Below are 288,358 nucleotides of genomic sequence, written 5' to 3' on the forward strand. Positions count from 1 at the left end.
GAATGCCAGAGACATGGGGCCGGGGAAAAGGAGATGAGTGAGGATGAACTTCAAAGAGAGTCAGAGGAGGGAAGCTGGAGTCAGGATCCTTGGTCCTGCACATGCAACTCGTGAGTTGTGAGCAAACTTCCAGCAGTGACAAGTGAAGCAGCAGGGACTGAGAGCATCTTTCCTTGGGGGAGAAGGATGGGGTTTTGGCTACCACATGCATTCTGTTTCCTTTTCTAAGGTCCTCTTAGCTCTTCTGCCAATGTCAAGGTCTCATGTAGATTGGTATTAAGGTGAATGCATTAAATGATCCTGATGTTTTCAGAAGGGGGAAGAAGCTAACTAATGTTTATTTGGTTCCTTTCTTCTTAATCACTCACATGTATAACCTTCCCTTTCCTTTTAGGCCTTTTTGAGATATTCTCCCTCCCAGGTTACCCCTCTAGCTGAGGTTGTGTGTTAGTAGTCACCTTGCTACTCACTTTAAAGATGTTATATGAAAGCAGAAGCAGGGCAGAGAGGGATGGATGTGGGGTTGAGTCCCAATTTGCCATAACAGCTGTGTGAGTTTGGGCAAGGCACTTAAATTGGCTGAGTCTCAGCTTCCTCATCAATACAATGTGGGTATCGTGTTAGTTACACAGGATCATGGAGGTAGCATAGGCCTGCCATTTAGGGGATGCTCATGATGGCTAGTGAATCAGGAAAACAGTGCTCCCAACCATGAGGGGCCTTTACCACCCACTCCATTTATACTCAGTCAGACACCAGGTTTATTTTTAGAAAAAAAGAGCAAAGTTTATTGAAATTTCAAGCTACATTTGAGAAATCAAAATCCAAATCCTGGAGACATACATCAGGATAAGGTGTCAGAAAGTGGAAAGTATTCACTGCCACAGAACCTCCTAGAGACAAGCTCCCTGAGCACATCACCTAGGCACCATCACGTCAAAGCCATTGCCTTGTTTATCCCTTGTCCACAAAAGGACACCAGCAAGCCAATTGTTCTCTTCACTTGAAAGTTTTCCACAAACATTTAAAAAAGTTTTTGAATAACAATGTGAAGTCACAGCTGATCTTTTCTCAACCCCATTCTATGTAGTCAGCACCAGTGAATGGTGGGTTTGACATTCAAAAGAGGACCTCACATGTCTTCAGAGGGCAAGGATTGCAGCAGCAAGGCATCTGTGGCCGCATTCAGAGACTGGCCCTCTCCCTGCTTTTACTTTTTAGTCTTACTTAACCTAAAGGACAAACTGGATCAATTTGGTAAATTAACACAGTCAAAGAATTAGCCTTAAGAGATAAGGAACTGGTCAATACTCCCAAAGCTGTTTAGGCCCTTCAAAATGTAGGTGTATGTGTATACGTATACATCACTACACTAAAATATAGATCTAGCCCTATGGGTATATATACGCATGTATGGCTATATAGAAAAACTATGCCATTACTAACCAAACAGAACTTTGTAGGCAGTCATCCCAAAGCTGTAATCCCACACTGGGCTGTGCACAAAGCCATGCATTATACCATATTAACCGACAGAAGGCTGACTTGGCTCAATCTCTCCCATCTGTGGCCCTGCTTTGGCGAGGCAGGGGATAAGAGAGAGGGTGCCTCTGCTTCAAACACAAGTGGCTTCTTCATAGGAACAGTCGTTGTCAGGTGAAGCTGTTAAAGATGTCCATGGAAATGAAAAGCAGACCCCCTTATACTTTCAGGAGCAAACTGGCATCACATATCAAACTACCTTTCTCCTTTGCCAGTCACAGCAAAGTTGCCCGGGCCCTGGGAGCCCCCAGGGCGTGGTGGCATCAGAGGCTCACTGGCTTGGGGTGACGAGGCCCCATGCAACTCAGCCTCCAAAGACCTGCTCTTTGTCAGGGGTCTGTCACTGGAGTGGACCCAGGTGGCCATGTCCTTGGGACATCTCTTGGCACCAGCTATGCTAGGTGTAAAGTTCTCCACGTGAGATGACGCTTGGGGAGCCAAAAACAAACTGGGAAGAACTAGGTAGAGCAAGTTTAGTGGCTCTGCCCACCCTGAGGACAGAGCCACTTACACTGCAGAACCATCAGGGGCCTCAGGTGATTGTGAGGCTTCAGGAGCTGGCTCTTCAGGGCTCAGACGGGACTGGAACTTCTCCAGCTGCTCTGGGCTGGCCAGAGTCTTCAAGAGGGTGTTCTCACGTTCCAGCTGGGAGTTTTTCTCCACCAGCTCTCGGATCTGCTCCTTCAGGATCTCTACCTCCTCTCTCACAGCATACATCAGATGATTCTTCACCAGATCCTGTCACAGAGGAAATCACAACAAAGCCATTCGTTAGCCATCATGGCTCCTCAACAGCACTTTCATCTTGCCATCAAGGTGCCTGTGCTGTCTCTTATGCCACCTACCTCCAACCTTCCTTCAGCAACCCCTCAGCACGCTGGCTCCGCAGCCCTATTCGTCTTGCACCCTTCTCCAAAGCACCTAAATGCTTGCTTAGGAGAGCTGCATGATCAAGGCAACACCTGAGCTGGGAGCCCAGTTTTGAGCTACACAGTATCCCCCCTGCAAGTTTCTAATGACTTTCAAAGCTGGCTGCTTAGGAGCATTTTGGGTGAGAATTCTGCTGGTTGCTGGTGGTTGGCTATCTCCCCGTTGCCACGTAAGTTCCTGCTACTGGCCTAGACCCAGGGAGGACCTTCAATGTATCCCACACCGTTGTTTTGGTTTGTGTGTTTGTTGCTTTATGCATCTTCTCCAAGACAATAAAAGTAGCAATTTTGGAGTCTCCTCCTCCCCACATGACCCAGCACACTGAATTGCAGTTGTCCAAAAGTCTGGTGTGACAAGACACTTGCCCTGGGGAAAACTGGTTGCTGTATCCTCTCTGAATTTGATTACTGCACTGGGGTCCTGGAACTGTGTCATTAGGCTCCAGGGCACAATTAAGTGGTTTCTAACTGAACACCTTAACCCCCTGCAGCCATTATGACTGCTAGGTGGTATATGACCTCTACCTGGTAAAGGGAGGGGTGAGGAGTGGGGCGCTTTGTTTCCTGTTCCCTCCCAACTCCTGACCCCAGCCCAGGCTCTGCAGAGGCACTGCAGTGCGGCTGCAGCATCCAATGAGCTCTGGTTCCTGCCAAATGCGAGATGCAGACAAATACAAGTGTCTGAGCTCATTGCCCTGCAGTGGGCCTAGGAGGGAGCCAGAGGCTGCTGCAAAGAACCAGGATGGGTGAGAGAGGAAGGAAGGAGGGGGCCATCGAGGAGGGTAGACTGGAAATGCCCTCAAAGATGCCACACTAATGGGACTCTACTTAAGACCTGCAAGGGAATAGAAAGCAGGCGGTTGGCTTCTTGGCTAATAGCTTTTGCACCCACCCCCTCAGTCATGCCCAGTTACATAAGCAGCAGCTAGGTCTGGGGATGGGAATGACGCAGTGATGCCACTCACCATGGCCTGCTCAATCTTGTTGTCTAAGGCCACCACGCTGGCTCCAGAGGCACTGTCAAGACAAAAAGCAAAGCAACCGTGTTAACCACCTCCTTTCCACTTTGAGTACCTGGTAGCTGTGGCCAAAGTCCTCCGTCTGCCCCAGCTCTTCTTCTGTCCCGCTTCCCTGGCCCGAATTTCCGGGCACTTCGTCCCCAGGTCCCGTCTTGGCCACTGCAGGAAGCTGCACCTCCCCACCCAGGCTGCCTCCCCGCCGCCACCGCCCAGAGCTCAGCGTGCAGCGGCGCTCAGGTCCCGGGGCACATGGACCAGCACGGCCTGTTCGCTAGCTTGGGCGACAGGCAAACAATGGGGCGTGCGACCCCGGGAGTTCCCTGCCGCAGGCCCCTTTAGGCTCTGGCCCAGAAGGTCCCAAGTAAACCTACCGAGCTCCGAAGCTAGCTAGGAATTCCTCCTGGGCTCGGAAGCTTCCGGCCTGCTCCCCAGTGGCGCCCAGCGCACAGCCAGCCCCCTACCCAGCCCTGCTCGCCGCCTCTCTGCCTCTGGCTCCCTCGGCCTCGGGCTGCAGCAGCTGTTCTCACGGCGCAGGGGCCGCAGGGACGCTCCAAAGGCGGATCCCGGCGCGGCTGTGACAACCCCCCTCCGCGTACCCTACCCCCGCCCCTTCCCAGGATGCTGCACCGCGGGGAAGCAGGACCAACGGCGCGCGGCCAGCACCGAGATCCCGCTCTCAGCTTAGTTTCCGCCTGTGCCCGCTAGGGAGCTTCGGCCAGTAGTTTACCTGTTATCCAGCTTAACGGAAACCACATCTCCTCCAAGCAGGGAAGAGAAGAAGGAGATGTTGAAATTGTGCAGCTGATAGACAGCCACCTCCATGGGAGTCTGATACATTTCGGTGTTCATGGCTGGGCTGCCGGGGAGCTGGGGCGGGCTGGGCGGGCTGGGCTGTCAGCTGGAGCTGCTGGCGCGCTGCTCGGACCTGGATTCTGGGCGGCTGACCCTGGGGCTAGGAGGGGGGCAAAGGCTGCCGAGAGGACCTAAAGCCAGGCAAGCGCTCCGGAGTTGAAGGGAAGTGGCTCGATGGGTGTCACCTAGTGTGTCACAAACTCCACGGCCGCTAGTCCAACCCAGACTCGGAGATATTTCGGCTCCTGCTTCTTTATATAGGAGGAGCCGGCTGCGTCACATGGCGTCAGGAGTCATGCAAATGAGTTGTGTACGGGGCTTTGTGGCCCAGTGAAACCACATCCGCTCCCTGAACCTGAGGCTGGGACTGTAAACAGTTCAGCACTTTCTTGTGCCAACTGGCATCTCCAACGAGGGCTCTGGAGATCGGTAAAAACCAAACTGGAACTGATTTCTTAGAGAAATTAATACAAATGCCATAATAGTAGATAGAAAGCGTGCAGTAGAGGGCAGTGCTGGTTTTAAAAACTCTTCTTCAGGGGTCAGCCAGTATATCCCTAAGGCTTTGCAATGGTATCACACACCACACTCCCTAGGCATCCAACCTAACCACGAGGAGCCTTGCCTTCTTCCCACTGCCTGCCTTCTCAGTCTCTCTCTTTCACACATAGTTTGTCACCCGCATGTCCCTTCACCCAACCAGTGGGCTTGCTGACCTACGCCAACGCTAGCACCTATCCACTCAGCTCCTCCTCTGGATATGCCTGTCTGTGTATGGACACGTGCACAGATCTGTGACATGCATGGGATGTGTGCACACATCTGAGCTAATCTGTGCATGCCAATGTGCCTGTGTGGAGGAGAGAGTGTCCAGGAGCTCAGATGAGTAGGGAAAAATGTACAGGGAGCACCTGGAAGCCAGGTGGGTGACAGAGGATGTGAGAGGAAATGGTAAGGGAGTGGGCACTGGAATGACCACAAGATGCCAGTATTTTTATCTTTGGTTTCCACACCCTATTCTGCATTCAACATTCAACATTATCCATGATTTCATGCTCATATTTTTAAAATCAATATTCTGTTACTTTCCTATAAACAGAAAAAACAGCAAAACTACAAACCAAGACTATATGTATAAATCATCCTAGGAAAACACCTGTGATGGGTCTAGCCATGCATAGGATTAGAGGGTACTTCAGGCACAAATTCCAAGTCACAAGGTAAATGAGTTTATTGTTGTCTACTAAGAGATATCTATGTTCCCATCAAACTATATTTTCATCTTTTCAGGCTCAAGCTTAAAAAAAAAAAAAAAGACTTCAGAGGCTTGAGGTCCTTTTCTCCAGCTCTTTCCTAAGCGAGGCCACCTTGTGGACACACACAGAATTGCAGTCAAAAGTAACCAGGAAAGAACAAGAACAGGTGATGCAACTGAGAGTATTATTTACAACAACTCAGGGCCATAAGGAGAACAGTGAGTTCCACCACATACACAATAGTTTGATTGAGGTTAGGGCCAATAGTCATGTATCAGTTTGTGACTCAGGCTGTGGTCCAAGGAAATACCTTAATGCAATCTTGCTGTTGGAAAAATACTGGGACTCTCTTATCAGCAAAGAAGGTAGTTATTATTTGCTTCAGAATATTTCTCCTAACCAGGTGCCTGGCACTGACATCCTTGTCAACCCCCCCACCCTGGGAAGCCCAGTCTGAAGGCCTTTATTTTCTCCAGGCTGCCAGGACAGTTATGTCACAAAACAGCCAATATAATATGCTATGACGTGGGGCTCCCATAGGACCCAACTGGTGGTATAGTATGTGCACAAGGGCCATTCTGTTTGCAACAGGATGAGAAATAGAATTATTCAAGTGAACCTACTACACTAGCCAGGGATGGTGTTTCTTCACCTCAGTTTAGGTGGGAGACAATCCCAATCTCAGGATATTATGTTACATTTAGGTCACAAGCTGTCTGAACATGGTGTTTGCACTAAGAACCTTGTGTAGTAGGCAGAACAAAGTCCAGACTATATTTATAGGTCATTAAGAACATTAGCTAAGGAAAACAACCTCTTAAATCATGAGCTTAATTGATATTGGAATTAATTTTCTGATATATTAGCCTGTCTTCTGTGCTACATAGAGCTTTCTTAATCCAGAAAGAGTCTGTGAGTTGACTTTTCACCAGTTTGTAAATCTTTCCTAAACTAACTGTTACTACTCACCCCAAAATTCCAAGGGAGATGATGAAAATGGAGAGATAAATAAGCTATGTTGGAAGGAAAAAAAATACCACCAGGAACAGGACATAGGACAGAAGAAAAAACAGCTCCTTTAGTGGGGACTCCCTCACATTGAGATGGAGGTAGAGAAATCTAGGTAGTTTGGGGAGGGAAAAGAAAAGTTAAGTTTGCTAGCTAGGCTGTATTCGAATTGTACATTAATTATACTGCAATTAAAAATAAGCCGAGTTTGAGACCCACTGACAATAACAACTACTATTAACTGAGCATCATCATCTATGGGCCAGACACTGTCTGGATATGCCACAAACCCTGCAGAGTAGGCACTGTCACCATTTTACAATGAAAAGAAATTATGGCGATGAGGGTCTGAGGCCTTCCTTGCCCAAGATGGTACAGCTAGTAAATTGCAGAGCCCTGACCTAGAGACCTTGTTCCTACTACATTTACTTATCTTATAAGGCAGGGGTAGGTTTGTTGAATGAATAATTCCAGGTAGCTGGGGGTTGGTTTGGAGGTGCGAGGAAAGTGGTGAGATGTAAGAAAGGGTGAGGGGCAGGAGTAATGCCCCTGGGACTCCAGCAGCAGTATTAGAGAGAGGTCCAGAGGCTTACTTTGAGCTCTGTGAGCACAGCCAGCTTTTCTGACACTCGTGGCAGGAGAGAGCAGTATCAGGGGACAGGAAGAATATCAAAAGTGTCCAATTTTTTTAAATATGAGGGCTGTGCTTATCCACATAATTTTGAAAGGCAGCCACACAGCCATCAAAGAAAGCTCTCTCTGTCTAGGGAATTGAAAACATTAATCCAACCAGGTGGCTTGCAGAATGGAATATGTAGTCCTGGGGTATACAATATCCCAAATAAGGTGTGGTGTCTTGGAGTAATCCTCACAGTCCAGTCTAACTTCCAGTTCCCAGGGCCCCATGAACTGGCACCCTAATTAACTCCCTTTATTTCTATTCCTGCTGTGCTCAGATTTTAAGAGAATGAAGCCAATGACAAGAAAACAAGCTCATGTCAGGGATTTAGTTTAAAAATCAACTTTGAAAGGATGTCCCAGGTTCAGCCAATGTCATATCCCTTCTACACCTTTGGTTTGCCAGCCACCAGCCAAGTGAGATGGCTCCTTGTAATCCTACCTTATCAAACAGTGGCTGTATCCCAGGACCCCAGGGCTTGCTAAGGAAAAACACAGACATAAGTGTCCCTGTAGAAAGATTTTCACACAAGGGCAGGTGGGGGGATGGATGAGAAGTAGGAAGAACCCGAAAGGTTTTCTGCTGAACCCTCAGAAGATTCCTCTGTCCAGAATAGCTGTGCCAGACTTTGCAGTAAGTGGTAGCTTGCCTTGTAAGATATCTATTATCTGATCTAACTTTTCTGAGTCAAGTGCTGATCCAGGAGGCTCTCAGCAGTCCTTGTGTCCTGTGGGCTTTGAGGTGGGCCCCAGGCAGAAACAGTGGATTATGAATTCAATAGCCCAACAACTTCATGTAAAAGTTTCCAAAATCCCTTTCTCCCACCCTACATTTACAAGGAAGGCTGGACCCAGAACCAGCACAGCAAGAGCGCTCAGCTTATGAGCCAGGTCCTCTGCTGGCTCTCAGTTATTGCCCTACAGCCATGGGATTCTGCAATTACCTAGTAAACAGATATAACTGACCCTCCCTCTCTCAAGGACAGCCTTCTAGATGGAAGTTGGCATAATGAGGACGGAGGCAACTTCCTCCATTTCAGGAGGCCCTGCACTGCACGCCAACTTGTCCTCTTTGAGCTGGAAGAAGTGTCTCATTATTCCCACTGGTCTGTTCCACTTCAAAAGCCAGACTCTCTAGGACAAGAGCCCTTCCTACTTCTGGTTCCCAGAGGACAGTGGGACGGAGACTGGACAGTCTGGACCACAGAACCCGTGGGCAGGATCTCAGCAAGCCGCCAAGGGGTGGGAAGCAGACTCAGGGTGGGGGCGGTAGGTTGGGGGTGGCGATGAGGGGGAACATCTCACTTCCCTTTTTGTCACACTTGAAGCATTGTGTACCACGCAGCCCAAAGGAAACTATTTATAGGCAAGTCTTCCTTATTTTCTACAGGGAATGTTCCACTCAAAGATTCAGCAATATTGCCAGCAAAACACAGGGTCTAGTGTCAGGAGAAGTGGAAAAAGACACGATGCAAGAGGTGCAGGACAAGCCACAAAGCAAATACTGGGTTAGGAACTGGAAAATGAAATAAAAAAGATATTGAGCACGGGAGCGTTAGAACAGTTAATGGGACATGGAACGGCTGCAAAACAGCCCTCCCATTTACTCTTCCACAGAGGCCCCCTTCCGGAGGAAGGTCTGTCTACTTCTAATTACTTATTTGTCCCCCTTTTTTAAAGAGGCTGGGGAAATAAGGAGGATGAAATGCCATTCTTAAATTTGTCTTTGCTTCTCTCTTCTCTCTTCCCCTCTGTTTGCACTCCAGTGTGGAAGACTATAGACAGGAAGGCCGCTGCCACTTACATCGTGACTTTGGCTTCATGGAAAATCCCCAGACTCCAGAAGGAGGGAAGCAAGAAGGAAAGATAGTGACAGAGAAATTACCTTGTCCTCTGTGGGTCATGTTAACATCCCTGCATGGCCATGGCCCAGAATCCCGACTTTTGCGGACAGGAAAATGGAGAAGAGGTTGCAGACACAGATGCTAAAGGTGATAGTAGGAGCTCAAGGAGAGTCCTGATGGAGATGGACACATGCTCTTGGAAAAGCAACTCTAGTACCCAATTTGGGCCAAACTCTGGCATTAAATGATGGCAGGAGCAATGAATTGTGCCTTTCAGCTCCCTCCTGGACAGGATCCCATTTGAGTTTCACAAATAATCTCTGAGTGACATTGGGGATGACAGGCAAAATCAAAGCCCATTTTGACAAGGTGTTCTACCTCACTTACCCTCAGTCAGAGAAATCAAAAATCACTCTTGTCAAATCACCTTCATCACCCCAACTTTGGTAGCTAACTAACTATGGGTGGAAGCGGTTTGTCCTGGTGTCTCAGCAAGACTGGAAGTATTGACAATGTTATCCAGGAATGCAGTTTAGCTCAGTGGATCTTAAATTTCATGAACCTTGTGTCAATATTTATGCCTGTCTCCCTTCCCCTTATGTCTTGCAGCTGGGAAAATTTACCTCCAAAATTTTTCCAAGCCCTCTCCTTTCTCATTTTCTACCCTCACCATTACCCATCTACAAGTATGAAATAGATATTCCTGAAAAAGAGATTGTAAAATTAACCTCAGCAAATGGAATCTCTTTCTCCTCTCTGCTTCCCACACTAGTTGCTATTATCATTCGATTCAATTCAGTTCAATTTAATTCAATTCGAAGTTGCTTGAAAGCCTATTCAAAGTGCAAGACACATGTCAGCGAAATTTTTAAAAAACTGGTAGTACAAGTAAAAAATTGTGTTTCCTTCCAGAGTACCCTGAGCCTGTGGCCACTTCAAAAGTCTCCCTACTGTTAGGTCTCAGTGAAATGTTTGCTTCAGGACAAAGCCCAGAGCTGAAGGATGCTCGGGAGGGTAGCATGGGGTATAGGAGGCCAACACCACTGCCATCCTTGGGCATCACCTCATTCTCAGAATCGGCCATGCTTTTTTTCCTTTCCACCTGCCTTTTGGCCTGTGCCCATCTAGATGGGGGTAACACAGCAGCCACAAAGCTTAGAGTTGCTCTGGGACCTAAGGCTTCTCTGATATTGTGGCCGACAGTGCCACTTTGATTCCATTTCTTAACCCCTGGGATTTGTAAACGAAGGGAGGAAGGCACAGATCTTTGTTCTCTGAGTTACCAGTTCCTTCCTTCTGAGAAGGGGGTATCTATGGTTAGTGTGGAGGTCACCTCTACCTGCCAACCTTCTTGGCCTTCCTTCTTTTGCCAGTTCCTCTCAGTCTTACCCTGGTTGCACCTTACCCTCCCAAAGTGGCAAGCATCTTCAAGTAGACATCATGGTCCACCCGCTGGGAATCCTGGCCCACTGCATCTTCCCCAGGGGGTGGGAAAGAAAGCAGCAAGAACATGGCCACTCCATGCTTGTCTGCACCAGCCTTCCACTAGCCTATCTGGGCCTCTCTACATCTCTTCTGCTCTTTGGAGCAGTCCCAAGAGTCAAAATTCTAAACCATTTTCTTTCTGGCAGTTGCCAAGGTTACTTTCAGTGGTACGTGAAGGACTCTGGGTCATTGGCAATGCTTGGAAGACAAGAACCAGGAGGATCTTGCTGGGGATGTGAGGCCAGCAGACAAGGGGCCTATGAAGAGGCCAGGGACTCTGAGGTAGTGCACCTGGCTCCACTGTGGGCCCCACTATAGAATGAGTGACCTTTGAAGTGGTACAGGTTCCTGGGGAACAAAACCAAAGTAATAATGCTAGCCTTTTCAGGCACTCAGGTCCTGGGCCATGATGGGTAAGCATTATGAGCCTCGCCTGATTCTCACATTGTGTGCCTGAGGCCCTCACGTACCTCATAGAAGAGCTATTCACCATGGGCTCATTTAAGGTAGCTCCTTGATCCTCTGTTGTGGGACACTCTATGACTTGTGAAGAGAGGCTCTGCAATTGCAAAGGGCCCCTGACTCTTCATCCACAAACACCTCTCCCCACCTGGGGCTTCCTGGATGAAGAGAAGGCAGCCTAGCTGGCAGCAATGGCAGAAGAGGGCAGGGAACACACTACTCCCAGAACAGAAAGGAGAGAAACAAGGCAAACTTCTCTCTGGGCAGGGCCCCCCAGCCATGGGAACAGGGCCAGGGAACTCAAAGAAGTGCTGGGAGGGGTTAAGGAAGGCCTCTCAGCCAGTTTCAGAATTGCTGACAAGGAATATACACACCTTATCAGGAAGAAAGAGAAGTACGGAAGCACACACACATTTATGCAAACACCCTCTCAGCCTTTTGCAAATTCTAATTCACAGAGATAGGCAGGCAGAAAGGCATAATTCACTCCTTCTCTCCCCCCCTCTCTCTCCCTCCCTCTCTCTCTCTCCCTCCTCCCTCCCTGCCTCCCTCCCTCCCTTTCCCTCTCCTGTTGCCAGCTTCCCCATGATCTGAAAGGGATAGTAAAGCAACAAGTATGGCAAGATTGCAAAGCAGGACACTCTAGACAAGCCTATGATTATGAAAAGCCATGGCTTCTGCTCTCTCTGAGGTCCAGAGCTGCCTGTGTGCTGTGCAGGAGTCATAGGTGACAGGGTCTTAAGGAAAGCATCGAGTGGCAGTCAGGTGGATACAGGAGAACCAACTTGTAGCCTTAAACTATATACCAGAAACAGGAAGCCCTGGTGCTGCCAGGTCAATAGTTTTCAAAGATGTCTATCGTACATTAAAATGAATGAGAAGTAAAAGTAAGTACCATTTGTGCACAATGAATCAGGTGAACACCTAAGGAATGATTCGCACAGGCTCCTTGTGAGGACTACTTGAGTCAGTCCATAGATGCCATATGTGACTGGCTACCTGAGAAGTGTGACTTGAAAGGCACCATGATAAATTCCTCTTAGTCCAAGCTGTTTGCCCGACCTGACTATGACAGTGCCTGCAAACATCACCATCCAAGATTCCAATGAGTTCTTTACACTTTGAGGAATTAGAAAAAGCCCTGGGAAAGTGCCACATTCTGCCACTATCATTTACAAACACTTAAGTATGAATTAAATTATCATATTACTTTCAAGAGTGATCAGTGGCCGATCAGGATTACAAGACTACTGGACTGTGTGGAGGGAAAGACATGAGTTTCTTAACATTAAGACTGACCAGTGGAGCTGGTGGAAAATACAGATGTCCTGGGCTCCAGCTCTAGAAATTTTGGTGGAATAGGTCTGTGGCTAGGGAAGGGTATTTTCAGATTATATGGATGCAGCTCTTCTGGTCTCAGTCCATGGAACTGCTTTTGGGAACCACTGGTCTAAAGGTGAGAATCACCAAGACCCACTTTGGATAACGCCCCATGATGGGGTTCAGCATATCCCGGGCCTAATATCTGTTCAGCCATCTCTTTTCCTATCACTCCTGAAAACTTGATCAGAACATGAATGAGAACTGCTTTTAGTAGGAAAATCCAAACCTGCTCTGATTTATAAATCAGTCTTTAGCAATATTTGCCTCTCTGTTATGAGGAACAGATTGCTTCTAAGATGTTTCACAGCAGTTGATTGGAACTCCTGGCCTGAGAGGTTGGGGACATGGGGGAGGCATCACGGGGAGGGTAGAAAAAGAACCCAGGTATAGGGAGAGAACAGGGATGGGGTTGATTTTTCTCCAACTGCACAGTTTGGTCAATTAATCAACCCTGCCTACCTTCTACAAATGCCAGTTCTCCTGCAGCCCTAGGCTGTCACCATCCCATCAAACATTGGTCCATTCTGAGACTGACTGGAGGCGTGATTCATTCCCCCTCAGAAGCCTGCTGGAGCTGACTACAGACTTGCCAACATGCCCATCCCCACCCTGATCCAAGCCTTGTGTTCCTCCCCCTTGCCATCCTCACCCCATCCCTATGACTCATGAGTGCCTCCCTGGCCAGGAAGCCCCACTGCTTACAGACTCCCCTCTCCCAGGGGGAAAGCAGAGGAGAAATTCACTGTTTTCTGTGGTACGCATCTAGCCTGTTTTGTTATTTTATTTTTATGTTTAATTTATACTGTCTGCTAGGTTTGGGGCTAAATAAACAAAGTCTAAGGTTCCCTCAAGGCCTGGCCTTCCTGATTGCCTGTCAGGAACAGATTGACCCTTTTAACCTATTCTCTTGCTCCTTGAGACAAGCCATGTTGGGGGCAGGATTTGGAAGGAGAAGACATTTTGGGTCAAAAGCATGAAAATTCTTAGTCCCAACCTAAAATATAGCCCCACCCACTTCTTTACAAAATGAATGGTAAGTCCTGAAGCCACCTTACCAAGTAAAGACTTCTTTTGAAGGTCACAGCAAGACTATAAGGGTAAAGCACAAAAATGGAAAATTCAAAGTATTTGCATTGATTTTTTAAAAATTATACTTACAAAAATCATTGTACAACCAAGCAAAGACAGAAGGTCCCAGGTCTTCATGGGCAGAGCTGTGGCAACACAGCAGCCTTAAAGGTCTATAGACTGAACAGAGGATGGTGAGCCTGCCTGAGAAATGCTTCCTGACGTACATCTTAAAAAATAAGAGGAACACTGGCCCCTATGTCCTGGGATAGAGCTCTAACAGCAAAGTAACGAATCCTGGTCAACAGTTTTGACATCCTGTTATTTGCTAAAACTAATTATACCGTGGAATTTATTGACAGAATTGCAGAAGAGCTAAAGTAAATATGGAAACTAAGGAATGGCCAAGTATAGGCAGTTACTAGCTCAACAGTTGAGAAGAAGTGAGTTTCACAGATAATACTTGGACATCTTAGAGTATTACGGCCTGAGCACACTAGGGGGATAATTCAGAGGCATCCATTATGTCACTAGGTGATCTCTCTCCAACAATACACTGCTGCAATAATGGGCTTGGCCCATGGAGCTGGTCCTGAGCCCTTAGATAGAAAGTACAGGTATACCTTGTTTTATTGCACTTCACAGATACTGCATTTTTTACAAACTGGAGGATTATGGCAACCCTGCATCGAGCAAGTCTGTTGGCACCATTTACCAACAGGCTCAAATGATGATTAGTACTTTTAGAAATAAAGTATTTTTAACTAAGGTACATACATTGTTGTTTTAGACATAATGCTCTTCTACACTTAATGACTACAGTATAGTATAAACATAATTTTTGTACACTGAGAACCAAAAAAAATGTGACTTGCTTTATTGTGATATTTGCTTTATTGTGGTGGTCTGGCACTGAACCCATAATATTTCTGAGGTATACATGTAAAGATAAGAATTGAGAGGGACTCCCTTAGTGCATATATCAGGGTGATTTACTCCTTGAGAAACTCAGTTCTAGCACCCTTTCTAAATGAACTTGGTCAAGCACTAGCTGATTTGGCTCCATGGACAGAGCATCAGCCTGCAGACTGAAGGGTCCTGGGTTTGATTATGGTCAAGGGCACATGCCCAGGTGGCAGGCTTGATCCCCAGTGGGGGTTGTGCAGGAGGCAGCCAATCAATGATTCTCTTTCACCATTAATGTTTCTATCTCTCTCTCCCTCTCCTTCCTCTCTGAAATCAATAAAATATATATTTTTAAAAACCACACAAGTAAATAAATGAACTTGGTCAAGTGGAAAGAAAATATGTTCTTTATCCACATTGACCAACTTGGGGATGCTTAGAAGGTTTGTAAACCTCCTAAGCTGCCAACTTCTCATTTATGAAATGGGAATGATGCTTCCCTTCTCAACATATGCATCATACAAAGTATATAGTATGTTTATGGACACTCACACGTCTAGAAATAGAGATATATTTTTGCAGACTGATAACATCCTTGACAATCCTATCTAATAAAGAGGGAATATGCTAATTGACCATCACTCCGTCACAAAGATGGCTGCACCCACAGCTGAAGCCAAGTTCCCATAAGGAGCCTTAACGAGCAATCAGCAGGGACCTGAGGCTCCGCCCTCCCCTGCCCCCGTGGGGCTTGACAGGGGACCTCAGGTCGCACCTCCCTCCTTGGCACCAGGCCGGGGGACCTCAGGCCACGACCCCCACCCTGGCGCCAAGCCAGGAGACCTGAGGCCACACCCCCCGCCCAGCGGGGCTTGACGGGGGACCTGAGGCTGCACCACCCTGCTGGTGGGGTTTGATGGGAGACCTGAGGCTGTGCCTCCCTCCTGGTGCCAGGCCGGGGAACCTGAGGCTGCGCCACCACCACCCCCTCTGGCAGGGCTTGATGGGGGACCTGAGGCTGTGCCTCCCCGCCTTGCAGGGCTTGACAGGGTATCTCAGGCCATGTCCCCCACCTGGCGGGGCTTGACAGGGGACCTCAGGCCATGCCCCCCATCCTGGCACTGGGCCAGGGGACCTGAGGCTATGTCCCCTGCCTGGTGGGGCTTGACAAGGGTGGGACTGGCCAGGTCTAGATCTAACCCAATGCGGGGGGGGGGGCGGTGACCAGGTCTGGGTCTCACACGATTTTGAGGTGCATGTGGGTGGGTGGGGGCTTGACTCTGGGTCCTGTGGTGAGCCACAGACTCTGACAGGAGGAAGGTTTTCATATACATTTTACTAATTTTCTTTCATCTCTGACACTTCTATTATAGAGAAAGGGCAAATAGCAATATTAAATTATTTCCTCTAATTAATCCCCTTTTAATGTGCACGAATTTCATGCACCGGGCCACTAGTGATATATATATTTGCTTATGTTTCCACACTTGGTAGACATCATGTAGACAGTATAGCTAAGTTTTTGGAAAACAAGAGGGCTGAATGAACATTATATGCTCCATGATGAATAAGGGTCCCTTGGTCCCCAAACACTGCTGGCAAAATGGCTCACCAAATGAGCAGCCCTATCAGTGTTGTTTCAAAGTCTAGTATTGCTAACTTTCTGTCCAGTTCCATTTGTAATATCCATGGTTTCACAAGTTATTGATACTGCTTATGGGGAGGAGTGCTTTGAGGGATTGATGTTAAAATGGAATCATCATTTAAATTTAGTCTCTTGAAGGTCTTAGCAATCCTTCTTTGAACTTAGGACCCATGACATGCATTAGGTTTTGGTCTGGAGAGCCTTTTCAATGGCACAAACAGTCAGTAATCAGCAGGACCTCTAATCTTTCAAGTAGTACCAGAGGCACAGTCAGATAAGACCACGATCGAAAGGGGGAAGCACACAAGCTTTTAAGTGAGCATCGATGGGTTTCCTAGACTAGAATATAAGCTCTGTGAGGGCAGGGGCTTAACTTCTTCACCACCTTACCTTTAGGGTTTGGACCAGTGCCTGGCATACAGTCCCAATGTGGTAAATACGTGCTTAATAAATAAATAAATAAAGATTTTTGATGTGTTAGAACTTTGCTAATAGTCCCTTTGGGGAAGAACTATAGGCAAATTCATGACTTAGCCTTGTGTTAGCACTTTAATTTGGGGACGGTTATTGTCTGAGAGCACCGCTGCATTTAAAAACACAAAAGACCAGTGAAAATCAAACACACTTGGGAAATCTGACCCAAACACAATTTAATTGAATAAGTGGCCACCAATGACCTGGAATCAAGGCACAACTTCTTCATTAAAAGAGATAATTCGTGTGTGTGTGTGTGTGTGTGTGTGTGTGTGCGTGTGCGCGCGCGCCCACACGTGTGCATGCTCCTGGTTCTCCAGTAACACTAAGACTTTGGTTTAGTTTCCATCTTTAGCTGGAGGGGCTGGGTCACTTGAGAACAGAACACCCACGAGGAGCAGTGGAGGGTGATGAAGCCCAGGAGCAGGGCAGTCCAGTCTCAGCTGGCAGCAACATCAAAGAGGGATTTTGGGCCAGCAGGCCTGATTCTGAGCAAGTGACAGCCATATAACTGGAACGATGGGGGACGTGGGGACAAAAAACCTGTCCTGACAAAAATACTGATGATGCTAACCAAGATAAAGGACGTTCTCACCTTTAATGTCACCCTTGGGTTTTAAGTCTTAAGGACCCCTGTTAAAGTGAAAAGTCTTTCTTGAAAGGGGAACTGTTTCGTTTTTCTCAGGGAAGAAACGTGATGATCTGTTCAGTGTGGCCCAAACAGGGGCGGGGGGGCTTCTGGGAGAAGTAACACAGGCTGACTAAATAGAGACTGGTGGAGTGCTGTCTGGGGCGGGCCTCACAATTGATCTTAGCTAACTGGCAGTCTTATGTTTTAGGAAACAGGCAAATGTGCCAAAATATTCCTGGACTCTCTGTCAAGAAACCAAACTGCCTAAGTGTCCAGGGTATATAATTTGCTCCTTCATCAAATGGGCAGCTCCACCTCAAGTTCTACTTATTCATTTATAAGTTGGCATAGGTGAGAATTTGACCCCCAGGAAGACTCTGATAAGTGGTTGTTAGGTTCTTCTTCCCAAAGGTAATTTTTTTCTTTTTACTTCTTTCTTTCTTCCTCCTTCCTTCCTTCCTTCCTTCCTTCCTTCCTTCCTTCCTTCCTTCCTTCCTTCCTTCCTTCCCTCCTTCCCTCCTTCCCTCCCTCCCTCCCTCCCTCCCTCCCTCCCTCCTTTCCTCCTTTCTTTCTTTCTTTCTTTCTTTCTTTCTTTCTTTCTTTTCTTTCTTTTCTTTCTTTCTTTCTCTCTTTCTTCCTTCCTTTCTTTCTTTCTTCTTTCTTTTTTACCAAGAGCCTCCTATTAACTCACAGGAATGAGTTTGAGTGGGGAAAATGCCAGGCAGAAGAGGGGAGCTGTTGCTGGGGGAGCTTTCTTTGGCCATTTTCCGCCACTCTCTGTTGGCAGTTCTCCTCTGCCTGTGCATCAGGCAGCCCTGGTGGCAGGCACAATAGTCACACAAGAGCTGGCCAGGACAGCCCTTGCTCCTCAGCACTCCTCCTTCTTACCCTTATAAAACTTTGGTGCTCTGAAACCCAACTGTAGCTCGACCAGGTTATGGCCAATTGCCTGCCACCAGACAGAGCTGGGCCAATGAAGAAAGCCTGGAGAGTAGGGCTGGCCAGTCCCCCACCATCCCCATGGCCTTGTTGTAAGGCACTGACAGCTGGGAGAGGGCCTGAAACCAGTTAGCCTAGGGCTCCCAGCCAGCAGTGTATTTTCATCTTGTTTTGACTGGGACTGCCCTCCACTGTGTAAACACGTCCATGTCAGAGAGAAGAAAATGTAGAACAGCTTAAAATAGGTGGGTGGCATGCACCCCTCCCATGAGTCACCAGCGCAGGGAATGCCCTGCAGGTGGGCCTTGCTTTAAGCAAACCTGACATAATGAAATCCTTGATGCAACAAGAGCGCTGGGATGGACTGCTGTTTGGTCTTGACCTATCACTGGGAGATCTCAAAGCCACATCTGGTCCCAATAATAATAATAATATCAGTAGCTCCCATGTACTGATTACTGAGCAGGCACTTTGCCAAGAGCATTATATCCATTAGCATTATATCCATTAGCAGTTTGAACCTCATCAACAGTTGCATAGCTGGGAGTAGGAGTTGGGTATCATGTTATCATTAGGTCCATTTTTAAGATCAATAAACTGAGGCTCAGAGAAGTTAAGTGAGTTGTCTAGGGTCGCCCCATTAGTAAGAGGCAGAGGCCAGTTGTGAACCTTTAGTGTCCAATTCCAAAACTCTGGGCAGTATCTAGCTGGGCATTGCACTTATATATTTTTTTCCATTTCATTTGGTTTTGAGATTTCCAGGTAGGGCTGTATTCTAGGCACGAATGTCTCTTCCCACTGAACTCCCTTTGTCATACCTGCCGGGGGAATTGGAAAGAGACCCTTATCAGGGTCAGGCAGGGAAGCTCTGCAATGGGGGCTATTCCTTCCATTGACTAAAGGATTTCCATTGCAATTTCCTGGAGAGGGGGGAGATCCTTCTAGCATGCCAAGATGGGACAGAACTGCATTTCAATTCAGGGACTGGCAGACTATTTAAGGACAACTATTTGATCAGGCTCGGGGAAGGCCCTCAGAAATCTAAGTACAAACTACTCAGTCACCAGGCTGTGGAAGAGACAAAAGACTCAGTATAATCAGCATAAGGAAAGACCAAATGTAAACATGTATTTTGAAACAAAATGTCACTGAGCATCACTGTGTAGGTGCAGGGCTGGCCAGAAGACTACATTGTGAAGTAGGAGTCTGTCTTCAGAACCTTCCTGCTTCCTTTTCAGGTACCTTCCTCCTGCCTGTCCCCTCAGGGAACCTCTGCCCTCTTGCTGCCTGGAGTAACATGGGCCCCTCACTACTATATGGAGGGCTCCCTGACCTTTCTAGCCATGCCCCCTTTGAGGTGACTCACAGTGTACCTCCCCCAAGTCAACTATACCTGGCCTAAAGGACAAATCAGAGAAATGTTTTTGTGTAAATGGCGGGTAATGGCTTAACAGGTTTTGCTGTCAAATCACATGGGTTTTAATCCAAAGATTTCAGTCAGTGGTATAATTTTAGGTATGGGTGGTGGGAAGGGAACAAGCTGAGGGGGGAGATTGTTTATCAGCGATCTTCAAATCTTGCCAATTAGGCCAGGTGCTACTCTGACTATAGTAAAGTCTGGCTCTACATAGAGGATAAATACTATGCCCTTATACTCGTGCTGTATGCTTTCCAGAACATGATGGAAAGAGCATTAGAATAATAGTCAGGAGACCTGGGTTCTGGCCTGATTTTGCCCCTGGCTAATTAGAACAACCTTGGAATATCAATAAATGTAATAACTGAATGAATGAATAGCAAAAGTGATTTCTAAGGTTGCTGCTAGTCCTAACAATCCCACCCTTGATATTCTCAGTTTCACCTATTTACAGCTGTGCCTTTGAGTTTAGTGAGGCCTTCAGGCCCTTACTCTCAGGACCATCACATGCAGGGCAGCCTGCACTGTGGAGGGACAGCCTCTGGGATTAAAGGCAGCAGGCAAGAGTTTCCACCAGGCCAAAGAGGCTTGAATGATGCTGTATGGGGGGTGGTAAGGGCTGTAGGAGAGCAGGGTCCATCAGGAGGAATCCAGAGAGTAATTTTTACAGTTTTTTATAAAACGGGAAAGTCGAGATAAGAGACCTGATGGGTGTCTGGGCTGAGGTAGGAAAAGTGCTGAGTTGCATGGTAACTCAAGGTCAGGGGCTGGAATCGGGCCCAGAACTCTCAAGCCTCAGCTCACCCCCTTGGGACTGGCCCCTGGCTCCAGGCCAGCTCCCTGAATAGCTCCCACACCCCCGCCCACCCCTGCACAATTCCAGCTTCTTAGGCCAACCTGCTTCCTTGTCTACCAGCCACAGCCACCCTCCCCCACACTACATGGAAGTCCTCCCCCAGCCTTCCTCCAAGGACTCCTGGTGCAGTCACCCATTAGAGCACTCCTAGGCCTGCCTCAGGCCAGATTGCCCCCCCCCCACCCGCTTCTCAGTGTCACCAGCATTCACTCTGACGCAACATCCCCTCTTCTTACGCAAAAGGGGAAAGTTTGCCAGCACTGCTTCCATCCCACTTCAGCCAGGGTCCTCTCCTAGGTACACTCCCAGGTGGTGAGATATTCTCCTGTGTCGCCACTTTTCCCTCCATATCTTAACAGTGGCCACAGTTTCTATACAAAAGAATTAATCTCTAAGAGTGCAATTTCAGGTATTAGTGACCAGAGAGGAGAGATTGATATATATCTGGGGCAGGGGTCCTTCCCAGAATTCCTGAGAAAACACCATGAAGTTGGTTATCTCCACACTCTGGATGCTCCTCTAGGCCAATTCTGGCCTCATTGCCCTGAGAGTTGAGAGACCAAAGTTCTGGTTCTATCTCTATCATAAAAGTGTCTGTGTGACCTTAGGCAAGTCAATCTCTCTGAGTCTCAGTTTTTTCATTTGTCAAATGGGAGTAATTGCCACATGCCCTATCCACCTTGACAGGACTGTTATGAAAATTAAGACTGTGTGTGTGTTTGTGTGTGTGTGTGTGTGTGTGTGTGTGTGTGAGTGAGAGAGAGAGAGAGAGAGAGAGAGAGAGAGAGAGAGAGAGAGATCTAAATGGCAAGGTCTGGGACAAATACCAGGGATTATTGTGTTCCTCACCCTGCTGTGCTTGAAGGACTCATTCAGGTTACACAGTAGAGTCCTCTTTACAAAAAAAATTGCCAATGTGCCTTTGGCCTGCCTTCTTCCTTTTTCTCATCCTCTGTATCTTCTCCAAGGCTTGGCCCTTAGCCAGATTTGGTCTCTTATATACCTCTACCTGCTTAAAGAACATCTCCCACCCTACCCCTGTCATCCATCCTATCACCCTCAGGCCTTCCTTCACCATCCAAGGGCCTTTTGCCACATACATTCTCTCTCCAGGGCCATTGGTGTGCCAAATGACCCTGATTTACCAGCCCTGACCTTAGCCACTCACCATGGAAGCTTTTAAGAGGAAGGACTCTGGCGGGTGGAAGGGTGGTAATGACTGAAATTGATGATTTGCTACAGAAGCTGAACACAATGTGGAACAGCCAGCATGTGCTCAAGAAATACATCGTGCTGGTGAGGATGTGGAGAAAAAGGAACCCTCATGCACTGCTGGTGGGAATGCAGACTGGTGCAGCCACTGTGGAGAACAGTATGGAGTTTTCCTCAAAAAACTAAAAATGGAACTCCCATTTGACCCAGTGATCCCACTTCTAGGAATATATCTCAAGAAACTAGAAACACGAATCAAAAAGGATATATGCACCCTTATGTTCATAGCAGCACAATTCACCATAGCTAAGATTTGGAAACAGCCTAAGTGCCCATCAGCAGATGACTGGATCAGAAAACTGTGGTACATCTACACAATGGAATACTACACTGCGGTAAAAAAGAAGTTCTTAACATTTGCAACAGCATGGATGGAACTGGAGAGCATTATGCTAAGTGAAATAAGCCAGTCAGAGAAAGATAAATATCACATTATATCACTCATTTATGGAAAATAATGAACAACATAAACTGATGAACAAAAACAGATCCAGAGACAGAGAAACATCGATCAGAACTTCAAACCTAAGGGAAGGTAGGGGAGGGTGAGGGTAAGGGGGAGAGATCAACCAAAGGACTTGTATGCATGCATATAAGCCTAACCAATGGACACAGACAACAGGGGAGTAAGGGCATGAATGGGGGCTGCGGGGGGGGGTGTAATGGGGGAATAAGGACACATGTAATACCTTACTTAATAAAGAAATTTAAATAAATAAATAGATAAATAAATAAAAATCAATAAAAAATATTTTTAAAAAGAAAAAAGAAAAAGAAACACACCATTGTTTGGTTACTTATGCTGGGAGAAATTTGGGGATGGAGACTGCTTTGGTGCTTGTGAAATCCTGCTAGATAGGCTGTTGCCTGCTCTACCTCTAGATTCACCAGGTTCACCCACCTGCTCTTCCCACCCATCTCATTCACCTCTCAACCCAGAGAATGGATGGGCTCTTTCATTTCCAGGACCTGAATGCTAGAATGTTATTTTGGGCCTCTCTGGCCTAGTGCCTCCAAATTTCTCTGATGACCCCACCTTACCCCCAGGGATGAGGCTGAGATCAGTTTGGGACACTGAATTTCCCAGCATAAGCAATCTGCTCCTTCCGAAGGTCTATAACTAGGAATATTTTCACTGAGGAAACTTAGGTTTCCCTCACCAGAATTAGGGGCCCTGAACTTTACCTAGGGGCTTGAAAATGACACCTACCATGGGGCAGCATGGATCTAATAGATCTGTTCCTATAGTGGGTGACGGCAGTCCTTTTGGCTGTAATGTCTTTTGGTCTGGCAAATACTCCAGGGAAGCTTTCTCCTAATTTGTGGGGGCAAAGCCCTTGCTCTCATCTGAGCTCCCTCAGGGCTTCATTTCAATCCTCCTCTCCCTAAAGTAGATTAGAGGCAAAAGGTGACCTTGCTAGGCCTTGCCAGGGGACTGGTGACAGGGCAGCAATGCATGGCCTCATTTTGTTGGCCTCTGGCATCTGTCTCTCTCCCTCTGCCCGTTGCTGGGGCCCTATGTCAGCAGGCAGGTTAAGAGGAAGTGGGACTCTTTGGAGAAGCCACCTGAGAAAGCTGATCCCATAATGGAGGTGACAAAGGTGGTCTCAGAGACCCAAGGCTCAGCAACTGAAGTGGTGGCAGGATTCTGAGGCAAGTAAGGAAAGAGGGAAGTTCATAGTGCAGAATGTAGGTCTTCGGTGGGGATGAAAGGTTGGTAAGAAAGATCACAAACTCTCAGGTTTGTTAAGCCATTAAAGGTAATGGTAATGATCACAGCTACTACTTATTGAAAGTTTATCATGCACCAGGCACTGGGCCAAGCACTTTTCATGCATTATTTCATTTATTTCTCACAACTCTATGTAACTTTTTTTTTAAAAGATGACAGATGAGGAAATAGAAGCTCAGGGAGTTGGTGACCAACCCAGGGTCACACAGCTGGAGCTGAGATTGGAGGATAAGTTGACTCCAGAACCCACACTCTTCACCCTACCCAGTCCTCACTGCTCCCTCCCCAAACATGGGCTCTGTGGCTAAATGGCTCACAGCACCTTCTAGCATGGTTCAGCCTCCCCAGACCCTGAGACCCTAAATTACTTGGAATTGATTTCTCTTCACTCCATTTTTTTTCCTTAAGAGGCAAACAATTCCAACCAGGGATTTGCTTAAGAGCATACAATGGAGGGGGAAGCGGTAACCAAAAGAACTGGGCTCTGAATCAGGAGAGAGACCAACTCTTGCTCCTGGTCCTGCCATGAAATTGTTATGTGACTCCAGGCAGGTTGAATCCCCTCTCTCAGGGCCTCAGTTTCCACATCTTCCCAGACTCAATCTCAGTGTATGGGCAGGGATCAATGATGTATAAAATACAAGAGTATCAAATACGTAAGGATGGGCTCCTGACCACCCTCTCCTCTGTGGAATGCCTGCCAATTGAAAAGTGTTCCAGCTCCCCACCCTCCACTCCAGGCTTAGCTTTTGGTGAGGCTGCTGTAGCACTCAGCATCTTGTCTGAGACCCACTGAAGAGGCAGTGGTTCCTATCAGCAGGCCCTCCAACCAAGATCTCTCACATCAAACATGCTTTTGTGTCCCTTTCAATCAATTCTCTGAAACGACCTTGCCTTTTCTTTCCCCTTCTCCTTCCTCTCCTTCACCACTACTACGCCTCCCGCCCCCAGCCCACTGTTACTCTGGGAACACCACCCTTCTTTTCTCCTGGCAAACTTGTCTGATCCACACTGGCTGGCTTCCTCCTTGAACACGAAATTCTTCCCTTTGGTCTACTTGGCATCTTTTGGCCTCTTTTTGTTGCATTTCGTTTCACACATAATCACGGCGATGGTAGGAACCTTGAGGATCAACTAGTTCAATTCTCTACTTTTGTGAGTAAGGAAACTATAAGTTGGATAGAGCAAATGACTGGCCCTAGGTTACATAGTCAGGCAGGGCCAGAGCTAATAATTCCATCCAGGTCTGTCTAATTCTGGGGCTGCTGCTCCTCTTTACTATCCTCCCTTGACCTTTAGATAAGGTCTTACCTAGCAGCTGCCATCACCTGCTCCTTCTTCAAATGCACCTATTGTTGGTGTCACACCACTGAGCACTGAAATCTACTCCCATGTGTGTATGTACCTAGGTTTCCCAACAAGAAAATAGTCTGGGGTAGGGGTGGGGCAAGAAGCTAACTCAGTCGAAACCGGTTTGGCTCAGTGGATAGAGCGTTGGTCTGCGGACTGAAGGGTCCCAGGTTCGATTCCGGTCAAGGGCATGTACATTGGTTGCAGGCACATCCCCGGTGAGGTGTGTGCAGGAGGCAGCTGGTCGATGTTTTTCTCTCATCGATGTTTCTAGCTCTCTATCCCTCTCCCTTCCTCTCTGTAAAAAAAAATCAATAAAATATATTTTTTAAAAAAAGAAGCTAACTCATTCTTCCCACCTGAATGAGGTACAAAAAGGGGAAATGACCTGCATAAGGTCAGATAGCTTATTAATGGGAGAACTGGGAACAGGATCGAGGCATCTGGGCCACTTCCACTCCACCATGATGCAGCACACCTCTTTCCCATTTTCCCACTTCTGCACTGAACTGGAATGTTACATTCTTGCTCCTTCCTCTATTCTTTATATCTTCTCCACATTCCTAATTTCTGCATTTTTTACAAATCTGCTGGAAGGGACCACAGGGATCATTTAGTTCCACCGATCACTTAATAGATGAGAAAACTGAGACAAGAAGAAGGGAAGTCATTTGCTTGAAATCAGACAGATAATTAGTGGCCCAGCTGGGATACAAGTCCAAGTCACCAAGTCATAGTTCAGTGCTCTTTCAACCATCTTCTTCCTGTCTGAGCTTGATGTCTAAAGTTCTTCTTGCTTGAAAAGCCCCCAACCCCCAACTCCCCCAGCACCATCCAGGTCCAGCGAGATCTGAGAGTGCTTGGTCCTGGGGTCATACAGTATCCCTAGGAAAAGGTGGTAAGAACAGAGGCCTGTACCACTCACATCCTCCCATGTTGTACCCTGGGAGGCCCCTGCCTGGCTTTGCTGAGAGTGGTGACTATCAAGTATGTATTGAGATAAATCCATAGCCTCTTGGATTCTCAGTTCATGGCCTAATCAGTGGCATCAAAGTGCGAGCCAGCTGTAAAACCAGGTCAGCTCACTGTCCTCCCAATGGAAAAATCGTGTAAAATCAATAGCACTTATAATGTCAACAGACCCAAAGACCTTTCCTCTGTTTGTTTTTTCCTCCTGGGCCACTCTTTCTCACCCACCCTGCTGTGAAGGCATAGAGAGCACGGGAATCTGGCAAGTGACACTGCAAAGGCTAGACCATGGCTCCCAAAGCCCCTGAACCAAAGGGGGAGAGAGGGCACATTGAGATATGCGTGATTTAGGAAGGCCCTCCTGGCTCCCTCAGGCAAAGCTAATCAGATTCAAGGCCCTCTCTCTCAACTGGCACCTGGTTGGGAATGACCAGAAGTCACCCAAAACTCCAGTAGAGATTCTGGAAGTTCAGCCCTACCCTAACTTTGCCACAGGGTAGGGCTACCTAATAGCTAACTAGAAAGCCAATTAGATACCACCATGGGGCCTTCCTGTGCTGGGAAGCGTCTGAGGCCCTCAGACTGAAGTGTATATTGGCCCTTTTCCCAGACATCCTTCCCCCACCCTCAGTGGGTGTATCCTAGCTTCCCTCCATGCATACAGCGGGTGGTGGCTCCCATGCTGTTTTTTGCAGAGTCACAAACAGGCTCCTTCCTCCTGCCCCTGAACTGTTGGTCCTACTGTAGACGCTAATGTTTCTACCATTAAATGCAGTCTTTTATATGCAAGTATTGTGAATTTATTCCAGCCTGGATTTATTTGAACAAATATCTATTGAGCAGCTACTCTATGTCAGACACTGGTCGCTTCTATCAACTGTGTTTTGTGCTATTGAAGACTGTTGAACCTCATGAGTCCTCATTGAGCATGTAGGGCAGAAACAGCTGACTTGTTGCTACCAGAGAGAGGACACTCAGAGATGAGATATGAAGGCAGGTCCTGAGAGTAAGTGAGGGCTTTGGTGTGTGTCTCTGAACATTAGGGATACTGAGGTATGGGTGCCTATGATGGTGAGCTGAGAGATGCTTCCTCCATACAAGCTCTTATGAATAGGGACAAACATCACACCCCAGAGAAGTTGTCCTGGGTGGCCATAAGAGGCTGAAGTGAAGACAATCACAGGGATCACAGGGCCTTCCCCAGCTAAGGTACAACTGTGAACTTTGCCCTCAGCCCTCACAACAGGTATTTAAAAGCAACAAGGTAGCTCTTCAGTAGAAAGTGTTTGTGGTTAAACACTACATCCCCACCTCCTGAAGGCATGAACTAGATTTTGCAGCTATTCTTTTCCTAGGCAAGGTCTTGGCATTATGCCTGCTCCCCCAACCCTGCCCTCTGGGTGATCTTGCTCAAGGACGCCAAGGGAGTTGGTGGCAGGGCCTGGGAGTGGAGCCCAGGTTTCCTGGATCCTGGCCTGGCACTCTTGTCATCAAACCCCACCACCTCTCCCCCTCTTCTCTTGCCCTTTGTGCTCTGTCTGTACCCTCTGGAAGCATGTACCCTGCACCCCATTATCTTTCACTGGGCAAGATGTTTCTGTCTAACACCAGTTGGTAGTTCAACTATATGGGGCATAGGGAATCTGGCTGTCTGGCCTGGGTGGGCAAGGGGTAAAGCAGGCCACTTTGTTGGTCTGAGACCTGCAGAACTGGGTCCCTAAGGCATTTTTTTTTGCCAGGGGCTCTAAGTGAAGCCCCTAAGCTTGGCATCCCAGAACTAAGTCCAGGTCACTGTGGGGCTCCTTCTCCCAGTTTGTTGCTATGACATATGGTTCTACAAGTGTTGAGTGGCATTGTCAGGGCCGGATGCAAAAGGCACACAGCAGGGTCTAGCTGTGAGCCAGTTGGCCAGCTGACATTTCAGGGTCCAAAGAGCTTGTGTGTACTGGACAAGCTGTTTATTGTGGTCTTGGCACTGCCTGGCCCTCCAGACAGCAACAAATGCTCCCAAAGTGGGAAAGGAGAGGAAATAAGGAATCAACCGTAGCCAAAGAAGACCTGGAATCTCTTCTCTCACACCATTTGCTCCCTGCAGCTGACATGCTGCTGGTGCCAACTATCGGAAGTGCCCCCATGAGGAAACTGGAAGGGAAATGCCCCACAAACCTCCATTCGTGAAGTCCTATATCACAAATTATGTACATGTCCACATCAGCATCCTTTTGACTGCCCAGCTCTCAGAGGCTGCTGCCGAGGGATGATCAAGCAGTTGGTATTTGGACTAAGAGTGAGAGATATTACTGTCACAAGGCTTAAACATGCAGAGGAATTGGTACCCCAAAGCTGTAGGCTCTAGACACACAGACACACACTCAGGAATATGGTAATCAACAGGCCATTATAAATATGGTCCTTTCGAGTTTTGGGCTGGTCCTTTCAGATATACTCAAGGTTGACAACATTCTGGGGGAAATGTGACAAAGGCATGTGTGTTAGAGCTTAGAGTGGGGTGGACAGGTGAGACAAAATGATCCCAAATGAAGGAATCCAGGAAGACAGAGTTCAGAGAAATTGTAGGGAAGGTAGAGTTTCCCAGAAGACTTTTGTCCTCATCCATGCCTAGGGGCTAGTCTAGTCAGCCCTATGGCCTAAGTAACAGTCCTATGGTCTCTTACTTAGGAGGGACTGAATTAGAAATAAAGAATTGAACTCTGCTTCAGGCTCTTGACTTCCATACCTTGTTCCACCCAGGATTGTGGCTATCAGGGCTGGCAATCAGAACTGCTGAAGTTTCTTCTGAGTATCCTAGTCAGGGCCTCTGATTTGTCTATGATTTAGCATGCAGTCAGTCCTGTCAGCCCAGCTGCATGTGATAGCCATCTTCACACACACACACACACACACACACACACACACACACACTGCAGCAGTATTGAACACTAGCAGTTTACATTCATTGAGTGCCTACTTTGCACCAAGCATAGTTCAAAGCATAATATATATGGTATACTGTATATATTATCTCAATTAACCTTCCCCAACGTGCTCACTGTCTTACAGGGCTCATGTGACTAAGCATATAATGTGACCATCTATACAAAAAGCTTCAGGGAAGGAAGGAAGGGAGAGGGGATAAGACAGAGAAGATTCAAGAGCTTGGCCTTGTGAGAACCACAACGGTGGGAGAGGTTGTGCAAGAGGGAGGATGCACAGCAGAATGCCCACCAGGTGCCAGAAGCCAAGATTACCTAAGTTGTGGCCTCACTCCTGTTAGTAACAACTCCCCCCATAGCCCTCAGCATGGTGCCTGCTCACTGGTAAAAAAGTAATAGGCCTAACATGGCATCCTTAGGGGATATACATAGACCAAGTTGCTGCCTCCCACTTGATAAGACCCAAGCTTTAAAGTGGTTTCCTCAGAGGCCAGGTCACCAGACATTAGTTAAGTCCCAGCACGTGGAAGGCTTTGGGGGCATAGAGACAAACCCAATAGGTTTGAGATGTGGCCAGGCTGGAAGGGGAAATGTTAGATTTGCCTTGAGCCATCCCCAGGTGTCCACTGGGACAAGCGGTGCAGGCTGTGCACAGTTGGGGAATAGGAGAAAGCCCCTGGGCCTCTGCAGAGACAGGGCTGCTGCCTTCAGTTCCACTCACAGAGCTAGACAGCCCTGCTGCCACCAGTCTTCATTGAGTTGCTTCTATAAACGCAGCTTGAAGCTGCCTTTTAGGGCTGTGTTGGCCACTTTGACGGCAAATCAGGAGCCTGAAATGGGTGAGGGCTGGGATAAGGGGTGAAGCCATAGGATATTACCCTCAATTTCTCTCCTTACCATCTGCCAATGGGCCCTCACCCCCAGAAAAGGGAGAACCCCCTTATTCAGAGCTCTCTCCCACCTGTACACCATCTCCTTCCTCCCTGGGAAGCCCAAGGCTTAGAGAAATGAGTCCAAGTAATTAACTAATTAATGAATTTGGATGGCAAAGTTGCTGAGGTTGCTGGAAAACACCCTGTTGCCGCCAAGACACACAGCCCAGCCAGGCACCGCCTCCCACCATGGGCAATAAAGAAGGCGACAGAGGGACTACCCAACTGTCTCCCCAAGGCTCCAGCTGCAGCAGAAGCTGCCACCCAGCAGCCCCTTACCCAAGGCCAGGAGACCTGAGTCTGGCCAGCACATCCCTTCACAAAGACAGCCTCCCCTACTCTAGCTGAGGGTGTGATCTGTTTGGTTCCTCAGCGTCAAGGGTATTCTCTCTGCTCCAAGGAAGTTTGTCTGTGGGCTCTCCCAATGCAAAGTGCAAGACTGCAGGAGATGGATACATGGAGATAGGAGAAGGGAGGGGAGAGAGAAAGAGAAGGAGAGACGGAGAGGCACACACAGCTGGCAGGAGCCCATCTCCAGCTGTTGGGCGGGCTGTTTCCTTTGATAAAGCACTTGGCAGTACTCCCAGTTCTGTAGTTTCTGGCCTGCGAAAGCACACCCGGAGCACGAGCCTGCCTGTGGGAGGACTTCGGCTTTGCTTTGTTTTCTTTCTTTCTTTCCTTTTTTTAAGCTTTAGAAAATGCCCCTCCCCTTCCAAGGAACCTTGTTCCTCCCCCACACTTGGGCAAAGTGAAGTTGTATCAACAGGTGATATGGGCTGGGCCACTGGGGTGTTGTCACAGAAATTCAGTGCCACAGAGCCACACTTGAGCGTCTCGGTCGGTATACAGTGAGGCCTCGGCACATATGAGTGTGTGTGTGTGTGTGTGTGTGTGTGTGTGTGTGTGTGAATGAGAGAGAGAGAGAGAGAGAGAGAGAGAGAGAGAGAGAGAGAGAGAGAGAGATGTGTGTTTATCTGAGAGGTTGTGCTTGTTTGTTGTGGCTGACACTGCCTTCTGTGTGGCACGTCATCACTCTTCTCCCTGCCTAGGCTTCTTCCAGCTCACTGTTTCCCTGGGAAGGACTAGGAAATAGGGCGAGTCCCAGGATCACATGATCACACAGAACAACAAGCCCTCCCTCCAACTCCTGGTCTTATGGAAGACTGCTTCCTCCTTCCCTGGTGAAATGAAGAGCCTAGCTTGAAGGCCTCCAAGGTCCCCTTGGAGGAACCAGAGCATGATGTGTCACAGAGTCCCCTCCCCCTCATTTCCCCCAGGCTCATTTACAGCCTAATAGCAAACCGCCCAGAGGCACACAGTTTGACCAGCCCCCAAGGGCCTCCATCAGTCCCAGTTTCCCAGATTCCTGAGGGAACTTGATCCATCCCAGGGGCGGTCACAGGCTCTTCACATCATTCCCAGAAATTCCCCCTCAGGAGCCCCAAGCACAGAGCCCACTCTCACCCTAACCAACCCCAAGGCACCTAGCAGATGGGGGGTCTCAGATCAGCCCTCCCAGGGTCAGTTCACCATGCTGCCACTGAGGGGAGGGTACCTGCCCAGTCAGGCAGGAGACAGCGGCTCCAGCAGGAGTGACGAACTTCCCCTGAAACCTGAGGGGGAGGTGGCTATACTTTCTGGAACAGCTCAGGATAGCCAAGAACCACTGATCTACCACCCTGCCATATTCACAGCCCAAACCAGAGTAACCACTGGCCCTTAGTGATGTGAAAAAGCAGTTGGAAAGAAACAAATGCAACACAAAAACAAACACAGCCTGGGAACTTTGGACCAACTTCCAAACTGAAAGTCTTTTGTTTCCCCACCCCCTGCCTCTCCCCCGACCCCCCGACCTAAAAGCATTTACTCAAGAAAAAAGGGAGGACTGGGAGGACACTTAGACTCCAGGATGTCAGAGCCAGAAGGCACCTCAGAGATCATCTAGTCCAACCATTTCATCTTATATATGGGGAAACTGAGGCCCAGAGTGAGGCAGAGAAAGATTTCTGGGTCCTGGCCATGGATGGAAGAAGATATACCAACCTGAGGCCCAAGCAGGGATTTGGGGACCCAGAATCTGTAGACCCAGCTCCAAGTTGAAGTGGGCAGTGTAGTCTGGTAAGCTGAGCTGAGGATGGCCACAAGAGGTGTGTGGCCTGTGAGCATTTTAGACCCATTTCACCTGTCAATAGATATGCCTGTTGACACTACTGTACCAATTGGTCATCACACCTGTGGCTCAATGTCAAGCCTGAGTTGGGTTGGGGACCTTTGCTCTTCCCTGTCTTTACCTTTTATAGAGTATTCTTCATATTGAGGGCTCAAGCTCTGAAAGGGAGTATAAACTCAGCCCTAGTTTCTCCATTGGTAAGGGGGTGGGGAATGTGGAGAGCAAACCCAGGTATGTAGCCATTGTACTCCTTTTGGTTTCAGAAACCACCTTGCTCCTTTCTAGCCCAGATATAATACTCCAGTTGTGAACAGGAAGAGGAAATGAATGGATGTGAGTGCCTACCGGCTTTGAAAAGGTGATAAGCCATGGATAGTTTTCTTAACCTTGAGCAAGCTCTGGGGCCAGACTGTAGACAGATGGGAAGGTTCACAGGCTGACCTTGGCATGCTCAGGCCAAAATTAAATCAGCTGGGCCTGTGATCAAGCCATGAGCTGGGTATGAAGCTGAGTTGACCCTGTCATCTCTGATATGGCCAACCCTACACTACTAAAAGCCACCAAACCTTCACTATGGCCAGCGTGGAAATAGCACATGCAGTTTTCTGAGACAGGGTAACCTGGATATGTGGGAGAAGCTCTATTAAAATAAAGAGTTCAGCATGGAAGACAATCATTCCCACTACTGCCAATACTGAAACACATGCTTTGGAGCCTGCTCCAACCACTTCTATTCCCCTTGTTCTTGTGGTATCAAGAACATGAAAATTCCAGAGAGTCACAATTGCCATTTCATTTCACATATCATTTTACAGAGCCCATTATTTTATAGGACATTTTGGTATGTGTTATTTTGCATCTGTGGACATAAATCTTTATCACCATTCTTGAGCGGTTTCTATGCATGTATTCTATATTCCTAACTTTACCCAAAACTCCTGAAGGGTGGAAAAGAGGCTTCTGGTGGGTTTTTCTCCCCTCTTCCCTTCTCCTGTGGCACTCAGGACAGTGGTGTGGCCAAGAAGATAGTCTCAATAGTGCTTGTTCAACTCAGTAACAACAATTGGAGAAGCCAGTATAATTTCTGAATTCATCTGCAAGTGTATCTAGTGATGACTGAAATCTGCAGCTGGATGTATCTGTTGCAGCAAAGAAAGAGCTATTCTTGAAGGGAGGGCAACCCAAAGCCAGCATGTCAGTTGACTTAACCACCCCCTCCTTGTCACATCTTGATGAAATAACAAATAAGCAGTTGGGACAAGGGTGGAGTGCCTTACACCAAGTGGCAGTTAAACCAGGGAGCTGAACATTCCATTTCCCAGCATCCTCTACTCTGTTTCACCCATCTCTTTGGCAACAGGGTGTTTGGCTGTTTTCTAGGTTCGTTTGAGAAGTGGCAATCTCCTTGAATTTAGCTGCGTGTCTACATCAGATCCAGAGTGAGTTTTTGATAGGACGTTATTTGAAATTAGAGATCATGTTTATTCATTAATGGGTATTAAATATACCTTGTTTATGAGTTTACCTAGTGGAAGATATAAGAGGACTGGTTTTGATGGTGGACACACATATTCCAATCAGAACTGTCTCTAGGTTGTCCTCCTCTCCTGTTTTACAAGTGGCCTTACAGACCCAGTAGTTAGAAATCTTTCATTACTAACAGGAAGAATACAAAGGTAACCTGGAGACCTATGTTATTACTAAGACTAAGAATTTAGCTAATATCTCTAAAGAGTGAACTACTTACTATTAACTAAGTCATTAAGGTTGTGTTTTCACTTCAATTGTCAGCCCCAAACATCTGTTTGTTTAAACGAGGTCACTTTCGTTTATTACAGTTATAGCCACTGGTGAGATAATCTACTTAGATTTCACAAGCATGTGTGAATTGCCTACCTCAGCCCTTATTTTCACAGAATAAGAGTTCTCTTGAAGGGACAAGGTCAGACTAAAGATAATAAATGATTTTTCCTTCTCAATAGAACTAAAAACAAGGCTTTAATTAATTCACCAAAATTCTAGGATTGAATATCTATATTACATTTCTTAATGATATTAATCTGTCCAAGGGTGACCCACAGGATTCCCATTGCTCCAAGAATAATCTTTAGGCAGACATTTCACTGGCTCAGAGATTGTTTCCCAATCACTTAGTATTGTTCTTCTCAATGGTGGAATCACCCTCATTTTGTTGCTAGAGACTGCAGGTGGCCTGGGAGAAGGGACAGCAGGGTGGGGGATGATAGAGATCATGAAAGAGAGAAAGGGGGGATACATGCTAGAAAATATTTCCTTAAAGAGAAGGAAGCAGGGACAGAGGATTTAAGGAGGTCTGGGAGTGGAGAAAAAGGAATGTGGCCAGGCAAGCCTAAGACTTGAAGAAGGTACATACATATACACCAAACAAACCCTCAAAACACACACACACACACACACACACACACACACACATACACACACACACACACACAATGACATGCTCGCTCACGTGTTCACATACCTCCTTCATATATACCTTCCTCACCCTGATTCTCAAGTCAAAAATACAGGAATAGACTTAGATGGAATTCCACAATATGTCTCTCACACACAAGACCACCAACCCTCCCAGATGCCATCTTTCCAGTTATCCCTTCACAAACACAGGTATCACTCTCCCCCACATATAAACAAATATATTTACCACACATTTTGCCATACATTTTTAGACATGATTTAAACATGTTTATGTACATCCACATTACAACCCAAAGCCCCTCCACACACTCAAGTCCTGACAATGTACACAGCTACACAGTCATGTACAGTACATACTTCTTCCCAACAAAGGCAAAAGGAATCTGTGCTCAATAAATTCTAGTGTTTCTTCCTTGGTGGGCAGGATTTAAAGGAGAGACTGGAGAGCTAGGTGAATAAGAGAAGTACTTTTTCTAATGGTTCTTAGCATAGTGGAAAAGTTCATGAAGGACATTTGAAATCCCTCACAGAGTTCACTCCCTTGGCCTATAGACAAGACACCAGCGGTAACCTTTAGTGACTGCCAAAAGCTGCTAAGACTCTCTTAGTCCTGCTATGCTAACTGACCTTTGTAAGGAATCTTGGGTATTTTGAACTAAGAACATTTAATATAAGAAACAAAATAACAAAACAAAAACAAATCATTTCCCTGACATTTAAGAACAATACTAAAGTGTCTACCCAAATTTACCTGGCAGGCTTGGCCTGTGGCAAGATTGTGAAGAAGGACAGGTTAATTTTAAAGTCCACCAGACCTAAATGTCCTCTTGGCGTCTCCTCCCTTCCCCCATCACCACACATGTCTTGGAACCTCATCTTGTTCCCTGCTGTTGGGCTGACTCTGTGTTGGCCAAAGAAGACTAAAATTGGGAAAAGGCTTTTGGATTTGACTAAAAGGAAGTCATGGGCAAGCTTAGAGAGGGAGCAGTGAGTCCATTAAATCTAAGATCCAAGTGGCAGGCACTGTGATCTCTACAGTGTCATCAGCATAGGAAATCTAGGGTCCATTGAGTTTTTACCCAACTCCTGCCAGCCTACACATTAAAAAGTTCAAATGTGGCTTGGTGAAAAGCAATCAGATCTGTTATTGACAATGTTTCATTCTGAATAGTGTGGAGAACTAAAGGCTTTCTTTACTTAGTTCATTAGTTAGCTAACAAGCATTTTTCCAAACACCTACTGTGCACAAAACACTGTCCCAGACACTCGGCTCTTGCTGTTGCTGCTGCTGCTATTGAATTTCTGAATACAGGCTGTTGCCAGACATCCAATTTTCTGAGTGCTTGCTCTGACAGGGAACAATGACTAATGAACCAAACATCAGGGAGGGCCCTCTGATCTCCAGCAAAGAACATGCCCATAAAGGCAGAGTCTAATTTGTTCAGCAAGCAGCTGCCAATTCTCCTGGGATCTTAATTACCTGGAGCAGTTTATGTGGGTGAATCCCCTTGGGAGAGAAACCCTGAACCCTGTCTTTCTCACACCCTATCATACCCCAGGCCCCATAAATGGCTTTAAGCCTCAGACATTGCACATGGATACAAAGTCCAGGCCACAGCAGTTCACCAGACAGGCATTCGGACACTACACACAGCCCTTCTTCACACCTCTATACACACTCTCCTACACACACACACACACACACACACACACACACACACACACACACAGAGAGAGAGAGAGAGAGAGAGAGAGAGAGAGAGAGAGAGCAGTGTTATAGCAGAAAGCACTCTGGACTGCAAGTCGAGAGATCTGGGTATCAACCCAGCTCTGCCTCAGTTTCTCTGTGTAACTTTGGGCAAGACTTTTTCTGTCTTTAGGCATCTGTTTCCTTTTATAAAATGGTTACGCAGCTCTCTACAGGCGTTTCCAGTTCTAGGACTTAAATTCTGCTTCGTGAGCCTCAAAGAGCTGTGTGACTAGGTCAGCTTTATAAAATGGAGGTGAGAAAAGTTGGGGGCAGTGGCTAGCTCAGGAGCTCAAGCAATGACCATCATGGATAATGGAAAATCTTTCTGCCTCCTTGGGTCAGCCCTTCCCAAAGTTCATACTACTTCTGAAGAGTTTCACTAACCAGGCTGGTGGATCTGGTGGCACTGTGGATCTGTTGTTCCCTTTTGCCTCATCTCCTTCCCCTGTCACTGCTTTTATAGCCCTTGTTCCATCCAACTCTTGTGTTTTTTTTTAACCACCCTTCAGCTCAAACTGACTAGTTCCTTTTTAGCAGGCTCTACAGAGAAGCCAGTAAGTAAATGGTCTCAAGAGTCTCCTGAGTCTGTAAAATGTAAATAACAGTCCCAACCCTGGCGGCCTTCACGGGCTTTCCAAAGGATCAAAAAAGATAAAGTCTGTGAAAGTGTTTTGGGAATTGTCAAGTGCTATGCAAATTCAAGGTATTATTATTAATGATGGGTGGGGAAGCAGCCACGTGATGTGAGGAGTGCAGTGCCAACTTGCCTGTTCTCCCAATCTTCCCCAAGTGAAGTCACTGGCATTGCCAGCCAGCCTCTAGCCAGCTAACACATCAGTTGAGATGGTTATTTGATTAGTGTTACCCACACTGTCCCCTAGCAGGGTTCAGAGGAAAGAGGACAAGAAAGGAGTAGGTCAATTTAAGTATGGAGAGAGAAAGACCTAGAGTAGTGATTAAAATAAAAGTGGACCCTTTCTTTCAAATGGTCTCACATGGTGAATCCAATTTATGAAACAGGTGAAGCAGAGCTACTCTAAAGTTGGGGTAAGGGGCATGGAGCCCCACTGGCTGGGCCCTCCACTTGCCCTTGAGATTAGTTCGGTTAATCCCTAAGATTCCAAAGGAGTACATTGAAAAAAAAATCGTGTGTAGAGCAGGAGCTCTTGCTTGGCACTGGTACTCCAGGCATCCAGGAGGCAGCCACAGCGTGGGCATTGGAGGGATGGGGGTACAGGGCACGGAGAAGGGGGAAATGAGAGAATGCTATAGAAAGGCAGACAGGGTTGGATGCAACATCTTTTGTGTACTCATCAGCTTTAGCTAGGGTCCCAGGCTTGTATTTTTGGGTTACCCTAGGATGGGGTTTCAGCTTTGTCAATCAGTACTGGAAGGCCTATGAAAAATGTGGATCTAGAAATGCATAAAACAAAGTTCCAGACCAAATCAATGTGAGCAGTGCTCCTGCTTTCTCAGCTTTGAGGAGAAGGGAGTTGTTCCTCAGGGTGAATCTGCGGAAGCAGCTCCTTCCAGTTTGTGGACCCATCATGAATGAGCATCCCTGACATGGTCATGGAGAAAAGACCAAAAGGAATTGGTCAAGGAGCTTTACTTGAGCTCAGTGGTCAGGCAGATATAAATCTACCAGCAGCCCAGCGTTTGAGCAGATGGGAGCAGAGATGGAAGTGCTGGTTGAGCACAACTGCAAACCCTGCATTCCACGTAGTGGGTATAGATCGGGGCCATGATTGGTGCCTAGAAGCTAGAGACTTAAACAAGGAGAGAGACAGCTGGGTAGGTGGGGGTGGGGAAACAGAGAACAGCTCCCTCCTGGAGCACTTGCTAAAGTCAACAACATCCCTTCCCCTCCGCACCCAAACAGGCTCAGCCACAGGGTACTGCTGACTGACTAGGCAGAAACTGATCAGATACTACAGGTACAAGCTTAATGTTCCAGGTTGGGTAGGGGTATGTGCGTCCAAGACTTTCACAGGCAGGACTTTGGTGGTTGTGACTCCCTAAGGCAGATGGAACAGTGTCAGGGATTTCGTTAGAGTTGCTGCAATGGGAAGGATATAACAATAACCACCACCACCACCACCACCACCACCACCACCTAGGAGTAAATGATGCTGGCATCCTAGAAACATCCGGTCCTGGTAATTCTATATTATCCAGGCCATTTGCAAAAAGCCCAGCATCTTTCTCTAGGAGATTCTTATTCCACATGTGTCTTCCCCTGATTCCTTTTCCACATGTGGTGGCCCTGAGCTCCTTCTCAAATTACCCTGAGGTAGCTGCTACAGAGACACATTTGCTGTGCCAGGGCTGAGCAGGAAATGGGTAACCCAGAGCAGAGGATCAGCAGCAAAAGCCATTTGTGCTAGAAGGAAACAAGAGCATTTGAAATTCTGGTGTGCTTGGGCGGAGGGGAAGTGGTCGTTACATGGGCTCAGACAGTCTTTGTCCCTGCTCTTCTGGAAGGGAGCAGTGGGACCATCTCGGAAAATGTGCTGGATGAGAGAATTACTTGGCTAGGGGTTACTTCCCCTGCATAAGCCTGTGAGCACAGACATAGGGAAGGAGGTAGAAGGGGGGCTCCTGAGGGGCCTGGAGAGGAACAGAATTCAAGGAGGAAAGAAGAGCAGATGAGCCAAAAATAGCTTTGCAACAGACCCTTTGGAAGGACTGTAACCCTTGTTTTGTAAGTGGTAAGAGCTCCTCCCTTTAAGGGAGAATGGTTTTGCTATTACAAGTAATTCCCTCATTCTTACTTTCTCAGATTTTTTAAGAAGTCAACTGAGTCAGGTACACAGGAAGGGGAATTTCCAGTTTCCCCCTACATCTTCCAAAGTGCTTGCCTGGCTGGTGGCGGGGGGCGGGGGGGGGGGGCGGGCGGGGGACAGAGACACAGAAGCCTAGGCCAACTTCAGCTACCTGATCTGCAGGCTAAGGCTGGAACCTTCACCATGACACCCACCCCCTTGTGCCTGGGCATCTAGGGCACCCTCTGCTAAAGTCAACAACATCCCTCACGATGGGGGTTACACATATATGGAGAGGGTGGCTGCCTGCTTAGTATGATTTGAGGGGCTAAAGGTCAGAGGAACCTTGCCAGAAAAGGTCAACTCCACTAGCACAGAGCTGAGCCTGTAGTTCTCACTTTGTTTATCCCTTTCGGTAGAATTGTGACTTGGGAGGGGCAGGACATTCAGTTACTACCAGCTGTTTACACCTTAGCTGGATTAATTCTATCACATTAGCAGTGGCAGAAAGCAAACTTCCCCCTGGGAGATGATTAAGGTTCCAGGAGATCAGGAAAGTTCTGGAACATGACCTATCACCTTATAGTACAAGCTCCCCTGAACAGCTGGGGATAGTTTGAGAGAGCTTGTACTAGAAGGTAGAATAGGGGAGAAAAGAGTGTCAAAAACAAATTCTCACTATTTCACCAGTTTGTGAGAGATGACCTTGCTTCCGCTACTCCAATTGACAATACTTTAGATTTGGCAAGTAGGTTCACAACAAGGGATATCCCATCTCTCTACAGACTGAGGCCATTTCCTCAGAATTCATTCTCTTCTCCTACTCAGCGCAAGGACCAAGATGGTCCCTTTAGGGCAGGTTGAAGAGGGATGAGGTCTGGAGTGAGGGTGCCATTCACCTTCCCTAATGGGCTGCAAAGCCTAGCATGGCTCACTCCTTGCTTCCTGAGAAGAAGAGCACAAAATCAGTCCTTAGTTCTTTGTCATGGGGGGTTGGGGTGGAATTTTCTCCCTTGGCCAAGCCCCTGCCTGGAAACAAACAATAGGAAAGGAATGTACAAAGAACTGCATCTGGAGGTGAGGACTGTGTCTGTACTGATGCCAGGAACAGACCTGAGTGGAGTGGGTGCTCCCAAAGACAGCTAGGTTAGATTTTGCAGCTGGAGTCCCTTTGCACTGATGGAGGTTTGCAGCCATCTGGACAACTAGAGCCCTGAATATGGAGTACTGCTGCCCAGCTTAGAGTCCCCAGAGACACCACCATCACGAAAGCCTAATGAGGTTGCCAAGGGAGTGGGTCTGGAAGCCTCACAGCAGGGGAAAGGATATGGAGCAAATACAGTCCCAGGCTCAGCAGAGGGCCCAGAGCCAAAATATGCACGGCAGGCAAAAATGCAAAAATCAATTCATAAAGACAGCAACACTGAAGTCTAGATAGAGCCTGACTGAGTGAGTTCCCTGGCCTTTGTTGGCTGCAGGCACTGGAGGAACCCCATCCACCCAGGCTGCCCCAGTACCACAGTGGAGACAGGCATCAGCTGCAAGCTGCTGTGGCTAGCTCAACAGTCTGGGACCAGTCCCCTTGGGCTCTAACTGCCAAGCAAAAAGCAAACCTCTGCCCTCCTTCTTTCACCTACAGCTTGGTCCCCGGCAGGGTGCATCTGGCCAGGTCTGCTCTGTTTTCTTAAGTGTTCACTGAGCCAGAAAGGAGCCAGTGAGGAAGGAAGGGAGTAAAGAAGGATAATGGACTCGAGGAAGGGCCAGGATGCCGGCCTCCTGAGGTAGCACAGATTCTAATGAATACACTACTGACTGTGAAAGGTGGCAGGGCTGCCTCTTCCAATTCCAGCACTTCTGGGAGTCATTTCTCAGCTCACATTTCCCTCCTGTGACAGATACATAAATCCTTGGCTGAAGAGGCTGCCGTGCCCCTTCCTGTCTCAGACGTGATTTTCCTTAAATGAATTGCACCACCTCCTTCAGACTTGCATAGGTCGGATGACCAGATCAGGCCCAGTGACATAGCCATCAAGCTATGATGGTGAAGGAGAAGGGAACTATGTTGAGAAGGGAACTAATCATGGTCCTGTCAACTCCCTGGCCCTGTGTCTTCGCAAGTCAAAGTAGGTACTGGTGGACAGGCCCCTTAGACCTTCCTGGACAAATCCATGGCATAAACAAGCATATGACATACTTCATAGACATATAGAAAAGAGTTCTGTATATCTGAAAACAAACTCCCAGGTGTTTCTGGATGGCTTTTCCACTTGTGAAATGTCTCTGGCAATGCTTGGCCTCAGCTTAGCTTCTCCTTGCATCCAGTTTTCCTCCTAGTTTCCGTATACATGAGGGATGCAAGCCCATTTTCATATCAGCCCAAATTAAGAAGACAAAACTACTTAAAAAATTAGAACCATAGTGCAATTTCAAAGAGCTATACATGATTTTTTCATATTATCTTCTATTTTGGATTATCCATGCAACATGTCTGATGTTACCCCAGCCATGTGAAATTCAACTATTATTGTATTTGGAATTTGTGTGTGAGTGAATAATTTATTTTTGCAAGAAACTTCTTTCTTTATGCTTGATTTGGACTATTGTCAAAGTGACCCTGCATGCTTGAGTACCCAGAGACTAGCTAGAAAGAAGGGGAACCTGGGATTTAGTGACTGCTATGAATAATCCACAAAGTGAATAATGAATATAGGAATAATCAAAATGTGATTCTACCTAGATACAAGAATGGGCTATGTGGGTGGGTAGGGTGGCTAAAGACAGAAGCTGCAACAAAACTTTAGCACACAATTTGGTATCATTAAAGAACAAGCATGATCCTGGGTGCTCTAAATAGGAAAAAGGCATGTAGGAGCTATGAGGTCATCTTCCTTCTCTATTTCATGGCCATTGGCCACCAATGAAACACTACACTGCTCCAGTCTCCTGTGAGCTAGCTCAGGGGATTAGGGCAGGTGATTGAGTCCTCTGAGGTTCAGTTAATTTTGCTCCTTTCTTAACCTGCCATCTTGAAAATGTGTGTTACTAGTCAGAGGAGAGATTGGGGTGGTTGGCTAAAGGCATGTTGTGCCTGCTACACTCTCAGCTGTTACAGAGGACAGAATGAAATCTCTGGTGGAGAATTTGAAAACTGTCTAAAGGATGGAGAAAAATACAATCTAGTTCAAAATCTTTTGATTTTTAAAAATAGATTTAGCTAATTTGGGAGAGAGGGCTGACAAGGGTCATAATAACTATCATCTAAGCCTATTAAGTGATATACAAGAAGGATGGAGGACAGAATTTATGAGGAATAGTCTCAGAGAGCAAAGGTTGTTAAACACTGGACTATACAACCAAAGGATGTTGCGGTATTTCCCTTCTTAGAGGTATCTGAAGCTCAGCTGTCTCCACTGGATCCTTCTGCTAAAGACAGTTGCAGGGACCAGATAACATAGGAAAGTCATGCAAGGCTCCTGAGGCACAACCAAACCAGAAGGCAGGAGACCAGACCTTGATCACTTCTGCTTCCTTTCAGGGCTCACCCTTATAATCCGCAAGGTGAGCCCTGGGAAGAAGCAGGACTAATAATCATGTTCCTATCTCAGGGCAATGGAAGGAGGAAGTGGACCAAAGAGCCCATCACAAACTCCCATTAGAAGTGGGAACCCTCTTGTCCAGTTTGATTTTATACAAATTTCCCACCAAATCTTGTCCAAATCTGTCTAGAAATTGACCCAAGTTCATGCAAAAGTGCTGCAATGACATATTTCCTTTCCTTTTACTGTGGCTTTGTGCATTCAGAAAAAGATTGCAACCTCTTTGATTTGTTTTCTGGAAATACCTCCTTACATTTGAGTTGAATATGCCCATGAACAATGCTGAAAAGAAATCTGTAGAAACTGATGAGAACAACCCCAACAACCGTCCAGCGGCTGCTTCCCTGTGTGTGCCGGTGTGTGATAGAGACAGTGGTCTGGAGCAAAGAAAAGGCCTGCTGCTAATCTGGAGTGTTGAGTGTCATGGGCCAGAGCAGGACACAGTGGATATAAAAATAGCAGGGTGTTCTTACACTTGGGATAGGGCTGTCAGAGGGAGCCTTCAAGCTTGTACATGGACAAGACAAGCTCAAACCATACTGTATGGTTTTTATGACCCTTTGGCTTCTCTTTCCCACCTCTGCTGACAGAGTGGTACACAGTCCCAAATCCAGTGATTTGCCTACCACTGTCAAGATTTTAGCCATATTTAAGTATGTACTGTTATTTATTTCATATTTTCTTTAAAATAACTTTAAGCAGATTCACTTCTTAAAAATGCCTCCACCTTATAAATATTTTTAAATCATAGGGTGTATATATTAGATACATTACTCCTCAATACATGTTAAATAAATAAATAGCTATAAAAATAGAAAAACAAAGTTGGTCCACCTACCACACAAAATCATCTTGCACAGCACCAGCAAATGCTCACCGGGATTGGGGAAACAGTGGTCTCTGTATAGTGCACGCAGATGGTCCCCACAGTCAACAAGCACAGCTTTATTTCTTTCTCCAATGTAAAGCCAGCAGGGCTTTAGACTGCCCGAATGGCCAGGATACCATCCTGAGCCTGCCTCCCGCGCCTTCCTCTGAGGGCTAGGGCCCTGGCCCTTATTATTTTCCTCCTTTCAGGTGCCAGCTCGAGCCAAGGCTGGAGTTTGTAACAGAACACAGGGCTTTTATTGTAAGTCAAGTGTTCCTTCCCTAGAGCTATTTCCCCTGCTGAAAATTCCACACTAGACCTCACTTAACTCAGACAGTGCCCTCTGTGGCACGGACTTCCTCCACTTTGGCCCCAGGAGTTGCTTCAGGTGGAGTGCCCCAAGCCCACATCAGTAGCCCGGAGCTCACACCAGTCCCGGCAACTTTCGGCTGGGGGAGCTGGGAGCATATGGGTCCCCCTAGCTGGAACACGGTCTTCCTTGGGAAGCCAGTGACCACACCTCTCCCTGAGCCTGCTTCCTGGGTGGTCAAGAGACAAAGAAGGCCCACAGCAAGAACACGAGGGTGGGGGCAAAGCATTTTGCAGAATTGAAAGATGTATGTTTGATAAATGCTAAACCCAAGGACTATCAGCTGACCAACAAGGGAGCCAGCTTCAGTGTAGATGCCTTCAAGCCAAGTGGATGTGTCCACCCCCACCCCCTCCACCCCGGGATGCTTTCCAAGAGATTCCTGTTTCCTCTGGAGAATTAAGGTCATTAGTGGCTTACAACTTTTTTTTTTAACTGTTGTTAAACATCCCCATCTTTCCCTCCACTCTCCTCAATTTAACCTGGACATTCTCAGGGTCTCTGGATACAAAATCCTTAAGAGGAGCAGAACTGCTCTGAGGGAAGTGGAGCTGAGGCTGGGAGCTCTATGAACCCAGTTCCCAGGACTCCCAGAGCCCCCTAATTTCCTCCACCCATGGGGAGACACTTCCTAGTTCAGGGTGCCCAGCTTGAAAACCTTCTGGTGAGGAAAAACATGCCAGGCACGGACACAAACCTTGCAAACTTTAAAGGACACATGTAGATTCTTATTTGTGGCCTTGTTTGTTTGGAGGTGTAAACCTCTATTTGGTGAGAGCAGTGGCATAATCTATCTCCTCTACTTTTCTTTTCCTTCTCTAAACTCTCTCCTTCCTTTCTCCCTTCTTCTTCCCTCTGGCAGCCCCTACAGAGCCAAAGAGGACTACAAGGATTCTATATAATATAGCCTTCTTCCCTGTGGGAATTCTAAGATCCCTTTTAACCTAGGGCAGTGGTCGGCAAACCGTGGCTCGCGAGCCACATGCGGCTCTTTGGCCCCTTGAGTGTGGCTCGGCGTTAGAACCACGTCTTCAAAATAGATTCGCCCAGGCCAAAAACCGACTTCTGCGCATGGGCCACAAAGTTTCAATCGCACTGTATGTGTGCGCCCGCACGTGGTATTTTGTGGAAGAGCCACACTCAAGGGGCCAAAGAGCCGCATGTGGCTCGTGAGCCTCGGTTTGCCGACAACTGACCTAGGGAATCTATGATTGATTAACTGAGTGGCAAGAAATGATTGTAGAACAAACTGAGTCAAGAATGAAGGAGGGCTAGCAGGTAGGGAGCAGAGTGTGTAGTGGTGAAAGTAAGGGTGCTAGGGCACTGGGCAAGTGTCTAGACAGGTGGGGGTTCCTCTTTATTCACTCTCTTCACTGCAGTCTCCACCACAGTGGAGATGCTGGAGGGTACATGGTTGGCAGAGGACACTGGAGATGATCTTCTATGTAGGGAGCTCTGAGCTCTTATGCTTGGGCCAGTAAGGAACTTTCTGGTTAGTGAAGTGTCACCTACTATGGCTTATAGACTCTCACCATATAAACCAGAGAAGGATAACTAACTTTGAATAATTCAGAATACAGTGAAACACCAACAATATTAAACACCAACACTCACCAAACAGATTGGTTTTTGGTAGCTCCTCCGGGCATTAGTGGGGGTAGAGTAGCTATATATAGCAGCCATTACATTCTTGAGGGTCCCCAATTGAGTCATGCTGCAGTGGGTCTGATGAGGGGGTTTACCAAGAAAGTAGGTTTCTAAGACTAGGTGCCAGTCTTATCCCTGTTCTTAGGCTCTGTTTTAGATCTGGATGTAAACATGCAAGACCTGAAAATATCCCTAATTAAATTGAGAATTTCTGCTAAGACACACATGAAGAATCCAATAAATGCATTCTGGATTGAATACTTGAGTTTTGGAGCTGAAGGGGCCACTGGGAGACATTTGGTTGAGGGACTCATAAGCAATTGCACATTGACCACATCCCCAACACCCTGGTTCTCATTACTAACATATTCTAAGCCCATCATCCTTGAGTTTTGAAAATGGTCTCTAATGTTCTACTCAGCCTGGACTCCCTCTTGGTGGCATGACTTTTAACACATTTACCATGTTCTCCTCCCCTTTTCTTATTCATGTGAATCCCAAATCCTCCACCCCCTAATTCTAACATTCAGAGGTTCAGTGACTTTTTCAAGTGTCCATGCATCCCATCCACACATCAAGATTTTAGAGGCATGGTCTTCCGGAATACCTGAGTTGGGAGAGACCCTAGAGACAATCTTGTCTCTCCCCTCCCTCCTTTTGTTAAGTAGGGAAAGCAGCCCTCAGAAGGGCAGGGAGTTACTTACTCAAGCTCAAGCATCAGGTTGGTGGCAAAATCAGGACTCGAACCCAGGTCTTCTGGATCTAAATCTGACCCACTTTCCACCACCTCAAGCTGTAGCTCCTCCAGGAACTGTGCCTCCTCAAGTTCAGAGGCCTCCTCAAGCTGGGGCTCCTCCACAAGCTGGGGCTCTTCCAGCTTTTCCCCCTTCATCTCACTACTGCCTAGGAAAGCCTTGAATGCCTGGCAGGGGTTGATTCCTCTCTCTCCTCTCTCCTCTCTCCTCTCTATAGCTTCCAGGCTAGTGCGGGAGCAACTGAAAACTCTCTCAGGCTCAGAAGAAAAAGTGCTCAGGGAGCCTCAGGGCCAGCCTAGGCTGCCTTGGCTGTGGAGGCTGGAGGAAGTTCCCTGCTCTGAATGCCTTGGGGGCTCCCAGGCTCTGAGGAAAGGCTGACGCTCCTGGGGCGAGTGCTGCCCTCCAGATCTTCTGTGGAGGCTGGGCCAGCTTCCTAAACTAACTCCCAGACCGAAGGGGAGGGCCGGATCCTGGGGAGGGGGGGGGGGAACCCAGACAGCGGCTCTGCCAGCCAGCCCCTGTGGTTGGAACTTTCAAAAAGACCAATGTTTCAGCAACTGATTTCTTTTCCAACCCGAACAGCAGGCCTTTCTGTCCCCCTTGCATGACTGTGGCTGTGGCATGCAGCCCCAGCCTGTGCAGAAGCAAGATTCCAGGGCTGGGGCTCCATAACACCCAAACCACTGGTCAATTCCATTAAATAGAATCAAATTAAAAAACACAGTTTTTGGCATCAGGTGGATCCAAAACTGGTCTCCTGGCATGGATAGCTTGTGTACCTACTGGGATGGGATGTGAGAAGTTGGAAGACCATTGGAACAGAAAATCAGGAGATATGGTTTCTCTTTTCAGCTGGTCACTTATTGGCTGTTTGGCTTGGGGCAGGTACATACCCCACTCTGGGCCTCAGTTTCCTCATCTGTAATTAGAGAGGGTCAGACCAAATTCTGAAAAAGCCCTATGAGTTCTGAGTATCTGTGTCTCTGCCTAAGATGCATGTGGAGGCAGAAGGTGCCGGCGGCCAAACCTGGGAAGGTAGAAGCTCATGGTCTTGAAGAAGCATTCCCAGCTAGCTCCACTATGTTCTGGAATCCTCCATTTGCTAGCTATGCCAGTAGGGTGACCATATGCTTCTGTAAGTTTTGATCTCTGGTAAAAATGTCAAAGCTCCCAGCAGCTTTCCCTTCCCCAGGCTGGAGGAAAACCTTCTCAGTCATTTATACCTGATTGTGAATGAAGAAAGTTCAGAGAGCAAGCCTTGACAGGGAGAGAGCTTGCTAGACTGGGTTGCAGGTATTAACTGGCTCTAAGCAGGAGAGGGTGTGTGATTGACAGAGCGATGGGAGGGGTCAGTGAGCGGACTGGTGACAAAGTGAGGCAAGGCAAGTCAGGGAAGGTTTTGTTCTGGTTCCACATATGACTTGCCTAATGATAAGAAAGCTTTGCTTTACTGAGTGCTTCCTGGGAGCATCCTCTCATTTAACCTTCTCAACCACACTTCTCCCATTTTCTAGATGAATAAGCTGAGGTCCAGAGAAGTTGACTAACCAAGTCAGAGTCTGTCATTGGTAGTCTATCAAATGGGAAGGCCCTGTGCTTCATGAGCACATAGTGGCTAATGTCCTCTGCTACTCAGTGGCCCCTCCAAGGCCTCTGAAGGGAAGAGGAGCCCATCCTAGCTCTCCCACAGGACCAGCACCTCCCATTCTACTCTAGGATCCTGGCTCCCCAGGACTCAACAGCCCTGGGCACACCTTGCAGCTAATACTAGAATATACTAGCAAAGCCTCTCACATTTAAAAAATATATTTTTTATTGATTTCAGAAAGGAAGGGAGAGGGAGGGAGGGAGGGAGGGAGAGAGAGAGAGAGAGAGAGAGAGAGAGAGAGAGAGAGAGAGAGAGATAGAGAGAGAGAAACATCAATGAAAAAAGAGAATGATTGATTGGCTGCCCCCTGCACACCTCACACTAGGGATCGAGCCCGCAACCCAGGCATATGCCATGACTGGAAATCGAACTGCAACCTCTTGGTTCATAGGTCAGTGCTCAACCACCGAGTCATGCTGGCCAGGCAGCCTCCCACATTTGAATAGGAGACTGAAGACATGGCATTTTGGAGACATGGTCATTTCTGGGGTACAGTTTCAAGAATAATTTTCAAGCATTAGTTCTTTATTCTCTTCACTGACTTTGAACTGTTCATCTGGCAAGTGATGAGCTCTCCAAAGTCTCCCTGGTCTGATTTTTAGATGATAGGCCATTATGGCCCTTAGAGAATCACTCTGCCTAACTAAAGGCTGCTTGATCTTGGGAATGAGAAAATTTCCTTGGGGGTTTGCTCCTAACTGAGGGCCTTGGTGATCTGAAAAAGCATCAAAATCCACATCTTTGGGCATTAGCAGTGACTGGGTTCATTTTGCCTTTTCTGGACACTGATTTGGGGCAAGAATTACTCACAGAGGGGCATATGAAGTGCCAAAGTTTTCCAAGGTGAATTTTCTTTTTGTGGATTTTCTAACCCTGAGGGAAGCCCTGTTAGCTTGTGTTCTTGCAGCTTCCTGCACTTTCCCCTCATTATGTTCAATTGTAATGATATGATTACATGTGTAATTATTATTTGATGTCTGTCTCTACCACTAGTTTGTAAGTTTCCTGCCACGGGATCCTGCCTAGTTTTTTTGGTTGTCACTGTAGCTAGCTTATGTCTAATCTTTGTTGTGCTCATGGAAGAAGAAATCATCCTCCTCCACAAGTACCAGGAGTGGGCAGTCTTACTCCATTGCCCTTAGGGGTGCTCCCCAAAATTGTTAGACTATGGAGGATGGGTGCCCCTACTGAGGCTAATTTAGCCAGGAAATGAGAATGCTAAGGATGTGGGAGTGGATTCTAATAGCTCCTTAATCTATTCCCCCACCCCATTTCAATCCCAGTAGAGTATATGCTCATTTTAATGACTGATCTCCAATGGAAATTTTTATAAACATTTTTATTTTGAAAGTACTTTAACCTATCACACATTCACTTTCTTTTTCTTTGGAAGCACCTGCCTCTGACTTCTTAGCTTTCCCCACCTGTCCCTTTCTGTCCACGGTCCTTATAACCAGCCATCACACTTTTATCCAGTTCTTTATCGTTACTCTCACCACCATCCCCAAATTTATAAGTTAATATAACATCCCATGGTAATTTCATCCAGCTTCTTTCAATGCTTATAGTCAGAAAATGCTTTCTGCTATCTAATCTCAATTCTTCATGCTACAGTAGAAGCCTGTTTCCTCTTGTTCTATTCCTATTGTGGTTTGGAAACAGCTAGTCACCATCTCTGAGTTGTGACTTTTCTTGTATATGAAGATTAACCTCTTTTCTCTCTCAACCACCCTTCACCCCACCTCTTGGATCACTTACTTAGTTCCTAAAGCCTAGCCCTATAGCCCCCTGAAGTCTCAGGTTTACCTCCTGTTGTCTAAGGAAGTCTTGTCAGCCTTATCTGGACCCTTTACAATAAGACTCCCTTGGATCATACTGGGCTCTCAGCTGTCACCTGCCTTGTCATTGTGGTAGGGCCATATCTCTCAAATGAAAGCTCTTTGGAGCTCCTCCATCAATTTCTTTGCCCTTCTTAGAGGTGTAGACCCCCATCCTTCTGCATTCAGGCTGTTTTTTTTCCAAACAAATATCTGACATTTGCAGCCCAGAAAATAAGTGCCACAATAAGTGCAGTCTGAAGCTCTGTGCTCCATTGCCTCTGTACAATGAGAAGCATTCATAACTTAGAAGAAGGCCTACAAAGGGAAAAGAAAATCTAGAAGACCCTCCCATTTCTTTTTTTTTACAGTAAATAATTTACAAAAACAAATTCTCCTCCCCACAGGCAATAACCACTTTATCAGCAGTCCCCAGGGCCAGCCTTTATACATTTCTATACTGTCATGGACTATTTTTAGCAAAGGATGACATTAAGTACTAGTTGCCCTGTGGACTTCAAATTCATTTCTTCCTCGTGTCAGAATGTTGACAGTCCTCTCCTTTTGGACCCACTGGCCATAACAATATTTCCAGGGGTGTGAGCAGCTACCTACATGGTATAACTTCAGGGGTTCCTTTGAGAGTCCTATGCCTAAAAATGTCTCATTTGGCCTGGATGATTAGCTCAAGTGTCACTTCCACAGGAAGCCTTGTTTGATCCTTTGTTATACTCTCTGACAGAAGCTATTCTTTTTCTCTCTTGGCACTTAGTTTGAAATTCATTAGTGTGATTATTTGGTTAATGTCCCTCTCCCTGGCTATTCCATGATGGCTGTGACCATGCCTTTTGTGACTTTCCCATTCTATTTCCAGTGCCTAACACTGAGCCTGGCACATGGAAGGTGTGCAAGAAATATTTGTTGTTGATTAAATCTGTTCATGAACTTAAGAAGTGTGAATTATCCAGAGCATTGGTGGTGGGAAAGGGTGTGGGCACAGATGCTCAGACACTACCTGGGGTAGAGGGCTCCAGAAAACCAGGGTGAAGTGCTGACCATAAGCAGCACCCTCATTCACCAAGTGACCTGAGGCTGGTTCCTTTCGCTACCCCTGCTTCCTCTCCTTTTCTATCTACCTGATGCTTTCCTCCTTGCTCAGCCCTAACCCAGGGCCTTCATTTATAGGGTATCTTGGGGAAAAGGGTTTGACAATGTGCAAACAAGGCTAAAACGACACCCTATGTGTCCACCAACAATTTTTTTTTCCAGAGAGACTTGGGTGAATGAGAATATATATATTCTCATGAGAGCACCTTGACATCCCCTTGGTTTTGTTACCCAGTTCAGAAGGTTCTGGTAGACACCAAGACTAGAGGTGTGCAAATATGAAGCCACACTCCACAGGTTCCTCTGGTGCCCACCCTCACTGCACTACCAAGCTCAACCATCCTGGTTCCAGTGGGCTTTCTCCAGGCATCAAAGGAAGTCCCTTCTTGCTCCAAGGCCCCAAAGGCCTCAATTCATTAAGAGCTAACCCAGGTCCCTGAGGAGAGCATTCTAGGAGCCAGCTTGCCCTGAGTCAGAGAGGGACGAGAAGTGGGCCTTTTACTCGTTCCTGAAACTTGGTGACTCTAGGTTTTGTCCCAAGATGAATGGAAAGTTTTCCTCACCACTGCCCCACCCCAACCCAGGCCAGCACCTTCCTACCCATGAGCACTGCTGGACTGGCAAGGTTCCCTTCCCCTTTCCCAACCAGAAATCCCATAGCTGCTTCTTCCCACAATGCCAAAGACAACGCATTCTTTAAGGCCCTTCTGGAACCTGCCACCATAAAGAAACTTCCTCTTCCTAGTTTGTTTTGCCACTTCCCAAGCTCTGGATCTGCAGACCCAGGGCGCCATAAGCTTGAGGCCATTCTCTCAATGAGCAGCAGGTCCAGTGGGACTGCTTTGTTCCACACCAGCCTTGGATACAGCTGCTTCACTCCCCTAGCTACACTCTCAGCTCCCTACACCCCAATCCTAGCCTGTACCACCTCCCATGTAGATAAATCTGTGGTAGGCGCTCAATAAAGGGCAGATTCGGAGAAAAAAGAAGCTGGAAGCCTGAGAGGGGTCTCAAGAAAGGGAAATTCTGCACCTCCACCTCAGGCTAGCGCTGTGGTCAGCAAACTGCGGCTCACGAGCCACATGCGGCTCTTTGGCCCCTTGAGTGTGGCTCTTCCACAAAATACCACAGCCTGGGCGAGTCTATTTTGAAGAAGTGGCATTAGAAGAAGCTTAAGTTTAAAAAATTTGGCTCTCAAAAGAAATTTCAATCGTTGTACTGTTGATATTTGGCTCTGTTGACTAATGAGTTTGCTGACCACTGGGCTAGCCAATATTGACTGATTCTGGCTGTGATGCAAGGGACTTGGGGTGCTCAGTTCTCCTGAGACCTGAGAGGGTGGTCTTGAACTTGTCTGAGGATTTATGTATCTGAACTTTGGATGCAACCATGCCTTCTAGTTATTCCCATACCACCTTTTAAAAAGCGTCATTTTCTTGTTTCTTCCTCTTTCTCTTACTGGAGAGAAGTGTCCCGAACTACCCTTAGCTGGTGAGTCATTTACCCACTGGTAACACAATGGGACAGGCTAGTAAAGACAAGGGAAGAGAAGAAGAGGACCTATTGGTTTAGTCACAAACTTTGAGCCAATGGAATATTAGATTGATGGGACTATTCTGTGTTGCAGATAGTTAAGTTAGCTTATTAGAAAAACATATCATAGAATCTAGCCAGTTTGATTCATAGGGCTCTCAATTGCACTATGCCAGTAATATAACTTACTGAATGGGCTAGGAAGGGAACTAAGAATCATTGTGAATTCAGGCCAGCCTAGAGACTTTGAGACTTCGTGGAGAATGAAGTGGGAATTGGCTCTTCTAGGGCCATCCTTTAAATAGCTCCTCCCGCTTCCAGTAAACCCTTCTGCCTCGAGTCCCCAGAACAATCCCTGAACCAACAAGCAGATACAAAAAGAAGAGGAACTTCTGAGATCTGTTCTGGGGCCCCTCTAAATGTACCAGGCTGTCCCCTCAGCAGTATACTGTCAGGTTATAGCAGGAACCTACTACTACCCGCCGCCACCACCACCACCACACCTGAAACAACATTAAGCTCACAGCAGCTCACCTGCCTGCTGCTGAGTGTGGAAGTTCTGGAGGGATCACCTTTGCAGCCTGTTACTAGCCCAGTCTGAGCAGACTGCTGGCCTGACCTAGGGAGAGCAGGCTTTTCCTTTGGGAGTATGATGAGCTGGACTTAGATCCCCAGCAGGCTTCTGAATGCCTGGCCCCTTGATGCCTCAGTAACTTATCTCTGTTACATAAGGCACTAGGCACGAACGTGCGAGATATGAGCCAGGGCCCTCTGGCTGGCCTAGGCCCAACCTAGTCTGTGAGTGAGACTAAATGGGAGGTGTGTGGGGGGGGGGGTGTGGGGGGATGTAAACCAGGTAGGAGCCTCTGGAACCATTTCCCTTCCTCTCACTTCTCACCCGCTTCTTACTCAGGGATAGCTGTAGCCAATCGCTGGCCTAGAGAGCTTGGCAAAAATCCGAACCAGAACCTTAAACTGTGACAGCTGTTCTTCATCTCCCCTGAAGAGGAGACAAGAGGAAACGGTTGAATACCCAAGGCTATTTCGTGAGTAAATTCTTTCGAGGAAAGATAGGGAAGGTCCCTGTAGGGCTCTGTCCACAGGCAAGGGCCTGATTTCAGGATGGGCCTATTTAAGGAAAGTGGCTCCCAGGGGAGGAAGGCTGATAGCCTGCCTAGGGCATGACTGACCAAACAGGCTTCCAGCTCTTGTTTCCCCTTGGGCTAGTGTCTGTACAATGGGAAGCTCCCATTCAGTCTCCTGTGCTGACTGCGATTTCACACCTCTTACACTGTTACCAAAGGAGCAATAGCTACTTTGGGGCAGGGATTTACAGCTAGAAGATAAAAGTGAATCTGCCTTGCCAGCTGATAAGATTCTCTCCTGCAAGGATTAACATTTGGAAAAGCTTACTTTCTACTCTCACAGACCCCCCATCTCATCCCCACTCTGAGTCCTTAGCTAAACTAGATTGTGGCATGATTGACTCTGGCCTCTATAAACCATTTTTTCCTGCCCCACTTCTTTTTTTTTTTTAATATGTATTTTATTGATTTTTTACAGAGAGAAAGGGAGAGGCATAGAGAGTTAGAAACATCGATGGGAGAGAAACATCGATCAGCTGCCTCCTGCACACCTCCTACTGGGGATGTGCCCACAACCAAGGTACATGCCCTTGACTGGAATCGAACCTGGGACCTTTCAGTCCGCAGGCCAACGCTCTATCCACGGAGCCAAACTGGTCAGGGCCCCGCTTCTTATCTAACCTGCTTTGAGGCTGGTATCTAACCTTCTGGCCTTCATGAGGTTCCCATTAGAAGCCCCTTAAGGAGGGCTTGCTGTACCAAAGCAATGGCCCCTCAGGGAAGCCCTAAGACTTGTCCCATTATTGCAAGCATTGGGACAGCACAACATGTCCTGGGCTATTATTGCTCTCTTCATCTAAAAGGGAAATTTTGTCTTTTTGACCCCTGTGGTCATGGAATGCTCTCCCTTGAGTGCACTGAGGCACACAGAGTGCCCCACCAAATGGGCCCAAACTTCATCCCACTCAGCATGTTGGCTTTTCTGGGGCTCAAGAGGTGATATTGCATGACACCAACACTTTGTTATGTAAACCCAGCCAGCCATGGCAGATTATGGCTTTGTAGTTATCTTAAGGGATGTCTTACATAAGAGGAGAAAGTTCAGGTAGGAGCAGAATTACGATGAGCAAACACAGTGCAACAGCCACCACTGGTGCAGATACTACCAACCTCATTCCTTTCAAACAGCCCACAGGTGGGGGGAAGTGTTATGCCGGGCTCCATCACTCAGGGGACCTGGAATCCCTGGCAGTGCTGGCCAAACACATCCACCTCCATTTACACAGACTGCCTGGCCTTCAGGACTTTCTGGAAAGGAGCCAACACTCTACCTGGAATTGAGAGCTTGTTAGTTCATCTGGAAGTGCAAATATAAGAAGGAATGTTAACCTCCTCTTCAGGCAGGAAAATAAGGTCACCCTGGGAAGAGGTATTTTCTGAGGTGTGGACTCAAATGTGTCCACTCCTGGCAACCTGGAGAAATAGGTAAATTCATGCTCTGTTCTTGCCACCTTTCTTTAAGATCATGAACCTTCCATCCAGACCTCTTGAGCTCTCATGCTATTCACAGCCCCATACTGTAGCAGGCCTTGTCTTCCTACCTTTTTTCTCTAAACTTGGCTCTCCCACATCTATTCACAGAGAACCCTACTCCCTGTGAGTTGTCATACTGAACAAAGTTCTAATAAACAAATGCTCACAAAGTAGTCAATGACGAGTAAAGATGTCACATGTTAGTCTTTTAAAAAGTAAACCCTGGGAAATAAACCAGGGTGAACCCTGGCCATTCATGAGACACTAAAACTTTTGCCAGTCCCTTATTCATGAACACCCAGAAAGCATATCTCCCCCCCCCAAAAAAAAAACAACTTGTATTTCCATCACTTCGTTAAACTTCTTAGCTTTCTTTTCATTATAATCACTAGCACTAGGAGCTGATCAGGGAGGGGGTATTCTCCCCAAAGAAACAAACATTTGTTCCTTTCATGAGAGTTACTTCATTTGTGTGGACTGACTCTGATTAGAGGACCACGAAATTGGGCTGAAAAGGAGGCACTGAGCAACTACACTCCTAGGTGACTCAAAAGATTTGAAAGAAGGAATTCAAAAAGATAATGGTACATCAATGTTCATAGCAGCATTCTTCACTAAAGCCAAAATGTGGAAATAACCCAAGTGTCCATGGATAAATGCATGGATAAACAAAATGTGGTATATACACACAATGAAATATTATTCAGTCATAAAAAGAAATAAAATACTGATATATATTATGACATGGATGAACCCTGAAAACATCATACTAAGTGAAACAAGTCAGACACAGGAGACCACATGTTATATGATTCTACTTATATGAAAATGCTAGAATAGGCAAATCCAGAGACAGAAAGTAGAATAGAGATTGCCAGGGGATGGGAGGGGGGCAGAATGGGGAGTTATTGTTTAAGAGGTACAGAGTTTCTGTCTGGGGTGATGCAAAGTTCTGGAAATGGATAATGGTGATGGTTATACACAGCATTATGAAGGTACCTTATGCCACTGAATTATATACTTAACATGGTTAAAGTAGCAAATTTTGTTATATACAATTTACTGCTATATATGTAGTATGTTATATATATAGTGATATATATATATAAATTCGTGCATGGGGGATGTCTCTCAGTCCACCTGCACCCTCTCCAATCTGGGACCTCTGGGGATCAGGCCTAAACCAGCAGTCAGACATACCTCTCACAATCTGGGACCACTGGCTCCTAACCGTTCACCTGCCTGCCTGCCTGATCACCCCTAACCACTCTGCCTGCTGGCCTGCTTGCCCCCAACTGCCCCGCCTGCCGGCCTGATTGCCCCCAACTGCCCCCCACTGCTGGCAGGCTCACCCCCAACTGCCCTCACTGTCGACCTGATCGCCCCTAACTGCCCAACTCTGCCGGCCTGCTCGCCCCCAACTTCACCCCCGCCAGCCTGCTCGCCCCCAACTGCTCCACCTGCCAGCCTGCTCACCCCCAACTGCCCCCCCGCCAGCCTGCTTGCCCCCAACCCTCCCTCCCCCGCCTGCTCACCTCCAACTGCCCCCCCTGCCGGCCTGCTTGCCCTGAATGCCCCCCCCTGCTGGCCTGCTCACCCCCAACTTCCCCCCCCACCAGCCTGCTTGCCCCCAACTTCCCCCCCCACCAGCCTGCTCGCCCCCAACTGCTCCACCTGCCAGCCTGATCACCCCCAACTGCCCTCCCCTCCTAGCCTGATCGCCCCTAACCACCTCTGCCTCGGCCCGCCACCATGGTTTTGTCTGGAAGATCTCCTGGAAGGTTTCCCGGTCTAATGAGCATATTACCCTTTTATTAGTATAGATAGATGTGTGTGTGTGTGTGTGTGTGTGTATGGTGTACTGGTAGAGCACTAGGGTCACTCATAGGCAAAAGCCTCTTAGCATGTGGAATTCACATCTGTGCCTCAGCAAGAAGACAGTTTATCTCCTATCAACTTTCTCTTGAAGTATTCAAACCATGAATGTTAAGTTGCAAATGCATTGTGTTTTTAATAGAAAATGCCTTAATCAGAGTGCCTATTCTTTGTCAGACCAGTAGGCACTTAAGAAATAGTTATTTTACATTACTTTAGGCTAGGGAAGGACTTTCCAAACTTGATACCAAAATAAAAAATCACAAAGGCAAAGAATGGCAGGCTTAACCACATAGAAACCTCTCTACAGCAAAGAACTCTATCATCAAAATCAAATGGCAAATTGGTTGACAAAGGTTGTGATCTTTAATTCAGAGTTTTTCATGGTGTGATCAGAATACCACTGTGCAATGGGAGAGGAATTTTAGATGGTTCCTAGATGGAAAACTGTATCTTAGGCACTACAGCAGGCAGGCCCAGAGAGTAGTTTGGCCCCTCAAATCACATTGTGTAAGTAGCTACAACCTTAGAAGTCAGATCCGGGAATATACACTTATGAAATCATGAACTCTGAGACTCACTTAGAGAAGCACAAATAATGTTTTGCATTTTTTTCTTGGAAACCTGATCTCTCCCTTTACTACTATATATCAACTCAGTAGGGGAGGGTGAATGAATTAGCACATGTAAAGCAATTAGAAATCTTTGCTATTATCATTTTCTGAGCATCTAAGTGTGGGAACCAGTTGGTGTCAGCTCAGAAGCGTAAAGGCAGGCTCCTAAGGCTTTTAAAGGTACAAGGGAACTCCAATTCAGAATATCTCAGACTACCCAGGGCAGGTATGTGTGCTCGGGAGCCAAAGGCAGCAAAATAGAGCTGATTAAGAAGTTTTGGATAAAATCTTAGAAGTAAATCTGAATTACAGCAACAACAATGACAACAACAGAATATGGCAAAAGTTCCCATTTCAGATTGCTACCCCTTATTGATCAAAGATCTAAGGCCCCTCAAATTTCAACTTTACCAGTTTTTTCATAGGCTACATTTAAATCGGAAATTTTAGCTGTTTGCCCAGCATATTCTATCTGCCTCCTAAATTTTCCAATTTTAGAAGCATATTCAAATGATAAGGTTGAGTTCCCTCATAATAGGGTGACCAACCATTCCAGTTTCCCTGGGACTGTCCCAGTTTAAACATTGAAAGTCCCATGTCCCAGAAAGGTATGGTTGGTCACCCTACCTAATAAGGATATTTTAAACATTTGGTTAGTTTCTCAGGTAATATTTACCTCTGCTTAACAATTTTTTTCTTAATAGCCTATTATTTAGTGTCTGACAGATTTTAGGTGGAGTTTTCCTCTGCTTTTCATTGTGAGGTATCGGGCAAGTTACTTAATTTTCCCAAGCCTCAATTTTCTTTGTTATAAAATGAAGAAGGGTGATAGTAACTATTTCATGGGTTGGTATAAATATTAAATGAGATTAGGCAGATATAATGCTTAGTGCAAACTGTAAATGCTCAATAAATGTTAGCTATTAATCTATTATAGTTATTAGTTACCTAACACAAGATTAAAGGGATGGTGTTTAGTAAAACACACCTCTCAATAGTTTAGAGAAACCATTTACATACCAACAAGCCACATGCCCATTACCAATGAGTTATGAGTATACATACAGCACTGTCCATCAGGACTTCTCCCAGACTGTTAGAGTTACACACATGGTTCAAACAAAAAAACAAACACAAAAATCACATTTAAACCTTAATAAGGATTTTCCAAGACTAGGTTAAAGTTGCTTTTTTACATTTTACAATTGTTACACCAACAATTAAGCAGCCATCTAACCAAAAAAAAAAAAAACACCTTTATTGCATACGGGCTATATAACTAAGAAACCCAGGGAAAACCAAATGAGTGTAAAACACACCACCTACCCTCAAACTGCTTATTTTCTCGTGTTCCAAGGACACTGGGAACTAAGCTGAGAACAAGGGAAGGGTCAAGGGAGATAACCAGACAGAAATCAAGAATGTGCCTATCCCCTACCAAGAAAATAGGAACCCTTCCAGGAGGAAAATGGACTGCAGGAGGAGGGGCAGGGAGAGTCTCTTCTCCAGAAAAGGTAGCCTTGAAAGTAGATAAATTAAATGGGAAAAATATGCCACACTCCAACAGGAAATTGAAATATCAAAGAATTTAAATGGAATAGAAGTGAAATTGATTGCTTAAGTATAAATATAGAAATCCAGGGAATAAATGAAGAAAGAGAAAATTTTCACTCAGGAGAAGTCTTTCCAGATCAGATATTGGAAAAGCCCCATGACCAGCAATAATGGTCTCCTACTTCTGCTAATGAGCATGTCATTCTAGGTAAAACCTAAAGCAAATTCAGAATTCCCAACTTCAAATATCTCAGTTATCAAGAAAAATGTAAGAACATTTTGTCCTGCTAGAACTAAAAGGCTGTTATCACAGGACCCTGTCACACTCCCAGCCTTACAGAAAGAAAGGCTTATCTGTTTTGGACACTGAATTCCTCTGATCCCAGGAGGCAAGGTGCTCAGGTCCACATTTCCAACAATTCGCTCTGCTCCCTCCAACAATGCCCTCAATACCCCCATACCCTTACCCTATATCATTTATATGCTTTGCCAATAACCAAACCCCAATGGACAGGTGTCAATGGGCTAGATGACAAAGGAGGTCTTTCCATTGGAGAAACCCAGACAACCAGAAAGCCTCCCAAGGTGTGGCACAAGTGAACACTTTGATCTCAGGCTCTCACTCACACCTCACTCACCTAGATCCAACCCTCCTAGGTCCCAAGCCTAGTAACCCAACTGAGGATGTGTCCCCTCTTACACATCAATAAGGCCATTTTGGGGCAGTTTCTCTCCTAGTTGAAAGAGTGCAAATGTGACAGGAGCTCTTTCTAGGTATCTCCGTCACCCCTCCGCCACTGCCACTCTCCTACCAAGCTGAGCTGAATTGTTAGGAGCCTGTTAGGGCTTTTGCTTGGTGGGGTTACAGAATGTGTGGTCTGAATACATTTAAACTAATCTTTCATCAGAAATGAAGATTCCCTAAAAACCCACTAGAATGGGGCCTGGTTTTGTGGTTTGTTTGTTTTTAAGACAATGAAATAAATTTATACCTAATGTGAAATAATAGATGAGGAAGAGCTTTGATGGGGTGGAAAATGCCTGAGAAATACAACTTGTTATGATAATGCTAACGAAGTCAGCAGCCCTGCTTGTTCCCTCCTGGAACTTGTGGGGTTGCTATGGTAAACTTGGTCTGAACACTTAAGTGAGGGTAGCTCCTGCCTATTTTGATTGCTCTTAAAATTCCCTTTTTTGTGCCTCACTGGAAAACCATCCAATTATTCAAGTATTCTGTGGTGTTCACAATTTCTTATTACCTTGTCTGAGCACACCACTTGCCCATGACCTGGACTCTCAGAACCAGAAGGTACATTAGAGACTAGAGAAGTCAGGTGATTTGCTCAGGCTCATACAGTGAGGCAGGGCTATAACTTGTGCTACATATAACCCAGGTCTCCCACCACGGGGTTCTCTTTCATGCATTTAACCTGCATCATTGAGAAAAAATAAAATGCACACACCACACACACACACACACACACACACACACACACACACACCTGTGCCCTGTTATAATGGTTCCAAAAACACCAAACCCACTGCAGTTGGGTTTCCTGAAGTTGCCTCCCCTGTCTCGAAATTGCCTCAGTTGTACACCCTAGACTGGCTCTGACCAGACTGTCTCAGACTAGAGGACTACCATATAGACACCTTGGGGCTTCCCAATGTGTTTCTCTCCTCCCTTATCTCTTCCTTTTGCCCTTCGGCAGGATTTCTAGAAAGTCTGACCCTCACTCTCCACACTCCAACAAACATCTGCGATGACATGGATTCATCCACCCTCCCATCCTAGGATGCTCTCTGGGGCTGCTTTTAGCCATCATTGGAAATTGAAAGACATGACATGGAGGAGGTGGGGGTATCCCATCCAGAGTCTCAAGAAATTCTCAAGGCTCCATAATTTTTCTTATTCCCCACCTGCTGCACGTCAGCAGCCTCTTAGTTTGTCTTGACATTTTCCCTGGCTCACTGTCAGTCAGTGGCATTCAGTAATTTCAAAGCCCTCGAAGTTTCAATCTGAGTTTGCATATTTAGAAATGGGCTTTTGTGAAGGGTGGAACTCAGATCCTAAGAGCATCTCACAGAAGAATTTCCAAAGTGGCAGCGGAAATTATGCATTGCAGGAGGGGGTGCCCCCAGCTACTTCCAAACCATCTAGGGATCTAGCCACTTTCTAGGCTCCAACACCTTCTTAGGAAAGCCTCTGCAGGCACAGGTCCAAATAGAGTTCCCACCTGCCAGCCGTCCCCTCCACCCCACAGGACTCCAGGTAGCCCTTGGGGTCGGTCACAGCAGCCTGAGAGCCCAGCCTCCTTAGTGCCCCTCATGAAATTCCTGGTAGCCCCTCTTGTCCGAGGTGAGGGTACAGCAGAAGCTGGTGCGAGCCAGGACGCATGCCCACCCATCTGCTCAGACACCCACCTGTGGAAGAAGAGCAGAATGGAGAGCATGGTCTGGTCAATGTTGCGGTTGCAGATACCCTCGTTGAGCAAGTAGCAGGGGTCTCGCAGCACGGGCTCTAGCGAATCCTGCCGCATTATGCTGTTGAGCTTGTCGGTGTTGAGGTTCTCAAAGATCAGCTTCTCCTGAAGCTGCCGAAAGTTGCTCACGGTGGGGCTGCCCGGGCTCTTGTTCTGCCCGCTGCTGTCTCCCAGGAGCCCGCTTCGGTGGGCCAGGTCCAGGCAGCAGTTGCAGCAGTCGAGACCGACAGGTGAGCGGCAGTCGGTCTTGGGCTGGGCCATCTTCTCAGGCTCGGGGGCCGCCTGGCCTGCCAGGTCTGGGGCGGCTGGCAGGTGCGCGTCCGCCGGGTTGGCCTGAGGAGACTCCAGGGTGTCTGGAAAAGGCAAGCTGAGAGAAGAGTTGGAAATTAGTGCCTCCAGTTAACCACCCTCGAATCGGCCCCCTTCTGGCTGTGCTGCTCTGGGTTCGAATAGAAACAGCTGGACAAACAGCTCGGAGCGGATCCTTGGGGCTCACTTCCTTTTCTTCCTCCTCCTCCTCCCGCTCCGCTAGAGGCCCGGGCCGCCCCTGAGGTGCCACACTCTGCCCCCGCGCCGTCCCAAGTTTCCCAAGTGTGAGCTAGACTCGGGGTGGACCTGTGGCCGCAGGAAGGGCGGGCAGCAGGGCAGCAGGGCAGAGGGAGAGCCGGGGCGCGCCCTCGTTCCCCCCCCCCCCCCCCCGTTTGCTCCCTCCCTCCTCGACTCGCTGGCTCACCCGCTCTCGGGCTCCCCTGGGCTGTGCCGGCTGAACGGTGGCAGGAGCCCAGCGCGAGGGAGTGAGCTAGCGAGCTGCACGCCCCGGAGCCTGCACGGGCCGTGGCAGCAAGTAAATTACCCCCCGGGGGCCGACGGAGACCGCTCCAGCTTCCCTGGGCGGGCGCCGGCCCTAAGCCCGCTCGGTCCTGCCCCCAACCCCCCGCCCCGCCCCGCCGCACCCACGCGCCCTCGCACCACAGGGCGGCTCGCACCCTGGCCCGCTGAGTCGTGCCCGGCGCCTCAGCTCAGGCTCTCTCGCCCTTCACGGCGCATCCTCCGCCAGAAATGTAAGAGTAGCCGGGCTGGGGGTGCCGCAGCACCCTGTTCTCCAGCTCGGTGGGAGGGCGAATAGTCCTGATCCCACCGCGGACGGGTCCCCCTACAGGAGAGACGCAGCCCTCGAGAGCCCTACTAGTTACGGCCGTACACCGCGGCGCTCCTCAAACCTCTTTGGGGGCGGGGGTGGTACAAAGAGAAACGTTTGCTCCTACACAAAGTCTGAGCGTGCGGGACACACTTCAGGAGTACCCAATAAATGCCTTAAACAAAACTCACAGAAGCACGATAAAACTCTCCTCAGTTTTGTCCCTTTCTTCTCACTTCACTTCTCTTTCCCTCTCTCCCCCCCACTTGCTGTCTCCTCTCTTCCCTAAGCCCCACCGGAGGAGATCGCTGTCCTGGCTTCCGGGAATGCAAGCTCCCCGGCAGGCTCTCTGTTGCGAGCCTCTTCTCCCTCTTTTTTTTCTCTCTCCTCAGTTTGCCCCTCTCCCCTCACTCACTTCAGTCTTTCTGCGCTTTTCCTCCCATTCTTTCTTTCGTTTTTTTCTCTTTCTTTATCCATTTCCGTTTTCTTCCTTTCTTTTTTGCCCCCGTTCTTTACTCCTTTCTTTTTCTCTATTTCCTCATTTACCCCTTTCTGCCCCAATTTTTCTTTTTCTGTCAGGGACTTCTTTCTTCCCCTTCTTTTCCCTCATTTTATTTTCCCTTTCCTTTCCTCACTTCAGCACACCCCCTCTTTCGCCTCAATTTTGTCCATTTCTCTTCACTTCACTTTTCTTTCCCCACTTTTCAAACTTGCTCTCCCCCGCTTCTTTTTCCTCATCTGCCACCGTAGGTGACCTCTGCCCTTACCCTTACCCTATTAAGACCTGTGGTGATTGGTTATTCAGGAGCACAGGAGTGTCCTGAAACTGCCAGCTGAGGGGTTCTTGGCTCTAAAGAGAAGGTTACTCCAGAACGTCTGACGTAAGGTGAAAGGGGAGATTTGTGGAGAGCCAGGCGGATTGGTGACTGGGTCATACCCCAGCTTTGTGAGATGTAGGGATGTGTGCTGTGGTAGACATCCAAGACTTGGAATACTTCGACTAAATAGCATTAAATAATTATTGGTTCCTCAAAAAATTCAAAATATTTATGATGTCCGATTTTCACATAAAATTCAAATGGATTTCAGTTTCAGTCAGCACTCCCCACCCCCCTTCAGCTCCCTTCACAAGGCCAGGGCCCTTGCAATAGAGCAGTATATATTGCCATCTTGTGTTTAAACATTGAACATTTTCTGCTTGGGACATAGATATCTTTGGGAGAAGCCAGAGGTGCCTCCTAGTGGAATCCACAATGCATTGGTTCTGAGAGGAGGAGGAAAGGGAAGACAGATACTTTACACCAGTGGTTCCCAACCTTTTTTTTGGCCCTGCCCCACTTAAGCATATTTAAAATCCTGATGCCCTTCCCCCCATGACATATAATACTTATTATTTCCAAAAAGTGAACTCCTATTCACGTGGAGGAAGCCTAAAAGGCCATTAACTTGGTCTAAACAAGCTTCCAAAGAACATGGCATCCGTGAAAGAGAAAAATAAAAAACAAAAGGACAGTTGTATTGAGGAAGAAATCACTATGAAATTGTTTTAAAAATAACAATAATATGAAGTGATATGAAAAAATGGCAAATAAAGTTTCAGAACATATAATAGAGGACTAAAGTGCATAAATATGTCACAATATATATGTATATACTGTATAGAACCATAAGAAATGCAAAAAATTCACTGTTAATAACTCATTCTTGAATTGCCCCCCTTAAAAATCAAATTGTCCCCTCCTGTGGGGTGTGTGCCCCACGTTAGGAACCACTGCTTTACACTAAGAGGGCCCATGGTCAAGTGATACACCTGGACACCAATCTGGGCAGAGCCATCTTCTTTCTAGTGGCGCCACACTTGCCTGAGTCCTTGTAGATTGGACTTCCATAATTTGAAAGTCCCTCCATGTGCCACAAGCATCAGCCCTGTGATCAAGATAAAAGGGCAGCCAGTCACTCCTGTTCCCAACTGATCTTATGTGGGGTTTATAAGGCCCTGTGGTTGTTATATATCCCCACAGTTTCCAGAAATGGAGGGAGGGTAGTTCTCTCTGTGCTGTAGTGACCTGAAAATCAGAAACAAGCTTTACCTCTGGGTCTTGACAGGATCCCAAGATCAGAGATGAAAGAGGTATTTGGAGTTCACTGTCCAGACCACCAGAGCTAAGAATATAGTACCTGTGTTCTCACAGACTGCTGAGCATTCTTTGGTTTGATCTCTCAAAAGCCAATCTTTTATGTATGTTAATTTTCCCCTTTCTCTTTTTCAATGTATTTTCTTTTTAAATTATACATTAATTTTCCCCTTTCTTCTTTGTTATCTTTTTTTAATGTTCTTGGGTAAAAGCCAGAGGACATAGTTGAATATGAAATTTCATATGCATTGTGTAGACTTATAGCCTACTGAATTGTTTTTTAATTACAGTTTTTATGAATTTCCCTCTTGTTTATAATGATTTAATGTTAAACTTTATAACAAAATATATTAGCTCCATAAATGTTTATTTAAGTTGTGTTGTAAGAACTGCGGGAACTTTTTGTTCTTATATTTGCCTTAGCTCTCTTATCTTGATGAATAACCTTGGGATGAGGCCCTGGTTTTCTTCTTGGCATTTGGCACCATTAAACTCAAGATTTTGTCCCCTTGACATTTCTCTTGCAGTCCTTGCTCTCAAATAGTATTGTTAATAATTCAGTACAACTTTGCATACTTTATCCAGGTATTTGCATATAAAGGTGTGTGAAATGGCACTTTTATCAGTGCCATTTTCTTAATCTCAGGTGAGGGCCACTTTACTTTTTTCCCATAAAGATTAATAAATGATTACCATTTTAATGTTTTTTAAAAAATAGTAGTGGTAATAGTATAAGGCCCTGGTACTCAAGAATATCTAATTTTTAGATCTTTAAGTACTGATTTATTTTACTATCATTTGGTTTTCCATCCTCCTATTACAACTTTGATTTACTGTATTCAGAACTGACACATTTTTCTCTTGCTTAAATTCAAATACATCCCCCCCCCCCCCCCCCGTGGAAGGATTCCAACTAGAAGTGTTGAAATGGTTACTTCTAAGGAGGAAGTGGGATTAGGTGTTGGGGGAAAGAAGTGAAGGAGGTATATTTTCTAGGTTTTGTGAAAATATATGTATTTTTATTTTTAGAGGGAGGATGGGAGAAGAAAAGAGAGTGTGAGAGAGAAACATTGATATGATAGTGAAACATCTATCAACTGCCTCCTACATGCCCCACACCAGGGATTGAGCCTGCAACCCAGCATGTGCCCTGACCAGGAATTGAACTAGCAACCTTTCAGTGCACAGGACGATACCCAACCAACTGAGCCACATGAGCCAGGGCGGGACTTTCTAGTTTTATTATTTGCCAAAGAATTAGTATGTTTTGCTTGTATAAACTAAATATTTTTATTATAAAAGTAATACAGGATTATTTTTGGAAAATTGCTAATGCAGGATGTTATTATTATCCTCTGAATTTTTACGTCTTTATTCTAGACCAAACACCTTATAATATTGGTAACAATAGTTAACATGAGTGAACCTTTACTATATGCAAGGCACGATGCTAAGAGACTTTACAACTGTTTACCATTTCTTCCTCATAATAAGCCTATGAGTTGACCTTATTTTACAGCTTGTTTTATAGATATTAAAGAAGTCTCAAAATTCACTAACAATTCTGCCATTCAAAAGCAACTTTTATTTTAACCTCTCTCTTTGTAGAACTGTTTTATAGAAGTAATCTATTATTGCATTCTAATTTCTATAATGTTTTCTTCTAGAGCTCAGAGTCTGGTATTGGAGTATGTGTATATGTGTGTTATGAGATAAAAGTTGCGATAGAAAGAAGCACAGGGTGGTGATGGGAGGAATGCAGAGTGGGCATACCTACCCCAGATTATAAGGGCCTAGGAAGGCTTCCTGGAAGAGGTGATGCTTAAACTGAGCCTTGAAAAATGAATTGGGAAGACTGAGCCCATTTTCTAGTGCCTAGTAGGCATTCATCTAATGAGATAGTGGACATAAGACACTTAGTGCCTAACAGATAATAGGAACTCAATAAATGACAGATATTTATTGCCATTTTCAACAAATTTGAATGATATCTTGTGTTTGCTATGAGGAATAAATGTGATAATGTATGTAAAGTACTTAAGATAGTGTCTGACACATAAGTGTGCAGTAAATGGGGCAGTTGATAGTGTTGGTGGTGGTTTTATTATTTTTAGGTTCTATTGCACTGTGATGGAATATTTTGTCTCTGATTTTCTAGGTTGTCTGACTCTGCAGTTTGTCCTGTTACATTATTTCAGATATGATATCTTCAAGCATGCTTATATTGGAGCATTTCCTTATAACAGCCATTGACCCAACCATCACTACCACTGTTACTGACCATGTGGTGTACTCAAGTTGTAGTCTCCAAAAGTATATAGAAAATAGAGGAGCTGATGGTAGAAGAAATGAAGCAGAACCCTGGTTGCCTTAGAAAATACAGTTACAGTTTTTATGAATTCGCCTCTTGTTTATAATTATATTATAAATAATTATAAAACTATTTATAAATTGATAAATTTATTAATGGGATAGACTCCAGTTTTCAGATCAGTATAGCCCCTGTATTTCTAAGCTGAAGACAGCTAGTAGAAGTGAATCAAAAGTTTTTTCGATCTTTTTTGGCACTTTCATTGTCTGGATCACAGGGTATAGTGTATATAGACCACAAGTATGCTCCTTAGCCCAACCTCATCTCCCCATAAAAGCCAGCAGAAACTCTTTCCCCACTAGAAGTTGGCAGTCATCACCCCACCTCCCAGTTTCCCTAGCTAGTGCAACTCTACATTTTTTCAGAGCTTCATGGATATTTTAGTGGGCATTTTAAATTGGTGGGAATTAGACATTGCTAGCTTACTGCCCTATTAATCCAGAATTCCCCTGGATATAATTGATCTTCTCACTAAAGACTTCGGTAAGAAGGCACAAAAGTCCTTGGCTTTTCCATTGTCTTTTGTTACTAGGTTTTCACCCCTTTCCACCTTGGGGATCTTGTTTTGACCAGTCATCTCATTTTACTCAATACAGAAGTCCTCTTGCATTTTGTAAGGGAAAAAAACGCACAACACAAACCTGTGTTGTATTTTCCCAAAACCTTGATCTCCTCTGGAGAGAAGAAGGGTAAGGGCAGAGGGAAGCTGACTGAAATTGGGAGCTGAATGTCAGGGTGTGGGGGTGAGGAGGATTGGGGGGTGGGGACACTGCTTTCTGTTTTACTATATAAGCTTAGAATTCATGCAAATTATAGAGAGCAGGGCAGGAGGAAGGCAACCATCTTTTTTTTTTTCCCAATTTTTTTTATTAAGGTATTATATGTGTACATATTTTACCATTGCCACCCCCCACCCCACTCCCATATATGCCCTCACCCCCCAGAGTTTTGCATCCATTGGTTATGCTTATATGCATGCATACAAGTCCTTTGATTGATCTCTTATCTCCCCCACCTCTCCCTAACTTTCCCCCTGTAATTTGACAGTCTGTTTGATGCTTTACTGTCTCTGTATCTATCTTTTTGTTCAAGATTATAATGTTCTTTATTACCCATAAATGAGTGAGATCATGTGGTATTTTTCTTTCATTGACTGACTTATTTCACTTAACATAATGTTCTCCAATTCCATCCAGGTTGCTGCAAATGATGAGAATTCCTTCTTTTTTATGGCAGCATAGTATTCCATTGTGTAGATGTACCACAGTTTTCTGATCCAGTCATCTGCTGACGGGCACCTAGGCTGTTTCCAAATCTTAGCTATGGTGAATTGTGCTGCTATGAACATAGGGGTGCATATATCCTTTCTGATTGGTGTTTCTAGTTTCTTCGGATATATTCCCAGGAGTGGGATTACTGGGTCAAATGGGAGTTCCATTTTCAGTTTTTTGAGGAAACTCCATACTGTTCTCCACAGTGGCTGCACCAGTCTGCGTTCCCACCAGCAGTGCACGAGGGTTCCTTTTTCTCCGCATCCTTGCCAGCACTTGTCGTTTGTTGATTTGTTGATGATAGCCATTCTGACAGGTGTGAGATGGTACCGCATTGTTGTTTTGATTTGCATCTCTCGGATAATTAGTGACGTTGAGCATGTTTTCATGTGTCTCTTGGCCTTCCTTCTGTCTTCTTTTGAAAAGCTTCTATTTAGGTCTGTTGCCCATTTCTTTATTGGATCATTTATCTTCCTTTTATTAAGTTGTATAAGCTGCATGTAGATGTTGGAGATCAAACCTTTATCAGTGATGGGAAGGCAACCATCTTGCAGAGATCTCTTGTAGGTTTTGATATTGTTTGTAGATCCCAGATGATTAGGGGGTCCCTTACCAAATAAAATAAAAAAATGGTTTGTGTTGTTGTTGTTTAATATTACTTCCAGAGGTATCTCTCCCTTCTCATATTAACTTTTGAAATCTTGACACTGAGCACTCAGATTGATCTATTTGCCCTAATTTCTACTCCTTAGAGCATTCTTATTTACCTTTCTGTCACCTCTGGAATTCTGGACTTGGCTTATCTAGCGCTTTGTCACCACTCCAATATGTTGACATCAGGCAGCCTCCAACTTGTACACAGGGTGAGATCTCAAAGTTCATTATGAAGTCAATTGTTTGGAAGGTGACATGCATTTTTCCATAGGAGAAAAATTATTATAAATGGTTGTCATAGTTCCAGGCCAGCCCACAAAATATTCTCTTTTTTTTTTTATTGCTTTAATGTACTATAACTGTGGTTCATTTGCAATGAAAAAGTAGAAATCTTACTAATTCAGCAAAAAACAGAAGATGGGTCAATGGAGTAAGAAATGCTTTAGCTTCACTGTTGGCTGGCCCTGGAATCAAGGAGGCAGAATTGGATGAGGTAGATCAGACTTTCATGGAGGCTCTCAAGGAATTTCGTGGACTTTGGAAGGCTGGAGAGGGCTGTAGCACTAGTTCTTTATTTTTTCTGACTTTACTTCAAAATTGATGGCTTTCATTAATAATAACTACTATGTACTGAGCACTTACTGTGTGTCAGGCACTGTGCCGGGCAGTTGACATACCTGACTCGCATTTCATCATCACAACAGCACTTTGAGGTGAATACTATAATAACCTTTATTTTACAGATGAGGAGACTGAAGCTCAGAAAGTTAATGAGCGTGATGAAAGTTATATTCTGGTAGCACAATTGGAAACGGAGTCAGTGTTTTCCCACTTGCCAAACCCTTGCTTTACAATATGTACCCAGCCACCCTTTTCCTTATCTGAGTATAATGAGAACTATTCCTAGGACTATCAGCCATGATTAGAGTTATTATTTCACAAAGGAAACAAAGATCAGAGAAATCAAGAGCAGTAGAGAGAGGGAGAAAAGGAAGGAGGAACAAAAAGAGTTTTGCTAGGCAAAAGTTCAACTAAGAAACCAGGTACAGCAGGGCTTCTTAACTGTACTGTGCATACAAATCACCAGATGCTTGTAAAAATGCAAACTATTACTCAGCAGGTCTGGAGAGGAGCCTGATATTCTGCATTCTTAATAAGCTCCCAGGTGATGTTGGTCCTGTTGGTTCGTGGCTGATGTTTTGAATAGCAAGGCTATATGGTGCAAATAACAAATAGACAAAAATTTAAGTATCATTAATACCTCATTCCTAATTTAATCAAGATCAGCTGTTACACTAAATAGTCACCAAGTATTCTCTTTTCTCCTGTAGACTGTCCCCAGGCCATTGCCTCTGCGTTGGCTCTGCCTATCTGTTTCAACTTATGTTCAACTGCGCTTTTAAATATAGGTGTTAAAGGCATATGGGCATCTTCTACCACTCTGAGCTCTAAGCAGTCTCAATCAGGCATTACTAGTTTCTCTTGGCACAAACTAAATCTCTGGCCACCGGATTCCAGGTCTCAACAGCTGTTCTCAGCTCTCTCTACCACTAGGAATATTCTTATGACATATAACACTGCTGTCCTAGCTCTTTAAAAAAAAAAAAAAATTATATATATTGATTTCAGAAAGGAGGGGAGAGGGAGAGATGGAAATATCAATGAGGAGAGACTCATTGATTGGCTGCCTCCTGCACAACCCCCACAGGTGATCATGCCCACAACCCAGGCATGTGCCCTGACTGGGAATTGAATCGGTGACCTCTTGGTTCATAGGTTCAATGCTCAACCACTGTGCCAAGCCAGTTGGGCTCTTTTTAATTTCCTTTCTTAGAGCTACTGCCTTCATCTGGAGCAGGAAACAGCCTGGCATTTTAGAGACCAGATCCTTATTTTTTCTGCATAGTTGAAATAATACCAAGCATTAGTTTAAGGCAGCCATTGGCAGAGTCCTCCCAACCAATTCCAGAAGGCCAGTAAAAATTTTTTCCTGAAAGGTTATTTGCTTTATCTTGCTACCTTCTTTCCTTCCTCTCCTTAAGATTTTGATTGTGATCATTTTGAGCCATTTAAGCTTTTCTTCTATTTTTAGATTCTCTGACTCATTCTTCCCCAATAACAAGAGTCAGAGAGGGCCTTCTATTCTAGCCAAGCTCTACTTTTAAAAGTAGGAAATAGTTCTCACAGTGTCTATAAATCAACTTGATGATCTGTAGTCCACAATGACTCAATTGCTTTTCCATTTTCTCTCTCTCTGTGGCCTTTCTAACTCCCTTCACAGGTAAGTGTTCATCCAGCCTCCACTTGAATACACTAGATAGGTTCACATTTCGTCAGTGGATAAATAAAAAACTGTGCTGAAAAACACTTGCAATCTTCTTTTTGTAACTTCTATCCATTAATCTAATTTTTACCATATGGGGAAGAGATAACCCTTCAGATGTTTCATGACAGCTGTCATATCCTCTTTTAACCATCTCTTTGCTAGACCAATGCCCAATTCTTAATAAGTACTTGGTAGTTTCTTGAGCCTTATCTAGATGCACTATAGTTTGTAAATGTTCACTTTAAAATAAGGTCCTTAGAAATGGGCATACTGCTCCATGTGCAGTTTGATCAACCCTGAGTCCATTAAGACTGTTCCTTCCTGTGATCTTCTAATGCATTTTTACAATCATATTGGCTTAAAGAGTAAGTCAATTCTTCACATTTATCCAGCATGTACTTTGGGTCAGATACTTAATATTTACTAAGCAACCTCTCCAAAGGTTCAGTAATAGAGGTTTTCTTACCCCATGGGGCCAGGAGATGGTACAGCCACCTTCTTCCATCTACTGTCCTCCAGGTCTCTCACTTATTGAGGACCTCAGAACCTCACTTATAGTCTCTCCAACTCTGGCCACCATCCTGACTGATTTTAATGTCCTTGTAAATGACCCATCTACAAGCGTCATCCTTTCAATCCTTTTCATCTCCACACCGCTTCACCAACCTATTCCCATGTTTCACTTTATTCTCAGCAGATGACTTCACCTCTTATTTCATTATGCAAATCTAGGCCATCAGATGCTAACATTCATTTTCCTGCCCTCGCCCCACCCTGCCACAGAGCTGTGTCCCTACATGTCCTAACCTCCTTTCTCTTTATCTTGCATGGGTAGGCATAACTTCTGTTCAAGGCTAATTCATTTACTTATGTTTTGGAGCTCATTGTCTCCCACCTCCTTGGGGACCTTTCTTCATCAGTTATTCCATCTTTTATCTGTATCTTCAACCACTCTTTCATTTAGTATGCTCAACTTTCTCCAATTAAAAAAAGAAATAAACAAAACTCCTGGTTCTGTCCCTAACTGGTGTTCACCCTATTTGTTTTCTTCCATTATCAAGGAAGTTATTCAAAAGAGTAGTCTAGAGTCACTGTCTCCATTTCCTCAGACTCCCATTCAAAACTAAGCCCCACTCCACCCCAGTTTGGCTTTTCTGACACCAGAATACCACTGTTACTGCTCTTGTTAAGGAAGCCAATGACATCCTGATTGCCAATCCAACTAACAAATTTAAGTCTTTTTTTTTTTTGATGGATTACAATTGTTTCTCCTTTTTTCCCCACTTATCTCCCCACCACCCAGTTCCCACCCCCCCTCTGCCCTTACCTCCCCTCCCCCGCTGTCCTTATCCATAGGTGTATGATTTTTGTCCAGTCTCTTCCCATACTCCCCACACAGACACCCCTTTCCCGAGAATTATCAATCCACTCCCATTGTATGCCTCTGATTCTATTAAGTTCACCAGTTTATTCTGTTCCTCAGATTTTTAATTCACTTGACTTTTAGATTCACTTGTTGATAGATATGTATTTGTTGTTCATAATTTTTATCTTTCTTCTTCTTTCTCCTCTTTTTAAAGAATACCTTTCAGCATTTCATATAATGCTGGTTTGGTGGTGATGAACTCCTTTAGCTTTTTCTTATCTGTGAAGCTCTTTATCTGCCCTTCAATTCTGAATGATAACTTTGCTGGGTAGAGTAGTCTTGGTTGTAGGTTCCTGCTATTCATCACTTTGAATATTTCTTGCCACTCCCGTCTGGCCTGCATGGTTTCTGTTGAGAAATTAGCTGATAATCGTATGGGAGCTCCCTTGTAGGTAACTAACTGTTTTTCTCTTGCTGCTTGTAAGATTCTCTCTTTGTCTTTTGCTCTTGGCATTTTAATTATGATGTGTCTTGGTGTGGTCCTCTTTGGATTCCTTTTGTTTGGGGTTCTGTGCGCTTCCTGGACTCGTAAGTCTATTTCTTTCATCAGGTGGGGGAAGTTTTCGTTCATTATTTCTTCAAATAGGTTTTCAGCATCTTGCTCTCTCTCTTCTTCTGGTACCCCCATAATTCTGATGTTGGTTCGCTTGAAGTTGTCCCAGAGGCTTCTTACACTATCTTCAACTTTCTGAATTCTCTTCTCTTCATGCTTCTCTGGAAGAGTGTCCTTGGCCTCTTTGTATTCCAAATCTTTGAGTTGATTCTTGCAATCCTCTAGTCTGCTTTTGGGTCTCTGTATAATATTTTTTATCTCAGTCAGTGTATGTTTAATTTCTAGTTGGTCCTCATTGAATTTATCAGCCTTTTCCATGAAATTCTTGAAAAACCTTATAACCGTGGTTTTGAACTCTATGTCCAGTCGCTTGTTCTCCTCCATTTCTTTGGTTTGTGATCTGTTTCCTTGCCTTCTCATATTCTCTGCTTCCCTGAGTTGGTAGGGTAGCTTTGTGTACTAGGTGTCCTATTGGTTCAACGGGTCAGCCTCCCAGTTACTTGAGGTAGACACTCTTGGTGTACCCTTGTGTACTGTGTGTCCCCCAGCAGGAGCTACAGCAAGGGCTAGTTTTCTCCTCCTTTGCTTGGGCGGTTTTGGAGCAGTCTGACTGGAGCTGCAGTTGGTTAAGCTGCCACAGAACAGGCCATTTATATGCAAAAGCCGCTGTGTGGAGCCTAGGCGGGTTTGTAGAATGTGCTGGGCGGGGCCTCAGGGCGGGGCGGGGTCTCAAGGCGTCACTAGGCTGGGGCGTGGCCAACGGCGATGGCTGCCATCAGCCGTCTCTGCCTTTCCACGTTTCCAAGTCCCTGCGCCCCGCGCTCCAGTGCAGTAAACAATGATTGCTGGGCGCACCTCTGCAAAAAAGTCACTCTCACTTTCCAACCCGATGGCTGAGAGTCCAGCTTCTCCCCGTAGGTGCCTGGGTCCCCCGAGTGTCCCCAGAAACTGGATTTCAGAGTGATCAGGAGCTTGTCTCCCTGCGAGTTGAAGAAAAGCCGCGCACCCAGCCACCCGCCTCCGGCCCGATTCGCGTGCCTCCGTACCTCAGCTTTTCAGCGATTGTGCTCCGTTCTCTTAGTTGTAAATCTTCCACTCAGCCAGCTTTCCCGTGGTTCTGGGTGGTAGACGTTTTTGTCTTTTAGTTGTGTTTTTGAAATTGTTGTGTGAGGCAGCAGATTAGTTGTTTAACTATGCCGCCATCTTGGTTCCTCCCCCATATGACAAATTTAAGTCTTTATTTTACCGGACCTTTCTCCGCTGCATTTAACATAATTAATTACTCTTACTCTACTTCTATATTCATGCCTCTCTTGAAAGTGCCTACTCCTTGACTTTGGTGATGCTGCTCCCCTCCTGGTTCTTTTCCTTCCTCTCTGGTACTCCTTACTATGTTCCTTTGTAGATTTTCCTCTGATACCCCTTAAATGCTGGTCTTTCCCAGAATTTGTCTCATTCTATGCCTTTCCCCTAAATCGTCTTATCTATTTCCATGGTCTTATCTGTTGTTCTCTTGACTCCCTAATCTATATCTATATCCTCAGACTTCTCTTGTGAGCTCCAAACCTGAATACTCAATTGCAACTAAACACACGGGACATGGTATGTCTCACAGGTACTTCAAAAAGAAATTCAGCATGTAATAAATACATCTTTGTTATTCAATTCTTCCACTCCTCCTCTATCCACATCAAAATCTCCATTTTTGGTGACTCAGACCTCTATCCACAAAGTTGTCCAGGTCTGAAATTTGGGAGTCATCCTAGACTCTTTATTCAACCAGTCGCCCAGACCTGTTAAGTCTGTCTTCTTAGTATCTATATGATATGTCTTTTCTTTGTGTTCCTATAATACATTAGTTCAGACTCTTCATCATGTCTTTTTTTAAAAGCTTTTTAAATAGCTTCTTTTTTTCAGTTTTTTTTTATTTCAAGAAAAATGATCTTAAATATTATAAAGTTACATGCAATAAACATTAATATCTCAAGAAAAATGATTTCAAATATGATAGTGTTAATGCAATAAACACCAGTTATTCAAGAAAAATGATCTTGCATATAATAATATTAAATGCAATAAACATTAATATTTCAAGAATAAATGGATTTTAAGTATTATAGTACTACCAAAACTGTACTAACATAGTATGATATCACAAAAGTTATAGGAAATATTAAAAATCTGCAAATAACATGATTACTTCTATTATATTCTAGTATATTCCCCCCCCCCCCGGTTCTATTTTTGTTCATCAGTTTATGTTGTTCATTATATTCCACAAATGAGTGAGATCACATGATATTTATCTTTCTCCAACTGGCTTATTTCACTTAGCATGATGCTTTTAAAGTCTTTTTTTGTTGGATGTGAGTATTGCTACTCCAGCTTTTTTTTTCTTTTCCATTTGCATAGAATTTTTTTTTCCATCCCTTCACTTTCATCCTGTGTGTGTCTTTTGTTTTGAGGTGGGTCTCTTGTAGAAAGCATATACTTGGGTCATGTTTTTGTATCCATTCAGCTACCCTATACCTTTTGATTGGAGCATTTAATCCATTTACATTTAGGGTTATTATTGAGAGGTACTTATTTATAGCCATTTTAATTCTATATGGCTAGGTCTCTCTCTGTTTCTTCTTCCCAGCATTCCCTTACAGCAATCCCCTTTAGCATTTCTTGTAATGCTGGCTTGGTGGTGATGAACTCCTTTAGCCTTTTTTTTTTGTCTGGGAAGCTCTTTATTTGGCTGTCTATTTTTAATGATAGCCTTGCTGGATATAGTAATCTTGGTCTCAGATCCTTGCTTTTCATTACCTTAAGTACTCCATGCCATTCCCTTCTGGCCTGTAGAGTTTCTGATGAGAAATCAAGTGTCAGCCTTATGGGAACTCCTTTGTAGGTAACAGTTTTCTTTTCTCTTTCTGCCTTTAAGATTCTCTCTTTGTCTTTAATTTTTGGCATTTTAATTATGATGAGTCTTGGTGTGGGCCTGTTTGGGTTCTTCTTGTTTGGGGTTCTCTGTGCCTCCTAAACTTGTGTGACTTTTTCCTTTACCAGGTTAGGGAAGTTTTCTACCATTATTTCTTCAAACACATTCTTTATTCTTTTCTCCCTTTCTGCATGTTTCACATTGTCCCACAGCTCCCTTAAGCTGTCCTCCTGTTTTTTTTGTTTTGTTTTGTTTTGTTTTGTTTTTAATTTCTTTATTGATTAAGGTGTCACATATTTGTCCTCATCCCCCCATTCCCATCCCACCCCTCTCCCCACGCATGCCCCAATCCCCTGTTGAATTTAACCGTTGGATAGGCTTATATGCATGCATACAGGTCCTTTGGTTGAACTCTCCCCCTCCCCCCACCCTCCCCCTACCCTCCTCTATCCTCCCTCTGAGGCCCGATAGTCCGATCGATGCCTCCTTGCTTCTGGTTCTGTTCTTGTTCCTCAGTCTATGTTGTTCATCATTTCCCCTAGATGAGCGAGATCATATGTCACTAGATATATACTAATAAGAACTGAATGTGAGACGAGCAATAATAGTTATGCTGACAGGCAAATGAATCAATCTGTAGCGAGCTTCCCCCTGGACCAACAGTTCTTTTGAGACCCAATTTCAATGTCCAGTAGTTCCTTATGTGTACATGTCAGCACTGACCCCTCAGCTCTGGATGGTGGACAAATGGTGGTAATGGAGGTCCGACTCCCTCTGGTTTGGTCTCGGCCGAACCCAGGGGCACGGCATCACCCGGACTAAGGGGCACGTGGCCTCACCCATACCCAAGGGGCGCGTGGTCTCACCCGGGCCTGGGACCCAGCCTCACCCGGATGGATCCAGGGGCGCACGGCCCCACCTGGACCCAGGATCTGGCTTCACCCGTACCCAGGGACGCTTGGCCTCTCCCAGACCCAGGGGCACGTGGCCTCACCCGGGCTTAGTTGCACAAGGCCTCACCTGGTTCCAGGGACACATAGTCTCACCCGGATCCAGGGACGCTTGGCCTCTCCCAGACCCAGGGCCACTTGGGCTCACCCGGGCCTAGGTGCACGAGGCCTCACCCGGATCCTGGGACACATGGTCTCACCCGGACCCAGGGACGCTTGGCCTCTCCCAGACCCAGGGCCACTTGGGCTCACCCGGGCCTAGGTGCACGAGGCCTCATCCGGATCCAGGGACGCATGGTCTCACCCGGACCCAGGGACGCTTGGCCTCTCCCAGATCCAGGGGCACGTGGCCTCACCCGGGCCTAGGTGCACGAGGCCTCACCCGGATCCAGGGACACATGGTCTCACCCGGACCCAGGGACGCTTGGCCTCTTCCAGACCCAGGGCCACTTGGGCTCACCAGGGCCTAGGTGCACGAGGCCTCACCCGGATCCAGGGACACATGGTCTCACCCGGACCCAGGGACGCTTGGCCTCTCAGACCCCGGGACACGTGACCTCACCCATGCCTAGGTGCACAAGGTCTCACCCGGATCCAGGGACACACGGTCTCACCCGGACCCAGGGACGCCTGGCCTCCCCCAGACCCAGGGGCACGTGGCTTCACCCGGGCCTAGGCGCACGAGGCCTCACCCGGATCCAGGGACACACGGTCTCACCCGGACCCAGGGATGCCTGGCCTCCCCCAGACCCAGGGGCACGTGGCCTCACCCGGGCCTAGGCGCACGAGGCCTCACCCGGATCCAGGGACACACGGTCTCACCCGGACCCAGGGACGCCTGGCCTCCCCCAGACCCAGGGGCACGCGGCCCCACCCGGGCCTAGGTGCACGAGGCCCCACCCGGATCCAGGGACACACGGTCTCGCCCGGACCTAGGGGTGCGTGGCCTCTCTCAGACCCAGGGGCACGCGGCCTCACCCGGACCTAGGTGCACGAAGCCACCCGGACCCAGGGGCGCGTTACCTCTCTCAGACCCCTGGTCGCGTGGTCTCACCCGCATCCAGGGGCTCACGGCCTCACCCGTACTCGGGACCCAGCCTTACCCGGATCCAGGGGCCCACGGCCTCACCCGGACCCAGGGTTCAGATTCGCCCGGACCCAGGGGCACATGGCCTCACCCGAACCCGGAGTCCAGCTTCACCTGGACCCAGGGGCGCGTGGCCTCACCCAAACCCAGGGGCGTGAGGCCTCACCTAGACCCAGAGGCGTGTGACCACACCTGAGCCCAGAGGCTCGCAGGCTCGCCTGGACTCGGGTCTCAGCGGGGTTTCGTCTTCTTGATCCCAATTCCTGTTGGTCAATTCCCTCTCAGCAATTCCTTCGGTCATTTTCTCAGAGCTCCAGGGCGGCTGCCGCAGAACTCGTTGGGCGGCGGGCTCGGCAAGGCTCCGGTGTGCCCGGTGCCCGGCGGTGGGCTGGTCCGGTGTCGCTGCGTCGGCCCTTGGGTCTGCAACGGTGGCCAGTCGCTGAGCGTGCGCACCTGGCCACTTCGGGGCATTGAGATTCTTGAAGGACTTGGAGGTCAGCAAGCACGGAGTCTCCCACCCCATGTCTCCCAGGGGCTCGTCTGTCCGTGCTCGGCAGCGAGTAGAGCCGTCCCCTCAGCCGGAGACCGCCGGGGGAACTGCGCCGAGCACGTTCCAGGCCACCATTGTGTCGCCTGAGCCATAGTTCTTAAAGTGTGGACTTTGGGTCACCGGCATCAGCATCATCCTGCGTACCCCTCTCTTTTATTCTAGTTGTAGAGCATCTGCTCAGCCAGCCCCCGGTCTTTCTGGCTGGTGTCTGCTCTGCTCTCCCGTCGTAGTCTCAATATTGTTGTGGTAGGCAACGATCAGGCTGCCGCCCTATGTCTCCATCTTGGTCCTCCTTTGTACAGTTAAGTCTTGATTGTTGTGGTGTCACTGGGAGGAATTGTCCTCCAGGCCAATTGGCCGTGAGGACCCTCTTTGTCTATATAGGAAGAGTTGCTGTGCAGGAGACATGTTTATGGGCCGGGTCTTGATGCAGCAATGCCTTGGCGCTCACTGAGTCTGCCTCTAGAATGCCTCCCTTATGCAAGTGATTGAAATCTGGTGTCATCTCCCACCAACCACTAGATGCCCTCGTTTCTGGGTCTCCAATGTAGTGTGGGTCAGCCACTACCTGAGGCACTCAGCATGAAAAAGCTTCTGGTCAGCTTGACTGGGGCGGAGCTACAGGGTGGAGCCTACAACCTTGGCTTCCTGTCAGCCCCGCCCTATGAGGCTCCTGTGTCTGTGTCCCTCTGTATTCCTTGCAAACACCTCTGAGAGAAATGCGCCCTGGAGTTTCGCCCACTGCCAAACAGTCCAGTCCCTCCCCTAATGAATCTGGACTCCCAGATTCTCGCCTGGAACTGGGTTTCAGTGTAGTTGGAACTGGGTCTCAGCGCAGTCTGGCGTCCCTGTCTCCTTCCCAGCAGGGCCACTCAGTGGCGCAGGCAAAAGTCCGTCCTCTGCGCGCCTTCCAGTGCGCGCGTCTGGAGCCGCCGCTTCTCTGTGCCTCCGCCACCACAGCCCAAATTCATTCCCCCAGCGTGCGCCTGGCTTCCCAGGGTTTCGCCCGGAACTGGGGTTCAGTGCAGTCGGAACTGGGGTTCAGCACGGTCCTGAGCTTATGTCTCCTTCCCGCTAGGGCAGTTCAGTGGCGCAGGCAACAGTCCGTCCTTTGCGCCCCTTCCCGTGCGCGCCTCTGGAGCTCTGCCTTCCCCCGCTCCTCTGTGCCTGCGCCCCACAGCCCAGATTCATTCCCCCAGCCTGCGCCTGGCTTCCCAGGGTTTCACCCGGAACTGGGGTTCAGTGCAGTCGGAGCCGGCGCTTAGCACACTCTGGAGCCTTTATCTCCTTCCTGCCAGTGAACGCCGGCCAGGCCGTCAGCCGCCCCTTCCTCTCCGGCTCCATCCTCCACGCAGGAGCGCGTGCTCGTGTCTCCGCCAGTTTCTCCATACCTCAGGCTTTTACGGCTCCCCTGATTGTCCCCGTGGCCTTCTCCTTCCCCCCAGCTGTGGGCATTTCAGTCCGCCAGCTCTCCTGTGGTTCTGGACGATGTCCGTTCTGACCTCTAGTTGTATTTTTGAAATTGTTGTTTCCGGCTGCAGGTTAGGTGTTTCACCTATGCCGCCATCTTGGTTTTCCCCCTCCTGTTTTTTAATTATTTTTTTCTTTTTGTTTCTCTAATTGAGTGATATTTTAAACTCTGTCTTCTAATTCACTGATTAGATCCTCAGCTTCCCCTAATCTGCTGTGTATTCCTTCCAATGTGTTCTTGATTTGTGTATGTCATTCTTTATCTCAGATTGTTCTTTTTTCATAGTTCCTATATCTTTTTTCATACTGTTGAGCATTTTTAACATCATTACTCTGAACTCTGTTTCAGATAAATTTCTTATCTCTGCTTCATTTTTCTCCTGGATAATTCACTAGTTCTTTCATTTGGGGGTTGTTTCTTTGTTTCCTCATTTTGATTGTCTGTTTGGGTTTGTGACTATGTTTTAGGTATATCCTCTATACCTCTCAATCTCTAGTGCAGGACAGTGTTAAAGGCTGTTTCTGACTAATTGGATCAGGCTAAGACTCAAAGCCTCCAGAGACCACCTCTGTCTACAGACTAATAGGATTCCGACTTGAATTGCCCCCAGGCAATTATCCTCAGGTGTGGTGAGAGTTTTTTCAACAGGGTGGGGCAGTTGCTTCTGCCTGGAGGCTAATTGTTACTTTTAATCTCTTAAGTGGCCTCAGGGCAAGGTGTTTTCCAATAGGGTGTGTCGACTGTCTTCCCTCCAGGCAAGGCAGATGTCTGTGTGGGAAAGATGTCCTCTGCTGTGTGAGGGAATGACTCAGCCCAAGAAACTTGGGGTGTCTGCCTTCTGAGCTCTATCCCCCGAGTCCCCAGTCCTGGGTTCTGCTCTCACAGCTCCAGTCCACATCATCCTCCCTCTGCCAGAGCACAAAGTGGGTGGCTCCACAGGGAATTTTTGTGCATTGGTCCTTTAAGAGTGTGCCTGAACTTCCAGCTGCCACTCCCTGGCAGACAGCACCCCACTGCTTTTCACAGCTAGATGTTATGTAGGTACCCTCCTCAGTTTGCTGTTCTCTGCTGGGGAGCCTAGCTTCGGAATTAGAACCCAGAGTTCTCAGTGGCACCCCCACAGCTGAGATATCTCTTCGGGACTTCAGTTGCTGTCTGCAGGTGCCTGGCCAGCCCTTTCCCACCTCCACCCTCCTACCAGTCTCTATGTGGTCTCCACCTTTGGTCCTTGGGTATCAGGGTTCTCTCCTGTGAGTTTTCCATTGATTATTCAGGAAGCCTTTCTGTATTTCAGTTGTAATTCCAGCTTGTTCCTGGAAGCATGTCCATGCAGCATCCTCCTACTCTGCCACCATTTTAAATCTCTCTTTAAATAGCATATATATATATATATATATATATATATATATATATATATACACACACACACACACACATATATATATATATATATATATATATATACACACACACACACACACACACACACACACACACACACACACATATATATATATTTCAGAGAGGAAGGGAGAGGGAGAGAGAGAAACATCAATGATGAGAGAGAATCATTGATTGGCTGCCTCCTGCATGCTCTTCGCTGGGGATCTAGCCCACAACCTGGGCATATGCTTTTGACTGAAATCAAACCTGGGACCCTTCAGTCCTGCAGGCTGACACTCTATCCACTGAGCAAAACTGGCTAAGGCTAAATAGCTTCTTAAGTGGTCTCCCTGCCTCTAGACCTACTCCCTTTTAATTTGTTCTTTGCAATTGTGCTAGAATTTTTCTGTAATGCAAATCAGATCACATTACTCCTATACTGTAAGCACTATCTCCCTACTGCTTACTGGTAGAGTCCAAGCTTCTCCACATGCCTTACAAGGGCCTTTCAGAACCTGGCCCTGCTTACCCTTCAGGCCTATTATCTTTTCCTCATCCTCTTACCTAAATAATATCAAACTGAACACACCCCATCAAGCCTCCATACCTTTGTACACACTGTCCTCTCTGCCTAGAATGAGCCCTTGTCTTCTAACCAAACCTTTATTCAGCTTTAAAACTTAGACTTAGAGTAGGTATTGAAATCAGTATGGTTAAGCACTTTGCCCAGGGTCACATTGCAAGTAAGTGGTGAAGCTTAAATTTGAACTGATGTCTTTTGACTTCAAAATTCATCCTTGATTCCTAACATTACACTGATTAAAGAGGGCCTTTCCACTGTTTGACTAATGGGCAAGGGGTATTCCAGGGGTATCCAAGTGCTCATTTTCCCTGAAGGCAACCCATTCTAGGTTTGGGCTGCTTTGACCAGTTTAAAAGCTATTGTTAGTAGTAAGCCAAATTATAAAGGAGCTGAACAAGACACAACTAAGAATAAAACATTTTGGCTCACTGCTAGAACTTCCTTTATAGTTTGACACCAAATCATTTGTTGTTCTGGTTAGTTCTAAACTCATCTCAACACACAGCTGAAACATACACTCTATATTTTGCCAACTCATCTATAAGGAAATTATGGGGAATGTTATACAACACCTGAATTAAATGAAATCCACTATAGCTATCACATTCTCTGATCTGCCAATCTAGTAAGTATGGGAAGGATATTTATTTTTTAATGGGGCAATTTGTCAATGATTCAAAAATATGAGTTTCCAGTGGCAGACTTTCAGACATCATTTACAGGCTGTCAGCAAGATTATTTTTGGGTACTGGGCTTCCCACTGCCCTTCAAGTGACATCTAAATAGGAAGGGTCCTCCATTTCATTGCTATGAATTGTACAGCACTATTGTTTGCACCTGGTTTTATTTAGGCTTCCATTTCAGTTTTCTATGCTTTTATTTTTCTTTGACTACATTCTTCCCTTGCACATGTTTTCTCTGTCTGGTTCCGACAGAGGGGCTGAGGTGCAAAATTCTGGTTCCTTAAATTTCTACATCCTCTCTCTCTCTCTCTCTCTTCTCTCTCTCTCTCTCTTCTCTCTCTCTCTCTCTCTCTCTGTGTGTGTGTGTGTGTGTGTGTGTGTGTGTGTGTTTTGAGAATCAGTGCATGCAGCCCCTCCCTGGAAATATTCTCTGATTTCCCCAAGCTGAGTCATTGCTTCTCCTCCTGTAAGATATAGTAGAAAATGCACACAGTGTACACCATGAAGTAGATCCCCAGAAAAATGTGAGTTCCCTTCTCCCCTTATACCATGCTTTCTGAAAATTTTACTTCCACTGTGTCTTTTTAATTTATATGCTCATAGTATAGTGCCTGACAAATAAAAAGGGCTCATTAAATGTTTAAGAGAAATCTTCAAGTGTGGTCCTTGGACAACTTGCATCTGGAGCACCAAGGGGTTCAGGTTAAAATTTAAATGTAAGTTCTTTGGTTTTGCTCTAAATCTACTGAGTTAGAATCTCTTAAGGGTGATCTGAAAGAATATGCTTTTTTTTTTTCTGGTTCTGCAGATTTTCTCTTCACACTAAAATTTGGGAATCATTACAAAATAGGGGGGTGGGGACTAATGCCAATTTTTGAAAAGTGTAGCTAAAACCAATTGAATTATTTTTAATGCCTCTGACCATAGTAGGAACATTTAGTGAAGAAAGAAAACGGCATTAGTAAAAATTCTCTGGGAAGGTTTTTAAAAACAGGCTTGGAATATTCAAGTAATTAAATAAGAGTAATTCTAAAGTCTAATATGACAAGTGGAATTATTGTTAATAAAATTTAATCTTAATTTAGATCAAAATTATGATACTAGAGAGTTTTCATTTTTATAGAGCTACTAGGGGCCCAGTGCATGAATTCGTGCACCTTGAAAGGGACTGTGGACTGCGAGCCTGCGGTGGGCACAAGGGTGGGTCTCGGCCCATCCTCTGTGCCCCCGCCTGGCCCCTCCTGCTACAGCCCCCGGTCCCCTGTCTGCTGGCAGCCCCGCTCCCACCATTGCTGCTCCCACACGCTGACAGTGCAGAATGATTGGGACTGGCACCAGCAGCAGGTGCGAGCAGGGCTGGCGCCCTCAGTGGGGGCGAGCAGTGGCTGCTGCCCCAGTGGCCCCTCAGGAGAAGGGGGAGGTGGAAAAGCCCTGAGGGGCCATCAGGGCCGGCAGGGGGTGCAAGCAGGGCTGGCGCCAGCAACAGGTGTGAATTCTGGGAAGGACCGTGGTGCGCAGGAGCAAAGAATTTTCAGTAACCACCAGAGGCTTGCCCTGATGACAGCAACTGGCATACCACCTTGGTGTAGCTGCTCCACCATCCTGCTGCGGCCAATGCCCACCATGTTCCGTGCTCTGCCGCCTGCTGCCAATGCTCACCATGTTCTGCGCGCACCCCCTGTTGGTCAGCACATGACTTGTTGTTTGGTTGTTTAGTTGTTCTACCATTCGATCTATTTGCATACTACCTTTTATTATATAGGACTAGAGGCCCGGTGCACAAAATTTGTGCACGGGGGTGTGTGTCCCTCAGCCCAGCCTGCACCCTCTCCAATCTGGGACCCCCTTGAGGGATGTCCAAATGCCCGTTTAAGCCCAATCCAGGTAGGATCGGGCCTAAACAGGCAGTCGGACATCCCTCTCACCATCCAGGACTACTGGCTCCCAACTGCTCGCCTGTCTGCCTTCCTGATTGCCTGCCTGCCAGCCTGATCACCCCATAACCACTCCCCTGCCAGCCTGATTGATGAATAACTGCTCCCCTGCCAGCCTGTTTGCCCCTAACTGCCCTCCCCTGCCAGCCTGGTCACCCCTAACTGTCCTCCCCTGCAGGCCTGGTCCCTCCCAACTGCTCTCCCCTGCAGGCCTGGGTCCCCCCCAACTGTCCTTCCCTGAAAGCCCGGTCACCCCCAACTTCCCTCCTCTGCTGGCCTGGTCACCCCCAACTGCCCTCCCTTGCAGGCCTGGTCCCTCCCAACTGCCCTCTCCTGCTTACCTGATCACCCACAACTGCCCTCCCTTGCAGACCTGGTCCCTCCCAACTGCCCTCCCCTGCTGGCCATCTTGTGGTGGCCATCTTGTGTCCACATGGGGGCAGTCATATTTGACCACATGGGGGCAGCCATTTTGTGTGTTGGAATGACAGTCAATTTGCATATTATTCTTTTATTAGATAGGATTAGATAGGATAGAGGCCTGGTGCACTGGTGGGGGCCAGCTGGTTTGCCCTGAAAGGTGTCCCACAGATCAGGGTGGGGGTTCCCTTGGCGTATGGGGCGACCTGGGCAAGGGGCTTATGGTGGTTTGCAGGCTGGCCACACCCCCTGGCGACCCAACCGGAAGCCCAGATATCTGGGATTTATTTATCTTCTATAATTGAAACTTTGTAGCCTTCAGCAGAGGCCAAGGCATGTCAGAACTATGGAAACTTGGCTTCCTCCATTGCCAGGGGCAACTCAAGCCTCCTGCTCTCTCCAGCTCCATGGCTTCCACCATTTTTGTTGGGATTTATTTATCTTCTATAATTGAAACTTTGTAGCCTTAAGCAGAGGCCGAGGCAGGCCAGGGCAGGCAGAAAGCTTGGCTTCTTCCATTGCCGGGGAAACCCAATCCTCCTGCTCTCTCCGTGGCTGCAGCCATCTTGGTTGGGTTAATTTGCATACTCACTCCTGATTGGCTGGTGGGCATGGCTTGTGGGTGTAGCAGAGGTACGGTCAATTTGCATATTACTCTTTTATTAGATAGGATTGGTATACTTGGCTATATATACACATATGGACAGTATATTATAAACTTGAATCACATATTTACTTTAAATTATGAGAGAGTATATCACAACTGTATTTGTACTTTGACCCTGATTATACATGTGACCCATCTGATGTCTAGTTCTTGATTAGAAATAATAGTAGTACTCATTACCCATGAAAATTTGATCAATTTTTATTGTTATTAAATATATTATTTGGTAATAGATTAGGTATGTAAGATCTGAGTCAACCAAAGACAGCATAACTTACCTTTCAGGAAGACTTGCAAAGTCAGATTTTATGGCCATGTTCTTGGGACCTGGCACTTTGCATTCGGGGTTTGCCTTGACATGATTCTCTTGGTCAAGAGCTGAGGTGTGTATGCATCTTGGCACAAATCTATTAAGTATCCATAGGTATTTATTTCTTCTTCCCTCCTTGTAACTTTAGTCTTTTAAAAAATTAAATTTAGGGTTTTGTTGGTGTCACTGCTGCCAAGTTGGATCACGACCTGCTGTCCTCACAGGGCTTGCTGAGCACCATGTCCAAAGACCTGAAGATTCTGTGCAGCGACTTCTACCTGGAGCTGAGCAAGGACCGGAGCCAGCATTTCAGTGCTGATAACAGAGAGCATGAAAAATTACTGAAGGAAAGCTGCACTCTATATGTGGGGAATCTTTCCATTTATACATCCGAGGAGCAAATATTTGAGCTCTTTAGTAGATGTGGTGATATCAGAAATGTATTTATGGGCTTGGATAAGTTAAAGAAAACACCATGTGGTTTCTGTTTTGTAGAATACTACAACAGAGCTGATGCTGAAAATGCCATACGGTTCCTAAATGGGACCATCTTAGATGACCATATCATCCACACAGAGTGGGATGTAGGCTTTAGAGAGGGCAAACAGTATGAGTGTTATGAAGACTTCAATGCTGGTAGAGGAGACTTTGTAAAAGAAGCTCAGGCCCATGATTAGAGAGAAACTCCCTAGTGAAAAACTTGCAGCTCTCACAAAAATTTTTAATTACTTTTTCTTCTCATCAAAAACCCTTTTGATGTATTTTCTCTCTAAAAAGTTAATAAATGGCATAAACACAAACATTCTTTTGTTCTTGTAATTTTGAAGTTGGCTGTCAGATTACTAGTTTGACCATCAGGTTGTCAAAAGTAAAATGTTATTCAGGAGTTAAATTAGGTATGTAAGATCTGAGTCAACCAAAGCACAAATTCACTTCCAGAAAGACGTCAGTTGGATTTAATGACCATGTTCCCAGGACCCGAAAATGATAATTTTTTAGAGCTTGCATAAAATAAAGGCAAATAAACAGAAATTTAAAAATATATATCAAAGGAATACAAGCACATTACTTATAAACATAAACAATTTCAGGAGAGTTTGTAATGAAAGCCAAAATCTTCCTGCCCCACCTGTTTCTACCCTAGACTTATTCCCTGGGCAATAACTTAATTTTTTTTAGCAGTATTTTTTTCTTTCTTCTTAGTTTCCTCTAAATTTCTAAATAACATGACTTTCTGTACTATTTATTTTCATTTTAAATATCAAGTATTGACTTCCTACTTTCACAGGTAAGGATTTAGCTCATTTACACCCACATTGGCACATCTCTCCTTCATAATGTAGTTTATAATACTTTACTTACTTTGTCTATTGTTATGTAACATAGTTTAGGTTAGGTTACCATAGCAAACAACCCCCAAAGCCTTAATTGCTTAAAATCACTAAAGTCTGTTCTTCACATTGTCAATTGCTTGGGGGCTCTGCTCCATGCCATGATGATCTTCCTTCTGGGGTCCAGAAAGCATAGCCACTATCATTAGTATAAATAAGTTATTGTAATTCCCTTTCTTCTGCTGGTGATTGGTTTAGGAATCCAGGCTTACGCCAATTGGAGGTTGATAATCCCATGATGATTAGTTATTAATAAGTTCAAGGTGGACAATGGCCAGTGGGGACCCAGCAAGACTGGAATGAAGGATTTATATTTTATCCTTGAAGTAGAGGTTGTCTCCTTCCACTGCATGTTACTAAGTATGTATATAGCAATTGCTATAAGCAGCCTTCTTACAACCAGAGAAACCAGCCCTAGGATGAATTGGACACTTTAGAATGGTGAAAAAAGAGACCAAAGAAACTGTGTCTTTCACAAAATTATCTAGTTGCTGAATCAACTAAACTTACAGTACACACTGTGTCTCAATGTCATATTATGTAAGACTAGAGGTCCAGCACACAAAATTTGTGCACGGGTACAGTCCCTAGGCCTGGCCTGCGATCAGAGCCATCTTCCCCGGCTGCCAGCAGCTGGCCCCACTCCCCGCCACCACCCACCCCCTGTTCCCCCTTCGCCATCTTGCACCCGAGGTGGGCCTGGCCCAAGATATACTTCAAGCCTGTATAGGAGGCTGTGATCTGGAGGTGCTTTTGTGTGCAATTTCTTTCAGGTAAGGGATGGGGTGTGGGCCCAATGCCCAAGAGAGTTCCAAGAGGCAGTGGTGCTATCAGGGTCATTCTGGTCACGCCTCAACATTCACTGCGTTTATTCGCTGGAGGATTCTACTTGCAGGGTCCTGGGGCACAACAACCCATCCCACAAAGAGGTCCCATTAGATTTCAGGTCACATCACCACTGAGGAGGGTAAGATCAGATGCTTTAAGCAGAGAACACAGAATTCTGAACAGGGTTAGAATTCAGCAGTATCAGGAGACAGGTTTCTCAACAACCCACCTAACCAACTCCTGCTACCTTGCTGATGGAGTCTCCCTCCCCCTCAGGGAGCAGGTGGGGAGGAGTGAGGAGCAACTGTCTGCAGCTGTGGGCAGGCTTGTGTCTCAGCTGTGGGAAAGAATGCCAGCTGGCTGGGGCAAGGACCGAGAGGTTGGCTGTTTCCACCTGCTCACCAGCCCCGCCCTGCACCACCACCCCACCCCTGTTTGTCATCCTGCAATCGAAGCCTGCAGGCTGGGGGGAAGGGACTGAAAGGTTGGCCTACAGGCCCCAGTCAGGCAATCAGGGCCTGTGGGCTGGGGACAGCTCCTGCGTTGAGCATCTGCCCCCCTGGTGGTCAGTGCATGTCATAGTGACCTGTTGTTCTGCTGTTCAGTCGATTTGCATATTACCCTTTTGTTATCTATACTAATAAAAGAGTAATATGCTAATTAGACTGGAAGACCTACAGGAGACCTTCCAGACAAAGCCAGGGGCATGGCTGGCCTGCAAACTGCCCCTAAACAGCCCTCAGCCCCTAACCCAGGCCGGCCATGCCCCCCAGCGGAGAACCTCACCCTATGGGGGCGTGGCCAGTCGGAAAACATCACTCAGCCCCATCCCAGGCTGGCCACGACCCCAAGGGGACCCCGACCCTGATCTGGGACCCCCTTAAACACAGACCAGCCAGCTCAAAAGGGTAATATGCTAATTAGGCCGGACGTCCTTCCAGACAAAGCAATGGTGGCGGGGCCAAGGAAGAGGCAGTTAGGGGTGATCAGGCCGGCAGGGGAGAGCAGTTAGGAGGATCAGGCTGGCAGGGGAGAGCAGTTCGGGAGATCAGGCTGGCGGGGGAGGGCAGTTAGGGGGATCAGGCCATCAGGGGAGAGCAGTTAGGGGGATCAGGCTGGCAGGCAGGTGAGCGGTTAAGAGACAGAGGTCCCGGATTGCAAGAGGGATTTCCGACTGCCGGTTTAGGCCGGATTGTGAGAGGGATCGGGCCTAAACCGGCAGTCGGACATCCTCTGAGGGGTCCTGTATTAGAGAGGGTGCAGGCTGGGCTGAGGGACACCCCCCCTCCTGTGCACTAATTTTGTGCACCAGGCCTTTAGTCTATAATAATAAAAGCATAATATGCTAATTAGACTGGACAGCCAAACAACCTTCTGGATGTCCTTCCAGATGAAGCTGCTGCAGCAGGGGCCAAGGCAGAGGTGGTTAGGGGTGATGAGGCAGGCAAGCAGTTAGGAGTGATCAGGCAGGCAGGCAGAGGTGGTTAGGGGCAATCAGGCAGGCAGGTGAGCAGTTAGGGACAATCAGGCAGGCAGGCGAGTGGTTAGGAGCCAGTGATCCCGGATTGTGAGAGGGATGTCTGACTGTAGGGATTGGGACTAAACTGGCAGTCAGACATCCCCTGAGGGGGTCCCTGATTGCAAGAGGGTGCAGGCCGGACTGAGAGACCCCCCCCATGCACAAATTTTGTGCACTGGGCCTCTAGTATAAGATAATACAGTATTTGATATCAGAGTGCTTTTATTTTATTATTGTGTAAAGGATTTGAGTTGTTCCCTTGTGAACCCAATCATACATCTCTAGTGTTCATGACTTTTCATCTGGAAAGTTAGATGAAATCACCTTTTTACTCCTTACTCCTTCATCCTGTGACCTGAAGTCTCTGCTCAATAAGAATCTTTCTTAGATAGAGGAGGAAAGGGCATGTCAACTTTTATGGAGTGACTATTAGGTGCTGGGCACTTTGCTAGAGGCTTTAAAACACAATCTCTGGTGCACTCGTCAATGCTCTTGCCTCAGCGCGTGACTCAGTTGCTTGGAGCAGTGTCCCATACACCAAAAATGTTGCAGGTTTGATCCCCTATCAGGGCACGTATGGGAAGCAGATGTTTTTCACATAGACATCTCCCCCCTCAAAATCAATAAAAACATATCCTCGGGTGAGGATTAAAATAATAAAAAAATAAAATACAGCCCTGGCCAATCTTGCTCAGTGATTAGAGTGTCTGCCTGCTAACTGAAGGGTCTCAGGTTCAATTCCCGGTCAATGGAATGTACCTGAGTTGCAGGTTTGATACCCAGCACCATTCAGGATGCGTGTGGAAGGCAACCAATTAATCTCTCAATCTCATTCTCTCTCTCTCTCTCTCTCTCTCTCTCTCTGTCTCTCTCTCCCCCTCCTCCCCTCCCTTCCACTCTCTTCAATGGCAAAAATATCCTTGGGTGAGGATTAAGCAAAAATAAATACATAAATAAAACACCGTCTCATTTACTCTTTTTTAAAAATATATTTTTTATTTATTTTAGAGAGAAAGGGAGAGACAGAGACAGATAGAAACATCAATGATAAGAGAGAATCATTGATCAGCTACTTCCTGCACGCCCCCCCTCCACCCCCCGCCTACTTGGGATTAAGCCCGAAACCCAGGCATGTGCCCTTAACCGGAATCAAACCCGGAACCCTTCAGTCCACAGACCGATGCTCTATCCACTGAGCCAAACCAGCTAGGGCTCATTTACTCTTAAAAACTGTGTGCCCATTACCTAGATGAGGTAACTGAGGATCAGATAGGTAAGGTCACCAACTAGTATGTGACAGAGCTAGGGGTCAGATCAAGGGAGTTTATGTCAAAGTCAGTGCCCTTAATCACGGTACTTCACTGTCTCTTTCCCTTACCTTCAGTCAGGTCACTAGGTCCAAAACTAAGTCAAGGAAATCATCCCACTGACTACATCATATCTGAATGCTCTCTCCTCCAAGCAACCTTCTCAAGTGAGTTATCCTTTCTGCTTTGCCGTCCAGGACCACTCAAGCTCCACATCAAATGCAACTCAGCCATATTTATCTTTACGTCTGGAAGAAACAGGAGCATCTAGCATGCATTTCTGGCCAATTTAGCTTACTAAATTACAGCAATGGAGTTTACTAATTTTTTTTAGCATCTTCCCTTTGCAAATTCCCTAAACTAGAAAAAAAAAGAGAATTTAAAAGTCATGGGATTAAAATGTGTGTGTGTGTGTGTGTGTGTGTGTGTGTGTGTGTGTGTGCGTGTGTGTGTGTGTGTTTATCATAGGGTGTTTCTGGAGGAGTACCTTGGCATTCTCTCAACCACTCCTTCCTTAATGAGACCAATTGATAAGGAAAACAAGGAAATTAGAATTTTGGTTTTCTTTAGATTTTAGCAAAGCAGTAAACAAGGTCTTTCCTGGAACCCTTATTTTACTGACCATTCAGGGCCATTTAATACTGCTGCTCTTTCTTTTTCTTTTGATTCCATAACACCACACTTCCCTAGTTCCCTTTGTACCTCTATGACTATTCTTACTTTGCCCTTCATGTGATCCTCCTCCCACTTCAACATGTGGTTGTTGACCAAGATTCCATCCTAAGTCATTGGTTCTTCCCCCTTTCAAATTCTCCCAGCCCAGCCTGTGCAGCTCAACCAGGAGGTCACGGTTCCATTCTGGGTCGGGGCACATGTCTGAGTTGCAGGCTCGATCCCCAGTAGGGGGCATGCAGGAGGCAGCCGATAAATTTTTCTCTCTCGTCATTGACGTTTCTATTTCTCTCTCTCCCTCTCCCTTCCTCTCTGAAATTCATAAAAATATATTTTAAAAAACAAACACAAATTGTCCCAAATGGTTTCATTCACTCTCATTGTATCCATTTATCTTTTCTCTGATGACATAAAAATCTATATCTCCAGGCCAGAACTTTGCCCCAAATGTGAAAAATCCCATGAGTACCTCAAATTTAACACATCCAAAAACAAAACTCATTATCTCCTCCCCAAACCTATTTTCTTATGTTCCCTGTCTCAAACAATAGCATCACCCAGTTATCCCTACACCAGAGACCAGCTAGCCATTTTGCCTCTTTATTCTCTCTTACTCCCCTCATAGCTAAACACTGACCCAATCTTGATGATTTTACATTGAAAATATTTCTCCATTCATGGCATACCTAATAGCTGTAACCAATTCTTAGCTGGCCTCCCTACCTCCAGTTTTGACCCTATCCAACTTTCCACACAGCCACCCAAACTAGGTTTTTAAAGAAAAAATATGATCATGTAACACACTATCACATACAAGATGGAATTCAAGCTTTGTCAGGACCATACAAATCTTAAATTTGCCAGCTTCATGTCTTACTCACAGCTAATGTTTTAGGAATACCAAGCTGCTTGCAGCTTTGTATTTCTCTGGACACTTCTATTCCTTTGCTCATGCTGCAGCCTCTGCTTTGAAGCCCATTCCCCCATTGTGTACTTCCCCCCTCTTTGCCTGGCTGACTACTTGTCATCCTCTCAGACTCACCCCAAGCATCATCTCTTCAAAGAAGGTTTCCCTTAGCCTAACACCCTGTCCTGGACTGGGTTAGATGCCCCTCTTCTATGCTTTCAAAACATCCTGAACTTGCCTCTAACACATCACTTGTCACACCATATTTTTCTTGTTTGTTATACATGCTTGTATCCCTCATTAGACTATGAGCTTCCAGAGGACTATGCTTTATTAAAAATTGTATCTGTCACATCATGTGCAATCTAATGTTTGATAAATTGATTATTTTGTGGCCATAACACACTGTTGGCTAAATTAGTTGACTTATAATACCCTTATTAGTTTTTTTTCATACAAACAGTTATTACATAGTGTGATAAGTGCAATGGTAGAGATAAAACAAAAGAATAGAAATGGGACTTCTAACTTGGCCTTAAATGAGTGGAGAGAGAGAAAACTTATTAAGTTAAATTTAAGTTGCACTGATAGAAATAGAGTATGTAGAAACAGAGAGGAGTTAGTTTGGGTCTATTCTGCAGGTCAAACTACGCCTGAACAATATTTCAACCAGTGAGCTAAGTTGGATTATTCAATAAATGCCAGTGGTTTGAAAAATATAAAGCCAAACCTCAGGAATAGTTGAAGGAACAGGAAAGATTTAACCAGAATAGGGATTTAATTCAAATATTTGAAAGCTGTGTTATGGGTTGAATTGTGTGCCCCCAAAAGATATGTTGAAATCCTAACCTCTAGAGCATCAGAATGTGACCTTATTTGACTATGTTGTCTTTGCAAATGCAATTAGTTCAGATGAGGTCATATTGGCATAAGGTGGGTCATTAATCCAATATGACTGGTGTTCTTATAAGAAAAGATAAATTTGATAACAGACAAAGAGGGAAGATTGCCATGTGAAGACAAGGGCATGGATTAGAATTATGTTGTCACAAGCTAAGAAATAGGAACCTTTAGAAGCTACAAAAGGTAAGGAAGGATTCTCCCTTAGAAACTTCAAATAAAACATAGCCCTGCCACCCCATTGATTTCAAATTTATAGCCTCTAGAACTGTGAGACAATAAATATCTCCTGTTTTAAACCATCCAGTTTGTGGTACTTTGTTCCAGCAGCCATAGGAAATTAACACAGGCTATCATGGAGTAGAGGGAGGAGATTTTTTTTCTGCATAAGACCCAATGGATGGAAGATACAGAGACAGAAATGCTTTATATTGAATAGAAGCCTCATAATCATGCTATCCTACGTTAAAAATGAGCTGCCATGGGATTTGGCAAGCTCCCCATCACTGTAGGTCTAGGATGAAGATTAGTGTGACAAAAATCATAATAAAATAATAATAACAGTAATATTACAACTTCCACTCTTATCCTAATTTTAGCAAGGAACATCAAAGAGGTGTTTATGAGACAATTGGAGACATTTGAATGCTGACTGAATATTTGATTATATTATAGATTTAGTGGAAAATTTAGGTGAAAATAATGTCATAATGCTTATTGAGAGAAAGAGAGAGAGAGAGAGAGAGAGAGAGAGAGAGAGAGAGAGAGAGAGAGAGAGAGGAGACACTTTATATTTTAGAAATACACACAGAGGAAATGATGTGGTGTCTAGGACTTGCTTTAAAATAATCTGGAAGAGGAAGAGATGAGTTGGTGTACAAATGAAACATGATTGGCCATGTGTTGATAATTGTTGAAACTAGGTGGTGAATACATGGAGGTTCACTTATACTATACTGTCTACTTTGTGTGTGTTTGAAATTTTCCATAATCAAGTATTTTTTAAAAAAATAGCTATCGGGTACTATGTACTGAGCACTTATGATGTCCAGAAATCATGGTGAGTACTTTTAAAACAGTATTTAATTTAATTTAATTTAATTTAATTTAATTTAATTTAATTATATCACAAAAAATACACAAACAAAAATAGACATATTCCTGTATAGGATGGCATAGTACTGTAAAGATGTTATCTTGGAATTATTTATACTAGTATATATAAAAGGCTAATATGCAAAGTGTCCCCTTGGGAGTTCAACCGGGAGACTGGCAGTTCTATTGCTCGCTATGATGTGTGCTGACCACCAGGGGGTGGCACGGAATGAAGGAAGGCCCCAGAAGGCAGCCGGAAGGCCCCATCGGCCCTGATCTCTGGTCAGGCCTAGGGACCCTACCTGTACACACTTTCGTGCACCGGGCCTCTAGTTCTGCATAATTAACATGAAGAGAGAGTTTAATTTGTTTGGATTGTTTGAATTTTCAAAAGACTATATCTATGTCAATTTGTATATTTAAAAGAAATCTCCACAACAGTCCAATGAGGCACTAATGTTTCAATTTTATAAATGAGTAAATAGCAACAGAAAGTGAAATAAACTGCCCAAGGTTGCACAACTACTAAATAGTGGAAGTAAGATATAAATCCAGATTTCTCTGACACCACTATTGCATGCTTTTAATGCTGTTGTTATTTAAAGTATTGCCTAAGAATTAGTAGTATCTTATCATAGGAGAGTTTCCTAGAAATGCAGACTCTCAGCCCCCTACCTAGACCTACCAAATGAAATTCCACAGTAAAGTTTTAAAATAATTGCATGTGCTACACTGCTATCCAGGGTATTTAAGCACTGGCAGGATGATTAGACTCAGCCAAAGATTCTAAACCCTAGCTGTTTATCTGCACTAATTTAGAAAATTTTCAGAAATGCTGGTTTCAGATTGTACTGTATTATACCTCTGGGTGGGGCCTGAAAAATCTATATTTAAAGGTACCCACAGATGAGCTATCAGGGTTGGGAAGTACTAGAAAATAAGATCTATAAAAATATTTTTCACCTCTTGAATTATCTCCTAATAAGTTTGCAAGAGAGAATGAAGAACTCACTTATGTGCAACTGTGGAAAATTACTTACCAATTCACTGAAGATACTCATTTAGAAGGGAAATATAAACTTCCAGATGGACTGAATAAGGAGTAGCAAATATATCAAAATACATGACAATTAATATATAAATATTATATTTTATTTCAGTGAGCTGTCAATGTATACATATACAATAATATAAGGTAGAAGCCTGTGACTACAAAGCAATCAGATTAATTTTCATTGGGGCCTTATATAACTCAAATTCATTATACTAGAATTTATTTTTTCAATGTATCCTGAGCCCCTATCCTCAAGGAGCCCATAGTCTAGTAGGGGAAACATAAATGAACAGACAATTGAAATAAAGTGTTATAAAGTACTGAGCTATGATAAATACAAGCTGCTGCAGAGCATGTAGGATATGATCCTAATAGGCAGTGGAAATGGGAGGATGGTTCAGGAAAAGATGAATCTTGACAGAAGAGTAGAATTTATTCAGGACAAGAAGGGCATTTCAGAAATATGGCTTATAATATCTATGTATTGTGTCAGATGGCTACTTGAAATATCAGAGGGATCACTTTATAAAGCATATGATTATCTAACCACTATGCTATACATCTGAAACTAAAACAAAATAATATTGAATGTAAACTGTATTTGAAAAATAAAATTAAAAATACAAATAAAATGGCACAGAAGGCAAATGGAATATGGTAACTTCAAAGAACATATAACACTGTATGCACATAGGCTCAGTGTGGAGTAAAAGGAAGAGGCTAATGAGGTAGTCTGAGGAGAGATCGCAAAGGATTCTATATGACATTCCAAGGAGTATGGACATTATCCATAAGCTATAGACAATCTTTGATTGCTTTTAAATAGGGAAATGGCACAATGAAATTTGTGTTTTAGAAAAATTACTCAGGTTCTATGGGAAGGATGGATTTGAAGGGGACTGAAGCAGAAGAGTTGTTGGGAAACAATTCAATATGTTAGGCACACAATAACAAGGAGACCACATGTATGAAAGATATTTGGAAAGTTGAATGAAACTTGGTAACAAAAGAAGTAAAGGAGAAGCAAGAGTCAGATTTCTGGTTAAACTCTGTCCTCAAGAAGCCCAGAGTCTAATGCATAAGGAGGAGCAGACTTTGGGGGAGTAATGGGGATAGAGAAATGTGGGAGAATAATGAGATCAATTTTGGACATGCTGAGTTTGAGGAATCTATAGAACAACTAGGTGGGGCTGGTGAATAGACAAATAAATATGTGGATGATGATCTCAGCAGAGAGGCAAGAACTAAAGACCTAGATGTGGAAATCATGAGATGCACATTGGAATTATGTTTACCTAGGAAAAGGTGAGACATGGGCTGAGGACAGAACCATGTAGAACATAAACATTTAAAGAGTTGCAGAGGAAGAAAAATTATGGAAGGAAGAAAGATAATCAGCCAGAGAGGCAGGAAAAGCAGGACAGTGCAGTAACATGGATCCAAGTGTATTCATTTTACATTGCTGCTGTGTCAAATTGCCACAAACATAGTGGCTTAAAACAACACAAATCTATCTTATAGATCTGAATGTTAGAAATAAAAAGTCAGTCTCCTTGGGCTAAAGTCGGGGTATCAATAAGGCTGGTTCTTTCTAGAGGCTCTGGGGAATAATCCATTTGCTCACCTTTACCACCTTCTACAGACTGCCTCCATTGCTTGGATCATGCCTTTTTCCTTAATTTTCAAAGCCAGCTGCATAGTTTTGTCACATCTCCTTCACTGTCTCTGCCTCTGTTTTCACATCACCTTCTCCTGACTCCCTCTTATAAAGACCATTGTGATTATATTGGTCCACCTGAATAATACAGGATAATCTCCCCATCAGAAGATCCTTATCTCAACCATATCTTCAAAGTCTCTTTTTTTTCATATAAGACAACATATTCATAAGTTCCAGGAGTTGGAACATGGATATCCTTGGGGGGCATTATTCTCCCTGTGGCACTAACATAATGGGGAGTTTCAAGAAGGAGGATTTTCAGCAAAGTCAGACACAGAAGAGACATCAAGGAAGATCAGGACCACGGTAGTCTTTAGATTTAGCAATTACAAAAAAATTGAGGTCTTAGCAAGAATAATATTAGTGAATTTGTAGAACCAAAGCTAGAGTATAGTAGATTAAAAAATGAAAATAATAACAGCCAGAAATCTATGGCTGTTTTATGCACCAATAATGAACTCAGAAAGAGAAACTAAAAAAATAAAAAATAAAATAAAAATCCCATTGCACCAAAAAAATTAAGATACCTAGGAATAAACTAAACTAAGGAGGTAAAAGACCTGTACTCAGAAAACTACAGGACACTGAAAAAAAGATAGATGAAGACATAAACATATGGAAAAACATACCATGTTCATGGATTGGTAGAATCAACATCATTAAAATGGCCATACTACCGAAAGCAATTTATATATTCAATGCAATCCCCATTAAAATACCAACAGCATATTGCACAGACCTAGAACAAGCTCTCCAAAAACTCATATGGAATAAAAAAAGACCCCAAATAGCCACAGCAATCCTTAAAAAAAAGAACAAAGTTGGAGGGATCTCAATACCAGATATCAAGCTATATTACAAAGCTGCGGTTCTCAAAATTGCCTGGTACTGACACAAGAACAGATATATAGACCAATGAAATAGAATAGAGATCCAAGAAATTGACCCGATCCACTATGCTCAATTAATATTTAACAAAGGAGGCAAGAGCATACAATGGATTCAAGACAGTCTCCAATAAATAGTGTTGGGAAAATTGGTCAGATACATGCAAAAAAGTAAAACTAGATTACCAACTTACACCACACACAAAAACAAACTCAAAATGGTTAAAGGACTTAAATGTAAGATGGGAAACCATAAAAATCTTAGAAGAAGCCATAGGCAGCAAAATAGCAGACGTATGTTGTAGCAATATCTTTACCAATATAGCTCCTTGGGCAATGGAAACTAAGGAGAAAATAAACAAATGGGACTATATCAAAATAAAAAGCTTCTGCACAGCAAAAGGAACCATCAACAAAACAACAACAAGAAAGCCCCATGGGAAAACATATTTGCCAATGCTATTTCAGATAAGGGTTTAATCTCCAAAATTTACAGAGAACTCATACAATTTAACAAAAGGAAGGTAAACAATCCAATCAAAAAATGGGCAAAGGACCTAAATAGACACTTTTTGAAAGAGGACATTCAGAAAACCAAGAGACATATGAAAACATGCTCCAAGTCACTAATCATACGAGAGATGCAAATTAAAACAACAATGAGGTACCATCTCACACCTGTAAGAATGGCTATCATCAACAAATCAACAAATGACAAGTGCTGGCTAGGATGTGGAGAAAAAGGAACCCTCCTGCACTGCTGGTGGGAATGCAGACTGGTACAGCCACTGTGGAAAAAAAATATGGAGTTTCCTCAAAAAGTTAAAAATGGAACTCCCATTTGACCCAATAATCCCCCTTCTAGGACTATATCCCAAGAAACCAGAAACACTAACCAGAAAGGATATATGCACCCCTATGTTCATAGCAGCACAATTTATAATAGCTAAGATTTGGAAAAAGCCTAAGTGCCCATCAGTAGATGAGTGGATTAGAAAACTGTGGTACATCTACACAATACTATGCTGCTATAAAAAAGAAGGAACTTTCACCATTTGCAACAGGGGAGGGGGGTTAGAGATCAACCAAAGGACTTGTATGCATGCATATTAACATAACCAATAGGCACAGACACTGGAGCGATGGGGGCTTGCCCTCAGGGATGGGAGTGGACGGGGGGGAGGGGGAGACATATGTAGTACTTTAAACAATATAAACAAACAAACAAATAAATAAATAACTGTGAGAATAATATATTATGGATACTGGTAGTCACATTTCTCACTGTTTAAGAGACTTAAACTATCGAAAACGGTAAGGGCAGAATAAGTCCTATGGTATAGAATTGGAAATAGAGGATGAGTGTGAATTCATTTGTTTTAATATAGATATACAGAGAGACAGATACATAAGTAGATAGAGCATACATGTGTTTAGGCACATATACATACATCTATTTCATAGGTTTGTCCACTGAGAGGTTCTATAGGCAATGTGCACCATAAGATCTTGGTTTATATTATTGATAGGCACTTACTTATTGCCATTTTTATTATTTATGCCTATGTTTCTCTCTCTATTTATTCTTATTATTACAGCAGTCCCTTTAACATTTCTTACAATGCTGGTTTGATGGTAAGAAACTCCTTTAGCCTTTTCTTTTTTTTGGTCTGGGAAGCTCTTTATTTCACCATCTATTTTCAATGATACCCTTGCTGGATAAAGTAGTTTTGGTTTCAGATCCTTGCTTTTTGTTACCTCGAAAACTTCATGCATTTTGGTTTATAGTTTCTGTAAGAAATCAGCCGATAGCCTTATGGGAGCTCCTTTGTAGGTAACAAATTGCTTTTCTCTTGCTGCCTTTAAGATTTTCTCTTTGTCTTTAATTTTTCACATTTTTTATTATGTTGTGTCTAGCATGGGCCTATTTGGATTCTTCTTGCTTGGGAGTCTCTGTGCTTCCTGAACTTGTGTGCCTTTTTTTGTGGGGGGTGGGGGGGTAGGGAGGGAATTCGTGATGTTATTTCTTTTTTTTAAATTAAATATTTATTGTTGAAAGTATTACTTATGTCCTTCCTTTTCTCTCATTGGCTCCTTCTAGCCCCCCACCATCCCCCCCACCACAGGCCTTCACCACCCTATTGTCTGTGTCGATGGGTTATGCATATATGAATACAAGTTCTTTGGTTGATCTCTTCCCACCCACCTCTGCCCTCCCTCTGAGATTCCACAGTTTGTTCCACGCTTCTAAGTCTCTGGATATATTTTGTTCATCAGTTTATTTTGTTCATTAGATTTCACATATGAGTGAGATCATGTGGTACTTGTCTTTCTCTGACTGACTTATTTTGCTTGGCATAATTCTCTCCAGGTCCCTCCATGCTGTCTCAAAGGGTAAAGGATCCTTTTTTTTTACTGCTGCATAGTATTCCATGGTGTAAATGTAGCACAACTTTTTTATCCACTCATCTACTGATGGGCACTTAGGCTGTTTCCAGATCTTAGCTATTGTAAATTGTGCTGCTATGAACATAGGGGTGTGTACATTCTTTCTTATTGGTGTTTCAGGTGTCTTAGGATATATTCCTATTAGTGGGATTACTGGGTCAAATGGCAGTTTCATATTTAATTTTTTGAGGAAACTCCATACTGTTTTCCATAATGGCTGCATCAGTCGGCATTCCCTCCAGCAGTGTACTATGGTTCCCTTTTCTCCACATCCTTGCCAGCACTTGTCTACTTTCAACTCTAGCCTAGATTGCAATACGACCTAATTTCTCCACTTGCATTCTTGCCCCCTCTAATTAATTCTCCCACAGAAGCAAAAATGACCATTTTAAAATGTAATATTATGTCACTATACTGCTTAAAACCCTTCAATATATCTAGAAAAAATATAAATTCTTTACCAACTGGCTAGAGCTTATATAATCTAGTCTATCTAGCTCTCTGGCTTCATCTCCCTTGTTTTAGCCCCCACCCCAGGTCTTTAAGTGCTTGAAACATGCTAAGCTCTCTTGAACCAGGGTCTTTGTACTTGCTCTTCCCTCTGCTTAGTACATGCTCACCACCACTCCTTTATATCCTTTAACCCTTTGCACTCGCTTGCTTTTTTCTCGAGTCCTGCTACCGATGCTAACCGTGTTGAGTCACACTCGACATCTGAGTGCAAAAGGTTAAGTCTGAACTCAAATGTCAACTCCTTAGAGATGCCTTCCTTGGCCAGTCCACCTAAAGTATATTCCCTATGTTATTCTCCTTCTTAGCTTCTTGGTTTGTTTCTTTCATAGAACTTACTATAATTTATAATTATTCTATTTATTTACTTTTCTATCTTTCTCCTCTTTGGGCAGAGTTCAATGGAGATGGATTATCTCTGCTCCACATGGTGTCAGATGGGGCAGCTTGACTGACTCTGGAGGATCCAAGATGGCCTCACTCACATTACGGGGGCTTTGATGCTAGCTATCAATTGGGACACTGTAATTCTTCTCTTTGTGGCCTTTTTATCCATCAGGAAAGCTTGAACTTCTCTATATAGCAGCTATGTTCCAAGAGGGCAAAAACAAAAGCTGAAGACCTCCGAAGGCTTTGAAATGATCACTCCTATTTAGTTCTACTGGTCAAAGCAAGTCACAGGGCTAGCCCAAATTCGAGGAGGGGGGGAAACTCCAACTGTTGATAGGAATAGTAGCAATCACAGTACTAAAAGGGTATACCAAATCATAGTCATGCAACCTATCACCTCAAATAGTCAAATGGCTCACTCCTTAACCTCTTAAAGATTTTTGCTCATGTCACCTTCTTAGTGAGGTCTTTCATGACCACCCTATATTAAATTATAATTCCACCTGCACATTCCTTATCTCTTTTTCTTGTTTTATTTTAACACTATGGAAATTATCATCATCCAAAATATATATTTTACTTATTTATTGTCTGCCTTTGCTTTCTAGAATACAAAGTCCCAAGAAGGCAGGGATTTTTATCCATTTTGTTCACTGCTATATTCCCAGAACTTATGAAGTGGCTGGCACATAGTAGGCACTAAATAATTATTTGTTTAATGAATATGAGTTCAAAAATAGTGAAACAAATAAAAAAAAACACCCATAGTGAAACCTTTTTCAAAATATCTATATATCTACTATGAGCATAAAAAGGATTTCTAATTCACTAATTTTGCCTCCTTTTCATTTCCCTGAATTTTTGGTAAGCTTTGAATAAGTTGTCATCTACAGTTCCAATCTTCCCGACAGCAAATAAACTTGAATAATAAAGCAATGAGCTATCTCATTAAGGGAGTTTTGGGGAAATCCTATAAGATAAGATGCAAAATTCTATGAGATGAGATGCAAGGCCACTTTCTGCTCATTATAGTATATCTTGTGCCAAATTAACACCCACTGGAGATAGCTAGTTGAAATTCCACTGGGATTTTTTGAATCTGGAAAATTGGTGAAAATAAAAATTTCATTGTCCAGATGCATAAAAGAAATCCAAGAACATCAAGAGGACAGAGAAACTGTCTTTTGGAGAGGAGGTGAGCTAAAGGTAACATTATATATCCATTCCAGTTATCCCTGGATTGAGATCAGAAATTGGGCCAGTGCCCTAACCTGACCCAGACAAAGAGACAGCTCCTCTAGGATAGAATACAGCAAAGAATCCAAATATTTGAATGAGTGCAATGAAAGTAATTAATATTGAGAGATTTGAAATCAAGTAAATTCAAAATTACTTTAGATTGGATTGTGTACCCAAGACAATGATGTTTGTGCTGAATTCTGAACAAAAAAGAATCAGCTATGTAACTATCTTGGCAAGTACTCTTCAGGTCAGCCAGTTGTGACCTTTAGACCAAATCCTGTCCACAGCCTGTGTTTATAAATAAAGTTTTATTATTTATGCATTGTCTATGGTTGTTTTTTGCACAGAGATAAGTAGCTTAGACAGAAACTATATGGCCCACAAAGCCTAAAATATTTACTATTTGGCTAGCTACATAAAAAGGTTGTCTACACCTGCTCTAGGTAAAGGTAACAGAATATGCAAATGTTTTATGCAGGGATGAGCTTGGAGAATTCACAAAACAGAAAGAAGTACTGAAATGGGTAAGAGGAATAGTGGTATGAATGTTGCCTCAGATCAACATTAAGCCCACTGGTCTGCAGAATCCACCTTCTTTCCTCTTTTGAAGGCTATTTATCTCAAGCCTTTGAGAATCTGATATTGGTACTTCTCCCATGTACGATTTCCCAGAATCTTACGTGGCAGTGATTTCATTGATCTTATTTGCAGGTTCTCAGTGGCCTAGGGGATAAGTGATTCAAGCCAGAAGATTTGAACTAATTTAGAGCAGCACTGTTAACCCATCACAGGCCAGTATCCACCTAACAGGTCGATATTAATAGAAGGGCACTATTTCCAATCAATGTCTTATTTTATTTTATTTTTAAAAATATATTTTTATTTATTTCATTGAGGAAGGGAGAGGGAGATAGCGATAGAAACATCAATGATGAGAGAGAAACATTGATCAGCTGCCTCCTGCACACATCACACTGGGGACCAAGCCTGAAACTCGGGCATGTACCCTGACCTGAAATCAAACTGTGCAACCACTGAGCCCCATGCTGCCCAGGCTCAGTGTCTTATTTTAAACTTGAATCCCACTTGACATAATTTCACTGATAACTTTGTGTAGAAATTATCATGGATCTTAATGTTAAATCTGATTAATATCATTACATAGATACTTATAGTCATACATATTCATATATACCTATGACAGTGTTTCCAAAACTATATTTTGAGAGACACTTGTATCCTGTTAGATATTACGTGAGTAGAACATGAAAGTCCCACGGTCAAATATATTGGGGGAATGCTAAACACAGCTAAAATTGATTTTATTTCTGGCAAGACTTCTTAAAGCCTTAATATGCTAATGTGTGCTGTAAGTCTCTGAGAGGGAGATTCAGTGTGCAGAATTTTCTAAACTTATTTGGTCAATTATTTTTTTTCTCAGAATACCAGTAAATATCTTTTTTTTTTGTTTTTGTTTTTGTTTTATATTTTTATCTTTTTTATTTTTTTATTTTTTTATTTTTATTTTTTTAATTTCTTTATTGATTAAGGTGTCACATATTTGTCCTCATCCCCCCATTCCCATCCCACACCCCTCCCCACGGATGCCCCAACCCCCTGTTGAACTTAACCATTAGATAGGCTCATATGCATGCACACAAGTCCTTTGGTTGATCTCTCCCCCCTCCCCCCAACCTCCCCTATCCTCCCTCTGAGGCCCGCTAGTCCGATCGATGCCTCCTTGTTTCTGGTTCTGTTCTTGTTCATCAGTCTATGTTGTTCATCATTTCCCCTAGATGAGCGAGCTCATGTGTCCCTAGAGATATACTTATAAGAACCGAATGTGAGACGAGCAATAATAGTTATGCTGAAAGGCAAATGAATCAGTCTGTAGTGAGTTTATTTCTGGACCAACAGTTCTTTAGAGACCCAATTTCAATGTCCACCAGTTCCTTATGTGTACATGTCAGCACTGACCCCTCAGCTCTGGATGGTGGACAAATGGTGGTAACGTAGGTCCGACTCCCTCTGGTTTGGTCTCGGCCGGACCCAGGGGCACGGCTTCACCCGGACTCAGGGGCACGTGGCCTCACGCAGACCCAGGGGCGCGTGGCCTCACCCGGACCTAGGTGCGCGAGGCCTCACCCGGATACAGGGACACATGGCCTCACCCAGACCCAGGGGCGCATGGCCTCACCCGGACCCGGGACCCAGCCTCACCCGGATCCAGGGACACATGGCCTCACCCGGACCCAGGGGCGCGTGGCTTCTCCCAGACCCAGGGGCGCGTGGCCTCACCCAGACCCGGGACCCAGCCTCACCCGGATCCAGGGACACATGGCCTCACCCGGACCCAGGGGCGCGTGGCCTCTCCCAGACCCAGGGGCGCGTGGCCTCACCCGGACCTAGGTGCGCGAGGCCTCACCCGGATCCAGGGACACATGGCTTCACCCGGACCCAGGGGCGCGTGTCCTATCCCAGACCCAGGGACTCGTGGCCTCATCCGGACCCGGGACCCAGCCTCCCCCGGATCCAGGGACACATGGCCTCACCTGGACCCAGGCGCGCGTGGCCTCACCCAGACCTAGGTGCTCGAGGCCTCACCTGGATCCAGGGACACATGGCCTCACCTGGACCCGGGGGCGCGTGGCCTCTCCCAGACCCAGGGGCACGTGGCCTCACCCGGACCTAGGTGCGCGAGGCCCCACCCGGATCCAGGGACACATGGCCTCACCCGGACCCGGGGGCGCGTGGCCTCTCCCAGACCCAGGGGCGCGTGGCCTCACCCGGACCTAGATGCGCGAGGCCTCACCCGGATCCAGGGACACATAGCCTCACCCGGACCCGGGGGCGCGTGGCCTCTCCCAGACCCAGGGGCGTGTGGCCTCACCCAGACCTAGATGCGCGAGGCCTCACCCGGATCCAGGGACACATGGCCTCACCCGGACCCGGGGGCACGTGGCCTCTCCCAGACCCAGGGGCACGTGGCCTCACCTGGACCCGGGACCCAGCCTCACCCGGATCCAGGGACACATGGCCTCACCTGGACCCGGGCTCCAGCTTCACCCAGACCCAGGGGCGCGTGGCCTCACCCGGACCCAGGGGCAAATGGCCTCACCTGGGCCCGGGATCCAGCCTCACCCAGATCCAGGGGCACACGGCCTCACCCGGACCCAGGATCTAGCTTCACCTAGACCCAGGGGCACGTGACCGGATCCAGGGGCACACGGCCTCACCCGGACCCAGGGGCGCGTGACCTCTCCCAGACCCCTGGTTGCATGGTCTCACCCGGATCCAGGGGCGCACGGCCTCACCCGGACCCGGGACCCAGCCTTACCCGGATCCAGGGGCCCACGGCCTCACCTGGACCCAGGATTCAGCTTCACCCGGACCCAGGGGCACATGGCCTCACCCGAACCCGGAATCCGGCTTCACCTGGACCCAGGGGCGCGTGGCCTCACCCAGACCCAGGGGCGTGAGGCCTCACCTAGACCCAAGGGCGTGTGACCACACCTGAGCCCGGAGGCTCGCAGCCTCTCCTGGACTTGGGTCTCAGCGGGGTTTCGTCTTCTTGATCCCAATTCCTGTTGGTCAATTCCCTCTCAGCAATTCCTTCGGTCATTTTTTCAGAGCTCCAGGGCGGCTGCCGCAGAACTCATTGGGCGGCGGGCTCGGCGAAGCTCCGGTGTGCCCGGTGCGCGGCGGCGGGCTGGTCCGGTGTTGCTGTGTCAGCCCTTGGGTCTGCAGCGGTGGCCGGTCGCCGAGCGTGCACACCTGGCCGCTTCCGGGGCGTTGAGATTCTTGAAGGACTCGGAGGTCAGCAAGCACGGAGTCTCCCACCCCATGTCTCCCAGGGGCTCGTCTGTCCGTGCTCGGCAGCGAGTGGAGCTGTCCCCTCAGCCGGAGACCACCAGGGGAACTGCGCCGAGCACGTTCCAGGCCGTCATTGTGTCGCCTGAACCGTAGTTCTTAAAGTGTGGACTTTGGGTCACCGGCATCAGCATCATCCCGCGTACCCCTCTCTTTTATTCTAGTTGTAGAGCATCTGCTCAGCCAGCCCTCCGGTGGTTCTGGCTGGTGTCTGCTCTGCTCTCCCGTCGTAGTCTCAATATTGTTGTGGTAGGCAACGGATCAGACTGCCGCCCTATGTCTCCATCTTGGTCCTCCTTTGTACAGTTAAGTCTTGATTGTTGTTGGTGTCACTGGGAGGAATTGTCCTCCAGGCCAATTGGCCGTGAGGACCCTCTTTGTCTATATAGGAAGAGTTGCTGTGCAGGAGACATGTTTGTGGGCCGGGTCTTGATACAGCAATGCTTTGGCGCTCACTGAGTCTGCCTCTCGAATGTATCCCTTATGCGAGTGGTTAAAATCTGGTGTCATCTCACACCAACCACTAGATGCCCTCATTTCTGGGTGTCCGATGGAGTGTAGGTCAGCTACTGCCTGAGGCACTCAGCAGGGAAAAGCTTCTGTGCTCAGCTTGGATGTGGCGGGCTCACAGGGTGGAGCCTACAACCTTGTCTTCCCGTTAGCCCCGCCCTATGAGGCTCCTGTGTCTGTGTCCCTCTGTACTCCTTGCAAACACCTCTGAGAGAAATGCGCCCTGGAGTTTCGCCCACTGCCAAACAGTCCAGTCTCTCCCCTAATGAATCTGGATTCCCAGATTCTCGCCTGGAACTGGGTTTCAATGTAGTTGGAACTGGGTCTCAGCACAGTCTGGCCCCTTTGTCTCCTTCCCAGCAGGGCCATTCAGTGGCGCAGGCAACAGTCCGTTCTCTGCGCGCCTTCCCGTGGGCGCCTCTGGAGCCGCCGCTCCTCTGTGTTGCTGTGTCAGCCCTTGGGTCTGCAGCGGTGGCCTCCGCCCCATAGCCCAAATTCATTCCCCCAGCATGCGCCTGGCTTCCCAGGGTTTCGCCTGGAACTGGGGTTCAGTGCAGTCGGAACTGGGGTTCAGCACAGTCCGGAGCCCTTGTCTCCTTCCTGCTAGGGCAGTTCAGTGGCGCAGGCAACAGTCCGTCCTTTGCGCCCCTTCCCGTGCACGCCTCTGGAGCTCTGCCTTCCCCCGCTCCTCTGTGCCTGCGCCCCACAGCCCAGATTCATTCCCCCAGCCTGCGCCTGGCTTCCCAGGGTTTCACCCGGAACTGGGGTTCAGTGCAGTCGGAGCCGGCGCTCAGCGCAATCCGGAGCCTTTATCTCCTTCCTGCCAGTGAACGCCGGCCAGGCTGTCAGCCGCCCCTTCCTCTCCGGCTCCATCCTCCACGCAGGCGCGCGTGCTCGTGTCTCCGCCCGTTTCTCCATACCTCAGGCTTTTACGGCTCCTCCGACTATCCCCGTGGCCTTCTCCTTCCCCCCCCCAGCTGTGGGCATTTCAGTCCGCCAGCTTTCCTGTGGTTCTGGACGATGTCCGTTCTGACCTCTAGTTGTATTTTTGAAATTGTTGTTTCCGGCTGCAGGTTAGGTGTTTAACCTATGCCGCCATCTTGGTTTCTCCAGTAAATATCTTGAGGGACACTAGTATTCTTGAGTTAACTTGAGAATTGCTGGCATATAGGCAGTTGAGTCCCTGAGTAATGTGTCTGGCCTCCCAACATGAATCTGCTATGAATACACTAGTTCTGCCAAGAGACTCTCTTTCATGTGTGATATTCTCATTGTAGTTTGAAGACCAGGGTAAATCTATCAGGGTGGTGTAGGTCATCTCTGGACCACACTCTTTCCTGTACATTGCCATTCATCCAGGAAATATTAGTACCCACTTTGAGCCAGACACTATTCTAGGTGTTGGAGATACACCATTGATGGAGACATACAAGGTGTTGCTCTCATGGAATGTATATGCTATCATGTGTGAGCACCAGCAGGGCATATAACAAATATATATAGTAATTTTAGCTAGATATACACTGAGTGGCCAGATTATTATGCGTTTAGAGATGACAATAATCTGGCCACTCAGTGTATATTCTATATAATAAAAGGCTAATATGCAAATTGTCCCCTCGACCAGGAGTGCGACCAGCAGGCAGGCCGGCCAACCGCCCATGTCCCCTCCCCCTGGCCAGGCTGGCAGGACCCACCCATGCACAAATTCATGCACCAGGCCTCTAATATATATACACTGAGTGGCCATATTATTATGCGTTCAGAGATCATAATAATGTGGCCACTCAGTGTGTATATATATGTGTGTGTGTGTGTGTGTGTGTATATATATATATATATATATATATATATATATATATATATACTGAGTGGCCATATTATTATGTGTTCAGAGATCATAATAATCTGGCCACTCAGTGTAAGTGCCCTAAAGGAATGTTATGTTAGAGAATAGTGTGAATGGGTTCATTTAGATGGGGTGGTTAGGGAAGGCTTCTGTGAATAGGTGATGTATAATCTGAGGGAGTAAATAGCTATGTGAAGAGTTAAAGGACAATCACCCCTACAGAGAGAAGAGGACATGAAAAGTTTCTGAGGTCGTCAAGAATGTGTGGTTCAAGTGATATCAGAAGGCCAGTGTGTTTGGATTTCAGTGAGCAAGGAACATGTGATCAATCATAACAAGAACGAAACAGGATGAGATTGAAGAGGTAAGCAGGGGTTAACCATTGCTAAGTCTTATAGAACAGTTTAAGTAATTTGAATTTTATTTTAGTGAGAGGATGGAGTAAAATGATCAGATTTCCATTTTGAAAAAAATAACTCTGGCAGAAGTGCTGATTGCAATGGGGATAAAGCAGAATTGGGGAGACCAAAATAAGACTTGACAATGGATTAAATGTAGCATTTTGGGGAGAGGAAGGTGTCAAGGATGACATCTCAGTGTCCAGTATAAGCAGTGGATGGAGCCACTTAATGAGATTAGGAGGAGTAGAAACCAAGAGTTCTCTTTTGGTTACATTTTCTTAGTGCTGTCTACAAAGCACCCAGTTGAAGATGTTCAACAGTCAGGTGGATATGCAAGTCTGGGATCAGGGAAAGGTTTGAACTGGAAAGATAAAATGGGATTTGTACTTAAAACTATGGAACTGGAAGAAGTCACCTAGGGAGTGAGTGTAGATAGAGAAGCCAATGATTGAGCCTGGGGAACCCCGACCTTGGGAGTTAGAAAGGCTGAGGGAGGAAACAACAGAGCATGAGGAACAGGCAGTGAGATGGGAGAAAAACCAGGAAGATGTGGTGCAACAGCAGCCAGACTCTAAGTGACCTGGTGAGCTGGTTAGGAAGGTATGGCCAACAGGTAGGTTAGACTTGGATCTGAAGACTAATTAAAACTCTAGGAAAATATTTACCAATGTAATCTAGATATCAAACATATATGTTATGTGTTTATAACAAACATTTATGTAACAAACAGAGCAATTCAGATAAATTATCTATATATATAAAAGCCTCAGCAACTGAACGGCCGGTTGTTATGACGTGCACTGACCACCAGTTGAGCAGATGCTCAACACAGGAGCTGGCCCCTGGTGGTCAGTGTGCTTCCACAGCCAACCTCCTGCAGCTGGCCAACCTCCCGTGATCCCTCCCCAACAGCTGGCCAGCTCCAATCAGCCCTAATCCACCGGGACTGGGCAAGATGGCCCTGATCATCCTGATTGCCCGCCAGGCCGAGGGACCCCACCCGTGTAAGAATTCATGCACCGGGACTCTAGTAAAATAAATAAAAGCAATACCAAAATATAGATCAAAGGGGAATAAAAAGTACCTGGAGCATACTATTTCTCCATACTGGGAGCATATTTATTTTGAACCACTGTCTCTTAAGCAGCCCACATGGCCTGTTCAGAACAATATCGCATTGATTAGCTCATGCCAAAAGTACTTCTCACCATCCTATTAAAAGCCCCCTGGTTAGAAAAGCCTTCATGTCAACCACTGCATTTCAGACAACTAGCTGCTTCTTTTAAGATCCTATGAAGGTTCCCTTCTTCAGATTGAACAATTCTCTTGTGCAATAAAATCTCCCTTCTGTGATTTTTTTACCCTCTTAAACAGACTGGGCTCTGTGCTTTTCTCTGTAGAAAGTATCTGGAGCCATTCCCCCTCTCCCTCCCCTTTTCTTAGTTGGAAAAAAAAGAGGCCATGAGCTATCCCTTTCATACCCTAGGACTGTGGTGTAGAGAGCCTGCCTTAGATTAATTCAATTAAACACCTCAAATTGAAGCTGTAAAACATATTTTTTTCATGTGTCTGGTTTATTTTGTTAGTAGGATCAACACATGTTATATACAAAGGTAACCATTAAATAATTATAAACAAATAATTTAATCACAGACTCCCAGCCCATTTTGCATCTCCTGCCAGCTACAAAACATTTACTTTCATACATTTACAGCAATAATTTGCATAGAACCACTGAAAGTGGGGATATGTTCAAAGCAGTTGCTTATGTGATACGATTCTCAAAATCTCCCAACCGCCCCATCCCCACCCACACACACTATTAGCCATTCCTATCAGTTAATACATTGAAGCCCTCTGTAAAATTAAAACATTATCTACTAATAGAGAGACAAATGAAGACATTAACATTAAGCTCAAATTTGCTAGTCCTTAATCAGTAAGGTCCTTTGTGAAAGGGACCTAGAAGTGGTTAAATTTTAAGGAGAAAAAGGAAAGGTCCAGAATAGGGGCTGCTGCCTGGGGAGAGAAGGTGGGGTTCAGCACCACGTGGTATGCTCTAGTAAGCCAGGGACTTATTTAAAAGCATTGGCAACTCAGGTGGAGGGGACACTGTTAAAAAAAGTGAAGGACACGAATAATTTTTAAAGGACAATACAGATTTAATGCAATCCCCATCAAAATCCCAATGTCATTTTTTAAAGAACTAAAACAAAAAGTCATCAGATTTTTATGGAACCACAAAAGACTCTGAATAGCCAAAGCAATCCTGAGAAAAAAGACTGGAGCTTGAGGTGTCATGCTACCTGACTTCCAATTATACTACACAGCTATGATAATTAAAACAACATGGTATTGGCAGAGAAACAGCCTAACTATAAAGCCACATGTATATGGATAGATACTTTTCAACAAAGGACCCAGAAACACACAATGGAATAAAGATAGTCTCTTCAATAAATGGTGCAGGGAAAACTGGAAAACCATATACAAAAGAAAGAAACAGGATTATAGTTTGTCCCATGTACAAAAATTAATTCAAAATGGATCAAAGACCTAAAGTTAAGACCCAAAACAATAAGTTACATAGAAGAAAACATAGGTACCAAACTTATGGACCTTGATTGTAGAGAACATTTTATGAACTTGACCACACAGGCAAGGGAACTAAAGGCAAAAATAAATTAATGGAACTATATCAAACTAAAAAGTTTCTGCACAGCAAAAGAAACTGACAACAAAACAGAGGCAACCAACTAGATGGGAGATGATATTTGCAAACAGTAGCTCAAAGGTTTAATTTCCAAAACATATAAAGAACTCATAAAACTCAACACCAAACAAACAACCCAATCAAAAAGTGAACAAAGACCTGAAAATACACCTCTCCCAAAGAGACATATGAATGACAACTAGATATATGAACAGATGTTCAACCTCAGTGGCAATTAGGGAAACTCCAATCAAAACTACAATGAGATACCACCTCACACCTATTAGAGTGGCTATTATCAACAAGAAAAGCAATAACAGTGTTGGAAAGGTTGTGGAAAAAGGGAACCCTCATCCACTGCTGGTGGGAATGTAGACTAGTACAACTACTATGGAAAGTTGTCTGGTGATTCCTCAGAAATTTAAGAATAAAACTACCATATAACCCAGCAATCTCTCTCCTGAGTATATACCCGAATAACTTGAAATAATGTATTAGCAAAGATATATGCAACCCTATGTTTATTGCAGCATTATTCATGGTGACATGGAAACAACCAAAGTGTCCTGTGATAAAGGACTGAATAAAGAAGATGTGGTTCATATACACAGTGGAGTACTACATGGCCATAAGAAAGGCTAAAATAGCATCATTTACAACAACATCGATGGACCTTGAGAATATTATGCTAAGTGAAGTAAGTCGGTCAGAAAAAGCTAGGAACCATATGATTTCACTCGTATGTGGGATATAAAACTGAAACTTGTGGACACAAACAGCAGTGTGGTAGTTGCCAGAGGGAAAGGTATTGGGGGTTAAGGGATCCCTAATATATGGTGACAGAATATTTGACTTTAGGTGATGGGCACACAGTGCAATATAGATCTTATAACATAGAAACACACACCTGAAACCCATATGATCATAATAACCAATGTCACCCCAATAAATTTAATTATAAATAAAATTAAATTAAAGGACAATAAAGGCCATTAAAAGAAAATCTCTAAATGCCAGTTCTTCCAAGAGCTAGCTAGCTTGGTTCAGATGTGACTGTGATGAAAATGGTCAGTTCTTTTTTTTTTTAATTTCTTTATTGATTAAGGTTCACATATTTGTCCTCATCCCCCCATTCCCATCCCACACCCCTCCCCACACATGCCCCCATCCCCCTGATGGTTAAATTTTAAGGAGATGAGTTAGGCTCATATGCATGCACACAAGTCCTTTGGTTGATCTCTCCCCTTTATCCCCACCCTCTCCTACCCTCCCTCTGAGGCCCGACAGTCTGATCCATTCCTCCTTGTTTCTGGGTCTGTTCTTGTTCATCAGTCCATGTTGTTCATCATTTCCCCTAGATGAGTGAGATCATGTGCTACTAGAAATATACTTATAAGAACCAAAAATGAGACAAGCAATAATGGTTATGCTGAAAGGCAAATGAATCAGTCTGTAGTGAGTTTCTTTCTGGGCCAACAGTTCTTTTGCGACCCAATTTCAATGTCAAACAGTTTCTTGTGCACATGTCAGCAATGATATTTCAGTTCCGGATGGTGGGCAAATGGTGGTAATGCAGGTCTGACCCTCTCTGGTTTGGTCCTGGGCAACCTGCAGTGATGCACAGCTGCTGACTGCTAGTATGGCAAGGCGATATCAGCGTCTTCCATCTCTGGACTGCTTCTTTTCTGTCTTCATGGCTGGAGTAGTCCTGTCGATTCCTTTCTGTTGCCGGAATCCACATGGTCTCAGAGTTGTTTTCTGAAAATATACAAACATATTCTCGACCAAAAGTTAATAAAGGAATATTTCCTATAAATTTGACTTGGGACCCTTTTTCATCTTTTGCCCAAATGATTTTCCTCTGGCTTGTTTTGACACCATGTATGTTTTTCATGGGTGTCTTGCTTTTAGCATTACAATTATTTTTCTAAAGTACAAATTTTCTAGATGTAATTTACTTACAGGATATTTTTCCTTACATGATATTCTTCTACTATCCCCCCTTTTTTTGATTTAAATATTAGGAGGCTTTTGAAAAATTTTTAATGTAGTCTTGATAGCTTTTAAATTTTATTTTATTTTTTGCACTATAATATGACTGCTTTAGGTTCATTATCTGTTATGCATTTTTATCATGAGATGAACTATCAATAAAAATTTTAGTTAACACTTTAGGAACTGTTTTTTGTCCAGTACTATTAATTTTTCTAGAATATTCGCTTGCTTCAATTAGCCAATTTAAATTAGCCTGAAAACTTGACTACTATTTCACTGTCAAATTTATTACTCTAACAACAATCTTATTTACCCTGTAAATATTATTGGAAAGGATTATTTGCCTTCTTGAGTAGGCCCTGAGCATTCCTGGTGGTAGGCTGGATTTAGATATCAAAAATCCACTTCCCCTCACCATGGGTTCAAGACAACTCAAACAATTCTTGTTGCAGTGAGAGGGCAGCTGCTGTCGGCCAAGTCTCTGTCTGTTACCTGGGTCCCGATTTGAGCTGGGCATGGGACGTTAAGCAGCCATTGGGGCAGGAGACTTCCTTCAGAAGGGGTGAGGGTTCAGGCCCCTGCTAAGTTAGGGGGGTGAGGGTCTGTGCCCCACCTCTGTTGACCCCCAAGTTCTCTCCTAATGGCCCCTCTGCGACTGTGCCTGTCTTAGGTTGTTCCTTCCTTGAGGAATCTTACCCGTCTCTGGCTAAAAATGGTCAGTTCTTAACAGTTTAGAAAATTCTCCAGTTCTCTGTGGGGATCATATCAAATGAGCTTAAAGAATTCTCAGGAATCAATTCACTCAAATTTGTGGGGTTTTTTTTTTTTTTTTTGAGACATTTTAAAACTTTTTTAAACTACAAAAGAAATTCTCATTATAGAATATTCAAACAGTTATAAAATACATAGAATCAGATTAGAAATATCCCCTTCAACACCCATTGCAATTCCAGGCTCAAACTGTTTACAGTTTGCCCTCCCAAAATTTTTTTTCTATGCATTTACCAGCATATACATACATCTAACATCTTACACAAATACAAAAATCTCTACCAGTTCTGTAAACCTCCTCATTCTTTTATTTTCTTAAAATTTGTTTTATTGTAGAAAAATATACATACAGTAGGCTCCCCTTATCCATAAGGCATATGTTCCAAGATGCCTGAAACTGCAGATAGTACTAAACCCTATATATACTGTGTTTTTTCCTATACATACATACCTATTATAAAGCTTACTTTATATATTAGGTATAGTAAGAGGTAACAACAATAACTAGTAATAAAATTGAAAAATTATAACAATATACTGTAATAAATGTTATGTGAATTTAGTCTCTTCTCTCACAATGTCTTATTATATTGTACTTAACCTTCTTGTGATAATATGAGAAGATACAATTCTTATGTGACGAGATGAAGTGAAGTGGAACTTTCCTTTTAGTATCTTCAGACCATGATTGATCTTGAGTAGCTGAAACCATGAAAGCTAAACGATGGACAGGGATGGGGTCTACCCTAACATAAAATTTACCATTTTAACCATTTTCGAGTGTACAGTTCAGTGGCATTAAGTACATTCACAGTGTTGTGTGACCATCCCCTCTATTTTCAGAACTTTTAAATCTCTCCAAATAGAAAATCTGTACCCATTAAACAATAAGTCCCCCTTCTCTTCTCCCTTCAGTCCCTGGTAGCATCTATTCTACCTTATTCCTATGCTCTTCATTCTTTTAAAATTGTTTTTGAAAAGGTAATACAGAGACATTATAAAAATTCTAACAATAGGAAAGGGCATATTCAATGTTAAATACTTTTTCCTCCTATGCTTGAACCCCCTGCAACCAGTGTAATCAGTTTCTTGGGTATCTTTACTAATGAGTCTATGTATATAGAAGCATAAATGGACATATACCATCCCCTCTTTTTTACAGTGGTAGAAAATCATACACAGCTTGATTTTTTCATTTAACAGTATTTGATATATATGTGTGTGTGTGTGTGTGTGTGTGTGTGTGTGTAATATAATGTGTATATATATCCTATCTAATAAAGAGGGAATATGCAAATTGATCATCACACCATAACAAGATGGCTGCGCCCATAGCAGAGGCGGGGATCCTGTAACACAAGATGATTGCACCCACAGTGGAGGCCAAGTTCCTGTAACAAGCCTTAACGAGCAATCAGCAGGGACCTGAGGGTGCAGGGTGGGGGACCTGAGGTTCCGCCCCCCACCTAGTGGGGTTTGACAGGGGACCTCAGGCCATGCCCCCCGCCCTGGCACCAGGCTGGGGGACCTGAGGCCGCACCCCCCACCCACACGGCTTGACTGGGGACCTCAAGGCATGCCCTCCGCCCCAGCCTGGGCTGGGGAACCTGAAGCTGTGCTCCCCACCTGGCGGGGCTTGATGGGGGTGGGGCCAGCCAGGTCTGGGTCTCGTGGGATTTCAAGGCACACGTGGGTGGGTGGGGACTTGACTCTGGTTCCCATGGTGCACCCTAGACTCTGGCAGGAGGAAGATTTTAATATACATTTTACTAATTTTATTTAATCTGACACTTCTATTATAGAGAAAGGGCAAATGGCAATATTAAAATATTTCCTCTAATTAATTCCCTTTTAATGTCCATGAATTTTGTGCACCGGGTCACTAATATATATATATATATAACATGCATATATTTATAATTCTTCTTTATCCATTCCTCTGTTACGCTAGGATCAGCTTACTTCTGCCCCACTAACATTGTAAAAAATAATTTTTATTTTTGCAAAGAACACATAGCATAAAACTCACCCTCCCAACAATTTAAAGTATACAGTACAATATTGTTGACCACCTGCACCCTGTTGTGCAACAGATTCCTCAGAACCCTTCCACCAAACCCTGCACACTGAAACTCTACACCCACAGAAAACAACTCCCTGCCTCTCCTCCCCCTGGCCCCTGACAAACACCATTCTACATTCTGTTTTTATGAGTTTGACCACTTTAGATATGTCCTATAAGTAGGATCATGCAGTATTTATCCTTCTGTGACTGGCTTATTTTACTTAGTGTATTATCATCAAGCATCATCCTCATCATATGCCACATTCCCCTTTATGTATATGCCACATTTTCTTTATCCACTCATCTGTTAGTGGACATTTATGTTGCTTCCAACTTGGCTATTGTGAAAAATGTTGCAATGAAAATGGGAGTGCAAATATATCTTTGAGAGTCTGCTTTCAATTCTTTCAAATATACTTCCAGAATTAAGACTACTGAATCCTATGTTAGTTCTATTTTTAATATTTTGAGGAACCTCTGGACTCCTGAATTTTTTTCATAGTGGCTGCACCATTTTACATTCCCATCAACAGTGTACAAGGGTTCCAATTTTTCCACATCCTTGCTAACACATTTTCTTTCTGTTTTGGTTCACTTCTTAATAATGGCCATTTTGATAGGTGTGAGGTGATATCTCATTGTGGTTTTGATTTGCATTTCCCTGATGATCAATGATGTTGAGCATCTTTTCATATGCTTTTTGGTCATTTGTATATCTATCTCTTCTTTGGAGAAATATCTATTCAACTCCATTGCCCATTTTTTAACTGGGTTATTTATTGTTTTGTAAGAGTTGTTTATATATTTTGGATATTAACGCTTTATCAGATATAAGGCTTGCAAATATTTTCTCTTCATTCTTGCCTTTTTAGTTTGTTGATTCTTTTGCTGCACAGTTTTCTAGTTTGATGTAGTCCCACCTGTCTATTTTTGCTTCCCTTGGCTGTGCTTTTGGTGTGACTCTAGCTTTTACTTCTCTTAGGGCCAGACTTTCATCAGGATAGCCTGGTTGTGATTTTTGCCTTCCTTTCCATCTCAGTGCTCGCTAGCACATTGTTTCAAAGGGGTGTTGCCTAGTTACTACTGCTTCTCTGGTGGGATACACCCAGAGTTACCTTAATTTTTCTGGGCTTGTTTGCATGCGCAGTAATGGGAGGCCTATGTGAGAGGGGATGCTTCCTTCCATTTTCTAGCTTCTTTCCCCTTCATCCCCCTCTCCCCCACAAGTTTGGAAGATAATCTCTTCTGGGCCTCCTATTTCTTCTCTTTGGAATCCTCCTTGTAAGTGAGGGAGGTGGTCTCTGAGCCAACGACAGATCAGCCAAGAGGTACTTCATACCAATGAAGGCTTCTGCGTTCTAGATGAACCAATTAGCTTCTTAGAGACATTGGATACCTGGATAGCTGGCATCTGTTCTATTGTCCTCTTTAGTAAGGACCCTCTTGTTTTGTCCATCAAGGATTTGAATGTGCAAATGAAACCCTACTTTTTATTTTAATTTGATGGCTTTAATTCATCCCCACAGTTTTTTTTACCATGGCCAATAAAACACAGCCATTCTCCCTTTGTAAAAAGAAAGAGGGGTTGGGTTTCCTTCAATTGTCTGCCCTTTTCTGTCTCCTCCACTATTTTTGTTTTACTCTGTAGTTAACTTTGCATAGAGCAGCTTCATCAGAGGACCTGTGCTGTGGACTGACGCTCTCATCTCATTGCCGCTTGCAAGGGCCTTTTCCTTTTTCAAACCCGAGAGGGTTGGTGGGTGGAAGAAGAGTTTGGCCATAATCTGCTTTCTGCATTTCACACACATTCCTCGCCCAGTCTCTCTGTCTCTGTCTCTGTCTCTGTCTCTCTCTCCTTCCCGTTCACACACACACACACACACACACACACACACACACACACGCACACACGCACACGCGCGCACACACACACGCGCGCGCGCGCGCTCGCGCGCGGACACACGCCCAGCTCTGCCCCTTTCGGTGTGTCTTCCTTCAAGATGACAGGGCGCTGGAGAAAAGGCTTCTGGAATCAGCTGGTAGGTACAGTAGTAACCCTAACCCCACCCACCCGCTGCTTTTGCTTGCTCAGGTTTCTTGGGTCACTACTACCCAGGGAGAAAACAAGTAAATGCGCCTCCAGAGGAGGGGCTAGGGGAACTGGGAGAAGAGGGGGCATCGGAAGGTGAGGTCGGGAAGGTGGCCAAGTGCCCCTGCTGCTGGGGCCCTTCCCAGTGCTCCCTCCGGGCCTCAGTCCCAGCCCTGTTTGCCCCCACCCCACCCCCTTTTCGAAGGGATTGCTTTTTTTTTTCTCTGCTGCGGCGGAAATGACAGTGTGGTGCTGCCTTGGTGTCATGGTGCTGCCCCAGGATTGAGGTGGTGAAAACTCTTAAGTTCGGCTCCGGAGACCCAGGCACGGGAGCATCGCAACCGCCTTGCTGTCCCTGGCGGGGCGCGCAGGCGGGCGGATCCCAGCTGCTGCGCGGCGGCCGGGGCGAAGGCGAAGGCGGGCGGCGGCCTACCGGGGCGGCGGGAGCGGCGGCGGCGGCCCGGGAGCTCTCGCAGGAGCCAGAACCAGCTCCCGGCGGAAGCAGGCGAGCGCCCTGCGCTCTAGGGCGCGCCGAAGAGATGGCAGGCACGCTGGAACGCTCTGGGTAAAACGCGCCCCTTCGCCGCGGTCCCCGGGGGGCCGAGCACCCCCGCACACGCTCTGGCCGCCTCTCAGGTGTCGCCGGGGCCCGGCGCGGGCCAAGGGCTCCTGGGCTCGGCCGGGCAGGGCGATGGGGTCCGCGAAGCTCGAGGCGGCGGCAGGGGCGCCGGCCCAGCTCTGGCATCCCTTTGCGCTGTTGGGGCCCGGGTGCTAGTCCCTGCTGCCCTCCTGGGACGGAGTTTGCACTCCGGGGTGCGGGCGGGGGCGGTCCGAGGCCTCCCGCGCAGCCCGGCCTGGCCTGGCGCGGCCAGTAGAGCGGCTCCTTCCCACGAGCGCCTTCCCACGCTCCGGTGGCCGGCAGCCTCCTCGGCCCGGGTGGCGCCCCTCGACCGGCAGTCTGCCAGGGGTGGCTGCTGTGGCAGCCAGAGATGCTGTGGACACCCTGCCTGCAAACGGGCCCAGCGAAACTTAATTTCTTTTTTGCCAGGGGAGCGATCCTCAAGTCTCTGGGCGGTTCCTTATTTCTGGCCTAGCTCTGAGACCAGCTCAGTGGGGGGAGAGGGGAAACTTACATATGTACACTCGACAGACTGTGACTGACTCAGAGATGGTGTTTTTCCATTTCTGGTTTGTAAGAATTAAGTAAATAACTGGAGTAGATTACAGAAACCTTTTTGGTGATGATAAGGTTTAGGTTACTTAGCACTTTGTGTGTAGCACATTATTTCTTGGAGGGTTTTCTCAGAGCAGTAATTTGGAATCCTGGGGTCCTTGGGTTCTTCACTGTTGCTCTCACACTCCCCAAACCACCTTCGCACTCACCTTCCTTCTACCTTATCACACATCTACCTGCCTACCCAAATCTCCCACCAGAACCTACCCATCCCGCACACCCTTCCTTCCATCAACCTGTGTACTCCCAGCTTCCCAGCCGTGCAGCCTCTTGCTCTTCAACCAGTTTGTCTTTTTCAGGATTTCTGAGTGTGGGGAATGTGTTGAGTGATGGTTGTGTGTCTCCGAGGAGGAACCTTTATAAAAGAATGTATTAGAGACGACATAAATAGACAAATATGGTGGGAGGGTTGATTCCCCTGATTCCCAGGTTGGGCCAAAGGGCTGCCTTTAACCCCATTCTTTTGCCTCCCAGTACTCTAATCAGTTATCTGGTCATGTTCCAATGGAAGGGAAATGCTGAAGAGAGAGAGTCCCTCCCCTACTTCCCACTCTACCCCTAACCCTCACATCCTTCCAACCCTCTCTACTCATCATGCCCTGAGGGGGAAACAGTCTACTATTTTTATATATTCCTGCCCAATCAATTAACTTAATACAGATATATGATGTGAATTATATTTTTTCTGATTGTTCCTTACAACTAGATTTATGTGTTTGAAATATGGGTCTAGGGGCCCAGACGATCAGAAAATTCATCCCAAATCTGATATTGCATTGTCTCTATGGCCTTAGGACATTCTTCTGACCTTTCTTTCATAGTTGATGCAGTTGTATAAAATGCATAATATTGTGTACTAGTTATTGTGAGCTTTCTCTTGGTCTTTTGAAGATGGAAGGGTTCTATAAACCCTCAGCATTACACTTTTCAAAGGAAGTGCTTCATTTAACTTTTGATTGGTATAATAGATTGACTGGGTATAAGTAGGAACCCTAGTTTCTGGAAACCTTAACTTGTCATTATTAGCCCCCCCTGGAGCCAAATCTATCACCATTCTTAGGCCCTAAGTCTGTTCCCCCCCTCCCCTAATGGACAAACAACTGAATGAAACATACATAAAACTAGATATACAGAGTAATGGTGATTACTTTAAGTCAAGGTTTAAATCGTATCTAATGTACTCCAACCTAACAATCTGAGTCAGGCTGATCTGAAAACATAACCTCACCCCATATTTTTTTTTTTTCATTTATGGGGGCAGTTAGTTAATTTCTACTGAAAAGTGGCATTAATAATTTTAGGTATGGCTATGTAAGCATGATTAGGATCTAGCAGAGTTGAGTCAATAATATTTATTAAGTGTCTACAATGTGAAGAGACCTCTGCTGACTGGGCGGAGGCCCCAGCCTTGGCTTAGTATTTTGGCCTCCTGCTTGTTTGAGGCCTACCTCTTTACTTGCAGCTCCAGGATTAGGACAGGGAGGGGCTGTGAGGGGTAGGGTAGAGGCTAGGGACATGAAGGGGCAATTGTTTCTCTGGTTTACTTTCCTGACTACTAGACTTCTCATCTTGCATGTTTTGCCTTGCATGGCCACCCCCTGGGAAGTACTGCCACAAATCAGAGTGACTTGATTGCTACACAAATGTATCATCTGAACAGTACAAACTGATTTAGATGAAGTTGGTTTAGTTAATCCCTTCTCTTTAAGTGCAGGACAACCTGCTCCAACTTGCAGATTCTAAGCAGTGCCAATGGAGTCTCATAATTGCATCTAAAAATTGCTCTGGGTAGTGAGCCTATCCAGTCTCCTCCCATAAAATCTGCTGACACCATGACAGTTGAGAAGGAAACTGCAGGAGGAGTATATCTTTACCATTCACCAAACCTCATTGGTTTGGTGAGGAGGTGAGAATGTCTTCCTTTTACTGTATTCCTTGGCACTCTGGTTCTCTCTTTTCCAACTGAGACACAGCTCCCTAAAAGAAGGTGAAGACAGGGCTGAGTCACAGAATGTGTCTCAAATGGCTCTTCTAAGAGGTACCTGCTGGGCATCATGTGTGTCTGTCACTCAGTTTTTTTTTTTTTTAATATATTCTATTGATTTCAGAGAGGAAGGGAGAGGGAGACAGAGATTGAAACATCAATGATGAGAGAGAATCACTGATTGGCTGCCCTCTGCACGCCCCACACTGGGGATTGAGCCCACGACCCGGGCATGTGCCCTTGACTGGAATTGAACCCGGACCCTCCAGTCCACAGGCCCACGCTCAATCCACTGAGCCAAACCAGCCAGGGCTGTCACTCAGTCTTTATGGATTTTGGTAACTCCCTAGCTATTAGGCAATGGAATTTGGGTGCTAGTGGAGGCCAGTTGTGCTGCATTTCCATTTAGCACTAAGATTTTGTCTTCTCTGCAAAGGGGAAGATGAGGCAGTGTGTTTGCAAAATAACTCCTTTCTTAAGCTGAATATCTTGACTTAGAGCCTTGCATCATCAAAATATGACATGTAACATATTGATACTGGACATATGATAGATCAGGAAAGCTCACAGTTTTTCACTTTTTGATGATTAAAAGTTTGGGACCAAGGCATTATTGCACTAAGGTCTGTATTTCCAGTCTCTCAAAAAGCATTAAATTAATCACTGAGCAGGGTGGAGAAAAGACTAGAAAAGTGTTTCTCAGCCATTGTATTGAATAATGCTAGCAAGTATCCCTATTAGCTATGAGGCTTTGGGCAAATTCCTTAATTTCTCTGAGCCTCAGATTCCTCATCTTCTATAAAATGAGAATAATAATAGTATCTACCTTTTTTCCCCCCAGTTTGTTGAATTTCTTTATTTTTTCCTTTTTATTGAACTTATTGGAGTGACACTAGTTAACAAAATTATACAGGTTTCAGGTGCACAATTCTACAACACATCATCTGTACACTGTATGGTATTTTCATCACCCTAAATCAAGTCTCCATCCATCACCATTTATCCCACCTATACTCTCCTCTACCTCTTCTCACCCTCCACCCCCTGAGACTAGACATTTACATTGAGTGGCCAGATTATTATGATCTCTGAATGCATAATAATCTGGCCACTCAGTGTATATCCTATATAATAAAAGGCTAATATGCAAATTGTCCCCTCAACCAGGAGTTCGACCAGCAGGCAGGCCGGCCAACTGCCCATGTCCCCCTCCCCCTCTGGCCAGGCTGGCTGGACCCCACCCATGCATGAATTCATGCACTGGGCCCCTCTAATATATATATCTCCTGAGTGGCCATATTATTATATGTTCAGAGATGATAATAATCTGGCCACTCAGTGTATATCCAGTTATTCCCTTGTGCAGGCTGCTAGTCCCCTTTTTATTTTTTCTCTTTCCCAAGAATCAATATATGTTTCTTCATTTTTCTTAAAGCAAAAGTCTGTTTAATATCTTCTGTGAGCACTGGAAGTCTGTGGCTATTTCTATGTTTGTTGTTTTTCATCTTCACATTCTACATGGCCATAGGCAGACATCATCTTTTCAAAAGTCAATTTCCCAGCTTCGTCATTTTCCTTAGAAATCCTATAAGCTGCTAAAACCACCATATGTTTAAAATATGGAAGGTGGAGGGATTTTGAATAATGTGCCAACATCCCACCACTCCCTTCTCTATGTGGGGTTTACCTGAAGGCACACTAGCATGTTGGTTCAACCTAAATGGGTTAGCGAAATAACCTTAGTAAGGCTTGCCCTAGTTGGGTTCCTATCTCTCTGCAGAGCTCTGACTACCTGACCTTGGGCTTTGTCTCAGCCTCTTTTCCCGAAGGTCAGACTCCTATAGTTGATGAACAGAACAATGTCCCCAGTCTCTGGATCTTCCTCTTACAGAGCCCAAATGATCGGATAACAAACTCATTATACAATGTAAAATCCTCTTGTAACAGAAAATACCATTATTTACAATTTGCTGGGTTAATGTTTGGGCATGGTAGATAATGCTAATGCAGGACAGTGAAATATCTGAATGTATAGAGCCCAGATATAGAAAAATGGTTTATCGTCCAGAATCCTCGATTGCTTTGTCTATAGCCTTTTGTTCAGTGTTGCTAGGATTCATGTGGTTCCTAGGGGAGTAGAAGTTTCATTTGAAATAGGCTTTTGTTCTGTGTCCCTTGTTTCTGTCCTGAACTTGGGGTCCTCTCAGCCTAACATTCAATAGCATGCCCTATATACATATATTGCCAATTTTATTCTGTGGAAGTAGAGGTGCCTGTCCATTCAGGTGTGCCACTGCACATTTAAACATTTACAGATATTTCATTGGATAACAGAGATTGGGAAAACAGCCCTAGAATAGATGGAAAGCTGTACTAGTAGCAGTAGTTAAGTTAAATTTGTTCTCCATTTGTTCCTGAACCTTGCAATTGCCAGTGCTATCTGCATTAAGATAAAGGTATTATGAATTGTACTTAGGATTCCTGACAATTATGTGTTACCTTGGCAAATCCGTTTCTTGGTTACTCAGATTATATCTTTTGCAGTTGTAGCAGATTTAGGACTTTTAGTTCTGCTATTGCCATATTCATTTTAATGTCTTTGATGACTATACTATATAAAATAACCAATGATTGGATTTATGAGTTAATTATTGTAAAGAAAATATCATTGAATCCACATACTATAAAATATTAAGTAGGCTTTAATAACCTATTAGATGGGAAGTGACTCTGGCACTCTTTGTCAGTTGGTAATCAACCTCCAGTCCTGAGCTCTCTCTGAGCATGATAAAAGCTTAAGAGAAAAGAAGAGAGACAGTTCCTGCCTTAGGGAACTCAAGTCTAACAGGAGAGATATATGAGTATAATGAATATCACAATCAGATTCATAGTCCTCCAGAAAACTTGTGGCGGAGTGTGATGTCCTCTATATGTCAACTATGTATTTGGGATGAATTTTCAAAGGAGACTTGGCTTAGGGTGGTGAACACCTAATACAATATACAGATTATATATTATAAAATTGTATATCTGAAACCTATAAAATTTTATTAACCAATATCACTCAATCCTATATAATAAAAGCCTAATATGCAAATTGATCAAATGGCGGAACAACCAGTGGCTATGACGTGCACTGACCACCAGGGGGCAGATGCTCAACACAGGAGCTGCCCCCAGCCTGCAGGCCCCAGGCCAGCCAAGGCCAGAGCCAGCAGGGGCCCCCTGATCGCCCCGCTGGTCGCCCTGCAGAGGGAGGCAACCAGCGGTGGCAGTGGGGGGTAGGGCTGGCAAGTGGGTGGCACCAGGCCAGCCAAGGCGGGTGCCAGCAGGGGCCCCCCGATGGTCCCGCCAGTTGCCCCACAGATCGGCTCTGATCGCTGGCCGGGTCTACGGACCCTACCCGTGCATGAATTTCGTGCACCAGGCCTTTAGTAAATTCAAGAAAATAAAATAAAGTAAATGGTAAGACATTTATATTTATTATAAATGGTAATAAAATTGTTTTTAAAAATTACTGCTTTAATTAATAATGCATTTCATATCAGTAATCTGAATGTATGATGAAACTATATTTTTAAAGCAAATTATTTTATCCTCATCTGATCCTCACAAGAGCTTGTGAGATGGGTAGGGCAGGTAGCTGTAATTTGACAGGTGAGGAGGCTATGGCCCAAACAGTTTAAACATCTTACCTAGAATCACTCAGCTAATTCAGCTTAGAGTCAGGACTACAACCAGGCTTTATTATGAGGATCAAATGAGATAATCGCGTTGGAACTATTTGAAAAGTATAAAATGGTACATAGATGTAAGATGATTCTTATTGTTATTTATGCTCACTGACCACCTAGCCTCTTTTTGGAGGGTTTCTGTTTTCAGTCTTTATCCTTTTAGGATGAGAATTCTATGCATTGGTTGCCTTTTATGTTCCTAAAAGATCTTTTTTGAGTTTTAAGGGTTTTTCCCACTGTTAATAGTATTCTGGGATTTTGTATTCTTTTTCAGTTCCAAAAGGTGTTCTCACTCATTTATACTCCTATGTGACTCCCCTCCCATTTATTTGTCTTCTGGAACACCCATTATATCTTTCTTGAGGTACATACAGCAGGCAAAGCCAGCCACTCCCCTTCATCACCTTGGCTTTAGCCAAAAAAATGAATGCATTTTGTTTATTTCAGTTCCTGTCATGATGATGCCTCTTGTTTGTCAGCCTTTCTAGTCACACTAATAAATAAGAGTTGTGTTTTGAGGGGCCAGTTTTCAATAATCCAAGGTGTCTTTTCTATGTGATACAGATAGCAAGATCTCTGTAATAAAAGGATGTCAGACCTGGAAAGCAGCTTAAAGATCATCGTGATTCTAGTCCAACTTTAATGACATTTTACAGTTAAGGAAACATCAGACTAAGCCAGTACTTATTTGCTCATTCCCCAAGACAAGGAGACAGTTTCTAGCGTTTCTTTTTTTCTTTTGTTTTTTGGTTTGTTTGTTTTTTTTCTTTATTGATTAAGTTATTATATATGTGTCCTTACCCCCCATTGCTCCTCCACTCCCCACTCATGCCTTCAACCCCCTGGTGTCTGTGTCCATTGCTTAGGCTTATATGCATGCATACAAGTCCTTTGGTTGATCTCTCCCCCTTACCCCCATTTTCCCATACCTTCCCTCGAGGTTTGACATTCTGATCGATGCTTCTCTGTCTCTGGATCTGTTTTTGTTCATCAGTTTATGTTGTTCATTATATTCCACAAATGTGTGAGATCATGTGATATTTATCTTTCTCTGACTGGCTTATTTCGCTTAGCATAATGCTCTCCAGTTCCACCCATACTGTTGCAAATGGTAAGAATTCCTTTTTTACCACAACGTAGTATTCCATTGTGTAGATGTACTTAAGGAAGGGTTCATAGGACATTAATGTTAATATCCTAAAGAATGTTTATTTTATATCAATTTGTATGTATGTTTTTTGTTAATCCTCACCTGAGGATATTTTTTTCCCATTGATTTTTAGAGAGTGGAAGGGAGGAGGAAAGACACACAGAGAGAAACATCGATGTGAAAGAGAGAGATTGACTGGTTGCCTCCCACTGTGCCTGACCAGGCAACCAGGTAAATGCCTTGGATCGAATTGAACCTGAGACCCTTCAGTCTGCAGGTCTACACTCTTGTGGGATCCCTTGTCACGTCCTGCGTGATTCAGGGTTCCCGTTCAGGTCCGGTTTCTGGAGAAGGCCGCAATCAAAATGAAGAGAAGCTAGAAAAGAATCAATTTGGGAAAATGGGGGCCAGGCGGGAGTCCACCTCTAGGGGGAGGACTGCCACAGCTCTGGCGTTGCCATCCCTTTTATTGGGGTTCTGAAATACATCCACATCCTTTAGGCAGGAAATTACAACAAAAGACAATCAGCAAAAATTTACATATGATTAACAGGTGAGAGTTGCTTTAACTACCAATGTCTCAACTAAACAATGAGTGACTAGCTCTGACCATTCAGAGCGATTAAGGTTGACCAAAGCCTTCCGGATTCCCTTTTCACATTTAACTACAAAGTGTCAATGTTCGGTTTCCGGCACACTCTAATCACTGAGCAAGACCGGATAGGGCTATATTAATTTGTTTTTTAAACAAATCCTACAACTCAGCTCAGTCCTCATTCTAAAGCCCAGATGTCAGGCTTGGTTTCAAACTCATGGCTTTTCTCTGAAGAAGGGGAAAACCATGGCTACCTCGGGGAGGTAGTGAAAGCCCGGAGCCATGCTCTGCAGATCACAAGTTCTCTCTCTGATCAGCGTTAACTAAATGCTGGATTTGAAGGGTGATGCTGAAATCAGTCTTTTCATTTTGTAATGTAGAATGTATTATTTTTATCTTAATCACCTGCTTTTAAACTCCTCTTTTCTATTTCTACCTACTCACACAGCCTTATACCTTCTTATAGTTTATTCTCATCAACGTGTGTGTTTTTTTTTTCAGGGTGAAGATAAGCCATGGATAAACAATTTTATAATAGAGCAAGGGCAAATACATGAACATACTTATTTAATGACTGAAATCAACTAAATGATATGGAGGGGAACAAATAAGTGTATGTAGACATGGACATTTGTTTTTTATCATGGCAATTGTTCTGCTCTCCCAGACATTTTATCAATGCATTTTTATGACAAACCATTGTGTTTTCTGGAAAATGCTTCATGATTACCTGTCATTGCATCGCATCCTATCAGGTTCACATCCTGTCTTTATTCTTAGCAAACTCTAATTCTGCATAGGTTGGTGATTGACAAATTTTTAAAGTTGCAACACTCTGCTACTGTTTTATTTTTGTCATACCATACCCCCTTACTTCCTAAAAATATTTTATGATATAGGAGTAAAATATTTTTAGGAGTTTTATATTTTTTAAATTAATACAATTGGGAAATGAGGATTTTATAACACCCATTGATCATTAAAGATATCCCAGGATATTTCAAAACCTAGACAGGGAATCACTTACCTAGAAAAACAATTGAAAGGAGAAAGCAATTCGAGTTTAGAAATACTACATAATTACATAGTTGACAGTATATTATAGTGGTTAACTGTTCACACTCTGGGGTCAGACCTGTGTTTGAAACTTTTTAAAATTGAGATATATTCACTATCATAATATTCACCATTTTAAAGTATACAATTCATTTGTTTTTAGTATATTCACAAAGTTATGCAACCATCACCACTATCTAATTTCTGAACATTTCATCACCCCCAAAAGAAACCTCATACGAATTAGCAGTAATTCTTTATCTCACCAACCCCCCAGACTTTGGCAACCACTAATCTATTTTCTGTTCCTATGGATTTGCCTATTCTGGATATCTCATATGAATGGAATCATACAATTTGAGGCCCTTTGTGACTGGATTCTTTCAGTTAAAAAATAATGTTCTCAAAGTTCATCCATTTTGTAGCACATATCAATACTTCATTCCTTTTTCTTGCTGAATACTATTTTATTATATGCTATACCACATTTGTTTATCCATTCATCACTTGATGGATATTTGGGTTGTTTCCATCATTTGGATATTATAAATAACTAGAGGCCTGAGGCCCGATGCACGAAATTCGTGCAAGGGGCTTGGCCCTCATAATTGCAGCGGCTTGCCTTGGTCCTCAAGGCCCCAGCTTCATCCAGAAGGTCATCTGGAAGGATGTCTGGAAGGTCGTTCGGCTGTCTGGTCTAATTAGCATATTACGCTTTTATTATTATAAATGCTGCAGTGAACATTGTGTACTGGTTTTTGAGTATGTCTTCAATTTTTCTGGATCATATGGTAACTTTACATTTAACCTGTTGAGGAACTGCCAAACTATTTGTCAAAGCAGCTGGATCATTTTACATTCTCATCAACAATGTATGAGGGTTCCATTTTCCCCACATCCTGGTTGACATTTGCTATATTTTAAAACTTATAGCTATCCTAGTGGGTGTGAAGTAGTATTATAGCCATCTTAGTGAGTATGAAGTGGTATCTCAATGTGGTTTTGATTTGTATTTCCCTAATGAATAATGATGTTTAGTATCTTTTCATATCCCTATTGATCATTTTCATATCTTCTTTTAAGAAATGTCTATTCAAATCCTTGTCCATTTAAAAATTTTTTGTCTTTTTATTGTTGAGTTGTAAGAGTTATGCATATTTCTAGATACTAGGCCCACATTACATATATGATCTGCAAATACATTTTTCTCATTATATGAGTTATATTTTAACTTTCTTGATGGTATCATTTGTAGCACAGAAATATTTAATTTTGAAGTCTGATTTATCTGTTTTTCCTTTTGTTGTTTGTGCAGTTGGTGTCATTTAAAAAACTATTGCCTAACCTAAGTTCATGAAGATTTATACCTATATTTCCTTCCAAGAGCTTTATAGTTTCTGCAATTATATTTAGACTAGAGGCCTGGTGCACGAAATTCGTGCACGGCGGGGGGGGGGGGGGTGGCCCTCAGCCCAGCCTGCACCCTCTCCAGTCGAGGACCCCTCGAGGGATATCTGACTGCCGGTTTAGGCCCGATCCCATGGGCAGTCAGACATCCCTCTCATAATCCAGGACTGCTGGCTCCCAACTGCTCGCCTGCCTGCCTGCCTGCCTAATTGTCCCTAACCGCTTCTGCCTGCCAGCCTGATCACCCTTTAACCACTACCCTGCCAGCCCGATTGCCCCTAACTGTCCTCCCCTGCAGGCCTGGTCACCCCCAACTGCCCTCCCCTGCAAGCCTGGTCTCCCCCAACTGCCCTCCCCTGCAGGCGTGGTCCCCCCCCAACTGCCCTCCCCTGTAGACCTGTTCCTCCCCCCCAACTGCCCTTCCCTGCAGGCCTTGTCCCTCCCAAATCCCCTCCCCTGCAGGCCTGGTCCCCCCCAACTGCCCTCCCTGCCAGCCTGGTTGCCCCTAACTGTCCTCCCCTTCAGGCCTGGTCACCCCCAACTGCCCTTCCCTGCAGGCCTGGTCTCCCCCAACTGCCCTCCCCTGCAGGCGTGGTCCCCCCCCCCAACTGCCCTCCCCTGTAGACCTGTTCCTCCCCCCCAACTGCCCTTCCCTGCAGGCCTTGTCCCTCCCAAATCCCCTCCCCTGCAGGCCTGGTCCCCCTCAACTGCCCTCCCTGCCAGCCTGGTTGCTCCTAACTGCCCTCCCCTACAGGCCTGGTCGCCTCTAACTACCCTCCCCTTCTGGCCAGGTTACTCCTAACTGCTCTCCCCTGCAGGCCTTGTTCCCCCCCAACTGCCCTCCCCTGCTGGCCTGGTTGCCCCCAACTGCCCTACCCTGCCAGCCTGGTCGCCCCCCAAATGCCTTCCCCTGTAGGCCTGGTTCCACCCCAACTATCCTCCCCTGCAGGCCCAGTCTCCCCCAACTGCCCTCCTCTGCTGGCCTGATTCTCCCCAACTGCCCTCCCATGCAGGCCTGGTCACCCCTAACTGTCCTCCCCTGCAGGCCTGATCACCCCCAAATGCCCTCCCCTGCAGGCCTGGTCCCTCCCATCTGCCCTGCCCTGCAGGCCTGGTCACCCCTAACTGCCCTTCCCTGCAGGTCTGATCACTCCCAACTTCCCTCCCTTGCAGGCCTGGTCCCTCCCAACTGCCATCCCCTGCTGGCCTGATCACCCACAACTGCCCTCCCCTGTTGGCCATCTTGTGGTGGCCATCTTGTGTCTACATGGTGGTGGCCATCTTTGACCACATGGGGGCGGCCATCTTGTGTGTTGGAGTGATGGTCAATTTGCATATCAACTCTTTATTATATAGGCTCATTGATCTATTTTGAGTTAACTTTTATGTATGGTGTGAGGTAGGTCTCTAACTTTATTCTTTTGCATGTGTATATCTATTTGTCCCAGCATCATTTTTTTAAAAAAAGATTATTATTTCCCCTATTCAATGGTTTTAGAACTCTTGTCAAAAGTCAATTGACCATAAATATATGCATTTATTTCTGAACTCTCAAGTTGTATTCTGGGTCTGAATCTTAGCTTTGCTACTTTCAAACAAGTATGACCCTGGATAATATGACATACACATAACATTTTTGAAACAGTTCTAGAAGATTCAGCAATCCCTGGTTAAAAATCTTATTTTGATCTTATCTAAGGCAATCCTGACTCATACTATACTTTCCCAAACTTAATTTCATGGTGAGATTCAAGTGTCACACTTATATGGGAACAATTTTTAGGATTCTAGAAAAATTCAATGAGCTTTTTCTCAGTACAGAATTTATACAACACCATTCTAAGACTTAGAATACTTGTGTGGTATTTGTTTTATATAGTTTTCAACACATAAACATGTCTTTCAGAAATGCTCCTGTCCAATTGTCATTTTGGTAAGAGGCTGTACTTGATCCACCCAGGTAGCTTCCAACACAGATTTTGAGGAATGCAGACATATAGTTCTGGAAGAGACAGTAATAGAAATGCAGTGTGAGATGGGGATAGGCCTAGAAGAAAGAGATACAATTTTGGAAGAGACTTGGAATGAGAGGCAGATTCAGAGAAACTCTGAGGGACACAGAGACAAAAATAGAAGCGGAAATATGCTGTTTAGAAACCCTCTTGTAAATAGTCAAGATAAAGTTCAGTGAAGGAGGTGAGATGATTGAAATAGAAGTGTAGGGAAAAGAGCACAGGCATAGTGACAGTGGTCTGGGTATGTATGTTCCTGGTTAATTTACTTAATGCTGAGCCCCAAATTCCTAACTATCCTATATAATAAAAGCCTAATATGCTAAGTGTCTGGATGACTGGTCGGCCATTCAACCAATCAAAGTGCAATATGCTAATGATATGCTAAGGCTGCTCAACTGCTTGCTATGATGTGCACTGACCACCAGGGGGCAGATAGTCGACTGTTCGACCAGTTGCTATGATGTGCACTGACCACCAGGGGGTAGGCACTCCAACCAGTAGGTTAGCTTGCTGCTGGGGTCCAGCTGATTGGGACTGAGCGAGACAGGCCAGACACGCCCTAGAGCTCTCCTGCAGTCCATCCCCAGCTGGCCAACCTCCCATGTCTCTCCCCAGCCCAATCGTGCACCAGTGGGATCCCTTGGCCTGGCCTGCACCCTCTCACAATCCGGGACCTCTCGGTGGATGTTGGAGAGCTGGTTTCAGCCCAATCCCGCAGGCCAGGCCGAAGGACGCCACTGGTGCATGCATTTGTGCACCGGGCCTCTAGTAATACATATATATTAGTAATACATTCCTCACAGGCTTCTTCATATAATTTCATGAAATAATGTGTGTGAAGTGCTTAACACAGGACTCAGAATATAGGAGGTGCTCTATAAATGCTAGGTCCCTTTCTAACTTCAACTTTAAGGGATTCTTTATTTAACAATGATTGATACCTAGTGTGTATGAAGCTCCATGCTTTGAATAAAAATATGAAATAGTTGATGCCCTCAAGGAGCATGGAGAGTTAGCTGGAGACACAGATAAGTAAATGAAAGAAAACAGTATATTCTGGAAGCTACTGGTGGTTGAGGTGATAAACATGTAAAAGAGAGAAGTCCTAGTTTTCTAGGTGATATTCACTAGATAGAAAAAACTGGAAGAGGAAGAGGAACAGGTGTGTGTGTGTGTGTGTGTGTGTGTGTGTGTGTGTGTTTCAGGGAGGGGAGTATAACAATCTCACTTATGGATATGTTGAATTAAACAATGAAGCTATCAAAAGCAATACTCCTGCCTTGAGTGGAAGTTGGAATCTATCATCTCCAAAGTATCTTCCAATTCTAAGATTCTACAGTATATGTACATTTTAATTGTTTTACTTTATCTCTATAGGTGGATACTGATAGATGTTATGTTACAGAATACTAACCAACAATTTTCAAGCACTTGTAAATCATAAAAAAAGAATACCACAAGTCTCATTTTTTAAAAAGTGGTTATACAAACATTTGAACTTACCAAACCAACTGAGCATGACCATTTTACAAAAAGATTCTTCACTTTTACACCAGTGGCCTATATATTTCTGCAAAATAGTTATTTCAGTGTACTTAAAAGGTTTGATTTAGAAACAGCTTTTAGGGATACATCTATTGTACTCTTGCAGAAGGTATAATTGTACTCAGTGTTTAAGTATTCTGTGAGAAGGTTATGTGGGTATCTCAGATGATCAAATCTGAACAAATGTAAATGGCAGAATCAAATTATCATGCCCTGATAAATGTCTCCAATGATAGTGAGATGATGAGCAAAAAGTTTTTCAAAAGCAAAAGGATAAAAAGGATTAACACTTTTAGTCAATAAGATATTTTACATTGTTCCTTAGTTAAGGCTAGCTTAGAATATTTTTGTGTGTTGATTTTAATTAATGGAAAACCTATGGCAACAAGGACCTATATGTTCAGCTCAGAAGTGCCTGTGAAAAAGCGATAGATTGACCAAGAGTTTAGTTTCTTTTTAGTTGGGTGACTTCTTTTATCTGATGCACACTAAAATGAAGATTACCAGATCTGAAAATTTCTGGCTCCACACTTCGCTAATTTATATCTAGGTCTTGATTTGCATCTTGTTATGTTTTAGGAAGTATGAAAAGACACATGGGGAGGTAAGCTTCATAGCAGACTTGTGCTAGTTCAGTTCAGCAGGTGTTAAAACCAACTGAAGCCACAAGGTAATGTGTCTTCATTATTGATCTGCAACTATTGCTGAGTAAGTTGAAAAGTTGAAATCATTGCTTATTTAATTTGATGAAATGAAGACTTTTCTGAAGGTGAAGGAAGAAAGTGAAAGTGAAAACTATAATATTTTGGCTCTAGTACCTCAGTATACTAGAAATGGGACAAAACAGAAATTTCCATATGTGTTTGTAGGAAGTAATTCAGGTCCACACTCTTAAGAACTTATTATCCTGCAATCAAGAACTACATTTTTCTGAAACTCTCTCTTCTTTTTGTGCAGGCTTTTAGAATAATGGAATCATTTCAAGATCTAGTGAGTTAGTTTGAAATATGGCCTTGTTCTCCTTCCACTAGATGTGAAATAGGAGCAGCCCCTATATTTTACCTTGAAGTAAAATAGAGAACAATATTGGAAAATGGAGATTGAGAATTTTTCAGGGCCTCAGGCTTGTCATAGTTGAGGACAAGAAATGTCAGTGGAGAATATGTGAGAGAATGATATATGCCAGTGTTGTGAGCCTGAATACTAATGTTAATCAGTAAACTAGGATTCAGAGGTAGCCACTAGGTTCTATTTATTAGTGCAGGAAAATAAACTGAGGCATTTGTCAAAAACAAGGTTTGAAGGGGAGAGAAAGGCTTTCTGATTAATTCCTGAATCGTTTTCCTATTACTCCACCATTCTCAGGGAATCCAGTATGTAAAGTCTCCATTGGTTAGTGAAGAATTATACTACATTCACTTTTCCCTTGGAAATGCTTAATGACTCTTGCTTTGTATTCCTTGCAGGTGAAAGCCCAGCCTCTGTGGTTCTTAATGTCTCAGCAGGATTATTTTCACTAAAGATGGAAACCCTGGAGTCTGAATTGACCTGCCCAATCTGCCTAGAGTTGTTTGAAGATCCCCTTCTGCTCCCTTGTGCTCATAGCCTCTGCTTCAGTTGTGCCCACCGCATCTTGGTCTCCAGCTGCAGCTCTGGTGAATCCATTGAACCCATTACTGCTTTCCAGTGTCCTACATGCAGATATGTTATCTCACTGAACCACCGGGGCCTGGACGGCCTAAAGAGGAATGTGACTCTGCAGAACATTATTGACCGCTTTCAGAAGGCTTCAGTCAGTGGGCCCAATTCCCCAAGTGAGAGCCGCCGGGAGAGGACTTATAGGCCCAGTATCACCATGTCTAGTGAGCGAATTGCTTGCCAATTCTGTGAACAGGACCCACCCAGAGATGCAGTGAAAACATGCATCACCTGTGAGGTCTCCTACTGTGATCGTTGCCTGAGGGCCACGCACCCCAACAAGAAGCCTTTCACCAGCCACCGCCTGGTGGAACCAGTGCCAGACACACATCTTCGAGGGATCACCTGCCTGGACCATGAGAATGAGAAAGTGAACATGTATTGTGTATCTGATGACCAATTGATCTGTGCCTTATGCAAACTAGTGGGGCGTCACCGAGACCATCAGGTTGCATCCCTGAATGATCGATTTGAGAAACTCAAGGTAAGGGATCTGGGAAATATCTCTTACACAACTTTGTGTCTTTATATACTGTTATGTGGGTAACAAGTTCACTAGTAAAATGGGTCACTTTTCTTATATGAAAAGTGAGTTAACTTCAAGTTGTCATGAGGAATAACCTACTCACCTGCAAGTTCTCACTGGAACCTATTTCATCTGTTGTATAAATCTGCTTGTGTCTGGCCAGTTCTGGGGGAGTTGGCCTATAGCTCACTACACCAGTAGTACATCCAGGGAAACATTACTCTATTTCCTCTTTCAGTGACACATTACACACTACATATCTTTGCCATGATTTTTTCCACCTCTTCTTTTAAGTATGTGTGTACTTGTGTAGGTGTGCTACAATTAACATTTGTGCTTATTTGCATATTTATGTGTATAGCAATGGGAAGGTTCAATGTGTCTCTATGTAGGTATGGGTGGAGGTGTCTGAGTAGATCTCTGTGGGTGGGAGATTTTTGTGGAGGACAGTAGTATATGTTTGCACACTCAGTACTCTAAAGAAAAAAGTTTGGCCCTGGCCACTACAAATTGCCATCCAGCCCTTAACACAAGGCTAATTCTAAGCCTGGTTAAAAAACAACAACAACACCAAAATTAAAATAAATAACAACAAAAAAACAGAATAACAGTTTCTAAAAAAGGAACCTCAGTGTACCATAAAGTCAGAAGGAATGATCAAAAACCTGAACTAAACATTTAGACTGAAGGCCATAAATATTTAATCCAGTATCAGATTTTGTGCCAGTGTTCGTTTTTGTGGTTAATGGACTGAAGCACTTGTTTGCAGTCCTGCCTTGGAAATTCTTAGTCTTTCATTTGTGTTCAGTGGATAGAATTCCAAAGTTGTTGGGCCATATAATATTTATGTGCAACTCTAAGTGCCTGTTTTTAAAGCCCTACCTCCTCATGTGGATGTTAAAATGTCAGATCCAGTAAGTTGTTTTATTCCCTGCCTGTTATGTGATTTAAATTCTCTTAGAATTTCCAGAAAAATAAAATGTGTAAATGAGTGAGATTACCACTGCTAAATAGGGCCTGAATATATAAGACAAGCTTTAAGGAAGATCTAGATAGGACGAAAGGGCAAGAAGTGGGTGGAGAGTTTCCTCTTGCCATGCTTTGGAAAAGTCGATGTAACTTAGGTAAAATTTATGATGTTGGTGAGGACAGCAATACTCAGAATACTATACATATTCTCTTCTGTAATTTGTCGCAAGCAATATTGAGAGTAGTCACACTGACAATGCTTTGTGCCTTTTTAAAAATATGTTTTTTATTTATTTTAGAGCCAGAGGAAGGGAGAGTGATAGAGAGATAAAAACATTGATGAGAGAGAAACATCGATCAGCTGCCTCCTGCACCCCCACTACTGGGGATTAAGCCAGCAATTTAGGCATGCGCCCTGACTGAGAATTTAACCCTAACCTCCTGGTTCATAGATCGATGTTCAACCACTGAGCCACACCAGCCAGGCAGTTTATGCCTTTTTTGATTGTTATTTATATCTAATATTTATAAATTTGTACATAGTTCAATGTTTATTTCATTTAAAGTGCTATTATACTGAGTGAAATAAGCCAGTCAGAGAAAGACAAATATCACATGATTTCACTTCTAAGTGGAATCTAATGAACATAATAAGCAGATGAACAAAATAGGTCCAGAGTCATGGATACATTGAAAAGAATGACAGATCTCAGAGGCAGGGAGGAGATGGGAAGAGATTAACCAAAGAACTTATATACATACTAGGGGCCTGGTGCATGACATTTGTGCACTGGGGGAGGGCGGGTCCCTCAGCCCGGCCTGCACCCTATCACAATCCGGGACCCCTCAGAGGATGTCCACCTGCCGGCTTATGCCCACTCCCCCTAAGCCAGCAGTTGGATATCCCCCTGGGGTCCTTAGCGTTGCCACGGAGGAGGGAGAGGCTCCCGCCACCACCACTGCACTCACCAGCTGTGAGCCCAGCTTCTGGCTGAGCAGCACTCCCCCTGAAGGGAGCACACTGACCACCAGGGGGCAGCTCCTGTGTTGAGCGTCTGCCCCCTGGTGGTCAGTGTGCATCATAGTGACTGGTCATTCCACCATTTGGTCGATTTGCATATTAGGGTTTTATTATATAGGATATGCATAACCAATAGACACAGACAATAGTGTGATGAAGGCCTGGGGTGAGGCAGGGACTGGGAGGAGGGGGACAAAGGCAGGGGAGAAACTGGGGGACATTTATAATACTGTCAATAATAAAAAAAGGACTGCAGAGAAGAATAATCTTATTAACTTCAATTTTTATAATCATAAGAAGTTAGGCCTTGATCTTGGTCTAGTTGAAGCCCTACACTTTAAAGTGGTATCAACTCAGAGTTTGATAGGTTAAGCAATTTGGTCAAAGTCACAAAATTGGAACTGGAACTAAGCTTCTAGACCACCAGTCGCCAACCTTTCAGACCTCATGGACCACCAGTGGTCCACGGACCACCAGTTGGCGACCACTGCTCCAAAGGTTTCCTCTAGACCATGAGTTAAGGATCCTTTGTACTACAGCCTGCTGCCACTTTATTTTAGACTTAAGTTTTCCTCATGAAATGTGATTTGAAACTAAACATTATGCTCCAGCAATTACACATCTTATGGGTCACACAGATAGACAATTAACAGCATCAAGGAAAGGACATATTGTATAAACTTACGGCTTCATAATGGCAAGAGATGGGGGTGGGGTTACAGGAAGAATGGGGGATATGGAGAGGATGGAACAATCTCTGCCAAATATTTGCAGGTGTTAGAACTATAAATAAGGCATTGGCCTTGAGAAATATTCCAAACAGAAAAATCTGTATCCATATGTACAATTGAGATAACAAAAGACTGGATATAATAAGCCTGTATCTACAGAACACCAGCTTTTTGAAAACATCTAAAACATGAAAACATTGGATGATGGATTAGCTATTTGGCATCATGCAGCTATGGCCCTCGTCTCCAGGGATGGATAGAACACAAAAATATTTTACCAAAATATACTTTAGTCTGTAACTAATCAGTAATTTTTAGAGAAAGAAAGTCCAGATTTTGAATCATTCCCCTTTAATTTTTAAGGAAATGTGCAGAAAAATCTGATTATAAATTAAGTAGAAACTTCTTTTGCTCATTTTTGGACAGAGAGTGGAAACATATGAATCATTCCCAACCGTGTGGTTATATTGTCTGGAACATCTTGGATTTGGGGAGGGAGAGGAAAGTGCTGCTTATGTCTGTGTGGGTGCGGTGGGGTCACTTTGGTTTGGTGCCAGGTGTAAAAGGATATTAGTTCTCCACCTAAAGCAGAGAGAAAATCTGACTTTCAGTGTCACATATACTCACTTTTTTGAGTTAATTTTAATTTAGAAAAGTATTTAGGATTATCCCCTTAATCTACTTGATTCTTCTCCAAGGAGAAAGGAAAACATTAGCTGTCAGAAGCTGTGGGGGAGATAGCCTTGAGCATACTTCCCTGGCCTTAGGGAAGCACAGCAGTCCTACAGGAGAAAAGGAAAAATGATAGCATATATATATATATATATATATATATATATATATATATATATATATATATCCTATCTAATAAAAGAGTGATATGCAAATTAACCATCACTGCTACACCCACAAGCCATGCCCACCAGCCAATCAGGAGAGATTATGCAAATTAACCCAACCAAGATGGCATGAGCCACAGACCGAGCAGAAGGCTTGGGTTTCCCCAGCAATGGAGGAAGCCAAATCTTCCACACACCCTGGCGGGCCCAGGCTTCCACTCAAGGCTACAAAGTTTCAATTATAGAAGATAAATAAATCCCAGATCCCAGGGCCTCCGCTTGGGTCGCCGGGGTGTGTGGCTGGCCTGCAAACCACCACAGGCCCCTCGCCCAGGCCACCCCACGCCCCAAGGGAACCTCCACCCTGATCCGGGACACCGTTCAGGGCAAACCAGCCACGCCCCCCCCCCCATGTACCAGGCCTCTATCCTATCTAATAAAAGAGTAATATGAAGATTGACCATCACTCCAACATACAAGATGGCTGCCCCCATGTGGTCAAAGATCCTGCCTCCATGTGGACACAAAATGGCCACCACAAGATGGCCAGCAGGGGAGGGCAGTTGGGAGGGACCAGGCCTGCAAGGGAGGGCAGTTGTGGGCGATCAGGCCAGCAGGGGAGGGCAGTTGGGAGGGAACAGGCCTGCAAGGGAGGGCAGTTGGGAGCGATCAAGCCTGCAGGGGAGGGCAGTTACGGGGGACCAGACCTGCAGAGGAGGGAAGTTGGAGGTGACTGGGCCTGCATGGAAGGGCAGTTAGGGGTGACCAGGCCTGCAGAGGAGGGCAGTTAGGGACAATAAGGCTGGCAGGGGAGCAATTAGGCATCAATCAGGCTGGAAGGGGAGTGGTTAGGGGGTGATCAGGCTGGCAGGCAGAAATGGTTAGGGTAAGGTGACCAGACATCCCGCTTTTGGCTGGACAGTCCCGATTTTTAACAATTTGTCCCGCGTCCCGCGGCATTTTAAATAAGTCCCGATTTTTGGAAAGAATGCACGACAAGCTAGGGAATGGCGGGAGAACGGGAAGGGAATGTACGGTTTTCAGCGGCCATGTGGCTATTTAGCCAGGATATGAGTTTTATATTATTTTTGTTAATTTTATAATGTTAATTTAACTTTAATAATAACAAATAATTTTTGAGAACTGATTATCGAGAACTGCTTATCAAAGTTCGCATTGTTGATCAGTTGTTAGAATTCGACCACCATTGTTTGGACTTAATGAACAATGGCATTTTTTGGGATTGGCAACGACGAAAACATTTTGTAACTGTCTCTCAGAGGATACACATCGTACTGCGTGCTAGTAAGCTAGTAAAACAAGTGATGTCATTACAAATCAGCTATTCAGATATTTTAGGTAAGTAATTTATTTCATAAATACATAAATTTTCTTGAATTTAGCAGACAGTACTTGTATTATTTATATTTTATAGTGGCGGCAAAAAATCTAGCGCCGGCCTTGAAAGTGACACTTACGACTTACATTACGGCAAATTCATGACCTTTTAAACAACTACAGCAATCTACTAAAAAAAATTCACTCAAATGAGAAATATGCCAAAAAATAAAATAATATTATACATAATTTTTTATTTATTGTATTTGTAAATTGTACTTATGTTAAAATATAAAAAAATATATTACAATACTAATTTTGCGTTCTATGAAAATTTTTGTTGCTCCATATAGATCAAATTTTAATCACGAACCCCCCCTCCCCCCCTTCCCCCGGTCAATGGTGTCCCGCCTTACCAATGTTAAAATCTGGTCACCTTAGGTTAGGGGCAATCAGGAAGACAGGCAGGCAAGCAATTGGGAGCCAGCAGTCCTGGATTGTGAGAGGGATGTCCAGCTGCCCGTTTAGGCCCAATCCTACCGGGATCGGGCCTAAACGGGCAGTCAGACATCCCTCGAGCGGTCCCATATTGGAGAGGGTGCAGGCTGGGCTGAGGGACACAAACCCCCATGCACAAATTTTGTGCACTGGGCCTCTAGTGTGTGTGTGTATATATATATACATACATACACACACACACACACACACACACACACACACACACACGGGTTTAAGTTTCTGGCCAGTAACTGATACAGTATTTATTTGCACTTTTTGGTTCTGGAGCTTAATTCTTGGCATTTATAACTCTGTACAAACATCCCTGATTAGGATTAGTATTCTCCAATATTTATTTGTTTAATAAAGAATAAACAAACCATTATGTAATAGATGCAAGATCAGAATAACCAGAAGCTAGTTAACATGTATTAAAAATGGTTTAGAGGGTTTGGGATACTTAGTATAGTTTATTATCCTTACTTAGTTGTCCAGTCTACTTACATGCCTGCAGAAGACTACCAGTGGTTTAAGTAATTCTTCAGTTTCAAAGAATAATTGTGTTTATGACAGTTATTACAGTAGTAAGTCCTATCAAAGTAGTTATTTTCTCCATTACCTCTCCTTTTACTTACTAATCACAGTATATAAATTAGTTCATTATTTGTGCTGCTTTTCTATAAAACTGCTTCACATTTTAGAGTTTTCATTGTCACATGAGTTTCTCATCTTAGAAAAGATTGATATTATTGTATTAGTAAATGTTGGCTTTATAAAAAGAGGTCCATTTCAATGGCTCTCTCTATCGGTGCTTGATCTCAACTTGATATTCTAAGCCCTGTACAACTTGGTCCTCATGCTGCCCTTCTGTCTTTTTCCCCTTCCACTCTCAAACATGCTACTTTCATCTACCCAAGGTAGCCTCCCAACTATCTGCTAAACACACAATTCTCTTTCCCAACTCTGAACTTTCACTCTCACTCATGCTCTTCTCTTGGCCTGCTTAGCAATCCAACCTATTCTTTAGCGCTCACTTGAAACCCCACAAGGCCACTCCAACACAGAGCAACTATACCATAAATTCTTTGAGGCAAGTCACAAGGTCTTTTCTTCAGTATCCTCCTTAGTGTCTAGCACAAATAGTCAGGGTTCAGGGTTTAAGAAATCCAAATGAATTAAATATTTGTAATGGATTTGCAGCAAGTATACCAGTATCCATAGCTTGTTTTGGTTCTTATCTTATAAGATATAAATCTGTCTTGCCATTATGATTTCTTTAGCAGTCTGAAAAAATCTCCTGTGAACTACTGATAATGTTAAAAACCAGGGTTTTAGCAAAAGTATAACATGCCTATCCATTTTGATTGCTGGATTTTCCAACTGCCTAACCTTATTGTGACATCTGTATAAATTATATGTGATTATTATAATTCTTTTTGAAAGTGATGTCTTCACATTTCCATGCCCACAGCCTGCCAAAAATATAGCTGATGAAAACCAGTGGGAATAGAGGAATTTCCTGAAAGGAATAAACAAGCACATTTTCTTTTTCTCATTACATTTCCACAAATTCATTACTTCAAATAATTCTTAAATGCAGTTATATTTACACATCAGGTATCTTGTTGTTAAAAAATATTACCTGGCCCTAGGATTAGCTTTTGGTTATGGGAAAGTAAAACACACACACACACACACACACACACACACACACACACACACACACGAAGAAAGACTGAGACAGAGAGAGCTAAAGATTGCCAGACAAAGAAGGGAGATATGAGACTTGGAGGATGTTCAAAGGAAAGCCACAATGAGAATTAAAAGGTTGGAAAATATGATATTCTGGAATCTTACCATAGTTGATTGCTTGTCCTTCTTCCTACTCAGTCACTCTGTCATCCACCCACCCTTCCTCTCAGCCACTACCTTCTCACAGGCATTTGTCTACTCACCCACTTGACACCCACTTCTGTCTGCCAAGACAGATACCCTCTCAACATAACTACCAATGGGCATTTGGCTGTTTTTGAACAAGTGTGAGTATGAATATAAGAGAAAGAAAGAGAAATATCTTTATGAGACTGAGTTGAGAGTGGGTATATTTGCATATATATGCATGTGTAACTATATACAAGCATATGTGTTTTTGCACGGGTGAGTGGCTGAGGATGACTCTGTCTGTGTCTATGTGTATCTATGAATGTGTGTCACTGTGTGGAGGAAGAGATAATATATGTGTTAATTTTCTGTAGGTAAGTTGGATATGAGAGGTCATAAGTGTAAGGAAAGTTTTCTGTGGCTACCCTAGGGAAGGTTAGGACCCCAGCAGAACCCCTCCTGATACTAAAGATCTCCATAATAAATGAGCAAGTTCATATATTCTCATGATAAGAAAAGTTTCCAGGTGGAGACCAGGGCTGGTTATCATGGGTGAGGGAGCAAAAAAAGTTGTTTCTCACTTTCACGCACTTAGGTCCTGAATCACAGTAGCTAAATATAATGAGAACAAAGAATTTCAGTCCAGATTTGCACTCTCTAAGGTATGGTAGTGGACGGGTGTGTATGGGGGTGGGGGTAATATCTGTCATGGGGTGTCTCAGCTAAACAAGCCTTCAACTCACTATTGTAAAATCATTCTTGCTTGTAGATAATAGCTTCTCTGTGGTCTCTTAATTTCCAAGACTTGCTCCCCATTACTTATCATATGTATAAATCTGTTCATCTTTTGTACGTGTATGGGGATAAAAATGCATTTTATTCCATCTCTGCTCAAACTGTGTGCTAAGACTTATTTGGACCTTTATTATTTTTCTTCTAATAATTATATTGATTCTCTGGCTCAGTTCTCATGTAGCATTAACAGGGTTCTGTGTTAAAAGATGATTTATATTATTTCTTAGGATTGAGAACAAGTTTAGCAAGTAGATACTCCAGCTGTCTGTGCTCTTATATTTCTATTTTACTGTTATTTCTTTTGTCCTAAGTCTTCTCATCAACACATCTTAAAAGACCTAACAATCATTAATCTGAGAACAGTTTACAAAATGTTGACTCAGAGATTGTTCTTGGGTGGATGAAAATCCTGTCTGTTCATATTGGGCAAAAGAACATTTTATAGAAATAAAATATAGGTGAGGAAATATTAAGGAAACAAGAATTATTGAACCAGCCCTAGCCGGTTTGGCTCAGTGGATAGAGCATTGGCTTGCAGACTGAAGAGTTCTGGGTTTGATTCTGGTCATGGACACATGCCCGGGTTGCGGGCTTGGTTCCCAGTGAGGGCATGTAGGAGGCAGCCAATCAATGATTCTCTCTCATCACTGATGTTTCTATCTCTCTCTCCCTCTCCCTTCCCCTCTGAAATCAATAAAAATATATTTTTTTAAAAATAATTATTCAACCAAAAGAAGTGAAGTTTAAAGGGGAAATGTGATAATGGCATTCCAGTTCATAAAGGATTAATATAATGAGTTAATATTAATTAAACTGTAGCACCTGGGATTTAGGCCAGGGTTTCATTCATTCATTTACAAAAAATAATGAATGCTAATTTTATTCAATGTAGTAGGAGCTGGGGACACAGAAAATAAGGCACAGTCCCTGCCCTGAGGTGCTCTGAGCTGAGTAAGTAAGGGAGATAGATATGTACATAGAAAATTCTAATTCAGTATAGTAAGTGCCTTGACAGAAGATTGCATAGGATACTCTCTGGACTTGGCAAACTCATTAGTCAACAGAGCCAAATATCAACAGTACAACGATTAAAATTTCTTTTGAGAGCCAAATTTTTTAAACTTAAACTATATAGGTAGGTACATTGTTATTAACTTAACTAGAGGCCCGGTGCACGAAATTCGTGCATGGAGGGGGGTTGTCCCTCAGCCCAGCTTGTACCCTCTCCAATCTGGGACCCCTCAAGGGATGTCCGACTGTCCGTTTAGGCCCGAACCGGGATCGGGCCTAAACGAGCAGTCGGACATCCCTCTCACAATCCAGGACTGCTGGCTCCCAACTGCTGGCCTGCCTGCCTTCCTGATTGCCCCTAACCGCTTCTGCCTGCCAGCCTGATCACCCCCTAACCACTCTGCTGCCAGCCTGTTTGCCCCCAACTTCCCTCCTCTGCCAGCCTGGTTACCCCTAACTGCCCTCTCCTGCAGGGTTGATCACCTCCAACTGCCCTCCCTTGCAGGCCTTGTCCTTCTCAACTTCTCCCTTGCAGGCCGGGTGCCTCCCAACTGCCCTCTCCTGCTGGCCATCTTGTGGTGGCCATCCTGTGTCCACATGGGGGCAGGATCTTTGACCACATGGGGGCAGCTATATGGTGTGTTGCAGTGATGATCAATCTGCATAGTACTCTTTTATTAAATAGGATAGAGGCCTGGTACAGGGGTGGGGGCCAGCTGGTTTGCCCTAAATGGTGTCCCTGATCAGGGTGGGGTTCCCTTGGGGCATGGGGTGGCCTGAGCGAGGGCCTGTGGTGGTTTGCAGGCCAGCCACGCCCCCTGGCAACCCAAGCGGAGGCCCTGGTATCTGGAATTTATTTTCCTTCTACAATTGAAACTTTGTAGCCTGGAGCAGAGCCAAGCCTGGGGCTCCCTCTGAGGCTGGCAGCCATTTGTGTTGGGGTTATAATTGAAACTTTGTTGCCTTAAGCGGGTGGGCCCAGCCAGGGTGTGTGGAAAGCTTTGCTTCCCCTGTTGCTGGTGGCAACCCTGGCCTGCTCTCTCAAGCTCCATTCTGCCGCCATTTGTTTGAATTTGTTTACCTTCTATAATTGAAACTTTGTAGCTTGAGTGGAGGCTTAGGCCTGGCAAGGGCAGGCAGAAAGCTTGGCTTCCTCTGTTACCTAGGAAACCTTGCTCTCTGTGGCTGTAGCCATCTTGGTTTGGGTTAATTTGCATACTCGCTCTGATTGGACGGTGGGCGTGGCTTGTGGGCGTGCCAGAGGTATGGTCAATTTGCATATTTGTCTATTATTAGATAGGATTAGGGTACATGGTATTTTGTGGAAAGAGCCACAATCAAGGGGCCAAAGAGCCGCATATGGCTCACGAGCCGCAGTTTGCTGACCACGGCTTTGGAGCAAAGAGGAAGAGTCAGGGAAAGGAAGTCATCCAGCTCAAAACCAGAGATTCATGAATGGATTTGTTGGAGAGGAGAGCAAACTGGGGAAAGACTGTGAAGAAAGAATTGATAAGACTTGGTGAATGATTATAGTGGTTATGGGCGATGGAGAGAAAGAATTTAAAACATGATCTTTGAGTAGATGTCTTGAATAATTGTGGTATTGGGGACAGAAATGGAGGAATTAGGAAGGAGCTAGCAGTTTGGTGAGATGGCTTGACTTTAGATTTGAGTTTGATATGATTGTGGGTTGACTCAACATTCACTCATTTATCAAACATTTACTAAACACCTATGAGGGAACCCTAATCAGAGTACGCCAGATGTTCAAGGCCAGTTTGCCATACGCATGTGTAAAAGCAAGGACACAGCAATTTTACTGTATGCACTGTGCAGACATACCTTTCTATAACCCAAATATTGATGTCACTAGTTGGCAAGAAGCCTCTTTTGTCTAAGTTGGTATAGAGATGAGTGACTGACCAGCCAGTGCATGGCTGCTTTGTGGGCTGCTTTGAAGAACTACTTTGTCTAATGGCCACTTAGTAGCAATGGCTACTTGGTCTGCAATAAAGTCTTTCTTATATGCTCATATCGTCTTCCAGTACCCAGCATCTGAGGACCTGCACTCCCACAACCTATTAGGGGCCAAGCACCAGAAGAGATGTAGGAGTTACAAGTATAAAGACACCATAGTCTCAACCCTAGTGGAGTTCTCAGCTTAGTGTGGATCAAGAGGCAATTAAGGACACAGTTATAAGACAATGTAGTGAGTGCTATGGCAGCAGAAGCACAGGAGGCTGTGAGAGAGCATAGAAGAGACACCAACATAGACTTTGGGTGGGCTTTTGGACCCCTTGTTGGGAGCAAGGGTCACAGTAAGTGCTCTAGTTAAGATAAAATAGTTTGTTCAAATACCTGGAGTAGAGACAGCATGGGTTACTCTTAGAACTGAAAGAGTAAGTGTTTTTTAGGAGTTGAAAGTCAGACCTTTATGGTGGCTGAAATATCAGGTCTAGAGAGATAAATTTGGTGTTTGTAGCATGGAGGTAGAGTCATGCAGTGGTGAGCTAATGAGGGCCCAGGAATGAACCTTGCAGCAGACTAATGATCTAGAATTTTGTCATGGAGGAAGAGCAAAAGAAGTATGTATAGGAGAGAGAGGCAGAGACTGAAGAGGAATAGTGCAAGTGGAATACAATGTTGAGGCCTCCAGGAATGTAGGGTTGACTTTGACTCACTATTCTAAGTATTACCAAAATGATGCTAGATTTGCATTTTTAGTACAGGTTTTTATTTAGAAGGTCCAAATAATAATTTACACACCTAAGCTAGAGATTAACAATGTTATGCATCTAAAGAGAGGGGAAAGAATGTGGGATGTTTCATGTAGCATGTCTGATAAGGTGACTGAAGGAGTGTGGGTCTTTGCTGAATGATTTCAGAAAGTTCTGATGCCCTGCCAGCTTGGCTCAGTGGTTGGACATCGACCTATGAACCAGGAGGTCATGGTTCGATTCCCGGTCAGGGCATATGCCTGGGTTGCAGGCTCTATCCCAGGAAGGAGGCATGCAGGAGGCAGCCAATCAATGATTCTCTCTCATCATTGATCTCTCTCTCTCTCTCTCTCTCTCCCTCTCTCTCTCTCTCTCTCTCTCTCTCTCTCTCTCTTTCTCTCTCTCCCTTCCTCTCTGAAATCAATAAAAATGTATATTTTTTAAAAGTTCTGAAAAGAGGAATGGCAACCTGTTCCACCTGGCCTGAGGACTGGTCTGATTATCTCTAACAAGCCTTAGGTGGAATAAATCTTATACATCCAGTATATCACCTGCGTCTCCTTCTATGGCATAGCCTGTGTCTATTCAGCAGCAAATAAATGTTTGGGGAAGGAATAAAACTCTGGCATAAGGGTGTGGGTTTTCATTTATGGAACAGATGGTGTGTTCTGCTGTGGAAAGGCCATATGTAATTGATACATAATGTGACAGACTGAAGCAAAAGCAAATTAAGTATTTTAAGACAAGCAGTTAAAAAAAGAAGGCAGAACATGGCCCCCAAAAGTGTGCTAAGATTTTGGCTTCTAGTTTGTGGAAAAGCTGGGAACATCCGTGAATAGACAGGATGACAAAAAAGAACATGCCAAAGAATAGTAATAGGGACACTGGCTCAGGTTATTTTTAAAGATGAAGTTATCTTCTGTCAATTGGGAAGGCTTAGGTTTGTAATGAGTTGGCCTTTTCCCCCCTTTCCCTTCTCTCCCTACACTTCCAAGATTTAGTTCCCACATCAGAACAGCTTTGGATAATGCCCCCTTTGTGCCTTTTATTTTATTTTGTTTTAAATCAACTCTGGTGGGCCCTGTCTAGGTGGCTCATTCGGTTGGAGCATAGTCCCATACACCAAACAAGGTTGCAGGTTCGATTATCAGTCAGGGCACATATCTAGATTGCAGGTTCTATCCCCGGTCTGGGAGCGTACAGGAGGCAACCAATCTGATCAATGTTTCTCACATCGGTGTTTCTCCCTCTCCCTCTCCTTTTCCCTCTCCCTCTCCCTCTCCCTCATCAATTTTGAAAAAACCATATCCTTAGATGAGGATTAAAAGAAAATGTTTTAACAAATTTACTCCTGTTGGATTTGACCTATCATACCTTTTAGATAGCAAGAGAGCATACAGGCTAGTGAAGTAGACTTAGGAAGGGTGTGAAGGGAGTCAATGGGGAAAAGGGGGGCTATCTTTAATACTTTCAATAATAAAGAAAAATCAAAAAAATTTGAAAGAGAGCATATAGGCACTTGGTGGCAAAACTACATGTTTCCATAGAACAGAAAACTCCACCCTCTTTTAGGCTTCAAGACTTGCTATTTCAGGTAGGTGTCTGTAAGTGTGCTCATATGTGAATACATGTGCCTTCACAGAGCATGACAAATCGAGATCATGGTCATGTGTATGCAATCAGGGAAATCACTCTATCTTTAATGAAGAGCTGGTGTTTTGATGTATAGTTAGGTTTATTGAGGGAGCCAATGAGAAAGTAACCAGAAATAACCTGTATCTAGAAAACTGAAAAAAACAACAACAAAAAAACCCACACAACCCTTCCCTCCCTCCCCGCCCCCAGCAATTACTTGAGAGGTTTAGAAAAGCCGTTTCTTTTTATGGGATGCTGTCTGGAAAAAGAACAGCCTGTGCCTGATTTTCTCAGAAGTGCAAAACATTTTTCTCTTTGGGAAGGGTATAAAAGAAGACAAAGAGGCCAAGTCTATATGACACAAATGAAGTGGAACTTGGGTAAAATTGGGATCCATGTAGGAGTCTGCTAATTTAGCTAACTTGGGCCTTTTAAAATCTCAGTAATGCAAATAAACCTAATCTTCCCCTCACTTTGTTCGATTTAGACATATGTACAATTTTGTGAGAGCTCTGATGATGTAGTCATCTGGAGGAGAAGAGAGTCTCATAGTTTTGTAGCTCAAATAGCTTTTCTAACCCTCACACATGGGAAGCACAGGAGAACCCAGAGGTAACCTCCTGCAGCAGGAAATGGGAGCTTCATCCTGCTCCCCTTGCCAACCTCCTGTCCCTGTTTCCTCCCAGTAGATATCTCCATTCCAATCTCCCCTGCCACTTCGGCTCTCTCTCATTGTCATAGTTCAACTGTACTGAGAAAAGTGCATTAATTAGGCTTAGACAGAGAGGGCTTTGCCCAGTCATTAATAGGACTGCACAAGAAAAGAGCAAAATAAACCAACTTTTCAAAACCAAGCAAACAATAGAGATGCTTTTTAGTATAAGGTTATATATATATATATACTAGAGGCCCGGTGCACGAAATTCGTGCACGGGTGTGTGTATCCCTCAGCCCAGCCTGCACCCTCTCCAATCTGGGATCCCTCAAGGGATGTCCAACTGCCCGTTTAGGCCCGATCCAGTCGGACATCCCTCTTACAATCCAGGACTGCTGGCTCCCAACTGCTCTCCTGCCTGCCTTCCTGATTGCCCCTAACTTCTTCTGCCTGCCAGCCTGATCACCCCCTAACAACAACCCTGCACACCAGCCTGATTGATGCCTAACTGCTCCCCTGCCAGCCTGATTGCCCCTAACTGCCCTCCCCTGCAGGCCTGGGTCCCCCCCAACTGCCCTTCCCTGCAGGCCCAGTCGCCCCCAACTTCCCTTCTCTGCCGGCCTGGTCACCCCTAACTGCCCTCCCCTGCAGGCTTGATTGCCCCCAACTGCTCTCCCTTGCAGGCCTGGTGCCTCCCAACTGCCCTCTCCTGCTGGTCATCTTGTGGCAGCCATCTTGTGTCCACATGGGGGCAGCCATCTTGTGTGTTGGAGTGAGGGTCAATTTGCATATTACTCTTTTTATTAGATAGGATAGAGGCCTGGTGCACAGGTGGGGGCCAGCTGGTTTTCCCTGAACGGTGTCCCAGATCAGGGTGGGGGTTCCCTTGGGGTGTGGGGTGGCCTGGGCGAGGGGCCTGTGGTGGTTTGCAGGCCAGCCACGCCCCCCGGTGACCCAAGCGGAGGCCCTGGGATCTGGGATTTATTTATCTTCTATAATTGAAACTTTGTAGCCTTGAACGGAGGCCAGGGCAGGCCAGGGCTGCGGGAAGCTTGGTTTCCTCCATCGCCAGGGGCAACTCAAGCCTCCTGCTCTCTCCAGCTCTGTGGCTGCTGCCATTTTTGTTGGGATTTATTTATCTTCTATAATTGAAACTTTGTATCCTTGAGCAGAGGCCAGGGATGGCCAGAGGAGGCGGGAAGCTTGGCTTCCTCCATTACCAGGGAAACCCAAGCCTCCTGCTCGCTCTGTGGCTGACGCCATCTTGGTTGGGTTAATTTGCATACTCGCTCCTGATTGGCTGGTGGGCGTGGCTTGTGGGCATAGCAGAGGTACGGTCAATTTGCATGTTTCTCTTTTATTAGTGTAGAAACACGATTGCATGTGTGTAGACATACGTACATATACACATATCATTTTTGTTTACTCAGCCAGAGTATAGACAAGATAATTACTTGGCTAAATCAATAAAACCTAGAGTGACCCAGAATATCTAGTTCTAAGTGATTAGTCAGTACAAGGCATGAGAAGTAAGGGTGTGGAAATATACTGCATAATTGTGTCAGTTCTCCCCTGTACATGGGTTCATTATTGAGAACCAATTTCAGTTTCAGAGGCGACTTTAATTCCTTGTAAATGAGTAGGAAGTTAGTAAGTAAATGCTTGGTGATTTCCTCATATTATCTCTCATAATATAAGAAAACAGTGGCAAAAAGCCATCAACAGATGGTGTTTTTATTAGCCAAAGATTTATTTTTCAAAGCATTTTTATATTAATGAAGTCAGGTTGAAATTAGAGGCATTTTGTCAGTTGTAATTGTCTGTTGTAAAAATGTGTTGATCTTTTGCAAATTGCTAGGGGGAAGGAGCAAAATAGCCATTTTCCATAATTTTGTGATGGTAACCCAAGGTCCATAGTCTAATCAGACCCCAAATTATGTGCTCAGCCCTAATTTTTGTTTTCAGTGGCTTTACAGAAGCTATGAGTCTCAATTCTGGGCCATAAATGAGGAACACACAGCAGGGTTCTTAGTCCTTCTCTGCACTATGCATTATTTATAAGATATCAGTTTCATAACAAGTGTCGCAACAGGTTGCATGTACTTGTTAGAAAACATTCTCCCCATGGCATCCTATGTTTGAATGGAAACATATTGCAGTTTGAAACACAGATTTCTAATATATCTGTTCTGAATTCATCAGTCTGCATTATGTTTACCTAATACTAGTATGTCAATATAGCCATTTGTAATATATTGGGTTTCCATTGATCTAGGAATCTGGACCACTCTGCTAGAGATAATCACAAACTGGATCCATTACTAATTCCCACTCTAACTTAAGCTGGGCCTTTTCATCAAACTACAGCTCTGTCATATTCATCTTACGGTCAAACTTTTTAAGAGGAGCCCAGATTTGGAGCCTCCACTTTATCACTACCTCCATACTTAATCCTGTACAGTTTGGCATCTACTTCCAAAAGTCTATTGAAACTCATTTTTCAAAGGTCACCAGTGACCTCGAATTACCAAATCCAGCTGCCTTTTTTGCACACTCTGCATATATGACAGTGACAAATCCTTGACTGAAACGTGTGTGTTTTTAATTATCACATTAGCTTGACCCAGACCTGCATTCCCAACTGCCTTGAACACTGAAGCTTTCTCCTAACCAGTGTCCCTGTCCCCAGGCTTTTCTATTTCAGTTTGCCCCACATATTGCTGGTAGCTTGATCTCATAACTGCAGCCCTGATTATATCATTATCTTACTCAAAAGCCTTCTGGAAAGTCCCCACTGCTTCAAAAATAGGTAAAAACTCCTCACCTAGGCATTTAAGACCTTCATAACAGAGCCTTGATTTCCATTTCCAGTCTTGCCTCCCCCCACACACTACTCTCTTGTACCCTCTGTTCTAACCAAACTCAAAGTCCCTTCCCTGAACGTGTCCTATACTTTATTCCATTTTAATTTTGTTTATGTTATTCCTAGTGCCTGGAACACCCTGCCACCCTCCATCTCTGTCTATTAAAATCCTACTTATCCTTCAAGACTCCTCTTACTCTCACTTCCTCTTTATCTCCGAAGTCACTGCACCTTGAACAGAGTAGATGTTCAATACCTTTTGTTGTGTTAAATATCTGAGCTGTTGTTTCTTTTTTCCTCTGACATCTACTTAGCTCAAAGATCATGCCCAAATCAATGATTGCAGCCCTTCTTTTTTCCTTCTTCCCTCTCTGTCCTTGTTAAGGAGAAGGCCACAGTTGAAATGGTCATGGAGTTAAAGAAGACCAGGGGAGACACTGTGCCCAAACCACAAAAAATGGAATAAATTATGAAAAATAACTTCCATTGGAACAAAGCCAAAGGAACCAAGAGAGATCTGGCAAAAAGGGAAGCAAACATTAAGATGGTTTTCATAATCCAGTTTGAGAACAAGCAAAATCAAACTGCCTATCCTAGAAATACGCATATCCAGAGGAATACATCTTTTAGGATAGATTCATTGGACAGTGCCAAGGTTACTAAGCACAACAGCTCTTTAGTAGCAAGGGGCCAAGTACATGAGTCCTCTCCCCCTCCCCCATTTCTCCTACTGAAAACATGAACTTTGAAGAACTACAAACCATAAAAACTGTAGAGACAGCAATGAAGCATCATGGCCAAGAAAAAAAAAAGATAGTTGTGTAAGGGCCAGGAAGTTGGGGTATTACATTTAGAACAGACTTTGTGAGGGAATTGGGATGGTGAATCAGAGAGGAGCGGATATTGGGGCAGGTCCTGGGTAGTAAGCAGCCACCAGAGCTGAGGACTTGGGAATGGGAAGGAATAAAAACCTCATTATGAAACTACAGTAAATAGAATTTTATTTTCTTACATAAGGAATGGGAGAAAGTAGCTTGCTCAACTGAAAATATGCTAAGAGTTCTGAGTATTTTTGAACTATGTTATATTAAACAGATTTCCAAAGTGCTTCTAATGTATATCTTAAAAGTATCTATATAGTAGTAAGCAGTGATAAGCAATGGATGTCCTATCTTGATACAGTCAGGCTTTGCTTTTTGAAGTCTGGCATCTCTATGGGCTCTTTCTTAGTGCCAAATAAGTGAAACTGACAGATGATGCTAGATTTTGAGGAATCCCACACTTAAAATACCATATTCTTTTCTGAAGGAATCTACTGATAAATATAAAATGTTATCATCATCAACAACAACAAATATACACAAAAATCATGGGATTCTGGAGCAAAGCCATGACTGAATGCTAGAGACCTGAGTTACAGCCCTAGCTTTGCCATATACTAATTATATGACTATGGAAAATACTTTACCCCACTCTGAAGCTCAGTGTTCTCATCTGGAAAATGTTGACGTATCCTACTTCATGGGTTGTTATGATTATTCAATGATATATATGAAAATGTCTAGCATAGTGTCCGGCAAGTAGTAATCATTCAATAAATTATAGTTTTCTTAGTCTACTAATCTGTAAAAAAGATAATAATACATGTTCTATCTATGTTACGGGTATACTATGAGGGCAAAATGAAATATTGACTATGAAGTACTTTAAAAAGTTAAAAATATTATAAAAAACATAAAGCTGTCATTAAAGTCCTATATCCACAAAGTCATGAATGTCAACTTTTCCCCAACAATGATAATGGACCAAATGTATAGTTTTATTAAGTGCTTGGAAGAGTGCTTAGCCCATAGCAAGTGCTCAATGAATCTTTGAAATAGTATATTTGCCACCCAGCTAGTGTGGCTCAGTGGTTGAGCGTTGGCCCATGCACCAAGAGGTCGCAGGTTCCATTCCTGGTCAGGGCACATTCCCGGGGTTGCGGCCCCAGTCCCTGGTGGGAGGCATGCAGGAGACAGCTGATTAATGATGTTTCTCTCTCATCATTGATGTTTCTCTCTCTCTTCCTTTCCAGTCCTTTTCTCTCTCTAAAATCAATAAAAACATTTTTTAAAAAGGAAATAGTGTATTTGCTGACTGACTGACTGATCTCCACATGATATTGGTTCTCAAGCTCATTGAATGTTTGTTCTTTTTCCCCCCTCTTACCCTTTTCCCTCTTGCTTCACACTCTGTGATGACAGCAAACTCTAGAGATGAACCTCACCAACCTGGTTAAGCGTAACAGCGAACTAGAAAATCAAATGGCCAAGCTAATACAGATCTGCCAGCAGGTTGAGGTACGTAACAGAAATATTTGTGATTTCTTCAGAGGACCTGTATTGATTCTTTTTTTTTTTTTTTGGGCGGGGGGGGGACTTGAATTATTCATTCGTTTGTTTGTTTGTTTGCTTATGTATTTATTGGCTTAAACCCTTTACCTTTTTCATCTAGCCTCACAACCTCCCTCCCCTGTGACAGTTGTCAGTCTGTTCCCTGTACATATGAGTTTGTTTCTATATTGTTTGTTAGTTTACTTTGTTCATTAGATTCTACATAAAAGTAAACATCATATGGTATTTGTCTTTCTCTGACTGTCTTATTTCACATAGCATAATACTCTCCAGGTTCATCCATGTTGTCGCAAAAGGTAAGATTTTCTTTTTTATGGCTGAATAGTATTCCATTGTGTAAATGTACCACAGCCTTTTCATCTAATCATCTACTGATGGCACTTGGGCTGCTTTCAAATCTTGGCTATCTATACTAATAAAAGGATGATATGCTCATTAGACCGGGAGACTGGACATCTTCCTACCATTCGACTTCCTTCCAGAGAAAGCCACAGTGGTGGGGACTGAGGCAGAGGCAGATGGGGCGATCAAGCCAGCAGGGGAGGGCAGTTGGGGGCCATGAGGCCAGCAGGGGAAGGCAGCTGGGGGCCATGAGGACAACTGGGGAGGGCAGTTGGGGGCCATGAGGCCAGCAGGGGAGAGCAGCTGGGGGTCATGAGGCCGACCGGGGAGGGCAGTTGGGGACCATGAGGCCGGTAGGGGAGGGCAGCTGGGGGCCATGAGGACAACCGGGCAGGGCATTTGGGGGCCATGAGGCCAGCAGGGGAGGGCAGCTGGGGGCCATGAGGCCACCAGGGGAGGTCAGTTGGGGGCCATGAGGCCAGCAGGGGAGCGTTTAGGCAGCAATCAAGCCAGTAGTCAGGCAAGTGATTAGGAGCCAGCAGTCCTGGATTGTGAGAGGGATGTCCAACTGCTGGTTTAGGCCCCATCCCATAGTCAGACATCCCCAGAGGGGTCCCAGATTGGAGAGGGTGCAGCCTGGGCTGAGGGGACCCTCCCCCCGGTGCACGGATTTCATGCACCCGGCCTCTAGTTATAAATAACATTGCAGTGAACATAGGAGTGCACATATTCTTTTGGATTGGTGTTTTGGTTTTCTTCAGATATATTTCCAGAAGTGGAATTGCTGGGGGGCTTGAGTTTTGTCAGATTGTAGCTCAGCCATTTGGAGTGAAGGACTGACTGGCAGTTCTAGAAAGTCTCATTTCTTTTGGATGCTTGTGTTATCAGAAAAGTGGCAGATATCTATTGTTAAAAAATATAGGTATGAAGTGGTGATGAGTTGTGGAGACAATAATCCAAGGGACAGTCCCTTCTCCTTTCCAAACAGGCAATATGAGAATACGACATGATGTGTGTTTCTTCCTTCATCAAACTAGATATTATAGCTCCTTGAAGAGATTGCTGTGATGCCATAGGGACGTTGGGAATTTGGGTCATCAGAGTAGGGTGAGGTTCATTCAGTGCCATATTATTTTTATAACAATATTATCAGGACTGCTACTCCTCTTCCTAGCCTCTTCTTCCTTTGTCCCCATGCCCCTTACCTGGTCCACACTCACCACTTTTCCACTTATTCTTGTCATCAACAAATGATATCTATGTTATAGTTGTCTGTGAATTTTAAAGTGTTACACAAGTATAAGTTTTTCAGCAATGGTTACCTACATCAAATCTCAGAGCACAGCTTATGAGAGGAGTCAACCTCTTCTTAAGTGGATGCAATAAAAGAAAGATGTTAGCCCTGACTGGTTTGGTTCAGTGGATAGAGCGTTGGGCCATGGACTGAAAAGGTCCCATATTCGATTCCAGTCGAGGGCATGTACCTTGGTTGCAGGTTTGATCCCCGGTAGGGGGCAGCTGATTGATGTTTCTAACTCTCTATCCCTCTCTCTACCTCTCTGTAAAAAGTCAATAAAAATATTTTTTAAAAAAGATGTTATTTCTCTTTCTCAAGAATGTGAAACTTTAGCTGTAGCACTTGATTTTCTGTAGCTTTTGTTAAAGAGGCAATAGAAGTGCTTAAAGTGTAAACAGTTGGGTAAAATATTATAGGACACCTCATGGGCAGTGATTGGATAAAAATATTTCTAATTCTATGTACAACCTGATAATCTAGTTCTAATCTTAACTGTATGACAAATAAATGTAATGGTTCAAGTTTATTTTACTTTCAACAATATAATAATTTTACTATGATCTCATATCTTAAACCCACCTAGGGATTCCTATTTAAGAGAAGGAAATTTTGTAAGGAAAATAATCTTCTTTTATGAGTAACCACTCATGATTTTTTGGATTTCTTAAAATATTGGGTTTCTTTTTTAAAACTTTTTTATTGAATTTATTGGGGTGACATTGTTAATTAAATTACATAGGTTTCAGGTGTACAATTCTATAAAACATCATCTGTATATTGTGTTGTGTATTCACCACCCAAAGTCAAGTTTTCATCCATCATTTATCTCATCTATACCTTCTTCTACCTGCTCCCACCCCTCTTTCCTTCTGGTAATCACCATACTGTAGTCTGTATCTATGAGATTTTTTGTTGTTATTTTGTTTTTGCTTAATCCCTTTACATTTTTCACCAAGCTCCACAACCCCACTCCCTTCTGACAGCTGTCAGTCTGTTCTCTATGAGTCTGTTTCTACTTTTTGTGTTAGTTTATTTTGTTCATTAGATTCCACATATGAGTGAAATCATATGGTATTTGTCTTTCTCTGACTGGCTTATTTCACTTAGCATAAGGCTCTCCAGGTCTAGCCACACTTTTGCAAGGGGTAAGATTTCCTTCTTTCTTATGGCCAAGTAGTATTCCATTGCATAAATGTACTGCTGCTCTTTTTATTCACTCATCTAATTATGGGCATTTGGGCTGCTCCCAGATCTTGGCGATTGTAAATAATGCTGCAGTGAACATAGAGCTGCATTTGTTCTTTCAAATTAGTTCTTTCAGGTTTCTTCAGATATATTACCAGAAGTGCAATCACTGGATTATAAGGCAGTTCCATTTTTAATTTTTTGAGGTAATTCCATACTGCTTTCCCTGGTAGCTGCACCAATCTTCATTCCTACCAACAGTGCACGAGGGTTCCCTTTTCTTCATATCCTTGCCAACATTTGTCATTTGTTGATTTATTGATGGCAGCCATTCTGGCAGGTGTAAGGTGATATATCTGATGATTAGTGATGTTGAGCATCTTTTCATATGATTATTGGCCATCTGTGTGTCCTCTTTGAAGAAGTGTCTATTCAGGTCCTTTGTCTATTTTTTAACGAGATTGTTTTGTTTTGTTTTTTTTTTTGGTGTTGAGTTTTATAACTTCTTTATAACTTTCAGATGTATGGGTGAATAATTTCTCCTATTCAGTAGGTTGACTTTTCATTTTGTGAATGGTTTCATGTGCTGTGCAAAAACTATTTAGTTCGATGTAGTCCCATTTGTTTATTTTTTTCTTTTGTTTCCATTGTCTGAGGCAATATATCAGAAAAATATTGCTATGAGAAATGTATGAGATTTTACTGTCTATGTTTTCTCCTAGGATTTTTATGGTTTCAAGTCTTTCAAGTCTAACATTTAAGCCTTTAATTTTCTTTCTTTTTAAAGTCTTTTTTTAAATTTAATGAATCTTTATTGTTCAGATTATTACAATTGTTTCTCTTTTTTCCCCCCATAGCTCCCCTCCACCTGGTTCCCACCCCACTCTCTGCCCTTACCTCCCTGCCACTGTCCTCATCCATAGGTGTACGATTTTTGTCCAGTCTCTTCCTGCACCCCCCATACACTTTTCCCCCTGAGAATTATCAGTCCACTCCCTTTCTATACTCCTGATTCTATTATATTCACAAGTTTATTCTGTTCCTCAAATTTTTAATTCACTTGATTTTTAGGTTCACTTGTTGATAGATATGTATTTGCTGTTCATAATTTTTATCTTTACTTTTTTCTTCTTCCTCTTCTTAAAGAATACCTTTCAGCCGAAACCGGTTTGGCTCAGTGGATAGAGCGTCGGTCTGCGGACTGAAAGGTCCCAGGTTCGATTCCGGTCAAGGGCATGTACATTGGTTGCGGGCACATCCCCGGTAGGGGGTGTGCAGGAGGCAGCTGGTCGATGTTTCTCTCTCATCGATGTTTCTAGCTCTCTGTCCCTCTCCTTTCCTCTCTGTAAAAAATCAATAAAACATATTAAAAAAAAAAAAAAAAAGAAAAGAATACCTTTCAGCATTTCATATAATACTGGTTTGGTGTTGATGAACTCCTTTAGCTTTTTCTTATCTGTGAAGCTCTTTATCCGCCCTTCAATTCTGAATGATAACTTTGCTGGGTAGAGTAATCTTGGTTGTAGGTTCTTGCTATTCATCACTTTGAATATTTCTTGCCACTCCTGTCTGGCCTGCATAGTTTCTGTTGAGAAATCAGCTGACAATCGTATGGGTGCTCCCTTGTAGGTAATTAACTGTTTTTCTCTTGCTGCTTGTAAGATTCTCTCTTTGTCTTTTGCTCTTGGCATTTTAATTATGATGTGTCTTGGCGTGGTCCTCTTTGGATTCCTTTTGTTTGGGGTTCTGTGTGTTTCCTGGACTTGTAAGTCTATTTCTTTCACCAGGTGGGGGGAAGTTTTCAGTCATTATTTCTTCAAATAGGTTTTCAGTATCTTGTTCTCTCTCTTCTTCTGACACCCCCATAATTCTGATGTTGGTATGCTTGAAGTTGTCCCAGAGGCTCCTTGCACTATCTTCAACTTTTTGGATTCTTTTTACTTTTTGCTTTTCCGGTTGAGTGTTTTTTGCTTCTTTGTATTTCAAATCTTTGACTTGATTCTTGGGATTCTCTAGTCTGCTGTTGGGTCTCTGTATAATATTTTTTATTTCAGTCAGTGTATGTTTAATTTCTAGTTGGTCCTTTTTCATATCCTCAAGGGTCTCGCTAAATTTATCGGCCTTTATAGGAAATTCTTGAAAAACCTTATAACCGTGGTTTTGAACTCTATATCCAGTCCTTTGTTTTCCTCCATTTCTTTCATTTGTGATATGTTTCTTTGTCTCTGCATTTTTGATGCTTCCCTGAGTAGGTAGGGTAGCTTTGTGTGCTAGGTTTCCTATATGGCCCAGTGGGTCGGCCTTCCCAGTTACCTGAGGTGGACACTCTTGGTGCACCCCTTTGTGGACTGTGTGTACAGCCTTGTTGTAGTTAAGTCTTGATTGTTGTTGGTATCACTGGGCGGAATTGACCTCCAGGCCAAATGGCTGTGAGTATCTGCTGTGTCTATGCCAGGAGATCTTCTGTGCTGGAGACAGCCTTATAGGACCAGACTTGCAAAATTGCAAAAGCCTCTGTGCTCAGCTTGGATGGGGCGGAGTCTCAGGGCTGAGCAGACAGTTTTGGCTTCCGTCAGCCCTGCCCTTGTACGTGTGCCTCCAGACCTCTGCCTTCCACAGCTCCCCTGAGTTTCCACCTGACAGTCCTGATTCCCCTGTAAGAGCGTGGGTCCCCAGGGGCTCGCCCAGTACTGGGGCTCAGTGGATTCAGAACTGGGGTTCAGTGCAGTCAGGAGTTTCTGACTCCCTTCTGCTAGGGAAAGCCTGTGGCAACCTCCACAGTCAGTCTTTTCTGCACACTCGCGTGCACGCGCCTCCAGACCCCTGCCTGCCACGGCTCCCCCCAGTCTCCGAGTCTCTGTGTGCCTTTCTCTCTACCTGACAATCCAGACTCCCCCTGTATGAGCCTGGGTCCACGGGGTTTCGGCCAGAACTGGGGTTCATTGCAGTCAGGGGCTTCCTTCCCCCTCCCGCCAGAGAAAGCCAGCCAGGCACTCAGCTGCCCTTCTTCTCTGCATGCGTGTCTCCGTACCTCAGCCCTTTGCAGCTCCTCTGATTTTCTGTGAGCTTTTCTCTTTCCTTCTAGTTGTAGAATTTCCACTCAGCCAGCTTTCCTGTGGTTCTGAATGATGTCCGTTCTGTCTTTTAGTTGTAGTTTTGAAATTGTTGTGCGAGGCAGCAGTTTAGGTGCTTACCTATGCCGCCATCTTGGTTTCTCTCTTTAAAGTCTTTATCTGCTTTTGGAATTAGGATAATGCTGGCCACATAAAATGAGCTTGGGATTCTTCCCTCCTCTGGAATTTTTTGAAATAGTGTGAGAAGGATAAGAGTTAGTTCTTTGAATCTTTGGAAAAATTCACCTGTTAATCCATCTGTTCCAGGACTTTTCTTTGTTGGGAGATTTTTGGTTATACCTTCAACTTCACTAGTTGTAATCTGTTCAGATTCTCCGATTCTTCCTGATTAAGTTGTGGAAGATTGTATGTTTCTAGAATTTATCCATTCCCTCCAGATTGTTCAGTTTGTTGGTACATAGTTGTTCATAATATATTCTTATAATTCTTTGTATTTCCGTGGTGTTAATTGTTACTTCTCCTCTGTCAGTTCTGATTTTATTTATTTAGGTCCTCCTCTTTTTTCTTGATGAATCTGAATAAGGGTTTGCCAATCTTGTTTATCTTTCCAAAGAACCAGCTCTTTGTTTTAAGGATCATTTGTATTGCTTTTTACACTGCATATCATTTATTTCTGCTCTGCTCTTTATTATTGCCTTCCTCCTATCCACTTTGGGCTTTGCTTTTGTTCTTTTTCAAGTTCCTTCAAGTGTAAAGTTAGATTGTTTATTTGAGATTTTTCTTGTTTCTTGAGGTAGGCCTGTAATACTATGAATTTCTCTCATAGGACTGCTTTCACTTTGTCCCATAGGTGTTGAGTTGTGTTCTCATTTTAATTTGTTTCAAGGTATGTTTTGAGTTATTTCTTGATCTCATTTTTATCCCATTCATTGTTTAGTAACATGTTATTTAGCCTTTATATCTGTGTGTGTTTTTTCAGTTTTTTTCTTGTGACTGATTTATAGTTTCATACCATTAAGGTCAGAGAAGATGCTTGATATGATTTCAATCTTCTTACATTTATTGAGACTTGTTTGTGTCCAAACATGTGGTCTATCCTAGAAAATGTTGTATGTGCACTTAAAAAGAATGTATATTCTACTGCTTTAGGGTGAAATGCTCTGAAGCTATCAATTAAATCCATCTGATCTAGTGTGTCACTTATGCACGCTATTCCCTTTTTGGTGTTCTATCTTGAAGATCTATCCACTGCTGTCAATGAGGTGTTAAAGTCCCCTACTATGACTGAATTACTGTCAATCTCTACCTTTATGTTCATCAACATTTTTAGATGCTCGTATGTTGGGTCCATATATGTTCACAAGGGTTATATCCTCTTTTTGGGTTGCTCCCTTCCTCAAAATGTAGTGTCTTTTTTTTGTCTCTTACTATAGCCTTTGTTTTAAAGTCTATTTTTTCAAATATAAGTATTGTTACTCCAGCTTTTTTCTCCTTTCCATTTGTATAAAGTATCTTTTTCTATACACCTACTTTTAGTTTGTGTGTAACTTTCATTCTGAAATAGGTCTCTTGTATACAGCATATATATGGGTCTTGTTTTCTTATCCATTCATCTACCCTATGTCTTTTAATTGGATCATTTAAGCCATTTACATTTAAAGTGATTATTGATAGGTTCATAATTATTGCCATTTTATTCTTTTAACTATGTCCTTGTATTCCTCCTTCCCAGCACCCCCTCCTCCTCCTCCTTTTCTCCTCCTCGTCCTCCTCCTCCTCCTCCTCCTCCTCCTCCTTTTTCTTTTTCTTCAATAAGGCCCTTTAACATTTCTTGTAATGCTGGTTTTGTGGTATCCAACTCATTTAAATTTTTCTTCTTGAAGCTCTTTATTTTTCCATTAATTTTATATGATAGCCTTACTGGGTTAAGTAGTCTTGGTTGTAGTTCCTTGGTTTTTATCACTTTGAATATTTCATGCCAATTCCTTCAGGTCTGAAATGTTTCTGTTGAAAAATCCATTGACAGTCTTATGGGAACTACCTTGTAGATAACTGTCTTTTTGTTTCTGCTTTTAAGATTCTCTCTTTGTCCTAACCTTTGCCATTTTAATTATGATATGTTTTGGTATGTGGCTCTTTGTGTTCATCTTGTTTGGGACTTTTGTGCTTCCTGGACATGTGTGTCATTTTCCTCCACTAAGTTAGGGAAGTTTTGATCATTATTTCTTCAAATAGGTTCTTGATCCCTTTGTCTCTTCTTTTTCTGGTATTCCTATGATACAGATGTTACACTTCATGGTGACCCAAATGTTCCTTAAGCTATCCTCATTTTTAAAAAAAAAATTTTTTTTTTTTTTGCTTCTCTGAATGGGTGTGTGTTTTTTTTCTAACTTGTCTTCCAAATCAGTGATTCGATTATCTGCTTCCTCCAACCTAGTGTTTATTCCTACGAGTGTATTCTTCATTTCTGACTGTTCCTTTGTTATGGTTTCCCTGTCCTTTTTCATGTTCTTGAGCATCTCTTATAAATTGCTTGCCTCCATTTCATTTAGCACTTTTTTCTGGAGATTTATCTGGTTCTTTCATTTGGAGCATGTTTCTTTATTTCCCTAATTGGCTGCCTTTTTGTGTTTGTTTCTATGTATTAGATTGATCTGCTATGTCTTGGTGGGGTGGTCTTACATAAAGTAGGTATCCTGTAGAGTCCAGTAGTACAATCTCCTTAATCACCTGATCTGGGTACTTCAGGAATGTCTCTTGTGTGTGTTACAATTGAGTCTTGATTGCTATTGGCCTGTTTGTGTGTGGGATTGACCCTTGGGCTGGCTGACTGTGAGGCTCAGTGTCAACCACATTATGTGAGCTGCTGTGCAGGTGCTGACCACACAAAGCAGAGCTTGTCTCAGCAGGGTCTTACACCTGTCATAATATCTCTTTGAATATGCATACCACTTGCGAAGCTTATTGGATCCTGCTCAGGGATTTTTTGAAGTTGTCTATTGGGAGTGTTGGTTCTGGTGCTCTTGGTAAGGACTCTGGTGAAGGCCAATGACAGAAGCTGTCTATGACTGGCCCTGGACTACCTGTTTGGAACTACAAGCGATCCACAGTTTGAGGTTGCTTCTGCTGGACCTGGGTGTACCAAGCTGCGCACCAAGGCCAGCTTTCATCAGCAACGGGCCAGGGGGCAGGTCAGCAAAAGTTTGAAGACATTCTGAAATCCACCTCCACCTGCCTCCACCTGCCAGCTTCCTATTAGGCCCAGTCACTTAAGAGCCTCTGGCATTACTTGAGTTTCTTGAGGTAGGTTCTCAGTGAGTCACCAGTTAGGATCGAGTGGTATTTACCAGATTGATACAGGTTCAAGCTCGTTGTTAGTGCTGGGTGTTAGGCCACTCAGAATATGTCCCTGTTTATACCAAATCTAGCTGCCTTCCACTGTGTGCTCACACATCTTTGTGTTAGAGTGGAGTCTCAGGGAGTCATCAGGGTGAGGCCTTCAGAGTTTATCAGACCCTAACAGACCTAGATCTGGCAGGGTGAAGGGAGGGCTCTGTACTGGTCAGGCATGTGAGGGAAAAGTAGTTGCTGCCCTAGAGCCACACAACTCAATCTGTCCTTGATTCTGCTGGGAGGAGCCCAAGCTCAGCAGGGTGGGGCCTCTAGGAGTAGGGAGGATGGAGTTAGTGCAGTGGTTGGCAAACTGCGGCTCTCGAGCCACATGCGGCTCTTTGGCCCCTTGAGTTTTTAGCAAAGGCCAGCTTAGGAGTACCCTAATTAAGTTAATAACAATGTACCTACCTATATAGTTTAAGTTTATTTTTTTAAAATATATTTTATTGATTTTTTACAGAGAGGAAGGGAAAGGGATAGAGAGTTAGAAACATCAATGAGAGAGAAACATGGATCAGCTGCCTCCTGCACACCCCCCACTGGGGATGTGCCCGCAACCAAGGTACATGCCTTTGACCGGAATCGAACCTGGGACCCCTCAGTCCGCAGACCGACGCTCTATCCACTGAGCCAAACCTGTTTCGGCATAGTTTAAGTTTAAAAAAATTGGCTCTCAAAAGAAATTTCAATCATTGCACTGTTGATATTTGGCTCTGTTGACTAATGAATTTGCCGACCACTGGGTTAGTGGATGGCCAATGAATGGGAAGTTCTGGTCAGGTTTCAGGGAAGGTGCAGGGTGTGGCCCTGCTCCAGAGCCCCTCAACTTAGCCTGTTCTGAATTTTGCCTAGTCCTCCACAGGATGGAGCTATCAGGAATTGGGCAGGTGGGGCTGCTTGGAGCCTGGAGGGTGCGACTAGCACTCTCTTGGGCGGGTCAGTCAGGTTCACAGGGGGGTGAGGTACTCGTCCCCACCCCAAAGGCACACAACTCTGTCACTGACACCCCCTGAATCTGCCCAAACCTCTATATCCCAGCCTAGGCAACTGACTCCTCAGCAGGGTATAAGCTCTGCAGGGTGGGGCAAGAGGGCGTCCAAAGGGTGGGGCTATTGCTTTCCCTCAGGAGATGCCACATAGAGGGTTGTGCTCCATCCAAGAAAAATAGCTTCTCTGGTGTGAGAGAGGGACTCGGCACAGGGATATTGGCAGCTATCTCTTCAGCTCTCTCCTCAGAGTCATAAATGCCAAACTCTCCATTCTACTCTAGTCTATTACCCTCTCCCTCCTCCAGAGCAGAGGGTAAGCGACTGTGAGTGTGCCGGGGTCTTTTCCCAGCTTTATGAAGGGTTCAGCATTCTGGAGAAAGGGGCTGTGCGTAGATGATTAAAAAGTCCGGAGATGAAAGATAATTTTGAAAGGCATTGGGGGTCAGAGGAGCTTCAGCTAAGGGAGCTAAAGACTCTCCCTTGATCTAAGACCTGTGCTTTTATTCAACACGATTTATCTTAAGGCAAGGTCGAAATATACACTTCAAAGGGTAAGGTATCAAAGGGTACAGAAGCATTGTCAGTTTGGGGAATAGCCTACAGCTATTCAGGTGTTTGGCCAACAGGAGGCAATAAAATGCCCTGAACTGTCTGGCAGTTAACAATCCTATACAGGTTTGAGGGAAGTGCTGTTTAGCCATTTCCAACAGGTAAATTACATATGTGGCTCACCCTTGTTGAGCCCCCCAAGTCTCATCAACCTTTTGATGGAACTCTTGTAATTATTACATGCTGGAATTGGTTCTTGGCATGAGTGAAATATTGTGTATTGGCCCTTTAAGAGGGTGCCTGTTTCTCTGGCAGACTACTGTCGGACAGAATCTGTACTTATTTTCACAGACAGATATTATCTGGGTGCCTCTTCCCAGCTCTGGTGCTCTGGGTTGGGGTGCCTCCCTTGGGATTTAGACTCCATGCTTCTCAGGGGGAACCCCCCCCACACACACACACCTGAGATATCCATCTGGAAGCTAGGCCAAATGCCCATAGGAGCAGGGCCAGCCTTTTTTGCATCTCTGCCTTTCCTGTCAGTCTTGATATGGCCTCTTCTGTAAATCCTTGGTTATAAGAGTTCTCTTCAGCTAGTTTTCAGTTGGTTATTCAGGATGACTGTTCTATAATTTAGTTGTCATTCTAGTTTGGTTCTTGGAGATGAGTGTTGCTTCCATCTACACTGCTGCCATATTGGATCCCAGCAATCAGTCAAGTATTGGGTTTCTTAAACTAGGGTATACTTGTATGATAGCAATTTAATCATTGTTGCATACTCCATTTGTGAAAGAGAGTGGTGCTAAATGTAGGGTACATAGGATACCAGTTAAACCCTGTTATGAGATTGTGCAATGGGGTCTGGAATTTAGGAAGAAGCATAAGGATTAGAAAGAAAGAATACTGGAATGTAAGTTGGAAAACTGGACTCTAGACTTAAGTTTGCCATTAACTGGTAATATAAACTTTAATAGCCTCTCAGCTTGTGTCCTTACCTATAAAATGAGCAGTTGAATTGACTATATGACCTTTGATGTCTCTCCCAGATTTCACAGGTGAATGGTTACTTTCTTTATTCTCTCCTTTTTCTTTTCAGTCTCATCCTTTCCCAGGGGGGAGAAATAAAACAGAAGGCATTTTAGAGTGGTTTTCAGATCATCAGAGTCACTCTATGTTCCACTATATCAAAGCTTCTGATTATGCTGTTAGATTACAGTATAATAATCCCACACTGGTGAAAAGACAAGGAAGTATTGTAAGTAGGAGACAAAATAAGGAATCCCTTGGTTTAGAATTTGCATGATTGAGCGTGGGGTAACAGCTAATAGTGGATAAATTCTGGTTAGAAATTATAATAATCACCTTTCTCATTCTCATCAAAAAGACTATTAAATATAGAACAATTTGTAGTCAAATTAGAAAAATAAGCAATTTATTTTCATTATTTGTTCACTTCAGCAACTCTATGACATCTTATCCTACACCTGGGAATCTTGTCTCTCTATCCTACCAAATGCCCTGTTCCAACATTTCCCAGCCCATTGCACCAAACATACCTTTAAATTCAGAACCCTTCTCTTTTCAAGTGACAAGGAGCTAGTCTCATAAAACAATGCATCATTGTGTTAATAGAGGAGGACTCATTCTTGCCCTTTAAGTAAAAGGTGATATTTTAACAGCACCTTTCTGAAGTTAGTATTCCTGCTTAGTATTCAAGGGCTGACACTAGTGCTTATAAATGTAAGCAATGTAGGAGGGAAGAGCAGCTCCATCATGAACCAGCAAGGGAGGTGTTTAAGAGGCTCCCTTAGGGATGCTTATTAAATCCATCCTGTAGGCCATTGTCTGCTCTGGCACACAGAAGTTCACATTTTGATAATAGCTGTGCATGACATTGTACCAGTTACAAAGAAAAATGGCATGGATATAGTATTTACCTTGGAGGGCTTACATGGTACCCACATCCACCCTGATGTGGATACACATGTGTAGGAAATATAGACAATGGAATAAAAATGTTAACAATTAGGAAAGACTCCTGGAATACTGCATTACATGCCAAGGGTGAGAGTATATTTGGGGAGTTAACTTCATGGTCTATTCAGTTTAAAATGCTATTTTAACAATGGCTCTACAAGATAGCTTATGGAAGACCATGGTTGTCCCCTATGACATCACCCGTTCTGAAAGGTTAGGGATGTGCCCTAAACTTCCCCATAATAATAGGGTGAATCCAGGGTACTTATTACTAGTATACTCATTCAACACAGAGCCTGTGTGTCCAGAAGGCTTCAGGACAAACACACACATTAGAAATGCAATTAAATAAAGAACTTGGGACTTCATAAGTGCTTATAAATACTTTATAAATAAATAAATAATAGCATACTGTCCATCATGAGAGCCAGACAGTGAAGGGTGATATGACAGTTTTTCAGTTTATCTAATCCAGATTTGCCTATAGAAAATTATTATATTCATAGTGTAAACCAGGCATTTCACATTAGGTGGGGGTGGAGGATACAAGCTAAGGCACTTCTGAGAAAACTATTTTCCTGCCAAACCTGTTCCCCTTCCTTATTGTCTGCAAATGTTTTTGTCACAGATTGACTTTTCATAAAGGGGCCATAAATATGCCTCCCTCTCCTGGTTCTTTTTCCCTGTTCTCTATTCTCCTCAGAAAGTAAACAAAGCTGCAGTCTTCCTATTATTACAGAAACAGAGATTAGAATCACCAGAGATTTGTTAGCTGAATTCTTTGGTAATGCAGCCTATTGTAGATGCTGCCCAGCTTCCAGAATTTAGTGGAAAGGCAGTTAGAAATTTTTCTATCCCAAGACTCCGTTAATCTGGTTAAGGAAGGACATGCTTTGACCTTGCTACTCTGGCCACTTGATCTCTATATATAGTTCTTTGTCCTGTCTCATCAGGCATCCTTTGTTTACATTTCCAGAGGAAATCTCTGTTTAATGCATAGCCAAAGCAAAATATATACTAACAGATGACTCTTTCCTTTTGGCTTCCAAGACTGTATAGTTTGGTGAGTAATTAGCATTCCAGAAAATACTGAGGGAAAGAAAAATAGTTAAATACTTTGTAATCAGTCAGTCAACATTTCTTGAGCAAGAACTATGTACTCACTGTGATGAGCAATTTGACAACTACAAAAGAAATACTTCTGATGGCCTCCAGGAACTTTTACTCTAGCTAGGGAAAACACAGTGTCTACTGAGAAAGAGGAGTATTTAAAAAGCAGCATGCAGTACAGTGTAGGGTTCAAGTGAATGTAGTGTAACTCTTCCAATTTTACTTATTTAGTCTTACTGTTAATTTTTAGGGCACTGAGCATATTAAAGCACTTTTCTGGATATTTTGTGTGTCATCTGTTTTCCTCCCCTTCAGAACTGCTATAGTACCATGGGAGCTCCATGGGCAGATCAGTTTCTTTCTGGCTCTTCTCAAGCCTTTTAAGGAGCTGGGTGGCACTGATCTTTAGCATTAAGATAAAGAAGAAACAAAGGAGATGAGTTGGGAGAGAGGGAGAGGCTTTCAGTGGTTTGGGATATTTCAGCTTTTGGTCTTGCCATCAGGTTTCAGCTTCAATAGCTTTCAGAAGTTATTGTTTAGAGTTCAAACTGTAGGTGGCTTGCTGGTCTCTCTTTCGGCTCCTATTGCTCACTGAAAGGGGATTTGGTTTGGGAAAAGCAAGAATCAAGCCTGACTGCTTCACCAAGCATAAAAATAGGTGTTTAAATACAAATTAATGTTTTACTGGTAATCTGCTAATGGATGATTTCAGCAGATGATCCTTAAATATTTTAGAGTGCTCCAGCTAAAGGGAAGAATAGAATCTAAGTCATTAAAGCACAAATATGTTTACTGGAGGAGTCTTTTCCAAGCACAGAGGACATGAGAAAATGAAGAAGTGATTAGAGTGAAGTAATTGTAACCAGGTAAAATTTAATAAAGATAATTCATTGTAACCAAATTTTTGAGGAAAAATAAATTATTCTCTCTGCTGAGACAGAGAGCAGAGGTATTAGTAGAGGTAGAAATGAACAAATTGTATGGGCAAAATTGTACTCGAAACCCTGGGCATACACTGTGTATATAGAGATAAATAGGAATGGTTCCTGCCCCCAAAGAACTTACCTGACAGGTAAAATGTCAGATAAAAATATGAAGTGATAATTATAATGAAGGTAAGTGCAAAAGGACAAGCTAGCACAGAGAAAGAAACACCTCAATCTGCTTGAGGGACTTAGGAAAGACTCCAGAATGGATATGAAAATTGACTTATCTTGAAATAAAAGAATTTTGCCAACAAAAATGAGGTAAGAGAATGAAGGGACAGCATACAAGAACACAGAAGGATAAACAGCATATATGTGTTCAGGGAACTACCAGAAGTTTAGTTTACTAGTAGCCACACAGAATGTGAAATGTGGAAATCTTTGCATGAGGCAAGTTAGAGAAGTAGTTAGGGCCTAGATAATAAAGGGCCTTGTGTGCCATGTGTAGGTGTTTAGACTTGATCCTGAAGATTCCAGGAAGCCATGGAAGGATTTAAAGCAGGTGAATAACTGGATAAGATCTGAATTTCAGGATTGTTCTGGCAATCCTGAATGTAGACATATGGAACAAGGCTCAAGGCTCAAAAATGAAGGCAAGGAGACCATTCAGGTGAGAGAGACCACAGCCCGGCCTAAGGCAGTGGCAGTAGGGTTAGGGAGGAGGGTATGCATTCAAAACACTTTTAGAATGTGGATTCAGTACTACCTGGTGATCGTTTGAATGCAGTGGATGAAGGGGTGAGAAAATAGTAAGATGACCCTGCCCACTAAGCCAATGTGATGACAAGATGCCAGCATGATCTCCCAAATACTATTGGTGTGAATTATCCTAATCCCCTCAAGGCTAAGAAGACACTAATAGTCACACACCAGCTGTCATTATTTTCCACCACAGCCTTACAGGCCACTGTGTTTGGCAAAACTCACATACTAGTAGAAACAAAGACCTTCTGTCTGTTGTCAGCCAGGCTACTTGAGAGCAAACTCCGAACTTTCAGAAGTGATGTTTCCACTGCATCCTGGCCGCCCTGGAGATTGACCCTCCATTTTTTGTACAATGTCCTCTATCATGAATGTAAAATAAAAGTTGGTTTTGAACATTTTTATACCCCCCCCAAAAAAAAAATAGAAAATAGTAAGATGATCCACAGGTTTCTGGCTTGGGTGGCTGAATGGATATATGTTGCTTTTAACTAGGTTAGTAAATAAATAGAGTTCTTTTTAGACATGTGAGGTTTGTTGTGCTGTGGGTCAGAGAGTTAGGTAGGAAATGCCTAGTATGCAGCTCACTGGCTAGACCTGGAGATCAGGAAAGAGGTCTGGGAAAGTAATGAAGACTTGGGAATCATCAGCCTCGAAGTAGCACTTAGAGCCACAGAGAATGTGTAGAATGAAAAGAATGCCTAGAACAGATCAGTACAATTGTTTGTCAAACTGACCTTCCAAAAATAAATGGGAAGACTGTGAAGCCTTCTATGAGATTACTAGGGGACAATATTTTTAAAAATTGAATATCAGAAGTAAATTATTGATTTGTGGAAATAATCAACATTTTAGAGTAACTTCATAGACTAAGAATAAGTAATGTTTATTGAAGGTTTCCTATATTGGAGGTAAATACATTATATCTGTTAACTCATTTAATCCTCACAACAACTCTACGAGGTAAATACTGTTTTATTCCTGCTTTATAGATAAAAATAATGAAATACAGAGAGATTGAAGTGATTTGCCAAGGTTATGCCACTAGGTAACAGAGTGGGGATTTGAATCCAGGTACTTTAACTCAGGAGCCTGTACCCTTAACCACCACATGGCATTTCCTTTTGTAAAGTTAAAGTACACACCACTTGGATGTCCCTTGTTCCTCATCAGTCGTTCCTGACCCATCCCATAAGGAGACTTGTAGTGAGTAAGGGATATGAAATAGGGATGTGAATTCTGGAGGAGAGCAAAAGAGAAACAGAAAGAGCAGAAGGGAGGAAGTAAATCAACAAAACAGAGGACTGAGATGGCAGAGGAGGAGAAGCTTTCAAGGTGTGGAAGGTTTAAAGGTGAAGAGAGGTAGAGCGGTAGTTAGTATCTTTTTGAAGTGCAGAAAACTCTGACTTACAAACACACATAGAATATTCCAGTTGTTTATTCTGTTATTGGGTAGCTAACAGCAGGAGTTACTAGATCCACTGACTCAAAACACATATGTTTCATCTTTTATTTGGTTTCCAGCCACCTCTCCAGTCCAGGGTCCTCTTCCAAGCTCCAAAGCTTCAGTTTCTACAACTCTCTCCTCCTAGAAATACAGTTTCTGGAACACAGAGTGCTGTGGCAGCTTTGGAGTTGGGCAGACAGGAGTCATGCTAGCTCTGTAACCTTGGACACATAACTTCTCTAAGCCTCAGTTTCATCATCTATAAAACTTGGACTAGTTATATACCTTGAAGGACAGGGTAGTATATGTTAAAGCACTGCTACTGTGTCTGGCATATAGTTGAGGCTCAATAAATGGTGGTAGTAATTGTAGCAGCAGCAACAGCAGTGTTAGTAGGAGTAGGAGTAATAGTAAGAGCAGTTGTTAGTAAGTAGTACTATAGTAATATTTCTAGGCACCACACCTTTGCCAGAGATCCCTAGCCCTGACCTCGGGACTTCTAGGGGTATTTAGAGTTATTTCTGAGTGTGGAGAGGACAATCATTCCCAAATGCTCAGTCAATTTCAAATTTAACATACATGAACTAGAACTTTTCTTGGGAAGGGGGAGTGGTGATGAAATTGCAGCACTAAAAATGTTGGTAATCTTAGCCATATGACCCTATTTAAAAATCTACCAATAACTCTGCAAAGATGTCACAGTAGATTATTATACTAGAGGCCCGGTGCATGAATTTGTGCATGGGTGGGGTCCTTAGGCCTGGCCAGCGATTGAGGCCTATCGGGGATGGCTGGCTGGGGGGAGGGGCTACAGGAGGTTGGCTGGCTGGTGGGGGAGGGGCTGAGGGAGGTTGGCTGTGGGAGCACACTGACCACCAGGGGGCAGCTCCTGCATTGAACGTCTACTCCCTGGTGGTCAGTGTGCGTCATAGCAACTGGTCGACTGGTAGTTCCCATCATTCCAGTCGTTTGGTCATAATGGTCGCTTATGCTTCTATATATATATATATATATATATATATATATATATATATATACACACACACTAGAGTACTAGAGGCCTGGTGCACAAAATTCGTGCACAGAGGGGGGTTGTCCCTCAGCCCAGCCTGTACCCTCTCCAACCTGGGACCCCTCGAGGGATGTCCGACTACCCAATGGGATCGGGCCTAAATGGGTAGTCGGACATCCCTCTCACAATCCAGGACTGCTGGCTCCTAACTGCTTGCCTGCCTGCCTTCCTGATTGCCCCTAACCGCTTCTGCCTGCCAGCCTGTTTGCCCCCAACTTCTCTCCTCTGCTGGCCTGGTCACCCCTAACTGCCCTCTCCTGCAGGGTTGATCACCTCCAACTGCCCTCCTTGCAGGCCTGGTCCCTCTCAACTGCTCTCCCTTGCAGGCCTGGTCCTTCTCAACTGCCCTCCCTTGCAGGCCGGGTGCCTCCCAACTGCCCTCTCCTGCTGGCCATCTTGTGGTGGCCATCTTGTTTCCACATGGGAGCAGGATCTTTGACCACATGGGGGCAGCTATATTGTGTGTTGCAGTGATGATCAATCTGCATAGTACTCTTTTATTAGATAGGATAGAGGCCTGGTACAGGAGTGGGGGCCAGCTGGTTTGCCCTGAAGGGTGTCCCTGATCAGGGTGGGGTTCCCTTGGGGCATGGGGCGGCCTGAGCAAGGGGCCTGTGGTGGTTTGCAGGCCGGCCATGCCCCGTGGCAACCCAAGCGGAGGCCCTGGTATCTGGAATTTATTTTCCTTCTACAATTGAAACTTTGTAGCCTGGAGCAGGGCCAAGCCTGGGGCTCCCTCCGAGGCTGGCAGCCATTTGTGTTGGGGTTATAATTGAAACTTTGTAGCTTAAGTGGGTGGGCCTGGCCAGGGTGTGCGGAAAGCTTTGCTTCCCCTGTTGCCAGCGGCAACCCTGGCCTGCTCTCTCAAGCTCCATTCTGCCGCCACTTCTGTTTGAATTTGTTTACCTTCTATAATTGAAACTTTGTAGCTTGAGTGGAGGCTTAAGCCTGGCAAGGGCAGGCGGAAAGCTTGGCTTCCTCTGTTACCTAGGAAACCTTGCTCTCTGTGGCTGTAGCCATCTTGGTTTGGGTTAATTTGCGTGCTCGCTCTGATTGGATGGTGGGCATGGCTTGTGGGTGTAGCTTGTGGGTGTGTTGGAGGTATGGTCAATTTGCATATTTGTCTATTATTAGGTAGGATATATATATGTTGCTAATTTTCATTTACTAATTTAAACAAATTTTATTTAATAGAGAAAGTTCACTGCCCTTCTGCAAAAATATCTTTAAGCTGATACTTAAGTAAACTTGCCTATTATCCTGCCCAAATCCTCTTGATTACTGCCACTAAACAAAGGCACAAATTTTATGGAAGGACTCATGCATTCATCTCTAGTACCTTTAAAAAGAGAGGGTTCTTTGGAATTTTTAAATGTTTACTAGCCAAAATGTTCTGTGAGTATGCCAGACAGAGTTTATTCTTATACTATTTGTTAATTATTGTATTATTTTCCATATAAACAACTATTAACCTACTTTGGCTCATGACTGTATAGGTGTTATTGAGAACTTAGAAATGGATGAGACCCCCTAAGACAGAGTTCACATGATAGAATTCTTGGAATACTGACATTATATATATAATATTATATATAATTTAACATATATATGTATGTGTATATATATATATATATATATATATATATATATATATATACTAAACTGGGTTTATTCCAGAAGTAAGAAATGATTCAACATTAGAAAATATATTAACATATAGTGTTATAATACATTTGTTAATAATGCCATATTATATAATTTTATTATTAATGATATCAACCTTTTATCTGTCATGTGTTGTAATTTTTTCCCAGTTTGTCACTTATCTTTATTTTTTGTATGATTTTTGTTCTTTCATTCATGGAGGAAGGTCTCCCTTCCTTAAACTTCCTTTTCATATTTTCAGTGATTTTCTTTTTTTCTATTTTAAGTCTTTAATATACCTGGAATTCGTTTTAGGATATGAAGCTTTAAAATTTCTTTTAGGTTATGCAGTTTTGTTTTCTTCCAAATAAATAGCTACTATTGCAAGACCATTTATTCAGACAAGTTTTTTTCCTATTGAATACATATGCCATTTTTGCCATATATTTTGTTTCCATATGTACTTGGACCTATCCCAGACTCTGCTCTGTTCCATCGATTTAATTTTCTAGTCTTAAGCCAATCCCTTACTATATTTTATTATAGTGGCTTTATGGTAACTTTTTTTTTAATTGAATAAATCTTTATTGTTCAGATTATTACAATTGTTTCTCCTTTTTCCCCCACCATAGCTCCCCTCCACCGGTTCCCACTCCACCCTCTGCCCTTACCTCCCCCCCACAGTCCTCATCTATAGGTGTATGATTTTTGTCCAGTCTCTTCCCGTACCCCCCACACAGACACCCCTTTCACCCTGAGAATTATCAATCCACTCCCATTCTGTGTCCCTGATTCTATTATATTCACCAGTTTATTCTGTTCCTCAAATTTTTAATTCACTTGATTTTTAGGATCACTTGTTGATAGATATGTATTTGTTGTTCATAATTTTTATCTTTACTTTTTTCTTCTTCTTCCTCTTCTTAAAGAATACCTTTCGGCATTTCATATAATACTGGTTTGGTGGTGATGAACTCCTTTAGCTTTTTCTTATATGTGAAGTTCTTTATTCGCCCTTCAATTCTGAATGATAGCTTTGCTGGGCAGAGTAATCTTGGTTGTAGGTTCTTGCTATTCATCACTTTGAATATTTCTTGCCATTCCCATCTGGCCTGCATAGTTTCTGTTGAGAAATCAGCTGATAATTGTATGGGTGCTCCCTTGTAGGTAACTAACTGTTTTTCTCTTGCTGCTTGTAAGTTTCTCTCTTTGTCTTTTGCCCTTGGCATTTTAATAATGTTGTGTCTTGGTGTGGTCCTCTTTGGATTCCTTTCATTTGGGGTTCTGTGCACTTCCTGGACTTGTAAATCTATTTCTTTCACCAGGTGGGGGAAGTTGTCAGTCATTATTTCTTCAAATAGGTTTTCAGCATCTTATTCTCTCTGTTCTTCTGTACCCCCATAATTTGGATGTTGGTACGCTTGAAGTTGTCCCAGAGGCTCCTTACACTATCTTCAACTTTCTGGATTCTCTTCTCTTCTTGCTTCTCCAGAGAAGTATCCTTTGCCTCTTTGTATTCCAAATCTTAGACTTGATTCTTGTGTTCCTCTAGTCTGCTGTTGGGTCTCTGTATAATATTTTTTATTTCAGTCAGTGTATGTTTAATTTCTACTTGGTCCTTTTGCATATCCTTGAGGGTCTCGTTAAACTTGTCGGCCTTTTCTAGGAGATTCTTGAAAAACCTTATAACCGTGGTTTTGAACTCTATATCCAGTCGTTTGTTCTCCTCTATTTCTTTCATTTGTGATCTGTTTCCTTGTCTCCTCATTTTCGCTGCTTCCCTGAGTTGGTAGGGTGGTTTTCTGTGCTAGGTGTCCTTATATGGGTCAATGGGTCAGCCTCCCAGTTACCTAAGGTGGACACTCTTGGTGCACCCCTTTGTGGACTGTGTGTACAGCCTTGTTGTAGTTAAGTCTTATTGTTGTTGGTGTCACTTGGAGGAATTGACCTCCAGGCCAATTGGCTGTAAGGACCCGCTGTGTCTATAATGCAGTGATGGCAAGCCTATGACACGTGTGTTAGCACTGACACGCGTAGCCATTTCTGATGACGCGGCCGCTGAGGCAGCCACATGCCGAGGATGAAACATTTGCAAAATAATGTTTTTTCCTCAAAGTGACACACTACCCGAGTTATGCTCAGTTTTTTGGCGAAGTTTGACACACCAAGCTCAAAAGGTTGCCCATCACTGCTATAATGGAAGAATTGCTGTGCTGGAGACACGTTTATGGGGCAGGACTTGTTCCAGTAGGGCTTTGGTGCTCACTGAGTCTGCCTCTTGAATGTCTCCTTTATGTTAGTAGTTGAAATCTGGTGTCGTCTCACACAGACCACTACATACACTAGTTTCTGGATCTCCAATGGGGTGCAAGTCAGCTACTGTCTGAGGCCATCCAGCAGGAGCTACAGCAAGAACTACAGTTTTCTCCTCTTTGCTTGGGATTTGGAGGTTTTGGAGCTGTCTGACTGAAGCTGCAGTTTATTTGGTTAAGCTTCGACAGGTCAGGCCATTTATATGCAAAAGCCTCTGTGTTGAGCTTGGGTGTGTTTGTTGATTGTGCGGGACGGGGTCTCAGGGCGTTACTAGGCTAGGGCGTGGCAAACAGCAATGGCTGCCAGTCTGCCTTCTCTGCCTTTCCGCGTTTCCAAATCCCCGCGTCCCACGCCGCAGTAAACACTGATTGCTGGGCACACCTCTGCAAGAAAGTCACCCTCACTTTCCAACCTGATAGCCAACAGTCCAGCTTCTCCCCGTAGGCGTCTGGGTCCCCTGCATCTCCCCAGAAACTGGATTTCAGAGTAATTGGGAGCTTGTCTCCCTTCAGGTTGAAAAAAAGCTGCACGTCCAGTCTCCCGCGACCAGCCCGATTCGCGTGCCTCTGTACCTCAGCTTTTCAGCGTGTGTGCTCCTTTCTCTTTCCTTCTAGTTGTAAAACTTCCACTCAGCAAGCTTTCCCGTGGTTCTGGGTGGTAGACATTTTTTCTTTTAGTTGTAGTTTTGAAATTGTTGTGCCTTTATGGTAACTTTTGATATTTAGTAATATCTGATATTTCTTTGTCATAAATTTTTTGCTACTCTTGGATATTTTGTTCTCTATATGAACTTTAAAATAATTTTATCCAGTTATAAAATATACTCTATTTGGATTGTGATTATCATTGTTTTATATTTATTTTGAGAAGAATAAATATATTCTATATATTTATTTTGAGAATAAATGATGTCGAATCTTTCCAAACAAAATCATGCTTTATCTTTGCATTTTTTTTCAGGTTCTATTTGTGGGAAACTTCTCTTTACTATATTTTTAAATTTTATTTATATTTATTTATCTTTTTATTTTATTGAATTTATTAGGGTAGCATTGGTTAATAAAACCATACAGATTTCAAGTGTACAACTCAATAAAATATCACCTGTATACTGCATCGTGCGCTCACCACCCAAAGTCATCTCTTTCTGTCCCCATTTATCCCCCCTTTGCCCACATCTACCTCCCCCACCCCCACATGCTCATTGCAGCATTATTTTTTAAAAATATATTTTATTGATTTTTTACAGAGAGGAAGAGAGAGGGATAGTTAGAAACATCGATCAGCTGCCTCTTGCACAACCCCTACTGGGGATGTGCCCACAACCAAGGTACATGCCCTTGACCGGAATCGAACCTGGGACTCTTGAGTCCGCAGGCCGACGCTCTATCCACTGAGCCAAACCGGTTTCGGCCATTGCAGCATTATTTACAATAGCGAACACATGGAAACATCCCAAGTGCCCGTCAGTAGATGAGTAGATCAAAAAGCTGTTTTACATTTACTCAATGGAATACTACTTGGCCATAAAAAAGAAAATCTCACCTTTTGTGGCAGCATAGATAGTCCTGGAAATTATTATGCTAAGTGTAATAAGCCAGTCAGAGAAAGAAAAGTACCATATGATCTCTTTAATATTTTATTGTTTTGTTTCAAATAGGTACAGTACCTTTCTCATTAAATTGATCCTTAGGTATTTTATGATCTTGTCCCTATTGCGAATGCATTAGTTTTCTGTTTCCATTTGAAACAGCATATGGAGAAAAGCCCTTGATTTTATGTATTTTCTTGTATGTAATAATCTTACCAAATTAATAATTTTAGATTAAAAAACTAGAGTCTCTTAGATTTATCTGAAGTACTTATATTTCTTCTATATCAATGTTTATACCAGTTATTTAATTTTCTCATTTTTTTTTGCCTCAGCTAAAACATTAAAAACACTGTTGAATAATTGTGATGATGTCAGACATCCTTACCTTGTTCCTGATCTCAGAAGGACCTTAGCATTTTCACCATTTAGTATGATGTTTGCTATTTGATTTTTAATCATATTTCAATGTTGTCTTTATTTAGAATTTTTATTTGGATTAGCCACTAAATTTTGTTTAAAAATTTCTCAGAATGTATTATAACACTATATGTTAATATATTTTCTAATGTTGAATCATTTTTTTTACTTCTGGAATAAGCCCTATTTGGTCATAGTATTTTATTCTTTTAAAATATTTTTCTTGATTTCAGAGAGGAAGGGAGAGGGAGAAAGATAGGAACATCAATGATGAGAAAGAATCTGCACTCCCTCTACTGGGGATTGAGCCCACAACTCAGGCATGTGCCCTGACCTGGAATCAAATGGTGACCTCTTGGTTCATAGGTTGATGCTCAACCACTGAGCCACACCAGCCGGGCATATTTTTTTGTTGCCCTTTTAGATTTCATTTTCTATTTTATTTAGAATTTTTTGTGTGTATATTCAGAAATGAAATCAATCTGTAGTCTTATTATTGCTGGTATCTTTTTTAGGTTTCTAATATTGTATTTATATGATTCACTAAATGTGTTTGGGATCTTTTTATCTTTCTCTGTGGTTTTCTGTAGTTTAAACAGCATGGAATGATCTGTTCTCTAAAAAGTTTATGGAAATCATCTCTAAAATCATGTGAACTTGGAGTATTTTTTTAAAAAATTACACACATTTAATCACCTTTCCAATCTGGATTAATGTTATCAGTGTCTTGAGGTTTTATTAATTTGGAGAAGTGATAAAATTAGGTAGTATGTAATAGATTTTTCAACCATGTGACATAGGTTGCACATATTCCCATATAAATACTTTTATATCTACACAATGGTGTACTAGAGCTAGCTCAGCCTTGGCATATTTCTTCCCATCTTTGGGTTTAGTGACTACACATTGGTAGCTTAAAATCCACCGTGGTGGGAGTTTTTATACAATGGAAGTCAATAAATAGTGGCTTTTTAAAGAGCACACTATTGTCTGTATCTATTTTCTGTTGTTAATATTGTATTTTGTTTTACTTTTCTTTTCCTTAATTGGGGTTTTTAAAGAATACACTTTTGATTTTAATTTTCATTTATTTTTCATTTTGATTTGATTAATTTCAGATTTTTAAAAATGAAATTCTTCCTTCTGATTTCTTTCAGTTTATTTTATTGTCCTTTTCCAGTTTCTTAAATTGAAATATTAATTCATTTATTTTCAGTCTTTAGATACTTTCCTGAATAGAGCTTTAAGTGTATCCTATACATTTTATTATTGTGTGTCTCTTCATTATTTTCTATAAAATTAGGAATTTGAGTTTTGAATTTTTCTTTATTACCAAAATTGTTTAGGAGTATGTTTCCTAATTTCCAAGTAAATAAGAATTTAGGGATTCATATTTTTGTTATTTTCTTCCTTTTCACAAGATTATGATCAGAGAAGGTAGACTAAAATGTCTTCTTTTTTGAGTGTACCAGTATTATGTCATTCTTTGTGGTTGAATACATACATGATCAGTTGTCAGTGTTCCATGAATAGAAGAGAAGAATGCAAACTCTCTTGAAAAAAAACAGGGTTAGGATCACTGACCAGTTGAAAATCCATGCGTAACTTGACACCCTCAAAATTTAACTGCTAATAGCCTACTGTTGACCATAAGCCTTACTGATAACATAAACCATCTTACAACACATTTTTGAATGTTATATGTATACTAGGGGCCCGGTGCACGAAATTCGTGCACTGGGGGTCGGGGGGTCCCTCAGCCCAACCTGCCCCCTCTCACATACTGGGAGCCCTCAGGGGATGTCCTACTGACAGCTTAGGCCCGCGCCCCACAGGGAGTGTACCTAAGCCACAGTCTGGCCTCCCTTTGTGGGAGGCAACCAGGCTGGTCAGGGGAAGGCACAAGCCCCATCACCCCACTGCTGCAGCCACTGTCAGTCACTGCAGCCACCAAGGTGTTTTCATCAACATGGACTCCAGTCCCTTCACCAAGAAAAAATGACAACTTTCTTTAGGTATTTTCAAGACGTGTCTTTCATAGGATATGGATTTCTTTATTTATTTTTTATCCTCACCTGAGGATATGTTTCCATTGACTTTTAGAGAATGTGGAAGAGAAAGGGAAAGACAGAGAGAAACACTTTGATTGGTTGCTTCCTGCATGAGCCCTGATCTGGGCCCCGGCCAGGAAGGAGCCTGCAACCTAGGTACATGCCTTTGATCAGAATCAAACTCAGACCCTGCTGTCTGAAGGCCGAGGCATTATCCACTGAGTCAAACCGGCTAGGGCAGGATATGACATTTCTTAGCCTTCCAGCAGTGGACCTTCATTTATTTCTCCAGAAGTGTGGTGGAAAAACCCTAGATCACCTTTTTGGATTCTTATTACCCAAGTTACTAAGAATATTACCAGTGGCATACAGGAAGCTTAGCCAATGTGCAGTCAGAAAAGGTGTTTCCTCTATAGTTCACACCAATGAAGGGCTGGGCCCTGCCCAGGCCTAAAGCCTCTGGTCGAAGCTTTAGGCCTGGGCAGGCCTCTCCAGCTCCCGCTGATCACCGGCTCAACCCCTGCCCAGGCCTGCCCAGACCGAAAGCCTCTTGGGCAGGAGCGGACCCCCAGCTCCCCGCTTTTGATGGCAGGGGAGCTGGGTGTCCGCTCCGGCTCCTTCTTTCAATGGCACGGGAGCTGGGTGTCCGCTCCGGCTCCTGCTTTCGATGGCAGGGGAGCTGGGTGTCCGCTCTGGCTCCTGCTTTCGATGGCAGGGGGTCCGCTCGCCATACCCACCATACAATCAGAGCGAGGAGCTGGGTGTCTGCCATGCCCACCATCCATCGAAAGTGGGGAGCTGGGTGTCCGCTCCAGCTCCAGGCCAAAAGCCTCCAGCGGAGGCTTTCGGTCTGGTGCCAGAGCGGACCCCAGCTCCCTGTAATCTGTCGCAGGGGGTCAGCTCAGGGTGCCTATGTATGCAAATTAACTGCCATCTTGGTCGGGTTTATTTGCATACTCGCTCTGATTGGCTGGTGGGCATGGCTTGGCTGGTGGGCGTGGCTTGGGCTTAGCAAAGGTGTGGTCAATTTGCATATTACTGTTTTATTAGGTAGGATACTGTATTCTTACAATAAGTTAGAGAAAAGAAAATGTTTTGGGGGTAGATACAGCATGAAGGGGGCTAATGGGGGAAAAGGGACATCTGTAAAACTTTCAACAATAAAGATAAATTTGAAAAATATATAAGGAAGAGAAAATATATTTTCAGTATTTATTGAAAACAATCTGTGTGTAAGTGGACCCATGCAGTTCAAACCCATGTTACTCATGTGCCAACTGTATTTTATATCTGGTACAAAGTTCTATATGTGACTATTACATTGTTTTATTGATAGGTTTTTTTCAAATCCCCTATATCCTTGCTTATTTTTTTAGTGTTTCTTACTTCATTGGTTGGTTTCACACTATATCTTTTTATGCTTTAACCTTTTGCACTTGGATGTCAAGTGTGACTCGACACAGCATTAGAATAAAGGAATCGAGAAAAAAGCAAGCGAGTGCAAAGGGTTAATCTTATCATTTATCCTATTTGTAACAATGTTTGTTTCTTAGAAGTGCGACTGACAGTTTAAAGCAAAGATGCATTTTAAAAGTTATTGATTGCCACAATCAGATTATTAATAATGATTTTAAATGGCTAGTTTAATGTTTTATTAATAATCTTATTGTGATAATCATTTAAAATTTTTGTGTATATCAAATGATCATATTGTACATCTTCAAATTTCACAATAATATATGCTGATTATATCTAATAAATTTGGGAATGATAAGAAAAAAATGTTATTGATACAGCCCTAGCTGGTTTGGCTCAGTGAATAGAGCGTCGGCTTGTGGGCCAAAGGGTCCTGGGTTTGACTCTGGTCAAGGGCATGTACCTGGGTTGCACGCTCCTCCCTGACCCAGGCCCTGGTCAGGGGTGTGTGCAGGAGGCAACCAATCTATGTGTTTCTCTCACATCAATGTTTCTCTGTATCTTTCCCTCTCCCTTCCACTCTCCCTAAAAATCAATGGAAAAGTATCCTCAGGTGAGGATTAACCCAAATAATAATAATAATAATAATAAAATAATAATAATAATAAAAATAAAATGCCCTTTATTAAAAAAATAAAAAATAAATAAAAGTCATTGATACATCCAGTATTGTCAACAATCTCTGTTCACCAAGACAATTTACACTCCTGCCAAAAATGTACAAAGGAGCAGATGGGGCTTTCCTATATTTTCCTCTACCATGCTGTTGCAGAATGTTACTGAATTCAGTCACCTATACCTAGCCTTTTGGTCTTCTCTATAAGAGAAAAATTCTTAGATACCAGGTAGTTGTTGAGAGAAGGAACTCCTATTGCATTAGGGTTAGGGTCAACAAAACTGATGGATATCATCCAATAAGCCTAGTACTCCTGTTGCAAATAATACTGTTGAGTCTTTGTGGCTTGGCTATCTTCAGTACAGACAGAGGTCAGATAAATCAGAAGCAGTTTTGATTAAGCAATTAAACATCCCCTTTTTGAGCCTTAAGTAGTTCCCTCCATAAGACCTGCCACTCCCTTCCTTGTATCCCCCAACTCTTTCACTCTTTGTTCTGCCCAGGGATGACTTTTTCTTCTTTCCAGTATCTCCTTCAAAACGTGTTTTCTATGACACTGAAATCTACAATCCTTCATGAATGAATGAAAACTCCTTTACAGAGTTGTGCATTTTTATAAAGGATATACATTTCTGAAGGTAGAATTTTAAGGGTTAGTAATTAGAGTGGAAGTGGTGCATAATGTTGTTGGAGTCTGTTTTATTTCACTATGAAACAGCAGTATTAAATTCATTAGAAATGTACATGACCTTTGAAAAATCAGTATTAAACTCCTCTTTATAAAGTATCTGATTCAAATCAACTATAAAACTACATTTTTATATAATTGGGAAAATTTAAATATGAAACAAGCATCAGATGAATGATATAAAGGAATTACCTTAATCATTGTGATTATGCAATGAAATATCCTTATTTTATCCTCACCCAAGGATATGTTTATTGATTTTAGAGAGAGAGGAAGGGAGAAAGAAACATTGATGTGAGAAACATTAATTGGTTGCCCCCTGTACACACCCTGACTGGGACTCAAACCCACAACCCTAGGTATGTGCCCTGATGGTGAATCGATCCTGCAGCTTTTTGGTGTATGGGACAATACTTCAGCCAACTGAGCCATCTAGCCAGGGCACAATGAAATATCATTTTATTTTTGAGATGCAAACTGAATTATTTAGGAGTAATATAAAACTATATAAATAATATAACACCTTGGATTTGCTTTAAAATAATTCAGCAAAAAAAAAGGGGGGGAAATAGATCAAACGACTACAGCAAAATGTTGATGGCTATTGAAGCTGAGGAATAGGTGATACGGAATTTTTGGACTGGAACCCAGATTCTTTGTCTGCCGGAATCGAAGAATGAATCCACGGACAGAAAGTGGTATTAGCAAAGGTGGAGATTTATTGAAGAACAAGTACAGACTCCCACGTGGGGATAGGGATGAGTCCCACAGGATGGACTCCCACGTGGGGAGGGGAAAAAGGTCCCATTGAGTTCATTTTCCCTATGGCTTATAAAGGCTGCAAATCCTGGTGCCTTGATATCCTCTCTGATTGGTCACGATTCCCTTAGACTGGTTACTCCTGAGCTCAAAGGTTGAACTTCACATGGGGCGTGTGAGGTTCTCCCCCGCCCCTCCTTCCTTATTGTTTTCCTAATCCCTTTGGGCTTTCTTCTTCTGAATGAATGAAGGGCTTCCTTCTCTTTATTTTGTAAATATAGACCTTTTGCTGTTCCCAGCTCCCTCATTCTATGGAAATGTACCTGTTGCAGCTTTCCAGCTTCCCTATTCTATGGAAATATACCTTCTGCTGCTTTGTAGCCAGGTGCTTTCCTCCATGGTCCCCTTAATTTCCAAAATTTCCTAAACCTGTCCTATTTTACCCCTAAAATTCCTGTTTCATAGGTACATAAGGTTTCATCATACTCTCTAGTTTTAAATATGCTTTGAAATTTTCATAATTGAAGTGTTTAAAATGGTAAGAGTGGCATATTCACTGCAAGAAGTAAAATAATGCTAAGTTTTTATAAAGAAAACCATTTAAAGTTTTTCGTGCCCTCTCTCAGTTATTTTTTTGTCTATCAAATCCTTTTCTATCAAAATCCTATATCTCCACTGTTAACAAAAAAAACCATTGAAACCTGTAAAGAATTTTAGTGAGTTTATTTGAGCCAAACTGTCGACATATGCCGGGAAGCAGAACCTCAATGAATTGAGATAATGCTCCGGAGAATGCAGGGTTACATCTATATTTATACATTGAAATCAAAGAAAAGGGACGTAGGTGAGTTACATGAAATCCATTGGTGACAGATTAGGGAGGTGGGACAAAGCAAAGCGGGGAAACCTCTGGGATTGGGTGAAAAGTGAAATGATGGACATGTGCTTCTCTTACAGAGATAGATACAGGATACTTTAATGTAATTAACAGTTGACAATTAACTTGATAACAATAACAATGAAGGAATGTCCCGGTGCCATTTGTTGTGCCCTGAGGGGTCCTGGGTAAAAAGGAAGTTACCAGACATCTCACAGATATGTTATCTTAGAGGCAAAAAGGCAAATGGGCTCAGGAAAGATCTAAGTTGATCTTTGTCAGGGGAGATATCGGACTAGGACATGACTACCCACTATAACCTGTTTGTAGTTAAATATTTAATTTTCAAACCATCCTTTGTGGTTATTTCAGGTCTCTGAGTTTGCAAGACTGCCACGTAGGCCTCCCCTGAGCTTGTCAGGTTAGCATGTGGCTCCTTTCATTCACACCACTCTCAGGGCCAGCCTGATTTTCTCCAGGCCCAATTTATCTTCCTTTTTTTTGGTCATATTGTATGAAGCTCTTCAGTGAGGAGAAGGTGACAACAGGGAAAGATCCACAAGAACCAAACCATGTTATTGTCCTGTTGCAGAAGACCAAAGAAAGACAGCCTACAGGAAATTGGCCATTAGTAAATGCATCCTTTCTTAGAAAATACATTTGGAATCTGGTGCTGGAAATGTGAGATCTAACTCTAAGAGACCATAGACCTGAATATTCAAAGCAAAGTTGAAGCATCCATCTTATATGAAAACTGCTGTTTGAAATTTTAACCCTGCTAATTGGCTTCTGTAAATTCTTGCTTGCTAAGACTACTCCCACTTCAGCTAGGCCATTAAACTTTCCCCCAGACAAGCTTATCAGTGCTGGCACCAGGCTAGGCCTCTGGTTGAGGTCTCAAGGCCCAGCACATACGGGCTCTTTAAGAACTTGCAAAAGGGGCCGGAAAACCCCATAGTTGAGAGACAAAGAAGGTAAAATCATATAAATAGGGAGAATTCCTGCATGTTGGGGCCCAGAATTTGAGAGACATTTTCCTCTGGACCTGCGTGTAATAAATGTAACTCCATCTCTCTAAGTATTGCTTTGTTCTTCTTCGGTTTTCTGTAACAAAGTCACTGAATAAGTTAGCTCACCATCCAAATAACACCAACTCAGCCTTTTAGGTTCAAGATGAGATTAAGAATGACTTATCCAGATTTAGAGACTGTAAGTAATTTCTGAGTAATAACTTAAGCCTTTAAATGATTTAGAAACACATTTGTGTGTGTTCACGTACAAACAAGTTATAAGTTCTAAAACTATCTTACTTAACAAAAAGTTGTGGAAATATCAGTTGAAAATGATAAACCATCAGGAGTCGAAATGCCAGTCATCCCATTCTGCAGTAAAACAAGTAAGTCTAGACATTAATCAAAGCCTGAATTTCAGCTTTCTGGGAAAGAGGTACTTCTTGTTTCCAGACTAGAGGAGCAAGTTGGAGCTGGGGAGGAATGAGAAAGGCTATACTACTTTGTTCCAGGTTCTGTGCTAAGACCTTTATCTCTTTTATCTCATTTGATTATCACAACAACCTGTGAGGTAGGTAACATTGTTTCTATTTTACCTGTCAGGAAGATGGGCTCAGAGATGTTAAGTAACTTGACCCAGGTCACTCAGCTTGTAAGTGTCAAAGCTAGAATTCAGACTCAGTCCTGCTTGACTTCAAGTCCAGAGCTCTTTCCATTCTACTTTGTTACCTTCTAGGAGAAAAAAGGAGCTTGAAAGAAATGGAAATTTAGCATATGAAAAGCCTCAAAAAGAAAAAAAAAAAGAGGGTGCTTTTTGCCTACAAAAAATAGTTGTAGTTACAAATAGAATAATCAAAGGGCACGGTTACTTTGATGGTTAGAATGAAACATGGGGAATCTTAAGGAGCCCTGGCCTTGGAATTAGAAAACCTAGTTTGGGTTGTAACTCCATGACTTGATAGCCTGTATGATTTTGATAATGCACTATCTCTTTTCCCATACAATTCGGACAGTAATGCCTGTTCATAGGGTTGTTGTGAAGATCAAATATAGAGATCAAATATATATTAAAGCACTCTCTAGTCTAAACCATAACAACTTTACAGGTATAATAACTACACAACTGTAATGGATGAATTTTTTTATTAACAGTAACAACATATTAAGATGATCAGTTCTTTAGAATTTCCCAGCAAGTTGAGATTCTTTCTCCTTTGCTTTATATTTTCTCTAGAAGCCACTGGACTTCCCAAAGGAACTGAGCTCTGATCCCTAAGCAAAAAGTAAAGATCCAGAGTAAATCACACTTGTGCCCACTAATACAGGTTAAGAGAAAAACCATCAAGGACAGACTTATAAGGGAATAGATGCTCTTCATCTGAGAAAGTGTAGGGGTGAAGGACACAGACCTATCTGCTTTACCCTACTGACAGTGACGAGAGATTATGAATATAGGCATTACAGGCACATAAACACCCACTCACACATATGTGAGCCTCTGGGTTTTTCATCATAAGGCAGAGCCCATCAGGATAACATCCCTGGATAAGCTGTGTAACCGAGGACCATCTCTAACTCAAGAAATACTTTCCTAATACTACCCAATGTTCATATTTTTGACAACCGCCTTTCATCCTTCCTAATCAATACCACCGACAGGCTAATTCGTAGATTCCCTGCTCTGTAGAGCAGGAATCGGAAGTTGCACAAGGATCAATGCATTAACAAGTATTTTAATGAGCCTCCAATATATAGAACTTTTCTTTGCTTGGAGTCAGAGTACAGGACAGATGGGGCTGGCTCCCTCAGGGAGCAATGCTGAGGAGACTAAAATGTAATATAATTGCAGTATTATATTTTTATAAGTGAGGGAATGTGTTAGATAGCTTTCTTGCTTACACATCTATTTCTTCTAGATTGAACCTAATATCTTTTGGGATCTGAGCCTGGGGGATTGTGTTAATTATGGGGAAGCCCAGAGCATAAAATCAGAGAATAACAAGCTTGGACCAGCCAAATTCCTTCCCAGCCAAGGATGTGAAATTGAATAGATATTTTGTCAGAAATCAGAAGTTGACCTCCCTCCTGGCACCAGTCTCCGGTTCTGAATGGAGGGAATAGGTGATGGTCTGACTCATTGTAGGAAGAGAGGCCATCTTCCCTTTAGAGGCAGGGAGAACCCTGTGCAGCAGTGTGAAGGTAAGTGCATTTGGGAATGAGGTCTAGGTGCTTAGGTGTGGGAAGTATAAGAAAAGGAACATGGCAATCATATATAAAAGCAAATCATATTTCAGAAAGAAGAAAGGACACAGAAACCGAATAAAAATATACCAGATGATGAAGCCATGCTTGCTTGTTTGTTCTGCAGAAAACCCCAAAAGATATGGTGGTTATAGCAATAGTAACCACAGTCATTGTCATCATCACATTAGTAGTAGTAAAAACAAAACAACACAAAAAGCAAATGTTTGACTATCATATATCAGAAAGTGAATCAGGTGGTTTAATTCTGTTGTTTAATTTAATAAACATCTACAAAGTCCTATGAGGCTAAATACTGATATTATCTTCATTTATAAAAGAAGAAACTTGGACCCCTTGTTCAAAACCAGTCAGAATCAGGAGGTTCACCTGGAGCTATCTGACTTCAAAGCCCATTCTTTTAACTATTTCCAATTTAATTTTGATTTTTGGTTCAGTAAAGATAAACCCCCTTCCCAGGTCTCCCAGGAACCCTGCCCAGAGAGCCCCTGTTCTCTCTTCTCCCTTTCCCAACCCCATCCCCACAAAGATAACCTTACCAAGGGCTCTCATCAGGACCACCTTCCTGCCTTGGGTTTTCTCCCATAGAAACTCTTTACCTCTAGTCTCTCTCCTGAATCATGAGGTAGTTGGGACACCTGAAAATAGTCACTCAAGACATCTTTGTTACCTTGTCATGGAGTTGAGTATTTTTCTGGGCCTCTTTTCCCACTGATGCTCTCATACAGAATTCTTCAGATCCTTGTCCTGGGGGTCTTTCCTCGTACTTCTCCATATTCTTTCCCTACCCCACATTCCTACACTCTCTGCAACTTAGAACAACATAGACTCTTCTTCAGCTATATTTACTCTTCCACTTGGACCCTTGCTTTTTCTAGTGACCATCTCCTTTTTCTGAACTTGGAGCCAGTTTTTTCCCTTCTGTCATCCCAAGTCCCCTGTCTCAGAAAGAATGACTTATTTATCAGAATGATGCCTTCCCTGTCCTTAGCTGTCAGAGTGTGAATCTCCTTGGCCTTCCCAGTAGAGATCCCTTGCTCTGTATCTACAGAGTATGGGGACGCTAAGACATCTCTGAGAAACAAAGTCTTGTGGAAAGATGCTAAGTCAGACTTGAGTACAGAGAGGGGCTAAGTGCTCCCCACAATGTAGTCTGAGGCAAAAGAAAGGGTAATCTTTCAATGGATTGCCCTGCTCTCCTTCCCTTACATAATTCCATGGTTGTGAAAGGCAGTGAAAAGGAGGGCTTGGGAAAAAGCTGTGGACAAGGATCAGCAAACCTGTGTATACCTCTATTACATTTTCTACTGTTCTATATTGGAATTACCTGATTATGTCTTGTTTCCTTCGTTAGCCTATAAGCTTTTTAAAGGCAGAGGCCTTGACAATGCCACATTCATTTTGAAAACCACAGTCCCTAACTGGTCTCTCTGACTCATGCTACTCTCCTGTAATCAATTTCCCCATTGTTGTGGGGATAAGGTTGCTGAAAGCAAAACCCACCTGTCACTCCTCTACCAAAAACCCTTCTAATGTTCCCCATCACCATTAAGATAAAGATATTTAAGATGCATCATGATCTTGCCTACTTCTCTAGTATGTATGCCCTTTAACCACCTGCACTTTATACTTTGTAAACTCATTCCACAAATATTTAAGCATGTTTCTGCCTTGGGCCAGGAATTGGGAATACAATGTGAACATGGTCACCTGCTCTCAGAGAATTTACACCTCTTCTTTTCTACTAGCTGACTACTACTTGCCCCTAAAGACTCAGCTCGGGCATCATGCCCCCAGAAAGCCATTACCCATGTTCTATACCTCTCTCCCCCTCTCTCTAATCTGTTCAGGGATTCCTCCCTCATGTAACTGGAGAATCCTATATATACTTCCATCATAGCACTTTTAAAAAAATTTATTGGGGTGACATTGGTTAATAGGATCATATGTTTCAAGTACATTTCTGTGATATATGACTGTATATTGCACTGTGTGCCCACAACCGAAAGTCAAATCATCTGCTGTCACCATATATTTGATCCCCTTTACCCTTTACTACTCTCCACCCCCTCCTCTCTGGTAACCACCATACTGTTGTCTGTGTCTGTGAGTTTTGTTTTTCTTTTTTGTTCATTTGTTACTTTCAGTTTTATATTCCATACTAGTGGCCTTGTGCACAAAATTCGTGCTCGGGGAGGGGGGTGTCCCTCAGCCCAGTCCCTCTCCAATCTGGGACCCCTCAGGGGATGTCTGACTGCTGGTTTAGGCCTGATCCTGGCAATTGAACATCCCTCTCACAATCCGGGACCGCTGGCTCCTAACTGCTCGCCTGCCTGCCAGCCTGATCGCCCCCTAACTGCTTCCCTGCTGGCCTGATCACCCACAACTGCCCTCCCCTGCCAGCCCGATCTCCCACAACTGCCCTCCCCTGCCGCGACCCACCTCCTCCACGTGAGGCGGCGGAGACACTGGGACCGGCCTCCTCCGCGCCACATGGAGCGGCAGGACCCTCAGGCCTCACTGCACAGAGTGGCTGCCAGGCCCCGCCTCCACTGTGCGCGCAGCCATTCTTGTGGTGGCCATCGTGTGGTGGCCATCTTGTGACAATGTCACACACAAGGGCCACCTAGGCTTTTTTAGTATAGATATGAGTGAAATCATATGATTCTTTACTTTTTCTGACTGACTTATTTTGCTTAGCATGATATTCTCAAGTTCCATCCATGTTGTTGCAAATGACAGTATTTCATCTTTTCTTATTGCTGAGTAATAGTCCATTGTATATATGTAATACATAGTACTTCTATGTACTGATTTGTCTCCTCACCAGACTGTGCGCTCCGAGAGTAGGTCTGTGTTTTATCTCCTTTTTTACTCAGCTTGTGGCTTGCTTGGTACATGATAGGTATTGAAAAAGGGTAATTGAATAAACAGTACCCTCTGGTGGTTATCTATTGTAAATATATTTTATGGATCTTAAGGGTGAGTAAGGCATAGCTAATTATCCAGGAGAGTTAACTTTATCTTTCTTTCAACATTGGGTAAGGAACCATTTCAGAATATGTGGTCTCCTAGACTTAAGTTATTATTCCAGCGTCTTTCCAAATCTTTCCTAATGCAGCAAACAATATGTAAATGACAGAACACAATTACCAGTTTGAGTAATTGTGTAAAAAGAATGTGTAATGGAAATTGGTCTCATGTAATTAAGTATACAATTTCTCATTGAGCTCTTATTTTAGGGCCAACACACTTATATTCATTCAACACAGATTTGTTGAGTATTTACAGTGTGCCTGGCATTATTCTAGATGTTGGGGATGCAGGAATGAATAAAACAAAGACCTTAACCTTAAGAAGCTTACATTCTCTTTAGGGGAGACACAATAAACGGCTATATTTTTTATTAAGGGTTATAAGTAATATGGATAAAAATAAACTAGGGTACAGAGTGGTGTGTGAGATGAGATACCATTTGGACAAAGTCCTGAAGATCTATTAACTTCAGAAAACTATGTAAATGTTGGCTCACCACACCTGCCCGAAACATTATGGGACTTCTAGAGTTTTCCTTCTTTTTTTCTTTTACATTTTGAAATAAGTTTAATCTCACATAGGAGTTGCTAAAATAATACAGAGAATTCCCACATACCATTCACCTATTCTTCCCCAATGTTAACATCATACATGACCACATTAACTCTCACAACCAGGAAACTTTCATTGGCACAATATTTTACTAAGCAAACCATAAACCTCATTTGCATTTCACCAGTTTTTACGTGAACTCAACCTTTTGGGGTTTAGGAGAGGGTACATAGTTCCATGAACTTTATCACATGTATAGATTTGTGTAATCACCACCATAATTTGAACAGTACAGCTTCATCACCCCCCAAAACTTATTTGTGCTACTTCTTTATAGTCACATCTGCCCACCTGGCAACCACTGGTCTATTGTTCATCACTATGGTTTTGTAATTTGTGGAATGTTACGTAAATGGAATCATATAGTATGTAGCATATTGTGATTTATTTATGTCACTTATCATACTGCCACAGAGATCCATTCAAGTTATTGTATAAATAGTATTTTATTGTTTTATTACTGATGTTCCACAATTTGTTTATCCATGTCCCCCACTCCCACTGAAGAGCATTTCTGTGGTTTCTAGCTGTGGGGTAATACAAATAAAGCTGTTATGAATATTCAGCTTTTTTGCATAGATATAAATGTTCTTATTTCTAGGATAAATACACAAGAGTGCAATTCAGGGAGTTTTATGTCTTCAGAGGGGCTTACAAAACAAACAGTAGCATGAAAAGAACATTGGATGGGGAGTCAAAAGATCTGGCTCCAGAATTGTTCTGTCATTGATCAGTAATATGATACTGGGTAAGCCCTTCTCTCAGAACCTTACATTTCTCTCTGTAAAGTGACAAGATAGATGATTTTTTGAGTCTTTTCTAACAATTTGTGGTTCTGAAGAGATAGAAAGGTTTCTGCCTCATCTCTTGTAGGATTTACTAGTATAGCTATATACATAGAATTCCAGTTGAAAACCTAGATTATACCTCTCTATTCTTTCCCTTGCATGTTCTAGTTATGTAGAAAGAGAATATGGGGAGGAAAGTAACTAAACATAAGGCTACAAAGGCTTGACGGTCTGATCCCTGAGAATACAGGACAGAATTGCCATGTGGCAAAAGGCCATTCTTAAATGATGTATATGTAGTAAATTGTTCTCTCCCTCTGTTGCAATATTTTTATTAGCTAGGCTTAGGGTAAAATAAACATGGAATATGTATGTGTGTCCATGAACAAATGTGCACATTATATAGTTTTTAAATATTAAATTATATGCATTTATCGACTGCATATTTTTGAAGTCAGGAAGGAATTACACAACATGTTTGCAATGGTTAATTAAGGAATGTGATTATGTTGAGAGGTAACTCTGAGAGGAAAAGAAGTATATTTGTGAGCACAGTCTCTCTGCTTCTCTCTGTCTCTGTCTCTGTCTGTCTCTATCTCTCTCTCTCATACACACACACACACACACACACACACACACACACACACACTGGTTAAAATCATGGGCAAGAGCTAGATTGCTTGGGTGCAAATCCTTGCCCTGCCATTTACTAGTTATGTGAACTTGGGCAATTACATACCTTCTATATTTCTTAGTTTCTTCTGTGAAATGACAGCGATAATAATAGTGCCACCTTCATAGAGTTAATATGAAAAACAAATGAGTAAAAATATATGAAACAATTAGAACATTGCCTAGTACATCATAAGCACCCACAATCTGACAGGAAATGTGTCTGTGGGTTGATGTCTGTGTCTGTCAGGAGGCCTCCTACAGCATGAATTCCTGAGCCCAATATACTAAGATTCTTACACTTCTAGAGATGGCCTGCCCGCCCGCCACCTCCCCATGCACACTACTTTTATAACTTCAGCACCCCATCCCCCACCTACCTTTACCCCCCAACCCCTCATCCCCTCCTCCATTAAAAAAATAAACTTAGGCACTGAATCAGTAAGTTGTTCACTATGCCTCAGTTATTTTTTTGCCTCCTAAACTGCAGTTACTCCTATACTGGGTACTGAAAAATCTTATCAATAGCTTTACATATCCTTTATTACTTTAAGTGACCACCTTCCCCAACAAAATCTGAAAAGCAGATAAAATACATTTAAAGAAAAACAGCCATAGTTGATTTAGTTATTTTTATGTAAAGCTAGAAGGGCTATCTTTAATATGTTGCAGTGTTTTGCTTTAGAACACAAAAAAGAAGATTGTCTCATTTTCCTCTTCCTTTTATACATTTGAACTTTCCTGATAAAAAGAGTGTTGTTGTTGTTGTTGGTGGTGTGTGTTGTATGTGTGAGATACTGCCCTTTAAAGCATGATCTGGATTAATAGCTTAAATATTGCCACTGTAGGTGCTATATCTGCTTCATTAACCTTTTGCACTCAGAAGTCGAGTGTGACTCGACATGGTTAGCATTGGTAGCAGCTCTTTTTATACTCTTTGAATGTATCAATAATTTGAAATATAAAAAAATCCAAATAAATAAGTTTGTGTGAAAAGAAACTCCAGTTTTTTATTCTACTGCCACACTTTGTAAAATCTGGGGTATTTAAAAAATTAAATCCCGAATAGAATAAAGGAATCGAGAAAAAAGCAAGCGAGTGCAAAGGGTTAAAATCATGTTTTGTTATTTTTTCCAGCTTTATTGAAATATAATTGACATATAACATTGTGTACATTTAAGGTTTGCAATGTGATTTGAAATATATACTAGAGGCCCGGTGCACAAAATTCATGCACGGAGGGTGGGTGTCCCTCAGCCCAGCCTGCACCCTCTCCAGTCTGGGACCCCTCGAGGGATGTCCGAATGCCCATTTAGGCCCAATCGCTCTCACAATCCAGGACTGCTGGCTCCCAACTGCTCGCCTGTCTGCCTTCCTGATTGCCTGAAACCGCTTCTGCCTGCCAGCCTGATCACCCCCTAACCACTCCCCTGCCAGCTTGTTTGCTCCTAACTGCCCTCCCCTACAGGCCTCATCACCCCTAACTTCCCTCCCCTGCAGGCCTGGTCCCCCCCAACTGCTCTCCCCTGCTGGCCATCTTGTGGTGGCCATCTTGTGTCCACATGGGGGCAACCATCTTTGACCACATGGGGGCAGCCATCTTGTGTGTTGGAGTGATGGTCAATTTGCATATTACTCTTTTATTAGATAGGATACTAGAGGCCCAATGCATGAAATTCGTGCAAAGGGCTTGGCCCTCACAGCCCAGGCTGCCTCGAGGCTCTGTGGCCCCATCCTCTGGCCACTGGTAGTTCCAGAAGGTCATTCCATAAGGTCGTTCTGCCATTTGGTTTAAGTAGCATATTAGCTCTTTATTATATAGGATATATATATATATACACACACACACACACACACACACACACACACACACACACACACTGAGTGGCCAGATTATTATGATCTCTGAATGCATAATAATCTGGCCACTCATTATATATTAGTGGCCTGGTGCATGAATTTGTGCATGGGTGGGGTCTGGCCAGCCTGGCCAAGGGGAGGGGACATGGGCGGTTGGCCAGCCTGCCTGCTGGCCGAACTCCTGGTCGAGGGGACAATTTTCATATTAGCCTTTTATTATATAGGATATACACTGAGTGGCCAGATTATTATGATATCTGAATGCATAATAATGATGACCACAGCAAGGTTAGTTAATACATCCATCACCTCACATAGTTACCCTTTTTTGTGATATGAACATTTAAGATCCACTCTCTTAGAAACTTTCAAGTATACAATGCAGTATTATTTATTAACTATAATTAAGAAATCTACAATTAAATATAATCAAATTCATAGAAATAGAGAAAACATTGTGTTTGCTTGACTGCATTGTTATAAGACAGTAATGACTTAGTTGCAGCTCAGTAAGGTGACAAAGCTGTTCATAACTTGTTGATAATTCCTAAGATGTTCAATTTACCTCTCACTTTTCCTTCTCATCTCCTTTACACAGAAAGTGAATGCATGTTGAATGAAGCCCACCTTAGCCTATTGTCTCTGATGTTGTGGAATCTGAGATGGTGGAATAGTGGTCACTTGAGTGGTCCTGGGCAATAATGGAAGTCAGAAGTTTGTTGTGCCCTCCCACTTCTTTGAGTATTGTGCCTGCTTTTTCTATCCACTTTGTTCTCAACTAAGGTGTTAATTAACAATAGTTAGGATGTTATTATAGAGTTAAGATCCTGCTGTTTTATCCAGATACACTCAAAGTCTCAAAGGGACAGCATAAGTGTCCATAATATGTCTGCAACCTCCATTTCTATCCTTATTTTCTTCTCTTGCATTTATTAGGCAGATTTGCTTTACCCAAACACCTTCTCTACTTTCCTACCTGTGTTTTTGCTCATTCTATTCACAGCATTCTCTTTGCCTGGAATTCTCTCCCCTTAAACCTAATTTCTGTGTGCACCCAAGTCTTTGCTCATCCTTCAAGAGCAACTCAGCTACATTAAACCTTCCCTAATCCCCTGATTGTCTTTTTCCATAGGCAAAATGAGTTTTCCTTTCTCTGTGTGCTCTTAGAGCCTTGATTGTATTCTATTATATTACTTGTTCTGCTAATCCTTAGATTGTAATTAGCTAAATTCACACTCATCTTCCCCACTAGATTATAAGTGCCTTGAAGGCAGAAGCTGAGTTTTTTCATAATTCTGTCCCACTTAGGAAGCTGCATAATGCCTTGTACATGGTGCAGGCACTTACTAAATGGTTTTGAAATAAAAAATTCCCTAAATGATCTTTAAAAATGGCATTTCAAAAACCTTATAGGTGGAAGGGGATGATCAATTTGGGCAGCAGGTTTCAGGGAATAAACTAAGATGGAATTGACTGTGTAGAGAGGGGACCCTGGGGTGGAGATGCCAACGAGGAGTTGTATTACCCTACAAATGAATTTCATTTGAGTCTGGGTATAGGGCTCATCCAGTACTTCATACATATTGTCCCACCTGAACAGGAAATCTCAGTTCCTTCTGAACTCCTGTGCAGTGCTCTGCAGGACTGATGAATGTGACTGAGCTGAGAGGAGGGGATGAGTGGAAATTTCTCATGGGGGAGAAATTTCTCATGGGGAGATAGAGGGAAGACTCGTGAACTTTAAACCTAGGAATAAAATACCTATAGAATAAGTGTTTGAGATATCACCCTAGAAACTATCAAATACGCTCTCTGAGGTAAAAAGGTCTAGTCCATTTACATTTCAATGCAGAATAGAAACAATTACCAAAGTAACTTTTCGCCATCTGTTAAACCTTTGCATCCTGTGCCTTTTGTAAACTCTTATATATTAACTAGGGGCCTGGTGCACAAAATTTGTGCATGGGGGGGGCGGTCCCCTCAGCCCAGTCTGCACTGTCTCCAATCTGGGACCCTTCAGGGGATGTCAGACTAAACTGGCAGTCGAACATTCCTCTCACAATCCTGGACTGCTGGTTCCTAATCACTCACCTGCCTGCCTGCCTGGTCACCCCTAACTTCTACCCACCCCGCCGGCCTAATCACCCCTCACTGTCTCTGCATGCCAGCCTAGTCACCCCTAACTGCCCCACCCCTGTTGGCCTGGTCACCCTCAACTGCCCCCACCCTGCCAGCCTGGTCACTCCTTACTGTCTCCCCTGCTGGCCTGGTCACCCCCAACTGTTCCCCCTGCCGGCCTTGTTGCCCCCAACTGTCCCCCTGCCAGCCTAGTTGCCTCTCACTGCCCTCCTGCCAGCCTAATCACCCCCAACTGCCCCCCTACTGGCCTGATCATCCCTAACTGTACCCCCCTGCTGGCCTGGTCGCTCCTACTGCCCCTCCCCACTGGCCTGGTAACCTCTTATTGCCCCCCCTGCCAGCCTGGTCACCCCCAACTGCCTACCTCTTACAGCCTGGTTGTCCCTCACTGCCCCCCTGCCAGCCTGGTCACCCCTAACTGCCCCCCTATGCCTACCTGGTCACCCCTCAAAGCCTGCTGTTTAGTCATTTGGTCATCCCTCACCCCCTTGCCAGCCTGGTCAACCCACGCAGCCTGCTGTTCATTCATTTGGTCATCCCTCACTAACCTCCCTGCCAGCCTAGTTGCCCTACGCAGACTGCTTGTTCAGTCATTTGGTCGTCCCTCACTAATCCCCCTGCCGGCCTGGTCATCTACACAGTCGTTTGGTCATCCCTCACTTACCCTCCTGCCAGCCTAGTGGTAGGCAGCATTTTGTGAGGGTGTGATGGTCAATTTGCATATTACCTCTTTATTATATAAGATTTTTTTGTAGTGACCAGCAGTAAAATCCTTCAAACAGGGTTATGTGTGTTTGTGTCAGGGAAGGTGAAAATTGGGGAACACTGGGTCTGACTCGAATTCTCTAAAGATCATTTAGGTAAGTTTTTATTTCAGATTAGGGTTTAATCTTTGGGCTGGGAGGTAGGAAAGACCTTCAGGAAATAGAGTAGGGTGGGCCATTGGGAAGAAAGAAAAGAGCATAGAGCAGAGAAGAGGACCTGGAGACTTTACAGGATCGCCTGTGTTCCCTGGTGCTTACGTCTTAGAAGACTGGCTCTGAGACTCAGTCTTAAACATCAGAAACTGCCCCAGAAGTCTTTTTGAGATGGGGAAATTTACACAAGTAGGTTGTCAAGATTAGCCTATTAGTATTTTCAGGCAGCATAGAGTTTTCCACAGACATAAAGCCATTTAATTAAATGCACTAACCCAAATCAAAGAACAAAGGCCAAATAAAGAGCTGGAGTCTTCTACAAATCAACTAAACAAAAATGCTAATCAAGATAATCCCCAGTAATTTTCAGCTAAGGTTTAATAAGCAAGTGAAATACCACACTATATCCAAAGAAAACTGCAGACAAGGATTAACTACCAGGGCTTTCAAGTGCCTTCCAAGCAATTTGAGATATTTTATTCACATCATGAAGATAGTTTTTCCCTGTAGTATTTCCTGTTCATAAAACATTTAAGGACCCAGCTCTTTCAGGCTGCTTCTTGACATGGAAAGATTTTAATGTCAGTGCTTTGCCTTTAGTTTGGAAATTTTTTCTAATTTTTTAAAAATAAATCTTTATTGTTCAGATTATTACAATTGTTCCTATTTTTCCCCCCATAGCTCCCCTCCAACTGGTTCCCAACCCACCTCGTGCCCTTACCCCCCCACTGTGCTCGCCCATAGGTGTACGATTTTTTTCCAGTCTCTTCCCACACCCTCCATACCCCCTTCCCCTGAGAATTGTCAGTCCACTCCCTTTCTATGCCCCTGATTCTATTCTATTCACCAGTTTATTCTGTTCATCACACTTTTTATTCACTTGATTTTTAGATTCACTTGTTGATAGATATGTATTTGTTGTCACTTTGTTGTTCATAATTTTTGTCTTTACCTTTTTCTTCTTCTTCCTCTTCTTAAAGAATACCCTTCAGCATTTCATATAATACTGGTTTGGCAGTGATGAACTCCTTTAGCTTTTTCTTGTCTGTGAAGCTCTTTATCTGACTTTCAATTCTAAATAATAGCTTTGCTGGGTAGAGTAATCTTGGTTGTAGGTTCTTGCTATTCATCACTTTGAATATTTCTTGCCACTCCCTTCTGGCCTGCATAGTTTCTGCTGAGAAATCAGCTGACAGTCATATGGGTACTCCCTTGTAGGTAACTAACTGTTTTTCTCTTGCTGCTTTTAATATTCTCTCTTTGTCTTTTGCTCTTGGCATTTTAATTATGATGTGTCTTGGTGTGGTCCTCTTTGGATTCCTCTTGTTTGGGGTTCTCTGCACTTCCTGGACTTGTAAGTCTATTTCTTTCACCAGGTAGGGGAAGTTATCTGTCATTATTTCTTCAAATAGGTTTTCAATATCTTGCTCTCTCTCTTCTTCTGACACCCCCATAATGCGGATGTCGGTATGCTTGAAGTTGTCCCAGAGGCTCCTTGCACTATCTTCATATTTTTGGATTCCTTTTTCTTTTTGCTTTTCCAGTTGGGTGTTTTTTTGCTTCTTCGTATTTCAAATCTTTGACTTGATTCTTGGGATCCTCTAGTCTGCTGTTGTATCTCTGTATATTATTCTTTATTTCAGTCAGTGCATGCTTAATTCCTAGTTGGTCCTTTTTCATATTCTTGAGGGTCTCACTAAATTTATCGACGATTTCTAGATTTTTGAGTAACCTTATAACCGTGGTTTTGAACACTATATCCAGTAGTTTGCTTTCCTCCATTTCTGTCATTTGTGATCTGTTTCTTTGTCTCCTCATTTGGCTGCTTCCCTGTGTTGATAGCATGGCTTTGTGTGCTAGGTGTCCTATAGGGCCCAGTGGCTCAGCCTCCCTAATTATCTGAGGTGGACGTTCTTGATGAACCCCTTTGTTGGTTGTGTGCACAGTCTTGTTGTAATTAAGCCTTGATTCCTGTTGGTATCACTGGGAGGAATTGACCTCCAGGCCAATTGGCTGTGAGGACCAGTTGTGTCTACAATGGGAGAACTTCTGTGCTGGACACACCCTTATGGGGCAAGACATGCTTCAGTGGGGCTTTGGCGCTCACTGAGTCTGCCCCCTGAGTGTGTCTCTTATGGGTGTGAAGAGTTGTAATCTGGATGGTCTCACTCTGACCACTGGGTACACTGGCTCTTGGATCTCCAAGGAGGTGCAAAGTCAGCCACTGCCTGAGGCCACCCAGCAGGAGCTACAGAGATATCTGCAAATTCGTTCTCTTTGTTTGGGGTTTGGAGGTGCCCAGATGAGGCCCAGCTGTGAAACAATGCAAGCTGTTGTCCAGCCTTGGGACTTCTTTTGGAGGATCTGGGGCTCTCTGATCCAGCTGCTGTTAGACAGTTTTTTAGGCGGAGAAAGGCCAGGCCATTCATATGCAAAAGCCTCTGTGCACAGCTTGGGAGGGCTTGTAAATTGGGTGGGGCAGGGTCTCAGGGAATCACCAGGGCAGAGCAAACAGCAATGACTGCCCATTCGCCCTGCCCCGAAGAGGCCCCCAGGTTTCTGTGTCCCATGGCACTGTGCAGGCACAATGATCGCTGCAAGCACCTCTGAGAGAAAGCCGCCCTTGCATTCCAGCCTGATACCAGACAGTCCAGTTTCTCTCCGTATGAGTCTGGGTCCCCAGAGTATCGCCTGGAACTGGAGTTCAGAGCAGTTGGGAACTTGTATCTCCCTCCCAATTGAAAAAGACAACAGCATACCCAGCTGTCAGCCCCTTTCACGTGCACCTCTGTACCTCCAGACTTCCACACCTCTGCACCTCCTACCGGGCTCAATACGCTTTTCTCTTTCCTTCTATTTATAGAATTTCCACTCAGCCAGCTTTCCCATGGTTCTGGATGATATTCGTTTTGTCTTTTAGTTGTAGTTTGAATGTGGTTGTGAGTGGCAGTAAGTTCAGGTATTTACCTTTGCTGCCATCTTAGTTGTCTCTGTACTGTGTTCTTGTAGTTTGGGATTTTGCCTCTTCAGCCAACTTTCTGCTCTGCTCTCAAAGTTGTTCCTGGCTGTTCTATCTCACCCAGTGCAACTGTCCAAATTCTTCTCTAAATCCCTCACTTTGATCTACATTTTTCTCTACAAAATATATCTTCTATAGTACTTTTATAATGTTTGTCTTGTTTTATTATCCATTGAGGTACCATATGTCTTTTTTATTAAAAATTTTTAATGTTGACACTATTGCAGAAGTCCCCCATTTCACGCCCACTTGCCCTCCTCCACCCAACTCCGCCTCCCCCTTTCTTGGCCTTCACCACACTATTGTCTGTGTCTATGGTGTATGCATATATGTTCTTTAGCTAATCTCTTCACTCTGTTTATTTAGTCAGCTCCACCCCCTCTCATTTGGCACCCAACATTCTGTTCCATGAATCTATGTTTCTGGTTCCATTTTGTTCATCAGTTTATTTTGTTCATTAGAATCCACATATTAGTGAGATCACTATCCTATGTCTTTTGATTAGAGCATTTAAGCCATTTAAAGTGATTGTTGATAGTTATGTTTTATTGCATTTATTCCTTTAGCTGTGTTTCTCTGTCCTCCTTCTCCTGCTCCTTCTCCTTCTCCACTTCCCCCTCCTCCTTCTTTTTTCATTTCTTGTAATACTGGCTTGATGGTAGGAAACACCTTTAGCTTTTTCTTGTCTGGGATGCTCTTTATTTCTTCTTCAATGTTAAATTATATCCATGCTTGGTAGAGTAGTAGTCTTGGTCATAGGTCCTTTTCATTACTTTGAATATTTCATGCCAATCCCCTCTGTTGAGAAATCAGCTGACAGCCTTATGGGAGCTTCCTTGTAGGTAACTAAATGATTCTCTCTTGCTGCTTTTAAGATTCTCTCTTTTTTTTAACCTTTACCATTTTAATTATAATGTGTCTTGGTGTGGGCCTTTTTGTGTTCATCCTGTTTGAGATTATCTGCATTTTTTGAATTTGTGACTTTTTCTTTCACCATGTTAAGGAAGTTTTTAGTCATTATTTCTTTTTAAAAAATATTTATTATTGAGTATTACAGATGTTCTCCCACTATTTCCCCCATTGCCCCCCTCCAACCAGATCCAGCCCCATCCCAGGCTTTCAACACCCTATTGTCTGTGTCCATGGGCAATGCATGTATGCATATACTGGTAAGTTCTTTGGTTAAGCTCTTCTTGCACCCCACTTCTTTCTGAAATTCGTCAGTCTCTTCCATGTTTCCATGCCTCTGGTACTATTTTATTTATCAGTTTATTTTGTTAATTAGGTTCCTTGTTCATGTATTTTGATTTTTAGAGTCAAGTGTTGATAGATACATATTTATTGCCATTTTATTGTTCATATTTTTTTATAATTTTCCCCCTTTTTCTTAAAGAAGACCCTTCAACAATTCATGTAATACTGGTTTGGTGGTGATGAACTCCTTTAGCTTTTTCTTGTCTGAGAAGATCTTTATCTGATCTTCAATTCTAAATGATAGCTTTGCTGGGTAGAGTAATCTTGGTTTGTAGGTCCTTGATTTTCACCACTTTGAATATTTCTTGCCACTCCCTTATGGCCTGCAAAGTTCCTGTTGAGAAATCAGTTAAGAGTCATATGGGCACTCCCTTGTAGGTAACTGCTTTTCACTTGCTGCTTTTAAGATTCTCTTTTTGTCTTTAACCGTTGGCATTTTAATTATGATGTGTCTTGGTGTGGGCCTCTTTGGGTTCATCTTGTTTGGGATTCTCTGCACTTCCTGAACTAATATATCTATTTCTTTCATCCAGTAAGGGAAGTTTTCTGTCATTATTTTTTCAAATAGGTTTTTAATTTCTTGATCCCTCTTTTCTTCTTTTGGCATCCCCGTTTTGTGAATGTTGGTACACTTGAAGTTGTCCTACAGTCTCCTTACATTATCTTCACATTTTTTAAATTCTTTTTTCTTCTTGTTGTCCCAATTGGTTGTTTTTTTGCTTCCTCATATTCCAAATCACTGACTTGATTCTTGGCACCCTCTATTCTGCTGTTGATCCCCTGTAAATTATTCTTCATTTCAGTTAGTGTATCCTTCATTTCTAACTGGTTCTTTTCTATGATGTTGATGTTCTCACTGAGTTCCTTGAAGTTCTCATTAAGTCTTGTGAGCATTCTTATAATCATTGTTTTGAACTCTGTATCTGGTAGTTTGTTTGCTTCCATTTCATTTAGCTCTTTTTCTGGAGATTTCTTCTGTTTTCTTATTTGTGACATGTTTCTTTGTCTCTGCATTTTGGCTGTTGCCCTGTGTTTCTTTCTATGTATTAGGTACAGCTGCTATGTCTCCTGGAATTGGTAGAGTGGCTTGTATAATATGTGTCCTGTAGGGCCCAGTGGCTCAGTCTCCCCAGTCACCTGAGCTGGACACTTTAGATGTGCCCCTGTGTGGGCTGTGAGCACTGTCCTGTGGTAGTTGAGCCTTTATTTCTGTTTGCATCATTGGGAGGGATTGACCCCCAAGTCAATTGGCTGTGAGGACCAGCTGCTACTACAGTGGAAGAGCTGCTGTGTAGGAGACGCCCTTATGGAGCAGGACTTGCTTCAGTGGGGCTTTGGTGCTCAGTGACTCTGCTGCTTGAATGTGTCACTTGTGGATGTGGTAGGGTTGTAATCTGGCATGGTCTGAAGCTGACCACCAGGTGCACTGGCGCTAGGGCCTCCAGGGAGGTGCAAAGTCAGTTACTGCCTGTGTCCTCCCTGGGGCCACCCAGCACAAGCTACAGAGCTATATGCAGATGACTGCTATTTGTGTTGGCTTCTAGTTGCCCAGGAGAGGCCAAGCTGTAAATCAAGGCAGGCTGAAGGTAGTGCCAGGTCTGCAGCCACTTATCAAGAGGTATGGGGCATGCTGAGTCCTGTTTGTGAGATTTTAGGAAAGTCTGAAGCCTGAGATAGGACAGGCCATTCATATGGAAAAGCCACTGAAAACAGCTTGGGTGGGGCTGTAAATTGGGTGAGGCTGGGTCTCAGGGAATCACCAGGGTGGGGAAAACAGTGTGGGCCAGGTTGATGGAGACTTAGATATGGCGACTACCTGTTGAAACTGTGGTGAGGAGGTCTCAGCAAAGGAACAATGACTTCTGCCAACACTTTTGTCTGGGAGAAAGCTACCCCCTAGTTCTTGCCTTGATGCCAGACAATCTAGTTCCTCCCCATATATTCCTGGATCCTTTCAAGCTGCTGCCTCAGTACTGGAGCTCAAAGGGAGTGAGTCCAAATAAGTCCATATGCCAGCCCTTTAAGAAGAACTGTCTGGGTCTCCAGCAGCCCTCCATGTCACTCAGCCTCAACCCCCTCTACATTTTACAACCTGAAGTTATGGGGATATCTCTTCCTGGCACTGGAACCCTGGGCTGAGGGGTCTGGCATGCACCAAGTGCTTCTCTGTCTCTGTATCTATATTTGTTCATCAGTTTATGATCATTACATTCCACAAATGAGTGAGATCATGTGATATTTATCTTTCTCTGACTGGCTTATTTCACTTAGCATAATGCTCTCCAGTTCCATCCATGCTGTTGCGAATGGTAAGAGTTCCTTCTTTTTTACAGCAGTGTAGTATTCCATTGTGTAGATGTACCACTGTTTTTTAATCCACTCATCTGCTGATGGGCATTTAGGCTGTTTCCAAATCTTAGCTATGGTAAATTGTGCTGCTATGAACATAGGGGTGCATATATTCTTTCTGATTGGTGTTTCTGATTTCTTGGGATGTATTTCTAGAAGTGGGATTACTGGGTCAAATGGGAGTTCCATTTTTATTTTATTTTATTTTTTAAAATTTCTTTATTGATTAAGGTATTACATATGTGTCCTCATCCCTCCATTAACCCCAACCCCCCTCCCCCGTCCACCTGCCTCTGCCTGCCTGCTGCCTGTTAGGCTCACTCCGTGAAAAAGCCTCTTGCAGTACTTAAGTTGCATGAAATAGGTTCTCAGTGAGTCACCAGGTAGGGGTGAATGGTGTTCACCAGATTGATACAGGTTCAAACTTGTTGCCAATGCTAGGTCTAAGCCACTCAGCAAATGTCACAGAGTACTGTGTACCAAAACTAGCGGCCATTACCTGAGTGCAGACCTTTTTGGTGGGGTGGGGTCTCAGAGAGTTGTGAGGGTGAGGCTAGCAGAGTTTATCAGGCCCAAACAGATCAAGATTTGGCTGTGTGACGTGAGGGCTCTATACCCACTGGGCATACAAGGGAACATTGGCCTCTATCCTAGAGCCACACAACTCAAACTGTCACAGATTTTGCCAGTAGCTTTATATCAGCAGTAGGGCCCCTAGGAGTTGGGATCATGGGGCTTATGGATCTTCTGTGAGGGGGAGTTGCTAGTCAGGCTTGAGGGAAGGTGGGGGGAATTGCCCCTGCCCCATTGCCACACTGATCAGTCTGTCCTTTATTCAATCCAGACCTTGGCCAGTTGGGGCCACCAGGAGTTTAGAGGATGGGGCCACATGGAGCTGGGAGTGTGGGGCTAGTGTATCCCACCATGAGGGATAGGCTCCCATCAAGTTCATGGGAACATGGGAGAAAATAGCCCTGCCCTAAAGCCACACAACTCAGTCACTGACAACCCTAGAGTCAGGCCAGACCTCTACACCCAAGTCCTAGCAGCTGACTCTTCAGCTGGGGATGAGCTGTGTAAGATGATGCTATAGGAGTCCAGAGGATGGGGCTATTGCATTCTCCTAGGCTGGTGCCATAAGGAGGGGAGTCCTCCATCCAAGAAAGATGATATCTACAGTGTGGGAGTGGGACTCATTACAGGTATCAGAGAGTCCTTTCAACTCTCTCCCCAGAGCCACAAATCACAGTCTCTCCTCACATGGCTCTGGTATGCTCATTTCTCCCTTTGCAGGAAGCCAGGGTGAGTGATTGCAAATGAGATTTTGTGCATTGGCCCTTTAGGTAGGCAATTATCTCTAGCAGACTCCTGTCTTTCCCTCAATTTTCACAGTCAGATGTTATTTGGGTTCCTATTCCTGGTTCTAGTACTCTGGGCTGGGGAGTCCAGCATTCAGTTGAGACCCCAACTGCTAAGAGGGAACCTTTGCTACTGAGATATTCCTCCAGAACCTCAGCCACCTTCCAGCCCTTTTCACGTTCCTGCCCTTTCTACCAGTCTCAATGTGGCTTCTTCTATAAATCCTTGGTTATAAGTCTTCTATTCAGTTACTCTTCAATTGGTTATTTAGGTTGATAGTTCTATATTTTAGTTGTAATTCCAGTTTGGTCCTGGGAGAAGGTGAATGTAACATCCACCTATTTTACCACCATCTTGGATATGGACCCAGTACAGCTTTTTAAAAGGTTAACTGTGCTCATTCTCTGGCCTTCTTACCCTCCTTCTTCCAAAAAAAAATACTTTCCAAAGATATCATATTAACTAAAGAACAAGGCTCAATCATATTAGCTTGGCTCAAAATTTCTCTCCTTCTCTCCTTTTAATCTGTGTGCTATCCATCATTCAGGCTCAATTCAAGTCACATTTCATTCAGGCAATTTTTCTCCACTTTCCCACCAAGAATGATCTTTTTCTTTAATTTCTGTAGATTATAATCTACATTACTTAGTGGTATTTATTTTATGCTACCTTGATTTATTTTTTTTATATGTGTGGCTTTTCACTAGCCTGATTGCAAATTTATTGAGGGCATTGCACAAAAGACATGCTTAATACATGTTTGATGATGAAGATTGTGATGATTTTTTTGGTTTCTGGGTATAGGATGGGACAAAGTGAAGATTATGGAGGTAGGGGGATGAATTAATGAGGCTCTTACGATAATAGTCCTAAAGGGTGATTAAGACTTCAACTTATTGGTCCCTTGGCTGAGAGCCTCATTGTATTATCAGAAGAACTTAGTGAAATTAAAAAGAAAAGGATAGAAGGACTTGGGACTGCTATGGATTTATGTGGGGGAAGAAGGAGAAGGAGAAGTCACAGGTAACTGAACCTGAAAACTGCAATAATGACAGTAACATTAACAAAAAAAGAAAATCAGGAGTGAAAGCCAGATTTAGAGGGAAGATGATGAGTTTGTTTTTAGACATATTGAGTTTAGGGTAACTTGAGTAACCACATGGGCATGTCTAGCAAGCAGTGAGATACATTTCTCCTCTTATTCAATTCAATTCAACAAATATTTACTGAACATCTACCATATGCCACTCACTATGCTGGCAAATAAAACACAACCCCTGGCTTCCAGAGCTCATGTTTGAGTAGAAAAGACAAACTAATGAATACCTATGACATAAGGCAGTAAATAGTATAATTAACTTACATATAAAGTATTATAGAAATACTAGGGGCCCCGTGCATGAAATTTATGCATGGGAGTCCCCTCAGCCCAGCCTGAACTCTCTCCAATCCGGGACCCCTCAGGGGATGTCCGACTGCCGATTTAGGTAAACCGGCAGTCAGACATTCATCTCACAATCTGGGACCACTGGCTCTTAACTGCTCACCTGCCTGCCTGCCTGATCACCGCTAACTGTTCCCTCTACCAGCCTGATCACCCCTAACCACCTCTGCCTGCCAGCCTGATCACCCCTAACTGCCCCCCTGCCAGCCTGGTTGCCCCTTACTGCCCCCCCTGCCACCTGGTCACCTCCAACTGCCCCCCCTCACCGGCCTGGTCGCCACTTACTGCCCCCCCCGCCAGTCTGGTCGCCCCATGCAGCCCTGCTATTCAGTCATTTGGTCATCCCTCACTAACCCCTCTGCCGGCCTGGTTGCCCCACGCAGCCTGCTGTTTGGTCTTTACTGTTACTGTGATGGTGTCCCTGACAATTTGCATATTCCTCTATTATTAGTATCTTACCTTATAATAGACAAATATGCAAATTGACCGCACCTTTGCTACGCCCAAACCACGCCTACCAACCAAGCCACGCCCATCAACCACGCCCACCAGGAAACCGTTGCAGGGACGCTGGGTGTGGTGGAGCCCAAGGCCGGGAAAGCCACCCGAGGCTTTCCCGGCCTTGGGCGTCAGCGGGGAGCCTGCGCCGATCGCTGGAGACCACTGGGGGTCGGCTCCTGCGATCGGTAGCAGGGACGCTGGGTGCAGCCGAGCCCAAGGCTACTGCCCGGGGCCAAGCCCCGATCCTGAAAGAAGGCAGAAGGCGGTGGCCACAGCCAAGGCCTGGGTCCCCGGTGCTGGCAGAAAACTGGTGCAGGCAGCCAGGTGAATGTAGGTCTATTGCACGAATCTTTGTGCAAACGGGCTACTAGTAGATAAATAAGAGACCAATTGTTTTTGAAGCAGGTGAGAAATAGTTACAGAAATGGTGATCTTTGACCAGCACCTGAAAAGATAAGTAGAAGTTTATTCAATAAACAAATAGAGAAATGACTTACTAGTAAGTGAAAGGAATGTCTTGAGTAAAGGCACAAGACATGGCGGTGCAAGGAATATAAATAAGGGACCAATTGTTTTTAAAACAGGTGAGAAATAGTTACAGAAGTGGTGATCTTTGACCAGGACCTGAAAAGATAAATAGAAGTTTGTTCAATAAACAAATAGAGAAATGACTTATTAGTAAGTGAAAGGAGTGTCTTGGGTAAAGGCACAAGACATGGAGGTGCAAGAAATGTAGGGGAAGAATAAATAGTATGAAATGACTAAAGAGAATGGGATGACAGAATAAAAATGGATGTGCGAAAGAAGGAACAATTGTCAGTAATTAAAGATAGGGATTTTTTTTTAAAGATAGGGATTTTGTTACACTCATCTTGGGAGGAAGTATAGTGTGATGGTTAAAGGTGTGGACTCCATGCCCGGCCAGTGTAGATTACTGGTTGAGTGTCACCCCATGAACCAGGAGGTCATGGTTTGATTCCCAGTCAGGGCACATGCTTGGGTTGTGGGCTCGATCCCCAGTAGGGGGCGTGCAGGAGGTAGCCGATCAATGATTCTCTCTCATCATTAATGTTTCTATCTCTCTCTCCCTCTCCCCTTCTCTCTGAAATCAGTAAAAACATATTTAACCTTTTGTACTCGGATGTCGAGTGTGACTCGACACGGTTAGCGTTAGAATAAAGGAATCGAGAAAAAAGCAAGTGAGTGCAAACGGTTAAAACTTTTAAAAACAGGTGTAGACTCCAGTTGGATATCCTGTCTCCAAATCCCATCTCTGCCACTTACTAGAGATGTGGCCTTGAGCAAGTCACTTTGATTATGCTCAGGTTTTCTCAACTATAAAATGAGATTAATGGTACCTGCCTCATTAAGTTGTTTTGGTGATGGAAAGAACTACTACAGTTGTATCTGTAGGGGACTGGTTCCAGGACCCTTCACAGATACCAAAATCTGTGAATACTCAAGACCCTTATATAAAATGGCACGGTATTTGCATATAACCTACACACATCCTCCCCTATACTTTAAATAATCTATCAATTACTTATAATACCTAATACAATGTAAATGCTATGTAAATAGTTATTATACTGTATTGGTTAGGGGATGATGATAAGAAAAAATAGTCTGTACATGTTCAGCACAGATGCAACCATCATAGGCCTAACTACATAATACACATCAGCAACAATGTAACATTTTTAAAAAAATATGTTTTATTGATTTCAGAGAGAGGAAGGGGGAGAGAGAGATAGAAACATGTGCTCTGACCTGGAACTGAACAGCGACCTCCTGGTGCATGGAAGATGCTCAACCAACTGAGCCACACTGGCTGGGCTACAATGTAACTGCCACTCCTTCCCCCGAATATTTTCAATCTGTGGTTGGTTGAATTCAAGGATGCAGGACATGCAGATATGGAGGGCTGACTGTACATGTAAGCTGATTAGGACAGTACCTGGCATATAGTGAGTATTATGTAAAGGTTATTCCAAAACCTAAATTCTAAGACACAAGACACTAAAATTACACCATCAGCAGCCTCAAAAAGAAACTATAAATAAGAATGGTCTAAGTCTCCAGATACTCTAAGCACAGATCCAGGGAGCACTGGATGAATAGATGAATCTCTTATTCTCACATGAGTCGGAGGTCCTTGAGAGGGTGAAATTATTTCCTTGGAAAGGTAGATCTAACTTAGGGAAAGGCTGAGGAATCAGAAAAAAATTAGAATGGCCAGAGTGGGACTGTTCACTCAGAATAAATGGAAACTCTCATTTTAGCATCCCCCCTTGAATATGGAAATAAAACAAAATAAGGTGAAAATTCAGCAAGCACATTTTATTTCAGTTAAGAATAAAACAGAAAATTGGCTAATTGGGGACCTTAGAGGATAAGAGAGGAGGCAGCAGAGTCTAGTGACAGGTGCTTTTCTGAGCTTGAAATATATGAACTCTCTGAAGAGAGCTAGCAATTGGAAATGCAGCTCTACATTGCTAAGGAAGCACATCTGGCCCCTTGATGTTTGCTGCTTAAGTAACCCATTGTCTGTTCCTCAGTATTCTAGAGCTCTACTTGAGTGATCCTTGAATAGACTCTTGGAATGATTGTGCTTCCCTGTGTGACTGCTCTGTGTGCTGCTGAAAGGGAACTGAACCTCGTCTGCCCACCCAGCCAGCCCAAGGGTCTCACTTGACAGAACTCAGTTTAAATTCTGGTTTTACCCTTTACTAGCTGTATGATCTTGAGCAAGTCACTAAAAGTCTCTGAGCCCCAGTTTCCCCATCTGCAAAATGGGGATAAAAATGGCTCTATATTATAAAGTGTTTATGATAATTACATGAAATAATTTTATCTATAACGTAGTTGGTACATTAAGTGTTTAAAAGATGTAAGTTGATTTCCCTCCCCTTTTCCTTTACACTTGGGTAGCCCAAAGATCCCCTGCTCTCATTTAACCCTTTTGGGAGCTTCATACCATCTAATGTTAGTAGTAGTAGAGATGGAAAGAAGGAAAAATAAGTATATGGAAAAATAACCAACAATGATGGCTCTTTTTCCATAATCCCACCCTGATTTTGCAATGGAAATACTTTGACATAGCAAGTATCCCCAAATCAGAAAGGTATTCAGATACTGGACAGCTCAAGGTGAGAAATATCTACTGAAACATGATGACAACTATGTGAAAATATTTCTACACTCGTGTATTTATTTTTTATTTTTTTAAAAAATATATTTTATTGATTTTTTACAGAGAGGAAGAGAGAGGGATAGAGAGTTAGAAACATCGATGATAGAGAAACATCAATCAGCTGCCTCTTGCACAACCCCTACTGGGGATGTGCCTGCAACCAAGGTACATGCCCTTAACCAAAATCGAACCTGGGACCTTTCAGTCCACAGGCCGACGCTCTATCCACTGAGCCAAACCGGTTTCGGCTACACTCACCTGGAGTGGTGACCAATGTATTTATTGTGAATATATAGCTGTACATTCATATATTTTAACATTAGAAGGGAATAAAGAAAACTGAAAACATTTTTGTTAGGATGGTAGAAATATGTTGTTGTAATATTATCTTGATATCATTGATCCTGTGAAGAGGAATACTCTTTCCCTGACGTACTTAAATTTCCTTACCCTCTTTCCAAAAGAACAGGAAGACAGGGTGCTGGAGTAAGGGGAATTGCACAGTGGGAATAACATGCCCCCATCTCATCTGTCCTTCTGCCCAGCCTTCCATTAATCATCATGATCTACCAGAGGCCGGAGAGTTTCCTATCTGTGGTGCTTCAGTGCCCTTGCATCATTAATATCATCATCTCTACCCTTCTTCTAGGAGTGGATCTTATGAGGGAGGTATGGAAGAAGTTGTGCATGTTTAGCTGTCAGTCCGAACCTTTCAGAGAACCAGCAGAGGACAAAGGCAGCAATCACTGTGTAATATTCTGGACTTTCTTGGCAGGTGAATACTGCTATGCATGAGGCAAAACTTATGGAAGAATGTGACGAGTTGATAGAGATCATCCAGCAGAGGAAGCAAATGATTGCTGTCAAAATCAAAGAGACAAAGGTAAAGCACAACACTTCAGTGATGTCAAGGCAAAGTTGACTTTACAAAAGTTAAGGTTTTATGCTGAAGATTCTAGTTTGATTTTGGATCATGAAAGCAAGAAGAAATGAGGTTTTAGGGAGAGAGGCAAAGAAGCAATGTTTGGCTTAACCTTTTGCACTCGGATGTCGAGTGTGTCTCGACATGGTTAGCATTAGAATAAAGGAATCGAGAAAAAAGCAAGCGAGTGCAAAGGGTTAATGCTGTGAATCCCATAAAAATGCTGGCAGTTCTAGGGCATTGGAAATATTCTTTATCTTGACCTGGTTGATGGTAATATGCGTATATGTATATGTAAAAAAATCATTGAGTTGCATACTTCACATTTGGGTGCTTTGCTGTATGTATGTTATACGCCAATATAAGAAAAATATAGTGGTGGGAATGTGGGCCAGAATTATGGAAGGACCATGAATGCCATGATAAAGACTTTGGGCTTAATCTGAAAGACATAAGTAAACCATTCTAGTTTCTTAGGAAGAGAGAAGACTGATTGATATGGCAGAGGTGTGCAGGGTATATAGGAAGCAAGTTCGGAGATTTATGGAATGATTCTTGGTATGAGTTAATGAAGACCTAACCCAGAGAAGTGGCAGTACAACTGAAGGGAAGAACATAACAGACATCTCTAGAAGGAAATTATGGGAATCATCAATTTATTAGATAGAAAAGATGAAGGACAGAGAGAAGACTTCTAGGCTTTAGCTTGAGAACTGAAGAATGATGATCAAGAAAGTCAGGTATGAGACTCCATGCATCTATATGGTTTTAGAATTGTTGGTCTGCTGGTCAGTATAGTGATTAAAACCTCATGTGGTGTATACAATGTGAGATGTTATGAGAGCCTGGAGTGGTGACCAATACTTTATGCCATACTGGGTGGTTCCAGCTAACACAGGAATTGAAGTTTTCGGGAATACAGATCTGTGAACACAAAGGTATGTGTAAAGATACTTAGAGAAATATATACATAGAAATGTAGAGCTTCATGAAGAAAGAGGAGGTACTTTTTATTAAACATGTATGTGAAAATGTATTGACAATAAAATGTAAACAGTCGTGATGCCTGGGTGGTAGAGTATCTTTTTATACTTTTCCTTTCCTTTTCTTTCTTTCTTTATTTTGTCAATCCTCACCCGAGGATATTTTTCCATTGATTTTTAGAGAGAATGGAAGGGAGAGGGAGAGACACAGAGAGAGAAACATTGATGTGAAAGAGACATACTGATTGGTTGCTTCCCACACATGCCCTGACCTGGGCCGGGGATCAAGCCTTCAACCAAGGTACCTGCCTTTGACCAGAATTGAACCCGGGACCCTTCAGTTTTCAGGCCAATGCTCTATCCATTGAACAAACTGGATAGGGCTATTTTCTACATTTTCTATATGAGCATGCATTGCTTTTATGACCAGAAAAATTAACATTATCAATAAAAAGAGGAGCAGAAAATCTAGAGTATATTACTGGGTTGCAGGGTAAGTAAGCAGGCTATAGCTAGGAGGAGGGGTTGGCATCACAGACATAGAGGGTAGGGTGAGAAGGTGAATGGTAAAGAGACCATTGGCTATTAAAGTGAATTGGCCTTATTTTTAGAGTCACTGCAGCAGATCTCCTTCCTGTTGTTTTATTGTTTTTAATTAAGCACTGGATGTTTTCTCTTATTTTTCTGTTGCTAATTACTTTAAGGTTATGAAACTGAGAAAGTTGGCACAGCAGGTTGCTAATTGTCGCCAGTGTCTTGAACGATCAACAGTCCTCATCAACCAAGCTGAGCATATCCTGAAAGAAAATGACCAAGCACGGTTTCTCCAGTCTGCAAAAAATATTGCTGAGAGGTGAGTTCCTTATATTCTTTTGACATGCCTGCTCTTATGAAAAGGGGCCAGCTTAAAGTCATTCATTTAATTCTGTTCAGGCATGTATGTAGCAGTTGCCACCTGAAGATTTTACCAGCTAGTTAGTTACTAAGCCTCAGTCATGGATTGCCCTGTTGATTTCTGGCACCCTTCTCTGTCTCTGCAGCCTACCAGTTCTTCATTTACAAAGAATCTGAAGTCTACAGTGAAACATTGTTCATTATAGTCACCAAGGCTTCAAGGGGCAATAGGGGCCCATTAGGCCAGAATTGATCTCCTATCTCCCTCTCATTCATTGAAGACTTTGGCTCTAGGTTCACAGTATTCTTTTTATTGTTTCTGCCATTAGTTTGGTGATGTTAGCAGCATCCACATGGTTGACCCATCTAATACTCTAGTCATCTAGTCCCCTGGCTCTTTGCCATGTCCTCCTCCAGTGACCCTCACTTCTGCTCCTCTTCATCCACCCACTTCCATTGCGCACATGCTAACCTTCACCATCACTTATTATTACACTTAGATCATAAATAAAAACATTACAAATTCTAACTACAACCTCTGTATTTACAGTTGTCTGTTTTTCTTCTAGTACATCTATTCTTCAGCTTCATTGGGACCTCTAAGCTCTGATTCCTACCTACCAGCTACTGACTGTCTTCACAACTTCCTTCACTTCTTTCTTTGGCCTCTTTAGAGTCTGTGATTTCTCACTTCAGCTACTCTCTTTAATAACCCCAGTTCCCTTGCCACACTGCCTTTTTATCACACCATCCTGATAATAGGCCAACCTATCTATTCCCACATTTTCCATGCCTATATTTGAGTTGCAGAATACTGCTGGAGAAAATCATATAACCAAAGAGATTGATACTACTACACCACAAATTCATGGCCTCTAATCTCACCTTGGCCCTTAGTACTGACCTGAAATCCTTCGTGTTGCCTTGGTCAGCTTCATTTTTTCCTTATTTCCATAATAGCTATTTCAAATTTTCTGTACTCATCTCAAAATTCCAACCCTGCCACCTTCCTGCTAATGCTCAGCAAATAAGTTCACCTCCTGTTTTACAGAGAGAGTGGTAGGTATGAAATAATAAATTCCTCAATATCCCATACCAAACTTCAGGGCACACCTACAACCACATCCGTTATGTTCATCTTCCTTCTGGTTATAATGGAAGAGATTTTCCTTCATTTGTGCTTTGGTTACATGCCTTCTTTTTCCTTACTTTAATTTCTTCACCACTTTAGTAGGCCTAACATGCACTTTTAAACTCACTCATGTCTCACCTATCAATAATAATAGTAATGCCCACAACTTTCCTCTACCTCCCAATTCCTGTAGCTATTGACCTATCACTCTCCTTTCCTTCACAGAAAATTTCCTAAAAGATTTTCCATTTCCTCACTTTTAATTTATTCTTAAAACTTTTAAAGCTCTTTATATTAAAGCAATACTTGTGCAATTAAAAAGTTAAATATTACTGATAATCATATTGCAAGAAATAACAATCTCCTCCTCACCCCAATTTCTGATCTCTATCAATAATAATACTAAGCATTTACTTACTGTTGGTCATTATTCTAAGTATTAACTCAGTCCTGAGAAACCTTTATGAGATAAAAACTGCTATTATTTCCTATTTTTTAAATGAGAGCATGAGCATTAGAAAACTTGGGTGACTTGACTAAGGTCACCCAACTAGTAAGGGGTAGAAGTAGGATTCAAACCCAGGAAGTCTAGTGCCATAGTCTACACTTTTAAAGCAAAGCCAAGTAATTTTAGCTCTATTAACTGTTTCTATTGGCATAAATTTTATGTTTCTAAATAACATGCTTATACTGCTATTTTATTCAATTATATATTTTTTATTATTTTTTTTCACTAATAAAATCTTCCTTGTTCAGATTATTACAGTTGTTCCTCTTTTCCCCCCCCAAAGTTCCCCTCCACCTATCCCACCCCCACCCTCGCCTTTACCTCCCCTCACTGTTCTCATCCATAGGAGTGCGATTTTTGTCCAGTCTCTTCACACACCCCACACCCCTTTCCCCCCCAGAATTGTCAGTCCACTCCCTTTCTATGCCCCTGATTCTATTCTATTCACCAGTTTATTCTGTTCATCAGACTTTTTATTCACTTGATTTTTAGATTCACTTGTTGATAGATATGTATTTGTTGTCACTTTGTTGTTCATAATTTTTGTCTTTACCTTTTTCTTCTTCTTCCTCTTCTTAAAGAATACCCTTCAGCATTTCATATAATACTGGTTTGGCAGTGATGAATTCCTTTAGCTTTTTCTTATCTGTGAAGCTCTTTATCTGACCTTCAATTCTAAATGATAGCTTTGCTGGGTAGAGTAATCTTGGTTGTAGGTTCTTGCTATTCATCACTTAGAATATTTCTTGCCACTCCCTTCTGGCCTGCATAGTTTCTGCTGAGAAATCAGCTGACAGTCGTATGGGTACTCCCTTGTAGGTAACTAACTGTTTTTCTCTTGCTGCTTTTAATATTCTCTCTTTGTCTTTTGCTCTTGGCATTTTAATTATGATGTGTCTTGGTGTGGTCCTCTTTGGATTCCTTTTGTTTGGGGTTCTCTGTGCTTCCTGGACTTGTAAGTCTATTTCTTTCACCAGGCAGGGGAAGTTATCTGTCATTATTTCTTCAAATACGTTTTCAATATCTTGCTCTCTCTCTTCTTCTGACACCCCCATAATTCGGATGTCGGTACGCTTGAAGTTGTCCCAGAGGCTCCTTACACTATCTTCATCTTTTTGGATTCTTTTTTCCTTTTGCTTTTCCAGTTGGGTGTTTTTTGCTTCTATGTATTTCAAATCTTTGACTTGATTCTTGGGATCCTCTAGTCTGCTGTTGTATCTCTGTATATTATTCTTTATTTCAATCAGTGTATGCTTAATTTCTAGTTGGTCCTTTTTCATATCCTTGAGGTCTCACTAAATTTATCGGCTTTTTCCAGAAAATTCTTTTTTAATATATTTTTTAATTGATTTTTTACAGAGAGGAAGAGAGAGGGATAGAATTAGAAACATCGATGAAAGAGAAACATCGATCAGCTGCTTCTTGCACACCCCCTACTGAGGATGTGCCCGCAACCAAGGTACATGCCCTTGACCGGAATCGAACCTGGGACCCTTCAGTCCGCAGGCCGACGCTCTATCCACTGAGCCAAACCGGTCTCGGCTCTAGAAGATTTTTGAGTAACCTTATAACCGTGGTTTTGAACTCTATATCCAGTAGTTTGCTTTCCTCCATTTCTTTCATTTGTGATCTGTTTCTTTGTCTCCTCATTTGGCTGCTTCCCTGTGTTGATAGCATGGCTTTGTGTGCTAGGTGTCCTATAGGACCCAGTGGCTCAGCCTCCCTAATTACCTGAGGTGGACATTCTTGGTGAACCCCTTTGTAGGCTGTGTGCACAGTCTTGTTATAGTTAAGCCTTGATTGTTGTTGGTATAACTGGGAGGATTTGACCTCCAGGCCAACTGGCTGTGAGGATCAGTTGTATCTATGATGGGAGAACTTCTGTGCTGGAGACACCCTTATGGGGCAAGACTTGCTTCAGTGGGGCTTTGGCACTCACTGAGTCTGCCCCCTAAGTGTGTCTCTTATGGGTGTGAAGAGTTGTAGTCTGGATGGTCTCTCTCTGACCACTGGGTACACTGGCTCTTGGATCTCCAAGGAGAGAGGCCACCCAGCAGGAGCTACAGAGATATCTGCAGATTTGTTCTCTTTTTTTGGGGTTTGGAGGTGCCCAGATGAGGCCCAGCTATGAAGCAATGCAAGGTGCTGTTGAGCCTTGGGTCTTCTTTTGGAGGCTCTGGGGATCTTTGACCCAGCTGCAATACATTAGGTTTCAGATTGCAAAAGGCCAGGCCATTCGTATGCAAAAGCCTCTGCGCACAGCTTGGGTGGGGTTGTAAATTGGGTGGGGCAGGGTCTCAGGGAATCACCAGGGTAGAGCAAACAGCAATGGATGACTGTCAGCCCTGCCTGGAAGAGGTCCACTGTCTCTGTGTCCCGAGGCACTGTACAGGAACAATGATCACTGCAAGCACCTCTGAGAGAAAGCCGCCCTCAAGTTCTACCCAATGCCAGACAGTCCAGTTTCTCCCCGTATGAGTCTGGGTCCCCAGAGTCTCTCTCGGAACTAGAGTTCAGAGCAGTCAGGATCTTGTATCTCCCTCCTGATTGAAAAAGACAACAGCGTACTCAGTTGCTATCCCTTTCTGCGTACGTACCTCTGTACCTCTGCACTTCACTTCTGCACCTCTGTACTTCCTCCAAGTCTCAGTGTGCTTTTCTCTTTCCTTCTAGTTGTATAATTTCCACTCAGCCAGCCTTCCTGTGGTTCTGGATGATACCTGTTTTTTCTTTTAGTTGTAGTTTTGAAGTGGTTGTGCGAGGCAGCAAGTTCAGGTTTTACCCATGCCACCATCTTGGTTTCTCCAGTTATATTTTTTAATTTAAAATTTTAATTTAATTTATTGGGGTGACATTGGTTAAAAAAATTATATAGGTTTCAGGTGTACAGTTCTATAATACATCAACTGTATATTGTATTGTGTGTTCAGCACCCCAAGACAAGTCAGTCTCCTTCCATCACCATGTATCCTCCCTCTAACCTCTTGTGCTTCTACCCACCTCACTTTCCCTTTGGTAACCACCATGCTATTTTCTGTGTCTGTGGCTTTATTTTTTGCTTAATCCCTTTACATATTCCACTCAGCCCCTCAACCCCTCTCTCCTCTGACCACTGTCAATCTGTTCTGTAACTATGAGTCTGTTTCTATTTTGTTTCTTAGTTTATGTTGTTCATTAGATTCCACATATAAGTGAAATCATATGGTACTTTTCTTTCTCTGACTGGCTTATTTCACTTAGCATAATGCTCTCCGGGTCCATGAATGCTGTTGCAAAAGGTAAGATTTCCTTCTTTTTTAATGACCAAGTAGTATTACATTGTGTAAATGTTCCACAGATTTTTTTATCCACTCATCTATTGATGGACATTTGGGCCACTTCCAAATCTTGGTTATTGTAAATAGCATACCAATGAATATAGGGGTGCATATGTTCTTTAAAATCAGTGTTTTGGGTTTCATTTTATATATTCCAAGAAGTGAAATCGCTGGGTTATAAGGCAGTTCCATTTTTAATGTTTTGAGGTAACTCCATATTGTTTTTCACAGTGGTTGCACCAATCTGTATCCCCACCAACAGTGCACAAGGGTTCCCTTTTCTCCACATCATCACCAGCCCTTCTTGTTTGATCATTTATTGATGATAGCCATTTTGACAAGTATGAGGTGACACCACACTGTAGTTTTAATTTGCATCTCTCTGATGATTAGTGACTTGGAGTATCTTTACATATGTCTATTGGCCATCTGTATGTCCTCCTTGAGAAGTATCTACTCAGATCCTTTGCCCATTTTTTGAACTCTGTATCTGATAAATTTCTTCTCTCCATTTCATTTAGCTCTTCTGGGGCTGGTTTTTTTTTGTCTACCTATTTTGGCTGCCTGTTTGGGTTTGTGTCCATGTATTAGGTCTATCTGCTATTACCCCCAGTCTCTAGGGCAGGACAATGTCAGACGCTGTTTGTGACTGACGCTGAATACTCTTTGGAGCTATTTGCAATCCACAGCTTGTGGCTTCCTTTGCTGGGACTGGGTGCCTTTGGAAAAGACCAAGATGTGCACCAAAGTCTGCTTTTTCTAGCCCAGGTCCAGAAGGAGATTAAGCAAAGACTCAAAGACTCCAGAGATCCCCTCTGCTGCCTACAGTCCTATTGTTATTCTCAGTCTTAATTATCCTCAGGCTATAGATCACAGAAAGGTGTAAACTCCACAGGGTTGGGCGAGAGGTTTCCCAACGGGGTGGGACAATTGTTCCCCCCAGGCAAAAGCTGCCTGGCTGATAAAGATCTGCCAAAGAAAGATGTCCTCTGCAGTATGAGGGAATGACTCAGCACAGGAAACCTGGGTGGTTGCCTTCTGATCTCTAACCCCAGAGCCCCCTACCCTGAAATCTCCTCATTCAGCTCTAGTCCACCCTGCCCTGCCTCTGCCAGACCCAAAGGTGAGTGGCTGCACACAAAATTTTGTGTGTGTTGGCCCTTTAAAATGTACCTGCATCTCCAGCAGTGTCTCCCTGGCAGAAAGCAACCCTGCTGCTTTTCACCACCAGATGTTATGTGGGCACCTTTCTCAGTTCTGGTGCTCTGGGCTGGGGAGCCCAGCTTGGGATTTAGACCCCAGGGCTCTCAGTGGGAACCCCCCACAGCTGAGATGTCCCTCCAGAACTTCAGGTGCTGTCTGTGGGAGTCCGGCCAGCCCATTTGCACCTCTGCACTTCCTACCAGTCTCTATGTGGTATCCACTTTCCATCCTTGGTTATCAGTCTTCAGTTGACTATTCAGGATGCTTTTTCTGTATCTTAGTTGTAATTCCAGTGTGGTCCTGGGAGAGTGTCAGCTTTCACTTACTCCACTGCCATTTTGGGAAAACCTTTGCCCATTTTTAATTGAATTGTTTTGGGGGTTTTTTGTGTTGAGTTTTATAAGTATTTTGAAACTTTGGATATTAACCCCTTATCAGCTGTATTATTGGCAAATGTGTTTTCTCATATAGTTGTTTGTCTTTTCATTTTGTTGATGTTTCCTTTGCTGTGCCAAAACTTTTTAGTTCGATGTAGTCCATTTGTTTATATTTTCTTTTGTTTCCCTTGCCTGAGGTGATGTATCAGGAAAAATATTGCTGCAAAAAATGTTTGAGACTATACTGCCTATGATTTCTTCTAGTATTTTTATGGTTTTGAGTCTAATATTTAAGTCTTTAATACAATTTGAGTTTATTCTTGTGTATAGTGTAAGAAGGTGGTCTAGTTTTTCTTTTCTTTTCTTTTTTTTTTTTTTTTGCATGTATCTGCCCAATTTTCCCAAGGCTATCTGTTGAATAGACTATCTTTAGCCCATTGTATATTTTGCCTCCTTTGTCGAATATTAATTAACCATAGAGGCAGAGGTTTGTTTCTGGGCTTGTTATTCGATTCCATTCATCTGTATGTCTGTATTTATGCCAGTAGCATGCTGTTTTGATAACTGTGGCCTTGTAGTATAGTATGATATCAGGTAGTGTGATTCCTCCCACTTTGCTCTTCTTTCTCTATATTGCTGTGGCTATTTGGAGTCTTTTGTGGTGCCATATAAATTTTTGGAACATTTATTCTAACTCTGTGAAATACACCATTGGTATCTTGACAGGAATTAAATTGAATCTAAAGATGGCTTTGGGTAGTGTGGACATTTTAATGATGTTAATTCTTTCTATCCATGAACATGGTACATACTTCCACTTATTTGTAACTTCTTCAGTTCCTTCCTTCCTTCCTTCTTTCCTCCCTTCCTTCCTTCCTTCCTTCCTTCCTTCCTTCCTTCCTTCCTTCCTTCCCTTCTTTCTTTTTCCATTTTTGGCATTTATTGTGTAGTACTTCAAGCACTGCCAGCACTCCATCTTCTGCCATCAGTCCTTGGTGGTCTGTGGATCTGAGTTCAGTTTCTTTCTTAAGTGTCTTACATTTTTATGAGTACAGGTCTTTTATAACTTTGATTAAATTTATCCCTAGGTCTTTATTTTTTTATGCAATTTTAAATGCAATTGTTTTCTTAGCTTCAGTTTCTGATAGCTCATTATCTATCTATCTATCTATATATATATAAAAGGCTAATATGCAAAGTGTCCCCTCAGGAGTTCAACCAGGCAACCAGGAGTTCGATTGCTCGCTATGACATGCATTGACCACCAGGGGGCGGCGCAGAATGAAGGAAGGCCCCGGCTGGCAGCCGGCAGCCGGCAGCCGGCAGCCAGGGAAGGAAGGCCCTAGCCAATAGCCAGAAGGCCCCGACTGGCTCTGATCACCAGCCAGGCCTAGGGACCCTACCGTGCACAAATTTCATGCACTGGGCCTCTAGTTGGTGTATAAAAATGCAACTGATTTATAGATATTTATTTTGTATCCTGATACATTACTGAATTCATTTGTAAGTTCTAGAAGATTTTTTGTGGAATCTTTAGGGTTCTCTGTATATAGTATCATGTCATCTGCAAATAATGACAGTTTTCCTTATTTTTTTTTTTTTCTAATTTGGATGTCTTTTATTTCTTCTTGTCTGATTGCTATGGCTAGGACTTCTAGTAATTGGTTTTGTAAGAATGGTGAAAGTGGACATCCTGTCTTATTCCCAATCTTAAGGGAAACACTTGTAGTGTTTGCCCATTGAGTATGACAATGGCTGTGTGTTTGTCATATATGGCATTTACTACATTGAGATATGTTCCCTCTATTTCCACTTTGCTGAGACTTTTTATTATAAATGGGTTCTGGGTTTTATCAAAGACTTTTCTGCATTCATTGATACAATCATGTGGTTTTTATTCTTCATTTTGTTTATGTGTTATATCACATTTCATTTGCTGATATTGTATCAACTTTGCATCCCTGGAATAAATCCCACTTCATGATGGTATATGATCTTTTGATTGTATTGCTGGATATAGTTTTTTGTTGAGCATTTTAACATCTATGTTCATCAGGAATATTGGACTATAATTTTATTTCTTTTTAATGTCTTTATCTGGTTTTGGAGTAGGATCATGTTGGCCTCATAATACAGCTTGGGAGTCTTCCCTCCTCTGGAATTTTTTAGAATAGTGTAAGAAGAATGTTAGTTCTTTGAATGTTTGGTAAAATTCACCTGTCACTCCATCTGGTCCAGGACTTTTGTTTGTTGGGGTTTTTTTGGTTACTGCTTCAATTTCACTAATTGTAATCTTTCCAGATTCTCTGATTCTTTCTGAATCAGTTATGGATGATTGTACACTGAGTGGCCAGATTATTATGATCTCTGAACCCATAATAATCTGGCCACTCAGTGTATATCCTATATAATAAAAGGCTAATATGCAAATTGTCCCCTTGACCAGGAGTTTGACCAGCAGGCAGGCCAGCCAACCGCCCATGTCCCCTCCCCCTGGCCAGACCCCACCCATGCATGAATTCATGCACTGGACCTCTAATACATATATGTATGAGTGTGTGTATATATATATATACATAATATACATATATATATACACACACACACTCTGAATGCATAATAATCTGGCCACTCAGTGCATATGTTTGTGTGTGTGTGTGTGTGTGTGTGTATACACACACACACACACACACACACATGCACTGAGTGGCCAGATTATTATGCATTGAGAGATCATAATAATCTGGCCACTCAGTGTATATTTCTAAGAATTTATCTATTACGTCCAGATTGTCCAGTTTGTTGGCACATAGTTGTTCATAATATATTCTTACAATCCTTTGTATCTCTGTGGAATCAATTATTACTTCTCTTTCATTTCTGATTTTATTTATTTGCGTCCTTTTCTTTTTTCTTGATGAGTCTGAATAAAGGTTTGTCAATCTTGTTTAACTTTTCAAAGAACCAGCTCTTTGTTTCAATGATCTTTTGTATTGCTTTTTTTTTTTTTTACTGCTTATCATTTATTTGCTCTCATCTTTATTAATTTTTTCTTCCTACTCTCTTTGGGCTTTGTTTGTTATTCTTTTTCAAGTTCCTTCAAGTGTAAAGTTAGATTGTTTATTTGAGATTTTTCTTGTTTCTTGGGATAGAACTGTAATGCTATGAATTTCCCTCATAGGACTGCTTTCACTTTGTCCCATAGGTTTTGAGTTGTTGTGTTTTTATTTTAATTTGTTTCAAAGTATCTTTTGATTTATTTCTTGATCTCCTTTTATTGTTTAGTAACATGTTATATATTCTTTATATCTGTGTTTTTTTTCAGTTTTTTTTCTATTGATTGATTTATAGTTTCATACCATTAAGGTCAGAGAAGATGCTTGATATGATTTCAATCTTCTTACATTTATTGAGACTTGTTTTGTGTCTGAACATGTAGTCTATACTAGAAAATGTTGCATGCGCACTTGAAAAAAATGTATATTCTACTGCTTTAGGGTGAAATGCTCTGAAGCTATCAATTAAATACATCTGATCTAGTGTGTCATTTATGTCTTTAATTTTCTGTCTTGAAGATCTATCCATTGCTGTCAATGGGGTGTTAAAGTCCCCTACTATGAATGCATTGCTGTCAATCTCTCCCTTTATGTTCATCAACATTTACTTTACATTTTTAGGTGCTTTTGTGTTGGGTTCATATATGTTTACAAGGTTATATCTTCTTGTTCAATTGCTTCCTTCCTCAACATGTAGTATCTTTTTTGTCTCTTACTATAGTCTTTGTTTTAAAGTCTATTTTGTCAAATGTAAGTATTGCTACCCCAACTTCTTTTCCTTTCCATTTGCATAAAATATATTTTTCCATCCCTTTACTTTTAGTCTCTGTGTATCTGTAATTCTTAAATGGGTCTCTTATAGACAGCATATATATGGGTCTTGTTTTCTTATCCATTCAGCTATCCTGTGTCATTTAGTTGGAGCATGTAAGCCATTTACATTAAAGTGATTATTGATAGGTAAATAATTATTGCCATTTTATTCTTTTAACTATGTTCCTCTCTTCCTCCACTTCTCCCTCCCCTCCTACTTCTTTTCTTATTTTCTGCAATAAGGCCCTTTAACATTTCTTACAGTGCTGGTTTTGTGGTATCAAACTTCTTTAACTTTTTTTTTTTGTCTGGGAAGCTATTTTTCATTCAATTTCAAATTATAGCTTTACTGGGTAAAATAGTCTTGGTTGTATGTCCTTGCTTTTTATCACTTTGAATATTTCATTTCAATCCCTTTTTGCCTGAAATACTTCTGTTGAGAAATCAGCTGACAGTCTTATGGGAGCTTCCTTATAGCTAACTAACTGTCTTTATCTTGCTGAATTTAAGATTCTCTTTTTGTCCTTATACTTTGCCATTTTACTATGATGTGTCTTGGTGTGGGCCAGTTTGAGTTCATTTTATTTGGCACTCTCTGAGCTTTCTGGTCTTTTTCCTTCACCAGGTTGGGCAATTTTGGGTCATTATTTATTCAAATATGTTCTCAATCCCTTGCTCTCTCTCTTCTCTTCCTGGTACCCCTATGATGCAGATGTTACACTCCATGTTGTCCAAAAGTCCCTTAAACTGTCTTAATTTTTTAAATTCTTTTTCTATTTTCTGTTCTTATTTGTTGTTTTTTCTTTTGATTTTCAAATCACTGATTCTATCCTCTGCATTGTCCAGCCTACTGTTTATTTATTCTAATGCAGTCTTCATTTCAGATATTGTAGTCTTCATTTCTGACTGGTTCTTTTTTATGATTTCTACGTCCTTTTTCATGTTGTTGTAGTTCTCACTAAGTACATTGTCATTTTTACTAAGTTCCTTGATCATCCTTATAACCATTTTTCTGAAATCTTCATCTGATAAGTTGCTTGGCTCCATTTAATTTATCTATTTTTTTTTTTAGAGATTTCTCTTGTTCTCTCATTTGGGGTATGTTTCTTCCTTTCCACATTTTGCTGCTTCTTTGTTTTTGTTTCTATGTATTAGCTTGATCTGCTGTGACTTCCAGTCTTGGTAAATTGGTCTTATGTAATAGGTGTCCTGGGGGTCCAGTGGTACAGACTCCTTGATCACTTGATATGGTGCTCCAGGCATGTCCAGTTTATGTTGTCCCTCCTGTTGTAATTGAAAACTTGATTGCTATTGGTCTGTTTGTGCATGGGATCACCCTTCAGCCTGACTGACTGTGAGGATCAACCCCAACCACAGCATGTGAGCTGCTGTGCAGGTACTGGCCACCTGACACAGAATTCACCTCAGCAGGATTAGATGCCTACCGAGATTTTCCTTTGGATATGCTACTTGTGAAACATTCCTGGATCCTGCTCTCATGCTTTCTGTAGCTGGGCACTGGATGTGTTGTTTCTGCGCTTCTAGGAGTGACTGGTGCAGGCCCATGTCAGACACTGTCTGTGACTGGCCCTAGGTAACCTGTTTGGAGCTAGAAAGTGATCTACAGTTTGTGGCTGTCTGTACTTATCCGGGGTGTGCATGGGCAGGACCAAGCTGCACACCAACGCTAGCTGTTACCACCACCACGTCCAGGGGCAGATCATCAAAAGTCCCAAAGCACCTTGAGATCTACCTCTGCCTATCTCCATCTTCCAGCTCCCATTGTGCTCAATCACTGAAATAGCCTCTGGAGGTATTTGATTTGCCTGAGGTAAACTCTAAGTGAGTCACCACATAAGGGCGTGACATTGTTCACCAGATTGATGCAGATTAAAATATGGTGCCAGTGCTCATTCTGTGGCCACTCAGCAAAAGTCCTTAGGTATACTAAGTCTAGCTGCCACCTGCTGGGTGCTCAGACACCTTTATGGTGGGGCAGGGTCTCAGGGAATCATGAGGGTGAGGCCAGCAAAATTAATCAGGCCCAAAGGACCATGATTTGGCTATGTGAAGGGAGGGCTATACTTCAGTTGGACATGCAAGGGGAAAATGGCCCATGTCCTAGAGCCACACAACTCATTCTGTTTCATATTCTTCCTGGAGGAGTCTGAGCTCAGCAGTGTGGGACCACTGGGACTTGGGAGGGCAGATCCAAACAGTCTCCTGTTGGGGGTGGTGTCAGTAAGCCTGTAGGAGGGAAATGGTCACTTCTTTCCCTTCCCAGAAAGAGCATCTGAGGTAGACATGCACCAAAGAATCCAGCTCTGAATAGCCCTCTGATCCCCCCACGTGACTGAGCTCACGTAATAGAAAGCCAGGTCAAATTAGTCTCCAATTGGGAAATAGTGTGAGCTGAGTTCACAGGGGAGATAGGAGTGGCCCCTTGTGATGTAGCCACACAACTCAGCATCCATCTGTCTGTTTCTCAGACAAATCCTTCCTAGGAGACATGCTCTGAACATTCCAGCTCTGCATGGCACTCTGATCCCTCTATGGTGGTAGGGCAGTCGAAGTAATTCAACAGGTGTGGGGGTGGTGCCACCTGTGTTTAGAGGTGTGGAAGAAATGTCCACTTCCCAAGCTACACAGTTCAATCACTGTCTGAGTATCCATCAAGAGCTTCCCCAGGAAAAGAGTACCCTGAAGTTCCCGGCTGAGTGCAGCCAGCTGACCCCTCTATAGGACCTGAGCTCAGCAAGGTGGTATCGCTAGTAGTTGAAGGACTAGGTGCGTGGTCGGCAAACTCATTAGTCAACAGAACCAAATATCAACAGTACAACGATTGAAATTTCTTTTGAGAGCCAAATTTTTTAAACTTAAACTTCTTCTAACGCCACTTCTTCAAAATAAACTCGCCCAGGCCATGGTATTTTGTGGAAGAGCCACACTCAAGGGGCCAAAGAGCCGCATGTGGCTTGCGATCCACAGTTTGCCGACCACAGGACTAGGTGGTGCTGTAACAATAGGAGTGCTCGAACCTGGGAAGTGGGCATGTGGGTCTCTAGCAGACTCCCTTCTCTCATTTTTGTTGCTCTGGGTTGAGAATCCCAGCATAGCGTTTAAACCCCACGCTTCTGGGGAGAGGGAGTTTTACAGCTGAGCTATCCCTCCAGCTTCTCAGATCTTTCTGCGTCTCGACCCTTCTTATCAGGCTCTATGTGGTATCTTCTGTAAATTCTTGGTTATAACATTTCAGTCCAGCTAGCTTTCACTTGGTTATTCAGGTTGATTGCCATATAATTTAGCTGTTAATCTGGTTTGGCACTGAGCAGGTGAGTTTAGCTTCCACCTACTCTGCAGCCATCTTGGAATCCATACATACATTTTTTTTTTTCAAAAAAGGAACTGTCTTAAATGGTTAAGGTATGAAGTTGAGAAGCAATGAACATGGGTTCCGTTATATTTTATATTTCTTTTTTTTCCTGACCCTTACTGGTTGTATGACCTTGGGCAAGTTTCTTAATCTTTCTATGTGTCATCTTTCTCATTTACAAAATGGAAAAAAAAATTAGATAATGTATGTAAAGCATGTATGTATTTATGTATGTATGTAAAAATACTAAATAAATGTCAGCAGTGTGTTGTTATTAGTTATTCAGTTATTCTTTCAGTATTTATTGATTCACCATGTGTCCAACACTTTGTTAGGGACCATGGAAGATATGAGGTACAAAATATGAACCCTTCTCTTGAGTTGCTTAGAATTAGTTGAAGAGATAAAACTAGCATAACATTATACAACTAGAAAATAATACAATTACATGTAAATGTTATAAAAGATCAAATAAAGTACAGTACTTAGGGGAAGGCTTTAACTCAGCTCCAATGTGCTGGCTTATTGATTAGCATAAAAAATCTTTCAAATTGCTCTTACCAAGCCTTCAGAGGTCTAGTTTTGATGACTCCTGCCAGATGGAAGTTGATGCAGTTGCGGGGGAATAGAGGGGGGGGGGGAATCCAGTATTTACTTCTCAAAATTAAGACTGGATGGGGGAGTGTGTTTGAGAAGTTAACATATGTGAATAAATATGATACAACCTTTGATTGGTTCCTGATGATTAACATTTAAATGGTTTCAATTGGCAAAGCACAGATATGAGATTTTTCACTTAATGAATCAAGTCATTTAATTTCACCTTGTTAAACCAGAAATCAAACACTGCATAATGATTGCAAACTTATTTTGATGTATATTGATGTACTTTTTCTCTTTTGCAGGGTCGCTATGGCAACTGCATCTTCTCAAGTTTTGATTCCTGACATCAATTTTAATGATGCCTTTGAAAACTTTGCTTTAGATTTTTCCAGAGAAAAGAAATTGCTAGAGGGGCTAGATTATTTAACAGGTGTGAAAATACTGTGCTTCCTTTCTCATTTTTTTTTTCTTTTGGTGTGCTTATACTTTAAAATAATCTGGAAAGGACAATATGTATAATGAAAATGCTTTTATAACCTATGAAATGATACATGTGTCTTTTTAAATAGAACACATTTTAGTTAATGTAACAGAAAAGAAAGATGATTTGTCAAACATTTCTGGGGCAGAATAGGTATAACATTCATATTTAAAGGTAAAAAATAAAAAGTTGCTAAAGGATTTCTCCTTATGAACCTATCAGTAATATATTGTTACTTGTTATGGAGGCAGAACTCAGGTGGCAATTATGGAATATTAGAGAATGTCCCACATGGGTACAGATACCACCCAAATGGTTTTAAGGAAACTTTAAGAATTGGCAGATTAGGAAGAAAAATGTAAGAAATATGTGGCTTGCAGACAGTTTTAGAAAATGAGGGAATGCAACCAGCCTTTAAAAAATGCTGGCTACATTCAGGATTATTTGAATGATCATTTCCTGAAAAAAAATACACACACTTAATAACTTTGTAGTTATTTTTGTTAATATATTAAAATAGCTGTCATTTATTAGCTTTCACTTTCGATCGCGGTGGAGCTAGGTGCCTGTTCGCTGGTGCACCAGGCCTTTCAGAAGCCTCCGGCTTGGTGGAGGCTTCTGAAAGGCCTGGTGCCGGAGCAGACAGGCACCCAGCTCCCCCGCTTTTGATGGTCCACAGCGGGAAGTGAGCTCGCTGCCCCAGAGGCCCCTTCTGTGCCGCAGCACAGCCATGGCGCAGACGCTGAGCTGAGCTCCCACCGCCACTGGCAACGGAGCTCACCGTCCTGCGGGCCCAATCGGCTACCCCAGCCACCCCGAGTCCTGCCCCCTGCGCCTCCCTCTGGCCCAATCGTGGGTGTATTGGAGTGATGGTAATTTACATATTACCATTTTATTAGGTAGGATCATTGAAGCAAAAGTGAGTTGGGGGAACTTGAGGTCTCTGCCCTTAGCTTTAGGTTTTATGGTATGTGAAGTATAAAGCTTCTTATTAAAATCTCAAAACAAGATGTTGGGTTGAGCAGCAAAAGTAATGATTGTAAAATTCCAGAACAAAAAGTGTGATTTCCTTATATTCTTTTCTACCTTTTCCTACAGCTCCAAACCCACCATCTATCCGAGAGGAACTCTGTACTGCCTCCCATGATACCATTACAGTTCACTGGATCTCGGATGATGAGTTCAGCATCAGCTCCTATGAGCTTCAGTACACCATATTCACTGGCCAGGCTAACTTCATCAGTAAGTCATGGTGTAGTTGGGGCCTGTGGCCAGAGATAAGGAAATGTAAGGAAGCAGTAAGCTGCTCAAGATTGGCCGGGGCGCCACGAGGCAAGTGTTTGTAAGACATGTTAGGTTGTTTAGAACAGTGTTTTGTAGACAGTATAAGCTCCCCCAGGGCATTGCAAAGGGCCCATCAGCAAGTTGTGTATTTCCTTGCTGGGCAGTCGCTGGGGCCACTCCAATTTGTTTATGTAATCTTTAGCCTTTCCTCAGTTAATCCATGTCACTCCACTCTTCCAAGTCAGAATAGAGCTCATATTTTGTTCCTGGGTAGCTAAGCCACCATCATTGCTGATTCCATGTGTGTGACCATCTCTCCCCTTGACTTTTCTTCCACTTCATTACCATGGTAAAATACATATGTTCAAAGACTACAACTTCCTTTACCATACCCATTTGTATTAGTAAATATAGTGACAAGCTTCCTGCCTCTGTCACTCTTCCCTTTACCCCTTCTCCCTTTCCTCAAAGAATTATACCAAATATAAAAACTTGTCAGTGGGCCAGAAAATGGAAGATGTTAAAAAAGCAGTCATTTAGCTCTTATGGTTTCACCTTCTGATGAATTGGATCAAGACAGGGCAGAGTAAGAACTTAACTCATTGATTGCCAGGTAAGAGGGTTCAAGGTGCAAGTTCCCCTCAATGCACTGGGGAAAAATGGAAATGAAAGCAGAATTAAAGCTAGATTCAACACTGGAACTGATTTCCATCCTACGGTTGCATCTGCATAGCTGCTAATTAGTATTTTCTTTTACCTGTGTGTTTGTGCTTCTGTTTCTGACTTCACAGGCTTGCATGAGAGGAGTTTTTCCAGTGAAACCCTCCTGATAGGCTTCCTTTTGCTGAATTGTGACAATTCTGGGCCACGTAGTGGGGTGGAGAGGTGAGAGGACATTTGGGGTCAAACTCTCAAAAACACTTGCCTCGTGCAGTTCCAACCTAAGCTACTTGGCCAAGATAGCTGTGATCTTGGGTGTTCTTGGGTATTTCTTCATTTTGTGAAGTCACAAACTCTAAGGCCTTCCCGACATGCTTTTCTGCACTTGTCTCTCTTGCTCAGGAAAGTCTTAGAGCCAGCAACTGTGCTTCTTCTTTCTGATATGGAGAGAACAGTGGTTTCCTGGAGTTGAGAATAAATCCAAATAGTGGCAAAGATCTAAAGGCTGCCACCTTTATTTCAAAGGTTATATAGTCCTTTGTAAAGAAAAGCTTAAAGGTTGTTAATAGCAATGGGATCATAGCATCTTAGAATTCAAAGGGATGACCTTAGAAGTCATCTATTCTAACATTCTTTTGTTCTACCAGATTCCCAGTAGATGATTATCCTGTCTCTGATTGAACATTTCCAGTGATGGATATTTCACTTCTAACAAAACAGCTTATTTAGTTAAACAGCTGTAAATAATTGTCAGTGCTTCTTTATAAAAGGTCTAACTTTTTTCCTAGTAAATAATAATGACAGTAATAATTTACACCTGTATTATGTTTTGCAATTTACAATCACTCCCACATACATTATCTTATTTAGTCCTCATGAGTTCTTACTTAGCCTTATGAAATAGATTATATGAATTCTATTTTATAGATGAAGAAACTGAGGGTCAAAATGAATTGCCCAAGGTCACAAAGCTACAAACTGATGGAGTCAAGATTTAAACTCAAGCCTGTCAGACTTCAAGCTAATGCTCCTTATATTAAGCCACACCTACCAAATTAGTCCTAAGCCTGCCATTTTATCCCTCACTAACAAACTGAATCAATCTTTCACATGACAATTATTCAGATAATTTTAGGTAGTTCTTGTGTCTATTCTAAATTTTCTCTTTTCCAGGCTAAACATCCTCAGTTATTTGAATTGCTTCTCATGTGTCAGACCTTTTACCATCCTAGTAGTCTTGGTATGGACACACTGCTACTGTCAAAATGGCTCATAATATAGCCCTGGCCGATGTGGCTTAGTGGTTAGAGTGTCAGCCTGTGAACCAAAGGATCACGTGTTCAATTCCTGCTCAAGGGCACATACCTGGGTTGCAGGTTCGATCCTGTCCCCCAGTCAGGGCACTTGTAGGAGGCTACCAGTTGATGTGTCTCCCTCACATCAATATTTTTCTCTCCCTGTACCTCTCTCCCTTCTCCCTCCTTTCCACTCTAAAGAGCAGTGGAAAAAATATACTTGGGTGAGGATTAAAAAAAAAAGTAAACACACTCCAAAAGTAGTCTGACCATTTCAGGGGATAGCTGGATTATTTCTCTATATATTACCTGCTGCCCTTCTCCTTGCAACCTTTTATTTTTTTCTATTGGCACAGTACACAAAATTCATGCACAGGGCGGGGGTGTTCCTCAGACTGCTTGAACCCTCTCCAATCTGGGACCCCTCGGGGGATGTCTGATTGCCGGTTTAGGCCTGATCCCTCTTGCAATTTGGGACTGCTGGCTCCTAACTGCTCACCTGCCTGCCTGCCTGATCGCCTCTAACCACTCTGCCTGCCGGCCTTCTTGCCCCTAACTGCCACCCTTGCTGGCCTGCTCACCCCCAACTGCCCCCCTACCTGCTCACCCCCAACTGCCCTCCCGCCAGCCTGCTCACCCCCAACTGCCCTCCCACCAGCCTGATTGCTCCCAACTGCCCCTCCCCAGCCAGCCTGCTCTCCCCCAACTGGCCCCCCTGGCCTGATCACCCCCAACTGCCCTTCCCATCCTGGCCTGATCGCCCCTAAACACCTCTGCCTCAGCCCAGCCACCATGGCTTTGTCCGGAAGGTCTCCTGGAAGGTCTCCCGGTCTAATTAGCATATTACCCTTTCATTAGTATAGATTTTTTTAATGAATAGCGTATTGATTACTCAGTGTTGGCTGAGCATATAGTCAGCTGATATCCCTAGGAATTTCAAATCCTATTCCTGTTCAATTAATTGATTGTCCACATGGAAATACAACACCTTGAATTCATCCCTATTACATTTTACCTGGTTAGCTTTGATTCCTCATTCTAGCCTGCCAATATCCTTTTGACCAGTTTCTGCCTTCCAATACATTTACTTCCCCTTCCAGGCTGCCCTCCATGTCTTCCTCTGATCATTGATAGAAAAGTAGAATAGGACTGGGACAAGGGCAGACCCTGAAGCAAAATTTTTTATGGCAGTGGGCAGATAAACTAAAACTATTTTACTAGGAATAATTATTCATGAAGATTCATGGTTCCAGTCCTACCTGCCAGTCTGCCTGCCTCTGTTGACTAAACCTTGCTTCTGAGAGCCACTTCCCTTGAGGTTTTTCCACATTTTCTCTATTTTTAAACCACTTTATTTAGGGGGAGAATGGCATTAGAGACCAAGAGCTGGAGATTAGAAATACACACATCCACCCATGTATGTATATATATATGAATACACATACAGTATATATGCACATATACTTTACATATGTGCACATATGTATACATATACACATACATATTTATTTTTTAGATATCATGAGTTTCCATCAATACCTCCAATTCCAGTCCATCCCCCAGGTTCTTTCTTACCTTCCCCCATTCCATATTTGTATGTTCCTACTTCCACAATGAGAACCCTGGCTCCTAACAACATTAATACATGTACTCATCTGCTCACTTCCATAATATATTTACAATAGTATCAGAATTTGCTTTGCCCACACCACTATAAAACAAACAATAGTTCAGGACTTGTTTGCAATTCTCCTCCTACCTCCATCCCTTTCGTGTGGTTATTTTTCATTTGCAACGCAGTTGGGCTCATTTGTTTCAGTTTGTCTTCAGTTTTAGTATTCACTCTTCCCAATCATATTGATTTCATTTTAACTTTTGAATGTATAAAACAGCAGCATGATTCCAAAAGGAAAAACTGTACAAAAAAGGTATATTCATATAAGTGTCATTCTCTCCCATATAATTTTTTTATTTAGATAATACTTTATTAGTTTCTGTAATCAAACCCATGTAGATTAAGACCTTATATATTTAATACAGTGTGTTACCCCTGTAGAAATGAAAAAATTATGTTGAATGTTTCTAAATCAATATGGCTGTTAACTTCTGTACAATGCCAACCCAACACAGTACAACTGGGATCATTTTTCCAAAGTTAACAGCACAAATAAAGTTTCCAAAAATTCAAATTATATATATAATTATAACCAATAACAGTATGTTATGCATCAATAACAGTAACAGCTTTTCCGGGTTCTGCAGTCATCTGAACAAAATTTTAGAGACATCCAGCACACTCCAATAAAAAAAAAGGTAAAAAACAAATCTCCAGAAAACAGAAAAGTTCTGTTACTGTTGTGGTACTTGGCACCATTTTTTTTAAAACTTCTCCATCATCATCTGGAAAGAAAACATTGTAGAATAATGTCATTAAAAACAGCTCTGATAAAGCACAGTCACTACCATATACTTTTAATCCTATTCACCCACCCCCATCCCTTGTAAGTAACCAACTTCATTATTTTCTGTTTTTTTTCCTTCCTGCTTTTATTATTGTTTTATAACTCCAGGCAAATGTATGTAAGTTTGCTTATTTGCCTTTCTTTCTTGCAAAAAGATAGCATATTATGCATGCTCTTACACAACTTGCTTTATTCAATTTACAATATACCTTGGAAATTACTCCATATCAGTTCATAGAGATCTCCCTCACACATTTTTACAGTTGCATAATAATTATGAAGCCTGCTTTGTTTTTATTTTTCTGTTTTGAATTGTTAGAAGTATGTCTGGAAGATCATATATTTCCCTCTTTGTATTAAAATTTCATGTGTAGTTTATGATTAATACTATGCATTGGTATGACACTCAAGCATTGTCTCTGGCTCTTATCCTTTATTATCTTTTCCTAAGAATCACTGATCATTTCCACTAATTATTCTTCTTTATATAGCATATCTTTTTGCCCTTCATTGTGCTTCTTTTTCTAGTTTTAATTTAGACTTTTTCTACCCCACCCCCAAGTTAATTATAAAACCCTGCTGAACAAATTGCTTTTTAAAAATTCATTGTTTTTCTTTTCTTTTCAATCTACTTAAACCCTTTACTACAGCTGTATAAAAATGACTAAATTCACCACTCATTTTCCTATCCACCCTTTGGTAGAATTGTGTTTAAAAAGCAGTAAACTGACTGAAAAGAAGATAACAGAAGAGAGAAACATAGGTAATCCACAGACTAGAATGTTGATCCCACTTTTATTAAAAGTTATCCAAATACGTTTTTAGTTGTGTACGTTTTTCTCTGTTTAAATCCATGTTTATGGTCTAAAGAGTTTCAAAATCAGAAACATAGATCTCTGAACCTTTTCCCAACTTGGGAGGAAAGAAGGTTTGAGATAATAGTGTGTTTCTGAGCCACCCAACCTCAAAAGAATATTGGAATCAGAACCAGGAAGAGATAAAACTGTAGTGTCAAGTGAGGAGATAATATTTTGCTTTGGTTATCATGTTACCTCCTTGGCTTCCCTATGATACCTGGAGCTCAACTAGTCTTGGAAATAAGAGTGAGGATGGGGTGGGAGAGTTGAGTCCGTAAGCCCTGAGAGAGTTGCTACCTTACAGAGACAATAAGACATAGTTGTTCACCCTGTGACTTGTGATGCAATGGAGAGAACACCGAACTAGTGTTAAGGAGACTAGGTTTCTTCTACTCTCAGCACCATCACCATCTATCTGTGGCCTTGGGCAAATCACTTTTCTTCTCTCCATCTGAGTTTCCCATTTGTGAAATGAGGGAAATATGGTGTCTAGGTGTCCTTTTGGTTTTGAGATGCAATGTTCCTGTGCTCTGCACAGGACTGTTCATCCATACAAGGCCAGACTCTGCTCTCAGAGGACGGGACCTTTAGGGTAAAGATCTAGAGACTACATAAAAGAGATGATTCTGTCATTTTGTAGAATAGTTTTTCCTATATTATTTTGAAGAAAATTAAAGTAACCCTAACTCTCCTGAGTGGTCACATTTAATTACCAGAAGCAAGGAACTAGGCATGAGCCTAGCTCCATGGGAGGGAAGAAGCAGAGGAGGTTCATCTTACTATGTATTCCAGGACTCGGAAAAAAACAAAATTCAATTTTTTTTTTGGGGGGGGGGGCTTATGATGAATTTTCAGTGTGCTTCTTCATTCTATTTCTATTACCTGTTGGTTAATGTCCTTGTCTTTCCCCATGTTACAGGCCTGTATAATTCGGTGGATAGCTGGATGATTGTTCCCAACATTAAGCAGAACCATTACACAGTGCATGGACTCCAGAGTGGGACACGCTACATCTTCATTGTCAAAGCTATAAATCAAGCAGGCAGCCGTAACAGTGAACCTACCCGACTAAAAACAAACAGTATGTTATGGTGATTCTGAAAGCAGACATCAGTTTTCCCCTCTGTGCCAGGGAGTACACTTAGCCTGAGGAAACATTAGAAGCCCTGGATAGAGGAGCTTTACCGTTATAGTTTGTGTTTTGATCAAGGGGTTTGTTCAAGGCTCTGGAAGATATGTAAATACAGATATACCGTATTTTCTGGCGTATAAGATGACTTTTTAACCCAGGAAAACCTTCTCAAAAGTCGGGGGTCGTCTTATACGCCGGGTGTCATCTTATAGGGCAGGTATATCCCAAACTCTATATTTTAACTGGAAAAATTGGGGGTCGTCTTATACACCCAGTTGTCTTATACGCCGGAAAATACGGTACATAAACTAGCTGGTGGCTTTAGAGGATGTTAGTGAAGAGTTTTTCTCTGCACTCCATCCTCATGCTTGGGGGACAGTTGAATAAAAGACTACTACAGACATTCACCACTTAATAATAGGGAAATATTCTGAGAAATGAATAATTAGACAATTTTGTTGTTGTGCAAATGTCATTGAATGTATTTACACAAACCTAGGTGATATAGCCTACTCCACACCTAGGCTATATGGCATACCATTATCCTATATGTGGTCCATCATTGAGTGAAATATCATTTTGTGGAGCATGACTGTATTTGTGATAATCTGCTAAAATCCTACTGTAGAGAAGCTATACCTGCTAGGAATGCTTTTGACCGAAAGTGACAGAAAATTAAACTAATTTAGCTTAACAAATAGTTACTTGTTAGTAGCTTAAACAAAGTATTGTTTTTCTTTCTCTAACAAAGCAAGAGGTTTGGCCCGGCTGGAATGGCTCAGTGGTTGAGCATTGATCTATGAACCAGGAGGTCACAGTTTGATTCCCAGTCAGGGCACATGTCTGGGTTGCAGGCTCATCCTCAGTAGGGGGCATGCAGGAGGCAGCCAACCAATGATTCTCTCTCATCATTGATATTTCTATTTCTCTCTCCTCCCTTTCTCTTTGAAATCAATAAAAATATATTTTTAAAAATACCATAGCAAGAGGTTTGAAGGTATGTAGTTCAGGGTGTTGCATCAGTTCTGTGATGTCGTAAAAGACTCAGGCTCCTTCTCCTTTTCTGTATTGGCTTTTGCCACATGGTCACAACAGAGCTACTGCAACCTGTAGATGTCATATTTTATTTCAAGAAAGGAAGAAAGCTAAAGGGCTGGTATACACGATGGCTATTCCTTTTATCATAAAAACATTCACTTTCCCAGAAGGTTCTCACACCCTGTCTGACTTCTGCTTCCAACTATTTCCATCTTATTAGCCACTCCTAACAGCAAGGGAGACTAGGTGCTGGAGTATTTAGCTTTTCTGGACTCTATAGTGAAAGTGGGTAAGAAAGAAAAAGTAGGAAATGGATGTTGTGTTCACCAACAGTGTCTGCCACAGACAAATTTTATATGATATGGCTCTTGCCATTCACAGCAATTGGTGGTCCTAGTGCCTGGATTTGTCATATGAAGATAAGGAATTCTCTGTTGTGAATGATCCTACACAACAAATATTTTATCTGACCATTGATGATGTAATAGTCACTCTAATGAAGTTACCTAATTATATTATTTATATCCCAGTTGTAAGAGGGCAAAAAAATTGTCCTGTTCATGAGTTATTTTCAGTTTTGGTCTGCTAATAAGCAGCAATGATCTCATCAATTCCCTCACTTTGTCTCACCTCAAATACTGAAATCCAGTCAAATACCAAATCATCTACTGAAATAAAAGTAAAATAGTAAACATATTTGAGACTCTAAGAGTCCCCTTTTAATTTGATAATAGATGAAGGGGGTGGCATATTATTTTTGTAAACCCTCACCCAAGGATATGTTTCTTTACTGATTTAGAGAGAGGAAGGGAGAGAGAGAAAAAAACCACATTGATCTATTGCCTCCTGCACGCACCCTGACGAGGAATCAAACTCACAACTTGGGTGTATGCCCTGACCAGGAATCAAACCCGCCACCTTTCAGTGTATGGGATGACATTCCAACCAACTGAGCTACACTGGCCAGGGCAGCATATTCTTATTTTATTGAATATGGTGACTTTTGGCCTGCTACCTAATATGATAAAAAAAATAGCCAACTTGCACTGACCCAAGAATGACCATCATATCAAGGCTTCTCTCATAGTGATGGTCCTGGAAGACAAAGAATTCTTAAATATTTCCTCATGCGTTTTCTTATTTCTACTTTTTTCAGGCCAACCCTTTAAACTGGATCCCAAAATGACTCACAAGAAGTTGAAGATCTCCAATGATGGATTGCAGATGGAGAAGGATGAAAGCTCTCTGAAGAAGAGCCATACTCCAGAGAGGTTTAGTGGCACAGGGTGCTATGGGGCAGCAGGAAATATATTCATTGACAGTGGCTGCCACTATTGGGAGGTAGTCATGGCTTCCTCAACATGGTGAGTGGATCTCACTATTCTTTTCTCTTCTCTCCCCTGTTCTTACGTTCCTGGAGATCCAGTTCTATAGCACAGATATAATACCAGTAAGTCAAGGAAAACCACTCCTAGAAAAATGTACCAGCTTTTAAAAATAAATCATGGAAAATATACTGAGCTAGGAGTTGGAAACTACTACAGCACTCAATTGCCAACTTATTAAAGTTCTAGTGGTATCAATATTATGGGTCTAAATATAAACTGTTAAAGGAAGAGACATGTATTCTATTTCTTATATATCCTGTATGGTATCTAGCATAACACAGATCATTACTAAATATTTATTTCTCCCTCCTTTCCACTGTTTCACAGGTATGCAATTGGCATTGCCTATAAATCAGCTCCCAAGAATGAATGGATTGGCAAGAATGCCTCCTCATGGGTTTTCTCTCGATGCAATAGTAACTTCGTTGTGAGACATAACAACAAGGAAATGCTGGTGGATGTGCCCCCACAGTTGAAGCGCCTGGGTGTCCTTCTGGATTATGACAACAATATGCTGTCTTTCTATGATCCAGCTAACTCTCTCCATCTTCATACTTTTGATGTGACCTTTATTCTTCCAGTTTGTCCAACATTTACAATCTGGAACAAATCCCTAATGATCCTGTCTGGCTTGCCTGCCCCAGATTTTATTGATTACCCTGAGCGTCAGGAATGCAACTGCAGGCCTCAAGAATCCCCTTATGTTTCTGGGATGAAAGCTTGCCATTAAATTTCAAGAAAGCATATAATTCTCTGGCTCTCCACTTCAGCAGTTCTTCCCATCCTAAACTTCAGTTAGTGTCCAATATACAAGATACCAAATAAAGTTCATTTGAAGCATCCAAAATAACTAGATATTATAGCTTTAATTTTTGTGCATTGAAGCTCATATTTGAAGTAATGCTTTGAGTTTCTTAGAATAAATTATCTGAGTAGTCTGGGTTCAAGACATTGGAGAACAAATTTAGAAAATACCTCTCTTGTCATTAGAGAAATAAAAATTCCCAGTGATTTATAAGTATAAATGTTATTGAAAGGAATTAGGGTAATTCTAGGTAAATAATGTAGAATGATACTCTGAACAAGGGACTAGCTAGCTGGAAAGAGGGGTGTCAGCTTTTCTAGTGCTGGCCAATTTGGCCCAGTAGAATTTTAAAGAATTAAATGATTGCATATTATATATAGCTTACAATAAAAATCTATAATCAAGGATTTATTATGAAGAAAACATATATATGTATATATGATTATAAAATGAATAAATATATATCATTTATTCATTTTCTAGATTTTATATACATAATCAACTTAATTTGTTCATTTGTGTGAAAAATATACTGGAAGGGGAAATAAATTATACAATTAATTTCTGTCCCCTATAGGGAACATCAAAATCAGTCAACATTAATCCCCTCCCTCCATTCATCCCTTTTTTCTTCCCTACTGTCACACACACATTCACATGCAATAATGACATAGATGGTAGGAAGAGCTCTAAGTTGGATTAGGAGACATTGAGAGACAATACTGCATACGAGATACTATTGCTAGATAGAAAATTGATCCAGGTAGAAGTGTTACATGTAGCACAGTTTCATTGATGCTACCTAATAGAGGAGGTTTGCTTGAATTGTTAAAAATTCTATCACAGAAATAGGTTTTCTTTTACTCTCAAGTACATACAGTCACTAAAATTATACAAAAAAATTGGAGGTTCTTTAAAGAACCTACTTGGTTTACTTAATCAGAATGGAGTGTTATGGATACAACTATTTGCATATAAATGTACTTGAATTTTCTTAAGAATGCCTGGTGGGGGGGAGGGGGAGAGAATGGTTGAGAACAGTTTGTTTTCTTAAACAGGTTAAATAATCATTCCTTTTTGCAATCTTGTTTACACTCTCTATCTGCTTAGCTAACCCTTCATTGCAAACTCACTTATAAACTTCATCCCAGGCCTTATTACTATCATTGTAATTTCACTGCTGGAATGGGGATGTCAGAACCAGAGCTGTCTTCTTTCTAGGAGCTGAGTCTGCTTCAAGGAGTCTACTTTTTGGGAGTTGAAAAAACATTACTGTTGTACCAAACTGTAGCTGTAACAAGCTCCCAAATTGGAGCCTTGAGTGCCCAAAGTTCTCCCCTCTTTCTTTCCACCACTTTGGTGGATATTCATTCATTAATTCAGTCAAAGAACTACTAGATGCCAGGTACCACACTGCTGCTGAAATACTAATAAAACCTAGTCCCTGCTGTCAAATGGCTTATTGTTTTGTAGGAGAGACACAGTATCTATATAAATCCCCTGAAGGACACTTTTGTATTGTTTGTTCAACTAACATGGAAAGCAAGATAGAGGCAGATGCAGATGGCAGGCTCAGACTTACATATCTAGTGGCAAAGTAAGCTTTTTTGGTTTAAAAAACCATATGTACTTACTGCTAATCAGGAAATGAACAACTTCAGTAAGATTCTGGGAAGTAGCTTGCTCTAATGGGGAGCTCATAGCCTTTGTACTAAAATAATCCTAGTTTCTCTGCAATTAATTAGCGGTATGGCCAAGAGCAAGAACTTCATTTCTCTGAGACTCTGTTTACTCTTTTGTAAAATACCTACCTAACAAGGCTTTTGCAAAGATTTAAAATGATAGCACATGTTGCCCTGGCCAAGTGGCCCAGAGCATCGTCCTATACACCCAAAGGTTGCAGGTTCGATTCCCAGTCAGACCACATACCTAGGTTTCAGTTTCAATCCCCAGTCAGGGCATGTACTGGAGGCAACCTATCAAGGTTTCTCTCTTACATCAATGTTTTTCTCTCTCCCTCTCATTCTCTCTTCTTTCCTCTCTCTCTAAAATCAATAAACATATCCTCAGGTGACAATTTAAAAAAAGCACATGTAAACTGCTTAGCACAGCCCCTGGTGTTTAGTTAAGTGTATAACGAATATTAAGCTTCTCCCCACTGCCTTTGCCCAGCCCCTGCCCCAGTAGAGTGTAGTGGTGCTTAAAAATGTATGCCTTTCATTTCTAGGTTATTCTGGTCTCTCTTTATGGCATATCCCCAGATTCTTAAACAAAACAAATGATTTCTTCCATTAATAAAAACTTTCACTGCCCTTTCTTCCATAGCATTCCGTAGAAGGTCCCAATTACTGAGGGTTTGGCTTTTTGAGACTCTGTGTGTTTGCAGAAGGTCGGAATTAAGGAAGACCAAAGAAAATCCAGCTTCATCTTTTGTCACTTTCCCCCCTCACACTAGTTACCCTAGCCAAGCTTAACTATTTACACAAGTTGTTCTTTGAGCCTGGAACAGAGACATTATAAAAATGTTGATGCCCACAGGAAGTAAACGATAGGAATTGTTCTTAAGGGAATAGAATGAAACTGCTAAAAGTGCAAAAACACTCCACCTACACCTCAGTCCAACTTCCTGTACCATGTCTTTGGGTCTCCCACACCATTCATTTTTTTGTGCCCTTTGGATTTTAGTGCCCTGAGACAAAGCTTCAACTTCCCCATCTTACTTTTGATCCTAGCCTGGACTACCTTTCACCCCTCTTAATCAGATTAACTCTCACCCTCTAGACTGGGTTATGTTCTCCTCTTCAGAGCTCCCATGGCACTCCGAGCATCTTTATGGCCTCAATGATAATCATATTAGATAGCAATGTTTTTCAGAGTGTGAGCCTTAGACCATTTGTTAGAATCACATTTGGTGTTTGATAAAGTAATTGATTCATAGATCCAAGCCCTGATCTACTTAATTAGAATATCTGGACACATGGGTGGAATTTTACATTTTTTAACCAGCTTTCCCGGTAATTCTGATGCACACACAAATTTAATGTATAACAATCAACTTCTGTACTACACTATGAATACCTTGAGGGCAGGGACTATGTCTTTTGTTTTTGTTGTATTTTTCACACCTGAGATAGTGTGTGGAACAGAGTAGTTGCCTAATGTTTATTGAACAAAGGAATGGATGAATGATCAACATACATTGATATCCATATTGGTGTTTGTTGTTTCCTGGGCTGATAAGCTTGGGCTTTTCCATTTGGGCTATACTGATATTTTGCAGATGTCCCACGACTTATGTGTAAATGAGTATTGTCCTCCTCAAAAGCTCTTTGGAAGTTGACTTGGGGAATTGTCTGGAGTATGTGGCACCATTCTTTTCAATCACTTTTCAATATTTTTCAAATTTGTTCTTTGAAAGTAGATTTACATTTTGGTTACAACCAAAAATCACTCAGAGCTGAGCCTACTGAATAAAGTAGGAAATGAAACTGGGCTTGGGATAAGCAATTAAGTTGCTGAGCCAAATAATGAAATAATAATTGCTTTCCAAGAGACAACATGGTGACAAAGTACTCAGTGGGGGTGTGGAGAGTTTCAGATACTTACTTCAGGAAACTTAAGACTTCCATAGGATACTGGTAATGCTAGGGACCTTAAAAGACCTCATTGACTACCTTTAGCTGAACCCAGTTGAACAAAGGAAATAGGACCTGTTTAACATCAAGGAAGGTAACTCCATAAGTTTTCACTGCTGTTGCTCTACTCAGTTTATTCCCCAACAATCCTTTCTGCTAGCAAATTGTTCTATCTGTCTGCAATTTATGCTTATTTCCACTTTTATACTGTCTTATTGAAGAAAGCACAAAAATAATAAAAAATAAAGTTAAAACTGTTTCGAGTATATGAAAGAAACTTTAATGCCACATTGGAGTTCTGACTACTTGTAAGTAAGAGTAACTGCATCTGTTTTTATAATGTATTTCCATTGTGTAACTTTGGATGCAGTGACATTCAGATTGCAGCAAAATCATTTACATATTCTTTTCAGCTGAAATACACTAGGTGAATTTTCTAAGCTTCCATGGTTTACATATTTATACATGGAATACCTGGATGGAATAATCCATGGCTGGACTTTTTGATAAGTTCCAATATTTGATATTCTTTCCTCGACAGAATGGAGAATGTGATGCTGACAGACAAGAACCATTCCCACAATTGTTTCAATTCCTAAAGCCAATTGCAGCCTTGTATCCATTGGGCTGTATTTGGCTGTGTATTATAGGTTGGCCAGGTTGACTATCATCAGGTCAGGTAAAACTGATTTTTATGTTCTAATCTGCCACTCATACATATGCTGTGTTGTTGTTGGCTAAAATATTTATTAGACTATTGTTGGAATATTTTTTATGTTTTTTATTGATTTTAGAAAGAGAGGAAGGGGAAGGGAGAGAGAGAGAGAAACATCGATGCATCGACATTGATCAATTGCCTCCTGCACATCCCTAGCTGGGAATTGAGCTCATAGCCCGGGCATGTGCCTTGAAGGGGAATGCAACTAGCACCCTCTTGGTGCATGGGTCAACACTCAACCACGGAGCCACACTGGCCGGACATATTGTTGGAATATTTTTTATCAAATATTTTACCCATGGCTTGTTTGTACTGGGAGCTCTGGACCAATATCTTTTCTCCTAGTATAAAAATCTGAGCATCTGTAGATTACACAGCCTCATCCCTTAAAACATCCCAGACCATCCAAAATGCTATATTATGAATTAAATAAATATATATGTATTAATGAGTTATTGATTGTCTCTCACTGGAATTTAAATTGGGGGGAGATTAAAAGAAAGACAGCCATGAATTACTGGAATTGTCTAAATGATTTGGGGAAAATAGCTGGAAATTTGGGCAGATAGGATGTATGGCATATGGAAATTGAGATCCAATCATGAAGACTAGTTTCAGAAGCAGTATACAGTAAAAAAAAGACTAAGGAAATTAAGGTATAAGGCCCCAGGAAACATGGCACAGTTCAGGGGTTTGGGCAGAAGGTCGGAATTAAGGAAGACCAAAGAAAATCCCAGTGCTAGAATGTATTAAGATCAGAGTAGGGCCAGAAGTAAGCTGACTTGCTGTTCAACTGCTGTCCTGTAGGAGGCGCCTGGGAGGGTTATGCTATACCTCAAAGCTGGGCTTATGTGAATCAGAGTTGTGGTTGCACTGAGACTAAAGGGGGCCTCTAACCTGAAGTGAAGCAGGCCAGTCAAGGGTGGCAGCTGGAGAAGTAACTTGAAACAGGTTGTCAGATCAACAGCCCATAGGAACTATAGCTGAAAAGAAAGAGGGTTAAAATACAAAAGAGTTTAGAATTTGGAATATTGGGGTTAATGGTCTAACTGGAGAGCAACCTGGGCTCTCCAAATATGGGGCTATTACCCACAGCTAAGATTTTAGATAATTTTGGGGGTATAATGTTTGGAAAGGCTGGCTCCATTTAATGTGCCAGGCCAGAGTACATTGGGTCCTTTGTGTTCCCCCACATAGGAATAGGGTTGGTCCTAAAGTCTCAGAGAAGCTGAACCTGTAGGTGGGAGAGAGGTGGTCTGTTACAAAGGTTAGGAGTAACAGAGACCAAGTAGGTTGTTACATGGATATTGCAAATGTATATAGCATAATAGCTAATGAGGATGCTCCTCCACTGAATTCCCAGGGGTGAAGGATCAAGGTGGTCTTCCTATAACTGTTGGGCACAGTATACAAATTGAAGTTGTGGCTGGTCTGGCCCGGTCATTCAAGAGGCATTCATTGATCACTCTTTATGTTCCAAGTACTCCTCTCATTTCTGTGGGGTCATATTAAGATGACAGTATTCCTAATATTTATAATCTAGTGAGGTACCTAATTTTATAATTCTTCCCAAGTAGTTTTTGATCTATGAACTTGAGTTATTACTGGTAGCTGAAAATGGAAGCCTTTACTGGAAATGCAGGGATTAGAATAGGAAGCTCTTACCAGATTATACATTGGGGATTCTTAGTAAATGCTGATTGAATATAATTAGAACTTGATAAGCGGAATGACAAATGGGCCACCTTTTACATTGTGAGGTTTGTCTTAGGTGAACTCCACTCCACCTCTTCTATGATGCCCCTCAGATACATATTCCTGGTCTAGCATTCCCACAACTGCTACTTGGTAAGAGGCTATTGTTCTTTAAGGCCAGTCAGCTCCAAAGGAAACAACTAGAAGAATTAATAAATTAGCTATCAATAATGTACAGCCAGAGTGTAAGTCCTAGACAATAGAATTTGGGCTGACTTTCTCTTTGATGAACAGTGACAGGAAAAAGCCATTATGATCTACATAACTTTTTTTAAGATACAATTTTAAATTTTTATTTTTCAATTGACATTCAAAATGTATTTATATTTTTTTCAGGTGTACAGCATAGTGGTTAGACAACTGTCCACATATACTTTTGTCCAGCTCAATGCCCTCAGTGATGGAGGAGAGTGCTTTAAGTACCAGAAATGTGAAATTCTCAGCAAGCAGCTGTTAAGCACACAAGGCAAAGCAAGAATCCAAGATCTGATTGACTCATCAGTAAAGATATAATAAATCACTTTTAGATTCAAACAGTTTATTATTTATACAGCGAAAGAAAAAGTAGTCAATGGTTCCTGCTCCTAGTGATCTTTGTCCAAAACACCAAAAAGGACGACACTTAAACAAAAGGGGCCAGAGGACTGCAATGGTAGTTGTGGGATGTTCCGTTGCTAAGAAGCCAATTCTGTACTGAACTACTAGTAAATGGCTTCATATTCTGTAGCTCTATTCTGAGGGAATGAATTAGAAAGAATTTTATCTTATTAGATCCCAGCAGGTAGGAAGCTATGAAAAATCATTTCTTGACAGTCTCCCAGGGCAGAGGGGGTTAGGAGGGGAGTGAGAGATGGCCTTGAAGCATCTTCTGACCAGAATCCAAACCTCTTGTGCTCTGGGAGGATCACAGGTATTCTGCCAAGACTCAGATGGGCTGTACTTCAAATCTTTGCCTGCGGAGTTTATGTGGGTAGAGCAAGGCTGCCAGATACCATGGAGGAAGCCATTCTATCTACCTTCCCTGGGAATTAGTAAAAGGGGGTGAAGTAAGGTTTATTGAGGAACTTCCCTTCTCAATACCCTCTGCTGACCTTCTTATTCTTGTCCCTTCATTTTTCTAAGTCTCTTTGGGGTTGGGATAGGGTGGTGCAGGGATTAAAGGAGTAAGGGACACACAACGAATTCAGGGCTTGCAAGATCCAGTACAAAAGTCAGAGAATCCCAAAGCCCCCTAGTCCTTTGCAAGTTTGATTCTTAGTTGTTTAGCTATGGATTGAAATGTATGAATAATTTCTAAGGTCCCTTCTAGCCCTAACAGTATGATTTTCCATAAATGCAAGTTTATTGAATGTAGTGGTAGGAACCTAATCTGCATACCTCCCCCCGAAATGTTGGGACATTAGGGCAGGTCATAAAAAAACCCTATGATTAGAACAGAGAGGTGGATAACATTATTGTTAATCTAGGACCTCCATCCTAATCCCTTTGAGGGTGACTATGCTCCTCCATACACACTTCAATTTACTTGGAGCACTTACATTTGCCACCATTATTTTTGAGTTTTCCACTTCAGCCCTCTCTCCCATCCTGCTTTACTCACTAACTGCAAAAGATGCAAATATTGCTCTAGCTAGACATGTCTCAGTTTCTAATTTCAGGTCAGTTGTCTGACAGTCTTCAATGTGTCCATTTAGGAAATTACCAAAGACATTCCATTTTCCAAGGGTAGAGCAAGTCACTTTATATAGCAAACAACAGGGGTCCTTTTGCCACCTTGCCCAATCATAGCCTTTCTTCCTCAAACCTCCACAAATATACCTCCTACATGGCAGAGGAAAGAGTCTTAGCATAGCCACTAGTCAGTTATTCAATCATTCACCTATCCATTTATTCAACAAGTAATTTATTGATAGCCTCTTTGTGTCAGGTGCTAGAGTTCAGTGATGAATGAAACACATACTCTCTGCCCTCATGAGACTCATAATCTAGAGGGGGAACAGATAACCAACGAATGAATACTTTTGTAATAATAGGAGCTATCAATGATAGTTTACACTCTCCCTGACACTATTCTAAGCATCTGAGATGTAGTAACTAGTTTAATCCTCTGAGCAACCCTTTGAGGTAAAGATTATTATAGGCCCCATGAAGAATTAATTCCTGTGCCCTGCCCCAGACCAGCAGATTCCGTGGTATCTGGTGAGCTGCTAGTCAAAGGTCTTGGCAATGGCTGTCTTCGGTGTGGGGTAAATGAGTGTAAGGACAGCACCGAGGAAATGACCCAGCCCAGTGACTCCTGGTTTCAATGTTGACCAGGCAGGATTCCCAGGACTACACTAAACCTCAAAACTGTCCCTGCCACGGTTTTCCTGCCCTCTTTTTTTCCTCGCCTTTCTCTCCCACCTCTCAATTCCTCCTCCCCTTTTCAGGCCGCCCCCTCCTTTGGAGCCGCCTCCTCTGTGAGTCATTTCCAACTCCCGCCCCAAAGAACTTGTCTTTCCCTCTGAATCCCCCTCTGACCGGAAGCAGAGGAAGGGCAAACCGACTTTGGGAACCTGGTGTGCTCTTTGTCCATCGAGCAAGAAGTCCCGCGCCCTCCCCATTTGGAGGGAAAGGAAATCGGGGGAGTTCATTCTGGCCCAGCGACTTGCTTCCCTGTTGGCCCTGCGCCCTATATTCTGTGATGTGAGGAGGGATTTGGCTGCTAAGTCAAACTGGCCTGAGAGGCTGCGAAGGCTGGGCGGGTGAGCTAAGCGCGCCTCCTGGGGCGGGGGGGGGGGAACTTCTCGCTGCCCGCGAAGCTGGGGGACAGAGGAGGGCCAGGACCTCAGGGCCCAGAAGCCAGCCCTGGAAAAGGGAGAGGGGCGAGGGGGGAGGGAGAGGCTCCCCGGGATGAGCATGTGGAGGGATGTATAGATGAGCATTTTGGGGATGCGCCTTTGTGCGGAGCACAGTGTGTGTGTGTGTGTGTGTGTGTGTGTGTGTGTGTGTGTGTGTGTGTAGCGATTTACAGGTGTGTGTGTGTAGGGGGAGGGGAGAAGGGAAAGGAATGCTGATGTCACCGGAAAAGGACCAGGGGCCTGTAGTGTGTGGGTTCTTGATTTCCTGCAGGAAAGATTCCACAATACGAGTCCAGATGATTTTGAGAGTACTTTATTAAAGTTGGGAACAGTGAAATGAGATCTTGGGATAGAAGAAGCAACAGGAGAGAGCCTAGGCGGGCTGCTTTGGCTCTCTAGAAAAGTTAGAGAAAAGGCTTGGAGACAGGTTCAGGGGGTTAGCCAAGGAGCAGCTGCTGCTCCCCTGGTTACAAGTCCCTGGGGACCCTTAGAGTTTAGAAGAAAGTTCACGTGGGAGAAAGAAACAGCGTGGCCATGCTCCGGAAAGAGCCGCTGGCATCCTTTGTCTTGAGGGCTTTTATTTATCTTTATTTATCCTCCAAAGATAAATAAAAGTCCTCCCCTAGAGGAGGACTCAGGGGAGGGTTTCTGCAGAATATTCGTCAGTTTTCCAGGTGTGTTTTTAAATAATATATTGGTGCACCAAAATGAGTGCATAGAGAGATCAGGGTCATTTTCTGGTCAGCTTTGTCTCTATCTTGGATTTGTTTGGTTCTAATTGTTTTTTTGTTGTTGTTTTGTTTTTGTTTATTTGGTTGTTATTTATTTCCCTGGCTTTATCCATGCTTGGATTTGGTTGGCATTAATTGTACTGATTGGGTCTCTGTTATCTCTCTCCCTGACCAGGGTGATTTAAGCTCTTTACTCTCTGGTTAGGAAGGAGAGGCTAAATGATTTGCTCTCAAGTGTCTGTGGAAGATTTTGCAATTTACTAGCTGGATGTCAACTGCTTGATTTGTTTGGCCCTATTTGGCCCTATTTGGCTAACCATCTGTCTCATTTTCCATTTTCCCACTTGTCAAAAATTCTCCTAACATCTAAGTATCCTGCCTCACTGACTTTTTATTTTTGAGGTGGCAGGGAGGGTGAATGACCTGTTTGAAATACTGAGGAAAATTATTGACCATCTCTTCAAAAAAGGAAAAAAGAAAGGGCAAATGGTTTGCACATAAGCATGGAGAGCTCCAGGGCTCACAATGGCCATCCATGGACCCCAAATTACTGCTTAAAGTTGGGTAGAAAACCCAAATAGGCTACTTTGGTACTTCCCATGTATCGTTTGAGTCTGTAAGAGGAAAAAGGGAACAGGTGACTGAGCTGTTGCTTACTCTTTCTGTGAGCCTGTCTGGGCTTGGTGTGGCTTCCAGGCTAGGTTTGATGCTCCTCAGGGACACGGTGCTCTCTGAGTGGGGGTATAAAATTGGATCACTCCCAGTGTAAGACCTCATGGCCTTCCCCATAAAGTTGAGTGCAGGACACTGCAACAAGGTCCTTTCTGGTGTGCCAGCCTGGTGACTTCACCAGCCTCAGATCTGCCCATTGGCTTCTTGCCAAGGTTAGAGCATAGGGATTAGTAGTGTGCCCTGGTCTGATAACCTACCACTACCACCTCCTGCCCCCTCCCCCAAGTGTCTCAACAGCCTGTGAGTAGTATGGGGAGTATGATCTTCAGGTAGGAACTTTGTTAGGTAAGTGACTAGAAGGAGACCAGCGGACTTCGGTTCTGATCCTATCTTTACCATTAACTAACTGTGACCAAAGCAATTTCCCTGGTCTTCCTGTGCCTCCCTTTTGTCATTTACAAAATGGGATAGTAGCTCACAGGGTTATTGTAAGTGTAAATATGACTATGATCAATTCTCAGCACATGGAAGCAATGAATACATGGCCATATATACAGTATGTATATGTCAAGAGAAGTTAAAGTAAAAACTTTATTCTGAAAGAATGTGTTAAACTACTGATTTCTTTCTGGTATCTTCTAGGCATACCTAGCTGTGCTGTCCTCAGACAAAGCCCACCAAGTCCATCCTGTAAAATCACACACCTGAAGTAAGTTTGAATTTTTTATGATGTTTGGGTAGATGATTATTAGTCCACCAACAACTCTCTTTTGGATGGCTGACTTGATCTCCAAATCTTCAAACTTGCCTGCTCCATCCTGTTCATTCTGCATGTTGCAGTCAGAGTTATATTTCCCTCTGAGCGACAAAATAACCTACTGGTTCAGAGCATAGACCTTGGTGTCAGATACATCTCATTCAAATCCCAACTCCACCCCCCTGTTTTACCAATTTCTAGTTGTGTGATCTTGGACAAGTTACTTTGCCTTTTTAAGAATCCTTTTCCTTATCTGTAAAAGGGGATAATGGTGGTTTTTACCTCATATAGGTGTGAGAAGTTAGAGAGATAATGCATATATGGTGGCCCACAGTAACTGCTCAGTAAATGGTAGATTAAAATGGTAAGAGCAGTAAGGCTGCTAACAAGAGACTGGTTAAAATGATGTACTATAGCATCTAGACTGGATAGGGAGTAAAGTAATGAGAAGTCAAAGGAAGGTAGATCTTGATGACAATGAAGAGTATTTGAGAGCCAAGAAGTAATAAGGCTAGGAGGTTATAGCCAGAGATTGGGATAGTGGAGTTCAGGAATTTTGAAGTGGAGCTGCTCCATGGTTATGGGGTCGTCTAGATTAGAACACTAGTGGCATGTGGTCAGAGGTTGTAGAAGTAGGGGAGATCACAGGACATTGATGCTAAAATGTTGTGTGAGTCATCTATAGTCATCGAGGCTACTTATATGATGGCAGGGGTTGGAATGGAGAGAAAAATGGAACTAGTGCCAAAAAAAAAGGTCCACTCTGATTAACAGGGAGATGTTACTTCTTTCACAAATATTTACTGAGCTCTTACTAGATATCAGGATATAGCAAGACAGACAACAGTCCTGCTCTCATGGAGCTTATAGTCTAGTAGGAGTGACAACAGATATGAATAATCCCATCTGTAAATAGAAAACCGCAAATTGTGGTAAGAGCTATGAAGGAAAAATAATGGTTCTGTAAGTGCTTATAACAGGAGGATCTGACCCTGTTCAGAATGTCAGGGAAGGCTTCCCTGAAGAAGTGATGAGAACTGAAAGATCAATTAGGATAGATGGAGATGGATGAGGGGTGGGTGGAAGAAGTGTTCTAGGTAGAGGAAATGAACAGCATGTGGAGACACCTGAAGCTAGAACATGTATAAAGGACTTGAACTGAGAGGCATCTCCTATGACTAGAGCATATTAAGGAAGAGGGAAAGTATTGTGAGCTGAGGCTGAATAGCAGGCCCCCTTAATTATTTTGGGCTTTATCCTAGGAAAAATGGAAGTACTCCTTTAAAGGGTTTTTTCCTCCCCTCCCCCAGTTTTAGTGAGATATAATTGAGATATAACATTGTATAAATTGAAGGCATACAGCATGATGATTTGATATCTGTATATTGGAAATGATTAACACAATATTTTGTAAATAATGCATAACTGTGCTAATTATAAAAATAATCAAACAACACAGAAATATGTAAATTGTAAAAGCCCAGTTTGTATTTGTATGTGTTAGAATATATACACACATATTATATACATATACAGCATAATTATTTTATTCTTTTAAAAATATTTTTATTGATTTCAGAAAAGAAGGGAGAGGGAGAGAGAGAGAGAAACGTCAATGATGAGAGAGAATCATTGATCAGCTGCCTCTTGCACGCCCCACTCTGAGGATTAACTCAACAACACAGGCAATTGTTTTTTCACCTATAAGTTGGACATATAGTTTTTCCCTTTTAAATTGTTAATGCATTGACTTGCATTAATAACTTTTAAAAAACTTTCTATTATGAAAACTTCCAAATATAAATGACAGTACAGAGTATAATAAACCTCCATGGAGCCATGATTCAGTATCAATAGCCATCAACATTTTGCCATACTTGTTTCAGCTATCTTCCTCCCCTTTTTTGTGCTGGGGTATTTTAGACTAAGCAAGAATGTCATATGATTTCATGCATAAAGATTTCAGTATGCATCACACAGAATTATACCAAAAAGGGTATCTCATGTAATCATAATGCCATTATCACGCTAATGCCCAGCATGTACTCAGATTTTTTCCAGTTGTCTAAAAAATGTTATTAGCATCAGGGTTTGTTCTAATCAGGATCTAATGAAGGTCAACTCATTATATGAGGTTATATCTCTTAAGTTACTTTAAGTTTTTAAAAAGATGAAACCGAAGAATAACTTTTCCCTTTTATTTTCATGCCATTGGCTTGTTGAAGAAACCTGACATTCGTCCTGTAGACTCTCTTTTTTTTTTCCTTTTGCTTAGCCAACATTAAAGTTTTTCTTTTTTTGTTTCTTTGTTTTTGTTTTTTGTTTTTAAACTCTCTCTTACAGTCTAGATTTGGCTGATAACTTCTTTGAGGCTCTGTTTTACCTGTCTCTATATTGCCTGTAGACTGGAAATTAGATCTAAATACGTGAGTAGATTCAGGTTATTTATTATTATTTGGCAAGATAATTTCATAGTTAATACTATTTACTTCCTTTTACATGATGTCTGCTTGTCTCATTTTTAGTGATATTAAAAATGGATTGAAATGGTGATAGTTTGATCCCTTCATAGTAAAGTTCTCTATCATTTTTTCACCTAATGAGTTTACCACCCATTTGACAACTGTTATTTGAATCAATTTTTCATTAGGGTTTCAAAGTAAAGATTTTCTGATTTTATCCTTCTTTCAGCATTTAATAAATAGCAAACCTCTGTCCTTCATCTACTAAGGCTCTTTGGTATGCCTAAAATACAGTTCCTATAAGAAAGAGAGGATAAATGCTTAACTCTTTCCCTTATAATTGCCACTTTTTCAAGTAAGTGTTACCGGGAAACCCCCTGGGTGATCTTGGGCTGCCTGTCCCTGTGTCTAATAATGAAGGCAGGATTGAATCACATAAGGCATTTACTGAGAAGGCTAGCCAACCAAGAAGACAGGGTGCTTACAAACATTCAAATCCTATCTTACAGCAAGATACAGGGGACAGTATTCTAAAAGGAATTGGACTAGGGTAAAGCTGAGAATGGAATGCAGCTTCCTGCAGCCCTGGAGGTCCACAGACATCAGCTATTGTCCTTAATCATCAAGCAATGAGATGATTCTTTGACTCCTGGTGAGTCGGTATGATCATGCTTCAGTTCTGCTTGCTGGATTCATAGCTGAGTCACCTCCTCAATCACTTCACACAGGCTTTGAAAAGGAAACTTAAGAAAAACTTAACCCCTTATTCACATAAATATATCTGTTTTAAAATTTAAAATAATATGATTATTTTTCAGATTAATTCAGGTGCTCTATCTATCAGATTATAAGTCCCTCTATCATTCTCCCTTCTGATTAGGTAGATTAGTTGATATCTATCAACCTTACACTATACTAAATTTTATTTTTAAATTCATTATATTGTTGTAGTGCCACTAATTTCACCCCTGCTATGTGGCGATAACCCCCTTTTAAGTCTGTTGAATTGACATACACTAGAAAAGAGAGGCATACATTGAATACAGCAACAAGATATTAAACAAATTACAATAATGAATAAAAAAATGAGGAAGGCTTCCTTTATACCAGCCCAGCTGGGTAGCCATGAAGTAAGAGTAGTAAATTCCTTTGTAAAGAAGCCTTCCCTTTTTACAGACTGGAAAAGAACCAAACAAATTCTGTATTAGGTTACTTTAGATTTATTTATCTAATTAGATTTATTATTCAGTATAACTTATCATTTTTCTTTAAGATTTCTCTTTAAAACCCTTCTATGACTTTCACAGACCTTCTTACAACTTTTACAAACATTCTTGTAACTTTAACTCACTTTCTTTTTTTTTTCCAAAATGCATCTCTAGCCCTAGCTGGTTTGGCTCAGTGGATAGAGCGTTGGCCTGTGGACTGAAGGGTCCCAGGTTCAATTCCAGCCAAGGGTACATGCCTGGGTTTTGGGCTCGATCCCCAGTAGGGGGCATGCAGGAGGCAGCCAATCAATGATTCCCTCTCATCATTGATGTTTCTATCTCTCTCCCTCTCCCTTCCTCTCTGAAATCAATAAAAATATATTATAAAAAAAACAAAAAACAAAATGCATCTCTATGTCTCATGCCTTCTATTACCAACACTATAACTTTTTTCTATTCCCTTTTTTTAAAATTTCTTTATTGATTAAGGTATTACATATGTGTCCTTATTCCCCCATTATTCCCTCATCCCTCCCCTACTCATGCCCTCACCCCCCCTGTTGTCTGTTTCCATTGGTTAGGCTTATATGCATGCATACAAGTCCTTTGGTTGATCTCTCCCCTTTACCCCCACCCTCCCCTACCTTCTCTCTGAGGTTTGATGGTCTGATCGATGTTTCTCTGTCTCTGGATCTATTTTTGTTCATCAGTTTATGTTGTTCATTATATTCCATAAATGAGTATTTCCTTCTTAAGTATTCCTATTCTAATATCCTTTCTTCCTATTATATCCCTTCTCACCTTTTTTACTTCCTTAACTCTAATTCTTCTTTAACTTACACAGACCTCCTGCAGCTTACACAGACCCTCTGTAACTTACCTAGTCCCTTTTAGTTTGTTTCTTCTTAACTCAGAAACATAACTTCTTTCTAACTAGTTAAAATTCTTAACTCTTAGAAACAATTTTTAGGTGACAAGGAAGCAATTAACATTCCTCAGATTATCAATACACTCACATTTTTAAGAGATATATTTTTAAAAAAACTAATACATATTAACACATCTAAATCTATTCTCCAGCTTCTCTGTAATAAGAAGCTAAAAATAGGCAAACTCAGATTATGGTTTCCATTGAAATACAATTCTTCTCCCTACGATTACCCTTATTTTTATCAAAGAGCCAAATCAAGATTAATTTATTTACTGCATCCAGTTGAGTTCCAGTTTGGTCTGATTATTTGCATAAACACAACAGAAATAGTAATTGATTACATAGACTTTTAAAAAAATCTGTTTTGCTGGATCTCACAAGAAAGTTTCCTCTCAAAGAAGGAAAGAAGCCAGGCCACACAGTTGCCATCAGGCTTTGCCTGCAATACTTATAGGTTTGGATATCTTCCTCAAGTTTTTGAGATCCCCACTGGTATCTTGAGATTCCCTCTTGATATCTCTAGGAAAGCAACCTTTGTTCCTTACCTGGAAAGATTGCCATGAACCATGTGACCAAGGGGCTTCAAAGTCATTCTTTATTCCTTAGCGCCTTCTGGTGACATCCAGATTCCTGGCATGTTTCTTTCAGACATGATATTCCAGCAAAGTCTTGGTTAATAAAACCACAGTTGGAAACTGGATTATGTCCTGTTATGAAGAAATCAGATTCTTATTGGATTTATGCAAACAAACACATTGTCATGAGAACAATAATACTCATTAAGAATATCTAAATTCTAGAGGGATAAGGTAGGGAGAAAAATATAAATGCCTCAATATTGCTTATGAAAGTATAATTTACTAAATTGCTTTAAGAAAAGAAACAAGTTCCTCTATGTTTGGAAAACAAGAAGGTTAAAAATCAGCAATATTTTTAATAAAGATTACAAAAACCATACAATTATTTTTATCTCATTCAGTCCTATAATCAAATTCTGTTTCTCTTGATTTTTCTTGCCAGTATTTATATAAATCCAAATACTCTATAGAGTTCAAATGATTCTTATCTAGTTTGAGGGAATGGTCTGCAAGTTTATTCTCAGAGATAAATAGTTTAAAATAAATCAGAGTCCTTGCCATGGATCTTTTAGAAGATGTAACATCTTTGTAAATGTATCAGAGTAAAACAATGACTGACTGTAAATGACAAAAAAGTAAACTTAAAATGACGTGGTTATATATTTCATTACAATGCAATTTACATGTTATCCTTCCCTTTTAGTCATAGAATCATAAGCATAAGTCAAACAATCTGCCAGAATGTGGCCGAGTGGGCCGGCAGGTGGGATTGCCAGTGCATTTCCCATGCTTTTCAACACCCAGAAACAGAAACAGAAGGTACCTTAAATATGCCACTCCTGGCTTACAGTGCTCAGGCCATACAGATAACAGGCGCACAAACAGAACGCTGATTCAACCAATAGCGAAGGCGACTGTGAAAGTTTGTAAGCACTTAAGGAAAGTCCCGGAGTTAAATAACTTTGCAGCTGCTAGCGAGTTTGCACAGGTGCCTGCAAGAAGTTTTCCAAGTCTAGGCAACCACCCTGAGTCCTTTGGCACTCCCCATTGGGTCTTACCTTAGGGCTTAGAGGAGGATCCCACCTGAGTCACCAAAATATCACCAAGAAACCCCCTTGTGGGTTTTGGGCTGCCTGTCGCTATGTCTAATAAAGGCAGGGTTGAATCATATAAGGCATTTATTGAGAAGGCTAGCCAACCAAGACAGGGTACTTACGAGCATTCAAATCCTGTCTTACAGCAAGGTGCAGGGGACAGGATTATAAAGGGGAATGGACTCGGGTGAGGCTGGGAAAGGAATGCAGCTACATGCAGCCCTGGAAGTCCACAGATGTTAGTTATTGTCCTTAGTCATCAGGCTATGAGATGATGTTTGACTCCTGGTGAGTCTGTCTGACCATGCTTATTGGTTCTGCTTGCTGGATTCACAGCTGAGTCACCTCCTCAATCACTTCGCACAGGCCTTGAAAAGGAAACTTAAGAAAAACTTAACGCCCTATTCACATAAATATATGTGTTTTAAGATTTATATATATAAAAGGCTAAGTTGACTCGTGCATGCGCAATACATATAGAGCTCTCGCTGGCATCAATCGCATGCATGTGTTTCCATCTGTCATTGTCAATCGTGAATTTGGTTGAACACTTCTATTATAGAGAAAGAGTGAATAGCGATATTAAAGTATTTCTTCTAATTAATTTCCTTTCAATGTGCACGAATCTGTGCACCAGGACACTAGTTTAAAATAATATTATTATTTTTCAGATTAATTCAGGTGCCCTATCTATCAGATTATAAGTCCCCCTATCATAAGGAGTTGGTGCCCTGTTCCACATTCAAAGATCTGTAAATGTTAAACATTCCCTGCATTTCTTAGGATTATCCTATCAGGGTATGATGTATCTTTTTTAATGTACTGCAGGATTTGAGGGACTATTATTTTATTTAGCTGTTTTGTATCTGTGTTCAGAAGTGATATTGTTTATAGCATTGATCCTCAACCTGGGCCTGAACCACCCCTCTAGAGGGCATTTGGAAATGTCTGGAGGTGTTCTTGGTTGTCACAGTTTATTTGGTATGTGTGTGGGAAAACCTGCTGACATTTAGTAGATGAAGATCAGGGATTCTAAATGAAGAACTGTCCCACTAAAATTGCCATTAGCACTCCTGTGAAAAATGATGGCATATAATTTTCTTGTGCATGTCCGATTTTGGTATTGGTATTAAGGTTATACATTTTAATAGCTAGGATCTTAAGTTAGATGGGCCTATAATTTCTTTTCCTTTACTTGTCAGTTTTGATATCAAGTTTATAGTATTGTGTCATTTCCCTTCTTTTACTTTGCTATGGAAAATTTATATAAAGTTTTATTTATCTATTTCTAGATGGTTTGGTCAAACTCACAAAATATTTTGGGCTGGAACTTTTGAGGCAGATTATCATGTCACATTCTTCTATGATTAATTTTCCATGTCTTAGGTCAATTTTGGCTATTTATTTTTGGAAATTATCCATTTCACCTAGATTTTTAAAAGTATTGATATGAAAATTATCCATGGTATTATTTTGGTAATTTTAATCTCTTTTTCTGTAGTTTGGTTCTATTTCATTTTAATGTTAATTTGTGTTTTCCTTACTTTTGAAATAATACCTGCTAAAATATCTATTTTGTTGGTCTTTTCAAATAACTGTATTTCCTTTCATTGATGTATTCTATTGTTTTATTGTTTGCTGTTTATTTTTTAAAAATTCATCTTTAATGTTGAAAGTATTACAGATGTCCCCGCTTTTCCTTCCATTGATCCCCTCTCCTCTACTTCCACCCCCTTCTTAGGGCTTTCTTTTATTTTAATCCTCACTCAAGGATATTTTTCCATTGATTTTCAGAGAGAATGGAAGAAAGAGGGAAAGACAGAGAGAAATATCGATGTGAGAGAAACACATCGATTGGTTGCCTCCTGCTTGAGCCCGGGCCAGAGAGGAGCATGCAACCAAGGTACATGCCTTGACCAGAATTGAACCCGGGACCCTTTGGTCTGCAGGCCAATGTTCTGTCCACTGAGCCAAATTGGCTAGGGCCCTAGGGCTTTCTATTTTAATAACTAGAGGCCTGTTGCATGACATTCATGGACTGGGGGTGGGGGTCCTTTAACCCAGCCTGCGCCCTCTTGCAGTCTGGGACCCCTTGGGATGTCCGCCTGCTAGCTTAGGCCCTAAGCCTAAGCAGGCCTAAGCCGGCAGTTGGACATCTCCTGAGGGGTTCTTAGCACTGCCGCGGAGGTGGGAGAGACTACTGCCACTGTGCTCTCCAGCCTTGAGCCCCCAATGGGAGCGCACTGACCACCAGGGGGCAGCTCCTGTGTTGAGCGTCTGCCCCCTTGTGATCAGTGCACATCATAGTGACAGGTCATTCTGCCATTCGATCAATTTGCATATTAGCCTTTTATTATATAGGATTATTGATTTTTTAAAAATTAAGGTGTAATTGACATACAACATTATATTAGTTTTGGTTGTACAACATAATGAAATGATCACCACAGTCAGTCTGATTAACATCAGTCACCATCTATTGTTGCAGAATTTTTAAGATATACTCCTTTAGCAACTTTCTTTATCTATATATATAATATGCTTAAATCTTTATTGTTGAGGGTTTTACATATGTCCCACTTTTATCCCCCCATTGCTCCCTTCACCTGTTCCCCCCACCCCATCCCAGGCTTTCCTTCACCACCCTATTATCTGTGTCCATTGATAATACATAAATGCATATAAGATATATGGTTAATCTCTTCCTGCCCCGTCCCTTCCCTCTGAGATTTGTCAGTCTGTTCCATGTTTCCATGCTTCTGGTTCTATTTTATTCATCAATTTATTTTGTTCATTAGATTCCTTGTTCATTTATTTGGATTTTTATATTCAATTATTGATAGATATGTATTTATTGTTAATTTTCTTCTTCTTCTTCTTCTTCTTCTTCTTCTTCTTCTTCTTCTTCTTCTTATTCTTCTTCTCATTCTCATTCTCATTCTCCCTCTTTTTAAAGAACACCCTTCAACAATTTCATGTAATATTGGTTTGGTGGTGATGAACTCCTTTAGCTTTTTCTTATCTGTGGAAGCTCTTTATCTGACCTCAGTTCTCAATGATTGCTTTGCTGGGTGGAGTAATCTTGGTTGTAGGTCCTTGCTACTCATCACTTTGAATATATCTTGCCAATCCCTTCTGGTCTACAAAGTTTCTGTTGAGAAATCAGCTAATAGTCATATGGGTGCTCCCTTTTAGGTAACTAACTCCTTTTCTCTTGCTGCTTTTAAGATTCTCTCTTTGTCTTTAACCCTTGGCATTTTAATTATGATGTGTCTTGGTGTAGGCCTCTTTGGGTTCCTCTTGTTTGGGACTCTGTGCTTCTTGGACTTATAAGTCTATTTCTTTCACCATGTAGGGGAAATTTTCTGTCATTATTTCTTCAAATAGGTTTTCAATATCTTGCTTGCTCTCTTCTTCTGGCACCCCCATAATATGATTGTTGGTATGCTTGAAGTTGTCACAGATGCTCCTTACACAATCTTCACATTTTTTAATTCTTTTTTTTCTTTTTGCTCTTTTGATTGGGTGTTTTTTGCTTCCTTATATTCCAAATCATTAATTTGATTCTTGGAATCCCTGTAAATTATTCTTTATTTTAGTTAGTGTGTGCTTAATTTCTGACTGATCCTTTTTCATGTCTTTGAAATTTTCACTAAGATCCTTGAAAGTCTCACAAAGCCCTTTGAAGCTCTCATTAAGATTCTTGAGCAACCTTATAACCATTGTTTTGAACTCTGTATCTAGTCGTATGCTTGCTTCCATTTCATGTATTTCTTTTTCTAGAGATTTCTTCTGTTTTTTCATTTGTGATCTGTTTCTGTCTCTTCATTTTGGCTGCTTCCCTGTGTTTGTTTTCATATATTATGTAGAGCTGATATGTCTCCTGGAATTGGTAGAGTGGCCTTGTGTAGTAGGTGTTCTGTAGGGCCCAGTGGCTCAGCCTCCCCAGTCACTTGAGCTGGGCACTCTAGGTACACCCCTGTGTGGGCTGTGTGCAGTCTTGTTATAGTTGAGCCTTGATGGCTGTTGGTGTCACTGGGAGGAATTGACCTCCAGGCCAATTGGCTGTGAGGACCAACTGCAACTACAGTGGAAGAGCTGCTGTGCAGGGGACACCCCTATGGAGCAGGACTTGCTTCTGTGGAGCTTTGGTGCTCACTGATTCTGCTGCTTGAGTGTGTCTCTTTTGGATTTGTAGAGTTTTAATCCGGTATGGCCTGAAGCTGTCCGCTGGGTGCACTGGCCCTGTGGCCTCTCATGAGGTGCAAATACAGCCACCGTCTGGGGCCACTTGGCAGGGGCCACCTGGCAGGAGCTACAGGATGATTTTCAGATGGTTACTACTTGTATTGGGCTTTGAAGTGCCTAGGCAAGGCCAAGCTTTGAAGCAAGGAAGGCTGATGCTAGTGCCGGGTCTTTGGCCTCATATTGATAGATATGGGGCACACTAATGCCAGCTTCTGCTTGTTTGAGAGATTTTAGCAAAGTCTGAAGCCTGGGCTAGGACAGGCCATTCAAATGGAAAAGCTGCTATAAATAGTTTGGGTGGGGTTTCAACTTAGATGGGGCAGGGTCTCAAGGAATCACCAGAGCTGAGTGAACAGTGTGAGTCATGCTGATGGAAACTCAGATATTGCTTCTAGTTAGCTCTGGAACAGGGAGGTCCCAGCACAGAAACAATGACCCCTGAAAGCACCCTCATCTATGGGAAAGCCACCCCCAAGTTCCTGCCCCAATGTCTGACAATCCAGTTTCTCCCTGTATTTCCCTTGTTCCCCAATGCTGCTGTCCAGTGCTGGAGCTCAGAGGGAGTGGGAACAACCATGTAAGTTTGTGCACTGGCCCTTTATGAGGAACTGTATGGGACTGCAGCAGCCTCTGAGTCACTTAGCCACAAATCCTGCTGGTTTTTATAGCCCAAAGTTATGGGGGCTTCTCTTCCAGGCACTCGAACCCTGGGCTGAAGGATCTGGTGTCGGGCTGGGACCCCATTTTCTCATGGGAGGCCTCCATCTTAGCTAATAATAGAGAAACGTAAATTGACCGTACCTCTGCTACACTCACAGCCAATCAGAGTGAGTATACAAATTAACCCAACAAAGATGGCAGTTAATTTGCATACATACCTGGGTCCCGGGAACCTCCTCGGCAACCAGGTCACTCCCAGCTGGCCATTGGGTGGAGGCTTTAGGCTTGGGAAGGGGCTGAGCCTGTGATCGGAGGGGCAGGGGGCCCCCTTCCCAAGCCTAAAGCCTGGGGCGGAGGCTTTAGGCTTGGGAAGGGGCTGAGCCTGCAATTGAAGGTGTGTGTGTGTGTGGGGGGACCTCTTCCCAAGCCTAAAGCCTGGGGCGGAGGCTTTAGGTTTGGGCAGGGGCCAAGCCTGGAATCGGAGGGAAGGGGAAAAAATCAATGGAAATATATCCTCAGGTGAGGATAAAAAAAAAAGAAAGAAAGAAAGAAATGTCATGTCCTATGAAAGACACATCTTGAAAATGCTTAAAGAAAGTTGTCATTTTTTCATGGTGAAGGGACTGGAGTCCGTGTTGATGAAAATACCTTGGTGGCTGTGGTGACTGGCAGTGACTGCAGCAGCGGAGTGATGGGGCTGGTGCCTTCCCCTTATCAGCCCAGTCGCCTCCCGCAAAGGGAGGCCAGACTGTGGCTTAGGTCTGCTCCCAACGGGAAGCGGACCTAAGCCATCAGTAGGACATCCCCTGAGGGCTCCCAGTATGTGAGAGGGGGCAGGCTGGGCTGAGGGACTCCTCTCCAGTGCACAAATTTTGTGCACCAGGCCCCTAGTACCGATTATAAAAACAGCACACGTAAGTTTAGGACCAGCCCATTCCATGCCTCTGCCCATACTGCCAGTCTCAATGTGCTTTCTTCTTTACTTCTCTATTTGTAGTACTTCCATTCAGCCAGATTTCAGGTGGTTCTGAATGATGGCGGTTCTGTGTTTTAGTTGTAATTTTGATGTGGTTTTGGGAGGTAGTAAGTACTGGCATTTACTTACACCACCATCTTGGTTCTCACCCCAATAAAAATCAGCAACTTTCAAAGAGTATACATAACAGTATTATTAACTACTAGAGGCCTGGTGCACGAAATTGATGCACAGGGGTGGGGGCAGTGTCCCTCAGCCTGACCTGAACCCTCTCCAATCCTGTAGCCCTCAAGGAATGTCCTATTGACTGCTTAGGCCCACTCCCTGTGGTTCTCTGCTCTCTGTGGGGCCTGCCTGCTCCACACTGCAGCGACTGCCAAGCAGGTCATGCTGGTGCTGCCTGCGGGCTGTGGTTCAATGCTCCTGGGTCGCTGAGGCCATGCTGGAAGCTGCCTGCGGCCCTGCTTCCCTGCTCCCGGGTCAACATGGCGATGGCCAAGCAGGCCGTGCTGGGAACTGCCTCCTCTCTGCTGTTAGTCTCCACGGAGGCGATGAGGTTAATTTTCATACTCACTCCTGATTGGCTGGTGGGTGTTATGAAGTGATGGTCAATTTGCATATTTCTCTTTTATTAGTGTAGATAGTCCATGCTTTACATTACATCCCCATGACTTATTTATTTTATAACTAGAAGTTTGTGCCTTTTGACTCCCTTCACTCATTTAACTCCCATCAGCCTCTAGCAATCTGTTCTCTGTATCTATGAGCTCATTTATTTTCCTTTTTAGATTCCACATATGTGAGATCATACAGTATTTATCTTTTTCTTACATCTCATAGCATAATGCTCTCAAGGTTCATACAGATTGTCACCAATGGCAATATTTCATTCTTTTTGGTGGCTGAACAATATTCTATTATATACCAGGTGTCCCCAAAGCTGTATACATACTTGGAACAATTATAAAGTCAGTGTTTATTAAAATACATTTAATTTTCAAAGTGGAATAGAAATAGCTGTTAAAGTATCTATACATATTTTGGACACACACACACTGTATATCCTATCTAATAAAAGAGTAATATGCAAATTAACCATCACTCCGTGACAAAAATGGCGGTGCCCATAGACACAAGATGGCGATGCCCAGTCCTCTCAGGCCCATTGAAGTCCCCCAGTCCCAGGGAAGCCTACCGCTGAGAGCAGGCAGCATGCGACCCGGGCTGTTGGCCTGGGAGGGTCCCGCATACCCCTGGCTGATCTGCTCCCAGCCGTGGCCCTGGCCATTGGCCTGGAGGGCGGCCACCGCCCCCCCACCTTTGCTCCCAGCCGTGACCCTGGCTGTGGCCTGGGAGACAGTGAACACCCCCAGCGTGATCTGCTCACAGCCGCGACCCGGGCAGTGGCCTGGGAGAAGGTGCACACCCCCCGGCGTGATCTGCTCCCAGCTGCGACCCGGGCAGTGGCCTGGGAGGAGGTGCACACCCCCCAGCGTGATCTTCTCCCAGCCACAACCTGGGCAGTGGCTTGGGAGGCCGTGTGCACCTACCCCCACCCTCACCCCCGCAGGATCTGCTCCCAGTCAGGACCTGAGCTGTGGCCTGGGAGATGGCGCACATCCCCGCACGATCTGCTCCCAGCTGAGACCCAGGTCTCAGCTGGGAGCAGATCGTGGGACGGGGGGAGGTGTATGCAGTCTCCCAGGCCACTGCCCAGGTTGAGGCTGGGAGCAGGGGAGGGCATTTAGGGGTGACTGGGCTTTCAGGGGAGGGCAGTTGGGGATGATCAGGCTGGCAGGGGAACAGTTAGGTATAGATCAGGCTGGCAGGGGAGTGGTTAGGGGGTGATCAGGCTGGTAGGCAGAAGCGGTTAGGGGTAATCAGGCAGGCAGGCGAGCAGTTGGGAGCCAGTGGTCCTGGATTGTGAAAGGGATGTCTGACTGCCTGTTTTTAAACAGGCAGTTGGACATCCCCCAAGGGGTCCCAGATTGGAGAGGGTGCAGGTTAAGCTGAGGGAAACCCCCCACCAGTGCACAAATTTTGTGCACTGGGCCTCTAGTATGTATGTATGTATACACACACACACACACACACACATATCTATAATAATAAAAGCATCCTATATAATAAAAGAGTAATATGCAAATTAACCGTCACTCCACGACAAAATGGCGGCGCCCAGTCCTCTCAGCCCCGCCAGAGTCCCCCAGTCTCAGGGAGGGCTGCCACTGAGAGCCTGCAGAGTAAGCAGCCTGGTGGAATGCTGCCCAGAGGCCCTCCTGACCCTTTATAAAAAACAAAAACAAATTCACTCCCCACGGCCGATCCCCTGCCAGCGCTGGCAGCCTGGGGTCTCAACCACTGAGTTACACCAGCCAGGCAGATATGGAGGAATCTTAAATGTTTCTTTTTAAAAAATATATATTTTATTGATTTTTTATAGAGAGGAAGGGAAAGGGATAGAGAGCTAGAAACATCTATGAGAGAGAAACATCGATCAGCTGCCTCCTGCACACTCCCCACTGGGTATGTGCCCCCAACCAAGGTACATGCCCTTGACCAGAATCGAACCTGGGACCCTTGAGTCTGCAGTCCGATGCTCCATCCACCTAGCCAAACCAGTTAGGGCTGTCCACTATGTTAAAGAAAAAACCCTATCTAATAAAGAGGGAATATGCAGGGGAGGGCATTTGGGGGTGACCGGGTTGTCAGGGGAGGGCAGTTGGGGATGATCGGGCTGGCAGGGGAGCAGTTAGGCGTCGATCAGGCTGGCAGGGGAGTGGTTAGGGAGTGATCAGGCTGGCAGGCAGAAGCAGGTTAGGGGCAATCAGGCAGGCAGGCGAGCAGTTGGGAGCCAGCAGTCCTGGATTGTGAAAGGGATTGTGGGATCGGGCCTAAACAGGCAGTTGGACATCCCCCGAGGGGTCCCAGATAGGAGAGGGTGCAGGTTGGCCTTAGGGGACCCGCCCCCAGTGCATGAATTTCATGCACCGGGCCTCTGGTAATATGATAATTAGACTGGACATCTTTCCGGACTACCTTCCGGACGAAAGCTGGGGCTGCGAGGGAAGCCTGGGCCCTTGGTGCCTGCCGGCGGCCAGAGGGAAGCCCAGGTCCTGGGTGCCATTCTAACATGTGTGAGGTGATACCACATTATGGAATAATGATTGAATTTCTGTTGATTATTTTTATTTTCCTTTCAATTTAGCTTTTTAGATAAAAAGTTCTTTTACTTTCAATTTTTCTAGATTTATAGTAAATGCAGTTAAGGCTATAAGCTTCTCTGTCACCACAACTCAGATTTTCCTTCTTCAGTATTTTATTACAATAATTTCCAAGCATACACAAATGTTCAGTGAATACCCATATATCCAAAACTTAGATTTGACAATTTTTAAAACATATGTTTTTATTAATTTTAGAGAGGAAGGGAAAGGGGAGAGAGTTAGAAGCATCAATGATTCCATTTGTATGAAATGTCCCAAACAGGCAAATCCTTAGAGATAGAAATAGAACTATGATTGCCAAGGGGGAATGGAGAATGTTTACCTGATGGGTAGAGTATATCTTTTTGGAGTGATGGAAATGTTTTGGAGTTAGTTGTAATGGTGGTAAAACTTTGTGAATATAATACAAAGCATTGAGTTGTACACTTTAAGGGGGTGAATTTTATCATAGGTGAATTGTATCTTAATTTTTAAAAAGCACAGTGTCTCATTGTAGGTCTAGAGATGATATTTAATATTGAAATTTATAGCATGTCTCTCCTTTATTTTTAACAGCATGCATACCAAGTAGAGTACCCAAGAAAAGTTGTACAGTTTGTTGATGGAAAAGGCATGCAGCCAAAGGTGTGGAGACTGAAATTAGCCCATACCATTTTCTTTTAGTAGGAACTTGGTGTTTTCTAGCTTGGTGCTACCCCAGAGGAAAAAGTACCATTTTACCACTTTGTAATTCAACTGCCAAGAGGAGAAAGACATCTTATTTTGTTTGTCTTTTTAGAAAGGGCACCATTCTAGTGAAGAACCTAGTACAGTGGATACTACTTTCCCATCCTAAAAATTGGGCCATCTTCACAGCCTTTTACTTTAACTGGGTCTAATAATAAGTTATAGAATATACCCCCATAATCCTCCAAAGGTCTGTTGATTATAATTCACACTCCTGTGTAATTTCTGTGTCAGAGTTCTTTAATTGCCGGCCACAGAAAATTATTCTGAGTAACTTAAGCAAAAAATACATAGTTTTGGAAGGACACGGGAGTTGCTCAAAACCAAATGAAGTGCTGAACAAACAAGGCCTCAAGGAGGTCAGGAACTAAGGAAGCTTGGGGCCTTTGGGTAGCAGAATTTCACTCTCTGTGCTCTCCATTTAGGTTTAAAATTTAGGCACAGAGAACCTGATTATTCCATTCAGAGGGATGTGATCTCTGAAAGAATGCTGGACAAACCAAGCAATAGCTACCAAAGGAGGTAAGAAAAGGGGGGTGTCTACATCAACGTGGAGATTCTGAATAGGCCTTTAGATCTATAAATTTGGATATCAGAGGAGAGGGCAAGACTAGGATAAACAACTAGGAATTGTAAGGATAATTGAAATAATGGGCATCGTTGAGAGTGCACAGGAAGAGAGTGAGTAGCCATGCACACCTCCAACTCCATTACCTCAGGGTAGGAATGGTTACGGGAATAATTTGTAACTACAGGATTGTTTCTATTTTTTGGAAGATGTGATATTCCTAGTGATAGGGCAGAGTCCAGAGTATGGGAACATATAACACTGTGCTGGGAATGAACAGTCCATCTCATAAGAATGAAGTTGTTATGTGAAGATTTTAATGAAATGTAACTTCTTTATATCAATTACAATAAATGCCATTTTATTTTTTCTCTAACATTTATTATTTATACAAGGATGGGCAAAAGTAGGTTTACAGTTGTGCGTACATGAAACATAGTTTATTCTTGTATTATTACTTATTAATTATATTATTTCCATATAAATAACTGTAAGCCTGCTTTTTCCCACTCCCATATTTCACTTAGTTTTGTGCTAAGTGTTTTATGTATGTCATCTTAATTAATTCTCACAATGAAGTATTTATTATTATCACTATATTTTACATGTGGGTTACTTTAGTCTCAGAGAGTTTAAGTAATTTACTCAAGGTCATATTGCTAGGAAGCAGTGGAAATGAGATTGAAATAAGGCCTGAGTTCAAAGACCTTTCTATTCGAGATCAAATGATATAGCAATACTAAAATTAGCTATAGTTTAGGATTATTTAGCTCTTACTGTGTACCATGTAGCATACCAATACTTTGTATACATTATCTCATTTAAGCCTCTTAGTAACCTTACAGGTGATCCCTATTTAATGATTGAGGAATCTGAGGCTTAGAGATGTTAATTTCATGGTTGTCACATAGTAAGTAGTCAGTTTGATTCCAAAGCCTGTGTGCTCCACCAACGCATTCTCCTCTATCGAATAGTGGCTCTCCTTCCTGCCTACGTATTAGAATTACCTGGGGTGTTTTTTTAAAAAAAAACTGATGCCAAAGCTCATCATCAAAGATTCTGACTTAATTTATCAGGATATGGACTAGGCATTAGATTTTTAATAAAAAGCTTTTATTTATTCCTTCAATTTATTCAATAAACATTTAATGTTTATCCCAGTCTAGCCCTCTCCTCTGATATCCAGATTTATAGATCTAAATTTTAATGTCTTCTCTATGCCAAATACTTTCTAGGCATTTACTTTCTAGTAAAATATATCAGGTATCTATTGCTACAATCATACATAACAACTACGAACTCTCAGTAGTATGAAAAATTAAGAATTTATTAAGCACTTATTCTCACAGATCTGGAGGTCATTTGGGATTCAGTTGATTAGGTAGTGCTGTGTGGGTTGGGTACCTCTGATTCAGGCTAGAGTTACTCTACTTTTCTTGCCGTAGAACTGTGAGTCAACTGAGGTGTCTCTGTTTCATGTATTCTCCTCCTCGGACCAGTGAACTAGCTGGGGCTTGTTTCTCTCATGGCAGTGGCAGAATCGTGAGAGAGGACATGTCCAAGCACATTTCATTTCAAGCCTCTGCTTAAGTCACATCTGTGACACTCCATTAGCCATAGCTAGTCTCAAGGCTGAGCTCAAAGGCAAGAGATGGGAAAATAAGCTTCACTTTTTTGTGTGCAAAGTTCATGGTAAAGTCTGAGAACTGTTGCCATTATTTCAATGTAGGTGGAAAAGACCAAAAAAGAGCCATAAACATAATAAAATTATCAAATGTGTTAAAAAGTGATAAGTAATATTGCAAAAAAGAAAAAAAAACTTCTGGAGGGTGATGTGAAAGTTATTCTAATGTGCAGCTAGGACTGAGAACCACTGATCATATAATGTTCAACCTGGAAAGAACCCTGGGCTAACATTTCCTCAGCCATTTTGAAAATAATAAAACAGACCCAGAAAGTAGAAGAATCTTACTCAGGGGTTATAGGTAGATAGTTATAGAAATGGAACTGGGGCCTAGGTCTTTAACTCTCTACACTGTTTCTCTTATATCAGTATTTCAGTTTATGGTCTTCTCTTTTTACCAAAGTTGTGGAAAGATATAATCATTCTCTCTTATCCTGTCCTCAAACATTAGAGGTATACTCCCTAAATCCTATACTTCCCTTAGTAACCCATTTCAGAGCCCAATATTATATTACCAATACCTGTACTCTATAACAGTTTTCAGACAGTCTAACCTTTTCTTTTTTTCTCTGTTCAAATTGAAGACTGTTGCTTTTGGTCTGTCTTCATGTGATCACCCTATTCCCACCCCAGCTATCTACTTGCTTATTGGGCCTTCTCTCTTCCCTAATTCTGTAGTGCCTTAAGTTATATTTTTACTCCAGGCTTCCACTAGGCCATATAGTCATCATTTCTGTTTTGAATTACAGTGTTCATGATATGCTAGGTTGAACAGTCAAAAGAAAAGATATGGAATCTGCTGTAGAGAGCGCCTGGGAAGGCACATGGGCATTTCTTTAATTATTGAATCCAGCTGAATCCAGTGGCGTCGGCAAAGCCATGTCCTGGAAACAGGCTTTGCCAAAAGGCAAGAGTGTTGTCAGCTTGACCTTCATCTCAGGTGCCAGGGGGTGGATTTTGTTATTTAAATCCAGCCAAGCACCAGGAATGAATATGACCCGGGCCCACCCCACCCTAGAATGGGCATAATCTCCTTTGTCTTGACTTTTAGTAAAACTTTCCGTTTTTCTCACTGTATAAAATAAACACGCTGTATGGGCTCAGGGTTCCTGTCCCTGTCTCTCCATCAGAGGACAGCGCTCCCACCCAGCCCCAGCTTTTTCCTTCTATCTCTGTCTCTGTCTCTTTCTTTCATTTTCTCAATCCCCAGCCGCTCCTACTCAGGAACTGGACCGCTTTCTAGCCGCGCTGGACATGGAGAAGAGAGAAATATTTACAATCTGCTTGTACCTGGAGATTACTGTCTGAACATAAAGGTGAGTAACTGAATGAGGTAAGAGGATATAATTTAGATAATCCTGTTTATTCTCTTTCCTCTACTTCTTAAAGACTTTGGGGTTTTTCTGAATATTTAAAATAATGTCACAATGTGTATAGGTGTGTGCATATTAAGACATTATATGGATACAGTATTTATCCATTAATAATCTCTTGAGAATATCGCCACAATTTTGTGTCTTCCCAAATGTGAAAAGAAAAAAAAAATAGAAGAGGCAATTGTGGTTTCTAGTGTTTTCCATAATCCCCAAAACATTTATAATTATAGAAGACTGTTAAGTCTCTCCCTTTACCATAACCACAGATTTAAAATTTTTTTTTTTAATTTTTAATTTTTTAAAAATTTTATTTATTTATTTTATTTTAAAAAATTTTTAAAATTTTATTTATTTATTGATTGATTTTAAAAATATATTTTATTGATTTTCTACAGAGAGGAAGGGAGAGGGATAGAGAGCTAGAAACATCGATGAGAGAGAAACATCGATCAGCTGCCTCCTGCACACCCCCTACTGGGGACGTGCCCGCAACCAAGGCATGTGCCCTTTGACCGGAATCGAACCCGGGACCTCCCAGTCCGAAGGCCGACGCTCTATCCACTGAGCCAAACCAGTTTCAGCTAACCACAGGTTTTTATAGGAGAAAGATCAAAGAGCAAAGAGTGAAGATTGCTTGAAGTCCTTGCCCATGTGGCTAATTCCTCAATTCCAAGGAATGTTTAGTTATGAGAATAGAAACTGGTTGTCTTCAAGATACCACTCACCTGCCTGCCCATTTCTGTTACCAGTATATTCTAATATCTGCCTCTTCAGACTCTGCTTTCTCCCATCCACCTAGTCACACCTTCTGCCAACTACATGTCTCAATCTTGCTTTTAAATGTGTGCAAGTTCTAAAGGCTATAGGAATGTGAGGGGTAGTGTATGCGTGCATGTGCTTGTTCATTTTTATCTATATACCTCTACATGTAAGTGTTTGTATTGAGTATGTGGGTACAATTAATTTGAATGTATGTCATTGTATATATCTGTCAAACTAACATCAGCAATGCCTTATTCTTTCACGTTAAGTCACTCTCAACCAAAGCTCCAATAGAGGCAATAAGCTTAATCAATAGAAAGTAGAATACCAGAAATACATTTTGCCCCCCAAAAGTGTATGCACACTTTAATAGCTGATGGCTCAATTTTGCAAATGAAATGTATTTTAGTAAACACTGTCTTTATAATTATTCAAAGTGTGTGATACATTTTTGGGACACCCTATAGTCACTTCAAATAATATATGCCCCTTTAAGTTAATACCCAAAATTTTCCTTATTGATCACATAACTTTGAATGTTTGTACCCTAAATATATCTATGTGGAAAGTTCTTACATTTTACTGTATGTTGGACATTAGCTATAAAATACCTTTGTAAGTTAGAATAGATGTGAGGTGACTTACTTTCTTAGTTGTATCTGTGTTTGGAGAACAGTGTGGCTAAATTTTTTTATATTTCATGTGTTGGCATTAAGATGTATTTGTGCTACTCTTAACCCCCAAATTGTCTCCCACAGCTGCTTCAAGTTCTCTGGCTTAATTTTCATAGAAGAAGCTTACAGGTAGATGTCTTATCTGTTTTAATATTTTTTTCTGTCTTGGGACTAGTACCTTTCATGAACCGGCTGCTTATACCCACTCTTCTCCCATTTTGTCCTCCCATATTCATTAGGCAAAAATCATTGATCTTTTTGGTAAGATGAAGTCCCAAACTGTCGTAACAGGTAGGACTTTTGTATTTATTTATTTATTTATGTTAATCTTCACCCAAGGATATTTTTCCATTGATTTTTAGGGAGAGTGGAAGGGAGAGTGAAAGACAGAGAGAAACATCGATGGGAGAGAAACACATTGATTGGTTGCCTCCTGCAGGAACCCTGACCAGGTCCTGGGCCAGGGAGGAGCCTGCAACCAAGGTACATGCCCTTGACTAGAATCGAACCCAGGATCCTTTTGTTCACAGGCTGATGCTGTATTCACTGAGCCAAACTGGCTAGGGTGAACTTTTATATCATATAACATAGTTATTTGAGTACTGGGAGGACTACTGATGATAGTCAAGCACCAGTTGTATGGAATTTTATGGCCAGAATTCATCAGTCTTCTTCTGGAATAATCTAAATTAAGATCAACACATTATACCATATATAGCTTAGTGGGCTAAATCAAGCCATTTGCCTGGTTTTGTAAAGTAAGTTTTACTGGAGCCAGCCATGCTCAGTCATTTACATATTGTGTATGGATGCTTTTGCACTAAGATGGCAGTTGAGTAAATTGCATCAGAGATCAAAAAGCCTAAACTATTTATGGAATTTCACAGAAAACGTTTGCCAACACATCTAGATCAGCATTCTCTAAACTGAGTTCTACTGAATACTGTTCTCCAGGAGTTAGAAACTGTGCTTTTACAAATGGGTTTTATAGTCATTTAGGAGCAGAAAATGCCAGATTAAATAAAATTAAACAGCCTTTTTCTTTTTTACTGTAGGTCATCTCAAAGCCTTTCATATGCTAATATGCACTGAGAAACTAATAAAAGGGGATAACTCATTTGACCACAGGACACAGTTTTTCAGCTCTCCTATTAATATATTGCAAAATGGTGTTCCAAGGAACACTTATTTGGGAAATCCTAGCTTACACATTCACTTAACAGAAGTCTGAACTTGATCACTGACATCTTGGATTGTTTTTTTTTCTGGTTGTAGAAGGTGAAAAGCTATGTAGTATAGTATTTAAGCACAAAGACCTTGGCTTCAGACAAACCTGAATCTTAAGTCTCTGCCACTTACTAGCTGTTGAACCTTGGACAAGTTACCTAATACTGTAAGCAGGACTGGCACATAATTTATGGGGTATGGTACAAAATGAAAAAACAGGGACCCCTGTTAAAAATTATTAAGAATTTCAAGATAGCAACATCAGAGCATTACATCAAGCACGGACCCTTCTGAGCACGAGATCTGTACACAGATTGCACACCCAAGAACTTATAACCCTGGCTATAAATTTCAATTTCCTCAACCATAAAATGTACTTTACAGAATTATTGTGAAGACTAAATCAGAAATGTATATAATAGAATAGGCAATAGTAAATGACTTTTTTTAAATCCTCACCTGAGGATATGCTTATTGATTTTAGAAAGAGAGTGAGGGAGAGAGAGAAATAGATCAATCAGTCGCTTCCTCTACGAACCTGCAACCTAGGTATGTGCCCTGACTGGGAATTGAACCTTCAAACTTTTGGTGCAGGGGATGACACTCCAACCAACTGAGGCACACAGCCAAGGCTAAATGACTTGTTTTTAACTTGAAAGCATTTATAGCCATATTCAATAAATATTTATTGATTGTCAATTATGTGCAAGGTACCATGCTAGGTACTCAGGAGTACTATGGTGAAGAAGACAGATAAGGTCCCTGCTTTATGTAGATTGTTGTTTAGTGGAAAAGACAGATGATGAAAAAATAAACAAAGAAGACAATTATAAGTTGTGATAAATGGAAAGAGAATAGTAGAGAGAATCTGCTTTAAATTGGGTGGTCATCACAGACAATTAGGTGGTGAAAGCCTAGGGCAGACGGGGGAGGGCTGGAAGGGGTTAATGGGGGAAAAGGGGGGACATATGTAATACTTTAAACAATAAAGATTTTTTTAAAAATTGGGTGGTTAGGCAAGTCCTCTTCTAGGAAGTGTTTATATTGAGATATGAAGGATAAGAATGAACTTTCCATGGGAAAAGCAGGAGGAAGTATTTCAGGCAACAAGAATAGCTGGTGGAAAGGCCCTGAAGTGTGAAAGAAGATGGCATTTGTGAAAAACTAAAAGTATGCCAGTGTGGTTTTAGTGTAGGTACTGAGTAGGAGAGTGATATAAAGTGAGGCTGGGGAAGGGATGTTGGCAGGGTCCAGATCATGGCACACCTTGTAGGATAAGTTAAAGATTTTGGATTTTATACCAAGTGCAATGTAAAGGTCTTGAAAGGTTTTGGGAAGGGCAGTGACATGATGTAATTGATATTTTTAGAAGATCACATTGGCTGCTGTGTGGAGAGGAGGCATAGATAGGCAAGAGCAGTGGTCGGCAAACCGTGGCTCGCGAGCCACATGCGGCTCTTTGGCCCCTTGAGTGTGGCTCTTCCACAAAATACCACATACCCTAATTAAGTTAATAAAAATGTACCTACCTATATAGTTTAAGTTTAAAAAATTTGGCTCTCAAAAGAAATTTCAATCGTTGTACTGTTGATATTTGGCTCTGTTGACTAATGAGTTTGCTGACCACTGGGCAAGAGTATATAATCAGGAGGCTAGTTCACTCATGAAAGAGTTGATAGTGCATTGTACTTGGGTAATATTTAAGGATGTAGTGACAAATAAATGGATTGGAGGCTTATTTTGGAAGTGTAAATGATAGGTCTTGCTAACTGACTGGCTGTGGAGGATTCAAGGCGGAAAAAAGATGACTCCTAACATTTTTCTGAGTAACTGGGTGATACAATTTCACTGAGATGAGATTTCTAGGGAGGGTATTTTGTGGGGGGAAGCAACATACAAATCAAGAACTTGGGTTTAGCCCTAGCTGGTTTGGCTCAGTAGATAGAAGGGTCCTGGGTTTGATTCCAGTTAAGGGCACATGCCCAGGTTGTGGGCTCGATCCCCAGTAGGGGCCATGCAGGAAGCAGCTGATCAATGATTCCCTCTCATCATTGATGTTTTTCTTTCTCTCTCTTCCTCTCCTTTCCTCTCTGAAATCAATTAAAATATTTTTTAAAAAATCACTTGGGTTTAGAGGTAAAGTTTGAGGAGCCTTTTAGACATTCCAGTGGAGTGGTGATGATGGTATTAGTTATAGTTTTTTTTTATTATTATTATTGTCTAGTATTATGGTGTCACCTCATTAGATTACCAGGAAGTATTTAGAAAACATTTGAAAAGAAATACCCCAAAATAGGAGTTGATAAATGTTATCACCATGACAAGCATATAAAATCCTGACTGCTTGTGAAAAAAAACACGATAATATCAGAAAAGATGCCATGCAGAATTCCTCAACAAGATAATTTCATTGAAATGGAACATGTATTTGATCCTGATGAAGAGTGTTCTAGCTCATCCTAAACTGTGGTATTTCAGGGATGTGCTGGGTTTGGCAAAACAACTGTGGTGTACAAGTTCATGTTTGACTGGGCAGTTCATGTTTGAATGATTATTCCAGGCAGGTTTAAATATCTCATCTACATAAACTGCGGAGAAATAAGCCATATCGCTAATCTGATCACCAATAATTTTTAAGATGTGGATGGACTAATCCTGAATGTTATTCTTATGTATTCAGAGAAGCTTCTGTCATTCTTGATGGGTTTCCTGAGCTTTAGTACCCTGTAGGTGATGAGGAAGAGGATTTTAGTGCTAAGCCCCAGGAGAGGAAGTCAGTAGAGATCCTCTGGTGTAGTTTTGTGAGGAAAAAACTGTTCCCCAGGTCCTCCCTCCTGATAACTGCCCATCCTACCACCATGAAGAAGCTCCACTCATTACTAAAACAAGCTATCCAGATTCATTTGCGGAAAAAAGATGGCGGCGGAGGTGAAAGGCTGATCTGTTGCCTCGCATGGCAGTTTCGGAAATACAACTGAAACATGGACTGGTGAGGGTGGCGACTGCTGCTCGCGTCTCCCCAGACCGGGCAGCTGCTCCTCTCAGTCAGTACCACAGCCGGGGCCATGGGCTCGTGGGCACCGCGGCGGCTGCTGTGGCGGCGGCGGCTCTTGGTGAAGGAAGAGACCATCTTGCTGCAGGATGGGCTAATCCGCGCCACCGACCTGGCCGAGCTGCGCACTGAGATCCTCGGGGCCCCGGATGCCGCCAACACCGATTTGGAGGATTCTTAGGAGTTCTCATCTTACATTCAAGTCCTCTAGCCATTTTGATGGAGGAGAATCAAGAGGACGGCTGGGCTAAGCAAAGGAACTGCGAACTGCGCGGGCTGGGCTAAACAAAGGAATTGTGAACTGCGCCGCGCGCAGCGGTTTCAGGGGCGCGACTGGAGGACGGAGCATCTGCAGCCCAGAACTACAGGAGAGATGGCTGAACAGCAGATTTACAGCTAAGAGGGAAGAGGAAACCAGCGAAATCGGAGGGGACGAGGTGCGGAGGCGCGTGGGTCGGGCTGGTGGCGGGGGAAAGGGGCTTTTGTTCCAAACCTAGGGGAGATTAGCTCTCCATCACCCTGAAATCCAGCTTCTGGGGACCCGCGGGAGACCCAGATGCCTGCGGGGAGAGGCGGGACTCTTGCGGAGGTGCGCCCAGCAATCAGTGTTTGCTGCGCTGGAGCGCGGAACGAGGGGACTTAGAAACTTGGAAGGCAGAAGGAGCAGACTCGCAGCCATTGTGGCTCGCCGCACCATGGCCTGTTGGCGCCCTGAGAACCCGCCCCACCCTGGGACCCGTCCCGCCCTGAGACCCGCCCCGCCCTGGGACCCGCCCCGCACGTTTTGAAGACCCGCCCTGCAAGTCTTGCAGGCGCACCTACGCTCCAAGCAATGGCTTATGCATGTGGGTGGCCTGCCCTCTGGCAGCGGACCAGATGAACTGCTGTTCTAGTCGGACTGCTCCAGGGCCACTCAGACAGGAGGAGGAAACTACAGTTTTTGCTGTAATCCCTGCTGAGTGCCTAAGGCAGTGGCTGATCTACGCTCCATTGGGGACCCAGAAACGAGGGCATCTGGTGGTCTGTGGGAAATGACACCAGACTTCAACCACGCGCATAAGGGACACATCCAACAGGCAGATTCAGTGAGCGCCAAAGCCTTGCTGCACCAAGACCCAGCCCATAGGAGTGTCTCCTGCACAGCAACTCTTCCTTTATAGACAAAGAGGGCCCTCCCGGTGGCACCAGCAACAAACAAGACTTAACTATACAAGGGAGGACTGGGATGGAGGCATAGGGCGGAGGCCTGGATGTTGCCTGCCACAACAACTTTGAGGCTGCGACGGGAGAGCGGAGCAGACACCACCCAAGACCACCGTAGGGCTGGCTGAGTGGATGCTCTGCAGCTAGAATAAAAGAGGGGTATGCGGGATGATGCTGATGCAGATGACCCAAGGACCACACTTTGGGAACTGCGGCTCGGGCGACGCAGTGGCGACCTGGAGCGTGCTCGGCGCGGTCCCCCAGGTGGTCTCCGGCTGAGGGGGCGGCTCCACTGGCTGCCGAGCACGGACAGACGGGCCCCTGTGAGACGTGGGGTGGGGGACTCCGCGCTTGCTGGCCTCCGAGTCCTTCAGGAATCTCGGTGCCCCGGGGGCGGCCGGGTGCGCATGCTCGGCGACCGGCCGCCGCTGCGGACCCAGGGGCCGGCGCGGCGACGCCGGACCGGCCCGCCTCCACGCACCGGGCGCACCGGAGCTTCGCCGAGCAGCCGCCCGACGAGTTCTGCGGCGGCCATCCTGGAGCTCTGGCAGGATGGCCGGGGGGGTTGCTGGGGGGAGGTTGACCGGCGGGAATTGGGATCAGGAGGACGGGGCCCCGCTGGGACCCGGGTGCGGGCGGGGTTGTGCGCCTCTGGGCTCGGGAGTGGTCGCGCACCTCCGGGTATGGGTGGGGCCTCGCGTCCCTGGGTCTGGGTGGGGCAGCGTGCCCCTGGGTCCAGGTGAGGCCGGATTCCGGGTCCGGGTGAGGCCAAGTGCCCCTGGACCCGGATGACGCTGGGTCCCGTGTCCGGGTGAGGCCAAGCGCCCCTGGGTCTGGGAGAGGCCAAACGTCCCTGGGTCCGGGTGAGACCATGTGTCCCTGGATCCGGATGAGGCCTCGTTCACATAGGCCCGGGTGAGGCCACGTGCCCCTGGGTCTGGGAGAGCCCAGGCGTCCCTGGGTCCGGGTGAGACCATGTGTCCCTGGATCCGGGTGAGGACTCGTGCACCTAGGCCCGGGAGAGGCCACGTGCCCCTGGGGCTGGGAGAGGCCAAACCAGAGGGAGTCGGACCTCCGTTACCACCATTTGTCCACCATCCAGAGCTGAGGGGTCAGTGCTGACATGTACACATAAGGAACTGGTGGACATTGAAATTGGGTCTCAAAAGAACTGTTGGTCCAGAAAGAAACTCACTACAGACTGATCCATTTGCCTGTCAGCATAACTATTATTGCTCGTCTCACATTCAGTTCTCATAAGTATATATCTAGTGACATATGATCTTGCTCATCTAGGGGAAATGATGAACAACATAGACTGAGGAACAAGAACAGAACCAGAAGCAAGGAGGCATCGATGGGACTATCGGGCCTCAGAGGAAGGATAGGGGAGGGTGGGGGGAGGGGGAGAGTTCAACCAAAGGACTTGTGTGCATGCATATGAGCCTATCTAACGGTTAAGTTCAACAGGGGGTTGGGGCATGCGTGGGGAGGGGGGGGATGGGAATGGGGGGATGAGGACAAATATGTGACACCTTAATCAATAAAGAAATTAAAAAATAATAAATAAATAAAACAAGCTATCCAGGCAGAGATACTATGGTTTACATGTGCTGAAATGAGAACATTTAAAAAAATTTTTTTATTGTTGATAGTATTCCAGATATCTCCCATTTACTCCCCCTTTACTCCCCTCCACCCAGACCCTACCACACACTTCCAGGTCTTTACCACCCTATTGCCCATGTCCATGGGCTATGCATATCTATATATATAAAAGCCTAAGCAACTGGTTGACCGGTCGCTATAATGTGCACTGACCACCAGGGGGCAGACGCTTAATGCAGGAGCTGCCTCCTGGTGGTCAGTGCGCTCCCACAGCCAACCTTCCATGGCCAGCCAACCTCCCGCGGCCCCTCCCACCAGCCAGCCAGCCCCAATGGCCCCAATCAGGGTGGCCGGCCAACCTGCCACGGCTGCTCTCCCCGGTCGGCTGGCCCTAATGGCCCCGATTGGAACCTCCTGCAGCCCCTCCCCCCGGCCAGCCAACCTCCCACGGCCCGTGCCCCAGCCAACTTCCTGTAGCCCCAATTGGCCGGCCAGGCCGAGGGACCCTACCCGTGCACGAATTTGTGCACCGGGCCTGTAGTAGGTATATAAGTTCTTTGGTTTATCTCTCCTCATCCCCTCACCCCACATCAAGGTATTTCAGTCTGTTCCATGCCTCCATGCTGCGGGTCTTATTTTGTTGGTCAAATCATTTTGTACATTAAATTCCCCAAATAAGTGAGATCATGTGATATTTGTCTTTCTCAGATTGTCTTATTTCACTGAGCATAATATTCTCCAGGTCCATCCATGCTATCCCAAAGGCTAAGAGTTCCTGTTTAAAAAAACCTTTATTGTTAAAAGTATTACATAGATCCTCCTTTTTCCCCATTAACCTCTTCTAGCCCACTCCCTTCCCCCATGCCAAGGCCCTCACCACCCCATTGTCAGTGTCCATGGATTATAGATATATGCATAGAAGTTCATTGGTTGACATCTTCCCACTCACCCTCCTCTGTCTTCCCTCTGATGTTCAACAGTCTGTTCATGCTTCTATAACTCTGGGTCTATTTTTTTTTTTATAATTGCCTATATATGTCTAATCCTCTAATTCTTTTTAAACTGGTTTTAACATCTTACTGATTTCCTCACTGATTAATAAATTAAATAAAATTTTTGACGAATGCTCATTTTTACATTTGTATGAGTCATGACTTACTATTTTGAAAATTGTGTTTAAGAAACATAAATATTCACCTAAGTAATAACTACATTTTGGGAAGACAGAGATTAATTATTTATTTGAGTAACAAACAAAAATAAATAAAGGTATATTTCAGAAAGGTTTGCTTTTATGTACTAAATTTAAAACTTGCCTTATTATAAAGGATTTATTTACTTATTTATTTTTAATTTAATAAATATTTATTGTTCAGATTATTACAATTGTTCCTCTTTTTCCCCCTATAGCTCCCCTCCACCTGGTTCCCACCCCACCCTCTGCCCTTACCTCCCCCCCACTGTCCTCATCCATAGGTGTACAATTTTTGTCCAGTCTCTTCCCGCACCCCCACACCCCTTTTCCCCTGAGAATTTTCAGTCCACTTCCTTTCTATGCCCCTGATTCTATTCTATTCACCAGTTTATTCTGTTCATCAGATTTTTAATTCACTTGATTTTTAGATTCACTTGTTGACAGATATGTATTTGTTGTTCATAATTTTTATCTTTACCTTTTTCTTTTTCTTCCTCTTCTTAAAGAATAACTTTCAGCATTTCATATAATACTGGTTTGGTGTTGATGAACTCCTTTAGCTTTTTCTTATCTGTGAAAGCTCTTTATCTGACCTTCAATTCTGAATGATAGCTTTGCTGGGTAGAATAATCTTGGTTGTAGGTTCCTGCTATTCATCACTTTGAATATTTCTTGCCACTCCCGTCTGGCCTGGTGAGTTTCTGTTGAGAAATCAGCTGACAGTCATATGGGTGCTCCCTTGTAGGTAACTAACTGTTTTTCTCTTGCTGCTTTTAATATTCTCTCTTGGTCTTTTGCTCTTGACATTTTAATTGTGATGTGTCTTGGTGTGGTCCTCTTTGAATTCCTTTTGTTTGGGGTTCTGTGTGCTTCCTGGACTTGTATGTCTATTTCTTTTACCAGGTTGGGGAAGTTTTCAGTCATTATTTCTTCAAATAGGTTTTCAGTATCTTGCTCTCTCTCTTCTTCTGGCACCCCCATTATTCTGATGTTGGTACACTTTAAGTTGTCCCAGAGGCTTCTTACACTATCTTCAAATTTTTTTATTCTTTTTTCTTTAAATATATTTTATTGATTTTTTACAGAGAGGAAGAGAGAGGGATAAAGAGTTAGATACATTGATCAGCTGCCTCTTTCACACCCTCCACTGGGGATGTGCCCGCAACCAAGGTACGTGCCCTCGACCGGAATCGAACCTGGGACCCTTGAGTCCGCAGGCCGATGCTCTATCCACTGAGCCAAACCGGTTTCGGCTATTCTTTTTTCTTTTTGCTTTTCCGGTTGAGTGTTTTTTGCTTCTTTGTATTTCATATCTTTGACTTGATTCTTGTGTTCCTTTAGTCTGCTGTTGGGTCTCTGTATAATATTTTTTATTTCAGTCAGTGTATGTTTAATTTCTAGTTGGTCCTTTTTCATATCCTCGGGGGTCTCGCTAAATTTATCGGCCTTTTCTAGGAAATTCTTGAAAAACCTTATAACCGTGGTTTTGAACTCTATATCCAGTCGTTTGTTTTCCTCCATTTCTTTCATTTGTGATCTGTTTCTTTGTCTCCACATTTTCGCTGCTTCCCTGAGTTGGTAGGGTAGCTTTGTGTGCTCGGTGTCCTATATGGCCCAGTGGGTGGGCCTCCCCAGTTACCTGAGGTGGACACTCTTGGTGTATTCCTTTGTGGACTGTGTGTACAGCCTTGTTGTAGTTAAGTCTTGATTGTTGTTGGTATCACTGGGCGGAATTGACCTCCAGGCCAATTGGCTGTGAGGATCAGCTGTGTCTATGCCGGGAGAACTTCTGTGGAGACAGTCTTATGAGACAAGACTTGCAAAATTGCAAAAGCCTCTATGCTCAGATGGGATGGAGTCTCAGGGCTGAGTAGACAGTCTTGGATGGGACGGAGTCTCAGGGCTGAGCAGACAGTCTTGGCTTCCCGTCAGCCCTGCCCTATGAGGCCCCTGGGAGAAAGAAGAAGATGAAAAAAGGAGGAATTAAAAAAAAAAACTAGTAGAGGAGGAAAAAAGAAAACGAAGCTGGAAATAAGTGTAACAATAATAATGAATTTACAATGTATTAATAATGGATATAAGATATAGATAGTAAAATGGAAAAAAGGGGAAATAAAGTAAGGAAAATTAATAATAACAGTAAGAATAGAAAAAAAGTAGAATAGAATCAAAGAGAGAAAAATAGAGATATTCAAGAAAAAAATGTAAAGAAAGGGAAAAAAGGGGGGGGGGAAACAAATGACAAAAAACAAAAACAAAAAAATCCACTCATACATACATAGACCAAAAAACAAAACTGCACACACTCATACACTGTAAAACCTTTGGGTCCACTATTTGTCGAGCTCACTGGATTTTGCTCTAATGTTGCTGAATCTGGTCCTTTGGTGTATCTATTCTGGGCTCCCTGAAAGCTTCTCTTGTGCAGGTCAATGTGAGTTACTATCCCTTTCTGGCCCTGGGCAACCTGATTGATGTCTGAGCTGAAACCCCTAGTAGTTCAGTTGGCACAGACTCTTTAGCCCAGATGCTGGGTCTGCCTTGAGTGTCACACTTTGATTGTCTCTGTTCTAAGCTGTACTTCCTTCCCCCTTGGAGCTGGGCTCTGTGGGGATATCTTGGTCTTGGCTGTGGATGGCTTGATCAGAGTCATGTTGGGAGTGGTGCCAGTGGCTTGTGGGAGGGTTGCCAGGCTCTTCCTCTCCTTCTAATGTCTTATTTCTGTCTGGTTTGCTGGCACCTCCTCTCTGTTACCTGCAGGGGCACAGATTTTCTGCCCCTGGGTGTTTCCCCTTGCCTCATGTTGCTACAGGATTATGTTAAGTTTAAGGTTAGGGTTAGGATTAGGGTTAGAAGCAGCTGTTTTGCTGGTAAGAAAGAGGAGACCTCCCTGTGGTCCAGGTGGGCACGGCTGATCTTCCTGACCTACTGTCCAGCCCCCTTTCTGCTCACCCACACAAGTTCCTCCAATAAATAGAAGACCCCCCCAGATTCAATGTTGGGTGTGTCCTTCAGACCCCTCCAGCATAGGCTGACCCTGAGCTCCACTGCATGGCCCTTCCCACTGGTCAGGAGGAGCCCCCCAGGCTGCACTATGGCAGGTGCTAGTGCTACTCTATCCAGGGACTTCAGCCCCATGCTTCCACTGCTGCACCCACTCTACAGTCTCCACAGCCAGTGCCCTTGAGGCCACCTCTCTCTTTAGTCTCCACAGGTCCTCAGTTCTAATAGGTCCATGTCAGGGGAGGCTACATCCCCTCCCAGCTTACAGCACAGTTCCTGCCTCTGAGCTGTGGTGATGGAGCCGAGCAGCTGGACTCCAGGGCAGTGGTGGCAGCACAGTAGCGGTGGCAGTTGTTGAGTACACAGCAGGGAGAAGAGCCTTGCTGGGTCAGTGGTGGTCAAATGGTGGTGGCACAATGTTTAGGCTGGGTCCCGTCAGGTCCACGGTTTCAGGCCGACTGAGTGTGTGCCAGGTGCAGAGAGTCCTCACTGGTGTCTGTTGCAGATGTGCAGTTCTGGGTTGTAACCTCTGTGGGCACTGTAGCAGGATATATGTGGGTTTCGGCCCAGGCCAAGGTGATTCCAGATGGTGGCAAAGCTTGGTGTCTAGCTGCTGCCGCTCTCCATAGCCTCCTCCTAAGGACAACCTTGTAAACCTTTCAAGGTGGCATGCTCTCCAAGCTGGTGCTGTGCCCAGGGAGTAGCTGTGGCGGTAGCAGAGGCTTTTTGGCCAGGAGAGCCCAAATCGTCTGCCCCCAAGGCTCCTAGGTGATCCATCGATCATACTTTACCTCACACACTTGTGCACGTTGACACACACTTGTGCACGTCCACACACACTCACTCTCTTACTTACTCACACTCTCTCCCTCACTCCAGACCTACCGGCCACCATGTTGATTCCTTCCCATATTGAGAAAATATTTCTGAGTCAGTTTTCAGGTGCTGATACAACAACGAAGGTCTTTTATGGTCTGCAAGAAAATGAAGCCCTTGATATTATGTCTTCTCTTCCCATCATCTCCTAGATGGTCTGCGGTGTCCTGCAGTCACAGGGAGATGGTGACATGACTGTTATGAAGTCATTTCAGACCCTAAGTGATGTGTATCTGTTCTATTTTTCCAAGTGTATCAAAGGCACCCTAGCTGGTTTGGCTCCATGGTTAGAGCGTAGGTCCGTGGACTGAAGGGTCCTGGGTTCGATTCCAATCAAGGGAATGCACCTCGGTTGCAGGCTCAATCCCTGGTCCCGCATTGGGACCTGTGTGGGAAGCAATCAATTGCTGTGTCTCTCCCCCTTCCTTCCACTATCTCTCTCTAAAAAACCAATGGAAAAATATTCTCTGGTGTGGATTAACAAAAAATAAACAAAAATGACATTCTGGCTATGTCATTCTGTGTAAAAATCAGTCACAGTCTCCTGTCAGTGTCTCTGAAGTGTCAGCATTTACTTGTATTTGAGGAAGAATGAGCTTTAGTAATCATACTACCAGCCTTAATACCTAAAAAGTGAGTAATGTCTTTTCTCCAGTGTTTTGGTCTTCAGAAATGATAGGCCTTGTTGTTGTTGTTTTTTTAATGTATTTGGGCACATCATCATTTCTAGCATTGTCCATAAATAAAATAAATCATTTCTACATTCTGTACTCTTGTGTATGTTGCCCGGGCTCTTTCCACTAGACTTGTCACCTTCACAGAGGGTCAAGAGCTGGAGTTCAAAGAGGCTTATATATCCTATATAATAAAAGCCCAACGACTGAAATGATGGAATGACCAGAGACCAGAATGACCGTGGCTCCTCGCCCTGGCTGGCCCTGCCCCCCAGCGGGGACCCCCACCCTGATCGGGGGCATGGAAGCCTGCAAACTGCCTGTGGCCCTTGCCCCGGCTGGCCCCGACCCCCAACGGGAACCCCAACCCCAATTGGGGATGTGGCTGGCCTGCAAACCTCCCATGGCCCCTCGCCCAAGCCTGCCCCACCCCCCAGCAGGGACCCCCACCCTGATCTGGGGTGTGGCCAGCCTGCAAACCTCCCATGGCCCCTTACCCCAGCAGGCCCTGCCCCCCAGCGGGGAGCCTCACCCTGTTCGAGGGCGTGGCCAGCCTGAAAACCTTCCATGACCCCTCCCTCCCAGTGGGGACCCCCACCCCGATCCGGAGCCCCCATCAGGGCAGGCCGGTAGGTCCCCACCCGTGCACTAGGCCTCTATCCTATATAATAAAGAGGTAATGTACAAATTGACCTCACGCCCTCACAAGATGGCTGCCTATGACCAGGCCAGCAGTGGGGTTAGTGAGGGATGACCAAACAACTGAACAAGCAGGCTGCGTGGGGCGACCAGGCCAGTGGGGGAGGGGGGGGGGAGTTAGTGAGAGATGACCAAACGACTGAACAAGTAGGCTGTGTGGGGCGACCAGGCTGTCAGGGGGGATAGTGAGGGACGACCAAACGACCGAACAAGCAGGCTGCATAGGGCGACCAGGCCAGCAGGGGGAGGCCATGAGGGATGACCAGGCCGGCAGGGGGCGCAGTTAGGGGCGATCAGGCTGACAGAGAAGGGCAGTTGGGGGTGACCAGGCCAGCAGGGGGGGCAGTTGGGGGTGACCAGGCCAGCAGTAGGGGGCAGTTAGGGGCAAACAGGCCAGCAGGCAGGTGAGCGATTAGGAGCCAGAAGTTCAGGATTGTGAGAGGGATGTCCTACTGCTGATTTAGGCCCGGTCCCTGGGATCAGGCCTAAACCAGCAGTCGGACATCCCCTGTGGGGTCCCATATTAGAGAGGGTGCAGGCTGGCCTGAGGGGACCACCCCCCGCCCGTGCACAAATTTCGTGTACCGGGCCTCAGTCCTATATAATAAAAGGGTAATATGCAAATTGACCATAATGGTGGATTGACCGGTATGACTGCTCTACCATTCACTATGAGGCGCACTGACCACTGCTTTGTCTCTTTCTCTGGTTGGCAGGCTCCAATTGCCCAATGGTGAAAGGGGAACCAGGGGTGGGTGGCGGGGGATGTGGGTGGCACCAGGCCAAGGCCCCTGCCCTGCCAGTCGACCTACACACAGGGGGTGGTCCATAGCAGGGATGGGGCCAGCAAGTGGGCAGGAACGGTCGTCCTCTCGGTCCTTCCCCCTGTCTGTCAGGCTCTGATCACCTGATGGCAAATGGGGAACTGAGTGGCAGTGGGGGGCAGGTCCAACTTTGGGCAGCTGGGGAAGGTGGCCCTGATCACAGGCTAGGCTTAGGGACCGTACCTGTGCATGAATTTCGTGAGCTGGGCCTCTAGTCTATAATAATAAAAACATGCTAATTAGAGCAGACGTCCTTCTGGATGTCCTTCCAGACGACCTTCCAGACGAAGCCTGGGCTGCAAAGGAAGCCCGGGTCCCAGGTTCCTGCTGGAGGCCAGAGGGGAGCCCAGGTCCTGGGTGCCGGTGGCTGGCCTGGGTCCTGGGTGCTAGCGGCTGGAGGGAAGCCTGGGTCCTGGGTGCCAGAGGGAAGCCGGTGCCGGCAGCTGGAGGAAGTTATGCCTACTCTTGCCTGAATTTCATGCATTGGGCCTCTAGTCCTATCTAATAAAGAGGGAATATGCTAGTTGACCCTCACACTGTCGCAAAGATGGTGGTGCCCACGCCAATAAGGAGGGAATATGCTAATTGACTGCCATGCCCTCAAAGATGGCGGCGCCCATAGCCACAAGATGGTGATGACCAGTCCCTCAGCCCTGCCTGCCTCCAGAGTCCCCCCAGTCCCCTCAGTC

General features: G+C 43.3%; 3 protein-coding genes and 1 non-coding gene across 14 annotated transcripts; 3 read left to right on the forward strand and 1 right to left on the reverse strand.

Annotated features, from left to right (window-relative positions):
- Nucleotides 1-760: 760 nt before the first annotated feature.
- TSC22D3 (TSC22 domain family member 3) lies at nucleotides 761-63,121 on the reverse strand. 7 transcript variants are annotated; one of them, XM_054722402.1, is made up of 4 exons: nucleotides 62,763-63,076; nucleotides 61,151-61,576; nucleotides 3,437-3,488; nucleotides 761-2,280 (listed from the first exon to the last, which is right to left on the reverse strand). In XM_054722402.1, the coding sequence occupies exons 1-4, from the start codon at nucleotides 62,822-62,824 to the stop codon at nucleotides 2,050-2,052; spliced, it is 771 nt and encodes a 256-aa protein (XP_054578377.1). In that variant the 5' UTR covers nucleotides 62,825-63,076; the 3' UTR covers nucleotides 761-2,049. The 7 variants fall into 7 exon arrangements, with proteins under 7 accessions (XP_054578377.1, XP_054578494.1, XP_027988156.1 ...); XM_054722519.1 differs by lacking the exon at nucleotides 62,763-63,076 and adding an exon at nucleotides 62,539-62,728; XM_028132355.2 differs by lacking the exon at nucleotides 62,763-63,076 and adding an exon at nucleotides 61,943-62,041.
- On the forward strand, nucleotides 33,122-86,830 carry NCBP2L (nuclear cap binding protein subunit 2 like). 2 transcript variants are annotated; one of them, XR_008557373.1, is made up of 3 exons: nucleotides 33,122-33,191; nucleotides 52,979-53,111; nucleotides 86,218-86,297. XR_008557373.1 is itself a non-coding variant. In XM_054722692.1 (2 exons), the coding sequence occupies exon 2, from the start codon at nucleotides 86,287-86,289 to the stop codon at nucleotides 86,722-86,724; it is 438 nt and encodes a 145-aa protein (XP_054578667.1). In that variant the 5' UTR covers nucleotides 33,186-33,191; nucleotides 86,218-86,286; the 3' UTR covers nucleotides 86,725-86,830. The 2 variants fall into 2 exon arrangements, 1 of the variants encoding a protein (XP_054578667.1); XM_054722692.1 differs by lacking the exon at nucleotides 52,979-53,111 and having other exon boundaries at nucleotides 33,186-33,191; nucleotides 86,218-86,830.
- A 32,250-nt stretch (nucleotides 86,831-119,080) lies between these two features.
- Nucleotides 119,081-241,425, forward strand: MID2 (midline 2). 4 transcript variants are annotated; one of them, XM_008156307.3, is made up of 10 exons: nucleotides 119,081-119,130; nucleotides 135,367-136,082; nucleotides 155,321-155,416; nucleotides 213,219-213,326; nucleotides 215,053-215,201; nucleotides 229,927-230,054; nucleotides 231,204-231,437; nucleotides 237,583-237,744; nucleotides 239,990-240,197; nucleotides 240,549-241,425. In XM_008156307.3, the coding sequence occupies exons 2-10, from the start codon at nucleotides 135,423-135,425 to the stop codon at nucleotides 240,949-240,951; spliced, it is 2,148 nt and encodes a 715-aa protein (XP_008154529.1). In that variant the 5' UTR covers nucleotides 119,081-119,130; nucleotides 135,367-135,422; the 3' UTR covers nucleotides 240,952-241,425. The 4 variants fall into 4 exon arrangements, with proteins under 4 accessions (XP_008154529.1, XP_027988150.1, XP_054578706.1 ...); XM_028132349.2 differs by lacking the exon at nucleotides 119,081-119,130 and adding an exon at nucleotides 119,708-119,745; XM_054722731.1 differs by lacking the exon at nucleotides 119,081-119,130 and adding an exon at nucleotides 128,441-128,490.
- On the forward strand, nucleotides 218,773-218,847 carry MIR9229A-2 (microRNA mir-9229a-2). Its single transcript, NR_130532.2, has one exon. It is a non-coding gene; the product is annotated as a microRNA mir-9229a-2 (primary transcript).
- Nucleotides 241,426-288,358: the final 46,933 nt, after the last annotated feature.

The sequence above is a fragment of the Eptesicus fuscus genome, chromosome 1 (assembly GCF_027574615.1).
Source record: "Eptesicus fuscus isolate TK198812 chromosome 1, DD_ASM_mEF_20220401, whole genome shotgun sequence".
Lineage (NCBI taxonomy): Eukaryota > Metazoa > Chordata > Mammalia > Chiroptera > Vespertilionidae > Eptesicus > Eptesicus fuscus.

Coding starts and splice junctions, on each gene's coding strand:
- TSC22D3 (XM_054722402.1), bottom strand. CDS start 62,824: ATGGATAAAGAAAGAGAAAAAAACGAAAGAAAGAATGGGAGGAAAAGC. Junction 61,577..62,762: donor AAAAGCGCAGAAAGACTGAA/GTGAGTGAGGGG, acceptor CTCTTCTCTCAG/CTTGCCTTTTCCAGACACCC. Junction 3,489..61,150: donor ATTCTGCTCTTCTTCCACAG/GTGGGTGTCTGA, acceptor TTGTCTTGACAG/TGCCTCTGGAGCCAGCGTGG.
- MID2 (XM_054722731.1), top strand. CDS start 128,466: ATGATATGGAGGGGAACAAATAAGT. Junction 215,202..229,926: donor GCAAAAAATATTGCTGAGAG/GTGAGTTCCTTA, acceptor TCTCTTTTGCAG/GGTCGCTATGGCAACTGCAT. Junction 230,055..231,203: donor GGGGCTAGATTATTTAACAG/GTGTGAAAATAC, acceptor CTTTTCCTACAG/CTCCAAACCCACCATCTATC.
- NCBP2L (XM_054722692.1), top strand. CDS start 86,287: ATGTCCAAAGACCTGAAGATTCTGTGCAGCGACTTCTACCTGGAGCTG.